This window comes from Electrophorus electricus, chromosome 4 (assembly GCF_041902795.1).
Source record: "Electrophorus electricus isolate QZ-2024a chromosome 4, ASM4190279v1, whole genome shotgun sequence".
Classification (NCBI taxonomy): domain Eukaryota; kingdom Metazoa; phylum Chordata; class Actinopteri; order Gymnotiformes; family Gymnotidae; genus Electrophorus; species Electrophorus electricus.
Genome location: NC_137500.1, coordinates 802,058 through 1,055,559, shown reverse-complemented (window position 1 = coordinate 1,055,559; position 253,502 = coordinate 802,058). Strand labels below are relative to the sequence as shown.

Sequence of the window (253,502 nt, the reverse complement as noted above, 5' to 3'; positions counted from 1 at the left end):
ATTGTGGAATACTCTGTCGTTGGCTGACACATTTATGAGTGATCCCTCTGTCCTTAAGTCTGCTCTTTCAACATCCGACAATGTGTGTGCTGCTATTGATAAGCCTGTTCTCTCTAGCTCCATTTCAACAGAGCCTATAGATTGAGCTGTGTTGATGTCTGCATAAAGGACAGACCAATCCCTTACAAACTGCTTTGAGTTGGCTGAAGGAAAAACAGGTACCCTCACTCAGCAACAGCGCTACTCCATTCAAGATGGTGTGTTAATGAAGACCTGGTCTCTGTCTACTGTAAGTGAAGGGTGGGAGGCTGTCCACCAAATAGTCCTCCTGACACCATTTAGGTCTCATGTTTTGTATTTGGATTATGAACATCCACTTTCTGGACATGTAGGAGTTAGGAAAACTGTTCAGTGCATTTTGTCACATTTCTTTTGGCCCTCTGTAAATGGCAACATAGCCCATTACTGTCGTTCTTGTCACACTTGTCAAATGGTTGGAAAACTTAACCAAGTGATCCCTTCTGTTCTGCTTTGCCCCATACTAGTTGTTGGTGAGCCTTTTCGAGTGATTGTTAGTAGATTATGTTGGGCCCTTGCCCAAGACCTGCTTTGGAAATAGTGATCTTCTTACGCTTAATTGTGCTGCTACAAGGTTCCCTGAGGCCATTCCCTTGCGTTCCCTTAAATCTAAGGCTATAGTAAAAGTGTTAATTACATTCTGCACCACATTTGGTTTACCTAAATGCATACAGACAGATCATGGTTCTAATTTCATGTCGACCCTGTTTGCACAAGTAGTTGGTGAGAGGTTGTGCGCCATCCATGTTTTAGCTAGCAAAAGCCTATGTTCAGCCAAAGCAGCTAAGAAAACTTGCTTTGATCAGAAAACTGTATCACGTTCTTTTGAAGTAGGAGATTGTGTGCTTGCCTTTTTGCCCATTTCAGGTATACGATTTTCTGGCCCGTATGTTGTGCAATCCAAGATTTCTCCCAATAATTATGTATTAGCTACCCCAGACCGTCGACACAAATCACGTCTATGTCCTATGAACCTGTTAAAGCCATATGTAGACCACCAGCACTCACCTAACTCAGATCACTTTGCTACCGTACAAACTCATTCTCCTGTGTCTGTTCCAGTAGCTACCACCACAGTCACTAGTGAGTATTCACCCAAGCAGGATGACCTGCATCTCAGCTGGAATTGCTTACCTTGTGCCCATCTCCCCAATACCCTCACATTGCAAGCTCTTCTGCAAGTTGTCTGGCCTTCCCCTCTTTGTTTTCTGTTGTCCCCACTCGCACTTTCCTGCTACAACAATATATATATATATAATGTAGGATGCCATCCACCTTTCAGTGGCTAATGACTTTGGTACTGGGTGATGTGCCTAACTGTGAAGCTTAGTTGGATGACATGGTAGTTTATACTTACATCTGGGCTCATCATATGCAGGCACTAAAGACTGTTTTTAAGAAAATGCAAGAAGCTTCTCAGGTTCTAAATTTGGAAAAGTGTGAGTTTGTTAAAGGCGAGATCACCCATCTTGTAAAAGTTGTTGGACGTGGTACAGTGCACCCTCTGAATGCCAAAGTGCAAGCCATATGTTCATTTCCTCCTCCCCTAACGAAAAGGCAACTTAGATGCCACCAGGACTGGCGCTGGTTCGGTCCTCCTACAAGAGGATTTCAGTGGAAGAGATCACCCTCTTTGTTATTTCTTGCATAAGTTTAACAAGGACCAGGTAGTGTACAGCACAATAGGGAGAGAGTCCCTTGCACTTCTGTTTGCTCCACAACATTTAGAAGTGAACCTCAGTAGCAGTATTGATCCTGTCCCTGTTTATACTGATCAGCACATGGCTACGTGTGTGTGTGTGTGTGTGTGTGTGTGTGTGTGTGTGTGTGTGTGTGTGTGTGTGTGTGTGTGTGTGTGTCATTAATTCCTATGCAGCTCTGAAATTTTGGAAATAATCCCTTATAGAATTTCAAAACCCTCTCCATAAAAATCAATTTACAGATATGTAATATGGTCTGTTAAATTACATTTGGGGATAAGTTTTATTTGTGTGTGTGTGTTTGTGGATGAATTTGTGTAGAGAGATGTCACTTTGCATGTGCAGCACCTGCTTCAGTGCTCTGGGAGTGTTTATAGTCCTGTGAGTTTAACACTTCATGACTGAGAGCTGCCTGTCCCAGCAACTTCACCCACAGCAACCATGACTTTGATCCCCATCTTCATCTGCACACTGGCCCTCTGGACTCCCTCAGTCAAACTGCACAGAGACTGCACTGCTGCAGCTGGGACCTACTGCAGGTGTGGAGGGGGAGGATGTGATACAAAGCAACACAAGTTTATTTATGTAGCACTTTGTACACAATGGTAATTTAAAATACTTCACAAAAGAGTTACATAACAACCTTATTACATCCTTAGATCTATCATGTTAGGAATCATGCTTATGTAAAAAATAAATGGATTACACAGATAAATAAAACTACTGATGCAAAGGGGAAATATAATAGAACAAAAAAGAAGTGATTAATCACAACAAACTTCAAATGGAAGGTGTCAAGAAGAAAGATGTAAATTCACTAGGAACTAAAATAAATTGTGGCGGTAGTGGCACAGAGGACGCTGTAGGCAAGGTCAAGCCAAAGTGCTCTTTATTCTCCATATTTAATTTAGACAATCCCAGCAACGAAGAGACAATACTCAGCGCACTACATGGTGTAGCATGTTCTACAACATGGTAGCGAGCAGTCTGGCCTTTCACAAATGTGCAGCGCCTTCACTGTTGACCTCTGAGTTTATATAGAGGAAGCGAACAAGGAACAGGTTTAGGTGATTAATAGGCAGGTATGTAGTGCTATCTCTAGCAGGAGTGGGCATGTCCAGCCTTCTGGATGACTGGCCAACTGTGACAGAACTGCTAAAAATTTAAGTGCAAAGAATTCAAATATAGGTAAAAAAAATAAAAATAAAAATAAATAAAAAAAACAGAAAAAAATGTAAAGGCATAAAAGTGAATTTAGTGCTAAAATTAAAAGTGAAAGTTAAATGTGAAGGATGTTAAAAAGCTCTCTAGGCGTGACTAGCTGACTGCTTGCTGGTGATCTCAGTGGCCTGTTGGGTTTATACTCCACAAGTAGATCACAGATGTATTTCTGTCCTGCACCACTCAGCACAATGACACACTCTGTGGAACCACAGCACACTCACTCACTACTGAACACACACATCTGTCAAGAACCATAAAGCCAAAATGCACACAGCACTGCAGGTCCACTTCTGTGTTCCTGCCAGGACATGCCCATGTCACCAGAGCTCCCCTTGTGGTGATAAATAAAAATGTCCACAGCCATGGAGTGAGAGGCGAATCCTTCCTATGTTACAAAGGAGAAATCTGTAAGACTGGGTTAGAAGTTGAGAATGACAACTGGCCTTCCAAAGTTATGCCCAGGCTACGAGCAGCTTTGGATGGTGATACCAGGGAGGTCTCGAAGGAAATTGTGAGGTCATGATAAGGGTTTGGAGTACCTGGAATTTACAGACGCTCGGTTTTACTTGGCTTGAGCTTCAAGTGGTGCGCTGTCATCCATGATGCGATGTCAGTCAAGCATGTGGAGATATGTCTGGAGACCTGCGTGTCAGAGGGTGAAAAAAATAAAAATAATTCAGTGTCATCAGTACAGCAGTGGTAGGAGAAACCATGAGAAGATATTACATCACTAAGAGAACGAGTATACAAAGAGAGGAGAAAGGGGCCATGTCACCTGATAGAACCGTCCCTCCAGGTAGGACTGCAACCATCTCCATGTAGAGCCAGTCACACCAAGCCTGGAGAGAACAGAGGAGAATGTTGTGGTTCACTGTGTCAAAAGCTGCTGAAAGGTCTAGAAGAATCAAAACAGATGACAGTTTGGCAGCTTTAGCAGCATGAAGATTCTCCATCACTGCTATGAGGGTTGTTTCTGTAAAATGTGCCTGTTTGAAGCCAGACTGATTGGGATCATGCAGCTGGTTCTGTGTGTGTGTGTGTGTGTGTGTGTGTGTGTGTGTGTGTGTGTGTGTGTGTGTGTGTGTGTGTGTGTGTGTGTGTGTGTGTGTGTGTGAGAGAGAGAGAGAGAGAGAGAGAGAGAGAGAGAGACCTGTCACATGCCTATCTGCAAATGCAGGTTGACAAAAATTCAAAAAGGTCCTGACAATCACCACACAGAAGGCCCTCTTTTGTTATAATCATCTACCTTTTCTATTGCCTCGGTGCCAGCTATCATTCAGAAGGCTTTGGACCAGATACTGCAGGGTCTACTTAACATCCACTGCTATCTGGGTGATATTCTGGTAACAGGACGTACTGATGCTGAACACACTGAGCATTTGGATGCAGTTCTTGTACGTTTAGAGGACTTTGGCTTGCAAGCTGAAAAGGAAAAGTATGAATTATTCAGACTCTTTGGAGCATTTGGGATTCAAAATTGATGCCGCAGGCTTGCACAGTACCAGTGAGCTTCAGTGGCATTGGTTATGAGACACAGGTAGACCCAACTTATCAGTAGTCCTGACACTGGACATGCAAGGAAACAATGAGTAGTGCAAGTGACAGTGAGTTGACACCTTTCCTTACTTAATGAACTTTGCAGTAAGGGTGCTTAATGTAGGCCATGAGAGTCACTGTCCCTCCTAAACTGAGCTCCAGAATCCTTGAAGAGTTGCACACTGGACATCCTGGGGTGGTCAGAATGAAGGCTAAAGCCTGAAGCTGTGTGTGGTGGCCTGGTCCTGATGCTCACATTGAGCTTCAGGCTAAGAATTGTCAGACCTGCCAGCAGATTCAGAAAATGCTGTGCCAATGCTCCTCTCCACCTGAGGGTTTGGCCCAGTAACCATGGCAGTGTAAACACGTGAACTTTGCAGGCTCAAGTGAAGGCCATATGTTCATGGTTATTGTGGACGCCCATTCAAAGTGGACTAAAGTGGAGCTCATGGAGGCCACAACCACAAACAGGACCATATGGGTACTGAGGACTCTATTCTGCTGTTATGGAATACCTGAGGTCCATGTCAGTAATAATGTACCACAATGCATTGCAGAGGGATTTGTTGCATTCTTAAAGGCCTACCATGTCAAGCACATTCACTCAGCTGCGCACTATCCAGCTGAAAGATTTGTGCAAGTTTGCTCTGAGATCCTCCAATTCTTACTCAATCACTGTCCAGCAGAGGTTAGACACATTTTTGATGACCTACCGTAACACTCCACATCAGGGCTGTAGTTGCGTACTCGTCTTGATGCTCTGAGATCCAGAGTACTGTCTGCTGTAGGGAGCCTGTTCTGTTATGGGGCAGAATATTCCCCTGAACTGGCTCGAAGTCAGAGGCAGTCTACCCTCTACCTCTAGAAAAAAAAGACAGATATTTGCAATTACTAAGACTTTTTTAGTAAGGTGGGAGAAAATGTGTATTGCTTGAACTTGCTGCTATCTCTATACACCACTAGGTGGCAGTGTTGTTCACATGGCTTGGGTGAACGACCTAGTAAAAAGGAGAGTTCCAATTCAACTTCCACATGTCCATAGTGCTATTGAATGTAGACATTACATACTGTCTTTTCTAAATGTTCTGCTGATGCAGACATAACACAGGTGTCATCAATACTAACATGAGCTCAATTATGTCAGGAAACACCAAGTGTAGAAAAATCATGACTGAATGTGAGAGTGCAGCACATAAGAGAGCATTACTGAGAGCTCTAAGATGAGATAAGAGGAGTGATTTTATGATTTATATGATAAAGTGAATCAGACATACAAACTAGTGCTGTGAGGTGAAATGTCAGTTGTCTTGTTTGCATATGTGAGCTGCTTCACTGCTCCACACACTTTAAGAGCTGTAGTGGTGATCAGAGAGTGTTCAGTCCTTTAACACACACTGACACACAGCACAATGATGATGTCACTCATTCTACTGCTGGGGACCCTGGGACTCCTCACTCAGGGTGAGAGGATTTTACTTAACATGAAAATCAATCAGTCTATCTATCTATCTATCTATCTATCTATCTATCTATCTATCTATCTATCTATCTATCTATCTATCTATCTATCTATCTATCTATCTATCTATCTATCTATCTATCATAATTAAAAATTGCTTTAAAAAGGATATACCTTAATATTTTCTTATTTGATTTTTATGTTCTTTTTCTGTATTTATTAACTTGTAGTGTCCTTGGGGGACAGAATTCTGTCTCAGTCTCCAGCATCTTTATCAGTTTTACCAGGAGAGACTGTTTCTATCACCTGCACAGCCAGTCAGCACTGCGGTAATGAGTTTGACTGGTACCTACAGAAACCTGGAGAAGCTCCTAAACTCCTGATCTATGGTGCATCAAGTCGTCAGTCTGGGATTCCAGATCGTTTCAGTGGTAGTGGATATGGTACAGAATTTACCCTAAAAATCAGTGGAGTCCAGGCTGAAGATGCAGGAGATTACTACTGTCAGCAGGATTACAGCACTCCATTCACATAGTGTTAGAGCACCATACAAAAACCTCCCTCAGATGTAGAGGAACTGCTCTGACTCAAACAGACTGATCTGAGAACAGCTGCAGAGTTGTTAAATCTGCACTCAACTCAACTACAAAATACTACAATACTGAACTGTTTGATCTTTTAAATTGTCATCATTGTGTAATGGATACTTACATCACTACATATGTAGCAGGTTAACATCTTTCCTTTAAACCAACCCCTGATAACGTCCTGCTTCCACGCTCAGGTTCTGGACAAAGGCACTAATATATGAACATCACTGTGGTGTATAAGGACAGGTGATCACTACCTAGTGAACTGGTCTGAGTTACTCTTGATTCTTATAATCATTTTACTGCTGTTTTTAGCCTGGAGATCCTGGAAAAGCTGCTGAGGAAATACTGTGTTAAACTGTCCAGACAGCAACTGGTATGTGAAGTTAATTCTTCCTTCTTTTTAGAATAAAAAGAGTTATTTTAAAGTCCTGCTAATGGAACATCTGGTGATGATGGGACAGACAGGGTGAAAATCTAGAATAACTGTTGAAGTGTAGCTGAATACACCATCCTGGGAATTTCACTCCAGGGAAAAAATCACAATTTTAACCATTTACACACAAACTAAATAGCTTTGCCATGCTAAGAAGGAATTTCGTATGATTTGATATTTTACTGAAGTTGAAATAAATGAATGAATTTTATTTGGCTCAGCTTAAAAGCCTGCATTAATAATGCACCTGTATTACAACGTTTTAAACCAACATTAACTATACAATCATATGTTTTAGTGATCTCCACATTTTGCAATTAAATTAATAATAACTTTACACTTTTATTTATCCAAAATTATTGTCTGCCACAGGAGGAGGAAACTGGCAAACCAGGGTGCAATACCGATACTGACCATGTGGACTAATCATATTCCTGGACCACACAGGCACATATAGAACAGCACACACCCAGAGATCTACAAACAGCACAGAGTGAAGGGATTCCACCATCCAGACTAGATCAGTCAGCTTCCACTGTAATGATGGACAGTAATACAGTAGTACATTAAATTAATTTATTTTAAACAAAGGGAGAAAATAACTTTGTATACCAGATGATACATAAAAAAGGAGGCAAAACACAAACTCCTTAAAGGACAAAAACACTCAATACAGAGAGAGTAAAAGAGACCAAACTGCTGGGAACCAAGAACCAGCAGAGTCAGTTTAATCAGCTGGACCCCACACACACACACACACACACACACACACACACACACACACACACACACACACACACACACACACGCACGCACGCACGCACGCACACACACACACACACACACACACACACACACACACGCATACACACACACACACACACACACACACACACACATACACACACACACACACACACACACACACACACACACACACACAAGTCCACTACTACTCAAAGAGTTATGAATCAAGTTGAGACTTTGTCATTCCAGCTTCCTCCTAACCAGGACACCAGCAGACAGGAAGTCCTTCCTCCTAAAGAGTCCCCACATCTACCAGACAACTGGAGTGCTGTCTGTTCATGTACTTCCACACATCCACTGATATAAATCACCATTACAGAACAGAGACTGAAGGGCTGCTTCTGAACTGTACTGGATACACCTGCACCTCCACACTGAGGAACACAAGATTATCACAACATTTACATTTAACTCATTAAGATGTCAAAGTGGGGACAGTCACATTAATGCTGTTGACCTGCAGGTGAAGAGCATGAGACAGTAGTTACGTCCTGTGTCCCCCTGTGTCATATGTATGTGTGTGTGGAGCTCTGTTCTCTCCAGTTCCAGTTTCCCCAGACCCAGTCCAGAGTTCCTCTACAGATCTTCATACTCACTGTCCAGTCCTGAAACAAGGCCCTGCCCCAAGGAGGGATATAAGGAAGTGTATTGGAGGAAGAAGAAAGAGAAAGATGATATTTTGGACATCTGTTTGTGTCAGTTTTGATATTTGATTTGGTGCTTGGCCTCTTTTTCCCCTTACTCTGATTCTGAGCTTGTTTGATCCCTCTAACTTGGCCACTGTTGTAAATTTGTTTATAGTATGTATGTATTTGCGCATAGCATACAAATTTATTATTTTTGTTTGCTCTGCTAATTAGGGAAGGGCTGCCGTTGTGTTTAGGCCCTGGGTTATTTTGTCTGTGTTCTCACTTAGGGAGTTAATGCAGTCTTATCTTAGTATAGGATATTATCAGAGGATGGTTGTGATCCATCAGCCTCTGGGTTATGGTCCCAGCACACTTCCACTGCACCACTCTGCTCTCCTGCTAATAGAGAAATAATAAAATACCTACAAACTCACTGAAATGGACAGAAGTGTTCTAGTATGTGACTGTTCATTCATTCATTCATTCATTCATGTATTTGCTGTCACGGCGTTGAGCAGGACGCACAGACTCCCTTGAAACATTTAATGACATGAAACATAAAGGACACGCGTGGCACTCACACATAATAACACTAATAGACAGGAACACACAAACAACAACGACAACATAAAATGGTACAAACGTTGGGTTATACTAACAGCGGCTACACACTCATTGACACTAACATTACACTAACACTAACAACGACCAACCATGAGGCCCACACTGAGAGGGCTTTAAATAAACAGACATACACTCAACGTGAACCCCGTACAGATGCGTGCCATCATGTAGGGGGCGTGACAACAAACGTAATTCCCCCCAAACCACATGACTCGTGAGGGGGGAGCATTCCATGACATTTGCTAAATAATTTTTTTATTCATTATTTAAACTTACTTACTAGAGAACATAATTTTTATTCAATCTTGATACTGTGTTATTGGGAATTATTTCCTTTGCCTGAGTACATAATGTTCAGATATTAAATGAAGAACTGAAACTATTCTCTAGTAATGTGAATACCAGTCAGAGTGAAAGAGAGCGAGCACAGTGGGGTGAAACAGATTTGTGTTTACAGCCCTGAGAAACCTGCTCCTTCCCAGAATAGAACAACACTTTTTGCAGATGTTCAACTTACATTAGCCAAACTTACTCAAGCACAACATACCCCAGAACAACACACTCCAGTACAAAGAATCTTACAGTGCAGATAGTGAATAATAAAATAATACAAGATCATGTTCAAAATGAAGCTTATTGCAGTGATAGCAAAACCCAAGAATCAAACCCACCCGAGTGGTGAATTAAGAAAAAAGAGCATTCTTCAGACTATAAGCTCCATTGATCAGGGCTGTATAAGTGTGTTACATTACATTACAACTGACTGAGGTCATCATGGAAGATGGTAGAGCTCCTCCTCCTCTTCCCTAAATGCAGCACTAAGAGTCAGTGAGCTGCTGTGGCTGTAACTGCAGTTCTGTTCTTCTACTCTGGTCAGAACACTCTGCTTCACATCTTAGACATCCACTGTACAACTCACCAGCGCCCCTTGTGGAAAGTATGTAGACCGCAGGCACAACAGAGATCCTGTACAGAGGAGCGATTGAGAGCACTACGCCACACACACTTTTAGAAATATTTACATAAAATATACTAGATATTTCTTATTTATCATTCTCTATAAATCTGTTCATCAGTTCCAGTTACGCGTGGGCAACTGTGCCTCATCCACCCTCACACTCAGCACTGGAGCTCCTCAGGGTTGTGTCCTAAGCCCTCTGCTCTACTCACTGCACACCTACGACTGCACAGCCACTTCCAGCTCCACCATCATTGTCAAGTTTGCTGACGACACCGTTGTCATGGGCCTGATCTCGGACAATGATGAGAGGACCTACCTGGAGGAGATTAAACACCTGGAAAATTGGTGCCAGGAAAATAATCTCCTCCTAAACGTCAGTAAGACAAAGGAGCTGATCGTGGATTGCAGCAAGAAGCAGGAGCGGCACTACCAACCTGTGAGGATCAGTGGAACCACGGTGGAGAGAGTAGATAGTTTCAGGTACCTTGGTGTTCACATCTTGCAGGACCTGTCCTGGTCCTGTCATACCAACTCCCTGGCAAAGAAGGCTCGTCAGCGTCTTTACCACCTCAGACGCCTAAGAGACTTCAGACTGCCCTCCAAGGTACTGCGGAACTTCTATACCAGCACTATCGAGAGCATCCTCATGGGGAACATCACAGTCTGGTTTAGGAATAGCACCAAGCAGGACAGACAAGCACTCCAAAGGGTAATGCGTTCAGCAGAGCGCATCACTCACACGGAACTTCCTGACCTACAGACCATCTACTACAAGCCGTGCCAGACCAAGGCCAGGAGGATTGTGAAGGACCCCACCCATCCCAACAATAGACTCTTCTCTCTGTTGAGGTCAGGGAGGCGCTTTTGCTCCCTGAAGACCAAGACAGAGAGACTGAAGGGGAGCTTCTTCCCACAGGCCATTCGGGCCCTGAATCAAGGAAACTGATAAACTGTGGGGACCACCACCACCATGTAGCATAACTGTATATATATAGATATTCTATTACCACCATGTAACATAAAAACTGTAAATATGCCATTTTACAAAATGGATCTGTACATTCTGTACATTGTGTACATATATACCATATACATTGTACATTGTGTATATAATCATAATATACATATATTGTACATACATTGTTAATATATTTTGTACATATATAGAATATATATTTCTCTATGCACCCGTTTTTCTTCTTCCTCAGTGTGGACAGAGCACTCTCCACCATTTCACTGCGAGTTATCCTGTGTATGACTAAGTATGTGACAAATAAACCAAACTTGAACTTGATCTTGAACTTGAACTTGAGTTATCCAATAATCAGCACACTGTTCCATAGTTTTCTGACATTGTTTATATTAAATAGAAATACTATTTGACCTATATATTACATTATATTATAAAGTTTATAGTTCTCTAGTATGGTTGGTTCTGTTAAATATGGTTATGTAAGAGGTATTCAGTGGAGGCATTACTTCAGAGAGAGACCACAGAGAGTATTTGGTGTACATGTATTAATACAGAGAGACCACAGAGAGTATTTGGTAGACGTGTATTAATACAGAGGTCACAGAGTTTATTTGGTAGGTGTGTATTAATACAGAGGTCACAGAGAGTATTTGGTAGATGTGTATTAATATAGAGAGGCCACAGAGAGTATTTGTTAGACATGTATTAATACAGAGAGGCCACAGAGAGTATTTGGTAGACGTGTATTAATACAGAGAGGCCACAGAGAGTATTTGGTAGATGTGTATTAATACAGAGAGGCCACAGAGAGTATTTCGTAGACGTGTATTAATACAGAGAGGCCACAGAGAGTATTTGGTAGATGTGTATTAATACAAAGAGGCCACAGAGAGTATTTCGTAGATGAGTATTAATAGAGAGAGGCCACAGAGAGTATTTGGTAGACGTGTATTAATACAGAGAGGCCACAGAGAGTATTTGGTAGACGTGTATTAATACAGAGAGGCCACAGAGAGTATTTGGAAGATGTGTATTAATACAGAGAGGCCACAGAGAGTATTTGGGAGACATGTATTAATACAGAGAGGCCACAGAGAGTATTTGGTAGACGTGAATTAATACAGAGAGACCGCAGAGAGTATTTGGTAGACGTGTATTAAAACAGAGAGGTCACTTTGCATGTGCAGCACCTGCTTCAGTGCTCTGGGAGTGTTTATAGTTCTGTGAGTTTAACACTTCATGACTGAGAGCTGCCTGCCCCAGCAACTTCACCCACAGCAACCATGACTTTGATCCCCATCTTCATCTGCACACTGCTCCTCTGGACTCAAGGTAAAAGATCATTTTATGCTTTGCTTTTGAGGTGAATAACCTAAAAAAACAGATGTCTTGTTTAATAAAATATTCTAAACCTTCTATTAACAGATATAAGCAACATAAGAAATGGAAAATAAAATATGATTTAAATTGGATTTACTTTGTTTTGTTTTGGTTTTTTCCCCCAGAATCCATGTGTCAGGTGACTGTGACTCAGACTCCTGCACTGAAATCTGCTCTTCCAGGAGACACAGTCACCATCAGCTGTAGAACCAACCCTGCAGTGTTTTATCACAGCAGCTATGGACATTATCTAAACTGGTACCTGCAGAAACCTGGAGAAGCTCCTAAACTCCTGATCTATGGGGCTACTAGCTTATATTCAGGAATTCCAGCTCGTTTCAGTGGTAGTGGATCTGGATCTGACTTCACTCTGACCATCAGAGGAGTCCAGACTGAAGATGCAGGAGATTATTACTGTCAGAGTTACCATGATATCAGTAGTACACGCCTATTCACACAGTGTATATAGTCGTACAAAAACCTCCCTCAGTCAGACTGCACAGAGACTGCACTGCTGCAGCTGGGACCTACTGCAGGTGTGGAGGGGGAGGATATGATACAGCACAATGACACACTCTGTGGAGGAGAGGAACCACAACACACTCACTCACTACTGAACAACACAAATCTGCAGAAAATAATTCTTCTAGGAACCACAACACACTCAATCAAGTCAACAAAAAAATCTATAATGAATCACAAAGACACAATACAGACAACACTGTTTCACTTCTGTTGGAGGAGAGTTTTGTAGATATATATGTCCTTCTACTCCTGCTGTCTATCAGTTAGAAATGGAAGGTGTGAACATTAGTATGATCCATCAAGAAGAAACCCACCATTAAACACAATGCTAATGTTGCTGTTGACACTGACAGTGATAACAGCTCAGACTGAGCTGCATCACCAGAAACCTGGAGAAGGTCCTAAACTTCTCCTGTCTCTCTTTTCTTTGAGCAGATGATCTCTCTGTTTCTGCTGGAGCGGATGAAGACAAAACACTACAGTTATAACAATAATAACAACAAATGGAATTTATCTAGTGCTTATCAAGACCCCACAGAGGCACATTTACACACTTCCAGTGCATGGAGCATCAGAAACCAGTCACAGCACTGCAGTACTGAGTCCTTTGGTCTCTTGGGGCAGTTGTTCTTATAATAGAGCAGGTAGTTATTAGAGAAGAGAAATCTCTACTAGTAGCATGACTGCTAAATCAGTATCAGTCATCTTCAGGAGATTCTGTCCTATTTAGAGGTGAAGTAAGCACACACTAAAGCACTAATCACCATGTCTGTGCCTTCATCTGATTATTCTCAGCCATTGTGCAACATTTCTACCAACACATACTTTTCATGTCCATTCTAAATCTTTATTAACAAGTAAAGGTAAACAGTGAAGATCTTTAGGGGGTAAAGTTAAATAACCTCACTGCACTTATTTAAATAAACTTACTACACAACAAGATGACTTAATGCCACCAACTGAAACAATGACTTTTTGAAAAACTGACTGAAATCTTTCAGTAAAATTCTCTCTCTCACACACAAGCGCATGGCCCGCTCTACGCCCTCTGCCGCCCTCACAACACACACACACACACACACACACACACACAGACACACACACACACACACACACACACACACACACACACACACACACACACTGAGTTGGGGTGTGTATAAGGTGAGTGGGGTGTATGTATGTTAAACCTGTACAGGCAATGCAGATTTCTGACACCCAGAACAGAGCAGCACTGTGTCCAGGTTTCCAGTGTCTTAGAGCAGCAAACCTTTAGTTCAGTAACACACACACACACACACACACACACACACACTCACACACACAGAGTCGGGGTGGATATCAGGTGAGTGGGGTGTATGTATGTTAAACCTGTACTGGGTAACTTAGAGCAATACACATTTAGTTCAGTAACACTGTGTGATAAACCGGGCTGTGTCATAATAGCACTGTGTGACTCAATTAATAAAAAAAAAAAAAATGTACCAAATATTAAGCAGTTCTTTGTTATTACACTTAATACATTAGGTCAAAGCTTTATTTTAAACAGACAAGTGCTAAAGGGGGTTAGTGTCAGGCAGAAACATTTTAATGAGAGTATTTTATTGAAAAACAGCCCAGCTTGCGCTACAAAGTGATATAAAGCATTATGGGATTAGTTTCAGGCATAAATGATCTAAAAATGATAATATTGTGATATAGTGAAAGGGCCAAAGATGGTTTGTCCTCCAGCCCCTGATGTTCCTAAAATATACCAACTTACTCGTGTTACAGTTTGTAGTGAATGAAACATGTTGAAATGTCTTATTTTTTGCTTCATTCTTTACCGTGATTAATGAAATGTCAGCTGTATCAAAGTTTAATCCTATACCTCATCACACCTTAGTATTTCTGCAGAACAGAAATTTAGGACTAAAGGTATTTATTGTTATGAGTAATGTTGTGGGAAATGTTTTAAATAAGAGACTATAACATTTATTCAAAATTTTTTATTTCATTTTGAACAATAAACAGGAACATTTGAGTAATAAACAGACTATCTAAAAGACAGCACATTAATGAGTGAGAGGAGAACACTTCAGTACACATGTGGGAGTTTCACGCCTCAGCACACTGCTCTCTACTCAGTGTCTGTGTGACAGGAGACTGGGAGTCCTTGGTGGCCTCACAGGTCACTGTCTTCTTCAGCCACTCCTCCTTCTGGAGGGTCAGGGTGCTGCTCCAGCTGTAGAGGCCATCCTTCTGCAGAAGCCCGGAGCTCTGGCTCACCCCCGAGCTCCAGCTGCTACCAGCCACCTTCCAGCTCAGCTTCCAGTCTGAGGGGAAGCCCTTGTTGGCCAGACACACGAGTGTGACCTTCTCCTGCTGCAGCTGTACACTGGAGGGGGGCAGGACCGTGAGGGTGGGCGGGGCGTCACCTAGGAGACACAACACGGTCTACAGCTCAGACAGGCAGGAACCGTTAAATGTTTTAGATCAACAATATAATTTTCCATTGGCATTAAAGCCCTGGCAGTATATTTAATTTATGAACCATTTAAATCAATATAATGTATAGTCATACATAGATTAAAATGGAAGTATATTTAACAGGCGGTGATTGTTCAGTATGCGAGTATGACGGTTAAACTGCTTTGCATCGACAACCTCCAGTCAGGGACAAACACTTATACTAATGAAAATTAATCCAGTAGGCAGAATAAATGTTTGATGAGGGATTTTGCTGAAACATTTATGCTTTTGATAAAAAAAACGATAAAAATGAGGTTCGATTTACACTAAAAGCTGTAACAACACTGTAACGGTTAGGATAAACGCGCTAATAAATTCACCTTTAATGCGCTTTAATAAAGAGACCTACTTAAAACTGTGATTTACTGGGAATAAAAAGTGAAGTTCTTCTTACGTCCAGTGTCCTACACACTAACTTAGTTTAAGGTCCGTACATAAACCTGCTCTAAACACACTGCCGTCTCCTCTCTTTACAGCGCGTAGTTTAGCTTCAGAGTTAGTGAACGATACAACCCCAAAGATGCTTGTTTTTCTTTTCTTTTTTGTAATGAAAGAAGTTATTAAAGATACTACATACATGCAATATACAATTAGAAATAAAGATAGAAAAACAAAGACAGAAACTAAATTAATTTTGAGTAAGGAGTGAAAGTAACTTAAATACAAGAGTTTTGTCCCTCTAAAACTGTGTGTATGAAACTGAATTCGGTGCTCCCTTTACACTATTTCAGACTTATATCGTTATTGTTCATGCGTTAGATATATGTAGACTCTGTAGAATCACAGCAATTGATTACAAAAATTGTGTTTTTAGAGATATTTTTCATATTCTTGTACGCTAATAACAACGTTTAAGGCAACATCCAGGTCAAGATAATTTATCTAAAGACATACATTATTGTGTTCTAGATGTACAATATAAGAACTTGAGTATTTGTAACAGCTAACGTTTTGATCTTCAGTATGCGAGTATTACGGTATAAGTGAACTGCACCGATAAAATCCAATCATGCACCGATATTACTACCTTTTAAAATGAACCCAGCAAGCAGATGAAGGCTTGTTGAGAGATATTTCTGAAACATGTATGTTTTTACTACTGAACGACACTTAAGAAACTTTCCATCGGTATAAATTAAAAAGTCGATATTGCTAACGACATAGCAACGGTTATTATATAGGAAGATACTTAAAAAAGTCACAATTAGTCTACAAAAGATTACGGGTGGTTTACAGAACCATGGGGCATATTGACGTGCTTAGACAACGTGGATTAATTGTGAAGAAAACTTAAAGTCTACTTACGTCCAACTGATAGTTTTGTTCCGCCACCGAAAGTCCACCACAGAGCTACAATCTCGTTTACTGTCCGAACAAAAACCTCCTGATCTAAACACGCCGCTCTCTCCACTATATACCGCGTAATATGGAGCTTCGACATTAATGCTTTAGAAAACTCATAAACTTAGCCAAACGCTTTTCAGATTTTTAAAATAATTAAACAAAATACAAACATACATTATATTATTAGATAAATTACCTCGTAACATCTGTTGCACCGTAAACCACAAGAAATGCAACCGCAACATGTTTTAAGTCTCCATCATTATCAAAGATCAAACATATCGATTATTATTTCAGAAAATACGAACTTTTGGATAAGCAGTGAAAGATACTCACGTCCAACTGAGAGTTTTGTGCCGCCACCAAAACTGCTCCACAGTGATACAAACTCGCTCAGTGGTCGTACAAAAACCTCCTGCTGTAAAGAAGCCGCTCACTCTGACCTTTAGAAAGCCTTTTACAAAACAATAATTAACTGCTACAATTTTTAATTGTTAAAATATGCAGGGAAATATCTAGGCATTAGAAAGACTAAAAATAAATCAATTTCTTGCAGCCCATATATTTTTCCTTTGGTTCGTTTTTTGAATATTAAAATTAGTTTTAATTTGTATTATCAAAATATCTGTTCACTAAAATGTTAAAAAAATATTTTATTGTAAAATAACGTTTTGAGAGTTCTTTTTTGGGACGTGTCAATATAACTTTACAAAACCAATAATCAATGCTGAGAAAAGTAAAGATTCTATCTGAACGGCCCTGTTAACTTTACTGTGAAATTCAACTATATAACCAAGTAATGATCCAATAAAATATTGATTTATTTACTGCCTTGATTTTGTTTGGCAGCATCTTCAATACAAACAAATATGAAACCAAAGAATCAACAAAAACAACAGTCACAGAGAGTGACACTGTAAACAAACAAAATTTAAGATGCATTGAACAATGTGAGGCTGCCCTCCACTGGTTCTTGAGAAAGCACTACAATAATCTGAAAGTCCAGATTGCAGTAATTGTACTAGGAACTTGATAAGTAAGAATATCATAAATTGAAAATATTATATTTTTGTTCAAAAATAACTAAATGTAATTATAATTAAGAACCTTTAAACTGAATTTAAGAAAATATGCAAAAACAGAGACAATGCCCTAAGGCTTCAGTGGATTAAACAGATTATCCATGTGCATGATCTGATCCAGGATCAGTGTATCTGATTCCTCCCCACTGAGACCTTCCGGTTCCTCACTGAGTCCTCTGAGTCCTCTCAGACAGCTGAAGACCCTGACGTCCACATACCTGGCGATGACGTCACCCACGTGCCACGTCTTCCCTTCCTATGGGTATAAAAGGGTCCTGAAGACTGTATTAGGAAGTTTCATGCTCAATCTTGTGCTTTCACTTGTGTGTTTGTTCTTTGCTGTTCTGAGTGTTCTGTGCTCTGACCCTGTTAGTCTACTCCCACATTGAGATTCGCTTTGGCCTTCTGCTTGTTCTTTTGCCATTATATCTAGTGTATATAGTGTATACAGTGTCTATATTCTAGTGCATATAGTTTGTGTTCACTTGTGTCACTTCACACCAGGTGTAGGATGGGCTGCTGTTTGTTTTGCAGTTTTGGGTTTGTCTCTGTTTTGTGTCTGGTGAGGGAGATAGGAAAGTGTGTATGTGTTTTGGTTTTCTCATTTTGTTTTCGTTAGGTTATGCAGTTCCACTTTGGTCAGTCAGTTTCTTTATTTTTGTTTGCTGATTTACCATTTTCATTGTTGACCCACCTGAAGTCTGTCTGGTGTTATTTGTGCCTATTGTATTACACTCTTATATCATTTACATTTACATTTACATTTACATTTACGGCATTTAGCAGACGCTCTTATCCAGAGCGACTTACAAAAGCGCTTTGTCATTTACTCATAGAATATATCCAAGTACAGTACAGTAGGTTAGAGTCCAATATACCAATGAACTAGAATACTGTAGAATACAGGGATCAATGCTGATACCTAGAAGTGCAAAATACGAGTAAACTAAACTCACATATCCATCATTCACACTCAGTTGCATTTGACATTTAAGCCCAACTCTGCATTTGCTGATTTCTGTCACAGACCCTACCTGGACTGGGTCATAACAGAAATTAAGGGCTCATCCCTTTTTTGTTTGTGTGCTTTGTCTGGCATTTTTTCACTTTGTCCAGGGGGTGTGAGTTTACTGTTGGCTGTTGTGTTAGGATGGATGCTTTCACAATAGTGGAATTCTCACTCTGCTCTAATTTGGAGGTGTTTGATAGGTGTTGTAACACTTCACACTACAGAGGATTTCTTTGATGTGGCGATACCTTGATGTGGCGATACCTTGAGGTGGCGGTGAAGGCTGTTTTTTAGGAAGTATCGGTAGTGGAGGGTATCCTGCCATAAAGAAATGAGGTCCCTGGGTTCCAGCTCAACCAGTGACATCTCCACCTTCAGCAGAGGCTAGTGGTGGGGATGAACCACAGTCAGAGTTGGGCGTAGAATCAGAGGAGTCTCCATCCAAACTGGAAGACCCTCACTTACTGGTATGGCTGCATGAGTTAGAGCTGCAAATGAAGAGGCAGGAGTATAACACAGTTGTTGCAGTCTTTGCTTCTCTGCCTGTGCCTCTGCCTATTGTAGAACAAAAACATAAAAGTCTTTATCGCCAGCGTTTGAGTGACGTCATTGTTCGATGACGTCACAAGCGCTGTGCTCTACATAAAGGCTCGTGTCACTCAGCAGTTACCGACAATAGAGGCCACTTTTGAAATCTGATCATTTAATCAGACTAAATTCACTTCTAACAGCAGATAGGAATTTATTTCATGTCCTATTGTGTGAAACAACTGTTGAGTTGTAAAAGTATGGAACTATACGAGCTAAATGCTACCCACCACACTGCAAAAATAACAAAAGCACCACTGCAAAAATAACAAAAGCACCGTTACTCACTCAAATCAATTATTTTGAGGAGTAGATTTTTAAGAATGAAATACGTTTGAAAACCATGGATTGTTTGAATTTAAAAGTATTTTCCCAACAATGTCCTTGTTTACATCAACGCTAATACATATACAAATGAGGAATGCTTAAAACTCCATATACACTGCCTGGACAAAAAAAAAAAAGGTCACCACCTGTATTTAAGTAAGCAAATAGGTAAGAGCCTCCCATTGGCTAATTACTGTGTGGGTGATTATGGTTCAGCTGGCAACAAGTTATTTAACCCTAACTGATGCAGTGAGTAGCTTCTCATTTGTTAAACAACCATGTCAAAAGACACATCCTGTGGTCGTGGAAAAATTGTTAATCTGTTTCAGAAGGGTCTCACATTTAAAACTGTTCTCTCGACTATTGGGAAGATCATAACACCATAAATGTTCAGGATGCTGCACATATCTGGTAAGCTGGGCCTATAGAATGGACATTTATTGGGTACATTGCACATTATTAAATGGGTTTTACTGAGAATACAGACAAACTCGTATCTGAATTACAGGCTTGATGCAAGAATGTCTGAACATGAATGAGAATATAAAGATCAGTTGTTGTATAAAGAAGCTTGTTAATGTGTTATTTAATAGTACTTTTTTTTTAACGATAACTGGTCCAACATATTACAACCGAATTAATTTTATGTGAAGAATATATATCCATCCAGTCTATCCTACCTATGGAACAATTTATATATATATATATATATATATATATATATATATATAGATAGATAGATAGATAGATAGATAGATAGATAGATAGATAGATAGATAGATATAGATGTGATCTGGGAGCACCAGACCCTGTGGGACAAACTGCTCAGAAGACCCAGTAGGGGTCTGAGCCGTCTGAACGTTGGGAGAAGTCATAAATATGAGCAGTGAGTATGATCATTATCTGACCTTCAGTTCTATATTATTCATTATGATATGGTACACGAGAATGGGGTTTAAGCATATATGTGCTAAACATGGGTAACATGTTTCCTGGGAATGGATGACTTTGATGAAGTATACGCCAATGTTACGACCCCGTCTAGGCTGTGAGGCCGTATCAAGCTAAAAGAAGTGCAAATGGCTAATGTAATAGAATTTGTGAAAAAAAGGAACAACAACAAAACAAACAGAAACACAAATGGAAGCTTTTTTTAGTGTATTGTACAGAGGTTATCATTTACAAATAATCTTATTGGTGCAATTCCCTCAGGAGTGACCCAGGCCAAAATAATTACCAAAACCGACACTAATGAAATAAAACTACACACTAACTAATCCTAATAATAGCAGAAACATGCAAAAGACTTTCCTAACTCTCTGATACATAAACAGAGAGAAAACCCACACCCAACAAAAATGGCAGTCACTCCCTACCACCAGTGTCCAACACCAAAGTACCAAACAAACAATATTTACACTCTTTACACAATCTACATATATGTATATATACACAGCTAACGAAGCAGGAGGGGTGAAGCCAAAGTTCAAAAATGGAGAAAAACAAGGTCATACACAAAACATACAAATTTTCAATCACAACCAAACAAACTCCAAACTAACACACAGTCTCCTTTCTCTCTCTCTCCCTCTATTGTGGGAAGGACTTTTAAATAGCTGATACAGTTGCCTGGAAAACCCGGCAAGGTACGGGACGGAGTCTCAAACAGGGTAGAAATCCTGGCAGTGTACCTGGAACACATATACACACACATCCATCTTTCCCTAATAGCCAAATACAACGACCAGAGTTTGGGATTTTGTGTGCAACCATTGTGATCAGTCACAAAATCTGCTATCTCACTGTATCCAACAGTTGTTATTGTACGTGGGATAGAAGCAGGTCTCAGTGAAGAAGAAAAGCTGAAGAAGGAAACTGAAGGTGTTTCATAGAGTTCAGCTGCCATGTCTGAGAATGCTAGCACTGTAATTGGACCAAGCCCAAAACAAAAGGGTTCCTTCTCTGCTCCCCTGAGTATTTACAGAACCATGCAGAAGAAGGTTTTGGGGTTGCTCCATGGGATACAGGACTCATTTTCAAGAGAGGGACAGGCTTCCTCACCTGTTAAACTCATTGAATCTGTGAGTGTGCTCTGCTGTGTGCAGTACTTTCAACCATCAGAGAGGATGGTACTGTTTGTGAGAGGCCAATTTCAGTGTCAGATATATTTGTAGAGGACTCTGTTAAACCCTTGCTGAGCCACAGTGCAGCCTCATTTGTAGCTAGTCAGTTGGTTTCACCTACTTTCTTTGGCCGAGACACTGCAGCCTCCTCTGAACATCTTCAGGACTGTAAGTCTATCAGTCAAAATGATTCCGGTAGTAAGTGTGCCAATGATGGAGATTTATTCAAAAAGTCCAGTGAGAGGGGCATGATGCCATAAGCAGACAAAAAAATTAAAAAAAAAAAATCCAAAAAAACCATAGAGAAAAAAAAAAAAAATCAGTCATCCAGGCCAACAAAGAATTATACCCAAATAAGGCAACTTAACGTACATCCAATTATGGCATTCAATCTCTCCCTTGCATTCCAACGCCACTCCTTATATTTAATCTTTGCCCCTTAGAACGAACAATTCTAGATACTTCATAATCTAGAATTCATAATATCTCTCCCCTATGGTTCAAAACATTTAAATTTAAAACATTTTCCCATTATATAAATATTCTCTTATTAAAATAAAATATACCCATATCCAAACAGAGCCAGTAGTCACAATTTTATCTTCCTCCTTTCTATTTGGAAAATTACCTCCAATAACGTGAACCAAAACTACATCTCCCCCTCAATTCGGGGCACTACGCTTGACTTGTCCCCTTACAACCGCTGAACAAAACAAGTACATGCTTTGAAGCCAAACTCCCGTTACCTTATTATAGTAAATATATCTACATCTACACATATGCATTAACTCTAGTAGTTATCTACACATATACATTAACTCTAGTAGTTATCTACACATATACATTAACTCTAGTAGTTACCTACACATATGCATTAACTCTAGTAGTTATCTACATATATGCATTAACCTTAGTAGTTATCTACACATATACATTAACTCTAGTAGTTATCTACACATATGCATTAACTCTAGTAGTTATCTACACATATACATTAACTCTAGTAGTTATCTACACATATACATTAACTCTAGTAGTTACCTACACATATTCATTAACTCTAGTAGTTATCTACACATATGCATTAACCTTAGTAGTTATCTACACATATACATTAACTCTAGTAGTTATCTACACATATGCATTAACTCTAGTAGTTATCTACACATATACATTAACTCTAGTAGTTACCTACACATATACATTAACTCTAGTAGTTATCTACACATATACATTAACTCTAGTAGTTACCTACACATATGCATTAACTCTAGTAGTTATCTACACATATACATTAACTCTAGTAGTTACCTACACATATGCATTAACTCGAGTAGTTACCTACACAGTCAGTTGGCCACCCTGAACAATGTAAGACAATTACAATTATTATTTTACAGAACTCCAGCAAGTTTGTTCCCTCTAATAACAGTGTAATTACTATAAAAGTCTTTCAACCCCTTGTACTGTCCACGTTATCCCTCTAATATTTGGCTCTCCTGTTTGTCCACATGGAACAGACCGGAGTGCCGTTACATCTGCATAAAAATCATGGTCTCCTTGAAAGATGCAGATTTTTCCCTTTACCACTGCTTGTAGAAAGTGTCTTCGAAAGGCTGGCCTTAGGTTTGGGAGATGATTTTGCATCCATCTTCAACCAGAAATGGTCCAGCTAGCTCATCTTTAATAATACCAGCCCATAGCAGTACCTCACCTCCACAATGCTGGGGTCTGAGTCGAAGTCAAGCTCTGTGCCCAATACTAATCCAGCCAGGGGTCCATCCAACTGATCTGTCAAGAGTCATTCCCATCTTATCAGTCCATAAAACCTTTGAAAAATCAGATATCAGATATCTTCAGATATTTCTTGGCCCAGTCTTGACATTTCACGTTATGTGACATTTCACTCGGTCATATCTCTGAGTATTGAACATTTTGTACTTCTGGGCACTCCAGGTAGGTTGCAGGTCTGGAATATGACAGTACTGGAGGATAATGGGTTGCTGGTCGCTTCACATTTGATTCTTCTCTAATCTTTAATTTGAATCTTTTTTCTCAACATGTTTCTTGTGAACCTGTTGACTATTTGCAACAAAATGTTTGACAGTTCTGTGGTCATGCCCCAATATCTTAGCAAGTTTAAGAGTGCTGCATCCGTCTCGAATACTTTTTACAATTTTTGATGTTTCAGAGTCAGATAAATCTCTTTTTTGTCCCCTTTTTGCATGAGGAAAAGAAGCTGCCTAATAATTATGCACAGCTTCTTATAGGGTGTTGATCTCCTTAGCCCACACCCTCCCTCATTACACAAATACACATCACCTGATATGCTTAAAATCATTAACCATTCAACTTGAAGTTGGAAAATATGCATAAAAATGAAGTTTACAACAAAGCACCGAAAGTTGAATCACAGGGTAAAAGCGTTATATTTGTTTAAAGTAGTAATCATTCCTGCTTGTCCCATTACCAAGAACTGTCTGGTAACATTATTAAAGATGTTTATCAGTTATAAAAGAGCAGACAATGTCCAAAATGAAGCTTTATTTCAGTGGAAGTAACAGAAATGCCAGGACACAGAACAGAATACAGACAGAGCTGCTGCATTCTGTTCTCCTGCACTGGTCAGAACTGCCTCCTGCACCTCTGAGACATCCACAGTCCAGCTTACCACTCACTGAGTTTAGTGCCTCATCCACAAGTCACCCATAGTGATACATTCTAATGAAGCTGTCATTCAAAAACCTCTGACATTATAGTGACACACACATATGTACACAAGTTCAAGTTCAAGTTTGGTTTATTTGTCACATACATAGTCATACACAGTATAACTCGCAGGGAAATGGTTTAGAGTGCTCTGCCCAAACTGAGGAAAGAAAACAGGGGTGCATAGATATTCTATATACGTGAAATATATATATGCAAAGAGAAATATATATATTCTATGTATGTACAAAATATATTAACAATGTATGTACAATATATGTATAATATGATTATATACACAATTTACAAAGTATATGGTTGTGTATATATGTACACAATGTACAGAATGTACAGATCCGTTTTGTATAATAACATAACATAGTTACAGTTGTGTTACAGGGTAATTGAATATATATATATATATATATACAGTTATACAGTTATGTTACATGGTGGTAATAGAATATCTATATATATACAGTTATGCTACATGGTGGTGGTGGTCCCCACAGTTTATCAGTTTCCCTGATTCAGGGCCCGAATGGCCTGTGGGAAGAATAAACCAAATTTCAAACTTGAAACTTGAAACATTCACTCAGCTGCCGAAAGGTTTGTGCAAGTTTGCACTGAGATCCTCCAAGTCCTCCTCCACCAGTGTCCAGCAGAGGTTAGACACAGTTTTGCTGACCTACTGTAATACTCCACATCAGGGCTGCAGTTTTGTACTTGATACTCTGAGACCCAGAGTACTGTCTGCTATAGGGGGCCTGTTCTGTTATGGGGCAGAATATTCCCCTAAACTGGCTCAGGGTCAGATGCCGTCTACCCTCTACCTCTAGAAAAAAAAAAAGTTAGAGAACTGTAATTTCTAAGACTTTCTTAATAAGGTGGGAAGAAATGTGTATTGCTTAAACTTGCTGCTATCTATATTCACATAGCTTGGGTGAATGACCTAGTAAAAAGGAGAGTTCCAATTCCACTACCACGTGTCCATAGTGCTATTGAATGTAGACATTACATACTGTCTTTTCTAAATGTTCTACTGATGCAGACATAACACAGGTGTCATCAATACCAACATGATCTTCAATGTCAGGAAAACCAAGTGTAGAAAAATCATGACTGAATGTGAGAGTGCAGCACATAAGAGAGGATTACTGAGAGCTCTAAGAGGAGAGAGAGAAGAGGAGAGAAGAGGAGAGATTCTTTCATTTATTTGATAAAGTGAATCAGACGTACAAACTAGTGCTGTGAGGTGAAATGTCAGTTGTCCTGTTTGCATATGTGAGCTGCTTCACTGCTCCACACACTTTAAGAGCTGTAGTGGTGATCAGAGAGTGTTCAGTCCTTTAACACACACTGACACACAGCACAATGATGATGTCACTCATTCTACTGCTGGGGACACTGGGACTCCTCACTCAGGGTGAGACAAACTGAAATAAGTTTAGTTTTCATTTTTACTTGGTTTTGGATGTTCATGTTTATTTGCTGCAATTTTAATTTTCAGAGTTACAATATTTTTAATTTGGATTTTATTTATTTAAAATTCATCCAAATTTAAATGTTATTATGTATGTGATCATTTTTTTAGAATCATTTGGGGAAATAATCCTGACTCAGACTCCAGGATCTCAGTCTCTTACAGCAGGACAGACTGTTACTATCAGCTGCAGGGCCAGTGAGAGTGTTAGCAATTATCTCCACTGGTACCTACAGAAACCTGGAGAAGCTCCTATACTCCTGATCTATTATGCATCAAACCGTCAGACTGGAGTTCCAGATCGATTCAGTGGTAGTGGATCTGGTACAGAATTTACTCTAAAAATCACTGGAGTCCAGGCTGAAGATGCAGGAGATTACTACTGTCAGCAGGGTTACACTCCATTCACACAGTGTTAGAATGCTGTACAAAAACCTCCCTCAGCTGTAGAGGAACTGCTCTGACTCAAACACAGACTGATCTGAGATCAGCTGAATAGCTGCTAAATCTGCACTCAACTCAAATCATCAACTCCAAAACACTACAGTACTGAACCGTTTGCTCTTTTAAATTGTCATCATTGTGTAATAGATACTTACATCACTACATATGTAGCAGATTAACATCTTTCCTTTAAACCAACCCCTGATAACGTCCTGCTTCCACACTCAGGTTCTGGACAAAGGCAGTAATATATGAACATCACTGTGGTGTATAAGGACAGGTGATCACTACCTAGTGAACTGGTCTGAGTTACTCTTGATTCTTTTAATCATTTTACTGCTGTTTTTAGCCTGGAGATCCTGGAAAAGCTGCTGAGGAAATACTGTGTTAAACTGTCCAGACAGCAACTGGTATGTGAAGTTAATTCTTCCCTCTTTTTAGAATAAAAGAGTTATTTTAAAGTCCTGCTATGTTAATTTCTGGATAATTTCAGGTGATGATGGGACAAAGGGTGACAATCTAGAATTACTGTGTAGTGTAGCTGAGTCCATCATCCTGGGAATTTCTCTCCAGGGAAAAAGTCACAATATTTACCATTTACACAAACTAAAGTTTTGCTATGCTAAGAAGGAAGGAACATAATTTCAACACAAATAATGTATTATTAGTTTCATATGATTAATATTTTACTGACGTTGAAATAAATAAATAAATTTTAGCCCAGGAGGACCAAAACACCAGCAGACAGGAAATCCTTCCTCCTAAAGAGTCCCCACATCTACCAGACAACTGGAGTGCTGTCTGTTCATGTGCTTCCACACATCCACTGATCTAAATCACCATTACAGAACAGAGAGTGAAGGGCTGCTTCTGAACTGTACTGGATACACCTGCACCTCCACACTGAGGGACACAAGATTATCACAAAATTTACATTTAACTCATTAAGATGTAAAAGTGGGGACAGTCACATTAATGCTCATGACCTGCAGGTGAAGAGCATGAGACAGTAGTTACGTCCTGTGTCCCCCTGTGTCATATGTATGTGTGTGAAGCTCTGTTCTCTCCAGTTCCAGTTACCCAAGACCCAGTCCAGAGTTCCTCTACAGATCTTCATACTCACTGTCCAGCCCTGAAACAAGGCCCTGCCTGGAGGAGGGATATAAGGAAGTGTTTTGGAGGAAGAAGAAAGAGAAAGATGATATTTTGGACATCTGGTTGTTCGAGTGATAGTTTTGATGTTTGATTCAGTGCTTGGCTTCTTTTCCCACTTGCTCTGATTCTGAGCTTGTTTGATCCCTCTAACTTGGCCACTGTTGTAAATTTGTATATAGTGTGTATGTATTTGTGTGTGCTCTGGAAAGCAGGGAAGGTCTGCCGTTGTGTTTGGGCCCTGGGTTATTTTCTCTGTGTTATCACTTAGGGAGTTAATGTAGTTTTATTTTAGTATAGGATATTGTCAGAGGATGGTTGTGATCCATCAACCTCTGGGTTATGGTCCCAGCACACTTCCACTGCACCACTCTGCTCTCCTGCTAATAGAGAAATAATAAAATACCTACAAACTCACTGAAATGGACAGAAGTGTTCTAGTATGTGACTGTTCATTCATTCATTCATTCATGTATTTGCTATCATGGCGTTGAGCAGGACGCACAGACTCCCTTGAAACATTTAATGACATGAAACATAAAGGACACGCGTGGCACTCACACATAATAACACTAATAGACAGGAACACACAAACAACAAAGACAACATAAAATGGTACAAACGTTGGGTTATACTAACAGCGGCTACACACTCATTGACACTAACATTACACTAACACTAACAATGACCAACCATGAGGCCCACACTGACAGGGCTTTAAATAAACAGACATACACTCAGCGTGAACCCCGTACAGGTGCGTGCCATCATGTAGGGGGCGTGACAACAAACGTAATTCCCCTGCATGAGGTGGGCCAAACCACGTGACTCATGGGGGGAGAAGCATTCCATTACATTTTTCAATACATTTTATATTCATTATCTAAACTTACTTACTAGAGAACATAATTTTTATTCAATCTTGATACTGTGTTATTGGTAATTATTTCCTTTTCCTGTGTATGTAATGTTCAGATATAAAATGAAGAACTGAAACTAGTCTCTAGTAATGTCAATACCAGTCAGAGTGAAAGAGAGCGAGAGCAGTGGGGTGAAACAGATTAATGTTTACAGCCCTGAGAAACCTGCTCCTTCCCAGAATAGAACAACACTTTTTGCAGATGTTCAGCTTTCATTAGCCCAACTTACTCAAGCGCAACACACTCCAGTGCAAAGAATCTTACAGTGCAGATAGTGAATAATAAAATAATACAAGAACAGACCAAGTTCAAAATGAAGCTTTATTGAAGTGAAAACAAAACTCAATAATTAAACCCACCCGAGTGGTGAATTAAGAAAAAAGAGCATTCTTCAGACTATAAGCTCCATTGTTCAGGGCTGTGTAAGTGTGTTACATCACATTACAGCTGACTGAGGTCATCATGGAAGATGGTAGAGCTCCTCCTCCTCTTCCCTAAATGCAGCACTAACAGTCAGTGAGCTGCTGTGGCTGTAACTGCAGTTCTGTTCTTCTACTCTGGTCAACACACTCTCTTAGACATCCACTGTGCAACTCACCAGCGCCCCTTGTGGAAAGTATGTAGACTGCAGGCACAACGGAGATCCTGTACAGAGGAGCGATTGAGAGCACTACACCACACACACTTTTAGAAATACTTACCTAAAATGTACTAGATACTTCTTATTTATCATTCTCTCTAAATCTGTTCATCAGCTCCAGTTATCCAATAATCAGCACACTGTAGCATAGTTTTATGACATTGTTCATACTGAATAGAAATATTATTTCTATTCATCTATATATTACATTGTATTATAAGGTTTATAGTTCTCTAGTATGGTTGGTTCTGTTAAATATGGTTATGTTAGAGGTATTCAGTGGAGGCATTACTTCAGAGAGAGACCACAGAGTATTTGGTAGACATGTATTAATACAGAGAGACCGCAGAGAGTATTTGGTAGACGTGTATTAATACAGAGAGACCGCAGAGAGTATTTGGTAGACGTGTATAAATACAGAGAGACCGCAGAGAGTATTTGGTAGAAGTGTATTAATGCAGAGAGACCGCAGAGAGTATTTGGTAGACGTGTATTAATACAGAGAGACCGCAGAGAGTATTTGGTAGACATGTATTAATACAGAGAGACGGCAGAGAGTATTTGGTAGACATGTATTAATACAGAGAGACCGCAGAGAGTATTTGGTAGACGTGTATTAATACAGAGAGGCCACAGAGAGTATTTGGTAGACGTGTATTAATACAGAGAGACCGCAGAGAGTATTTGGTAGACGTGTATTAATACAGAGAGACCGCAGAGAGTATTTGGTAGACGTGTATTAATACAGAGAGGCCACAGAGAGTATTTGGTAGACATGTATTAATACAGAGAGGTCACTTTGCATGTGCAGCACCTGCTTCAGTGCTCTGGGAGTGTTTATAGTCCTGTGAGTTTAACACTTCATGACTGAGAGCTGCCTGCCCCAGCAACTTCACCCACAGCAACCATGACTTTGATCCCCATCTTCATCTACACACTGGTCCTCTGGACTCAAGGTAAAAGATCAATTTATGCTTTGCTTTTGAGGTGAATAACCTAAAAAAAACAGATGTCTTGTTTAATAAAATATTCTAAACCTTCTATTAACAGATATAAGCAACATAAGAAATGGAAAATAACATATGACTTAAATTGGATTTGCTTTGTTTTTTTTTGTTTTATCCCCCAGAATCCATGTGTCAGGTGACTGTGACTCAGACTCCTGCAGTGAAATCTGCTCTTCCAGGAGACACAGTCACAATCAGCTGTAGAACAAACCCTGCAGTGTATTATGACAGTAGCTATGGTCATCGTTTAGCCTGGTACCTGCAGAAACCTGGAGAAGCTCCTAAACTCCTGATCTACTGGGCTACTAACTTACAGTCAGGAACTCCAGCTCGTTTCAGTGGCAGTGGATCTGGATCTGACTTCACTCTGACCATCAGAGGAGTCCAGACTGAAGATGCAGGAGATTATTACTGTCAGAGTGAACACAACATTGGTGGAAACTGGCTGTTCACACAGTGTTAGAGAGTCGTACAAAAACCTCCTTCAGTCAGACTGCACAGAGACTGCACTGCTGCAGCTGGGACCTACTGCAGGTGTTGAAGGGGAGGATGTGATACAGAACATTGACACACTCTGTGCAGGAGAGATGCCCCATCACACTCACTCACTACTGAACAACACACATCTATAGAAAATCATTCTTCTAGGAACCACAACACACTCACTCAAGTCAACAAAAAAATCTATAATGAATCACAAAGACACAATACAGACAACACTGTTGCACTTCTGTTAGAGGAGAGTTTTGTAGATCTATATGTCATTCTACTCCTGCTGTCTATGTGTTAGAAATGGAAGAAATGGAAGGTGTGAACATTAGTATGATCCATCAAGAAGAAACCCACCATTAAACACAATGCTAATGTTGCTGTTGACACTGACAGTGATAACAGCTCAGACTGAGCTGCATCACCAGAAACCTGGAGAAGGTCTTAAACTTCTCCTGTCTCTCTTTTCTTTGAGCAGATGATCTCTCTGTTTCTGCTGGAGCGGATGAAGACAAAACACTACAGTTATAACAATAATAACAACGCATGGAATTTATCTAGTGCTTACCCCACAGAGGCACATTTATACACTTCCAGTGCATGGAGCATCAGAAACCAGTCACAGCACTGCAGTACTGAGTCCTTTGGTCTCTTGGGACAGTTGTTCTTATAATAGAGCAGGTAGTTATTAATGGAGAGAAATCTCTACTAGTAGTATGACTGATAAATCAGTATCAGTCATCTTCAGGAGATTCTGTCCTGTTTAGAGGTGATGTAAGCACACACTAAAGCACTAATCACCATGTCTGTGCCTTCCTCTGATTATTCTCAGCTACTGTGAAACACTTCTACCAACACATACTTTTCATGTCCATTCTAAATCTTTATTAACAAGTAAAGGTGAAATATTTAAGATCTTTAGGGGGTAAAGTTAAATAACCTCACTATACTTGCTTAAATAAACTTACTACACAACAAGATGAAATAATGCCACCAACTGAAACAATTACTTTTTACTAAACTGTCTGAAAACTTAAAATAAAATTTAACTTTCAGTAAAATTCTCACACACACACACACACACACACACACACACACACACACACACACACACACACACACACACACACAGAGTCAGGGTGGATATCATGTAAGTTGGGGTTTATGTATGTTAAACCTGTACAGGTAGGGCAGATTTCTTTTTCATGAAACATTTGTAAATGTTTAGTCTTTTTTGGATAGAACAACTTTCTGCCTTCATAAGTGACCCATGAGAGTGTTGTATTGAAACAGCTCATCTTGTGCTACAAAGTTATATAAAGCATGATGGGATTATTTTCTGGCAGAAATAAACTAAAAATGATGATATTGTGATATACTGAAAGGGCCAAAGATGGTTTGTCCTCCAGCCCCTGATGCTCCAAAAATACACCGACTTACTCATGTTACAGTTTCTACTGAATGAAACGTGGAAATATCTTATTTTTTATGATTAATGAAATGGCAGCTTTATCAAAGTTTAATCCTATACCTCATCACACATTAGCATTTCTGCTGTACAGAATTGTAGAACTTTAAAGGTATTTATAGTTATGAGTATTGTTGTGGGAAATTAAGAGACTACAATGTTTATTCAAAATTTTTATTCCATTTTGATCAAATAACCGAGGAACATTTGAGTAATAAACACAGACTATCTAAAAGGCAGCACATTAATCAGTGAGAGGAGAACACTTCAGTACACATGTGGGAGTTTCACGCCTCAGCACACTGCTCTCTACTCAGTGTCTGTGTGACAGGAGACTGGGAGTCCTTGGTGGCCTCACAGGTCACTGTCTTCTTCAGCCACTCCTCCTTCTGGAGGGTCAGGGTGCTGCTCCAGCTGTAGAGGCCGTCCTTTTGCAGAAGCCCGGAGCTCTGGCTCACCCCCGAGGTCCAGCTGATATCAGCCACCTTCCAGCTCAGCTTCCAGTCTGAGGGGAAGCCCTTGTTGGCCAGACACACGAGTGTGACCTTCTCCTGCTGCAGCTGTACACTGGAGGGGGGCAGGACCGTGAGGGTGGGCGGGCCGTCACCTAGGAGACACAACACGGTCTACAGCTCAGACAGGCAGGAACCGTTAGCAGGAAAATCAGTTGTGTTTCACTTCCTCTTCAGTGAGGAACAGAAGTCAGAAACATATTAGATCAACTTTTTTTTTATTTTCCCTGGACATTAGAACCCCAATATATTTAATTAATGAAACATTTAAGTAAATATAATGTATAGTCATACATAGATCAAAATGGAAGTATATTTAACAGACGGTGGTTCATCAGTATGCGAGTATTACGGTTAAAGTGCTTTGCATCAACAACCTCCAGTCAGGGACAAACACTTATACTAATGAAAATTAACCCAGTAGGCAGAATAAAGGTTTGCTGGCGGATATTGCTGAAACATTTATGCTTTTACCAAAAAAACGCTAATAATGTGGGCTGCAATAACACTGCAACGGTTAGGATAAATGCGCTAATAAAATCACCTTTAATGCGCTTTAATAAAGAGACCTTTATTACAAACAATACCTACTTAAAACTGTGATTTACTGGGAATAAAAAGTGAAGTTCTTCTTACGTCCAGTGTCCTCCACACTAACTTCGTTTAAGGTCCGTACATAAACCTGCTCTAAACACACTGCCGTCTCCTCTCTTTACAGCGCCGTAGTTTAGCTTCAGAATTAGTGAACGATACAACCCCAAAAATGCTAGTTTTTCTTTTCTTTTTGTGTAATGAAAGAAGTTATCAAAGATACTATATACATACAATATACAATTAGAAATAAAGATAAATAAAGATAGAAAAATAAAGACAGTAACTAAATTAATTTTGAATAAAGAGTGCAAGTTACTTAAATCCAAATGAGAGTTTTGTGCCGCTAAAAGTGTGCGTGTGTGTATGAACCTGTGTTTCGCAGAACTGAATTCGGTGATCCCTTTAAACTATTTCAGACTTATATCGTTAATGTTTATGCGTTAGATACATGTAGACTTTGTAGAATCATAGCAACTGATTATAAGAATTGTGTTTTTAGATATATTTATGTACACTAAAAACAATGTTTAATGCAATATCCAAATCAAGATAATTTATCTAATGACATAAATAAAGGTGTTCTAGATGTATAATTTAGGAATTTGAGTATTTGTAACAACGTTTTGATCCTGCAGTATGCGAATATTACAGTAAAAGTGAATTGCACCGATAAAGCTGCAGTCAGGTACCGATATTTCTGACTTTTAAAATAAACCTTGTTGAGAGATATTCCTGATACATGTATGTTTTTACTACTTAACGACACTTAAGAAACTCTCCATCGGTATAAATTAAAAGGTCTATAAGGACATATCAATGGTTATGATATAGGAAGATACTTAACAAAGTCACAATTAGTCTATAAAAGAGTACGGGTAGTTAACAAAAGCACCGTGCGTTCTGATGCAACGTTACCTAATGTGGATTAATAGTGTCACCTAATGTGGATTAAAAGTTAAAGTCTACTTATGTCTAACTGACATGTTTTGTTCCGCCACCGAAAGTCAACCACAGTGCTACAATCTCATTTCCAGGTATAAAAGGGTCCTGAAGACACTATTAGGAAGCTTTATGCTCAACCTTGTGTTTTCATTTGTGTGTTTGTTCTTTGCTGTTCTGAGTGTTCTGTGCTCTGATCCTGTTAGTCTACTTCCACAGTGAGATTCGCTTTGGCCTTCTGCTTGTTCTGTTGCCCTTATATCTAGTGTATATAGTGTATACAGTGTCTATATTCTAGTGCATATAGTTTGTGTTCACTTGTGTCACTTCACACCAGGTGTAGGGTGGGGTGCTGTTTGTTTTGCAGTTTTGGGTTTGTCTCTGTTTTGTGTCTGGTGAGGGAGATAAGAAAGTGTGTATGTGTTTTGGTTTTCTCATTTTGTTTTGTTAGGTTTTGTAGCCCCACTTATGGTCAGTGTCACAAAGGTCCACCCTCCTCACGTCCCTGATGTCATGGTTTACCTGTCTTCCTGCACTCCCTGGTTCCAAGCCTTAGTTTCATTTTATCCACACCCGTCTGTTCCTCTATTCCACTCCTTGTTTTAGTTTCCACTCTTCCCATGTTCACCTGTATCTGTTTAGTGTCTGCTTGTCTTGCTTATCTAAGCCCTGTGGTTTTGTCTTCTGGTTGTTTGTTATGGTGGTAAGTTATTTCTCTCTGTCAGGTTTGCCTTATGCCTGTTTTAATGTTGTCGTCATTGCTTTTCTGTGTATTCCAACCATGTGTTATTACCCTCAGCAGCCCTTAGCCTGTTTGTTTTACCCTTCGTGTCATGTTTCCTACATTTAATAAACCACCTCCTGCAATTGCATTCTACCTCTGCCTGTTCCTGTCGGAAACGTTAGTCAGTTTCTTTATTCTTGTTTGGTGATTTACCATTTTCAGTGTTGACCCATCTGAAATCTTTCTGGTGTGATTTGTGCATATTGTATTACACTATTATATAATTGATCATAATACAACAGTCACTGTTTCATCTCTGATTTGTTCCATTTTGTTTACTCACATATCCATCATTCATACTCACTTTCACTTGCCAATTAACCCCAATTCATCATTTACTAATTTCTGTCACAGACCCTACCTGGACTGGGTGATAACAGAAATTAGGGGCTCATCCATTTTTGGTTGTGTGCATTTGTTGGGCTTTTTTTTTTCCCTTTGGTGGGGAGTGTGAGATTGTTGCTGGCTGTTGGGTTAGGATGGTTCCTTTCAGAATACTGGATTTCTCACTCTGCCCTACTTTGGAGGTATTTGATAGGTGTTGTAAAGACGGTCTTCATGCTACAGCAGATTTCTTTGACATAATGATACATTGGCCTCAAGGTGGAGATGAAGGCCATTTTGTAGGAAGTCTTGGTATTGGAGAATATCCTCCCATGAAGAAACAAGGTCCCTGGGGTTCCGCCTCAACCTCTTGGGTTAATCCCAGAGGCCTACCAGCAGAACTTCAGGCAACTAGACAAACACCCCTCTAAACTTATGTAGAATTTGTACAGGAAATCTGTGTAATTTGATAAATGGTGTGCTGCCAGTCAGTCAGAGCTTTCATGAGCTAAAGGAACTCATGTTAGAAGAATTCAAAATCTACTCTCCCACACAGGTAGTGATGTGTTTAAATAAGCAGAAGTATCGACTCTCTCAGACAGCTATTGCTGCCAATGAATTCATGTTAATACGCAAAACTGTCTTTGCTTCTCTGCCTGTGCCAAAAAGAGAAACCCATCCTTCCAAGACTGTCCCATTACCTCACAGAAAAAGTTAAGTCCCTGCGAAACGGGTGTGTTTTTACTGTCACAAAAGAGGGCACTTGATAGCCGCTTGTCCAGCTTTGATGCATACAAAGACATGAAAGGTAAATGCGGTCGGTCAGTTTTGTCGGTCCATTTTTGTTTATTGTTTGTGTTAAATTCATTTAATAATTTCGGTCACTGCTCCTATCTAGACTGGGTCGTAACATCTGTTTCAGCAACATGGAACTCAATGTGTGTCAGAACCCTGGACAGCTCCCAGAACAGAGCTAATGAGACCCAGGTGAAGCTCATCAGAGAGACACTCCTGAACTCACCCAATCCACTGATCTCCAATCAGCCCAGAGCCAGATGAAGAGCCAGCTGTGCTGAGGGAGGAACTGCTGTTGTCTCACACATTGCTCATCTTCTTCTCAGAGGCAAAGAGCCAGTGATCCCCAAAAGTCGAGAGAACTGAATGAACATGCAGATTTACAAAACACATCAGATTCTTACCCACACCTGGCCAAATATAAAGAATTTTCCTGATATATTCTTCTGTGTTTCCTGTTTGTCCTACAATGTATTGAACAGAAATAGCACAGGTCACATTGCACAACAGAAACCAACAGAAATAAACAATAAATACCTTATTACAACAGCCTGCTGATCATGTAATTAAAACAAAGGTAAGCTTCTCTCCTTGCACTGTCTGGCTTATCATTCATGTTGCGTTCATTTTGTAATAAACTGCGGTTGGATTCTCACAGTGACTCTGGGTCAGTGTTGTTATAGAGATGTAACCTGCTATGGGTAGAGAAGATCTCGCCATGGAAGAGCAGGTGAGTAACAGCCTGTGTAGAGTAGAGAGGCTCACTGTCTACTATGGACAGTCTTATAAAAAGAAAAAATGGCATTTTCCTTCACAAAGTTGAATAAGGAGAGTTTGATACGTGGAACTGACATACTGTGAACCTCAAACACTATTTACTCCTCTTTCAAATACAAATACCACATAAGCCAAACAAGGCAGTAAAATGAGCCAGTTCCAAAATCTTAGAATATTACACAGCAGTCTTGACTCATTAATATTTATGCTCCTAAAATTTGCATACACCAGCCCACATTCTAGCCCAGGTGACATTACCATCGACCTGCACAGTTAAAGCTTCAGCAGTTCTGCAGGTGTTGTGAAGAACAAAACAATGACAACAGACCAACAATGAAAATGGCAGATTACATACAAAAATGTACCATTCCAGGCTGTGAAGATGATGTCACACCCTTCTCAAGGAACCACACTGTTAATGGGCTTTCTTTGTATTAATATTTACAAGATTCCAGACAACTTTAATTCATATAAGATAGTTTACTCTGCAGATTTGACTCCAAAGAATTTTTCAAACACTTACATTTTACATTTAAATTTTTGGCATTTAGCAGGAGCTCTTATCTAGAGTGATTTACAAAAGTATTTTTGTCATCTTGTAATGTTCTGAGCACGTACAGAGATGGAGTCACTCACAGTAAGCCAGTTTCAGCTTTATTAGAGAACACATTTAGTTCACAAACAGAATCCAAAGTACATAAGCCAAGTTCATAATTCAGAAAAGCAATGCACAATGTAAACCAAAACAAATAGGGATCAGGCAAAGAGAGTAATCCAAAACACAGGCAGAGATTCAACAAACCAGAAGCAACACACAAAACAACAAACGTAACACGGTTTGACAAGACTTCACAAACACAAACACAAACAGCTTCACTCAGTGTTTGACACTTGTCATTTAAATCACTATGTAATAGATACTTACATCACTGGACTGCCACCTGTTTGGGCCTGGGTCTTTTTTCTATTGGGTATAATGGAGGTCAAATTTGAACATATCCAGTAAGATCAAATTTGGAGAATTGTATAAATGCATTTAGGTGTTGCTTTAAAATAAACATTATACTAGAAGAGTTGAATATTTAACTGGTCCTCATACTGTTTCAGCCTAACTTGTGCTTTCTCTGCATGATTATTGTTTTGTTTGTTCACCCTATTTTATTTTCTTCATCATGTCTGTCATTTCTTGCCGATCTGCCCGTCTCCATGTTTCATCCTGGAATGTTCTATCTGCCTTCCAAAAAGGCCATACAGTTCACTGACCTGCTGCCAGGGTAATGAGTACAGTTAAGAATCAGTTACAGGAGTTTTACAATAAGCTGGTTGAGGCACATATCAATCATCCTTACGCTACTGACATCAGTAGAGCGGCTGTAGTGGTAAAATCATTATAACTATTAGAGAGAGCACACAGACTGATACTCTGTAGTACTGAAGTACTGTAGTGCATCTGGAAAATCTGGCTCTTGTCTGCTTTAAAGCAGAGTGTCACCAAATCAGACCTGTGTTCTCTATGTAAAGTAAATAAAGATTTACATCATTGTGTTATATATTCAGTATATTCTCAGTTTGTGCTGCAATTAGTAATCTAGAGACACTTGCTGAAGTTATGGAGATATGTGGGTTTGGACCAACCCAGCCCTGATATGGTATAGGTAAAAGAAACCATGGAAAAATAAACCAGTCAGACCAGATAGAAACTTCTGTTTTAAGCACAATAATTTTGTTCTCATCAAAATTTCCTACTAAACATGAAATGGCTTAATATGCAAACCTGTATTCCTGCTTGGTTTATTGTAGAACAAAAACATGAAAGGCTTTATTGCCAGCGTGCACTATATAAAGGCTTGTGTGACTCAGCAGTTACCGCCAGTAGAGGTCACTTTTGAAATCTGATCATTTAATCCAACTAAATTCACGTCTATCAGTGGATAAGAATTTATTTCATGTTCTATTGTGTGAAACAACTGTTGATTAATAAAAGTATGGAACTATACTAGCTAAATGCTACAGTCTATACACAACTGCAAAAATACACTGCCTGGCTGCACTAGTATCAGGGAGACGTGCGGCATGGGGCACTATTTTCAGGGAGATGTGTGTAGTGTGGGGCACTAGTATCAGGGCAGCTTTTCTGATGCTGAGCAGCATGTGAGCTTCTGTGGGTGGAGCAGTGAGAGTGGGTGGGGACTGCTAGCGGGTCCTATTTCTCTGGCTGGGTCCTTTTGCTCCTGTAGCTGGATGGAGGTCAAGCCCCGGGTCGCGCACACCTCTAAACTGCTTCCAGTCTCCTGTGGCTGCCTTGTGGGCCTTCCTATGTTCTGTGCCTGGTCTTGTCCCAGTTCCTGTTGTGTCTTTTCCACTATCCTCATGTGGTCTTCTCAGAATGGCTTAAAGAAGGACTTTGTTGTCTCTTTGGAATTTTTCCTTATGTTATGGATCTAGAAGATTCTCTGGCATTCAACAGTCAGAGACTTAATGCTTGATGAGACCCATGGTTTATGGGTTGGATAGTCCTCTACTATTTGAGAAGAAGTTCTTCTTGCAGGAGTGTTACGACCCTATGACCTGCACCTTTGTGAGACAACAAGAAACAACTCAGAAAGTACCAAGGACATAACACCCCCTCCCATATCGAAAAGGAAAAGAGTCAAAGATCAGTGCGTTTGAGATAAAGCATCAGCCAAGGCATTCTCGGATCCTCTCTTGTGCTGTACATCCAAATCCAAATCATATTCCTGTAAGAACAGTGCCCTTCTCATAAGCCATTGATTTGTGTTGTACATATGGTTCAACATATGGATCATAGTCGTTTTATGATCTATAAAGACTATGGTTGTAAACTAGAACCAACATACACCTTGAAATGTTTCAACAAACAACAGAGGTTTCTTTTTAAATCGTGGAGTAATTTAACTGTCATCTAGAGATGTTTCTCGAGAAGTAACAGACCGGATGGTCTATTTCTGAAACATCCTCTTGTACCAACACAGCACCTGCGCCGATGTTACTAGCATCCACCTCTAATTTAAAAGGGCACTCAAAATTTGGAGCAGCAAACACAGGAGAGCAACAAAGCAATGCCTTTACAGACTCAAATGCATGTTGACATTTTGGAGACTAAACAAATTCAGAGAATTTCTGTAACAAATTTGTAAGGGGAGACACCAATGAAGCAAAATTGTGACAAAAACCTTGATAGTACCCAATCATACCTATAAATCAATGTCATTCTTGTCTAGTAGTGGGGACTGGAAACTTCACTATGACGACAATTTTGGCGTCAACAGGGCGTCCACATCCTAGTCCTACCTCCTTACCCAGATACACATCCATGGCTTTTCCAAACTGACACTTGGCTAAATTAAGTGTAAGAGAAGCAGTCTGCAAGTGAACAAAAAGAGTCTCAAATGTTCAGACCGGGTTGCAATGTACAATGACATCAACCAAATAAGCATCACACTTAGATATCCAGCTCAACACACGATTCATTAATTGCTGAAATGTAGCAGGTGCATTTTTCATGCCGAAAACCATAACATTGTGTTGGAGACAATAATCCGGTGTAACAAAAGCAGAAAAATCAGAAGCATGTGATGGCAAAGGGACCTGCCACTAACCCTTCAACATGTCTAATTTACTCACATACTGAGCTGAGCCTATATTGTCTATATAATCTTCTACTAGTGGCAAACGAAAAGCATCCGATCAAGTAACAGCATTTACTTTGCGGTAGTCCATGCAAAAACGTGATGTGCCATCAGGCATAAGTATAAGGATGCACTCCAAAGACTGGAGCTCGGAACAGCAAATCCATTGTCTACCAAGTATCGCTCTTCGGCCTGCATACATGCGCAGTTAACTGGATTAACTCGATATGCATGTTGCTTAATTGGGGGATGATCTCCCACATCCATATCATGAACGATCTCGGAGGTCTGAGTTGGTAGATCAGAAGACAAACCATGATATCGGGTAATTAAAGTCTTAACATCAGAACACTCTTTTGGCTCTAGATTTGATAAATAACCATCCAAGTCCTGTAGTATAGTGGAGTTGGGCAAACGCGCAGCCATCACTGGTGCAGAAGGAACTAACCCATCATCCTCATCCTTTATAGGTACCAACATAGCAACAGCAGAAGGAACAACATTAGGTTTTGAACGTGACAGTAGAATATACTGCTTTAATTTACTGATGTGGCAAACATGAGTTTTATGTTTTCGGTCCAGAGTTTGTATCACATAATCCGTCTCACTGATTTTATCCATGATAACATATGGTCCTGAAAATCTTGTTTAGAATGACATGAGGCAACAAAACCAACACCTCATCACCTGGCTAAAACGAACAGACTGTAGCAATTTTATCGTATCTCCTCTTCATTTTTGATTGCACTGCAGCTAACTCCTTTTAACAAGTTAACAAGCAGATTCTAACGATTCTTTAAAATGACTCACATAATTTAGCAATCCTAAATGCGGCTCATCGCTTTTTAGCCATCAATCCTTCAAAAGTTTCACAGGTTCTCTAACCGTATGTCCAAACACTAATTGAGCAGGACTGAAACCAAGAGACTCCTGAACAGTCTGTCCAAGCGCAAATAAAACTAAAGGAATTCCAAAGCTCCTTGGGTCTCAGAGTGGTAAGTACTCGATACCCTATAGACAACTGTTCATAGACAACTGTTGTAAAACTTGGGCAAATATTTTGGATAGAAAATTGGATCCTTGGTCGGTCTGAATGTACTGTGGTAAACCAAAAATAGAACAAAAGTTAAATTATGGACTTAACTTTTATGTTGCGTAATGGAATAGCCTCTGGAAACCTTGTAATGGCACACATTCCTGAAAGAAGCCGATGTCCCGTTTTTGTTTTGAGCAGTGGGCCTACGCAGTCTAAAAGAAGTGTATCAAAAGGAACACCCACCACAGGTATAGGCCGAAACAGGGCAGGCGGCATCTTTTGCTTTGGTTTGCCAGTTAGCTGACAGGTGTGACAAGACCGACAATAGTCCCTCACGTCAGACTAACACTGGCCAAAAGAAATGCTGTAAGATGCTGTAAGGACGAAGAAGGGCACAACATAAAAAGAAACACGGAGACACACTCTGTACGGGGTTTTCAGTCAGTGATGTTTGTTTTTTTTATTTTATATGAAAACAAAAACACATTCTCTCTCTCTCTCTCTCTCTCGCTCGCTCTCTCTCTCTCTCTCTCTCTCTCTCTCTCTCTCTCTCTCTCTCTATATATATATATATATATATATATATATATATATATATATATATATATATATATATATATATATATATATATATATATATATATAGTGTTTCTTCAGGGTGGGCTTTACAACAAAACAACAAACAAAAAATCTACTAAAGTGAATTCAATCACTAACCCCCCTAAAACAAAAGAAAATAAAATACAAATCACTCTTACCTCAACTCCTTAATCACAAAAACAGAAATACAACAACAAAGCAAAAAGAGCACAGCATCCATCCCTACAACTCCAAACAATAAGAAAAGAACAACACTTAATGTTTCTGAAAATCAAATATCTGTATATGACTGTATATGACAGATAGAAGGTTAATTATCCCTTTAACCAATCAGGTTGTCCGTTGTTTTGACCGTGTTATTTCTACAGCTCACTGGTTATTAGTGTGCCCTCATGCGGGTAACCTGAAAAACAAATTTGAACACCACAGCACGAGGAAACAACTCAGAAAATCACAAGGACATAACAAGGAGTTACAGAAAAAAAGATATTAGCCTTGGAAGTTTTTGAATATTTCAGCATGAGATTGTGAGGTCATCCACATGTTAAACACTAAAGGTCTGACCATGTGGTGTGGAGGTGGGGGTCAAACACAACCTGTGTTAGTTCATGTCTATGATGAGATAAGATAAGAAAAGACTTTATTATCATTGTACTTGTACAACAAAACTTAGCTCACAGAGGGACCAGCAGCAATAACAATAATAAATAATATAAGAGATATAGAATGGAAATAGAAATATTAGCAGTGCTACATATGTATACATCAGACTTAGATGTGCAAACAATGAAGTGTAAACAGGAAGTGTGAACAGTGAAGTGAGTGTAGGAAAATGGACTGTGTTGTTATGGGGCATAAACATGTTCTCTTTCCTAAGAATGAGGCCTTTTGTTTTTCTTATTTAGTTCATTTAATCAGGGTAATGATACACTCACCACCACAAGAGGAATGAATGTTAGGTGGTGTTGGTGTAGCTGCAGGAAGAGTGAGCCACCAACCTGGACAGCAGGGGGCGACATAGTCCACCTCAGCAGGACTTTCACCAGATGTTCTGCTCTGTTCAGATAAGCTCACTCAGGCACAAGAAACTGTCTGATAACATTAATAAAGATGTTTATCTCTTATAAAAGAGCAGACAATGTCCAAAATGAAGCTTTATTTCAGTGGAAGTAACAGAAATGCCAGGACACAGAACAGAATACAGACAGAGCTGCTGCATTCTGCTCTCCTGCACTGGTCAGAACTCCCTCCTTCACCTCTGAGCCGCCCAGTCCATCTGACCACTCACACTGAGTTTAGTGCCTCATCTACAAGTCAACCATAGTGATACATTCTGATGAAGCTGTCATCCAAAAACCTCTTTCACATTATAGTGACCACACACACACACACATGCACACACACACACACACACACACACACACACACACACACACACACACACACACACACACACACACATGCACAACCCTAAGATTCATATTTCAGAAATGGATCAGTTTTTAAATCTTCAATTACTTTTCCCATCTTTACCCAAAATAAAATTTACATTGTATGGAATTTAGCTGACACTTTTATCTAAAGCAGCTTACAATTTTGAATGAATACAATTTGAGCAACTGAGGATTAAGGGCCTTGTGTAGTCTGTCTAACGTGAGTGTGGACTGTGATGATGGTGTGTAGTCTGTCTAACATGAGTGTATGGACTGTGGTGATGGTGTGTAGTCTGTTTAACGTAAGTGTGGACTGTGATGGTGGTGTGTAGTCTGTCTAACATGAGTGTGTGAACTGTGTTCTTGTAAGGACCCAGGTTGCCATGGCAATGAAGGACTCCATTCTGTGTGATTACAGCCACATTGTGATGTTACCACCACGTTGGCCCTGGACATTCAAAATATCTCTGTGGCCAGTGATGCCTCTCCCTCTTCTTACTTTTGTCAGGTCCATACAACATTGTGCAGAACTACTACAAACGTACATGTAAAAAAGTTGTGTGCAGCAAACGATACTGAAGTGCAGACATCACATGAACACATTACATACCTCCATATATTTATGTCACATAAAGACAGATAAACTCACCTGTTGCATTTTATAGTGCTTATGCCTCAAGGGTGAGTTCACAATTAATCATCCACGTGATCATCCCAATTAATCATCCCAAGTACATTTGACACCTGTGTTTGATCAGTTGGATCACAGGTGAGAGGTTTTGAAAGGCAAAGAAATGACATCATGTTAGGTTTCTCTGTCTAATGTAGAGAAGTGTGTTTAGTAGGAGTGACGTCATGTTAGATTTCTGTATCTAATGTAGAGACTGTGTTTAGTAGAAGTGATGTCATGTTATATTCTGTGTCTAATGAAGAGAAGTGTGTTGAGTAGACATGTCATGTTAAATTTCTGTGTATAATATAGAGAAGTGTGTTGAGTAGAAGTGGTGTACGTGTGTAGTGATTTGAGGCTGAAAATGTGCTTATAGATGTTCAGATCTGGACTGAGGTTTTGCTTCTTGAGTGTCAGATCTCACTAAATTTGAGTTATTTTTAATTATAGTGTGTAATGAATCATGAAAAACTAATATAGAGACACCACAGAGAGTATTTGGTAGACATGAATTAATACAGAGAGGTCACACACAGTATTTGGTAGATGTGTATTAATACAGAGAGGCCACAGAGAGTATTTGGTAGAAGTGTATTAATACAGAGAGGCCACAGAGAGTATTTGGTAGACGTGTATTAATACAGGGAGGTCACTTTGCATGTGCAGCACCTGCTTCAGTGCTCTGGGAGTGTTTATAGTCTTGTGAGTTTAACACTTCATGACTGAGAGCTGCCTGTCCCAGCAACTTCTGCCACAACAATGATGACTTTGATCCCCATCTTCATCTGCACACTGCTCCTCTGGACTCAAGGTAACTCACTGCTTTACCTCTTTGGTGAACTATCCATGTGACACAGGTCTACTACTCTTATTTAAAATTCAATATTCACAATGTTAATACTACTAAATAAAAGCATATGTACAGTTAATTGTTAACTTTTTTGTGTTTTGTATTCATTCTTTAGGATCCAGAGGTCAGGTAACAGTGACTCAGGATTCAGTGAAATCTGCTCTTCCAGGAGACACAGTCACCATCAACTGTAGAACAAACCCTGCGGTGTATACTAATAATAATCTCGCCTGGTACCTGCAGAAACCTGGAGAAGCTCCTAAACTCCTGATCTACTATGCTACTAGCTTACAGTCAGGAATTCCAGCTCGTTTCAGTGGTAGTGGATCTGGATCTGACTTCACTCTGACCATCAGAGGAGTCCAGACTGAAGATGCAGGAGATTATTACTGTCAGAGTAGACACAACATTGGTGGTAACTGGCCGTTCACACAGTGTTAGAGAGTCGTACAAAAACCTCCCTCAGTCAGACTGCACATAGACTGCACTGCTGCAGCTGGGACCTACTGCAGGTGTTGAGGGGGAGGATGTGATACAGCGCAAGACAAGTTTATTTATGTAGCACTTTATACACAATGATAATTTAAAATGCTTCACAAAAGATTATTACATAACAACTTTATTACATCCTTAGATCTATCGTGTTAGGAAGGCTTATGTAAAAAAAAAAAAAACTACACAGATAAATAAAATTACTGATGTAAGGGGAAAATATAATACAATGATAAAGTGGTTATTAATTACAACAAACTTCAAATGGAAGGTGCCAAGAAGAAAGCTCTAAATACACTAGGATTTACCAAATGTAGGTAAAAAATTAAAAAACAGAAAACTGACCACTTTAAAAGACATAAAAGTGAATTCCAGTGCTAAAATTAAAAGTGAAAAGTTAAATGTGAAGGATGTTAAAAATCTCTCTAGGCGTGACTAGTTCACTGCTTGCTGATGATCTCAGAGGCTTGTTGGCTTTATACTGCACAAATAGATCACAGATGTATTTCTTTAATGCACCAATCAGTACAATGACACACTCTGTGGAGGACAGGAACCATACCACACTCACTCACTACTGAATACACACATCTGTAAATAACTATAAAGCCAAAATGCACACAGCACTGCAGGTCCACTTCTGTGTTCCTGCCAGGACATGCCCATGGCACCAGAGCACCCCTTGTGGTGATAAATAAAAATGTCAGATATCAAATCAAAAAGGCAATAAAGGTCTGACCCAACCAGTGTCCTTCCTGTTACATCCCAGCCATTTCACACTAAGAGAGAACTTTCCTACTCCCATTAACAAAATATTCTGGCAAAATAAATGGACATGAGGCCGTTATCAGTGAAGTCACAGAACCTCTCCTTTAGTGACGTCACAGAGTATAACTGTGGGAACTGTGGGTCATCCCATCAGAATGAAGAAGATTCCAGAATACCAGATGATCTTCCAGACTGAATTATCTTCTGTTTATTTTGAAGGTACATAGATGTGTGCGTGATGTGTATCAGTTTGGTTGAATATTTATTTTGTGTTCTACATGTAGTCATAAGAATACAAATTGCATAATCAGATCATACACAGAAAACAGGCATATTGGCTCCCTGCATTTTATTCAGTTTTTGACAGGCTAAGAAATCTTTACTCACACTATCCCTGAGCTCCTGTCTGTTAAATAGTGTAATACATCTGAAGATATCTTCTGGGATAATAATACAAAATAATAATCAAACATCACTACCACTACAACAGACAACATTCAACTCCCTCAAAACAAGAAGGCTATGTCTCATGGTTTTACTGAGTCTTAAGGCAAGATTTTTGTGCTTAAAGTGCATTTTCAGATAAGATTTGAATATTCCATATATAATATGGGGTCCGTGTGCTGGATTAAGGCTGGTCTGCAGCGTTTTCAGTATGGGATTGTGTGCTGGATTAAAATTGGCCCAAGGATGTATGGGCCATCTTACTACAGTGTAAGTTAGTAGGGAGATGTGTGTTCCTCCCTAATGCTTGAGCAGAGCCTACATTACCACCTTGTGAAAGCAGCTGTTCTCTGAGCATATGAACCAGTGCAGGAAGCAAACAGACAGAATTTTAGATGCTAAAAGAATAACCCCAGCCAGACAATTGTGGAATTTTTCAGAGAAATGTTTTATTAGAGAAGTGGTGTGCTGCTTAACTACCACATCTGACCAAATTAAAGAGCTCATACTGGTTGAAGAATTCAAGAATTGTCTTCCTGATAACATTGTAATGTATTTAAATTTTTTTTAAAAAGTGTAATCTATCTGCTGCTTCGATGCTTGCAGATGAATTAGTGCTGACTCACAGAAATGTTTTCAATGCACCTGTTTCCCATAGTGAAGCTCCCAGTCGTTCAACTCGCTCAAGGACTCCTGTGAGCTTCCCGAAATCGGATGCCCCCTTTTGTCTGTTTCTGTGGAAACACGAAAGTGCTTCTACTGCCATGGGCGTGGACACATTATAGCTAATTGTCCTGCGCTTAAGCGCAAGAATGCATTAACAGAAATGGTAAGTGCAGTAAGCACTGTATCTACAGATAAGCCTACACTTCTTCCCATAGATGCTGGGTTTCAGCCTTTTCTTTCTGAGGGATCTGGTTCTCTTTTCAAAGCAGATGAAGACAAACAGCCCATCAGAGGTTTACGTGATTCGGCTGCTGCTGTGTCTCTTATCTTGGATACTGTGTTGTCTTTTTCAAATCAGTATTATTGTGGTAGTGACAGGTTAGTGGAGTACTCAAGTTTCAAGTTTCAAGTTTGGTTTATTTGTCACATACATAGTCATACACAGTATAACTTGCAGTGAAATGGTTGAGAGTGCTCTGTCCAAACTGAGGAAAAAAAGAAAAATAGGGAAAAACAGGGAAAAACGGGTGCATACTCCGGCTCCCACTGCAAGACATTTTCCTAAGAACTGACAGAATCACAGGCATGGTTAGAGTAGCTTTTCCAGTGAATTGGGTGTCCTTTATATTAGGAAATGACATTGCTAATGGAATTGTATTCCCCTAACCTGAAGTAGTTCGAAACTACTTCAGGTTAGGGGAATCCAACTCCACTAGCAATGCCCTGTTGAAGATGGTCTTGTTGCCATTAAACAGGCAGTATTTCCTGCTTGTGTATTAAAGTGTGCTCAAGAACACAAATTGTGGAATACTCTGTCGTTGGCTGACACATTTATGAGTGATCCCTCTGTCCTTAAGTCTGCTCTTTCAACATCCGACAATGTGTGTGCTGCTATTGATAAGCCTGTTCTCTCTAGCTCCATTTCAACAGAGCCTATAGATTGAGCTGTGTTGATGTCTGCATAAAGGACAGACCAATCCCTTACAAACTGCTTTGAGTTGGCTGAAGGAAAAACAGGTACCCTCACTCAGCAACAGCGCTACTCCATTCAAGATGGTGTGTTAATGAAGACCTGGTCTCTGTCTACTGTAAGTGAAGGGTGGGAGGCTGTCCACCAAATAGTCCTCCTGACACCATTTAGGTCTCATGTTTTGTATTTGGATTATGAACATCCACTTTCTGGACATGTAGGAGTTAGGAAAACTGTTCAGTGCATTTTGTCACATTTCTTTTGGCCCTCTGTAAATGGCAACATAGCCCATTACTGTCGTTCTTGTCACACTTGTCAAATGGTTGGAAAACTTAACCAAGTGATCCCTTCTGTTCTGCTTTGCCCCATACTAGTTGTTGGTGAGCCTTTTCGAGTGATTGTTAGTAGATTATGTTGGGCCCTTGCCCAAGACCTGCTCTGGAAATAGTGATCTTCTTACACTTAATTGTGCTGCTTCTTCTCAATAAAAACCATGTTACAGATGTGTAATAAGGTCTGTTAAATTACATTTGGGGATAAGTTTTATTTTGTGTGTGTGTGTGTGTGTGTGTGTGTGTGTGTGTGTGTGTGTGTGTGTGTGTGTGTGTGTGTGTGTGTGTGAGTGGATGAATTTGTGTAGAGAGATGTCACTTTGCATGTGCAGCACCTGCTTCAGTGCTGTGGGAGTGTTTATAGTCCTGTAAGTTTAACACTTCATGACTGAGAGCTGCCTGTCCCAGCAACTTCACCCACAGCAACCATGACTTTGATCCCCATCTTCATCTGCACACTGGTCCTCTGGACTCGAGATAACTCACTGCTTTACCTCTGTGGTGAACTATCCATGTGACACAGGTCTACTACTCTTATTTAAAATGCACTATTCACTGATTTAGAGTAACTAAACAAAAGTATCTGTACAGGTAAATGTTACCTTTTTATAATTTTATTTATTTCTTCCCCAGGATCCAGAGGTCAGGTAACAGTGACTCAGGATTCAGTGAAATTTGCTCTTCCAGGAAACACAGTCACCATCAGCTGTAGAACCAACCCTGCAGTGTATTATCACAGCAGCTATGGACATTATCTATACTGGTACCTGCAGAAACCTGGAGAAGCTCCTAAACTCCTGATCTACTATGCTACTAGCTTACAATCAGGAACTCCAGCTCGTTTCAGTGGTAGTGGATCTGGATCTGACTTCACTCTGACCATCAGAGGAGTCCAGACTGAAGATGCAGGAGATTACTACTGTCAGAGTGCACATTACATTAGTAGTAGCTGGGTGTTCACACAGTGTTAGAGAGTCGTACAAAAACCTCCCTCAGTCAGACTGCACAGAGACTGCACTGCTGCAGCTGGGACCTACTGCAGGTGCTGAGGGGGAGGATGTGATACAGCACAATGACACACTCTGTGGAGGAGAGATGCCCCATCACACTCACTCACTACTGAACAACACACATCTATAGAAAATCACTCTTCTAGGAACCACAACACACTGACTCACAACAGTACAATGTTAGAATTGACTTTTATTTTGTGTGTTTGGTATTACATCTGAAAAACTGTACAAGCTGTATGTAGAGGGTTAAACATATTATCTATGCCCATGAGCTGATCCAGGATCAGTGTATCTGGTTCCTCTTCAGGCCTTCAAGCTCTGACTGAGTCTTTAATCCCTTCAGACAGCTGCAGCTGAAAAAAATTATACCCCATTGTTATTATTCCTCTGGAGAAGTCATCAATCTGCTGATGGAGCTCCTTCCAGTTTCCTCTGTTGTGTCCAGTTTACCCCTGTGTCTCTCCAGTTTACCCCTGTGTCTCTCTCCAGTTTACCCCTGTGTCTCTCCAGTTTACCCCTGTGTCTCTCTCCAGTTTACCCCTGTGTCTCTCTCCAGTTTACCCCTGTGTCTCTCTCCAGTTTACCCCTGTGTCTCTCCAGTTTACCCCTGTGTCTCTCTCCAGTTTACCCCTGTGTCTCTCCAGTTTACCCCTGTGTCTCTCTCCAGTTTACCCCTGTGTCTCTCCAGTTTACCCCTGTGTCTCTCTCCAGTTTACCCCTGTGTCTCTCCAGTTTACCCCTGTGTCTCTCTCCAGTTTACCCCTGTGTCTCTCTCCAGTTTACCCCTGTGTCTCTCTCCAGTTTACCCCTCCTCTCTCCAGTTTACCCCTGCCTCTACCTAGTTTATTCCTGCCTACCCCCAGTTTATAACTCAATAATTGACTATACTAACATTAGTAACACCTATTTTCATGAATCCTATAGAAACATACAACAGAACTAATAATTAGACTGTAATCTTCTGGATGGAGATCTCAAATGTTGTTCCTGGGATCTGCTGGAGCCGTTCTCCCAGTATGGGGCTCACAGCCCGTAGTGCTCTGCTTACTAAGGGACACAGTTCCCACTGCTCCTGCTATTTAATGGCCCCTCCCACAAGGGAGGAAGGGAAGAGGGAAGAGACACAGTTTTGTTGGTTTGTTTGGCTTTTGGTTGCAATTTTGTATGACTTGTGTATGACCTTGTTTTCCCCATTTTTGGACTTTGTGCTTTGGCTTCGCCTCTTCTGCTTCAGTAGCTGTTGCACATATACCTGTAGATATTGGACAGAGAGTGTAAATATTGTTTTGTTTGGTGCTTTGGTGTTGGATACTGGTGGTAGGGAGTGACTGCCATTTTTGTTGGGTGTGGGTTTTGCTTCTGTTTATCTGTCAGGTAGGAAAGTCTGTTGTATGTTTCTTTTGTTTGTTGGGATTATTTAGTGTGTATTTTTCTTCCATTAGTGTGGATTTTGTTTATTGTTTTGGCCTGGGTCACTGCTGAAGACATTGCAGCAGTAAGATTGTTTGTAAATAATATCCTCTGTGAAATACACCAAAATAAGACTTCCATTTGTGCTTTTGTTTGTTTTATTGCTATTCACTTTTTACAGCTTACATTCTGTTAGCAATTTATATTTCGTTTTCCTTGTTACGGCCTCACAGCCTGGACGTGGTTGTAACAAATGCCTTAATTCTTCTGAGGAGATCTTCATACTCCACACGCACTCCAGTTGCATTGGATAAAAGTCCAATTACGCATTCTGACATTGAAGTCATAGCAGAGAACTTTTTTTTGCTGGTCTTGCAAAAAGTGAGTGATGGTGATTCCTGCACTGATGAGGACATCTGCAAAATCCTTGATTTATATAAAAAGGAGATGCAGCCTGCTAAGTCCAGTTCATCTGAAATATGTCAGGCAAGCCAGACTGTGAGTTTGCATTCAAGGGTTCGGAGTGATGAGGTCAGCAGCTGCACCTCCTTCCCAGTACTCAGAGTCTGAAATCAGCACAGCAACAATGAACTCTGGGAGATCCCTTACCACAGACAGTCAGGTAGTGAGTGACGTCCTTCCCACAAATGCATCACTGCAGATGGCACGAGGTACAGCCACCCAAACTGATTTGAACCTTAGCACAGGACAAAGCTCTCCATCAGTGTCATCAACAGACTTGAAGTGTGCTGCTGCTAATATTACAGTTGTTGATTCTTTGGATAAGATTGTTGAATCAAGTGTGATAGGGAGTGACACTGACTCTACTACAATATTTAGTGCTCTTGATTCATTTTCTTGGGTTTCATCCACATGTAGCCTAAGTGGATCTGATATTTCAGAAGTTCCAACAAACTGTGGCTTGTTTAACAGGGTACGTAGGTATCTTCAGGCCATATTCATGAGTTATTTTAAAGAGCAGTCCTCTATCAAATGCGAGAGCCAGCCAACCTCCCACCACTCTGCTTTGCAGCTCTCCAATGACCATGGTGTTTCCCTGGTTGATCTTATTGTAACATACACAAACAATATAATCAATGAGATTATAAATGTTTATTACTCAGAAATATAATCTGAGTTTTAAGAACCTGTGAGACCTAAAGGTTCAAAAGAGATTCTAGTCTCCCACCATGAAGTGCATGGTATAATGGAGAGTTTGGAAAAACTCGCAAGTAGCAGAGCTTCATCCAGGAGCAGTGTGAAGAACTGAGATCTAGGAGGAAGGAAGGACATTTCATTCTCTAAGATGGACATGGTTTTTAATAAGATATTCCTGTAGGCTGCTCATCAAATCAGGTTGAGGGATTTTTCAGCAAGGAGTTCCAAAGTAAAATAACACAGGTTGTCACTAATTTTCTCCTGAGAACATGAGAGAAATTTTCTGGCTCTGTCTCCAAACAGTGTTCCAAGGTTTCCAGCCCAGCTGTGAGTGGGGTACGTATTTATTCCACAATAAAGGACCCAGTAACTGACAGCTGTTTCATGGATCCAATCTGTGTGGTGCTGAAAAGGAACTATGGGTTCCATTTCAGTATTCCAAAGAAAGTTACTAATATCAACGTTCACTGGAAGGTAGGTATAACTTTTTATATACCTCACACCAGTCATGTGAAATTACATTATACACTGCTGTTCCACAGCTCACTGGAACAATGGATTATTCTGAAGGAGCACTTTTGGCAACTTTTGTGAATGCTGATTGTTCAATTTGCTTTGTTTAATTCTTGCTCTTCAAGAAGTCAAATAAAGTGAACCCTGTTGGCCTGGTAGCTGATGACCACAAGCCCAGCCCCTCCTCTGGACATCTTCAGGACTATAAGTCTATCAGGCAGAATGCTTGTGTTTCATTTTATTATGGTGACTGATGCTGCAGTTCTGATTAATCTTATCTTTTGCAGCTTCACACATAGAACAAAATGCTTTTGCGTCCTCTAGAAAAAAAGGCTGTAAACTTCTGCCTCGAAAGTGTTCAGCGATCTCCAAAATCATGCGAGCCTCATTCAGATGCATGGCTAAACCATCATAAACACTGGTTCATTGATATTGATGAATAAAGGCTTTCTGTAGCTCAATCCTGGATTAGTATTTATTTAATAATATGTGGATTCTTCTTAGTTAGGGTGTTGTTGGGAGCAAAACACTTGAAACCTGATATTCCATGTCCCTCAGAAATTTCAAACTTTTTTTTTTTAGGTTTGATTGTGTTTTAAATGTTTTAATATACCATCCAAATAATTCTGTGATTATTTGTATTTGTCTATGTCATGTAAATGCTTGAGGCCCTAGGCTACAAAATACAAGACTCAGGCCACTCCCACTGTCCTGCTTGGAAATAGAGACCAAGATAAAAGACAGCTCAGAAGTAAGTAAAATTTTCAAAGCTCCAGAAGGGCATAAAGATCAAATCTGGACTCTGGATTCATAAGAGATACAATGGGGAGCTCATAATTGAAGCTATACAGTCTGCTAAACAAATGTTAACAGCAATGGCATCAAAACTGCAGACATACAAAAGAAGCAACAGCCAAAAGAGTAAATGCTTCTTCAGCAATGAACCAACCAAAGTGTACTTTCAGTAGCAGTGCATCATAACCCTCACTGTGTATCCACCCAGAGATAAAACAACAGCACAGAAAGAATATATGGGAGAATGACTCATCACAGAACACCAGTGCTCAGTGGTTAGAAGATCTCAAAGCAGAGCACCACAATCTCCCAGAGCAGGAAATGGTCAGCTTTACAAAAGCAGGTATCCAAAAGTGGGTCAGAAACATGAAGAACGTGGCGGCCCATGGCCCTGATATGATCCATGCCTACAGGCTAAAAAATATATAGCTCTGCATGGCTGACTAGCAGAACAAATGAACTACCTGCTCCCATCTGGGCTGACTAACAGAAGAACCCCCACTAGGGCCAAACACCATCCATCTACAGATCAGTAACCTGCCTGTCCACAACATGGAAGATCCTATCAGGAATATTAGCCACCAAGCTGAATGATGATATATGTAATGTTATGTCTGCCTGTGTGTCCGTCTTCCCTGAATTCCAGGTTTTGCCTCTGCCTCTCCGGTATCCCTCATCCCAATCCACACCAGGTTTCCTGGTGAGCAGAGCACCATATAAAAGGAAGAGGAAGAGACAAGGGCTCAGCTTAGGATTTGTTGGAGAAATGATTGTTGTTGATAGTGTTGCTGCATTTTGATCTTGTTAGTTTTGCTTTGTGTGTATGACTTTGGATTCGCCACTTGATATACGGTTTTCTTGGTCCCTTTTGGTTTGATTGCTGTATAATGTATGTTATTTTGTATCTTGTATATATGTCTTGTCCTGTACATAATTATACACTGGTTGTAGGGAGTGGCTGCCATTTTGTTTGGGTGTGGGTTTATCTTTGTTTATAACAATGTATTCATTGTATATTTCTTTTTGTTAGCTTAGTCAGTCTTCTTTTTGTTTCTAGTGTGGTTTTGTTTGTTGTGTAGGCCTTGGTCACTCATGACGCAATTGCACCTGTTTATTGTCCTTAAAGACCAAAACTTGTAAATACACTAGATCGTTGCTGTCAACTTTGTCTAGTTATTCATTCCATTACTAATTTCTACTGCTGTAGAAAGAAAGAGACAATGACTGGGTAGGTGATGCACCTACCCAGGACCTTCAGCAAGAATCATGTCATTTCAACTGGAAAGGTGTGGTTGGCTAATAGTACAAATAGAAAATGTCTTCAGACCTGGAGGACACCTACTAATACCTTGAAGAATCCCTATCACACGGGAATCATTAGGCAGCAATGAGATGGATGGCAAAATTCAAGTACCTCTGTAGGGTAAGGCAAGTCCTCAAGACTCAGTTGACTGGGAACAATAAGATCATGAGCATAACACGTATGCCATGCCAGTGATCAGCTATCCAGCAGGCATGATAAGTTGGCAAAGAGAAGAACTGCAAGCTGCCAACATCGAGACTAGGAAACAATGTATGGGACACTCCACCCAAAAGCTGCAAACACCAAAAGGAATGAGGGTGAAATTGACTAACCAGTTGACTAAACACCATCTACCTGTAACTCCATTAAAAACAGCATCTATGCATACCTCCATCAAAAACATCATCTATCTATACATTGTGGTGGAATTTTGGATATACAAAAAGTCAGACGTGATTAAAAGAGTAATTTAATAAGGAAAATAGGACATACAGAACACAGCTGTGTGAGAACTAATGCTCTGAAGCAAAAGCTCTAAAGGGGTAGACTGGCTCTGCTCCTTATACCTAAACTTCACCCCCAGAGAGGGATGCTCTGTATCCCTGTTTACCCATTCCCTGCTCCTTATACCTAGACTTCACCCCCAGAGAGGGGTGCTCTGTAATCTGTTTACCCATTCCCTGCTCCTTATACCTAAACTTCACCCCCAGAGAGGGGTGCTCTGTAATCCTGTTTACCCATTCCCTGCTCCTTATACCTAAACTTCACCCCCAGAGAGGGGTGCTCTGTAATCCTGTTTACCCATTCCCTGCTCCTTATGCCTAGACTTCACCCCCAGAGAGGGGTGCTCTGTAATCCTGTTTACCCATTCCCTGCTCCTTATACCTAGACTTCACCCCCAGAGAGGGGTGCTCTGTAATCTGTTTACCCATTCCCTGCTCCTTATGGCGATGAACATTCCTGCAGTACCAGAGCACTCACCAGGACAGACACAGTTTGCAAGATAAGCCTAAGCCTAATTCCTCTTTTACGACACATGCGAGGTCACGACACATGCAGGTCATAAGGCAACATTGCCACAGTCGTTTTGTTCACACAATATACAGAGACAGAGTGTGCAGACTGAACTATTCATATAGGATTATATGATGAAAGGATTAACATGATTATATATGAATCATTACATACGAATCACACGATAATACATGATCGAATAATATTTTCCATCACAATATCCATCAAAAACACCATGTACCTGTACCTCCATTAAAAAAACATTTACCTGTACCTCCATTAAACACCATCTACCTGTACCTCCATCAAAAACACCACCTACCCGTACTTCCATCAAAAACACCACCTACCCGTACTTCCATCAAAAACACTACCTACTTGTACCTCCAACAAAGACACATTAAACTTACATTACTTAGCTGATGCGTTGTTCTAAGGTAACTTACAACTATGACTGATTACAACTTGAGTGTTAAGAGCTTTACTCAAGGGCCTAACAGTGACAGGCCTTGAACCCACAAGCTTCTGAACACAAATCAAGTAGCATAACCAGTAAGCTACCACCACCCCACCATCTACCCCTACCTACATCAAAAACACCATCTATCTGTACCTCCTTCAACATCTTGGTCTAGGGAAAAGGAATATACCAGTATTTTGTCAAGGTAAACAACGATGGATATACCCAGATCTAATTAATCTTCTGAAGTCTCAGGGCATTTTCTCTGTTTTTGCATACTTTCTTAAATTCACTTTAAAGGTTCTTATAGTATGATACCCATATGTTTTACATGAAAATGTTTAGACAAATCTCAGCTCTATTCCTAATGAGGTACCATTTGACCTAGAGTACTGCATAAAGAAATATCAACTGTTTGAAATAAGTTTACCAAACTGTTTGGGTCACAAATGTAGTGAAATAAAGTAGTATAGAAATATGTAATAAATGTAATAAATGTTTAAAATGAAAATTGTACAATCATTTATGGATTAAAAGTGTGGTCTGTCACATTACTTTCACCAAATCATAGCAGGACTGACATAAAATATGACTGAACAATGACTTTAAATTAGATATTAAGCCTTGCAGAATATCAAAATATAAACCTTCATGTGTACAAATGAAAAATGAGCAATATAACTATAACCAAAATATGCCAAAAAACAGAAAAGTCTCATCTGCACAGAACAGTATTCAGCATAGACAAAACATGTCAGTCCATCCATATACTAAACTACCTTTTACACTAAAACTTCTACAAAGTAAACTTTTGCTATTTGATGGTCAGTTTTCTTAAACAAAAGTCATGACTATTGTATTACAAATCAATTTCACGAATTATGCACAAAAGCAGCAATGAGGATATTTCACCAGGAGGGCATTAGGAACTCTGTGGTCCCAGCAAGGCTTCAGCCTGCTGTCCTTCTATACGTAGAAGACACTGAGGTGGAGGTGGAGGGGTAAATGTACTCCTGCTCTAAGTCCTGCTGAATATACTGCTCCATCACTCGGTTTTCCTACTGAGATAAAGGGTAAACCTTACACTGAGGAGGGCAGGTGTTATCCAGTAGTTTGACGGAGCAGTCGGTTTTTCTGTGTGGGGGAAGCTGTGTGGCCTTTACTGGGCTGAATACCTCAGTGAGGTCTTGATAGAGAGCTGGGATGGAGATGTCAGACTCAGCGCTGGACTCTTGATGGAGGTGAACTGGGATGGCAGGACCACTGAGGTGAGGCAGTGATGTGGCAATGGGGTGAACATTCAAGAATGTTGTTGCTCTGCAAGGAAATGAGGGGGTGGTGAGTGTGTAACCAGGGTAGTCCTCAACTGATGGGATGAGAGGTGTGTAGTGTGTAGTGTAGTGTAGTGTAGTGTGTAGTGTAGTGTAGTGCAGTGTAGTGTGTAGTGTAGTGTAGTGTGTAGTGTAATGTAGTGTAGTGTAGTGTGTAGTGTAGTGTAGTGTAGTGTGTAGTGTAATGTAGTGTAGTGTAGTGTAGTGTGTAGTGTAGTGTAGTGTAGTGTAGTGTGTAGTGTAATGTAGTGTAGTGTGTAGAGTGTAGTGTAGTAGAGTGTAGTGTAGTGTAGTGTAGTGTAGTGTGTAGTGTGTAGTGTGTAGTGTAGTGTAGTGTGTAGTGTGTAGTGTAGTGTAGTGTGTAGTGTGGTGTGGTGTAGTGTAGTGTGGTGTGTAGTATAGTGTAGTGTAGTGTGGTGTGTAGTATAGTGTAGTGTAATGTGGTGTGTAGTGTAGTGTAGTGTGGTGTAGTGTAGTGTGTAGTGTAGTGTGTAGTGTAGTGTAGGTTGTAGTGTGGTGTGTAGTATACTGTAGTGTAGTGTAGTGTATTGTAGTGTAGTGTATTGTAGTGTAGTGTAGTCTAGTGTAGTGTGTAGTGTAGTGTAGTGTAGTGTAGTGTGGTGTAGTGTACTGTAGTAGTGTGTAGTGTGGTGTTGTGTAGTGTAGTGCGGTCCTGGGCAGGAGTAGGTGTGTCCCTCCTGCTGGATGACCAGCCTACCGTGACAAGAGGGGGAATCAATAACTAATAAAGAAACGTGTTCTGTATGGAGGGTACTGGTCTATGATATGATAAGATCAGAAAAGACTTTATTATCATTGTACTTGTACAACAAAACAGGTAGCTCACAGCATCATTAAAAATAATAAAAAAATGTAATAGAAATAGAATGGCAATTTAAAAATAAACATTTGCAGGGCTTCATATGTATACAGCAGACATGGAAAGTGCAAAAATGATGTGTGAACAAGAAGTGTAAACAGTGAGGTGAGTGTAGGAATATGGAGGGTGTTGTTAAACATGTTCTCTTTACTAAGAATAAGGTTTTTCTTATTTAGTTCATTTAATCAGGCTAATGATACACTCACCACCACAAGAGGAATGAATGTTAGGTGGTGTTGGTGTAGCTGCAGGGAGAGTGAGCCACCAACCTGGACAGCAGGGGGCGACATAATCCACCTCAGCAGGCCTAGAGAGAGAGAGAGAGAGAGAGAGAGAGAGAGAGAGAGAGAGAGCACTGGGGTGTCACTCAGATTTGCATTACCATGGCTGGGTGATTCTCTTTCTCCCAGAATAGAGCCACACTTTCACCAGATGTTCGATCTCTTCAGATAAGCTCAGGCACAAGAAACTGCCTGGTAACATTAATAAAGATCTTAATTTCTTATAAAAGAGCAGACAATGTCCAAAATGAAGCTTTATTTCAGTGGAAGTAACAGAAATGCCAGGACACAGAACAGAATACAGACAGAGCTGCTGCATTCTGCTCTCCTACACTGGTCAGAACTCCCTCCTTCACCTCTGAGACATCCACAGTCCAGCTTACCACTCACTGAGTTTAGTGCCTCATCCATAGTGATACATTCTAATGAAGCTGTCATTCAAAAACCTCTTTGACTTTATAGCAACTAGATACACAACCCTAAGCTTCATATTTCAGAAATGGATCATTTTTAAATATTTAATTACTTTTCCCATCTTTACCCAAACTATTTACATTTTATGGCATTTAGTTGACACTTTTATTCAAAGCAACTTACAGTTATGAGTGAACACAATTTGAGGGTTAAGGGTCTTGCTCAGTTGCCCAACAGTGGGGACTTGAACTGGTGACCTTTTGATGAGTAGACAAGTACCTTAACCACTGAGCTACCATACATAATATAACACACACCCCATGACACTGTCCTAATATTTAATGAATATTAATAATCTAGTTTAGTTTGTATTGCCATGACAGCTAAGAGAGGAGGAATTTGGTATAATTTTTTATACAGTTGCTTAAGCTTCATTTTGAAAACAGGGCTCATTTTGTCAGATCACTACACACATTTCACATAGCAACATAAACGTAGCAGAACACCTCAGTTCATTTGCAAAATAATTTATACAATAACATGACAATTTGATGATGTTGTGTAATCTGTTTAACGTGAGTGTGTGGACTGTGATGATGGTGTGTAGTCTGTCAAATGTGAGTGTGGAGACTGTGATCATGGTGTGTAGTCTGTCTAAAGTGAGTGTCTAGACTGTGTTGCTGTAAGGACCCAGGTTGCCATGGCAATGGACTCCATTCTGTGTGATTGTAGCCACATTGTGATGTTACCACCACGCTGGCCCTGGACATTCAAAATAGCTCTGTGGCCAGTGATGTTTTTCACTCTCCTTACGTTTGTCAGGTTAAGTCCAGACAACATTGTGTTGACCTGATAGAAACGTACTTGTAAAAAGGTTGTGTGCAGCAAACAATACTGAGGTGAACACATCACATGAATACATTACATACTTCCATATATTTATACTGCAGGTCTTTTACTTAAAGACAGATAAACTAGTAGAAGTGACATCATGTTAGATTTCTGTGTCTAATGTAGAGAAGTGTGTTTAGTAGAAGTGGTTTGTGTGTGTGTAGTGGTTTGATTAAAGTCTGAGGCTGAGACGTTTGCTTATAGTTCTGCTTTGCTTTCTGAGTGTCAGGTTTCACTAACTGTAAGTTATTTTTAATCATAGTGTGTAATGAAACATAAAAAACTAATACAGAGACGCCACAGAGAGTATTTGGTAGATGTGTAATAATACAGAGAGACCACAGAGAGTATTTGGTAGACGTGTATTAATACAGAGACGCCACAGAGAGTATTTGGTAGACGTGTAATAATACAGAGAGGCCACAGAGAGTATTTGGTAGATGTGTATTAATACAGGGAGGTAACTTTGCATGTACAGAACCTGCAGTGCTCTGGGAGTGTTTATAGTCCTGTGAGTTTAACACTTCATGACTGAGAGCTGCCTGCCCCAGCAACTTCACCCACAGCAACCATGACTTTGATCCCCATCTTCATCTGCACGCTGGTCCTCTGGACTCAAGGTAGGATTTAAATAAGTTGAACGAATTAAATCAGATAAAATCACTTAAAGTCAGTGAATGATTAAATATTTTAATCGTAGATGGACATATTCCCTTTCTTATTCCTGCATTTTCTTTCATCCTGAATCCAAATGTCAGGTCATTGTAATTCTCTCATGTTCTGTCATGATTCATAATGACTTCATATTCATTGTTTTTTTTACAGAATCCATGTGTCAGGTGACTGTGACTCAGACTCCTGCAGTGAAATCTGCTCTTCCAGGAGACACAGTCACCATCAGCTGTAGAACAAACCCTGCAGTGTATGGTGATGCCTGTCTAGCCTGGTACCTGCAGAAACCTGGAGAAGCTCCTAAACTCCTGATCTACCTTGCAGATCAGGTAGAATCAGGAACTCCAGCTCGTTTCAGTGGTAGTGGATATGGATCTGACTTCACTCTGACCATCAGAGGAGTCCAGACTGAAGATGCAGGAGATTATTACTGTCAGAGTTACCATGAGATCAGTAGTACAGATCTGCTCACACAGTGTTAGAGAGTCATACAAAAACCTCCCTCAGTCAGACTGCACAGAGACTGCACTGCTGCAGGTGTTGAGGGGAAGGATGTGATACAGCACAATGACACACTCTATGGAGGAGAGGAACCACAACACACTTTCAACTAAACACACAAACTGACAAATGAAGATAGAATGTACCCAGTGTTATGCGAAGACTAATTACATGGCGCTGAATCTCACCGCTGTGCTACTGCCCATGTGTTAGCGGCACATTTGCTGAACTGGAGACTGGTGCAGTCTGTTAAACATATTATGGGTAAATATTCTCTATTGTAGAACCCAAAAGTATTTACCATCTTTTCACAAAACCTTTTCATGACATATTTTATGTTGATATCACCTCTAAGAATGATGCACATATCAGGATTCATGGAGACACACAGAACCACAGCAACAGTGTCTCTGGTCCTGCCAGTGTCTCTCAGTCTCCTGGTTAAACTCCTGATAACAGGAGCAGGTAACAGTTAACCAGCTGGAGATTTGCTAAAAGGACATTACTGATGCAGCAGCTTCACTCTCACAACTACAGGAAGCACAGGTGTGTGTGTGTGTGTGTGTGTGTGTGTGTGTGTGTGTGTGTGTGTCTGTGAGAGAGAGAGAGAGAGAGAGAGAGAGCAGTGGGGTGAAGCAGATTTGCATTAACAGGCTTGAGTAGTTAGTTCCTTCCTAAAATAAAACAAAACTTTACCAGATGTTCAGCTTTTATTAGCCAAACTCACTCAAGCACAACAAACTGCAGATCAGTGTTTCCTTATAAGAGGTGTAATGAATTTATACATTGTAAAGTCATTGTAACAAAATGACGATGAAAACTCCATATAGACTGTTGACTTAATTTATGTAACAACCTTGAGAGAGAACATGTGAGAACCCCCAGTCAAGTCTTACAGATACGTGCTATATCTGGACACAGGCAGACTCCTGCATGCTGATTGGTCCAGCCACCAAAACTCTTGCAGCTATGATAGCGCATGGCAGACAAACAGGACATTTATTCAAATGATCTACTTACGTTATTCATACAGTTTTTTCACTTAAAGCCACCAACTGATTTTGAGATCGTACAGCTCCACTCCTCCTCCACTTCTTCTCAGGATTCTTTGCTAAGGGCGAGGGTGCTGCTGTGACCATCATAGCAGGTCTTGTCTTCTTCTACACTGATAGGAGCCTCAAAGCGCTTTGATGGCTTATTCTTATCTAGAATATGTACTGCACAGTTTAACAGAATAAGTGTCAATGCAACTGCTGCAGTCAACTACAGAATAATGGTACTGTAGCCATAGACTCTAAATATGTATGATTTCCCATTGATAAAACAACATAAAAATCATGTTTCACATTAAAATCTATGATACATTTTACCAATACAGGTAAACAGCACTATAAAAGAAATACTTTAGTTACTTTACCAGAATTACATTTACATTTAGGTAAATTGCATTTACTTAAAACATCACTCGGATTTTCACTATCTGGTCAGTGTGTCAAGTGTCTGGGTCAGGGATAAAAACTTTAAAAATGTGCACATTCACTATATGTTAGATTCAAATTCATTAAGGTGCATTTAAATGTCATGCACTTTCTGGTAAATTCCAAACTGCATTTCATTGTACTGTAATTACATTTCTGCTCTTATCCAGAGCGACTTACAAAAGTATTTTTTCATCTATTCAGAAAGTGCAACCTAACCAGTACAGTAGGTTATAGTCAAAGGTACCATAAACTAAGATATCGCTAGATACAGTCAATGCTGAAACCTTGAGAGAGTTACAGGATGAGCACAAGTACTATACTGATTATTAACATTAAGTGCAATAAACTATGTGCTAGAACAATTATTACGTTTACTGTGTACAATGACAATAAATGTCTATCTATCTATCTATCTATCTATCTATCTATCTATCTATCTATGAGAATAATGTAATTAATGCATTGAATTTCAGAATAATTATTTGACAATGTTTAATATTAAAAGTCCTCTACAGCGATTCCAATAAAGTCACTGCACATAAACCTCTGTCATGCTACAGTAATTGTACATAACACACAGGCTCACAATTCTAACTGCATTAAAATTAGTAAGTTTGTTCTGCACGTCTGATGGTCAGATATAGAGTACCCGTGTCTGATCTTTTCTCAGTATGACAGTGGGTGCTTCTGATTTGTATGCAACGTAACAATAATAAAACAATCCCTCTGAGAATTTCAAAAATACCAAACCCACAAATAAAAATTAGTTTACTGTTATTGTAATGCTGAGCGGTAGTGAAGCGGACACCAGTGCGGGGAAGAGCGAGATTTATTAAGGGCAAACCTAAAATCAGAGTCGTTGTAGTAGTCCAGGGTCATAGAGTCAACACGGAGAGCATGAGAATACATGACAAAACAAACACACACAAAGGCAAACAGGGGAAGCAGGCTAGAACAGAGGCTAGGAAACACGAAGGCTAGGATTAACACAATGAACCTAAACGCGAACACAATAAACAGCCAAGACACAAGGAACACGACAGGGTTTAAATACATGAATTTAAGAAGGTAGAACCGAGGGACAGGTGTGAGCAATCAAATGAAGGGCAGAGAAAACTAAACTATGGCATGGTACTAAAATACAAAAGACAGGGAAAACAGAACATGGAAGCTGGGAGGGACTGATCGTGACAGTTATCTTTATGGTTTGAATTGTAAAATCAAATTGAGAATTTTGCTAGAGGCACTTGATAGAGTCATGACACTTTGCATGTGCAGCACCTGCTTCAGTGCTCTGGGAGTGTTTATAGTCCTGTGAGTTTAACACTTCATGACAGAGAGCTGCCTGCCCCAGCAACTTCACCCACAGCAACCATGACTTTGATCCCCATCTTCATCTACACACTGGTCCTCTGGACTCAAGGTAACACAGCTTTATATTTTACATGGCATCTGGATAAGAAGAAACCAACCACAGAAAACACAACATATCAGGTATATGTGGATGAGGTATATATTTATCTGATTAAATTAGTGATTGTTTTTTTCAGACTGCCGTGGTCAGGTTACTGTGACTCAGACTCCTGCAGTGAAATCTGCTCTTCCAGGAGACACAGTCACCATCAGCTGTAGAACAAACCCTGCAGTGTATTATCACAGCAGCAATGGACATTATCTACACTGGTCAATGCAGAAACCTGGAGAAGCTCCTAAACTCCTGATTACATATGTGAAAACATTACAGTCAGGAACTCCAGCTCGTTTCAGTGGTAGTGGATCTGGATCTGACTTTACTCTGACCATCAGAGGAGTCCAGACTGAAGATGCAGGAGATTATTACTGTCAGAGTTACCATAGTGGTGGTGTGTTCACACAGTGTTAGAGAGTCGTACAAAAACCTCCCTCAGTCAGACTGCACAGAGACTGCACTGCTGCAGCTGGGTCCTACTGCAGGTGTTGAGGGGGAGGATGTGATACAGAACAATGACACACTCTGAGGAGGAGAGATGCCCCATCACACTCACTCACTACTGAACAACACACATCTAAAGAAAATCATTCTTCTAGGAACCACAACACACTGACTCACAACAATACAATGTTAGAATTGACTTTTATTTTGTATGTGTTTGGTATTACATCTGAAAAACTGTACAAACTGTATGTGGATGGTTAAACATATTATCTATGCCCATGAGCTGATCCAGGATCAGTGTATCTGGTTCCTCTTCACTGAGTCCCTAATCCCTTCAGACAGCTGCATCTGAAAAAAATGACACCCCATTTTTATTATTCCTCTGGAGAAGTCATCAATCTGCTGATGGAGCTCCTTCCAGTTTCCTCTGTTGTGTCCAGTTTACCCCTGTCTCTCTCCAGTTTACCCCTGTATCTAGTTTATTCCTGCCTACCACCAGTTTATAACTCAATAATTTGCTATACTAACATTAGTAAGACCTATTGTCATGAATCCTATAGAAACATACAACAGTACTAATAATTAGACTGTGATCTTCTGGATGGAGATCTCAGAGGTTGTTCCTGGGATCTGCTGGAGCCGTTCTCCCAGTATGGGGGTCACAGCCCGTAGTGCTCTGCTTACTAGGGGACACAGTTCCCACATCCTTTGCATAGAGTCTCTCTCACTGGGGTTGCCTGTGTAGTAGCATTCCAACAGTCCTCTGTTCTCCTTTCTTGTCCATGAGTGTCCTGTAGTTGTTCCAGTACCCAGATTGTCTTGGTCCCCCAACATCTGACACGGACCTTGTTGACCCGGGCAACGTCCAAGCTGGTGTGACTCTCTTGTTTCGTTCTCTCATTCTCTCATTATTAGTGAGGTCGTCAGGTAGCATTAATGACCTTACCTAAGGGACCACACTAGAGACACCCCGTACTGATGTCAGTGTTGTAACCCACTGACTTCCAAGTGTCATAATGTACCCAAACATCTGCATGATAGTGATAGCTGTGCTCAGAAACCTCCTCCAGCTGTAGACTCAGAAACTGATCTGCTAATTAGCTGTTAATAGCTGCTATATAGCTGCTAATTCTGCACTCAGCTCAATTCATCAACTACAAACCATTACAGTACTGGGCAGGTTTCTCTTTTTGTTTAATATCCCCTTTGTTTAATTTCATCAAAAGATGAAAAATATCATATTAGTAGGATGTTTGGGTTTAGGCAGCAAACGTCACTATTATTAACACAAACACAAACAGATGAAAACTGCGCAGGTGCACAGTTTTCCCACGATGAATCTCACCTCTTTGGCATAATAATAATAATAATAATAATAATAATAATAATAATAATAATAATAATAATAATACTTTTTCCTGTGTAATTAAATAACAGAATAATGCAGTAAGAAATGTCTCAGCAAACATGCAGATCTCCATAGTCATGCTAAAACCTACTGAAATGCAAATCAAGGGAAAATATAGTTGCCCAATATAACACACACACACACACACGCACACACACGCACACACACACACACACACACACACACACGCACACCTGCTCCAGTCTGTACTGTTAGTCAGATTTACATGGGCAGGGTGGCCTTCCAGAATAGAGCAGCACTGTGTCCAGATGTTCAGCATCCTCAGGGTGTGTGCCAATGACTTTGTCATCTGTTTATTTCTGTTATTATTTAGTGTGAATGTCCTTGGTTTCTTAAATAAAAGTGATTTCAGTTATTGCTTTTTATATTTTTAGTTTTTAAATAAATTCTTTAAAGATATATTATAAAAATAATGGAAACATGTCAATCTGAAAATCATTAACCCAAAATGAAAATTCTGCCTTCAAAATGTCCCTGTTGTTCCATGAACTATCACTAATCTCTTCATATGGGGAAAATAACTGAAAAGACAATATTATATTCCAAATCTATAAAAATAATTTATATATATAATCAATAAGTTGCATTATTTATATAGTAAAAAAGTTTATTTATGTAATCAACTAATTTAGCTTAAAGGACAGTCATTTAGAAAATGTTCAGTGGCTGTAACTTTGGACTTTTGGGGCTGAATCTCACTCTTTTCTGCTTAATTGTATAGTTTGAAAAGGACAAATTTTCCTCTGTTTTTTTTCCCCCAGCCTTATTTTAATTCTTAACAAACTTAACAAATTCTCCCCCACATTCTGTGGCTACTCTTTCTGACTAGTAATGTTTTTCAACATTTAAAACATTTTGGACTTTTATTCATCTTCAGGAGATTCTGTCCTGTTTAGAGGTGATGTAAGCACACACTAAAGCACTAATCACCATGTCTGTGCCTTCATCTGATTATTCTCAGCCATTGTGCAACATTTCTACCAACACATACTTTGCATGTCCATTCTAAATCTTTATTAACAAGTAAAGGTAAAAAGTGAAGATCTTTAGGGGGTGAAGTTAAATAACCTCAATGCACTTACTTAAATAAACTTACTACACAACAAGATGACTTAATGCCACCAACTGAAACAATGACTTTTTGAAAAACTGACTGAAATCTTTCAGTAAAATTCTCTCTCACACACAAACGCATGGCCCGCTCTACGCCCTCTGCCGCCCCCACAACACACACACACACACACACACACACACACACACACACACACACACACACACACACACTGAGTTGGGCTGTGTATAAGGTGAGTGGGGTGTATGTATGTTAAACCTGTACAGGCAATGCAGATTTCTGACACCCAGAACTGAGCAGCACTGTGTCCAGGTTTCCAGTGTCTTAGAGCAGCAAACCTTTAGCTCAGTAACACACACACACGCGCACACACACACACAGAGTCGGGGTGGATATCAGGTGAGTGGGGTGTATGTATGTTAAACCTGTACTGGGTAACTTAGAGCAATACACATTTAGTTCAGTAACACTGTGTGATAAACCAGGCTGTGTCATAATAGCACTGTGTGACTCAATTAATAAAAAAAAACATGTACCAAATATTAAGCAGTTCTTTGTTATTACACTTAATACATTGTGATATAGTGATAGGGCTACAGATGGTTTGTCCCCCAGCCCCTGATGTTCCTAAAATATACCAACTTACTCGTGTTACAGTTTCTAGTGAATGAAACATGTTGAAATGTCTTATTTTTTGCTTCATTCTTTACCGTGATTAATGAAATGGCAGCTGTATCAAAGTTTAATCCTATACCTCATCACACATTAGTATTTCTGCAGAACAGAAATTTAGGACTAAAGGTATTTATTCTTATGAGTAATCTTGTGAGAAATGTTTTAAATAAGAGACTATAATATTTATTCAAATTTTTTTTATTTCATTTTGACCAATAAACAGAGGAACATTTGAGTAATAAACACAGACTAAACACAGCACATTAATGAGTGAGAGGAGCACACTTCAGTACACATGTGGGAGTTTCACGCCTCAGCACACTGCTCTCTACTCAGTGTCTGTGTGACAGGAGACTGGGAGTCCTTGGTGGCCTCACAGGTCACTGTCTTCTTCAGCCACTCCTCCTTCTGGAGGGTCAGGGTGCTGCTCCAGCTGTAGAGGCCGTCCTTCTGCAGAAGCCCGGAGCTCTGGCTCACCCCCGAGCTCCAGCTGCTACCAGCCACCTTCCAGCTCAGCTTCCAGTCTGAGGGGAAGCCCTTGTTGGCCAGACACACGAGTGTGACCTTCTCCTGCTGCAGCTGTACACTGGAGGGGGGCAGGACCGTGAGGGTGGGCGGGGCGTCACCTAGGAGACACAACACAGTCTACAGCTCAGACAGGCAGGAACCGTTAGCAGGAAAATCAGTTGTGTTTCACTTCCTCTTTTTGTGGAACTGAAATCACAAATATATTATATAATGTTCAATGGGCATTAAAACCCTGGACAGTATATTTAATTTATGAACCATTTAAATCAATATAATGTATAGTCATACATAGATTAAAATGGAAGTATATTTAACAGGCGGTGATTGTTCAGTATGCGAGTATGACGGTTAAAGTGCTTTGCATCAACAACCTCCAGTCAGGGACAAACACTTATACTAATGAAAATTAACCCAGTAGGCAGAATAAAGGATTGCTGGCGGATATTGCTGAAACATTTATGCTTTTACTAAAAAAACGCTAATAATGTGGGTCGATTTACACTAAAAGCTCGCAACACCACTGTTACGGTTAGGATAAATGCGCTAATAAAATCACCTTTAATGCGCTTTAATAAAGAGACCTTTATTACAAACAATACCTACTTAAAACTGTGATTTACTGGGAATAAAAAGTGAAGTTCTTCTTACGTCCAGTGTCCTACATACTAACTTCGTTTAAGGTCCGTACATAAACCTGCTCTAAACACACTGCCGTCTCCTCTCTTTACAGCGCGTAGTTTAGCTTCAGAGTTAGTGAACGATACAACCCCAAAGACGCTTGTTTTTCTTTTCTTTTTTGTAATGAAAGAAGTTATTAAAGATACTACATACATGCAATATACAATTAGAAATAAAGATAGAAAAACAAAGACAGAAACTAAATTAATTTTGAGTAAGGAGTGAAAGTAACTTAAATCCAAGAGTTTTGTCCCTCTAAAACTGTGTGTATGAAACTGAATTCGGTGCTCCCTTTAAACTATTTCAGACTTATATCGTTATTGTTCATGCGTTAGATATATGTAGACTCTGTAGAATCACAGCAATTGATTACAAAAATTGTGTTTTTAGAGATATTTTTCATATTCTTGTACGCTAATAACAACGTTTAAGGCAACATCCAGGTCAAGATAATTTATCTAAAGACATACATTATTGTGTTCTAGATGTATATTATAAGAACTTGAGTATTTGTAACAGCTAACGTTTTGATCTTCAGTATGCGAGTATTACGGTATAAGTGAACTGCACCGATAAAATCCAGTCATGCACCGTTATTACTACCTTTTAAAATGAACCCAGCATGCAGATGAAGGCTTGTTGAGAGACAGTTCTGAAACATGTATGTTTTTACTACTGAACGACACTTAAGAAACTTTCCATCGGTATAAATTAAAAAGTCGATATTGCTAACGACATAGCAACGGTTATTATATATGAAGATACTTAAAAAAGTCACAATTAGTCTATAAAAGATTACGGGTGGTTTACAGAACCACGTTTATTGACGTGCTTAGACAACGTGGATTAATTGTGAAGAAAACTTAAAGTCTACTTACGTCCAACTGATAGTTTTGTTCCGCCACCGAAAGTCCACCACAGAGCTACAATCTCGTTTACTGTCCGTACAAAAACCTCCTGATCTAAACACGCCGCTCTCTCCACTATATACCGCCTAATATGGAGCTTTGACATTAATGCTTTAGAAAACTCATAAACTTACCCAAACGCTTTTCAGATTTTTTAAATAGTTAAACAAACTACAAACATACATTATATTATTAGATAAATTACCTCGTAATAGCTGTTGCACCGTAAACCACAAGAAATGCAACCGCAACATGTTTTAAGTCTCCATCATTATCAAACATCAAACATATCGGTTATAATTTCAGAAAATACCAACTTTTGGATAAGCAGTGAAAGTTACTTACGTCCAACTGAGAGCTTTGTGCCGCCACCAAAAGTCCTCCACAGTGATACAAGCTCGCTCAGTGGTCGTACAAAAACCTCCTGCTGTAAAGAAGCCGCTCACTCTGACCTTTAGAAAGCCTTTTACAAAACAATAATGAACTGCTACAATTTTTAATTGTTAAAATATGCAGGGAAATATCTAGGCATTAAAAAGACTAAAAATAAATGAATTTCTTGCAGCCCATATATTTTTCCTTTGGTTCGTTTTTCGAATGTTAAAATTAGTCTTAATTTGTATTATCAAAATATCTGTTCACTAAAATATTAAAAAATATTTTATTGTAAAATAACGTTTTGAGAGTTCATTTCTGGACGTGTTAATATAACTTTACAAAACCAATAATCAATGCCGAGATAAGTGAAGATTCTATCTGAAGGGCCCTGTTAACTTTACTGTGAAATTCAACTATATAACCAAATAATGATCCAATAAATTATTTATTTATTTATTGCCTTGATTTTGTTTGGCAGCATCTTCAATACAAACAAATATGAAACCAAAGAATCATCAAAAACCACAGTCACAGAGAGTGACACTGTAAACAAACAAAATTTAAGATGCATTGAACAATGTGAGGCTGCCCTCCACTGGTTCTTGAGAAAGCACTACAATAATCTGAAAGTCCAGATTGCAGTAATTGTACTAGGAACTTGATAAGTAAGCATATCATAAATTGAAAAGACTACATTTTTGTTCAGAAATAACTAAATGTAATTATAATTAAGAACCTTTAAACTGAATTTAAGAAAATATGCAAAAACAGAGACAATGCCCTAAGGCTTCAGTGGATTAAACAGATTATCCATGTACATGATCTGATCCAGGATCAGTGTATCTGATTCCTCCCCACTGAGACCTTCCGGTTCCTCACTGAGTCCTCAATCCTCTCAGACAGCTGAAGACCCTGACGTCCACATACCTGGCGATGACGACACCCACGTGCCACATCTTCCCTTCCTACGGGTATAAAAGGGTCCTGAAGACTGTATTAGGAAGTTTCATGCTCAATCTTGTGCTTTCACTTGTGTGTTTGTTCTTTGCTGTTCTGAGTGTTCTGTGCTCTGACCCTGTTAGTCTACTCCCACAGTGAGATTCGCTTTGGCCTTCTGCTTGTTCTGTTGCCCTTATATCTAGTGTATATAGTGTATACAGTGTCTATATTCTCGTGCATATAGTTTGTGTTCACTTATGTCACTTCACATCAGGTGTAGGATGGGGTGCTGTTTGTTTTGCAGTTTGGGGTTTGTCTCTGTTTTGTGTCTGGTGAGGGAGATAGGAAAGTGTGTATGTGTTTTGGTTTTCTCATCTTGTTTTCGTTAGGTTATGCAGTTCCACTTTGGTCAGTCAGTTTCTTTATTTTTGTTTGCTGATTTACCATTTTCATTGTTGACCCACCTGAAGTCTGTCTGGTGTTATTTGTGCCTATTGTATTACACTCTTATATCATTTACATTTACATTTACATTTACGGCATTTAGCAGACGCTCTTATCCAGAGCGACTTACAAAAGTGCTTTGTCATTTACTCATAGAATATATCCAAGTACAGTACAGTAGGTTAGAGTCCAATATACCAATGAACTAGAATACTGTAGAATACAGGGATCAATGCTGATACCTAGAAGTGCAAAATACGAGTAAACTAAATGGAACAAATCATTATATCATGTATTAAACTACAACAGTCACTGTTTCATCTCTGATTTGCTCCATTTAGTTTACTCACATATCCATCATTCACACTCAGTTGCATTTGCCATTTAAGCCCAACTCATCATTTGCTCATCTCTGTCACAGACCCTACCTGGACTGGGTCGTAACATAAATTAAGGGCTCATCCCTTTTTTGTTTGTGTGCTTTGTCTGGCATTTTTTCACTTTGTCCGGGGGGTGTGAGTTTATTGTTGGCTGTTGTGTTAGGATGGATACTTTCACAATAGTAGACTTCTCACTTTGCACTAATTTGGAGGTGTTTGATAGGTGTTGTTAAGACGGTCTTCACGCTACAGAGGATTTCTTTGATGTGGCGATACCTCAAGGTGGAGGTGAAGGCTGTTTTTTAGGAAGTCTTGGTAGTGGAGGGTATCCTGCCATAAAGAAATGAGGTCCCTGGGTTCCAGCTCAACCAGTGACATCTCCACCTTCAGCAGAGGCTAGTGGTGGGGATGAACCACAGTCAGAGTTGGGCGTAGAATCAGAGGAGTCTCCATCCAAACTGGAAGACCCTCACTTACTGATATGGCTGCGTGAGTTAGAGCTGCAAATGAAGAGGCAGGAGTATAACACAGTTGTTGCAGTCTTTGCTTCTCTGCCTGTGCCAAAAAGAGAAACCCATCCTTGCAAGACCATCCCATTACCCCACAGAAAAAGTGAAGTCCCTGGGAAACGGGAGTGTTTTTACTGTCACAGAAGAGGCCACTTGATAGCCGCTTGTTCAGATTTGATGCATAAAAACACATGAAAAATAAATGCGGTTGGTCTGTTTTGTCTGTCTGTTTTTGTTTATTGTTTGTTTGTTACAATTTAAAACCCAATTCATCATTTAATCATTTCTGTCACTGACCCTACCTAAACTGGGTCATAACATCTGTTTCAGCAACATGGATCTCTAGGTGCTTCAGGACACTGGACAGCTCCTAGAACAGAGCTAATCAGACCCAGGTGAAGCTCATCAGAGTGACACTCCTGAAATCACCCAATCCACTGATCTCCAATCAGCCCAGAGCCAGATGAAGAGCCAGCTGTACTGAGGGAGGAACTGCAGTTGTTTCACACATTGCTCATTTTCTTCTCAGAGGCAGACAGCCAGTGATCTCCAAATGTGCAGAGAACTGAATGAAGACGCAGATTTACAAAACACATCAGACTCTTACCCACACTTGCTCAATAATAAAGAGTTTTTCTGATATATTTGTCTGTGTTTACTATTTATTCTACAAAGTTTTGTATGGAAATAGCAAAGGTCACACTGCACAACTGAAATCAATAAGAAGAAACAATAAATGCCTCATTAGAAAAGCCGACTGATCATGTAATTAAAAGAGCTAAGCTTCTCAGTGTTTAGTTTTAAGTTAGCAATGACAAATACATATTTATTTTGTTCATTGAAGATCAGCCTGTGATAGACAGTGGAATATAATTTCTTTAAATAAGTGTGTTCTCTATTATCTGAGGTCTGTGCATTGGGAGAATCAAACATTTATAGATTACTAATATTTTGAAAGTCATAGCTTGTTAGGCTGTAATAGACATAATTTAATAATAAATGGGATTTGCTAGGTTCATTTCAGTTTATTCAATTGTGCTTGAACATTGTTTTTGATCATTGTTCCAGCTGGCAAACCCATGACATCACAGGGTCTGTCCAACAGAACACATCAAACTGAGCTAAGCTCAGCTTCATCTTAGCATAGAGCAGTTTTGTCTCAAAGCTGAAGTTGGTAGAGTAACTAAGCAGGACTTAATATCATCTTCTTTTGTGGAACCAAAAATGTCCAAAATGAGCTGGGAGGGTCTCAATAAGCCTGGATTATGGAGGTAGTGTCATGCAGCCCTCATGCTTCTTGCACAGTTTGCCTAATCATTCATGTAGGGCTCGTTTTATAATAAACAGCAGCTGGATCTTCACAGTGACTCTGGGTCAATGTTGTTACAGGGATGTAACCTGCTATGGGCAGAGAAGATCTCACCATGGAAGAGCAGGTGAGTAGCAGCCTGTGTAGAGTAGAGAGACTTGCTGTCTACTATGCACAGTCTTATACAATGGAAAAAGTCATTTATCTTGGCAAAGTTGAATAAGGAGAGTTTGGTACGTGGAACTGACATACTGTGAACCTCAAACACTGTTTACTCCTCTTTGAAATATAGATCCCACATAAGCCAATGTGGGCGGTAAAATGAGCCAGTTCCAATATCCTAGAATATTACACAACAGTCTTGACTCATTAATATTTATGCTCCTGAAATTTGCATACACCAGCCCGCATTCTAGCCCAGGTGACATTACCATCGACCTGCACAGTTAAAGCTTCAGCAGTTCTGCAGGTGTTGTGAAGAACAAAACAATGACAACAGACCAACAATGAAAATGGCAGATTACATACAGAAATGTACCACTCCAGGCTGTGAAGATGATGTCACACCCTTCCCAAGGAACCACACTGTTAATGGGCTTTGTTGTTTTCATATTTAACAGGATTCCATACAACTTTAATTCAAATTTGTTTGTTTACTCTGCAGATTTTACTCCAGAGAATTTTCCAAGCATTTATGTATTATATTTACATTTTTGGCATTCAAAAATATAAATGTGTGAGTGAATTACAAAAGTGTCAGTACAAAATGCAGCAGCGTCACTCGGTGTCTGACACTGAAGAGAGAGGCAGTTCCAGTTTTATTGGCATCATGATCTCAAGCACAACCTGTGAGCAGCCAGCCCTGCTGTGTGATTCTTTTACACATTTTGTTGCTTTAAGTCAGATCATCTTAAATAGACAGTTTCATAGTGAGCTGACAACTTTAATTACTTCATGTTGTTGTCGAGCTCAAAAGTGAGTAGCTAATATTAGTAATGTTAAAATAGTAAAAAATAGCAGTTAAATAGTAATGTCCATCTATCTTATTTACACAGAGGTTCAATTTATTTTCCTGCCATTTAAAGCTGTCATTTAAACCCACAATAGAAGATGATTCCTTGTCAATTCCTGTCAGGTAAATTTTAATTCATATTTCATCAACAAGACAACTCAGAAGATAACTAATTTGGTTGTTAAAAATATCAACTCTGTAGCTAACTACAGCTAATCAGAGCTCTTTAAAATATTCACGAGGCCATCAGTAAAGGGAAAACAGACTGTTTCATTCTTGGGCCACAGTGTGAGAGGGGGCACTTAGAGCTGTAATGTTCATCCTGGGAGGGAGGGGAGAGGAAACTTTGCATGTACAGCACCTGCTTCAGTGCTCTGGGAGTGTTTATAGTCCTGTGAGTTTAACACTTCATGACTGAGAGCTGCCTGCCCCAGAAACTTCACCCACAGCAACCATGACTTTGATCCCCATCTTCATCTGCACACTGCTCCTCTGGACTCAAGGTAACTCATTGCTTTACCTCTGTGGTGAACTATCACTGTGACACAGATCTTCTATTCTTATTTAAAAAACTATTCACAGGGTTAGTACTACTATATAATAGCATATGTACAGTTAATTGTTAACTTTTTTGTGTTTTGTATTCATTTTTTAGGATCCAGAGGTCAGGTAACAGTGACTCAGGATTCAGTGAAATCTGCTCTTCCAGGAGACACAGTCACCATCAACTGTAGAACCAACCCTGCAGTGTATTATCACAGCAGCTACGGACATTATCTACACTGGTATCTGCAGAAATCTGGAGAAGCTCCTAAACTCCTGATCTACTTGGCTACTAGCTTACAATCAGGAACTCCAGCTCGTTTCAGTGGTAGTGGATCTGGATCTGACTTCACTCTGACCATCAGAGGAGTCCAGACTGAAGATGCAGGAGATTATTACTGTCAGAGTTTACACAGCATTGGTGGTAACTGGCTGTTCACACAGCATTACAGAGGCGTACAAAAACCTCCCTCAGTCAGACTGCACAGAGACTGCACTACTGCAGCTGGGACCTACTGCAGGTGTTGAGGCGGCGGATGTGATACAGCACAATAACACACTCTGCGGAGGAGAGGAACCAAACTGCATTAAATCACTACTGAACAACACAGTTCTATAGAGTACCTCATTTATACTGCAACCTACTCTCAACTGCTCAACTCACACTGTAATCTCAAACCACTCACCACCATGCCATTTATGTCACCTGTAAATTATATTGTAAAAATCAATTGTGGAAGACCATTCTGCCATCCATAAAAAATTGTAGTTTTATATTTTGCTGTATTTTTGTATATTTTTGTAACGGCCAGAGTGCCGCAAGGCGAGGAGTAGCACACACAAGCTCTCCTGATGAAGACAGATGTTAAGTAAGATGTAACGAAATGTCAAGACACAGGTAGGTGAGGATCCAAATGCAAGAGTTTATTGAAACACAGGCAGGAAGGAGTCACGAGGTGGGTTGGTAGAGCAGTTGTGAGTGAAAGGGGGATTGTGAAGAGGAGAAAGGGGGGTCTAGTTCAAAGTCAAAACCAGCAGGCAGAATCCGAAGTAATCCAAAGGGCTGAGAGTGAGGTGTCATCTAGGGGGGAAGCAGAGGTCAATATCCAGGAGAAGCAACAAGAACAAGGAATGCTCTGTATGCATAAGAATAATACAGTACTTCACGAGTAGGGTAGGGAAACCGGGAGGTTATAAAGGAACATGAAATAGGAGACAAGTGTCACCTATCAGTACACATGCGAGGGTGATCTAGGTCTGGGCAGGGAAAGGCTAGTGGGTTGGACTGATACTGTCACATAAGCACACACGAATAACTAACATATTGGCATTCACATGAAACAGGTGAGCTCAGGCAACAGGTTCCAAACATAATTTGCAACACTAACGTGAAAATAAACAGAAAAAAAGACTGACAACGATGTACATGCCCACAGCGGTTTAAATACATACAGACATTACTTGATAAACCACGTGTAGGTGTGGGCAAACATGGGCGTGGTTACAAAGGAGATGAAGAACTCCCACAGAACGCGGTGGGCTGTACCATGTGAACAGTGGGAAGGAGAGCATTCTGTGACATATAATTGATGCCGCAGGGTTGCACAAATCTCTGGAGAAAGTTTGGGCAATTGTTGAGGTGCTAACCCCATCCAACCTGACCCAATTAAAATAATTTTTAGGTTTAATTATAGCTGATTCATTCACAACCTGGATACCATCTTGAATCCATTGAATGCCCTGTTGTGTAAGGGTGCACAGTGGCATCGGTCTACAGATTGTGGATCTGTGTTCAGGAGGGTAAAGGAACAGTTTGTGTCACACAATGTACTGACACATTATGAGCATCAAAACAGCATGTGATGCATCACCCTACAGTATTGGTGCAGCCATCTCTCGTGTGCTTCCCAATGGTGAAGAGAGGCCAATAGTTTTTGCATCAGGGACACTCAGCAAGACAGCACAGAATAATGCACAAACTGAACGTGAGGCCTTGGCAATGATTTGGAGTAAACAAGTTCCACCAATATCACTACGCACATGGCAGCAGCATGCATGCAGAGGTGGGCTTTACTCCTGTTAGTGCACAATTACTCCACTGAATACAAGAAAGCATCATCCCAAACGTTGAAGGTCTCTGTGCAGCTGCTGTTACAAGTGGAAGACAAAGAGAAGGTGGACACTGGTGATGTCTACTTGAGACAAATGGAATCACTACCAGTGAGCTCCAGTGGTATTGGTTATGAGACACAGGCAGACCCTTATCAGGGTACCATACTGAAACCTTATCAGCAGTCCTGACGCTGAACTGTCTGTGCAGTAAGGGTGCTTAATGTGGGCCATGAGAGTAGAGTCACTGTCCCTCATAAACTGAGCTCCAGAATCCTTAAAGAGTTGCACACTGGCCATCCTGGGGTGGTCAGAATGAAGGCTAAAGCCTGTAGCTGTGTGTGGTGGCCTGGTCCTGATGCTCACATTGAGCTCCAAGCAAAAAATTGTCAGTCCTGCCAACAGATTCAGAAAATGCTGTGCCATGCTCCTCTCCACTCGAGGGTTTAGCCCAGTATCCATGGCAACATACACACATAGACTTTGCAGGCCCAAGTGAAGACCATACGTTCATGGTCATTGTGGAAGCCCATTCTGGACATGCACAACCACTTCTAAAGCAGGTGAGAATCTGGCCAGCAGGAGCCATCTCTGTCCTTCAGGACTGTTTTGAGCAGATGACATGGATCACGTTCAAGGAGGCTGCTACTAATAGTGACGCTGTTAACCTGGAGGAATATACAGCATCAGTGACTGGCTACATCAGCAAGTGCATTGATGATGTTACTGTCTCCAAGACCATCATGACACGCCCCCACCAGGAGCCGTGGATGACTGCTGAGGTGCGCATGCTACTGAGGACCCGCGACTCAGCCATCAGAGCAGGTGACAAGGAGGCTCTTAGAAAAGCGAGAGTCAAATTGTCACATGCAATCAAGGAAGCAAAGCATGCTCACACACAGAGGATCCATGGACACTTCAGAGACACTGGTGAGACGGCATTCAGGAAAACATCACCTACAGGAAAACATCACCTTCCTGTGATGGTGATGCCTCCCTCCCAGATGCACTGAATGACTTCTATGCACTATTTGATGCAGAGAACAATGTTGCAGAGGAATAGTCTATCCCTCTGCAAAATGACCAGGTGGTATGCCTGACTGTGGCTGATGTGAGGCGAACTCTGTGTGGCGTTAACCCATGGAAAGCTTCTGGACCAGACAACATCCCAGGTCGTTTGCTCACAGAATGTGCTGACCAGCTTGCAGATGTCCTAACAAACCACCTATGTGACAATGCTGTTCTTAGATTTCAGTTCAGTATTCAACATCATCGTTCCTCAGCATCTGATTGGAAAGTTGAGTTTACTGGACTTGAACACCTCCCTTTGCAACTGGATCCTGGATTTCTTGACTGGTAGACCTAAGTCAGTCCAGATCGGGTGCAGCACTTCCAACACCACCACACTGAGTGTTGGTGCTCCCCAGGGCAGCATACTCAGCCCTTTGCTGTTCATACTGCTGAGTCAAGAGTGTGCAGCAATGCACAGCTCGAACCACATCATCAAGTTCGCTGACGACACGACCGTAGTGGGTCTCAACAACAAGGACGACGAGTCAGTATACAGAGAGGAGGTGCGAGAACTGGTGAGCTGATGCAAAGTCAACAACCTATATCTGAATATTGACAAAACAAAAGAGATGGTTGTTGACTTCAGTAGAGCAAGGCGAGATCACTCCCAGCTTACCATCAATGGCTTCTCAGTGGGAATCATCAAGAACACCAAGTTCCTTGGTGTTCACTTAGCGGATAACCTCACCTGGACCCTGAACACCAGTTCCATTACCAAGAGAGCCCAGCAACATCTTTACTTCCTTTGGAAGCTGAGAAAAGCCCATCTCCCACACCCATCCTCACTACCTTCTATAGAGGTACTATAGAGAACATCCTGAGCAGCTGCATCACTATCTGGTATGAGAACTGCACCGTCTTTGACCGCAAGAACCTTCAGAGAATAGTGGGAACAGCTGAGAAGATCATTGGGGTCTTTCTTCCCCCCATCACGGACATCTACACAACACGATGCCTCTGTAAAGCCACCAGCATTGTGGGAGAACCCACACACCCCTCACACAAACTGTTCACCCTTTTACCATCTGGAAAAAGTTACCACAGCATCTGGTCCCTCACCTTTAGACTGTGCAACAGCTTCTTCCCAGAAGCCATTAGACTCCTGAACTCTGGCTAATTCCAATTCCAATTCCAGCAAACGGATACTACACACACACATACACACATGCTTATACACTGTCATGAATGTGCGCACACACACACTCACACATATATACATACATACACACATATCCATACACACACACATTGTTTTTGTATCAGAGTAGTTGCTGAAGTCAAACTTCACACACTCCTGTTGCAGTCTTGCACATTATTCCTACTTGCTGCTAGAATACTGTACTAAATAAGCACTGGACTCTGAACTGTTCTGGCTGCTACCGGAGACTGCTATGTTCAGTATAGCATGTCACTGACTCCTAGGCACAACCCACTTTCCATATCCCCAGTACTGCATACTGGTCAAAATTAATGCACTGTCTGTTCTTTGTGTATTGGTCCTGTCCTGTATTTATTTATTGTATGACATTATTGCACTGTATTGTATTGTTCGCACTCGTGTAGAGTGTTGTCTGTTAGACTTGTTTTGTTTTATGTTACACCATGGTCCAGGTGGAACATTGTTTTGTTTTTGTTGTGTACATTTATATAGCTGAAATGACAATAAAAGCCTTTTGAACCTTTGAACCATTCAAAGTGGCCTAAAGTGGAGCTCATGGACTCCACATCCATAGACAGGACCATGTGAGTACTGAAGAATCTATTCAGCTGTGATGGAATACCTGAGGTCCTTGTCAGTGATAATAGACCACAATGCATTGCACAGGAGTTCGCTGCATTCCTAAAGGCCAACCATGTCAAGCACATTCAGCCACGACTCGGAGAAGCAGAGGAGGTTGCAGTCCCGAATGTCCCTCTGGAACTTTATCCTGGCCCAGAGGTCGTCAAGCTTGTTGTCCAGAGACTGGACATTGGCTAGCAGGATGCTAGGAAAGGGAGCTCAGTGTGCCTGAGCCCTCAGCCTGTTCCTGACGCCGACTAGCTTTCCTAGAGGGATGCTGCACTTATCGTGGTTTGGGATTTCAACAGCACTAACTTCAAACGTGCAGTGCCCAACCTTTATCAGCACATGACCTTCCCCACCAGGGGAAATAGGACACTCAACCACTGCTACACCCCATACAAGGACAGCTTTGAGGCACTAACTCATCCACTGTTTGGTAAGTCGGACCACGCTGCCATCTTCCTCATACCAAAATATAAACAAAGGCTGAAACGGGAAGCTCCAGTTCAGAGGGAGGTCGCGTGCTGGACATACCAATCGGTGGCCGCTCTGCAGGATGCTCTGGATGATGCAGACTGGGACATGTTCTGACACAGCACTAATGTTGTCAGCGAGTTTACGGAGGCAGTAGTAGGGTTTCTTGGGAAACTGGTGGACGATATGATTCCAAGAGCCACCATTATAAAGTTTCCCAACCAGAAGCCCCGGGTGGACAAAACCATCCACGAGGCTCTGAACTCTCGCACTGCTGCCTACAATGCAGGGATCATCAGTGGGAACATGGACTAGTACAAGTCCGCGAGGAGAGTGTTTAAAAGAGTGAATGCCAGGAAGGCGGCAGGACCAGACAGTATCTGCAGGAGAGTCCTCAAAGCCTGCGCAGACCAGCTAGCCCCTGTATTCACCAACATCTTCAATATCGGTACTGTCCCATCCAGCTTCAAGCGATCCCCGTCCCAAAGAAACCTTGACCCTCCAGCCTCAATGACTATCGCCCTGTTGCCCTCACATCAGTCATGATGAAGTGCTTTGAAAAGCTAGTCAGAGACTTCATCACATCTTCACTGCCAGCCTCCATGGACCCAATGCAGTTTGCATACTGCCACAACCGCTCCACTGATGACGCAATTGCACATCTGCTCCACACCACAATTACCCACCTGGAGGGGTAATTATGTTAAAATGTTGTTTGTCGACTACAGTTCAGCATTTAACACTATGATCCCCTCCCTACTCACTACTAAGTTGGGGGATCTAGGACTGCATACATCCCTGTGTGACTGGATCGCCAACTTCCTAATAGACAGACCACAATCAGTACGGGTGGGCAACTGTGTCTCATCCACCCTCACCCTCAGCACTGGAGCTCCTCAGGGTTGTGTCCTAAGCCCCTGCTCTACTCACTGTACACCTAAGACTGCGCAGCCACTTCCAGCTCCACCATCATTGTCAAGTTTGCTGACGATACCGTCGTTATGGGCCTGACCTTGGACAACGATGAGAGGGCCTACCTGGAGGAGATTAAACACCTGGAAAACTGTTGCCAGGGAAATAATCTCCTCCTAAATGTCAGCAAGACAAAGGAGCTGATTGTGGACTGCAGCAAGGAGCAGGAGCGGCACTATCAACCTGTGAGGATCAATGGAACCACGGTGGAGAGAGTAGACAGTTTCAGGTACCTTGGTGTTCACATCTCGCAGGACCTGTCCTGGTCCCGCCACACCAACTCCCTGGCAAAGAAGGCTTGTCAGCGTCTTCACCACCTCAGATGCCTAAGAGACTTCAGACTGCCCTCCAAGGTACTGTGGAACTTCTACACCTGCACTATCGAGAGCATCCTCACGGGGAACATCGCAGTTTGAGAACAGCACCAAGCAGGACAGACAAGCACTCCAGAGGGTGGTGCATTCAGCAGAGCGCATCACTCATACAGAACTTCCTGACCTGTAGACCATCTTTTACAAGCGGTGCCAGACCAAGGCCAGGAGTATTGTGAAGGACGCCACCCATCCCAACAACAGGCTCTTTTCTCTGTTGAGGTCAGGGAATATATATATTAAATATATATATATTTAATTGCCTTATGCACCCATTTCTTTCCTCAGTTTGGACAGAGCACTCACAAAACCATTTCACTGCGAGTTATAGTGTTTTTGACTATGTACGTGACAAATAAACCAAACTTGAAACTTGAAACATTCACTCAGCTGCAGACCATCCATCTGAAATGTTTGTGCGAGTTTGCACTGAGATCCTCCAAGTCTTCCTCCATCACTGTCCAGTAGAGGTTAGACACAGTTTTGCTGACCTACCGTAATACTCCAGATCAGGGCCAGCAGTTTTGTACTCGTCTTGATGCTCTGAGACCCAGAGTACTGTCTGCTGTAGGGGGCCTGTTCTGTTATGGGGCAGAATATTCCCCTAAACTGGTTCAGGGTCAGATGCCGTCTACCCTCTACCTCTAGAAAAAAAGATAGAGAATTGTAATTACTAAGACTTTCTTAGTAAGGTGGGAGGAAATGTGTATTGCTGCTGTCTATATTCACCACTAGGTGGCAGTGTTATTCACATAGCTTGGGTGAATGACCTAGTAAAAAGGAGAGTTCCAATTCCACTACCACATGTCCAAAGTGCTATTGAATGTAGACATTACATACTGTCTTTTCTAAATGTTCTACTGATGTAGACATAACACAGGTGTCATCAATACCAACATGATCTGCAATGTCAGGAAAACCAAGTGTAGAAAAATCATGACAGAATGTGAGAGTGCAGCACATAAGAGAGGATTACTGAGAGCTCTAAGAGGAGAGAGAGAAGAGAAGAGAAGAGAAGAGGAGTGATTCTATCATTTATTTGATAAAGTGAATCAGATGTACAAACTAGTGCTGTGAGGTGAAATGTCAGTTGTCTTGTTTGCATATGTGAGCTGCTTCACTGCTCCACACACTTTAAGAGCTGTAGTGGTGATCAGAGAGTGTTCAGTCCTTTAACACACACTGACACACAGCACAATGATGATGTCACTCATTCTACTGCTGGGAACCCTGGGACTCCTCACTCAGGGTGAGACAAACTGAAATAAGTTTAGTTTTCATTTTTACTTGGTTTTGGATGGTCATGTTTATTTGCTGCAATTTTAATTTTCAAAGTTACAATATGTTTAATTTGGATTTTATTTATTTAAAATTCTTCCAAATTTAAATGTTATTTTGTATGTGATTCTTTTTAGAATCCTTTGGGGAAATAATCCTGACTCAGACTCCAGGATCTCAGTCTTTTCAACCAGGACAGACTGTTACTATCAGCTGCAGGGCCAGTGAGAGTGTTAGCAGTTACCTCCACTGGTACCTACAAAAACCTGGAGAAGCTCCTAAACTCCTGATATATGATGCATCTATCCGTCAGTCTGGGATTCCAGATCGTTTCAGTGGTAGTGGATCTGGTACAGAATTCACTCTAAAAATCACTGGAGTCCAGGGTGAAGATGCAGGAGATTACTACTGTCAGCAGGGTTACACTCCATTCACACAGTGTTAGAGTGCTGTACAAAAACCTCCCTCAGCTGTAGAGGAACTGCTCTGACTCAAACACAGACTGATCTGAGATCAGCTGCAGAGCTGCTAAATCTGGAATCACATCAACTCCAAAATACTACAGTACTGAACTGTTTGATCTTTTAAATTGTCATCATTGTGTAATGGATACTTACATCTCTACATATGTAGCAGGTTAATGTCTTTCCTTTAAACCAACCCCTGATAACGTCCTGCTTCCACACTCAGGTTCTGGACAAAGGCAGTAATATATGAACATCACTGTGGTGTATAAGGACAGGTGAACACTACCTAGTGAACTGGTCTGAGTTACTCCTGATTCTTATAATCATTTTACTGCTGTTTTTATCCTGGAGATCCTGGAAAAGCTGCTGAGGAAATACTGTGTTAAACTGTCCAGACAGCAACTGGTATGTGGAGTTAATTCTTCCTTCTTTTTAGAATAAAAGAGTTATTTTAAAGTCCTGATAACTGAATTTCTGTATCATGTTAGGTGATGATGGGATAGACATGGTGAAAAAGTAGAATTACCGTTGAAGTGTAGCTGAATACATCATCCTGGGAATTTCACCACAGGGAAAAGTGAGTTTTTACCATTCACACACTAACTAAATTTTGGCAATGTTAAGAAGAAAGGAATATAATTCCAACTTTTATTTAGTCAGAATTATTGTCTGCCACAGGATAAGGAAACTTAAAAATGCAAGCCAGGATGCAATATTGAGGCTGACCATGTGGGGGCAGACTAATCACATTTCAGGACCACACATGCACATCCAGAACAGCAAACATCAAGCGATCTACAAGAGTGAAGGGATTCCACCATCCAGACTAGACTCAGCTTATACTGTAATGATGGACAGTAGTACAGTAGTACATTACAATAATTTATAGAAATAAGGTTGATGGTAATCACAGAAATGGATGAATTGATCACAGTATGCATCAGACCTCACCTGGAGTTATACAACATGTACAAGGATTGATGAAGCTAGTGGTCAAAACCTTGCTGTAACACACTGGAAATACAGTCAGTGATTCCAAAGGTAACAAGCAACGTAAATAAAGAAACATAAACAAACAACAAAAACCTTCAGTAGGAGAAATCCACAGTAACACCAAAAAGATTATAACCACAGCAAACATAAACTACACACAAAAGACATAAAGATTAAAACACAGGTTACATAGAAAAGGAGACAAAACACAAACTCCTTAAAGGAGACAAACACACTCAATACAGACAGAGTAAAAGAGACCAGACTGCTGGGAACCAAGAACCAGCAGAGTCAGTTTAATCAGCTGGTCTACACACACACACACACACACACACACACACACACACACACACACACACACACACACACACACACACACACATACACACACACACACACAAGTCCACCACTACTGGCATTAAAATAAGTGTTTTGAATCAAGTTGAGACTTTGTTAGACCAGCTATACAGAAGTATAGCTATACAGTCATATTCTAGTATTTAGCAGCTACGCTTATAGCATATATGAACACAGCAGTCACTGAGGTAGCAGCCAGTACAATAATGTAATGATACAATACTTGAAGAATTCAACACGATAATTGATAAATGCAGTACATGCAGAAAATATTTCTAAGGAATGTGAGAATGTGAGAACAGTGTGTGTATGTCTGTGTGTGTGTGTGTGTGTGTGTGTATTTCTGTGTGTGTGTGTGTGTGTGTGTGTGTGTGTGTGTGTGTGTGTGTGTGTGTGTATTTCTGTGTGTGTGTGTGTGTGTGTGTGTGTGTGTCTGGTGAATGATGATAATGTGATAATGAATGGGACACATATCTGAGCCTGAATACCTGCCACAGCTCAACCACACAAACCACAGAGAAGGAGGAAACCAGGGGGACCAGAACACCAGCAGACAGGAAGTCCTTCCTCCTAAAGAGTCCCCACATCAGGAAGTCCTTGCTCCTAAAGAGTGCTGTCTGCTCATGTGCTTCCACACATCCACTGATATAATTCACCATTAGAGAACAGAGAGTGAAGGGCTGCTTCTGAACTGCACTGACTGCACCTGCACCGCACCTACACACTGGCACACCTTGAAATACGATGATCTCCTCTGAGGTTTCTTCCATTTACATTCTTAACACAAAACTTTTGTTACAGCCTTAAGCCTAGATGAGGTCATAATATTTAAATAATAAAATACCCTGCAAACTCATTCATTCATTTATTTCTTTATTTGCTTTATTTCTTACATTTTTTATTCATTATCTAAATGTACTTAGTTGAGAACGTAATTTTTATTCAATCTTGATACTGTTTTATTGGTAATTATTTCCTTTGCCTGTGTATGTAATGTTCAGATAAAAATGAAGAACTGAAACTAGTCTCTAGTAAAGTCAATACCAGTCAGAGTGAGAGAGAACGAGAGCAGTGGGGTCAAACAGATTTGTGTTTACAGCCCTGAGAAACCTGCCCTTTCCCAGAATAGAACAACACTTTTTGCAGATGTTCAGCTTTCATTAGCCAAACTTATTCAAGCACAACACACTCCAGTGCAAAGAATCTTACAGTGCAGATAGTGAATAATAAAATAATACAAGAACAGAACAAGTTCAAAATGAAGCTTTACTGAACTGAAAACAAAACTCAATAATTAAAACCAGCTGAGTGGTGAATTAAGAAAAAAGAGCATTCTTCAGACTATAAGCTCCATTGATCAGGGCTGTGTAAGTGTGTTACATCACATTACAACTGACTGAGGTCATCATGGAAGATGGTAGAGCTCCTCCTCCTCTTCCCTAAATGCAGCACTAAGAGTCAATGTACAACTCACCAGCGCCCCTTGTGGAAAGTATGTAGACTGCAGGCACCACAAAGATCCTGTACAGAGCAGGGACTAGGCGCACTACACCACACACACGTTTAGAAATCTTTACATAACATTTACTAGATACTTCTTATTTATCATTCTCTCTTGATCTGATCTTTAGCTCCAGTTCTCCAATAATCAGCACACTGTACCATAGTTTTCTGACATTGTTTATATTAAATAGAAATACTACTTGACCTTTAAGAGCATCTATATATTACATTGTATTATAAAGTTTATAGTTATCTAGTATGTTTGTTCTGTTAAATACGGTTCTGTAAGAGGTATTCAGTGGGGTCAATACATCAGACAGAGGCCACAGAGAGTATTTGGTGTTTGGGTATTAATACAGAGAGGCCACAAAGAGTATTTGGTAGACATGTATTGATATAGCGAGGCCACAGAGAGTATTTGGTAGATGTGTATTAATACAGAGAGGCCACAGAGAGTATTTGGTAGACATGTATTAACACAGAGAGGCCACAGAGAGCATTTGGTAGATGTGTATTAATACAGAGAAGCCACAGAGAGTATTTGGTAGATGAGTATTAATACAGAGAGGCCACAAAGAGTATTTGGTAGACATGTATTGATATAGAGAGGTCACAGAGAGTATTTGGTAGATGTGTATTAATACAGAAAGGCCACAGAGAGTATTTGGTAGACATGTATTAACACAGAGAGGCCACAGAGAGTATTTGGTAGATGTGTATTAATACAGAGAAGCCACAGAGAGTATTTGGTAGATAAGTATTAATACAGAGAGGCCACGGAGAGCATTTGGTAGATGTGTATTAATACAGGGATGTAACTTTGCATGTGCAGCACCTGCTTCAGTGCTCTGGGAGTGTTTATAGTCCTGTGAGTTTAACACTTCATGACTGAGAGCTGCCTGCCCCAGCAACTTCACCCACAGCAACCATGACTTTGATCCCCATCTTCATCTACACACTGGTCCTCTGGACTCAAGGTAACACAACTTTATATTTTACATGGCATCTGGATAAGAAGAAACCAACCACAGAAAACACAACATATCAGGTATATGTGGATGAGGTATATATTTATCTGATTAAATTAGTGATTTTTTTTTTTTCAGACTGCCGTGGTCAGGTTACTGTAACTCAGACTCCTGCAGTGAAATCTGCTCTTCCAGGAGACACAGTCACCATCAGCTGTAGAACCAACCCTGCAGTGTATTATGACAGCAGCAATGGACATTATCTACACTGGTCAATGCAGAAACCTGGAGAAGCTCCTAAACTCCTGATTACATATGTGAACACATTACAGTCAGGAACTCCAGCTCGTTTCAGTGGTAGTGGATCTGGATCTGACTTTACTCTGACCATCAGAGGAGTCCAGACTGAAGATGCAGGAGATTATTACTGTCAGAGTTACCATAGTGGTGGTGTGTTCATGAGGACTTTTGGTAGCGGCACAAAACTCTCAGTTGGACGTAAGTAACTTTCACTGCTTATCCAAAAGTTGGTATTTTCTGAAATTATAACCGATATGTTTGATGTTTGATAATGATGGAGACTTAAAACATGTTGCGGTTGCATTTCTTGTGGTTTACGGTGCAACAGCTATTACGAGGTAATTTATCTAATAATATAATGTATGTTTGTAGTTTGTTTAACTATTTTAAAAATCTGAAAAGCGTTTGGGTAAGTTTATGAGTTTTCTAAAGCATTAATGTCAAAGCTCCATATTACGCGGTAAATAGTGGCGAGAGCGGCGTGTTTAGATCAGGAGGTTTTTGTACGGTCAGTAAACGAGATTGTAGCTCTGTGGTGGACTTTCGGTGGCGGAACAAAACTATCAGTTGGACGTAAGTAGACTTTAAGTTTTCTTCACAATTAATCCACGTTGTCTAAGCACGTCAATAAACGTGGTTCTGTAAACCACCCGTAATCTTTTATAGACTAATTGTGACTTTTTTAAGTATCTTCCTATATAATAACCGTTGCTATGTCGTTAGCAATATCGACTTTTTAATTTATACCGATGGAAAGTTTCTTAAGTGTCGTTCAGTAGTAAAAACATACATGTTTCAGAACTGTCTCTCAACAAGCCTTCATCTGCATGCTGGGTTCATTTTAAAAGGTAGTAATATCGGTGCATGACTGGATTTTATCGGTGCAGTTCCCTTATACCGTAATACTCGCATACTGAAGATCAAAACGTTAGCTGTTACAAATACTCAAGTTCTTATAATATACATCTAGAACACAATAATGTATGTCTTTAGATAAATTATCTTGACCTGGATGTTGCCTTAAATGTTGTTATTAGCGTACAAAAATATGAAAAATATCTCTAAAAACACAATTTTTGTAATCAATTGCTGTGATTCTACATAGTCTACATATATCTATCGCATGAACAATAACGATATAAGTCTGAAATAGTTTAAAGGGAGCACCGAATTCAGTTTCATACACACAGTTTTAGAGGCACAAAACTCTTAGATTTAAGTTACTTTCACTCCTTACTCAAAATTAATTTAGTTTCTGTCTTTGTTTTTCTATCTTTATTTCTAATTGTATATTGCATGTATGTAGTATCTTTAATAACTTCTTTCATTACAAAAAAGAAAAGAAAAACAAGCGTCTTTGGGGTTGTATCGTTCACTAACTCTGAAGCTAAACTACGGCGCTGTAAAGAGAGGAACAACAGGGACATTTTGAAGGCAGAATTTTCATTTTGGGTTAATGATTTTCAGATTTACATGTTTCCATTATTTTTATAATATATCTTTAAAGAATTTATTTAAAAACTAAAAATATAAAAAGCAATAACTGAAATCACTTTTATTTAGGAAACCAAGTACATAAACACTAAATAATAACAGTAATAAACAGATGACAAAGTCATTGGCACACACCCTGAGGATGCTGAACATCTGGACACAGTGCTGCTCTATTCTGGAAGGCCACCCTGCCCATGTAAATCTGACTAACAGTACAGACTGGAGCAGGTGTGCGTGTGTGTGTGTGTGTGTGTGTGTGTGTGTGTGTGTGTGTGTGTGTGTGTGTGTGTGCGTGTATGTGTGTGTGTGTGTGTGTGTGTGTGTGTGTGCGTGTATGTGTGTGTGTGTGTGTGTGTGTGTGTGTGTGTGTTATATTGGGCAACTATATTTTCCCTTGATTTGCATTTCAGTAGGTTTTAGCATGACTATGGAGATCTGCATGTTTGCTGAGACATTTTTTACTGCATTATTCTGTTATTTAATTACACAGGAAAAAGTATTATTATTATTATTATGCCAAAGAGGTGAGATTCATCATGGAAAAATTAGTTTTATGTTCACCTGTGCAGTTTTCATCTGTTTGTGTTTGTGTTAATAATAGTGACGTTTGCTGCCTAAACCCAAACATCCTACTAATATGATATTTTTCATCTTTTGATGAAATTAAACAAAGGGGATATTAAACAAAAAGAGAAACCTGCCCAGTACTGCAATGGTTTGTAGTTGATGAATTGAGCTGATTGCAGAATTAGCAGCTATATAGCAGCTATTAACAGCTAATTAGCAGATCAATTTCTGAGTCTACAGCTGGAGGAGGTTTCTGAGCACAGCTATCACTATCATGCAGATGTTTGGGTACATTATGACACTTGGAAGTCAGTGGGTTACAACACTGACATCAGTACGGGGTGTCTCTAGTGTGGTCCCTTAGGTAAGGTCATTAATGCTACCTGACGACCTCACTAATAATGAGAGAATGAGAGAACGAAACAAGAGAGTCACACCAGCTTGGACGTTGCCCGAGTCAACAAGGTCCGTGTCAGATGTTGGGGGACCAAGACAATCTGGGTACTGGAACAACTACAGGACACTCATGGACAAGAAAGGAGAACAGAGGACTGTTGGAATGCTACTACACAGGCAACCCCAGTGAGAGAGACTCTATGCAAAGGATGTGGGAACTGTGTCCCCTAGTAAGCAGAGCACTACGGGCTGTGACCCCCATACTGGGAGAATGGCTCCAGCAGATCCCAGGAGCAACCTCTAAGATCTCCATCCAGAAGATCACAGTCTAATTATTAGTACTGTTGTATGTTTCTATAGGATTCATGACAATAGGTCTTACTAATGTTAGTATAGCAAATTATTGAGTTATAAACTGGGGGTAGGCAGGAATAAACTAGATACAGGGGTAAACTGGAGAGAGACAGGGGTAAACTGGAGAGACACAGGGGTAAACTGGAGTGACAGAGGGGTAAACTGGACACAACAGAGGAAACTGGAAGGAGCTCCATCAGCAGATTGATGACTTCTCCAGAGGAATAATAAAAATGGGGTGTCATTTTTTTCAGATGCAGCTGTCTGAAGGGATTAGGGACTCAGTGAAGAGGAACCAGATACACTGATCCTGGATCAGCTCATGGGCATAGATAATATGTTTAACCATCCACATACAGTTTGTACAGTTTTTCAGATGTAATACCAAACACATACAAAATAAAAGTCAATTCTAACATTGTATTGTTGTGAGTCAGTGTGTTGTGGTTCCTAGAAGAATGATTTTCTTTAGATGTGTGTTGTTCAGTAGTGAGTGAGTGTGATGGGGCATCTCTCCTCCTCAGAGTGTGTCATTGTTCTGTATCACATCCTCCCCCTCAACACCTGCAGTAGGTCCCAGCTGCAGCAGTGCAGTCTCTGTGCAGTCTGAATGAGGGAGGTTTTTGTATGACTCTATAACACTGTGCACAGTGATACAAGCTCGCTCAGTGGTCGTACAAAAACCTCCTGCTGTAAAGAAGCCGCTCACTCTGACCTTTAGAAAGCCTTTTACAAAACAATAATGAACTGCTACAATTTTTAATTGTTAAAATATGCAGGGAAATATCTAGGCATTAAAAAGACTAAAAATAAATGAATTTCTTGCAGCCCATATATTTTTCCTTTGGTTCGTTTTTCGAATGTTAAAATTAGTCTTAATTTGTATTATCAAAATATCTGTTCACTAAAATATTAAAAAATATTTTATTGTAAAATAACGTTTTGAGAGTTCATTTCTGGACGTGTTAATATAACTTTACAAAACCAATAATCAATGCTGAGATAAGTGAAGATTCTATCTGAAAGGCCCTGTTAACTTTACTGTGAAATTCAACTATATAACCAAATAATGATCCAATAAAATATTTATTTATTTATTGCCTTGATTTTGTTTGGCAGCATCTTCAATACAAACAAATATGAAACCAAAGAATCAACAAAAACAACAGTCACAGAGAGTGACACTGTAAACAAACAAAATTTAAGATGCATTGAACAATGTGAGGCTGCCCTCCACTGGTTCTTGAGAAAGCACTACAATAATCTGAAAGTCCAGATTGCAGTAATTGTACTAGGAACTTGATAAGTAAGCATATCATAAATTGAAAAGACTACATTTTTGTTCAGAAATAACTAAATGTAATTATAATTAAGAACCTTTAAACTGAATTTAAGAAAATATGCAAAAACAGAGACAATGCCCTAAGGCTTCAGTGGATTAAACAGATTATCCATGTACATGAGCTAATCCAGGATCAGTGTATCTGATTCCTCCCCACTGAGACCTTCCGGTTCCTCACTGAGTCCTTAATCCTCTCAGACAGCTGAAGACCCTGACGTCCACATACCTGGCGATGATGTCACCCACGTGCCACGTCTTCCCTTCCTACGGGTATAAAAGGGTCCTGAAGACTGTATTAGGAAGTTTCATGCTCAATCTTGTGCTTTCACTTGTGTGTTTGTTCTTTGCTGTTCTGAGTGTTCTGTGCTCTGACCCTGTTAGTCTACTTCCACAGTGAGATTCGCTTTAGCCTTCTGCTTGTTCTCTTGCCCTTATATCTAGTGTATATAGTGTATACAGTGTCTATATTCTAGTGCATATAGTTTGTGTTCACGTGTGTCACTTCACATCAGGTGTAGGGTGGGGTGCTGTTTGTTTTTCAGTTTTGGGTTTGTCTCTGTTTTGTGTCTGGTGAGGGAGATAGGAAAGTGTGTATGTGTTTTGGTTTTCTCATTTTGTTTTCGTTAGGTTATGCAGTTCCACTTTGGTCAGTCAGTTTCTTTATTTTTGTTTGCTGATTTACCATTTTCATTGTTGACCCACCTGAAGTCTGTCTGGTGTTATTTGTGCCTATTGTATTACACTCTTATATCATTTACATTTACATTTACATTTACGGCATTTAGCAGACGCTCTTATCCAGAGCGACTTACAAAAGTGCTTTGTCATTTACTCATAGAATATATCCAAGTACAGTACAGTAGGTTAGAGTCCAATATACCAATGAACTAGAATACTGTAGAATACAGGGATCAATGCTGATACCTAGAAGTGCAAAATACGAGTAAACTAAATGGAACAAATCATTATATCATGTATTAAACTACAACAGTCACTGTTTCATCTCTGATTTGCTCCATTTAGTTTACTCACATATCCATCATTCACACTCAGTTGCATTTGCCATTTAAGCCCAACTCATCATTTGCTCATCTCTGTCACAGACCCTACCTGGACTGGGTCGTAACATAAATTAAGGGCTCATCCCTTTTTTGTTTGTGTGCTTTGTCTGGCATTTTTTCACTTTGTCCGGGGGGTGTGAGTTTATTGTTGGCTGTTGTGTTAGGATGGATACTTTCACAATAGTAGACTTCTCACTTTGCACTAATTTGGAGGTGTTTGATAGGTGTTGTTAAGACGGTCTTCACGCTACAGAGGATTTCTTTGATGTGGCGATACCTCAAGGTGGAGGTGAAGGCTGTTTTTTAGGAAGTCTTGGTAGTGGAGGGTATCCTGCCATAAAGAAATGAGGTCCCTGGGTTCCAGCTCAACCAGTGACATCTCCACCTTCAGCAGAGGCTAGTGGTGGGGATGAACCACAGTCAGAGTTGGGCGTAGAATCAGAGGAGTCTCCATCCAAACTGGAAGACCCTCACTTACTGATATGGCTGCGTGAGTTAGAGCTGCAAATGAAGAGGCAGGAGTATAACACAGTTGTTGCAGTCTTTGCTTCTCTGCCTGGGCCAAAAAGAGAAACCCATCCTTGCAAGACCGTCCCATTACCCCACAGAAAAAGTGAAGTCCCTGGGAAACGGGAGTGTTTTTACTGTCACAGAAGAGGCCACTTGATAGCCGCTTGTCCAGATTTGATGCATAAAAACACATGAAAGGTAAATGCGGTTGGTCTGTTTTGTCTGTCTGTTTTTGTTTATTGTTTGTTTGTTACAATTTAAAACCCAATTCATCATTTAATCATTTCTGTCACTGACCCTACCTAGACTGGGTCATAACATCTGTTTCAGCAACATGGATCTCTAGGTGCTTCAGGACACTGGACACTTAGCTCCTAGAACAGAGCTAATCAGACCCAGGTGAAGCTCATCAGAGTGACACTCCTGAAATCACCCAATCCACTGATCTCCAATCAGCCCAGAGCCAGATGAAGAGCCAGCTGTACTGAGGGAGGAACTGCAGTTGTCTCACACATTGCTCATCTTCTTCTCAGAGGCAGACAGCCAGTGATCTCCAAATGTGCAGAGAACTGAATGAAGACACAAATTTACAAAACACATCAGACTCTTACTGACACCTGCCCAATAATAAAGAGTTTTCCTGATATATTTGTCTGAGTTTACTATTTGTTCTACAAGGTTTTGCATGGAAATAGCAAAGGTCACACTGCACAACTGAAATCAATAAGAAGAAACAATAAATACCTCATTAGAAAAGCCTACTGATCATGTAATTAAAAGAGCTAAGCTTCTCAGTGTTTAGTTTTAAGTGAGCAATGACAAATACATATTTATTTTGTCCATTGAAGATCAGCCTGTGATACACAGTAGAATATAATTTCTTTAAATAAGTGTGTTCTCTATTATCTGAGGTCTGTGCATTGGGAGAATCAAACATTTATAGATTACAAATATTTTGAAAGTCATAGCTTGTTAGGCTGTAATAGACATAATTTAATAATAAATGGGATTTGCTAGGTTCATTTCAGTTTATTCAACTGTGCTTGAACATTGTTTTTGATCATTGTTCCAGCTGGCAAACCCCCGAGGTCACAGGGTCTGTCCAACAGAACACATCAAACTGACCTAAGCTCAGCTTCATCTTAGCATAGAGCAGTTTTGTCTCAAAGCTAAAGTTGGTAGAGTAACTAAGGAGGACTTAATATCATCTTATTTGTGGAACCCAAAATGTCCAAAATGAGCTGGGAGGGTCTCAGTAAGCCTGGATTATGGAGGTACTGTCATGCAGCCCTCATGCTTCTTGCACAGTTTGCCTAATCATTCTTGTAGGTCTCGTTTTATAATAAACTGCAGTTGGATCTTCACAGTGACTCTGGGTCAATGTTGTTACAGGGATGTAACCTGCTATGGGCAGAGAAGATCTCACCATGGAAGAGCAGGTGAGTAACAGCCTGTGTAAAGTAGAGAGACTTGCTGTCTACTATGGACAGTCTTATAAAATGGAAAATGACATTTACCTTGGCAAAGTTGAATAAGGAGAGTTTGGTACGTAGAACTGACATACTGTGAACCTCAAACACTCAAAAATCTAGATTGATTTACAAAAGTGCTTTGTCATCTTGTAATGTTCTAAGCATGTGCAGAGACGTAGTCACTCACAGTAAGGTGTTTACAGTTTTATTAGAGAACACACTTAGTTCACAACTAGAATCCAAAGTATGTAAGACAAGGTGATAATCCTATAAAGCAGTGCAGGATGTAAACTAAAACAAACAGGGAATGGGCAAAGAGAGTAATCTAAAACACAGGTAAAGCTTCAACAAAGCAGAAGCAATAAACACAACAACAAACAGCTCAGAAACATAACACAGTTTGACAAAACTGCACAAAGACTGAACACAAATATGCGATTTAAATGCAGAGACAAATGGGGACTCACACGATTTAGGTGGGTACAATAACAGGTAGGTAATTAACTAGTTAGGGGATGGAACCAAAAGAAACCAAAACAAGGAAACACGAGGAAACCAAAACCAGGAAATAAATCAACAGGGGCATTGCTGTGGGAACTGCGACACCAGGGAGGCATGAACATGACACATCTACTCATACAACATATTATAGCCAGTACAATATGGAGCAGCTTCACTCAGTGTTTGACACTTTTAACATTTAAATCATTATGTAATACATTTCTCACGTCACTGGACCTCCACCTGTTTGGGCCTGGGTCTTTTTTCTATTGGGTATAATGGAGGTCAATTTGAACATATCCAGTAAGATTAAATTTGGAGAATTGTATAAATGAATTTAGGTGTTGCTTTAAAATAAACATTATACTGGCAGAATTAAAATTTTTACTTTTATGTGATCAGAAAACTTTACTAACTAATTAAATACATGTGTCACATTTGGCCCCTCCCTAGTGTCCTGGTTTCTGTGGTTTCTGTCTCATGTCTTTGCTTTGATTTACTTCCTTGATTTTGTTAAGTTCTCTGATCCTCTGTAGTTTCACCTGTGTTTTGTTTAGTTCTAGTTAACCTGAGAATTTAATCCCTGAATTTGCCTCAGTGTTTTGCTGGTCATTTTTGTTTGATGTCTGGTTCTGTTATACTGTTTCAGCCTAACTTGTGTTTTCTCTGCCTGATTATTGTTTCGTGTTTCTTGACTTGTTCTGTTTCTTTGTTCACCCTGTTTTATTTTCTTCATCATGTCACTGATTTCTTGTCGATCTGCCCGTCTCCATGTTTCAACCCTGGAATGATCGATTGTTCGAGCTGCCTTCCAAAAATGCCATACAGTTCATTGACCTGCTGCCAGGGTAATGAGTACAGTTAAGAATCAGTTACAGGAGTTTTACAATAAGCTGGTTGAGGCACATATCAATCATCCTTACGCTACTGACATCAGTAGAGCGGCTGTAGTGGTAAAATCATTATAACTATTAGAGAGAGCACACAGACTGATACTCTGTAGTACTGAAGTACTGTAGTGCATCTGGAAAATCTGGCTCTTGTCTGCTTTAAAGCAGAGTGTCACCAAATCAGACCTGTGTTCTCTATGTAAAGTAAATAAAGATTTACATCATTGTGTAAATAAAACATCTGCCTTTGTATTTATCTTTGTATTTAACAAAAATGCACAGGTTTCCACTGCCGCCTTTTATTTTGGTGTAAATGTCACATGACTTTCTTTTTCGCACGACTTTCTCTAAATGTATTCATTATTTAAAAAATGTTTATTAATGCTAATATATATAAGGCGCATCAACTAATACTCCACACAAAAATTACGTATAACAACACAAAAACCATTAATATCAGGGATGTACAAATGTTTAAAAAGAAAAGAAATAAAAATATATTTCTCATCCTTTGGAGATGAGTTTGAACAAACAATAACAGATCAGGTTGAAATGAGCAGATCATTTTTGCAAAATGAGCAGTCTGTATCAATATCAGGCTTGTGTTATTTAGAAAATCTTTAGTCAGATATAATTTGTCTTTATTATTCGAGATATAGCATCTGCGTTGAGTGAGTTTATGAGAGGCAAAGGATCTGTTTGTAGTTGGTAGTTGGGCTGGGATTTTAGTGACATCATAATTACAAAATAATAAAATCTTAGAAAATTTTAGAAAAAACTAAATCATTTGGAAAAAAAATCTATAATGATGATGAATTATTAAGGTTTTATGACAGTTTATTTAAAACCTTACAGGGTTGTTCAATCCAGCAAATGTACTCCCCACACTGATGTGTGTCAATCATTACTGGTTTCTTGATATGTTTTGTTTTTCCATGCAAAGTTAGAGATCATCATTTACTTCCAAACAGGTAGAACAGGCAAGCTGGGCCACGGCGCCCATTATGTGCATTGTGATTCTAGCAACATTTGGCCACCATGTAATAATACATAGAAATAAAATATACCACTAGCTCTTCATGTGGTTTAGATTCAGCCATGACAGTGAGGAACTGCAGCATTTCCTGGACTCAGAGAAGAGGAAGGAAAACATTTTGGGTCTCAGCGAGGATTCTGCAGACGAATGATGTCGAAGAAAACTTTTCAACAATATGCACTGAAAATTAACATGATGAATTTTTTTTTTTTTTCTTGGTTGGAATTGCGCTACGTGTTCTAGCACCAACTGAAAGTAAGTTTATTGATTGTTCTTGATTAAAGTGAGAGTATATAATATAATATTAGTATAATATAATATTAATTTGTGAAATTTTGCTCAACATGAAACTAAAACAGATGAAACTAAAGAGGACTTAACGAAATCAAGGAAGTAAATCAAAACAAAAATCGCATTACAATACACAAAATTTTAAAATAGTTTGTCAAAATTAAATCATTAAGTGGCATACACTATCATGCTTTTGCTACAGAAAACTTTAATACTGATGTCATTAACTTCAATTGTACTTCTTCCAAATCGCTTACGCATGACAACTGAAATTATATGTTGCCTACATTATATGATAACTAACCATATTATATGATAATTAATTAGTTTGATCATTTATTGAACTAAAGGAAGCTATTGTGTTGATAACTAACCCATAAGAAGGCTGCATTTTTTTCAAAGTAAGTGGGTGAAGTACTGAAAAAATAACAGGTATATGGAAGATAGCCTAGTTATAGGCTAATTAATAAAACTTTTTCACCTTCATGGTTGCTTATTACATATGCGGATTCTCACATTTTTTATTTTAAAGTAGTGAGGGGCAGATGAGGCCTTTTGAAGCTTTTCTAGGTTTTTTTAAGTTCTTTATAATAAAAAAGATTTTTTATTTACAGCCTCTTCTGACTTGAGATTTTGCACAGTGCCAAACCTTTTGAAACAGTCCCATCCTCATTTAATTTCTTTGATGATGCTCGAACCTTTGGATGTCAGTCACGTGGTGATACAAGCTTCAGTTCATTGTGTCAAATCAGTGTGTTTTCATGCACGATGATGAATCAGTGTGCTTTCATGTACTGTGATGAATCAGTGTGTTTTCATGCATGATGATGAATCAGTGTGTTTTCATGTACTGTGATGAATCAGTGTGTTTTTATGTACTGTGATGAATCAGTGTGTTTTCGTGCACTGTGATGAATCAGTGTGTTTTCGTGCTCTGTGATGAATCGTTGTGTTTTCATGTACTGTGATGAATCAGTGTTTTTGTGCACTGTGATGAATCAGTGTGTTTTCATGTACTGTGATGAATCAGTGTGTTTTTGTGCACTGTGATGAATCAGTGTGTTTTCATGCACTGTGATGAATCAATGTGTTTTCATGTACTGTGATGAATCAGTGTGTTTTTGTATACTGTGATGAATCAGTGTGTTTTCGTGCCCTGTGATGAATCAATGTGTTTTCATGTACTGTGTGCTTTGCAATAGCGAAAGAAGCTTCAATGCTCCTGTATTGAATCTCCCATTCCTAGGTAACATTAACTGATATTAAAAATATTGCTTAGTTTAACACATTGATTTTAATATTTGACTGTATGATTCAGGTTAGAAATAAATGAAATATAATCTGGTGTAAAAGTGTAAAATTATCTTGTGTCTGCATTGTGTTTATTAGTATTTGTTAGTATAGTATTAGTATAGTATTTTGTTTTGATTATTTCATTATTGTTAAGAAGGCCAGTCGAAATGATCATGTTCTGCTTAAATTCACACCTTATGCTTCCACAGGCGAAATCCAGTCAGTTTGTCTGCTATATATTCAATTCCCTTATTTGTTATAATCAACTTGTTTTTTTAATATTCATTATTTTTTGTCTTTGATTCCTGCAGATAAACACTCTGTGTTACAAGTACACAATCCAGTCCAGACTCTCCCCAAAAGGTTCCTTTGAGTTCTGTAACTATTGGCCACCCTGCTGACATCCCTGTTTCTTTAGTTCCCCTGTCGTGTCTGTTTTCCTTTTGCATCCTGGTTGTTCCGTTTCTTGGTTTCCTTTTCTCCGCCCCTCGTCTGTTCCTTAATCCCTGCCCATTGTTTTGGTGCCCTCTGTTTATATGTTCACCTGTGTCTGGTTAGTGCCTTTTTGTCTTGGTTATTGAAGTCCTGTGTTTGGTTTTCCATGTTGTCTGTTATTTTATTTTATTTTATTTTATTTTTATTTTATTGGCCATTGTTGTATTTGTATAATTAGTCGTGTCTGTTTTAGCCTTCCAAGTTTTTTTTGCCTTCACTCATTAAATAGCCTCCTGCTTTTGTGTTCTGCCTCTCGCCTCATCCCTGCTATAACGTTACAGAATAACCGATCCTACAAGTTCGCTGCAGTGAGTGTTCTGGATGGCAGACAGATCGACGCCTACAGCAGCAGGGACGGAATCAGGACTCTCAAACAGGTCTGGCTGAAGAAGCTTCCAGAGAGATTGGCAAAGAGGCACTGATGATCTCAGGAAGATGGACTGTGGCTTAACAGTACTCAGTTCAGTTATTGAGGACTTTCAACACAAGATATCCAGTGAGAAAAGGCTAGTGTTAGTATCTTCAAACTTTATTTTATGATATTAATGCAGCAGGAGTAGATCTACATTATAAATGCAACAGATATTATTTATATCTTCCATACACAGTACAGTTGTTTGCTATACACCTGTACCTCCATTAAAAACACCATCTAAATATGCTACCAGAGATACTAATCCATGTGTCATTTAGATGTTGTATTAATTTAGTCCCCTGAATGTAAACATTAGGTGTAAATTCTAGTGTCACTGTGTTCTGTTGGTCATGTGTGGGAAAGTGAAACTCATGTGTCTACATCTCTCAACTCAATTTCAGATATTCACATCCTTCAGTGGCTCACTGGCTGTGAGACTAATGCAGCATTTTAATATTGTAAGTTACATTAATGAATATGGCTATGATGGAGAACATCTCATCTCTTATGACTGGATCTTCCAACAATGGAATGTCTTATTTAAGCAGGTCAGGCACACAGCAGAGAAGTGGAATAATGTACATGGCCAAAACAATGTTCTTATGTGATGTGTGGAGTGGATTAAAATTTATTTGAAATGCAGTAAAACTGAGATCGGTCAATGTAAGTATTTGCTCTCCTCAGTAAAACCTGTCTCCTACACCATGGGGATTTGACTCCAGTCCTGGAGCTCTGCTCTGCTGTCATGGAAAGATTTTTCTCTTGAGTTGCATTGGTAGCTCAGTGGTTAAGGTACTTGACTTATAATAAGAAGGTTGCTGGTTCAAGCCCCATTGTTGAGGCCCCTGAGCAAGCCCCTTAACCCTCAATTGCACAAGTCGTGCTGAGTAATAATTGTAGGTTGCTTTGGATAAGTATCAGATAAATGTAAATTCAGTTTAGGTTCAGCACAAGTAAAAAACACAGCATTTATATAATCAGGAATAACCTTTTATTACAAAATCAATTCTCTTTAGCAAGGACCATTCAGTCTCGAGAGGAAAAGCTAATATTTAATCATTTGTGTTCATCTTAGATTCCATACACTTCACCAGAGGGGGAATCTTAACACCATCTGATTCTTCTTCTTCCTAGCCTTGTCCCACCAGTGCAGAGTCAGCTGCTCGGCTCTTTTCGATCCTTCGGGTTGCGATGAAAGCTGACCGATCAGCTTGTCGCCACAGCCTGACGTCGGGTCTGTGTTCGGCTCAGCGCCACCTATGGGCAGTCTCCAGCGGCACCTCTATGAGGAATGGATGCCACCATCTAACACTGTGTCTGACTGGCTTGCTAGAATTCTCTGCTGATCAGTTTCAGCACACTGGTTGTCAAATGGTCATCTGGATGATGTACAGCAGATAGGACTCATGTATCAGGTCAGTGACCTCAGTAATGTCTGTGCTTTCCTCCCTTGTCAGAATTAAAACATATTGTTTAGCACCCAGAACATGAACCCTTCGATTTTGAGCAATTAAACTGCATTTGATTTCACTGAGAAAAGGAAAAATACATTTCAACATGGTCCTGCCTGTCTTGTACTGTGTATGCATGCATAGGTTGGTTAAGTGTGCCTGGTTTAAGAGAGAGTGTGCCTGGTTTAACCTTCAGTGAGGAGTCCAGTTGCATCCAGTTTGTGAACCTGGAGAGAGCACCTGGAGAGAGCATCTGGACAGCCCAGAAGACACAGAGTCAGTATGCAGTCAGAAGCATGGGAAACATGATCGCTAACGTCTGGTGAAATGACCTGAACTTTAGTTTCATGAAGGGGATTTGGACATCCACCCAGTGAAACCCAGATTGGCAAACCCAGATTTGTAATCTGTCCTATCACTGTCCGATTACCTTCACACTTACATTCGCTACTTTTCATTTTTATTGCACTGTCCCATTCACTCTGTGCATGTTTGTTTTTAATGACGGTCATACTGATTAGAGTGATATGAACAATGAAACAAACTTTTTCATGTTGTGTAATGGGGAGAACCAGGAACCAGACCCTACATTTAATGAAGTTATACATGGATGGGATGTGAAAACAATCATGTTCAGCTATCCTACACAGCACTGGACAGTCACAGATCTCCTCTAATCACAGGTGTAGAATGATCTGGGAACTGACTGAGTAGTAGAAAGAACTGACTGTACTGTCTTAAAGTTTGTGTTATTAAAGTCCCCAAGCACAATGAATGTAGCCTCCGCACACCTGGTTTCTAATGGTGTCATGCACGTGTTTCAGTGTCAGGTCAATGCCAGCAATACACACTGTAGGAGTGATTACTGTGGAGAGGTCCCTTAATAACCAGAATGGGATCTTGATGGTGATGGACTCCAGGTTGGGAGAGCAGAATGGTTTAACAGTGTGCACATTCCTGTGATCACACCATGACTCGGTGATTATGAAACACACTCGCTGCCTTTGCTTTTCCCCGTGAGGTCCCAACCTCGCATTGAATGGAGAATCCTGGAGGCTCAAAAGGAGGGTCAGGGACCCCATTAGTCAGTCCGTTCTCTGTGAGACAGACCACGCAGCAATCCTGCCTTTCTTGTTAAAACAAAAAAAAAAATTAAGTCACCAATTGTTAATCTTATTTATATCTAATAGACTTTACCAGTTGCAGACCACAATACTGCTACTGTAAATAAATCAACTGATATATAGAAACATGAATACACATAAAAGAACACTATACTTAGTTGAAGTGCATAGAGATCCACTTCTGATTGAACGTTGTGTGTTTACACCTGCTCTCTCTCTCTAGATAAAGTGGATGTTTATGCATTTGCAAAGAAATGTATGACTGACTCCAACAAGCTGACTCTGGCCTGCCTGGTCACAGGTTTCTACCATAAAGATGTGATGATGAGTGTGAGGAAGACCACCACTACCTTGCCTGAAGTGTTGCTAGCATCCTCAGGAGTCGGACCCAATGATGTTGACAACTACCAGCTGAGGACGAGTGTGGACATCCTGGAGAATGAAATCAGAGATTCTGACTGTTATGTAACTCGTCTCAAAAAACCAGTAATTTAAAAATGAGGTAACTATATTATTGATGTGTTGAGAATCATTTTACTAACACGTATAATTAAATACAGTTCAATAAAGTTTGTTAAAAGGTTCAGTAACATTTATTAAAAAGCAGCAATAAAGAGTAAAATTATTTTACATTTATAAATGTAATATTTGACAGTGCAGAATATGACATCTTCAGTTTGATTATTTGTTTTTGTAGATAAAAAATGGAATGACTGTTCAGAAGAGAAAATCATGAGTGATATTTTTGGAGTAGTGGTCGGAATGCTGATCACACTGGCCGTGGTTGGTGTGATCGTCTATTTCCTTAAAAACTGACCATGTGGTCATAATATTTGGTGAGTAGATCTATATAATTACTGCTGCTCTGTATTCCTAGAGGGTTTCATGTATAACACCATAGTCATTTCATGGCAGAAAGAGTAAGTTTCACAATTGAATGCCATATAGTATGTGCTTAGAAAACTAGCTGAACTCAATATATTAAAAAGAAAGTTAGATTTAATGCAATCTCTCATGGCTTTCTTGGGGAATGATGGATCGAATGTGTCCAGTAATGGTTGTGTATATCTTCAAGTAGCTGGTAGCAAATGGAGTTTATGATAAACTTTACAAAATATCTTGGCCTGTTTCACCAGAAGAAGATTGAGTCTGTCCAGACTACCACATACACCTGGAGCTGCATTTCCAAGTGTCACCTTTCCTGTGTTTCCTAACGCTTTGTCAAGTACCACTGAACTAACACTGTCACTGTCACTGACAAGGCAAGATGAAAAGATGAAGCAGAAGAATAAGAAATCTCTCAGTGAAATTTACACTTAATGATCTGACTACACACAACTTTGATGAATAAGGGCCAATGTCATTCCTCCACCAACAATGCCACAGTCATCATTGACAAAGAGTGTTTTATATTTGATACATTCATACTGTAAATCTTTTGTTTGTTGTTTATTTCAGTGGTTACTTTTTAGTGTTTGTTCTAATGCTGAGTGTGATTTGGAGTATGATTTGCATACTGCATTACGGAACTGTGACCATCACACCATCCTACATGATGACATAATTTTGTCCTTTACACCATTTTTAAGTGTCTATATTTAAATAAGACTTCTGATTTCAAAATATTTAATGATTTTCCAATCATTCAAAACCTCACCAATGAAAAAAAATTGCATACATATCATTTTTGTGAATTTAATAATTTTACATTTCCATTTGATATATTGCATTGTTTGGTAGCAGCCATATTTAGATGCGCTTGTATTAACATTTTATAAAAAGCTTGATTAACTTTATGCTGCCCTTCCTTTCTGTTCACTTGCCTGTAAATAACAACATGTAAATAACAACACCACGGAATAGCCTGGTGTGGATTCATTTCCCAGGTGATTTTTTATTTGGTTTGCTGTCTACACAGATGTATAACTTTAACTTTTTTATCCAAAACATTTTTTAACCTGATGGACAAGGAGGAAGAGCAAGAGCCATAATCTCAGAAGAAATAAGAGCGACAATCATAGGCCATGTTCTAGTTCATGGAGTGAGCACAAGTGAAGCAGGACTACATGTTCAACATAATTTACGTAAGCAGGTTCTCAGTGGCCTCTATAGAAAACAGGTAAAATGACTCTAATCTTTGGTCCCTGAAAATTACAGTACAGTATTCAGTAGGATTCAGTATTCAGTCTCAGTAAACCACTCCACCAAAGCTCTAGAAAGTGGACAGGGAAAAAGGTTTCCTTGTAGTATTGTCTGTATTGTATAGTATTAGGGGAAACATGTCAGTACAGTATTATAGCATGTACACTTCTAACAAAATGATCCTTTGTAGGATGGAAAGACTGGCACTTGAGAGTGGAAGGACACATTCTCACAACAACAGGATACTCACATTGTTGATATTGTCCTTCAAAATAATGTAATTTGACTGTGTGAAAGACAACAGCAAGTTGTTGACTAAAATGTGAATCTACAGCACTACTGTATTACATACATCTAGAGTGTACTGTATGTAAAGCAACACATGCATACAGAGACATATAGCATGCCAGACTTCATCATTTACAAAACTAATATTACAGTACTCTATTTTCCATGAGTAAAGGGAGTGTTTGAATTGGAGTCCATGGAGAATACATCTACTTGGATGAAGCTGCGTTCAATCTCATGAAGATGAGAAGGAGAGGTTGCATCATCATTGGTCAACGTGCCATTGTAGAAGTGCCTGGGTAGAGTGGTGGTAACATGACATATGTGCTGACATCAGCAACTCTGGGGTTCACCACCACCATGTGACTTTAGGCCCCTACAACACTGACTGTCTCATAACACTTCTGGATGTTCTATGGGATACTGTGCTCAGACAAGAGCATCAAGGTCATGATTAGGCAAAGCATCCTATGCATGTTGTAATATGGGAGAATGTGAACTTTCACGGAGCTCCAAGAATTTGTGAACAGTTTATGACCCATGTTTTATAAATGTATGTCTCCCACTATACTCTCCCTTCCTTAATCCTACTGAAGAATTGTTCTCAACATGGTGGTGGAAGGTGTATGACCAAAACCCTTATAACCGGTCAATGGCTGCAGCTTGTGACAACACAGGAGTAGAATCTGTTCAAGGTTGTTGCCTAGCAATGGAGAGGATTGTCTCTGATGTAGATGAAGTCCTGTGACCTGACTCCGCCCACAGGCATGATGCTGAGGCAGAATGAATGATACATTGCCTATTGTAACCATATAGTGTTTTTTAAACATTTTCTTCTTTACATATAAAGAAGCTTTACATATATTTTGATAAGTGAAGGAATGTAAGTGGTAATTCTGTTAGATCTTTTATCTAATCTTTATCTAATATTTATTTAGATCTTATTTTTACTGAGTAACCACTAGAAACTGGAGGGTTTTTTCTTAATTTGTTTTATATGCACAAAACATCAGTTTTCCAACAAAATACTACAAGAGTATTTAGAATGTATATAATAAATATACAATAATTATATAAAAATATATAATAAATATAATAAAGCATCCTTGTAGGATGCATTGCAAGATTTACACATAAAATCACGGTAGGCCGGGCCAACTCTGAGAAGGAGACGCCCACATTAGATGAGGGACGTACCGGTCATTCACCCCGATCTAAATCACCTGTTTACTGATGGGAGACACCTGCTCTTCATCACTATGTCTCCCAATTAATACATCCACAGGTCCAGAGGAACAGCGCTGCGCATTAACGGTCCTGGAGACCCCTGGAAGTCTTCGGGATGTTAAGACTTTGCTTTCAGAGTTTACTCTCAGATAACTTTGTTACCTGCAATTATCATGGATAATAAAGAGCCCGTCAGTTCAAGTTCACGTCTCACTTCTTCTGTGCCGCCGACGTCACACATAAAATACATGCACATCAGTGAGGCTGCTCACTACCCTCTACTCCATATTATCCTGTCATTAAACATTCACTGTATCCCATCAGTTCTCTTTGCAGTTACCTCAGCGCATAGGCTGGGGATGTAACAGGGGTTAGGTTCTACCCACTACACAACATAATACAAATAAAAATTATTTTCCTTGTTTGAATCACTATAATCAGTATGACCAACATTAAAAAATAGACATGCAAAAAATGATTAGGACACTGCAGTAAAAATATAAAATAGCATATGCATGCATGACTTTCTGCGACAGGGTAAGCAAGCAGTGATGGGACAGAACAGAAAGAGAACTGCTACTCTGGGTTTCAGTGGGATGATTATGTAAATAAGAGCCAACATGTTCTTCTTATTGCAAAGTCAACATGCTACATGCACAGATTCAAGATCTCCATGCTTGAAATCTTAACAACAATGAACAGTCGATCTTGGTATGTGTTGTTGGGGGGGGTTGTACAGTGCAACTATGAGCACAGTGATCGATTCCCATGGTAGGTCTACATTTAACAGTCACAAGCTCCAGCAGTGGAGACAGCACAGAGTTCTTTCATCATTTCATGTTGATACAGACACACACACACCCTTCTCTAATTTTGCTGGACATAACTATATTTCTGTCAGCACAAAATGAAGTGAGCCCATCCAGCATTTCAGGAATACCATTGAGCAAGTAGTAACCTAGAAACCAAATCTACTTTACAAACACAAGCACACTGATTCCTAAGTGGCTACACTCTAAATTTACTAGAGTATAACAGCAAACACACAAACTCACACAGTGACAGCAGACACAGGAACAAGGGGTATAAATACACAGACTAATGAATGCCAGTGAGATACAGGTATAACAAATAAAGGGCAGGGGAAACTAAAACAACAGGCAGAACAACAGAACGAAACCAAAACCAAAACCAAAACCAAGGAACACATGGCAGGTGTCAACATGGGAACTGCAATGCCAGGGGAGGGGTAAATGACATTAAGTTTCGTTTTACAAGAATACATTATTGGATGTACCAAAAATGTGTATGTATTACAGAAGCTTTGTGTTTCAGTCCTGGGGCCTAGTAGATCAGGGTAGTGGAGCCCCAGTACTGGAGTCAAAAACCCCTGGTGTAGGTTTTACTGTGGCAAGTAAATACTCACTTTGACTAATATCAGTATTACTGCATTTCAAATAAATCTTCATCCACACCACACAAAAAAGATTTTTGTCCATATTTAGAATTTCACCTCTCTGCTGTGTGCTGGACCTGCTTAACTGAGGCCTTCCACTGTTTGGATGTCCAGTCATAAGAGATATGAGATCTTCTCCATCATAACCGTATTCATTAATGCAACTTAACATATTAAACGTTGCTTCAGTCTCACAGCCAAACCTCCACTGAAGGATGTGAACATCTGAAATTGTGTGGAGAGGTACAGACGCATGTAGTACTCACACACATTTATGCACAGGCACATTTAGTTTACAGACATATAAAGACTTATTCCATTCTTACCTTGCAAAATATTATCATTGTGTTTTTGTGTGTTTTACTGTTTTTCTGGTCTGGTTATTGCATTACCATGTGTGTTGGTTTACCTGATATTTTTGCATTTCGATCTTGGATTTTGGACTGTTTCCTGACCATGGCTCTGACACCCCTTTGGCTCATGTTTCTCTATCATCTGGTTTTTACCCTGATGTGTGTGCTTACTACTCTGGTGGACTCCTGTTTTTTCATGTTAAAACATTTATGATTATTCCGCAGGCATGTCTGTTTGCGAACCATCATAATATTATAATATATGGTAAATATGTACAGCAGATTGCTCTGTTGGGCCCCTGAGCAAGACCCTTTACAACTTGAGAAATTGAGGGTTTTCAGTCATAACTGTAAGTCACTCTGCATAAAAGCATCAGCTAAATACCATAAATTTAAATGTAAAAAAACGTAAATGTAATTGGCAAGGGATAATCCAATACAGCAGTCAAAATACAGGTAAGGGTCAGAACCAGAATCACAGCATTCACAGTGCCAGGGAGCATCACAAACAGGGTATCAACAGTCCAGATCAAAATCCAGAAAGACAAGATAATCAGGCAGACAAATCCAACTGGGACAGGTAAAAAACAGAAGTACCTATCGAAAAAATATCAGTAATACAAAAAGACAATCAGGAGTACCGCTCAGTATTCACCGAAAATACTTCAAAGTGTGAGTGGTAATGGCAGGTATAAATAGGCAGAGCAAATAGGCTACAGGCGGTGTTAACAGTTTGATGATCAGGATCACGTGACTTGTTGGTTATTGGCTGAGTGTTCCTCATCATCATTGGAATGGGAGTTGTAGTGATCCAAGGAAATGTGTAGCTTGACACCAGTGCAGACTGGAATAACATGTATAGAATATTAAACAACTAATTTCTGCATAGTACTTTGTCTTACAACCCCTGGTATGGAAGACGACGCATCCAGCAGTGGGTCTACCCTGGCTCCTGGTATCGAGGACAACATACAGCTCATTCTCTATGCCACACCTAGGGACAAGACTGTGACTCTTGAAGACATCAAATTGGCCTCTCAGCCAACCACAGTGGCTTTACACTGCAGCCCCTCTCTCCCAGTGACTGTCTCCACATCCAAATGCACACCCATGCCTACTCCAGCAGCAGCTGCTTCTTTGGACCTACCACCAGTCTCTGTCTCCGGCATGGAAGACACCACTCTGTTGGTCCCCAGCATAAAAGATGCCAGACTTTCAGTGCCTGTTCCCAGTGTGGAAGACACCAGTCTGCCAGTTTCTGTTCTCGTGCCTCCGGACCTCAGTTTGGAATATGCCAGACAGCCTCCAGAACCAGTGCTGATCGTTGCAGCACCTCTGGACCAACCACTGTTGAATGCTGCTGCGTCTCCAGACCTCCTGGACCCGTCGCCCCCAAAACACCACCATGCATCCAGACCTCCTGGACCCATCGCCCTCCAAACACTGCCATGCCTCCAGACCTCGCAGACACACAGCCAGCATTAGCTACACGGCGAACCTTCAGGAGGTTCCTAAGGTCATTCTGCGAGTCTCACAGTCTGTACCCAAGGTCACGACCCACAGCAAGCCTTTATCCGTAGCTGTGACCCATGGTCCTCTAGCTCCTCTGGTGTGAACTCTCCATGGCACCTCCCCACAAACATGCAGCATATCATATGTCTGTGTTTTGTCGCCCTCCTGAGGCCACAACTCACAGCTCTATAGTAACCATTCCCCCTGACTCATCAGTGGTTGCTTCCCATGGCTCACTGACAGCCATGCCTGGTAACTCTTTAGAAACTCTGAAGACTGCCTTACCTGCTGTCTCTTTCATTAGCCCCGAGGGCCTTTCCTCTGTCTGCCTTATGTGCAGCTGCTCCTGTGTTGCCTGCTCCGTTCCTGGTTTTGTCCTGATTATTGTCTCTGTACCCATACCTGTTTACATTAAGCTACAATAATTCTGTACCTGTTCAAGTACCTATACCCATGCCTGTTGTATTTTTGATGGTGTTTATTGAAGTTACGAGTAGATGGTGTTTTTGATAGCAGTATGGGTAGATGGCGTTGACTGTGAGGTATTTCTGCCTGCACCATCTCCAACAGTTCACTTCTGACTCAAACGTCAGCATAGCAATGATTCTGTCCTCTTAGAAAAAGGTCAGAACACCCCACCCTCATCATAGCTGAAGCATTAATAATGTCATGTTTACATTTATGGCATTTTATCCAAATCATCTTACAATCATGGCTGAGTACAACTTTGAGCAATTGAGGGTTAAGGGCCTTGCCCAATAAAATAAGCTTTCTGAGCAATTGACGAACATTTTCTTACCTGATTTATTGTTTCCAAAGTCATTAATAACTAAACTGAGCCTGTTATTTAACCAATGTCCATTTTCCTGTAGTTCATCAGTGCCTCTCAGCCAGTCTCTCTGTGGAAGCTTCTTCAGCCAGTCCTGTTTGGGAGTCCTAATTCTGTCCCTGCTGTTGTAGGAGTCAATCTGTTGTCCATCCAGTACAGTCACTGCAGTGAACTCAAAGGAGCCATCTGGGAAGAGTCTGGATTGGATCATGTACTTGTAATATATAGAGTGTTTATCTATAGGAATCAGAGACACAAAAAGACTAAGTAAGAAAAGATGATTATGATAATAAGAGAAATAAATATAGAGCAAAGTGAAACTGAAACTGATTTCCCATGTGGAAGCATATGGTGCCAATCTAAGAAGGACATGATCATTTCAGATCTATTTGAGTTCTAAACAATGCCTGCATTTTGTTTATTGCAATAATCTTTTACTACAGGTGAATTTTACAATTTTGGCAAGTCATACTAGTGCCCATGTATGCTAAAAGAACACATTTCAGCATGCCTGTACCATGCTGAAAGTATCTGTAAGAATGATTAACTCAAACAAAAGAGGCATTTTTACACCCACAGTCAAAAGCTACTGATCTGAATAAACCACTGCAGGTACATATACATTTTACTTTTATGGCATTTAACAGACAATCTTATCCAGAGCAACTTACAAAAGTGCTTTGTCATTTACTCATAGAATATTCTAGTACAATACAGTAGGTTAGAGTCCAACATACCAATGAACTAGAATACTGTAGACATACAGGGATAAATGCTGATACCTAGAAGTACAAAATACATAAGGTCTATCTTAAACAATGAAAAGTGCAATAAACAATAAGTGCTAGAGTTTGTTAAACAACATAAACAATACCCTACAATAACTATTAATTTAGCCAGTCAATATGGGAGCAGAGCCAGTAGTCCTTTAAATATTCCACAAATAGATGGGTCTTCAGTCTGCGTTTGAAGACTGCAAGGGACTTTATTGTCCAGACAGCAAGTGGGAGTTCATTCCACCTTCTTGGAGCCAGGACAGAAAATAGTCTCGATACTTGTCATTCATGAGACCTGAAGCAAGGTATTTCAAGCCGAGTTGTACTTGATGTTTGAAGTACTTGAGGTATGGATCGGCCTTTGACCATTGACAACATGTATGAAGGGGCTAGTCTATTTTTGGCTTTGTAGGCAAGCATCAAGGTTTTAAATCTGATGCGCGCAGCTACTGGAAGCCAATGAAGGGAGCACAGCAGTGGAGTAACGTCTGAACTTTGGAAGATTGAAGATCAGTCATGCTGCTGCATTATGGATAAGTTGTAGAGGTTTGATGGCTCTTAGAGGAAGACCAGCAAGTTGCAGTGTCTAGCTTTGAGATCACAAGAGACTGCACAAGGATCTGGGTAGCTTCCTGCGAGAGAGAGGGCCAAATCCTTTGTATGTTGCAAAGGAAGAATCTGCAAGATTGGGTTAGATTTGAAACATGAGTTGAGAATGGCAACTAGTTGTCCAAAATTATGCCCAGGCTATGGGTAGCTTCGGATGGTGATACCAGGGAGTTCTCAAAGGAAACTATGAGGTCATGGTAAGGGTCACCAAGAGAACGAGTATACAAAGAGAAGAGAAAGAGGCCTAATACTAAGCCCTGTGGAACTCCAGTGGAGAGTCTACATGGTTTGGATGTGGATCCTCTCCATGTCACCTGATAGGACCATCCCTCCAGATAGGACTGAAACCATCTCCAAGCAGAGCCAGTCAAACCAAGCCTGGAGAGAACAGAGAGACAAGAGAGCAGAAAGAGAATGTTGTGCTTCACTGTGTCAAAGGCTGCCAAAACGTCTAGAAGAATCAAAACAGATGACCGTGTGGCAGCTTTAGCAGCATGAATTACTCCATCAGTGCTATGAGGGCTGTTTCTGTAGAAGGTGCCGGTTTGTAGCCAGACTGATTGGGATCATGCAGCTGGTTCTGGGTGAGGAAAAGAGACAATTGATTGTAAACTGCTCATTCAAGGGCTGTTGAGAGTAAAGAGAGAAGTGATACTGGTCTGTAGTTGGTGACATTGGAGCTGTCAAGTGTGACTTTCTTGAGGATTGGTACCACCCTGGAATAGAGTGGAATGATTTGGATCCAGCGGACATGTAGTCAGATTGCTGAAAGTCAGGAGTTAAAGAATTTCATCTGATGAGAGAGGAGAAAAAGAAGTCAGAGTGTTGGATGTAGGGGAATACACACTGGTTGGAAGAGTGGGAACAGAGGAAAAGGACTGGTGGATTGCTGCAACCTTCTCCTCAAAGAAGGTGATAAAATCCTCAGGAGTAAGAGATGAGGAAGGAGGGGGAGGGGGAGGATTAAGGAGAGAAGAAAAAATAGTGAAGACCTTGTGTGGATCAGATGCTAATAATTCAAATTTTTCTCTGTAGTAGGATAACTTTGCAGATGTTACTTCCAGTGAGAACTTGGAAAGGAGAGACTTGTATGAGCTGAGGTCTGAATCTACGTGAGATTTCCTCCACCTCCTCTCTGCAGTCCTTAGTTCTCTCCTGTGGCAGTGAAGTGTTTCTGTTAGCCAGGGGGCAGGTGGGGAGGACTTGGCAGGTCTAGAGGAGAGAGGGCACAGAAGATTCATTGATGAGGAGAGTGTAGAAATGAAAGTATTTGTAACTGTATCCAAAGAGAGAGAAGACAGAGTCAGGGTGAGGAAGGGTGGACAAAATAGTAGAAGTAAGGGAAGAGGGAGTTATGGAGTGCAGATTGCGATGGAAGGAGGAAGAACACGCTGGGGAGGACTGGATGGAAAGAAAAGGAAGGGAGAGAGAGAAGGACAGAAAGAGATGGTCTGAGAGGGGTGTGACTACAATGTCCGATATTGTGGTGGTACAAGTGAAGACCAGGTCTAGAACATTGACCACTTGGTGAGTCGGAGGAGAATGACAGGAATTGGTAACATTTGAAGAGCCAGCTCGCACGTTTGTGTGAGTGTGTGTGAGTGAGTGTGAGTGGTCGCTGAAGAAGGACATCAGAGCTGAATGCAAGCGCCCAGGGTCATTTGCCATTCCAGTGCAAGCTAACTTTTGCAGTTTCAAGTTTGGTTTATTCGTCACATACAGTCATACACAGTATAACTCGCAGTGAAATGGTGGAGAGTGCTCTGTCCAAACTGAGGAAAAGAAAACAGGGGTGCCTAGAGAAATATAGATATTCTATATATGTGAAATATATATATGCAAAGAGAAATATATATATTCTATGTATGCACAAAATATATTAACAATGTATGTACAATATATGTATATTATGACTATATACACAATGTACAATGTATTTGGTTGTTTATGTATATGTACACAATCTACAGAATGTACAGATCCATTTCGTATAATAACATATCTACAGTTGTTGTGTTACAAGGTAATTGAATATAAATCTATATATACAGATATACAGTTATGTTACATGGTGGTGGTGGTCCCCACAGTTTATCAGTTTCCCTGATTCAGGGCCCGAAAGGCCTGTGGGAAGAAGCTCCTCTTCAGTCTCTCTGTCTTGGTCTTCAGGGAGCGAAAGCGCCTCCCTGACCTCAACAGAGAGAAGAGCCTATTGTTGGGATGGGTGGGGTCCTTCACAATCCTCCTGGCCTTGGTCTGGCACCGCTTGTAGTAGATGGTCTGCAGGTCAGGAAGTTCCATGTGAGTGATGCGCTCTGCTGAACGCACTACCCTTTGGAGTGCTTGTCTGTCCTGCTTGGTGCTATTCCCAAACCAGACTGTGATGTTCCTCATGAGGATGCTCTCAATAGTGCAGGTGTAGAAGTTCCTCAGTACCTTGGAGGGCAGTCTGAAGTCTCTTAGGCATCTGAGGTGGTAAAGACGCTGACGAGCCTTCTTTGCCAGGGAGTTGGTATGGTGGGACCAGGACAGGTCCTGCGAGATGTGAACACCAAGGTACCTGAAACTATCTACTCTCTCCACCGTGGTTCCACTGATCCTCACAGGTTGGTAGTGCCGCTTCTGCTTCTTGCTGCAATCCACGATCAGCTCCTTTGTCTTACTGACGTTTAGGAGGAGATTATTTTCCTGGCACCAGTTTTCCAGGTGTTTAATCTCCTCCAGGTAGGCCCTCTCGTCGTTGTCCGAGATCAGACCCATGACAACGGTGTCGTCAGCAAACTTGACAATGATGGTGGAGCTGGAAGTGGCTGTGCAGTCGTAGATGTACAGTGAGTAGAGCAGGGGGCATAGGACACAACCCTGAGGAGCTCCAGTGCTGAGGGTGAGGGTGGATGAGACGCAGTTGCCCACCCGTACTGATTGTGGTCTGTCTGTTAGGAAGTTGGAGATCCAGTCGCACAGGGATGTATGCAGTCCTAGATCCCCCAACTTAGTAGTGAGTATGGAGGGGATGATAGTGTTAAATGCTGAACTGTAGTCGACAAACAGCATTTTAACATAATTTCCCCTCCATTTGTCCAGGTGAGTCAGTGTAGTGTGGAGAAGATGTGCAATTGCATTGTCAGTGGAGCGGTTGTGGCGGTATGCAAACTGCAGTGGGTCCATGGAGGCTGGCAGTGAAGATGTGATGAAGTCTCTGACTAGCTTTTCAAAGCACTTCACCACGACTGATGTGAGGGCAACAGGGCGGTAGTCATTGAGGTCGGAGGGTCGAGGTTTCTTCAGGACGGGGACGATGGTGGATCGCTTGAAGCTGGACGGGACGATACCGAGCGTCAGGGAGAGATTGAAGATGTCGGTGAATACCAGGGCTAGCTGATCTGCGCAGGCTTTGACGACCCTCCCGCAGATACCGTCTGGACCCATTGCTTTCCTGGTATTCACCCTTTTAAACACTCTCCTCACGTCACTCTCCGTGATGATGAGAGGGCGCTGTTCTATGGTGGGCTCCGCACATGCGCCATTGGCTGCGCCGATAGTACCATTAGCAGTAGCGCTGCTAGCATTAGTGCTGTTAGCACTAGCGCCGTTAGCGTTGGCGCTGCTAGATGTAGCCTCGAAGCGAGCGAAGTATGTATTCAGCTCGTTCGCCAGAGACTCATCCGCACTCACCAGTCCGGAGGGTGGGCTTCTGTAGTCCGTGATCGTCCGTAGTCCCTGCCACAGGGATCTAGAACCACTCTGCTGGAACTGTGTCTCTAGTTTCTTCCCGTAGCGCCGCTTCGCCTCCCTCACCACCCTACGCACTCCGAATGCTGCAGATTTGTACTCGTCCATGTTCCCGCTGATGATCCCCGCATTGTAGGCAGCAGTGCGAGAGTTCAGAGCCTCGCGGTTGGTTCTGTCCACCCAGGGCTTCTGGTTGGGAAACTTCTTGATGGTGATTCTTGGGATCGTGTCATCCACCAGTTTCCCAATAAACCCCACTACTGCCTCCGTAAACTCACTGACATCATCAGTGCTGCGCTGGAACATGTCCCAGTCCGTGTCATCCAGAGCATCCTGCAGAGCGGCCACCGATTGGTCTGTCCAGCACGCGACCTCCCTCTGAACCGGAGTTTCCCGTTTCAGCCGTTGTTTATATTTTGGTAGGAGGAAGATGGCGGCCTGGTCCGACTTACCAAACGGTGGATGAGCTAGTGCCTTGTAACTGTCCTTGTATGGGGTGTAGCAGTGGTCTAGTGTCCTATTTCCCCTGGTGGGGAAGGTTACGTGCTGGTAAAGGTTGGGCACTGCAAGCTTGAGGTTAGCGCTGTTGAAATCCCCAACCACAATAAGTGCAGCATCCCGGTGCTGTGTCTGAAACTGTGTGAGAGCCTCATGAAGTTCACACAGTGCAGTGTCCATGTTGGCCTGAGGTGGGATGTACACGGTGTTGATGATGACCGAAGTGAACTCCCAGGGAAGGTAGAAAGGACGAAGCTTGAGGGCGAGCAGCTCCAGGTTGGGTGAGCAGGAGCGGGTGAGAGTAACAACATTGGCGTTGTTGCACCAGCTTTTGTTTACCATCACACACACCCGAATCTGCCATCCTGTCCATGCGGTGAACCGAGAAGAACTCGGCCGGCTGGATAGCGTGGTTTGGTACCGCTGGGTTCAGCCATGACTCGGTGAAGCAGAGGAGATTGCAGTCCCAAATGTCCCTCTGGAAATTTATCCTGGCCCGGAGGTCATCGAGCTTGTTGTCCAGAGACTGGACGTTGGCTAGCAGGATGCTAGGTAAGGGAGCTCGGTGTGCCCGAGCCCTCAGCCTGTTCCTGACGCCGGCTCGCTTCCCTCGAGGCCTTTTCCTCGTGCCGCGTCTTTTGTTTTCCCTCGGGATCTCTGTCGGCCATCTTGGGTCCGGGGTTACAGACGGCTTGAGGTGAGTGCTATGTAGATTAAGAGAAATAAGGGTGTCTCTGCTGTACGAGATACGCGCCGTGGTGTGTAGAGAAGGGCTGCGGAGAAATCAGGGGTAGCGGGAAGAGTGAAAAGAGCAAAAAAGATAGCAAAAAAAAGAGCGAAAAAAGTGGCAGGTGTGGACGGAGCAGTCATGATGGCAGCCAACCTCACCGGCGCCATCTTGATTGACTCACTTCATATCAAATTTGCAGGCTCAATCAGCTTCTGCAAAAACAGTGTTGTGTTTTCACAAGATGACTGGCTATGATTACACCACCACAGTGACATACCATATCCCAACCGCTGTGATACATCCTATCAAGCTGTGACACCAAAGGAGTTCAAGGAACCTGTTCAAGACCTGGTCACGCAAGGAATTCTGAAGGAGAATTGCAACTCTGGCAGATGAAGAGACAAATCAGGAAAGACTGCTGTGATGACACCATTCAGCCAGTAAACTCGTATGCCTTGTATGTCTGGACTCTAGCACCCTGGAAACATTTCAGTGCCTCATAAAGGTAGTGCTGGGAGATCTCACATTGGATGATGTCCTCGTATTCTCCAGGGACACCAAGTGGGCATGAAGCTCCAGTTTAAATGTACTATATTCCTTAGCATTCCTTTTAAATCCCTGCAAGCCCCAGCTGGAAAAATCTATTACATGTTCCACTCCTTGATGTTATTGGCTTAGCACTGCATCAAATCCTAGGTAACTTCCATTCATGGTCACAATTAACAGAAACTGGAAATCAGGGCAGGCAAACACTGTGCAGGGTGGGGGAGTATTAGGCACTTCCTCAGCTCATCATAATCAGCCTAGCGGTCTTCACGCCACAGAAACGTTTGTGGTGATACCTTTATTACACCCAATCTGAGCTTTGCCCATGAGTGAATACAATGGACTTTCCAACTGTGCAAAATGTGTTAAAAAAATCCAATTGTGAGGTACACTATAAGCTAGGGAGAGTCACCCAGAATGTGGATGTGCTGTCTCGCATCCCAGTGGCCCCAGATGCTGAGGATAAGAAAGATTTCTTGGTGATAAAAGGAAGAAGTATGACCCTGCCTATGGCCTGCCCAGGGTTCTTGGGTAGAAGTAAAAAGCCTCAGTTCCACTGTGATTCCTAAATCCCCAATCAGATCATTTTAAAGTTAAACATTAAAGTTAAACAGCTGGTCCCGTCCTTCATTGCAGGTTAACATTAACAAACATTAGCGAGGCACCCTCTGAAGAATCTCTAATAATCACACAAAGCTCACCCCCCCTTCTTATACATATTAGTGTTTGCATTCTCCCCCATTATATCCCAACCATAGATTAGTCAATATATGCAAATTGATTATTATATATTTGTGACATTACGAGTTTGTTCTTCGTACTGTGGTGTTTCAAGGTTTTGTTTTACAGGCTACCCACACAAGGTCACACTACGCTGTGTGCAAAATTATTAGGCAAGTTGTATTTTTGAGGATTCCTTTTATTATTGAACAACTACAGTGCTCTCGGCAAATCCAAAAATGTTAATAAACCTCAAACCTGAATATTTAAGAAAGTAAGAGTCAGGTTTTGGCTTTCTTGGGATCATATGTGTCTGCATAATTATTGGGCAACTAAAAGAAAAATGGAAATTTCCCATCTCACATGATTATTTTAATCTGTTAAAGTGAGAATAATAAACAAAAAACTTAACATTGACAAACATTTGACATCTAAAAAAATAAATCAGTGACCAATACAGCCACTCTTCAATAAGAGAGTCATAAGCCTTCCATTCAAGAAGTCTGTCAGTTTCTTAATCTGTTGACGATCAACTTTTTGTGCAGCAACCAAAGCCTCTCAGATACTGTTCAGAGAGCTGTACCGTTTTCCTTCACTGTATATCTCCTGTTTAAGACGGGCCCACAAGTTCTCAATAGGCTTTAGAAAGTGTCTGGCAGTAGGTTTGGGGGTTAATTTTGAGTCCATCTTCAACCCAATACATCACTGAAAACCTAGTAGAGAGTGCATCTCCTTGTTTTTTTTTTATGTTTTGCCATTTTTGTCCTAGAGAATTGAGCTCATGAGAGGGGTCGATTATAGGGCTGATACTCACACCAGTTGGAACCCATTACCACTATATTCCAAGAGAAGACTTCTCTTGACCTTATCCTAAAGATGATTGTTTTTCTATACATTTCTGAGCCTGCTGGAGAGATAATATATCTTACACTGAGGTCTGCTAGAGCCTACCCAGAATCCCTTGCAGAAATCTGCATAAGCCACAACAGAGGCCTCCAACCTGTACACAAATCATTCTGAAAGGACACAGAATCTCTATACTCCCTTATGTTTCACATGGCCTTGAAAAAGTATTCAACTTTTACACATTTATTAAAAAAAATGAAAACCATGTATCATTTTCTTTTCACTTCACAATTACTTGCTACTTTGTGTTGGTTTATAACATAAAATCCCAATAAAACACATTTAAGTTTGTAGATGTAACATGAAAAAATTTGGAAATGTTCAAGGGGTATGAATACTTTTTCAAAGCTTTGTATGTTATTAATATGTCTATTCATTGTTAAACCTCTCTTCCCTGTAAACACGTTAGGATGCGTCAAGAATCGAAATACCGTAAACTTGTATAGACGCATTCGGATTTAAGCGAAAATGCCTTGAATCGCATAGCGTCAACTTGACCGCGATTATGGGGCTGTGTTGACCAAAACTTCACAAATGTATACTGTCCACACGTTTAGACCTACTTTCACGTTAATCAAGAACAGTTGGATAAAATTTACTTCTCGTAGATGCCAGAACTCGTAGAGTAATTCCAGACAGCAAAAAAAATCTATTTCATCTTCATCACGTAAAAGGTTCGTCCGCATCACTAGTCTTCAGAGCCGGGCGAACCTTTGTTCTTGTCTGCTGAGTCACCGCGATCCCGCAATCTGTACTTCGGTGCACAAATGAAATAGGCTCTTAAGCACCTCTCAGTACTTTTTACATGCTCAAAAGCACCATTCTTAAGATCCAGCCTTTTTGTGAGAGCACATTTCCACTTTCCTTAGTTACCGCGGTCACGCCATCTACACGCAAAAGTTTGACCTTCTCTGTCCGCACTGGCGGCTGTAATGCGCGCCTACATCGTTTACTTCGGTAGCCCGTTTGTGAAACGACATGGAGAAATCTCGCGCTTTTAGTGCAGAGATTGAAAACTCAGAAGAAATGTGTTCTACACCTTAATTACGTTTAATTGGGTCTGATGCGCCAGAGAATACGTGTAAACATGTAGAAGTCTTTTATAAATATAAATATTAAATATTACATAATATATTCATGTTTATGGAGATAACTTTCTTAGCTACTCATAATAATCATGATATTTCTTTGTTATTCTATTTTTACTGTGAGAATGTGGAGAGATTATACAGCAAAACTGTGCAAATGGCTAATTAGTTCACTGTAGTAAATTTCAAAATGCCATAAAAAACACAAATCCAATTGTTATCAATTCACGCCACCGTATTCATGGAGAACACTTTACCACGATTTCTTTACCACGATGCCGATTTTGCCACCAAGCGGGGGCACGTAGCAAAGGTTTACAAAATATAACGTTCGCAGTTTTGAACTTTGGCTGCTATAATGTGTCGCTGTTCTAGTGTTGGCTTTCAGTTCTCTAACGCTTCCAATCTATTACCCACTTAGGAAGAAGCTAAACCTGGAAATGATTGCTTAAAATAATCAACTAAATAACTGACTTTGTGAATTTTAAGCGAGAGCAAGTATGCTAGCATGCTATTTTACTGCTACTGATTTAGATAGCTAATTAAAAGTGAACACATTTGGCATTTTTTAAAAATACACAAACTGGTAAATGGGCAACGATTTGTCAGATATTAGGCTACATTAATACTCAAACATAGCCAGGGTGAAACCAGTTGACTCCTGCATTGCAGAGCAGTATACCAGCAGGACCAGGGGGTGGTCACAATGGCTAGCTGAGTGGTGAGCGTCCAGATGAAATGGTCCACAAGTCTGTCAACCTGGGGGCGGATTGGTGTAGTCTGGGTCGTTTGGACACCCAGATGATTGCAGACCTCAGCAATGACCATTGACCAAAGTTGCACCTTTGTCTCTGTGGAGCTCTTACACCAGCCGGCACCGGTAGATCTTCTCCACCAGCCGCTCCTCTCTGGTCTGGGACTGCATATGCCTCAAGCTGCTTCATGAAGCTTTTCATAGCCATGAAGACATGGATGTTCCCACCACTGGTGGTTGGAAACAAGCCAAGGACGTCTGTGGTGACTGTCTCCATGGACACGCTAAAGCAGAGCGACTGAAGCAGAGTGTGTCTGCTGTAATGACTCCTTCACTGTGGTTACAGCAGCTTATGTGCAGCTCAGCATCCGAGCAGCAGCCCTGATACTAGTGCCCCATTCCACACATCCCCCTGATACTAGTGCCCAACAGCACACGTCACCAATACTAGAGCCCCACACCACGTCTCTTTGATACTAGTGCAACGTGCTACATGTCTCAATGAAAATAATGCCCCACACCACAAATCTCCCTGATATTAGTGCCCAACAATACATCACCGATACTAGAGCCCCACACCACAGGTCTTGATACTAGTTCCCCAAGCCACATGTCTCTCTGATACTAGTGCCCCATGCCACACGTCTCCTTGATACTAGTGCACCGTGCTACATGTCTCACTGATATTGGGCCCATGTCACAAGGCCATGTAGGACTGAGGAAGACACCAGGCATTGTGAACAAAACTGGGCCAGTGTGACTGCTTTCATGATACTTTAGCACAGTCCACATAAAACCTCATGAAGTCTACATGGGCAGTGGCAGCTCAGTGGTTAAGGTACTAGTAATCAGAAGGACAACAGTTCAAGTTGCCACTGTTCGGCACCTGAGCAAGGCCCTTTACTGTCAATTGCTCAAACTGTACTCAGTCATAATTGTAAGTTTTTTTGTATAAAAGTGTTAGGTTTGACACAATCTCTTTACTCTCTCTTACCCACATACAAATGTCTTTGACACTTTGTGAGCTGTGCTGTACGCATGGATGCTCAAACGTAAACAAAGGAATTCGACAGGAAGTCGACCGTTTCATTGTCTCCCAGAAATAACCGAAATAACTGATTTCAAACGTTAAAAATGTCAAACTTTACGGTTTGTGCTTTGGTAATATTTGGAGCTCTCCTCCCAACGCTGGGTGGTACGTTGTTTTGGAGAACATACTGAACCACCGGGAATTGCTAAAGTAGGAATTTACTGCAATGAACTTTATTAATGATAAGGAAAGCGAAATGCAACAACCTTCCAAGCGTGTCTAATACATGTCTGACGCGTTGATGCGGTAGCGTTTGAAATGAGCCTTCTTCGCCTGATATTTATTGTGAATTAAGACTACCCAACATGTGTTGGTATGTTAGATCAGCAACTAAACCAGATCTTTAAGCTATATTTACGACTGTTTAGATAATTAGCTAAAACACTAACCAAATGTACGTATTTTTGAGAGATGCATAATGAAAGTAACCGAATACTCCACATCAGTATAACTCGAGTAATTAACTAATCTTAACGTGTTAAGGTGTTACTATGTTTTTATTCTTTTTTGTTTCTTCCGTAAAACGTTATTTTATGTGTTATGCTAGTAGCCTACACAGTAAAACGAATTAAATCAACTCAGATGATTTGAGGAAACCGATTGACTTAAGCCAATCCAGTTTAGTTTATATCAGTTTATATCAGATGGCGCCGGTGAGGTCGGCTGCCGTCACGACTGCTCCGTCCACACCTGGCACTTTTTTCGCTCTTTTCGCTATCTTTTTAGTTCTTTTCGCTCTTCCCGCTACCCCTGACTTCTCCGCAGCCCTTCTCTACACACCACGGCACGTATCTCGTACAGCAGAGATGCCCTTATTTCTCTTAATCTACATAGCACTCACCTCAAGTCGTCTGTAACCCCGGACCCAAGATGGCCGACGGAGATCCTGAGGGAAAACAGAAGACGCGGCGCGAGGAAAAGGCCGCGAGGGAAGCGAGCCGGCGTCAGGAACAGGCTGAGGGCTCGGGCACACCGAGCTCCCTTACCCAGCATCCTGCTAGCCAACGTCCAGTCTCTGGATAACAAGCTCGACGACCCCCGGGCCAGGATAAAGTTCCAGAGGGACATTCGGGATTGCAATCTCCTCTGCTTCACCGAGTCGTGGCTGAACCCAGCGGTACCAAACCACGCTATCCAGCCGGCCGAGTTCTTCTCGGTTCACCGCATGGACAGGACGGCAGATTCGGGGAAGTCGAGAGGCGGCGGAGTGTGTGTGATGGTAAACAACAGCTGGTGCAACAATGCCAATGTTGTTACTCTCGCCTGCTCCTGCTCACCCAACCTGGAGCTGCTCGCCCTCAAACTTCGTCCTTTCTACCTTCCTCGGGAGTTCACTTCGGTCATCATCAACACCGTGTACATCCCACCTCAGGCTAACATGGACACTGCACTGTGGGAACTTCATGAGGCTCTCACACAGTTTCAGGCACAGCACCGGGACGCTGCACTTATTGTGGTTGGGGATTTCAACAGCGCTAACCTCAAGCGTGCGGTGCCCAACCTTTACCAGCACGTAACCTTCCCCACCAGGGGAAATAGGACACTAGATCACTGCTACACCCCATACAAGGACAGCTACAAGGCACTAGCTCATCCACCGTTTGGTAAGTCGGACCACGCCGCCATCTTCCTCCTACCAAAATATAAACAACGGCTGAAACGGGAAGCTCCGGTTCAGAGGGCGGTCGCGCGCTGGACAGACCAATCGGTGGCCGCTCTGCAGGACGCTCTGCAGGACGCTCTGGATGACGCGGACTGGGACATGTTCCGGCGCAGCACTGATGATGTCAGCGAGTTTACGGAGGCAGTAGTAGGATTTATTGGGAAACTGGTGGACGACACGATCCCAAGAATCACCATCAAGAAGTTTTCCAACCAGAAGCCCTGGGTGGACAGAACCATCCGCGAGGCTCTGAACTCTCGAACTGCTGCCTACAATGCGGGGATCATCAGCGGGAACATGGACGAGTACAAGTCCGCAGCATACGGAGTGCGCAGGGCGGTGAGGGAGGCGAAGCGGCGCTACGGGAAGAAACTAGAGACACAGTTCCAGCAGAGTGGCTCTACATCCCTGTGGCAGGGACTACGGATGATCACGGACTACAGGAGCCCACCCTCTGGGCTGATGAGTGCGGATGAGTCTCTGGCGAACGAGCTGAATACATTCTTTGCTCGCTTCGAGGCTACATCTAGCAGCGCTAATGCTAGCAGCACAAATGCTAACGGCGCTAGTGCTAACAGCGCCAATGCTAACGGTGCTGGTGCAAGTGGCACTATCGGCGCAGCCGGTGGCACATGCGCGGGGCCCACCATAGAGCAGCGCCCTCTCATCATCACGGAGAGTGACGTGAGGAGAGTGTTTAAAAGGGTGAATACCAGGAAGGCGATGGGACCAGACGGTATCTGCGGGAGGGTCCTCAAAGCCTGCGCAGATCAGCTAGCCCCGGTATTCACCGACATCTTCAATCTCTCCCTGACGCTCGGTATTGTCCCGTCCAGCTTCAAGCGGTCCACCATCGTCCCCGTCCCGAAGAAACCTCGACCCTCCGACCTCAATGACTACCGCCCTGTCGCCCTCACATCAGTCGTGATGAAGTGCTTTGAAAAGCTAGTTAGAGACTTCATCACATCTTCACTGCCAGCCTCCACGGACCCACTGCAGTTTGCATACCGCCACAACCGCTCCACTGACGATGCGATTGCACATCTGCTCCACACTACACTGACTCACCTGGACGAAGGGAGGGGAAATTATGTTAAAATGCTATTTGTCGACTACAGTTCAGCATTTAACACTATCATTCCCTCCCTACTCACTACTAAGTTGGGAGATCTAGGACTGCATACATCCCTGTGCGACTCGATCTCCAACTTCCTAACAGACAGACCACAATCAGTACGGGTGGGCAACTGCTCCTCATCCACCCTCACCCTCAGCACTGGAGCTTCTCAGGGTTGTGTCCTAAGCCCCCTGCTCTACTCACTGTACACCTACAACTGCACAGCCACTTCCAGCTCTAACACCATTGTCAAGTTTGCTGATGACACCGTTGTCGTGGGTCTGATCTCGGACAACGACGAGAGGGCCTACCTGGAGGAGATTAAACACCTGGAAAACTGGTGCCAGGAAAATAATCTCCTCCTAAACGTCAGTAAGACAAAGGAGCTGATCGTGGATTGCAGCAAGAAGCAGGAGCGGCACTACCAACCTGTGAGGATCAGTGGAACCACGGTGGAGAGAGTAGATAGTTTCAGGTACCTTGGTGTTCACATCTCGCAGGACCTGTCCTGGTCCCGCCATACCAGCTCCCTGGCAAAGAAGGCTCGTCAGCGTCTTTACCACCTCAGACGCCTAAGGGACTTCAGACTGCCCTCCAAGGTACTGCGGAACTTCTACACCTGCACTATCGAGAGCATCCTCACGGGGAACATCACAGTCTGGTTTGGAAATAGCACCAAGCAGGACAGACAAGCACTCCAAAGGGTAGTGCGTTCAGCAGAGCGCATCACTCACTCGGAACTTCCTGACCTGCAGACCACCTACTACAAGCGGTGCCAAACCAAGGCCAGGAAAATTGTGAAGGACCCCACCCATCCCAACAATAGACTGTTCTCTCTGTTGAGGTCAGGGAGGCGCTTCCGCTCCCTGAAGGCCAAGACAGAGAGGCTGAAGAGGAGCTTCTTCCCACAGGCCATTCGGGCCCTGAATCAGGGAAACTGATAAACTGTGGGGACCACCACCACCACCACGTAACATGACTGTATATCTGTATATCTGTATATCTGTACCACCACGTAACATGACTATATCTGTACATCTGTATATATAGATTTAGATGGTACTATACAATGGATCTGTACATTCTGTAGATTGTGTACATATATACTCAACCATATACATTGTACATTGTGTATATAATCATAATATACATATATTGTACATACATTGTTAATATATTTTTGTACATACATAGAATATATATTTATCTGTATATATATATTTTTTTCTCTATGCACCCCTGGTTCTCTTCCTCAGTTTGGACAGAGCACTCTCCACCATTTCACTGCGTGTTGTACTGTGTATGACTATGTATGTGACAAATAAACCAAACTTGAACTTGAACTTGATATCATAGACATGAGACTTTATTCCATGACCTCAAGTCTGCTTTGACATCTGCTCCTGCACTGGTTTTTGTGAAACCTGAAATTCCATTTATGTTGTATGAACTTGAACATTATGACTTTATGACAGCATGCCTTGGTCACTGGCGGCCAGATCATTAACGTTCAGGTAAGGTGGACATCAATACCACTGGATTTGGTCCTTGTCTGCGTGTGGTTCAAGCCACATATTTGGCTGTCACATGCTCTGGGCTCTCCTTTTGTCCTGTCACAGTCTCTTACAGTTCATTGTCCTGCATTGCACTTCACAAATGTGGAGCAATTTGGCTGATCTCACTGCTCCTAACGTTCACCTTCAAAGGATTTAGATCAGTAATTCCTCATCCTTAATGATGACTGCAATGTCTGATAATTGTGATTAGTGAACCTGGTGATGACTGTGTAATGTTATCTACCACCTCACCTTCCGCTGCATCAGAAATTGTCTGTTCACCATACAGTGCTTGCACAGGGTTCTCGTCCTAATCATTTCTCTGCTCAAGCTGCCAAGCTTGTAGCATTGACCAATACTTGTTTTAGCATCCAGTCTTAACTGCTAACATATATACAGACTCTGGCGTAACACATGATTTTGGTCACATTTGACAGCGGCATGCCTATTTAACAGCTGCTGGAACACCCATAAAACATGCTTCATTGGTCTCTGACCTCACGTTAGTATAGTGAATAGGGAATTTTTTCCTTACAACAGTATTAAGTCTATTTGACATAAAAGCATGAATTAGCTTATCTGCATCCTGGTTAGTTAAAAACACACCGTGGCAATATTTCTAAGATGTTTTGGTCGCCCTACTGATGTGTGGTTTAAAATTTAAATCAGTATCCAAAATTACACATATGTTTTACACTATGATCTAGATTTCTTAAGTAATTGTTTCACTATAGCTATTTTAAATACAATGGGAAATGTTCCAGTTTCAAGTGATGTGTTGGATATTTTAAGAAGAGAATTGTACAGACTGTTAAAAACATTATTTTGTTTAGTAGGGATAGGTTCAAGACAGCACATTGATGGTTTGCTCTCTTACAATTTTACTGTTCTGTCTCAGAGATATGCAGTGGATGGTGATCTAAATTAACACTGCAGGTCCGTTGGAGACTAAATGGAAAGGCCCTTTCCAAGTCCTTCCGACCTCTGACACAGCAGTGCTATGTCAGAGATGCAAGAATTGGAAACATGCTTCACACAGCAAAGTGGTACCACCACCATAATTAGGAACAATATATGAGTCTAGGACTCATGTAGGTAGGGAAAGATGGTGGTCCATCAACAATGTATACAGCAGAGTCCACAATTAGCAAACAAATAACTGACGTGAAGACTGTAAGATACTAATGTTTTGTGTGTGTTTTCCAGGAAACATCGAAGTAAACACAAGAATTGGTAGAAAGTGGATGGACTGTTCCTTTGTCTCACCTGATCTGCACAACACACAGATGCTTTGTGGGTTTCCTGAGAGAACTCTTATCTTAGTGATTCTTGTGCTCTGTGTGACTCCAAGGAGGTTTGTTTAAAAACACCAGGTGCTCATTGCCTCCCTCTGAGAACCTCTATTCTGTCATGCCTGTGTGAGCTTGGGGGACACAGTTCTGGTATCCAGGTATAACCAACCACCTCACAGCTTCTACATTATACCTGGAGCTGGCGAGGACTGGGATGGGGTATCAACAAATTTCTCAGAAGCTGTGAATGGGGCATTTAGGCTTAAGGTTCTTACACGAGCAGCAGCCTCCAATCCTGTTGCTACAGTCTGAAAAGCAAAAGAGGATTCATCAGGATTTTGACTTCTTAGCTCAAAGACAAGGGATTTCATGACACCTTACAAATGTAGAACCTTAATGAGAATTCAGGAGTAAAGTAAAGATTACATATCAAAATAAGAAATCTCTAAAATAAAGAGAGGGGAAACACACAAAGACAACACAGCTAATTTACAATGCACAGCAATCCATTAATGCCAAAGAAATCAAATTGATGTTTTTAAATTCAGAATATTGTCATAGTCAGAATCAGTACTGACAGTGAGGTAGGACACACAGAAAAGGTGACACTTGGAAATGCAGCTCCAGGTGTACGTGGTAATCTGGTCAAAGGCTCAATCTGCTTCTGGTGACACAGGCCAAGATATTTTGTAAAGTTTATCATAAACTCCAATTACCATCATTTGGTGGCTGATATCGACGAGGACCTTTGGACCAATTTTTGTCTGAGAAAGCCATGAGAAACTAAATTAAATCTTAACTTTCTTTTCAATACACTGAGTTGAGCTAGTGTTCTAAGCACATACTATATGGTATTCAAGTGTGAAATGTACTCTTTCTGTCTTGACATTACTATAGTATTATACATAAAACTCTCGAGGGAGTAGAGAGCATCTGTAATTATGTTGTTCTACTCACCAACGATTACACCTGTCCTTATAACGATACAGATGATCACACCAACCACAGCCAGTGTGAGCAAAACTCCAAACACTCCTCCAATAATAGCACTCTGGATTTTCTCTCCTGAACAGTCATTACATTTTCCATCTACAAAAACAACAAATAATCAAATTAAAGGTGCCATATTCTCCACTGTCAAACATTAGATTTCTAAATTTTAAATAATTTTACTTCTCACTGTTGCTTTTTATACATTACTGAACATTTTAACAAACTATTGAATTGTGTTTTTTATTATAAATGTTATTAAAATTATTCTCAACACATCAACACTATTTACCCCATTTGGTAATTACTGGTTCTGTGAGACTACTGTGAGTCACATAACAGTCATAATCTGCTTTTTCACTCTCCAGGATGTCCACACTCTTCCTCAGCTGGTAGGTGTCATCATCATTGGGTCTGACTTCTGAGGACATAATCAGCACTTCAGGCAGGGAGGTGCGGTACTTCCTCACACTCATCATCATTTTTTTAGGGTAGAAGCCCGTGGTCAAGCAGGTCAGGGTCAGTTTGCCTGGGTCACTTACAGCTCTCTTAGCAAATATATAAACATCCACTAGAGCTGGAGAGAGAACAGATGTAAACACACAACATTCAATCAGAAGCCAGATCTCTATCAAAAACATCATTCATGGATAAGTGGCTGCACATTTGTATCTGTCATGCAAGTAATTATTTATGCTGACAGACATACATGCACCATTTCAACATTGGAAACTTGGTCTCAATTTTACAATTATCTCCCTAGTGTTGCCCTAACATGTTTATTTCCTCATAATTTATTTGCAGTAATTATGTATTGCTTTACAGGCTTGACCATTTTGGGCCAATACTTGTGACTATTTATCAGTGGTAGTTAATGGATTACACAGCTGCCACAGTTACAGCCATTACATATAGTTGTCATGTGGGCTAATACATTGCATCTTATTAAAGATTTAGATTTCTTGCTTGCAAGTGTACCCTGCAACATGTAATTAATAAAAAACAACTTTCACACTTTTTTACAAATTTTATATAATAGAATTTTATTGAAAATATGGTAGCAGAAAACAAAGAAGTACTTGGACTTTCTCTCATGGAAGATCCTTGCAATCCAAAAATGCATGCAAGCACGTCTTTCATGAAATCAATCATTTTAAATAAGCAAATGAATAATTTATTAGAACTCACCATTTGTTTTGTTTTTGCCTTTTCTAAACATCAGGGATTTGTTCAGGATGTCCACACATTCATTCTCAAGGTAAATTCTGATGTCCAGTATGCGGCCTTTATCATTGTCCCAAATCATTTTGGTCATTTGGGCCTTGGGAACTTCAGCCTTCCACTGCATGGCTTGAGGATCAAAGGTGATAAAGTCTTCTCCATCATAGCCATACTCATCAAAGGTCCTGAGAAGGTCTATCGATCCATTTTGATGTTTCTGAACCTCACAGCCATATCTTCTCTGCAGCACGTGAAGATCTACAACCATTCAGAACAATGAACAAGTTCCACATGATTCTAAGTGTGATTAATCTCCCACACAACGATAACAGTCTGCTCCCATGACTGTGATCTGGAAAGTGCCTCCACAACCACAGAACTGAGAGGGCGAGGAGGAGCTTCTTCATCCACCCCTCAGTACCTCTTCACACTATGTACACACACACACACACACTACACTGAACATACATGACCTCACCTCCCAGCACATGTACACATATACTACACTGAACATACATGACCTCACCTCCCAGCACATGTACACATATACTACACTGAACATACATGACCTCACCTCCCAGCACATATACACATATACTACACTGAACATACATGACCTCACCTCCCAGCACATGTACACATATACTACACTGAACATACATGACCTCACCTCCCAGCACATATACACATATACTACACTGAACATACATGACCTCACCTTCCAGCACATATACACATATACTACACTGAACATACATGACCTCACCTTCCAGCACATGTACACACACACACACACACACACACACACACACACACACACACTACACTAAATGTACATGACCTCACCTCCCAGCACATATACACATATACTACACTGAACATGCATGACCTCACCTCCCAGCACATATACACATATACTACACTGAACATACATGACCTCACCTTCCAGCACATGTATACACACACACACACACACACAATGAAAATACATAACCTCACCCTCCAGCACATATATGCACACACAGTACACTGAACATGCATGTGCAGGATACTTTACATTATATACACATACAGATACATACATATTTAATGTGTTTTTTTTCACATGTGAGCTTTTATTTTGTCTTAACAACCCCACCCCACCCCCACCCTTTCTGTTCTGTATTTCATTTAATTTAAAGAAAATTTGTGATAAAGGGAATGAAGTGAACTGAATAATAAATAGGCCAAAAGGACTCATATATGAGTGGAAGAACTCACCAGAACAAGGCCACGTGCAGTTCCCAAGAACGTCGCTCTGGTGCCTAAACCAGCCCCTATAATTCTGTAGCTCTTCAGTATAGTCTGGCAGGCCTGCCTGCACCCAGTCTGGTTTGGGAACCTGAACTTGGCTTGTACTATCGTAGTAGTAGATCTGCCTGTTATCTAGCAGGCCCAATGATATGAACTCAAAGAAGCCCAGAGAAGAAAGATTCTTAGAGAGTTCCATGTAAATGTACATGAGAGAGTGACTGATTGGTATTTCAGGGTCTAGATGTTAGAGAGAAATGTACTGTTAGAATTGTTTACAGACTTGGAATGTTTGTTTATGTATTACAAACCAACACATCTGAAAGGCAGAAAAAGCCAAATAACATCACAAAGATGTAAGGATACACACACACACACACACACACACACACACACACACACACACACACACACATATATATATGCCTTAATGGGTAAGGATATTTGGTTAACTTGCTGTAACTTTCTTGTAATCTAAATGTCTTCCTAGAACAAAACATGATGCTTACACGTTTGCCTTTTCTAGTAACTGATTCTTTTAAGATGGATCAATGGACATTTTAATAAAATCACATTTCTCATGAATTACTAAATTATTATTCCAATCCCAAACAGATCGCGTGAACATGAAAACTGCTCAACTGAGCAAGAACGGATCCATCTACTAGTAAAACGTGGCATTTATAGTATTTATGTGACACCAGCGAATGGACTACGTTTAGGCCTGCTTCAAAGTGTACGTGACGTAAATAATAATGCCTAGAAAGTAAGTTTTCCTGCTCGCTTACAGAATGTACTCTTAAAATAATTATAATATAATTATGAAAACAGTGTAATTTTAGTGTCTACTATGATCATAATCCATATTATTCTGCCTTGTCAGTTCATTGTCTGAAATATGAATTAGGCAACTTTCACTTCATCGAGGGTGATTAGCTAGCATAGCTAAAGCTAGTTAGGTTAGGATACTTACCTCCCGCAGCATTAACAACGTCGTTTAAAATTGAAACTAAAAAAATAGTCTCCAGGAGCATTAATTGGAAATAAGCCATTTCTTATTAACTGGAAAATAAGTCATTTCGTTTCAGTAGATTTGCGTCGTCCACAGGAAAACGTTCGATGCCAGAAATTACGTTTGCCAACTGCAAACTGTTTCATTCTAGTATATTTGAAAAAGACAACAAATAGCAATAAAAATACGAAACGATACGATACGAAACGAAAGCTCGTACTAAACTGAAAGTATCTGGGCTGGTGCGGAAGCGGAAGGTCGGTCTCATGTCTCTAATGGCGAGTCACTGTTAAGGCGCATTTCGTTTGAAATAGTGCGGCTCTTACGAGGTATTGTTCACATTCAGCGGCATAAGCACCATAACAAAGTGACTGTTTTGTACTTGGCTCAAAGTGCAATGTAGACGCGATTAATGGGGTACAGCTTGGGGTACAGCTTGATGAATTAACGTCACTTTTCTTTTATTTTCAGGAACCCACTTGTGCTGAATATGCTGCAGTTATGAGGTTAAACATCCCACCCACTTCCAGGTCCACCTCTCCATCACAGTCTTGCAGGCCAGGAACCTCGCATACCATTAAACTTTATTATAGCTTACTTTTACATGGGAAATGATGTTCTTCATAACATATTATCAGATCAGGTACTTACTTAGTATTGTCATTCTTTCAGGTAAATGTCTGACGGAGCCTTTGGACAGCCGTGTTAAAGAAACCAGGGAGGTCAGAAATGCTACAGCATTTCTGAACTATTGAGATTCAGCTGTACCTCATTGACGCAAATATACCACATTCATAAAGCACATTCTGAAGATCCACACAGATTCTGGTCAGTACAGAAATCTGTCTACCTGCACCTGAACAACTTGTTTATGCAGTCCTGCCTCCTCAGTACCATGTGAACAAGTTTATCCTAAGGCAGGAGAAATGGTCAGTAAACACAGCTTAGCTCTTGCATTGTGCAACACATCTTTTCTTTAAACAGAAAATATAGCTAAAACCAAAATCTAGTTCAGTTTCAGAATCACATATTTCACTGCTCAATAAAAAGTTATCTCATTGAGAAACTCAAAAATCACAACCCATCTTACATGTTGTATAGTTCAGATAAGCGCATTCAAGCCTTCTTTGAAGTAACATGTAAAGGATGAGGGCTAAATTAAATGTAAATTGTGTGCCATCAGGTGTACAGTTATTGCTACTTATAATCAATTTGAGAAGTATGCTATAAGGGAAGTCTTTTCCTTATAAGTAGTACACAGTATTACTTATTGTTACTACCAGATTTTACTGTTGTTGTTGTTTCTATGTCACAGCACTGAAATGTATAGATTTGTTAGAGGGAACACAAGTACTGTACTTTCTTCCACTAGTAGCTGTATTTCATCCTTTTGAACACCAGAGCTGCACCATCATGTTGTGAAGTCTGAAGACAGCAACATTAGTGAGCACAGCCTGACAATATATGGAAGTTTTATTTTTCAAAGTAAAAGCAGCCTCAAGTAAATAAATGAATAAATGAAAGAATAAACAAATGTAGAAAAATATTTACAATAACAATAATGATAATGATTAATCACTTTAAACTCAATAAAATATGCACTTAACATAGCAATGTGAAACTGGCCTTATATGGGTGCAAAAGAAAAAGCCTGAATACAGGCTAAAAAATAAAGATTACCCTAAACAAATACGTACAGTTGTAAATGTAACCCCAGATTCAAATTGTGGATATATAATCAAATAGAAGTTTCTGGTGAAAATGGTCACTAAGCAACAATGAACGTATATGAACATTAACATGTTTGTTTCATTTTCTTCAACCAAAAATGTGTTTGAGATAACAAGCAGTAGTTGAACATGTTTAAAAGAATTTGTACTTTAAAAATATACTTTTGCACTGGGGTCGTTATTTACAATCGACACATCACGTCCTCATGTAGGGTAGAAATTTGAGTCTGGTTCAGGGTCACTGGATTTATGGTCAGTGATTAAAAGAGGACATCATTCTACTGTAACATGTTGTGTAGCCCAGTAGACATACCTGATATACCTAGTGTAGTCTCCACTCGCCTTAAAACCCATCTGAACTAGAGGATTCTGGAGTTAGTGTAGTCTCCACTCGCCTTAAAACCCGTCTGAACTAGAGGATTCTGGAGTTAGTGTAGTCTCCACTCGCTTTAAAATCCGTCTGAACTAGAGAGGATTCCCAAACAGTATTTCTTCGTTCGTTCATCAGTGTATCTGAGTGATTGTAAAAGCTGTCCGTAAAGCATCCTTGAGTTTGAGAAAGGTGCTATATAAACGTAACTAATAATAATTCACTCCTTCAAAAAAACATAACGCAACTTACTCGTCTGTCAGTCCGTTTACCATAATGTCTACTGCATATATCCAAAGTGTCATATTCGACATATCTGCCGAGAAATCGCTCGTGCACAATTCAAAATGACTGCTTGACCTCCCGAATACCGTGATGCGCGATCACCCTGCAGCGTGAACCTCTCCTGCCTCTGCCCGTATTTTTCTGCCATTTTCACCTCTGTTCGACCTTACAGCTGTGAAGATCCTGGATACTGGGAACTTATTCATAGCAAAAAATACTCAAATTCCCCCCAAAATCACTTATGACTTCCTATTATCCTCCCGCAATCAACAATGGAGCTATGAGGTAAAACACCATCACCTCGCTTTCAGGTTGCCTTGATTTGCCCAATGCATACTTCAAGTACCTTGAAACACCATGCTTCAAGTCTCATGGAAGATGAGCATTGAGACTATTTTCTTTCCTGGCTCCCAGATGGTAGAATGAACTTTCACTTGCTGTCCAGACAGCAGAGTCCCTTGCAGTCTTCAAACGCAGACTGAAGACCCATCTATTCCATCTGAAACATTTGATGGCCACTGACCCTGCTCCTATATTGACTAAATGAAAATCGTACTTATTGTAGGGTATTGTTTATTACACTGATGTTTTCTAACAAACTCTAGTACTTATTGTTTATTGCACTTATTGTTTAATATAGACCTATTGTATTTTGTACTTCTAGGCATCAGCATTGATCCCTGTATTTCTACAGTATTTTAATTCATTGTTATGTTGGACTCTAACCTACTGTACTGTACTAGGATATACTCCATGAGTAAATGACAAAGTACTTTTGTAAGTCACTCTGGCTAAGAGCATCTAGCTAAATGCTGTAAATGTAAAATGCCTAATATTTAGTGCCTAGTATTTCACTCTCTCCAGTAACCACAAGAAGCAAGAGTTCTTGGTTCAGCAGATGATTATTTACAAAGCATCACAACAAATCATGAGAACTACAAGGAAAAAATAAAGATAAATATAATCAGCTGACAAAAAAGGTTCGTTTGCTGAAAATGACAGTAACATAGAATCATGAAAATAATGCTTACATTGTCCAAAAAAAATTGACATTTTCATCGCTCTATATAATTTAATTTTAAATAAAGTTTAAGTTAAATTAAACTATAAATTTAAAGCATTTTCTTGCCTTCTATATAGGACTTATGTCACGGAACACTCCCCTTGTCACTGGTCACGTGGTACGGCCCGCCGCCTGCAGTGGAAGTCACTTTGTATTGCTTGTAACCACGCCCCATGATGGCATACACCTGTGCCTGGTTTAATGATGTGTGTATTTAAACCCCTGTTGGTGTGTGCCGCGGTGCTGGTCATTGTTCGTGTTGATGTGTATTCATGTTAACCATATATGTTCGTGGCGCCTTGTTAATATCCACGTTGTTCGAGCTAGTTATATGTATCCATGTTCAGATTACATTATGTGGGCGGGCCACTGTTGTCTGCGGCGAAGGAGTCTGTGCATCCTGCTCCGTGCCCTTTTTTACAATTTATATATTTCACCTTTTATTTTAACAAGAGGCCAGCCAGCTCAACATTTTTATTTAAAAATATTCAACATTAAAAATTGAGGTTTAAAAAAAACAAAAACAAACCACACATGCAGGCAGACGCATTGTGAGCAGCTTGCACTGAAAGAGAGGAAGGAATTTGGAGGGTCTTTATGCCAACTCTCAACCTTATTCACTTCTCTTAACCTTCAGTAATTATGTAAACTTATTGAAATGCAAGAAGAAACTAAAGAGGTGCTGGACATGCATTCCATAAGATGTTTAGCAGCAATAACCGTCCCCATGTGAATCCAAAAAACTAAGATGAACGTGGATGAACAGATGGAGGGCTGGAGGAGGATGTGGCTGTAGCACAAACACTCCCACATCTGTAGCAGACACTCACACATCTGTGGCTGTAACACCAGAGATCACAGTGTGGGTGGAGAACCACTTGCCATCTGGGACATCCCTCCATTACTGATGCTTCACTAAACCATTACATTGAGAGACAGACACAGACAGACAGAGAATGAATGAATTGTAATCACATGATTCACATCATCATGAATCACATCAATTGTTTGTTGAGGAGACTTTTCTTCTTGTTTTGTGTTAATGCCAGTGACTACTGTGACTGTACATGGCTAACTTACCAATGCAAACCCAACCTAGCTGTAGGAGCTAGAGTATAAGTCACATGTCCATCACTGCCTGACCTACCTGTAGGAGCTAGAGTATAAGTCACATGTCCATCACTGCCTGACCTACCTGTAGGAGGAGCTGTAGTACAAGTCACACATCCATTGCTGGTCGTATTTGTTTGTCCATTTCTGTCCCTGCCTGGGAAAGTCAGGAGAGAATAAGCAGTAGATCTACTTCACCGGTTTACAACTCACTGATACTTATGTGCACACTGCAAATGTGTAGCTTTAACTTATGTCAGGTTTACATTTCTACACACAAGACTTGTGATTAGGTCAAGAAATCTACAGTTTTAGCTAATGACTCAGGAGAGAAAAGATTTGGTCCAAGAGTTCTGTGTACTGCAGGCTTAACTGATACCATTAACATTACAAATTCTTTACAAAATTACACAACATTGACCAAATGTCTTCAGTGCACACATCAAATTTCCAGCGTTATCTGATATACTGCACAAGAATTGTTTAACCCTATGCATCTTTAAATGTGATTATTCAGTTTTATCAGTTCTGGATTAATCCTGGAGGCCCGTAGTTGTAATCTCAGGGCTATAAACCCAACCTTCGCAAATGACCTCCTAACAGGTTTTTTTGTCCCTTGTGGCACTCTGCCTATTTGGTAATCCGGCACTGGGTTTTACCTTCTCTTCTCCTTCGGTAACCACAAGCAGCACCACCCACCAGTCCTCCTCTCATCACACCAACCAGAATGTTGGAACAGTTACTACATTTACCATCTCAGAAAACAAAATGCACAATTGAAACATTAAACACCACTAAAAATGTGAATTTGAAGAAAAAAAAGCTAAAAATAAATAAATAAATTGAACTCTGAACCATCATGTTGTTCACAAGCTTAAATCCTTTTCACTGTACATTGTTGTATTTTAAATTAGTGTAGGTGTATGAAATTAAATTATTTTCAAAAGTTTTCAAAACTGCTGCATTTACCCCAAATATTAATTACTGGTCCTTTGAGACTACTGTGAGTCACATAACAGTCATAATCTGCATCATCATTCTCCAGGATGTCCACACTCTTCCTCAGCTGGTAGGTGTCATCATTGGGTCTGACTCCTGAGGACATTATCAGCTCTTCAGGCAGGGTGACTGTCTTTCCGCACACTCATCATCACATCTTTAGGGTAGAAGCCAGTGGCCAGGCAGATCAGGGTCAGTTTGATTGGGTCATCCACAAATTTCTTCACAAATGCATAAACAACTGGTGGAGCTAGAGAGAGCACAGGTGTAAACACAACTTTCCCTTCAATTAGAAGCAGATTTCTATCAAAAACATCACTACTGTGGATAACTGGCTGCACATTCTTTCAGAACCATGTCACCATATTTATGAAGACACCTGTTCTGAGAAGAATGTATCCACTATTTCAGCACTGTGAAGCTCAGACTCAGTTCTACACTTTGGTTTTGAACAATCATCTTCCTCATGTCTGAATCTTTCTTAATGTGAGACACCAACAGAATGAAGAGAGTGAAGGAGGAGTGAAGGTGAGCACATGCTTGAAAATGTAATCTATGTTTTATAAATACAAAAAGACACTTGGCCTTGTTTTACAGTAACATTACTAGTATCAAAGAGGTCTGTGTGTACTGTAGTTGTGTAGTGCAGAGATTCAATTCCAGTCTGGAATACAAATGGAGTTGAAAAGCCCTGTAGAAGTAAACAAACAGGTTTCACTGTGGAGACCAAATACTCACTTTGACTGATCTCAGTATTACTGTAGTTCAAATAAATCTTCATCCACTCCACACATCGCACAAGAACAATGTTTTGTCCATGTTCAGAATTCCACCTCTCTGCTGTGTGCTGGACCTGCTTAACTGAGGCCTTCCACTCTTTGGAGATCCAGTCATAAGAGATGAGATCTACTCCATAATAGCCATATTTATTAATGCAACTTTAAATAATAAACATTGCATTAATCTCACAGCCAAACCTCCACTGAAGGATGTGAACATCTGAAATTGGGTTGAGACACAGACAGTATACAGACAATTTTAGTACAGACATTTCTCATGAGTTTTCCACTCTCCCACAAGTCTTTCTACAGAGTGTACATGCCCATTATTAAGCAGTGACACACTAGAACTTACACCTAGTGTATACATATCCGAATGACACAGACTGTGCTGTCGGGACTATATGATGTTTTATTACCAATATATGTTAAATATGTACAGCAGCTCGTTCAGGACACAGACCAGTGCAGACTGCTCTCTGGACTATATGATGTTTTAATTACTGATATGTTAAATATGTACAGCAGCTCGTTCAGGACACAGACCAGTGCAGACTGCTCTCTGGACTATATGATGTTTTAATTACTGATATGTTAAATATGTACAGCAGCTCGTTCAGGACACAGACCAGTGCAGACTGGAATAACTTGGAATGGAATGACAGAACAGTAAATCAACTCAGTTCTGTATAGTACTGTGTAAAAGTCTGTTTACACACTGTAGGCACCCACAGTATGAACAGACACGCAAGAAAGTATAAACTATTTAAAATGGCACTAAGTGTTTATTTACATGTAAATCACAATATAACACATAAAACCAATACTACAATACAACATTAATGCAAATATGAATAAAAAAAAGTAACTTTTTGAAGGAGGTATGGTTACATGGTATTTTTGATGGAGGTACGGGTGGATGGTGTTTCCTGGTGGGTATTTCTTCCTGCACCACCTCCAACAGTGGCCTTCTGACTCATGACCATCTTTCAGTATAGCAATGACTTCACTGAAACATTAAGGCCCAGATCTGGTTCCTTACTGCATGTACAGAACAGTCTGATCCTCATCAGAACTGAGATTGTATGATCAGATAAAGTCTGAAGCAGCAGCTCAGGAGAATTTAACACAGTGATGTTTTCCATTAAGCAAATTAACAAGCTTGTTTATTGCTCTTGTATTGACCTTTTCAGTAGATTTCCACAACTGAACAAATAAAAATTAATAATGTAGATCTACTCCTTCTGTTATATTAATAATATAAATCTACCACTTCTGCTGCATTTGTGTAGATCTACATTATTATTATAAAATAAAGTTTTGGAGAAACTGACAAACATTTTCTCACCTGACTTCTTCTGTCCCAATTCCTTAATAATTGAATGGAGATGGTCATTTAACCAATGTCCATACTCCTGTAGTTCATCAGTGCCTGTCTGCAGGCCTCTCTGTGGAAGCTTCTTCCACCAGTCCTGTTTGGGAGTCCTGATTCTGTAGGAGTCGATCTGTCTTCCATCTAGAACAGTCATTGCAGTGAAGTCAAAGATGTCATTTTTGGAGTGTCTGGACTGGATCGTGTATTCATAATACAGAGAGTGCTTATCTGTGGAAATCAGAGACACACACAAAAAACAAAACAAATATAAAACAAGTTGATTACAATAAACAAGAAGGGTGATTAAAATATAGCAAACCAAAATAAAATGTGACAATACATCCCATGTGGAAGAAGCAGGACACGATGGTACTGGCACAGACTGCTCCGCCCGTGTAAGTCACGTGGTAAGGCCCGCCGAGTGCAGGGGGGCTCCACATGCGTACTGTGAATCTCAGCCAGCCACAACCACAGGGTTTAGTGTTCAAAGAAGTTTTATTCTCATTTCAGCTATATACAAGTACACAACAAAAACGAGACAATGTTCCTCCAGGATCATGGTGCAACACAAAACAACAGTGCAACAGAAAACATGCTACACAAGTGCAAACAGTCCAATATAGTGCAAAAGTGTCATTAAATAAACAATAATAAATACAGGACAAGACAAATACAAAATGAGTAGACAGTGCAATTATTTAGTCCAGTACACAGTACTGGACATATATAAAGCGAGTTGTGCATAGGAATCACTGACATGCTACCCTGAACATAGTCACCAGTAGCAGCCAGAACAGTTCAGAGTACAGTGCTGGTTTAGTACAGTACTCTAGCAAGTAGGATAATGTGCAAGACTGCAACAGGAGTGCATAAGTTTATTTGTGTGAGGTTTGACTTCAGCACTAGTCCGATGCAAAACAATGTGTGAGTGTGTATAGATATGTACATACGTATGTATGTGTGTGACTGTGTATAAGCATGTATAAAAAGTGCCCATTTTGGAATCTGAATTGGAGTTAGCCAGAGTTCAGGAGTCTAATGGCTTCTGGGAAGAAGCTGTTGCACAGTCCGGAGGTGCGGGACTGGATGCTGCGGTACCTTCTTCCAGATGGCAAAAGGGTGAACAGTTCGTGTGTCGGGTCTTTCACAATGTTGGTGGCTTTCCAGATGCAGCACGTTATGTAGATGTTCGTGATGGAGGGAATAGAGACCCCAATGATCTTCTCAGCTGTTCTCACTATTCTCTGGAGGGTCTTGCGGTCAAAGGCGATGCAGTTCCCAAACCAGATAACGATGCAGCTGCTCAGGATGCTCTCTACAGTACCTCTGTAGAAGATAGTGAGGATGGATGATGGGAGATGGGCTCCCCTCAGCTTCCGAAGGAAGTAAAGACGTTGCTGGGCTCTCTTGGTGAGGTTCTCCGCTATGTGAACGCCAAGGAACTTGATTTTCTTGACGATCTCCACTGAGGAGCCGTGGATGGCAAGTGGGGAGTGATCTCGCCTTGCTCTCCTGAAGTCAACAACCATTTCTTTTGTCTCGTCAACATTCAGATACAGGTTGTTGACCTTACACCAGCTCACCAGTTCTCGCACCTCCTCTCTGTAGGCTGACTCATTGTCTTTGTTGATGAGACCCACCACAGTCATGTCATCAGTGAACTTGATGATGTGATTTGAACTGTGCATCGCTGCACAGTCATGAGTCAGCAGTGTGAACAGCAAAGGGCTGAGTACACTGCCCTGGGGAGCACCAGTACTCAGTGTGGTGGTGTTGGAAGTGCTGCTCCCAATCCGGACTGACTGAGGTCTACCAGTCAAGAAATCCAGGATCCAGTTGCAAAGGGAGGTGTTCAAGCCCAGTAAATTCAACTTTCCAATCAGATGCTGAGGAACAATGGTGTTGAATGTTGAACTGAAGTCTATGAACAGCATTCTTATGTAGGTGCCCTTTTTATCCAGATGTGTGAGTGCCAGGTGAAGTGTGGTAGAGATGGCATCATCTGTAGAGCAGTTGGAGCAGTACGCAAACTGCAGGGGCTCCAGAGAAGGGGGAAGCTGGGTCTTGATGTGTCTCATGACAAGTCTCTCGAAGCACTTCATGATGATGGATGTGAGTGCGATGGGACGGTAGTCGTTGAGACACGACATTGTGGGCTTCTTAGGCATGGGGACGATGGTGGTGGTCTTGAAGCATGTTGGGACCACGGCACAGCTCAGAGATATTGAAGATGTCTCTCAGGACATCTGCAAGCTGGTCAACACATTCTCTGAGCACACGACCCGGGATGTTGTCTGGTCCAGCAGCTTTCCGTGGGTTAACTCCACGCAGAGTACGCATCACATCAGCCGCCGTCAGGCACAGCACTCGGTCATTTTGTGGAGGGATGGACTTTTCTGCTGCAACGTTGTTCTGTGCTTCAAACCGTGCATAGAAGTCATTCAGTGCATCTGGGAGGATAGCATCACTGTCACAGGAAGGTGATGTTTTCCTGTAGTTAGTAATGGCCTGAATGCCCTCCCACATGTGCCGTGTGTCACCAGTGTCTTTGAAGTGTCCATGGATGCTCTGTGCGTGTGCACGCTTTGCTTCCCTGATCACACGTGACAGTTTGGCTCTTGTTTTCCTGAGAGCCTCTCTGTCATCTGTTCTGAAGGCTGAGTCACAGGTCCTCAGTAGCATGCGCACCTCAGCAGTCATCCATGGCTTCTGGTTGGGGTGTGTGGTGATGGTCTTGGAGACAGTAACATCAATGCACTTGCTGATGTAGCCAGTCACTGATGCTGTATACTCTTCCAGGTTAACAGTGCCACCATCAGTAGCAGCCTCCTTGAACGTGATCCAAGTCGTCTGCTCAAAACAGTCCTGAAGAGCAGAGAAGGCTCCTGCTGGCCAGGTTCTCACCTGCTTCAGAAGCGGGTTCGAGCGTCTAACCATCGGTCTATATGCAGGAATCAACATTACAGACATGTGATCAGAGTATCCGAGATGGGCGCGGTACGCACCGGAGATGTTTGTGTAAACGAGATCCAGCGCGTTCGCGCCTCTCGTTGCAAAGTTCACATGTTGATGGAATTTGGGCAGTAGTGACTTGACGTTTGCGTGGTTGAAGTCTCCGGGGACAATAAACAGTCCGTCTGGATGAACGTTCTGCAGTTCACTAATCGCTCCATACAGCTCCTGGAGAGCCTCTCGTGTGTTCACGCTGGGTGGAATGTACAGCGCGATTATAAACACGGAGGTGAATTCCTGCGGTAAATAAAAAGGTATGCATCTGACAATAGCAGACTCCACCAGCGGTGAGCAGTACTTAACGACAAGCACAGAGTTTTTACACCAGGACTCATTGATATAAATGCATACTCCGCCGCGTGTTTTGCCGGAGAGTGCATTGTCTCTATCGGCACGGATTAAGACTAATCCATTCAGATGAATGGCGGCGTCTGGGATACTGTCGCTGAGCCACGTTTCAGTAAAAACACAGCAGTCTCTGAACTCTCGCTTTGTAGTCTGCTGGAGTTTGATGCAGTCCAATTTATTATCCAAGGAGCAGACATTTGAAAGGAATAGAGATGGTAGAGCTGGGCTGCTAGGATTAGCTTTTAGCCTAGCACGGACCCCAGCTCGCTTCCCCCGCTTCTGCTTCCTTGCACAACGCTTGCGGTGTCTCCCCCTTCGGCATTCGGACTTAGGCGACGCCGTGGTCTGCAGGCCTGGTACGCATAGCAACCCGAGCTCACAAAGCGTCTGAAGCACGCCGTCGTCCAGGTAGGTTTGTGCATTTTGTCTTAAGTGTAGCAGGCTATGGCGGTGGTATACATGGAGGTTGGTTCTTTCCCTGTATGTGTGGTTTAAGTTGAGTGAGGACGTGTGTGAAGTCCTCGCTCTGTAGCAGTAACAGTCTTCGTTTATTGTTAAGTGTATAGTCATGTTCCCAATAAGTGTTGTGTGTGAATAAATGTGTCTCAGTCGAGGGAGTCTGTGCGCCCTGCGGCACTCGGGCCAGCTTCGTTACAGGTGTGACTTATTCACAGTTTAACAAGCAAAATGCAGAAGCCCAGAAGATCATGTCATGCTCCTTCACCCTAGTTACATACCACTATAAACTGTACCACAGTGATGTGACGAACATTAGAAATACTTTGTTAAGGGACCACAGTTTTACTAGGGAAAAAATATTTTTAGACTTATGATCAGATATTTGTTTTCCCGTTTGCAGGCTAGCCACATATAAATCTTCTAAACGTAAATTAACTTACAGCAAAGAGAACGTCCTTGTTCAAAAAAAACAAGTTGTGACAGGCTAGAGTAACGTAACATAGTCCAACATGTCCAAGTGTCACGCCTGCCACCATTATTTACAATACTTAGGATTAAATCACAAATAACAGCGTAGGCTTTGATGATCTTTAATAGCTCTTCTGTCAAATTACGACTTTTAGTTCTCGTCAAACTTAACTCTTACTTTTAAAATGTTCGACAGAAAAGAGAGACTTACTTCCGAGTACTTGCAGCACTGGCAGCATGTTTTATCATTGTCTCGTTCACATGTTGTTCAGTAATAGTGGACTGGTCAATGCATTGTTCAGGCCTTTCTGTTTTTGATTAGGAAGTACTAAGGAGAACCACCTTGAGGTAGACACGACAGCGCCATGCCTTCTGAAGGGCAGTGTTATCTTAGTGGTGAAGCTAATCGACTTTAAATTACAAGCTTGCCAATCCCCTTGTCACATGACTTTACCTAATTTCCTGAACGTGTCCGCTAAACTGAGTTTGACGATAGATAGATAGATAGATAGATAGATAGATAGATAGATAGATAGATAGATAGATAGATAGATAGATAGATAGATAGATAGATAGATAGATAGACAGATAGACAGATAGACAGACAGACAGACAGACAGACAGATAGATAGATAGTTATTGTCATTGCTCATTACAAGTACAAGGCAACGAAATGCAGTTAGCATCTACCAGAAGTGCAAATAGTAGCAATGTGCAAAACAAGCGTGCCAAAATGTGCACTATAAATATATAAGTATGGCATTATATATAAAATATATATGTAAAGTTGTTTATATATATATATATATATAATTGTGTGTGTGTGTGTGTGTTATATTTGTGAGACATATAAAATATAATAAGATATATACGTAATATATTAAGTATAACAATATAAATTACAATACAATGTAGGCAGTATGTACAATAGTGTAGTGAATATTTACAGTGTATCTTTATATAGTATATACAGGATAGATATAAACAGTAGTGTATGATGTACATACACTATATCCAGTATGGTGAATGCTAAATATAAATAAGTCCATGGTACACCGCATGGACGGTGTAGGAGCAGCAACATTTATCGGTGTATTGTAGAGTTAAGTAGAGTGATGGTGAATGGAAAGAAGCTGGATTCGAGCCAACTGGTTCTAGCACGGATGCTCCTGTATCTCCTCCCAGATGGTAGTGTGAGTGTGGTTGGGGTGGAAGGAGTCCCTGATGATGCTGCGTGCTCTGTGCACACAACGCTGGTGGTGAATGTCTCCAATGGCAGGGAGCTGTGCGCCAACAATGTGCTGAGCATTCTTCACCACCTTATGCAGGGCCTTCCTTTCGGCCACAGTGGAGCCGCCGTACCACACTGTCACAGTTGCTCAGAACACCTTCAATGGTACAGCGATAAAAGTTAGTCAGAATCTGAGGAGACAGATGGTGCTTCCTTAGTCTCCTCAGGAAATAAAGATGCTGGTGCACCTTCTTAACCAGATGAGATGTGCTGAGTGTCCATGAAAGATCCTCAGAGATGTGGACCCCCATGAACTTGAAGCTGGAAACACGCTTTACTTCTGTTCCGTTGATATGAACAGGAGAGCATGTGCAGCCTTTGGTCTTCCTATAGTCTACAATGAGTTCTTTGGTCTTTTCAGTGTTGAGGGAGAGGTTATTGGAGGAACACCAGGTTGCCAAATGCTGGATCTTCTCCCTGTAGGCTGTTTCATCATCATCATCGCTGATGTGTCCGATCATGGTTGTGTCATCTGCAAACTTAACGATGATGTTAGATTTATGCAGAGGCACACAGCTGTGGGTGAACAAGGAGAAGAGCAGAGGGCTCAACACACAGTCCTGTGTTCAGAATGAGGCTGGTGGACATGTGACTGCTCAACCTCACAGCCTGGGGTCTGTTGGTTAAGAAGTCCAAAACCCAGTCACACAAGGGGGTGCTGACTCACAGGTCACTGAGCTTGGTAACTAGCCTGGTCGGGATGACCGTATTAAAAGCAGAGCTAAAGTCAATGAAGAGCATACATACATAGGTGTTCTTGTTGTCCAGGTGGGTGAGGGCAGAGTGAATGTCAGTAGAAATGGCATCCTCGGTCACTCTGTTTGTACAATATGCAAACTGGTGGGGGTCCAGTGATGGTGGAAGCGCGGCCTTCAGATGACTGAGAACAACTTTCTCAAAGCACTTCATCACGATGGGTGTGAGTGCAACACGGCGGAAGTCGTTCAGACATGCTGCAGAAGACTGCTTTGGTACCGGCATGATGGTGGATGTCTTCCAGCATGTTGGAACAGCAGTCTGAGCCAGTGACAGATTAAAGATGTTATTAAAGATCTGAGCTAGCTGTTCTTCACACGCTCGGAGGACATGTCCTGGAATGCCATCAGGGCCGGTGGCTAGCTGTTCACATCCTCAGTGGATAACATGGGAGGTTCACCCTTATGAGGAGGAGGCCCATCCCATGTGGTGAGTTGTCTATTGCTGTGATCAAAACGAGTGTAAAACTGATTAAGCTCATCCGGTAGTGATAGATGGAAGAGTTGGTGGGGGTGGTTTATAGCATGTGATGGACTGTATGCTCATCCACATGCAGCGGGGGTCGGAGCTGTGGAAGTGCTCCTCAATAGATAGTTTGTCGGTGGGTTTGGCTTTCCTAATGCCCCTTTTCAGATTGGCCCTGGCTGAGCTGTAGGCCTCAGCATCCTTGGCCCTGAAAGCAATGTCTCATGCCTTCAGCAGTAGGCAACTTCGGCACTCATCCAGGGCTTCTGATTAGGAAAGATCTTCACATATATAACAGTGGTGACATTATCAATACATGAGTTTATATAGTCCGTGACAGCAGAGGTGTATTTGTTCAGAACTCTGTGAGAGTCCACAGTGGCCTGTGAGGAGAACATACTCCAATCAGTGTTATGAAACTGAAGCTGTAGAGAGGAGGCAGCCCCTTCTGCCCACACTTTAACAGCCTTTGTTGCTATTTTCACACGTTTGATGAGTGGCACATACCTGGGAAGCAGGAACAATGAGAGGTGATCGGACTGTCCCACATGGGGGAGGGGAACAGCCTTGTATGTCTCTGCAATGTTCATGTAAACCTGATCCAAAGTGTTGTCTCCTCTGGTTGGGCAGGAGACATTTTTAATGAAATTTAGGCAGCACAGTTCATAAATTTCCGCAACAATAAAAACTCCGTCTGGATGCGCAGCTTCTTGTTTGCTGATTGCTGCACTCAACTCTTCCATGGATAACTTGGCATTCGCGTCGGAAGGCATGTAAACAGCAGTGGTGACGATAGTGGAGAACTCTCTCGGTAAATAGAAAGGTCTACACTTAATCATCAAATACTCCAGATTCACTGTAGTCTGTAGCTCTAGTGGATGTATGATGAAACTCAGCAGTATATGAACGTGATGAAGATAAAAATTATTTTATTGTTCTGAATTTGTCTATCAATTCTAGCACTCACTGAAACTAATTTTAACCTATTATTCTTGATTTAGAGTGAAAGGACTAAACGTGGGGATAATAGCTATTAATTTAGTGAACATTTAGTGAACATTTGAACATTTGATACAGTCCCATTTGTAAACATAAGATACAATCTCATTGTATGCGATTCAAGTAAGTAGTCTGTCAAAGTTTTACTTGTGCGCGCGTCGTCTTTTGTCTCTGCAGACGTGCGAGCGCAGCAAGCGTACAACGCTTATGTCTTTTCCTCTCTTGTCTCCTTTTGGACAGAATGGATTACAAGCCCACATTCAGGCGTGAGACCTCCGGCGAACTCACCCTCCAGCTTTCGCCCGAGGCCGTGGAGCTGTCCATGCCTACAAGCGGCGGCCAGCCCTGTCTCGGGCTCGGAGCACCGAGAGGGTGCGGGAGGAGGCCAAGGACCGAGTGGTGGCGAGTGGGGGCGACCCCGGGAACGCCCGGCTGGTGCCGAGCGAGAGCACTGTCCAGTTCGGGCAGTACCGGGGTCAGACATTCAAATGGCTGCTGACGCACGATGTGGGATACCCTGTCATGGTGTTGGCGGCCCATCAACGGGAGCGCAAGGGTGGCACCACTTCAATGTACCCTGCCATGGCGAACAAGGACGCCCTGGTCCAGTACATGAGCCTCTGGTCCAGTACATGAGGAGGATGGGTCCTCCTCTCCTGGGCGGGAAGACGAGCGTCTCGTGGGCTTCGGGGAACACCAGAGCGTCTCGTACGGGGACCTGTACGAGGGTAAGGAAAGGGAGGAGAGGAGGTATGTACTGTATTCATGCAGGACAAACGCAGCAGCATTGGAACATGGAAGGTTTTGCGGTGACACGCGTGTTTTTGTTAATCCAGATACATCCAGTGGATCCGGCGGCAGAAAGTGAGGCCTGGGAGCAAGATGGAGGCGTTGCAAAAGTACATCCAGCGCAGAGACGTGAAGGAGAGCGGCCAGCCGCAATCAATTTTGATTGATTTATTATTTATTTCATCAACAATAAACAAAAACTATTCAAACAGTTCGGTTTCCTGTGTATAAATGATTGGGTTAAATTAACTTAATTCAATTACATTCAATTAAGTCAACTTTATTAATCTTATTCTTAAATGAACATTCACTTTTAACAATATGTATATTAGTGGGAGCTATTTTTAAAAATGTGGAAAAACTTTAGAAATGCAGAAGACGCATGCAATCTTAATCATGATTAAAAGTGAATTTAATTACACACGGATACAAGATTTTAAAAAGCCAGTCTAACAGCATGAAACACAGCTACTTGACACGCATACTCAACTGCACACGGCTACTTAACATGCGAAACAACAGCCGACCCTCTGTCACCATAGTCCCGCCTCCTTGCTGGAGAGATCACAGAGGTCACCTGGCGAGGAATTTGGGCAGATTCTGGGTTCTGGGTGAACCGTGGGTCCGGGAAGGCCGGGGACGGCGCGGATGAGATCGAGCGCCTCAGGAAGGCGCTATTCATTACACTATTCAATACATGTGATTGTATAGTGCACTGGTTCTCAAACTATGGTTTTAGTAACAATAAAATGCCATTGGTCATAGTGGTGGTACTTAGAGAGCCGAGTATTTTCTGAGGTGATACGTGGTATAAAACATTTGAAAACCACTGGTATACTGGCATTACAGCCTTACTATCTGGCTATACTATTAAGTGCCTAAACAAGCTCCAGATAGTTTAAAATGCAGCAGCCAGGGTTATTAATAGAAATAGAAAATTTTATCACATCACTCCTATCTTAGCTACTTTACATTGGCTCCCAGTAAAATTTCGTATTGAATATAAAATACTTCTAATAACCTACAAAGCACTGAATGGTCTTGCCCCAAAGTACCTTAGAGAACTCTTAGTGCATTACAATCCACCATGTCTGCTTAGATCAACAGGTGCAGCTCTTTACTAGTACCAAGAATAAGAAAATCTATCGCAGTAGAAAATCTACCCAGTTGTAAACTGGGATTGTATGATGCTGTCACTTCACCTCTATTTTGTCACTCAAGTTTGTTGACTGAGAGTAGTGGAGTGCTGATGTTCCAGGGTGCCCTCATGCTTGTGGTTCCTTCTGGCTCTTTCCTTTTAGCTGTGCTGCCATAGCTAGATCTGCCGGAATCCATTGTTGCATATTATAGTTTAATTTACACACTCTCATACCTGGACATGTCTAATAACCTATTTGTCTTTCTGCCGAGGTACACCTAACTCTGATGATATGTTACTGAGCCTCAACCCATCTCAGCTGCCATGGCTACTGATGTCCCCTGCTGTGGTCCACCACATCTCCATGCCAGGCCAACTACTTCTCCGTTGCCTTGATAGATGTTCTCTTGTGGGATGGGTTTTGGACACGTGCACACCATCGGGACTAGACTAAGACTTCTAGAAAACCAGATTAGACATTAATTGGTTTTTGTTGTTGTTGTTTTTTATTATTATTTATTCATTTTTCTCTTGAAATTGTTATTATTGCGGTGATCATTGTTGGCAAGAGGAGGATGGGTCCCCCTTTGAGTCTTGGTTCCACTCAAGGTTTCTTCCTTATGCTCTAGGGAGTTTTTCCTTGCCCCTGTGACCCTTGGCTTGCTCACTTGGGCATGGACATTTGTAAAGCTGTTTTGTGACATCTGTTGTAAAAAAGCTCTGTATAAATACATTTGATTTGACAAAGTACATGCACTCGTGCAATTATAATGCTTTTATATCAATTATGATGATTTTATCTCATCTCAGTTATAATCACATTAAGTTTTTGTTTTCTAAAAAATATATATTTCCAACATTAGACCTTTTTCAAAATATAAGTTATCCTACTACATATTTTTAGAACAAAAACATAAATCTATAAAATAATATTTGGTGGAAATACTTCAGTTCTTTTTCAGAAAGTTTAAAAACATGTTACACACTGACTTGGGGAATTGTGTTGATTCCTCTGATGTTCTGTGACCAGACCTCAGATAGGTTTTACCACTTGCCACAGATTCTCAGAGGGATTTATATCAGACATGGTAATGGGACAAGCAGGAACGTTTACTACTTTAAGCAAATCTGAAGCTTTTACCCTGTGATTCAACTTCAGGTGCTTTGTTGTAAACTTTATGGTTATTAAGCTAAAAATGACATTATACACAGTACAAGCGCCAGTAAATTTATTCACTTATATTTACATCAGAAAACAAAACTGGTTTTATTGCACCAAGTGAAATACACATGGTGCAAAAAAAGTACTGGAAATCAGAATGTAGATTATTCACATTATGTCGACAAATACAAATGAATTATATAGATGCTGTATTAAAATATTTAAAACACAATCAAACCTGCAAAAATGCTCGATGCCATACCGCCCGATCGCCTATCACACGACACTACCCAGCAGCCTGTTTGTCACCCGGACCAACAACTCAGCCAATCAGAGACGTTCAATCAGATCGTTATCACCGGAATATTGACGTCACCTGTGTGTTCAGAGGATTTTGTATTTAAGCGTGTCTCGAGCTCTCAGCCATTGCGAAGTATTACCTTTAGGTTCTTTAAGCGTGCTGAGTGTTAGTTTTGATCTTCGTGTGTACCATACCCTGATTTGTCTTCGATTTTTGCCTGCCCCTTTTTTTGGATTGCTCTTTTGGTTTTGACCCTGGATTATTCCGATACCGCTGAATGGAACACAAATGAAGCTTCTGTTAATCAGGGTGTAACTATAGAACAAAACGGCTGCCCACATGTACATGAACGCAGTGTTATTACATGCAGTATACACTTTGGCACATAAACATTCTGTCATAAGGGCAGGAAGGTGTGGCTGCAATTCTGAAATGAACCACTAGAGGTGCACTTGTAAGGAGCTGATGGTGCGGATCTGAAAGTGAGAGTGTGAAGGCGCTGTCCTGCAGCAGGTAACCTCAACTTGATGTCAGTTGCGCATGCGTAGATCATGTATGGCTGCAGGACAGTTATTGCTCACTTATCTTTGTATCTCACACAGGAAATTCCATCAAAAGACACAGGGAAGTCATACAGTCCCCTCTGAAGAGCCAGTGAAGTCACACTCTCCCCTCTGAAGAGCCAGTGAAGTCACACTCTCCCCTCTGAAGCCAGAGTGAAGTGTTGCTGTCCCCTCTGGATCCTCTCTCTGTGCCACAGCAAAAACATCATAGCATGCAGTAAAGCCACAGATGCAAAGATCTGATAGTGGTGCACACAAAGCTATCACTTTAACTTTTGCTGAAATATAGTATTAGATTATATTAGCTGCCTGTTTGAATACCATGGTAATAAATGTAGTTTTATTTGTAAATTCTGATACAGAGAACCTGACAGAGTACGTGACCAGAAAAAGAATCATTACTATGTTTAATTAAATCAACAGAATATATGCAGACCTTTAGATCTGCTGTGGTTGCTGCATTCTTAGCCTTTAAGTATAGTATATGATATACTATTCACCGTCAGTTAAATATTACTATGACAAGGTGCATTCCAGGCAATCAAATTCACTACACCACCAACAGTATTTACATAATTTACTGTTTCCCTTCAGCTGTAGTTATTTATATTGCATAGTCATAAATTAGTGTAGGTATAATCATCACACCTGCATGGTTGTGGAAATGTATTGATTAACTAAGGATTATATAAATGACAATGAATTTACTTTGCAAAATGATTGACTAATGTTAATTGGAATATTACTTTTACACAGAAGCTCCATAAAACATTGTTAACACCGAACATTTATGCCTGTATCATGCAGCCATGATGAAGGTTGTGACGGTGGCAACACAGAGGAAGCAAGAGGTGAGGCTGAAAGAAGGTGCTCTTTATTATCCGTAACGTAACCAACTGCAATGCAGAAAACAAAAGGCGTTTTGATGTAGCGTTGCACTCTGTCGTAACACTTGACAGTGTAGTCCACTAATGTGCAGTGCTGTCCTTGGGAACCTGCAAGTTTAAATAATGAGGGAAAGAAACAAGGAACAGGTGAGCAGGATTAATAGGAAGGTGACTGGGAGCAGGGCAGGTGTGTGCTGTGATCCTGAGGAGGAGAGGACGTGTCCCTCCTGCTGGATGACCGGCTAACCATGACGGAGGTGACGTTTTAGGACAGATGTTTAATTAGACATGTTCATGTTGATTCTTCATTCACATTACAGTGTGTGTTACCATGCACTTAATAATTGAATAACTGCAGAAAATCAGATTTTGTCAACATCCACTTGGGTATTAAGATAAAATACTCAGTGTTTAAATGAGTCAGGCAATAACTGGAGTTCTACTTTGAAACCAGCCAATAAACTCACAGAATGATTTAATGTAAATTTCAAACTTCCAGCCGTGGCTTTTGAAAACACGGACCCACTTTACTGGAAAACATAGTTCTACCAGTTTTTTAATGGTTACTAATAGTTCATAATTCATTTCTATGATCATGTACTATGTTTTAGAGTCTCCCTAAAAGTGATAGTCATTTTGCGGGTGTTTGTGCTTCCAGGGCAGTGGTAGCTCAGTGGTTAAGGTACTTGACTAATAATTCACTGGACAACAAATATTTACAAAAGGCATGCTTCTGAGATAAAATTAGCCAATTTTAATTAAGTTGAAGGTGCTGAGCACGAATTTGACAATAGAAATGCTGACTTGGCTATCGTTTCTTAGAAATTCACAGTTTTTTTATGCATTAGAAATATTATGAAATAACACATACTGTAACAGAAGTCCTGTCTATTTGTGACCTTGTTTTGCCTGTCGTTTGTGGACCTGCTCAGGATCATCTCTGACTAGCGTCCAACAGTAATCAGCCAACATAGCAGTGGACCACTTCCCCTAGTGTCTTTTCTCAAATGCTGAAATGTCCTGATGAAAGCGTTCGCCATGCTTGTCGCTTACCATGGCGCAGTTTTCAGGGAAAAATTCCAAATGGGAATGAAGGAAATGGATCTTTAAGGACATTGTCGATCCAAGTTTGTGATACATTGACAACATGTCTTTAACCAATTCCTTGTAGTTTCAGGCCTGACATTCCCAAGGAAGTTAGTTGACACCAGACGAAATGCATCCCAAGCCTTTTTCTCATCACCCTTAAGCTGGTAGTCGAACTTATCATCTATGAAGAGTTGACAGTTAACTGTAGATGCCACTTTTGATACAATGTCACTCATACATTTTCCTGAAGAAGATTCCATTGCTGAAGTCTTTAGCCTAGTAATTCTGCTTTGCTCTTGGACAGCTCCAGATCACGAACGAGATCGTTCAGTTCTTCCTGCGTTATTCTGTGTGATGCAGATGATGCACCTTGACTGAAGTCAGGATCAGTTTCCTGATGATCATCCGATGTCGAAGGTCCAGGAAACTGCAGAGTCATTTCGTCTTCATCATCTGAAGGATCATTAGAAACTTCTGTCGGAGGTCGGATAGCAGAAGGTATATTTAGATACTCTATTGCCCACTTCTTCTTCTTTGTAATGCCTCCAGAAACAGGAGGCACCGATCTTGCATCCGAAATACAGATGATATGCCTTCTTCACTTTTGCATTTGAAGCAATGTCCTTCTTCTGATTTGCAAAAGTCACTTCCCCACAAATGTAACAAAAATTGTCCTCAATATTGATACAGTTACGAGGCATTGATACTTGTCGATTGACACTATCTGAATCACTCCAGTAGTGTTTATAATGCAGCTGGACTTACATTTAACCTAACGCTGCTGAATTTACATCTAATATGATGTTTAGCACAAGAAGTAACAGAAATAAATCACTCATCCTATGGTGTCTTGCTTTATATATCTCCATATTGTGTAATCTTACGTCAGCGATTGCGTAATCTTACATCAGACAGTGATGCAATAGACCTTCCTGGGTATGATCATCATGATCTGGTACAATATGATGCAATATTTCTCAGTATTTTGAAATATTAAAAATTTTCATCTTATAACTGGACCTAATACAATGTCTCTTATGGATCACATGGAGTTATTGTTAAAACGAGAGCCAATAACAAATGTTCATGGTTATATCCATGTTTAGGACATTGAAATCATTAAGAATTGCACCTTATTAACTCAGAAGCATTTTTGTTGTTGTCCAGGAGGTTGTCAGCTCAAGCCCCAAGGTTGTCGCTGTTGGCCCCTAAGCAAAACCCTTAACCCTCAATTGTACTCAACCATGATTTTAAGTCGGTTTGGGTAAAAAAGCGTTAGATAAATGTAATCCTACACTTCTGCTTCTGGGACAGCTACAAATATATTTGTGTGCTTGTCTCTTAGTCTGTACTAAGACTCAAGAGAAATTTGAAAGAAAGGATATACATGAAAGTAAGGGTATATATGCTGAGAAATCTGATTAGTGAGCTAAAATCCTGCTCTCTTTATCAGATTTCTTAATCTAATTCCTAGGCCATATTCTGATCCATGAAATCAGAATGTAATACTGTTTACATGACCACTTGTATAATAAGATAAGTAGATAAATCTGATTATGATGGGCATGTAACCACACTGATATGACTGTGAGGTAGACAAAGCAGTGGAGGCCTAGGCATTATTTTGGCCCACTCAGGGCACCATCTTGCCTGATTGGTCACTGCAGATCAAAAGCCACAGGTAATTTGCATACCCTTGAAGTCACATGCTATATTACATTTACAGCATTTAGCTGATGCTTTTATCCAAAGCAACTTAGAATTATGACTGAGCACACCTTGAGCAATTGAGGGATAAGGGCCTTACTCAGGGGCCCAACAGTAGCAACTTGGCAGTGGTGGGACTTGAACCAGCAACTGTCCAATTACAAGTTAAGTACCTTAACCACTGAGCTGCTATCCCACAATGCTTCCCTGAAGCATTTCTTTGCTACTCCCTGTGATGGACCTGCCCTCAATCACATATATAAGTGTATATTTGCATGTACATTTGAACATATAAATATCAAATACTGTGGTGGAGGGTGACTCCATCACACTCTCTGTTGAAAATGAATGGGAACAAATGTTTGGGCCCTGTGACGAATGTGAACAGAACCAGATGTCCCCCATCTCCTGCTCCTTTGGACCCATAAGAGAAATCAGAAAGAAACCATTTTAGCAATTGCATTACACATTTACCTATATTAAAATATTAACATCTGATTTTGGTCATTAGCGAGAGAGAAAAGGGAGGGGCCTCAGATTCTGCTAGAAGATGTAACACTGAAGTCATCATATGCTAGAACTACATTATAATGATGTAATCCTCTAGAACTTTGCTCCTGTACAATCCAGTTCATCACCATAGTTCTAGGGCACTTTAATTTACACAGGGACACAAGGAGAGTTTAACGAACAACCTTTATTAATGAAATGATCCAACAAGAGCAAACCATAAGCTGTGTGCATCATGAAATACTTTCAAAAGAAAAAACCTCTCCACTGCACCAGACCCGAGTGTAAAACCACACACTACTACAGAATGTTGGAGGTCTGAGCTCATATTAGAGGAATAGTTCAACCAAAAATCCAGTTTAAACATCCGTATAGACAACAAACCAAATAAAAATCACCCGGGAAATGAATCCACACCAGACTGTTCAGTGACGTGTTGTTATTTGCAGGCAAGTGAGCAGAAGAGAAGGGCAGCATAAAGTTATTCAAGCCTTTTATAAAACATTAATACAAGATAACCTAAATATGGCTGCTACAGCAAATAATGAAATGCATAAGATGTATTAAATTCACACATATGATATCTATAGACATCTTCTTTCAATGAGGTTTAAACATTTAAAATTTTGAAAGCATAAATGGTATTTAAATACAGAAACTTGAAAATGGTGTAAAGGACAAAACATGTCATCATGTAACATGGTGTGATGTGCCCCAAACGTCTCCTCGTGTGTGTGTGTGTGTGTGTGTGGCCACGGCCTCCCTGTGTCTCACACCTGCTCCTCATTGTGTCATTATCATACATGTATAAAGGTCTGTCATTTACATGTTTGTGTTGGTGTTTAACCCCATTAGCCTGTGTGTTACGATGTGTATGTTATATGTGAAATAAAACGTATGTCTATGTTTAACGCAACTCATACCCGCATCCTTCTATAACTCCTCGCATTATATGATGTCACCATTCATAATGAACTATTGCATTTCCGTAATGCAGTATGCAAATCACACTCAGCAACAAACACTAAAAAGTAACCACTGAAATGAACAACAAACAAAAGGTTTACAGTAGGAATGTATCAAATATAAAACACTCTTTGCCACTGATGACTCTGGCACTGTTGGTGGAGGAAAGACATTGGCCCTTATTCATCAAAGCTGTGTGTAGTCAGATCATTAACTGTAAATTTCACAGAGAGTTTTCCTATTCTTCAACTTCATCTTTGCTTTGTCTGTACAGTCAAACTCACATCTGGTCAGATTGTTGGTTTAAATGTGTTTTTAAAACACAGAATGAATACTTCTCAAAATTCACACACTGCTGCAGAAGGCTGGATGAAAATGTACACATACACACACAATGAAATATAGCAAATGTAACTAAAATGATTAAATTCACAAATATAATATCTATAGACAATAGTATATTGCTGTGACAGCAATATACATATTCATAAGGACCTGGTGAATGTGTGCTTGTTTCCACACAAATAAAGATTAATCATCTGGGTTTAAATCACCATTCACTATCAGTGTCATACAACACAATCAGGTGTTCAGTAGATTCCTGATAGTGAGATCTGTTTTCCCTTTGATGATTAAGGGCCACTGAGAGTTGTGTACATTCAAAAAAAGCTGAACTGAAATCAGTGCACTCCTGGCCTTAAAAGATCTAATGTAAGAAACATTGAACATTGAGTAACAGCCTTTATAACCCATTCAACTAAACAGAAAATGCTCTAAAAATCATCACCCAAGTCCTCAGGTGTTATGGTGTCTTCATCCTGCTGTAAAGAATGAAGAATGAAGGTGTTTTAGATAGGGCAGATAGTTTTAGACAGGGTAATGGTTTGTTCTTATATGAATAGCATCTGCCTCTTGTTTTGGCTGTCTGTATATATAATTATAATAAAACTATGGCAGAAGAATCACTGGGTAACCATAAGAAACCTATTTTTGTTAGTTTGTTAATTTTACGTGTGCAAAAAGTCAGTTTTCCTATCATACTACAAGACAAGTTATAATTTAAACTTTCAGTGCATGATGCACACAGGCCTTAACAGCTCTGCTACACAAAGAACCTTGTAGGACACTGCAAGATTTACACTTATAATTCATATACATCATTAATAGTGACTTACCAACAAAACAAAGTGTCACTGAAGGTTAAGATCACAACAATGTAAAACAGTTGTATAGGAAACTGGGTTCATAATTATATCCAGGAAAATGTTAACCTACCAGAGTCAGGAGGGGAATTTAAGATCAATGCTGATCAGGAAGAACCGCCATTGCTGAATTTATATCCTGAAGGACAATTGAGCACTAAAACACAGATTACAGATCAAAATAAGGAATCTTTGAAATAAGAAAAGGAAAAATAATATGATGACAGCACAACTAAGCTACAGTGCACAGTGCACACCCTAAATGTTTTAAATATGTGATATTATTAGTGGGGCCAGATGTAACAGTCACAGCAGCTGCAGGACCTGAAGGAGGAACTGGAGGAGAAGTCACTGAAATAAAAAATTAAAGATCAAAATAAGGAATCGAGAAAACACAAAATGTTTTAAATATGGAACATCATTAATGGGGTCAAAATAATGATCAATTATCAATTAATCAATTATCAATAATTATCAAAATAAGAAATTACTCAAATAAAGAGAGGGGAAACACACAAAGACAACACAGCTAACAGAGTGCACAGCAATCCATTAATGCCAAAGAAATCAAATCGATGTTTTTAAATTCAGAATATTATCATAGAATATTATCAACTCTATCAACATATGGTGTATGAGATCCATGAGGACCTTTGGACACATCTTTGTCTGAGAAAGCCATGAAAAACTAAATTAAATCTTTAGTCTGAAAAGCAAAAGAGGATTCATCAGGATTTTGACTTCTTAGCTCAAAGACAAGGGATTTCAGGAACTGGAGGAGAAGTCACTGAAATAAAAAATTAAAGCTCAAAATAAGGAATCTAGAAAACCCAAAATGTTTTAAATATAAAATAAAGAGAGGGGAAAAAGACAAAGACAACACAGCTAATTTACAAGGCACAGCATTGTTTGGTGGCTGATATTGAGGAGAAGCTTTGGACCCATTTTTGTCTGAGAAAGCCATGAGAAACTAAATTAAATCTCAACATTCTTTTCAATACACTGAGTTGAGCTAGTCTTCTAAGCACACACTATATGGTATTCAAGTGTGAAATGTACTCTTTCTGCCGTGAAATTAGTATAGTATTATACATAAAACTCTCGAGGGAGTAGAGAGCATCTGTAATTATCTTGTTCTACTCACTTCTACATTTAAGGATATGGATGATCACACCAACCACAGCCAGTGTGAGCAAAACTCCAAACACTCCTCCAATAATAGCACTCTGGATTTTCTCTCCTGAACAGTCATTACATTTTCCATCTACAAAAACAACAAATAATCAAATTAAAGGTGCCATATTCTCCACTGTCAAACATTACATTTCTAAATTTAAAATAATTTTACTTCTCATTATTGCTTTTTATACATTACTGAACATTTTAACAAACTATTGAATTGTGTTTTTCATTATAAGTGTTAGTAAAATGATTCTCAACACATCAACACTATTTACCCCATTTGGTAATTACTGGTTCTGTGAGACTGCTGTGGTGGACATAACAGTCATAATCTGCTTTTTCACTCTCCAGGATGTCCACACTCTTCCTCAGCTGGTAGGTGTCATCATCATTGGGTCTGACTCCTGAAGACGTTAGCAGATCTTCAGGCAGGGAGGTGCGATACTTCCTCACATTCATCGTCACATCTTTAGGGTAGAAGCCTGTAGCCAGGCAGGTCAGGGTCAGTTTGTTGGAGTCAGTCACAGATTTCTTCGCAAATGCATAAACAGCCGGTGGAGCTAAAGAAAAAACACAAAACAGATATTTATTAGATATTTTAACATTACCAGATTATTGTAGCTCACATGAATACCGCAGTACCACTACTCTACTCAGGCTCCAGACACAGAACTGTAAAACAGCACTACAGCCAGATGAGAAAGATCATGTCAATTCAAAAGGTAACATTCACTCAGGATTCAGGAGTCTATTAAAAAAACCTGTTAAAGAAGCTAATGTGTTATGTTACCATTGTATGGTAACGAGCCATGGTAACGGGCCATGATAACATGTCATGCTTTTACACATAGTCATGATGGATGCCATTTCTAGCATGTGTGTAATTCTTTTCAATTAAAAAAAACAACATAAATATTGACATTCTACACCAATATATGGTAGTTTTAAATATGTTATCAATAATACAGGATGAACTTACTCTTTTCATAACCTGAACTTAATGTAGTTCAGATGTTAAAAGAAAATGAAGGATTTGTGGTGCTTACTGTGTTTTCTCAGTGATTCCTTTCCATAATCCATGAACTTGGTGAGCCAGTCCACACACTCTTTCTCCAGGTAACCCTTGGTGTACTGGTTCAGGATGGACACATCATCCCATTTCCTTTTGGTAGGTTCAGCAGCTTGTACCGGAGCGATCCAGCGACTGTTTGAACTGTCGAAGGAGAGGAACTCTTGGCCATCATAGCTGTACTCATCTATACCTTTCAGAAATTGTATTCCATCCGAGTCTTCTTTAATCTCACAGCCATGCCTCCATTGCAGAACATGAAGGTCTGAAATTCATTATGTATCAAGACAACAAAGACCATCACATTTATTAGCACAAAACATCCAGGATCACTGGATAACATCTATATTTTATTATGATTGATAATGTACTAACCAGACTTGCTGTGATTCATGCGCTTCGTCAGAATGTCCACATTGACCTTAAACCACTGCTGTTTGCTCCTGCGGGACTGGGTGCCTTTGTCCCAGTAATCTGCCTGCATCTTCTCTCTCATCCAGTCCTGCATAGGAACCTTAGTCTGGTTCTGGCTGTTGAAGTAATCAAGCTCCCTGTCATCTAGCAGACCCAGAGCAGTAAACTCATAGATCCCGGGCAGAGTGATAGGCTTGGAGAGGGCCGTGTAGATGTAATACAGAGAGTGTTTGTCTGTGAAAAAAAGACGTGAGGAGAATTAATTTACAAATACCTAATTAACTGATAAATATGGAACCCCACTCTCTATCAAATAATCTCTTTGTATATTTGTATGTTGGATACGTTACGTTTTTTTCTTTGCCTGAGCAACAAATAGACCCTTTTATACACAGGCTACGTAATGACATAATATGTGCACGTTTACCAGAACTGATGGAGTAAACAATGTCCAGTGTATCCCAATAATATTAATGTATGAATTGTTAAAGTTCCTTCGCGCAAATATCTTTTCACAAGAACGAATCGGTTCGCTACTTTGTTTATGCAGCAACTGGCGTCCTTCTCAAATGGAGTCCGTTACTTAGTTCTGGGCCTTGAGAAGCACGGGTAGAAAACGCCATATATCATCAGTTAAAGTTACAACTCTTTAAAAACAGTTCGACACGTAGTCTAATTTACAATAGTAAAATAAGATAAACTTCATCTTATTAAAACGTCCTTAAATTGTTTGAAATACGAGGACAGCGTGCCGTTGCAAGTCCATGCGACTGTATATTAACGTTTTTAAATAATAAAAAAAGTAGTCAAAGAACGTTTGTTTAAAACTTAACACATTAAAATTGGCCATTTTAATCAAATGAGTTGTACATCTTCTTTATTGTTGACTTTTACATTTATTACTTTCGTTTTCGACTATGGCGCAGATAGGTTAGCTAACCTCTATTTCCTCAAGAACTTACCGCCCAACGCTGGCAGAACAACTTCAGACGTTAATAAAATGCAAACCAGTAGCCATTTAAGTATCAATTTAGCCATCTTTGTTTAAATCGGTTATTTTTACACGGTTTTAGGTTGAAAGAAAGCTATTTTTTCGACCGATTTACTCTTCGGCGTTAACTTCCTCCGTTGTCAGACTGTTTTGAGGAAACGTGCTCAGCCAATAGAAGAATAATACAGCGAACATCATCAGTTTCTGAGCAGATGCTGCAGGTTAATGTTGCGACGGAGATGAAGCTCAGGCTACGCACGCCAAGGGACGAACGTAAAAAATACTGATTCTTTATTTCTTTCTTTTTGTTTGACACGGTCACTTAATCACTATAATACATTACATATTAGAATAGGCTCATCTAAACATATCCGTCCTTTCTATTTAACATATTTGGTATTTAGTCATATAAGGCATATTAAGACTTCCTAAAAATATTCCATGTTTCAAATCAGAAAAACAGTGAAGAGTAGAGACGCCTTCAAACCATAAAGACATACAAATATCTTATAGTCATACTGTGGAGAGGTAATTAAAACCATTACAGTGCATAATGTGATGTAATTACTGCAAGTTTCACAGACTTCCACCTTGTTTACATATTTATATTTGCATCTGACATTCAAAAATATTAAACTTTTCCTCCACAAAAGTAGCCCCATTAAAGATTCGACATAGGTAATCATTCATTGATATTTCTAAACACTTTTTCACTAACTTATGCATTGCGTTGCCCTAATAGTTTCTAGTGTGGGTCTTTATTCAGGAATCCACACTGTAAACAACACATCAGAGGATAGAAGGAATCCAGACAGATTTTCAGTTGGACTGCAAACTGATAGAAAGTCACACTTCCATTTGAAGTCCATCTGAAATACAGGAACCAAAGCATTATTAAACTTTTAATCCACCACTGTTTCTTTACACAAAGACTAAAAACATCTACAATATACCGTCTATAATGATAGTGATTCTTCTGCCATAGTTGAGCTGAGTAACCTAAGGTAAGTGGTGAGGTTATTTTCATTAGTTTGTTTTATGTGTGCAAAAAGTCAGTTTTCATATAAATTAAAATAAGATTAAATCTAATTTAAACATTCTGTGCCTGTCACGTTACAACCGTTTCTTCCTAGATGTCTCCCTGCGTGCGTGTGTGTGGCCAAGCCTCCCCCCATGTGTTATGTTCCTCATTTACGCATATATAAAAACTATGAAATATGAAATAAAAAGTAAACAATATGTTGGTGTTTAACCTTACGTCAGTCAATGTGCTAAGTCGTCTTTGTTTCGTGTCTTAATAAACGTGTCATTCTGTTTCACGCGACTGGTCCCTGCATCCTGCTTAGCCTCCATGCGTTACACTGCCTGATTCAGATGGGCCACATTTCCCTAACCCTTTAACTGTCCTAAGAACCTTATACAATGCTTTGCAAAATGTACATTATAATTAATATACATCATCATTAATAGTGATTTACCGACAGAACAGTGTACCATCATTGAAATTTGAGATTAAAATATTCTAAACAGTTTTATAGGAAATTGAGTTCATACTGTTACCCAGGATAAATATTAACCTAACAGAGTCAGGTGCAGAATGAGTTTGATGTAATAATTTCAGCGCTGCCACTGGGCGATCCACCAGCGCTGCCACTGGGAGATCCACCAGCGCTGCCACTGGGAGATCCACCAGCGCTGCCACTGGGCGATCCACCAGCGCTGCCACTGGGAGATCCACCAGCGCTGCCACTGGGAGATCCACCAGTGCTGCCACTGGGAGAGCTGCCACTGCTTCCCTTTCCTGCAAGAGAGGAAGAGGATGACACAGCTAAGATACAGTGCACAGGAGTTGACTAATTCCAAGGGAAACAAAATGTGAATGGTTTTAAATATTGTAATATCATTACCAGAGTCAGAATCGGTAAGCACAGGACCTTTAGAACCTTAATGAGAATTTGGGAGTAAAGTAAAGATTACATATCAAAATAAGGAATCTTTAAAATAAGAAAAGGAAAAATAATATGATGACAGCACAACTAAGCTACAGTGCACAGTGCACACCCTAAATGTTTTAAATATGTGATATTATTAGTGGGGCCAGATGTAACAGTCACAGCAGCTGCAGGACCTGAAGGAGGAACTGGAGGAGAAGTCACTGACATAAAAAATTAAAGATCAAAATAAGGAATCTAGAAAACCCAAAATGTTTTAAATATAAAATAAAGAGACGGGAAAAAGACAAAGACAACACAGCTAATTTACAATGCACAGCAATCCATTAATGCCAAAGAAATCAAATTGATGTTTTTAAATTCAGAATATTGTCATAGTCAGAATCAGTACTGACAGTGAGGTAGGACACACAGAAAAGGTGACACTTGGAAATGCAGCTCCAGGTGTACGTGGTAATCTGGTCAAAGGCTCAATCTGCTTCTGGTGACACAGGCCAAGATATTTTGTAAAGTTTATCATAAACTCCACTTACCATCATTTGGTGGCTGATATCGATGAGGAGCTTTGGACCCATTTTTGTCTGAGAAAGCCATGAGAAACTAAATTAAATCTCAACATTATTTTCAATACACTGAGTTGAGCTAGTCTTCTAAGCACACACTATATGGTATTCAAGTGTGAAATGTACTCTTTCTGCCGTGAAATTAGTACAGTATTATACATAAAACTCTCGAGGGAGTAGAGAGCATCTGTAATTATCTTGTTCTACTCACTTCTACATTTAAGGATACAGATGATCACACCAACCACAGCCAGTGTGAGCAAAACTCCAACCATTCCTCCAATAATAGCACTCTGGATTTTCTCTCCTGAACAGTCATTACATTTTCCATCTACAAAAACAACAAATAATCAAATTAAAGGTGCCATATTCTCCACTGTCAAACATTACATTTCTAAATTTAAAATAATTTTACTTCTCATTATTGCTTTTTATACATTACTGAACATTTTAACAAACTATTGAATTGTGTTTTTCATTATAAGTGTTAGTAAAATGATTCTCAACACATCAACACTATTTACCCCATTTGGTAATTACTGGATCTATGAGACTGCTGTGGCGGACATAACAGTCATAATCTGCTTTTTCACTCTCCAGGATGTCCACACTCTTCCTCAGCTGGTAGGTGTCATCATCATTGGGTCTGACTCCTGAAGACGTTAGCAGATCTTCAGGCAGGGAGGTGCGATACTTCCTCACATTCATCGTCACATCTTTAGGGTAGAAGCCTGTAGCCAGGCAGGTCAGGGTCAGTTTGTTGGAGTCAGTCACAGATTTCTTCGCAAATGCATAAACAGCCGGTGGAGCTAAAGAAAAAACACAAAACAGATATTTATTAGATATTTTAACATTACCAGATTATTGTAGCTCACATGAATACCGCAGTACCACTACTCTACTCAGGCTCCAGACACAGAACTGTAAAACAGCACTACAGCCAGATGAGAAAGATCATGTCAATTCAAAAGGTAACATTCACTCAGGATTCAGGAGTCTATTAAAAAAAACCTGTTAAAGAAGCTAATGTGTTATGTTACCATTGTATGGTAACGGGCCATGGTAACGGGCCATGATAACATGTCATGCTTTTACACATAGTCATGATGGATGCCATTTCTAGCATGTGTGTAATTCTTTTCAATTTAAAAAAACAACAAATATTGACATTCTACACCAATATATGGTAGTTTTAAATATGTTATCAATAATACAGGATGAACTTATTCTTTTCATAACCTGAACTTAATGTAGTTCAGATGTTAAAAGAAAATGAAAAATTTGTGGTGCTTACTGTGTTTTCTCAGTGATTCCTTTCCATAATCCATGAACTTGGTGAGCCAGTCCACACACTCTTTCTCCAGGTAACCCTTGGTGTACTGGTTCAGGATGGACACATCATCCCATTTCCTTTTGGTAGGTTCAGCAGCTTGTACCGGAGCGATCCAGCGACTGTTTGAACTGTCGAAGGAGAGGAACTCTTGGCCATCATAGCTGTACTCATCTATACCTTTCAGAAATTGTATTCTACCCGAGTCTTCTTTAATCTCACAGCCATGCCTCCATTGCAGAACATGAAGGTCTGAAATTCATTATGTATCAAGACAACAAAGACCATCACATTTATTAGCACAAAACACCCAGGATCACTGGATAACATCTATATTTTATTATGATTGATAATGTACTAACCAGACTTGCTGTGATTCATGCGCTTCGTCAGAATGTCCACATTGACCTTAAACCACTGCTGTTTGCTCCTGCGGGACTGGGTGCCTTTGTCCCAGTAATCTGCCTGCATCTTCTCTCTCATCCAGTCCTGCATAGGAACCTTAGTCTGGTTCTGGCTGTTGAAGTAATCAAGCTTCCTGTCATCTAGCAGACCCAGAGCAGTGAACTCATAGATCCCGGGCAGAGTGATAGGCTTGGAGAGGGCCGTGTAGATGTAATACAGGGAATGCTTGTCTGTGAATGATGAACAGAAGGAACAAAATCTATTCATCGTGAGTTCCATGGACAAGACAGGTTATCAGCACTTGTCATACATATTTTGAAAAGAAAAAAAAAAAAAAATCACAAAATAATTTAGGGATTACTTCTGATCTAGCATAAGCAATGTTACTGAGTTCTAAAATACTTCATAACACTCCTGTCTGTTCACAAAAGTTCACTGATCGACAAGTAGACATACTGAGCATAGTAAAGAGGAATTTCTTATCTAACAGATTTACTGTTATATTCTAAGTCAACAAAAAAAATAAAAAGTTAAGACAGAACAGTGCTGCCCATAGCTCTGGAGAAGGATCAGTTTTTGCTTGTTGATTATTTAGACCAACTCCAACTGTAATTAGTGGTACCAAATAGCAATACCAATAGTTTCATTGGTGTTTATTTACACAATATAATATTGTAACAGCAACTCAGGAATCAGTTTAGCTGAGAGGGTAGCGCCATGGTAAGTTTAAAAGAAAATCCAAAACATTTTAGTAAACTAAAATTAAATGTAAAAAAGATTAAAATGTTAATTGAAAGTAAAGGCTCACTATTAAATGTAAAAAAAGATTAAATGTTAATTGAAAGTAAAGGCTCACTATTAAATGTAAAAAAAAAAATAATTAAATGTTAATTGAAAGTAAAGGCTCACTATTCCACCATCAACAGTGAAATTATTTTACTTTTTTTTCCCTAAAAATAACATAGAAATTAAAAACCCATAAGAAAAATTATCAGCATGAAACTAACCAATAGTCAACTGTGTTTAATGCAACTTTAAGATAATTAACTGGTATACTGTATATTGCACTGGTGTATGTTACTTAAGGTGTTCAATTTTGTGTTAGAATAAATGTTACAGTATGTGTTATTAACTAAATATTAGCTAAAATCACCTTCACTAGGTAAGATGGCCAGCACGAAACAAAGTTGTATAGAATTAAATGTATATTCTTTTGAATACAGTTATTATGGTTTAATGCCTTGACATTTATTTCTTTTCCTGTTTAGACAATCATTTTCTCCCTTTACGCAAAATACATGTCGTCATGATCAGTCCCTCCCATCTTCCGTGTTTTCCCTGTCCTGTGTCCCTTAGCGCCATTCCGTAGTTTCGTTTTCTCCGACCGTCGTTTAATTTTCAACACCTGTCCCTCGTTAAATTCATGTATTTAAACCCTGTATTGAGGCCTGTGTGGTTGCTGTTTGTTGTGTATGTTTCTTGATTCTGTGCGTACATATAATTTTGAATCATTGTGTTAAATTTGTACTCCGTGCCTATGTGTTTCTTAGCCCAGAGTTTTCCTAGCGTCTTGTTATAGCCCGATACTCCTGTTTGCCTTCGTTTATTCTAGCCCTTGTTTTGTAATTATGTATCCCCCTACTCTCCGTGTTGGTAATATGACCCTGGACTGCTACAACGACTCCGATTCTGGATTTGCCCATAATAAATCTCGCTCTTCTCCGCCCATGCGTCCGCCTCCTTACCGCTCACCTTTAAACATGTTAACAGGTTATAAATACATACCACAACCTAAATATTCTCTAAACTTTCAATAATTTGATTTTTTATTACCACTTTGATTTCACCATTCTTAAGCTTCTCTACAGGTGGGGCGAGAGTCTCACCCTAGGTTTCAGCTCTCAGGGTAATCTGGCATTTTCACTTTACATTGTTTCTCATTTCCTTACTGGCATTCCATTACTGCACTACTGCGTTAGGGTCATGTTACAACATTAGGACCACGTACTGCTCGTTAAAAATTTAAAGAAAGACACGTCCACGTCAGACGGGGGCCGTACCGTTTGTCTACGTCGTTCTCAACCACCTGTTTACTGATTGGAGACACCTACTCCTCATCATGGTGTCTGCCTATTCATGCACCCGCAGTCCTCGAATCACAACGCTGTGCATTAGGGGCATTCCATACTACGGAGCTCCCTCGGTGTATTTTGGGACTCGGCGTTCATAGGACGCCTGCGGATTACTTTACCGCTTACATTGTTTGTCATAGATAATAAAGAGCACGTTAGCTCAACTTCGTCTCTAGCTTCTTTCGTGCCGCCAGCGTCACAATTATATACTGACGTTATTAACCAGATTTCTATTGGGCTGTAAGAGTACAGTCCACCCTCCCAGTGAAATATAATGAGCACATTAAGACAAATTAAGTGTTAAGGCCCATTTCAGATTATGCAATTTCCATTATTCCATAGATCTATAGTTATTGTATTCTCTATTTAAAAAAAAAAGGTTTCCCCTAAATAAAATAAACTTAAAATTAAAACAGAGTAAAGCCTTCTACGAAGTGCGGTGTGTTGAATGATACGCAATATACAATCTAGAGGTCATTTTGCTTTTTCCACTTACAAAGCCACTTAGCATATAGCCACGACCATAAATAACTCCCATATCAAATAAACAAGGAAGATTTCCTCTTCGGACTTTGCGCCTCGTAATCCATAGTTACATTCATATCACGTAGAGTAATTACATTAGTAAGTTTTTTGTAATCGTAGACATACAAAATTATCTAGATACTTTCGGTTTTAGAGCATTATCCTACATCATTCAACTTAAATGTATTAGATTTAAATAGATTCACTAGATTGACGTTTATCAAATGTATGACTCACCGCTCAGAGTCGGCAGTACAAAACCGAACAACAAAACACAAAGAACTATATTTCCCATTTCCCAAGAGCAAGGAATGCTCCTCCAAGGAGCGAGCGCTTAGTGGGGATTATGTTGTGGCAGTGTTCTGCTGTGTCTCGCTCAAACGCTATGCAGTGTCACAGGTGCAGGCATATAAAACTAGAAGTGTTTCTTTCTACCCAATCAACGTGGTCAGTGTGGCCCTATAATGTGATGTCACGGAACGCGCGCCACGTACAGAGGGAGGGCTGTGTTTGGAACCACATCTGCACACACCTGCACCTCGTTCGTCTTTATGTATATAAACCCGTATTAAAGTGTGCAGGGTGTATTTCTCAATGAAATACAAATAGTTCGCTAATAGTGCATGCAAAGTAATACCCAATCTTAGAACAACCATTAGCAAATAATGTTGACTAATCTTAAACAGGGATTTTACTACAGTGTTAACTGTAAATGGCAGCTAGCAGAACAAGAAAATCAACATGTAACATGATCAAGCTAACTGCTAGCTTCTGCTCATTCCTAGCCTCTGTATCTTGGAGTCCAGCCAATTCTGTTCACATAATAGAGCTCGAGTCCAGTCATTAGTGCCTATTGCATTTTGTGGCTGTACTCAAACCATTAGGACTCGAGCTCAGAATAAAAAAAGAAAAGCCCTTCAATGGCTATGAAGACATGCTTTGACTTATAGAGGTTGTGACTTTGCTAACATCAACTTTAATGTTCAGTTAGTGAATTTCGACAAAAGTTAATGTAATTCCACATCCAATAAAACAGGGTATCGATCTTTTGCAGGAAAATAGTGAAAAGGGGGAGTTTACACATGTAGGATACATAAACAAACAATAACTCCCAAACAATAACTCTCTTTTATACCAGAGACTTTAATGTCAGGTGGGGAAAGCACTTGACACACAAAACAAAAACAGGATACATATCCACATCCACACCAACATACTGTCAGAGCCAAAGGTCACTAGAAAATGCAGTATGACCAGATTCTTTGAATGGTTAACTGCAATAAACAAATCTTTAAATATTCCTGCAGGCACAATAAGACCTAGAAGTCTAATGAGTCAGGGACTCATGTTGACAGACATGGCAAAAACGTCATGAAAACGTCCATAAGTGCTGGACAGAAAGTAAAAGAATGAGGTGCATTGCTGTGGTGATGGGACTCAGCAGTGAGGATGTTGCCATGGTGCTGGCACTTGGCTTTGTACTTTACTGAGATCTTTATCATGGGCTCTCATACCTCCACATTCTTGCACTTTGTTAAGCAACTGAAAACAGCAGGAAGATGGCACCTCCCAACTCACTATGATAATAATGATAATAATTATACATAAATTGTAAGAGTTGAATGTGTTTTAAGTATTATTTAATGATGTTCTCACAGAATGACTCATCATGGTGTCATTCCATTATAATGCCAGGTTCACGGTCAGTGTCCTCCAAGGAAGAAAGCACATGAGCACTGTGGGTATTGTAGTCCAGGAATGTAGAGTGTTTGAACATTTCCACTGGATCAGTTTGGCTCAGGGGGCTGTCACAGATAGGGGCTGTGAGCAAAGCAAGCTCCAGTTCATCAATGGTGCTAGTCTGGTGATTTGGAGGTGACGGCATGGTGAACATCGTCATGGTTTCAGCTGCTGAGGGTAAGGCAGAGAGGGCTGTCTGTGGCGTGTCAGAGGACAAGGATCGCCTGAGCTTTGCCCTGGCATTCTGAAACCAAACCTTGCAGAGAGGAGACAGGCAGAGGAGGCTTATGTTTCACTTTATTAAAAACAGGACCGAGTTCAAATCCTAACTTTGTTCAGATCAAACCCTTACAAGTTTGTTCAGTTCACCTTTTGTCAAAATTAAACTTCAGACAGAGATTCACTGGTACCTGTTAAAGCAGAGTCTCAAATATGTTGATTCCACATACAAATGATTATTTGTTTGCTTTGTTTGCTTCATTTGCTTTCTTTGTTGTTATGCCTTGTGGGTGTACAATCAAAGTGAATTTACTTTAAAGTGCATTTGGTTGTTGGCTGAATATTTCATGCAGTTGACCCAATACATAAAAACACCAGATTCTTTGAATGGATAACTGCAATAAACAAATCTTTAAATATTCCTGCAGGCACAATAAGCCCTAGAAGTCTAATGAGTCAGGGACTCATGTTGACAGACACGGCAAAAACGTCATGAAAACGTCCATAAGTGCTGGACAGAAAGTAAAAGAATGAGGTGCATTGCTGTTGGTTGTTGGCTGAATATTTCATGCAGTTGCCCCAATACATAAAAACACCAGCAACTCTGTTGTCCCTGGTAGACCCATTCCAACATGACTCGGACTACAACACCCATGACCATACCTCTGCCACACCCCTGACACGCCCCTACACCCCTATCCTGTCAGTGTCACTGTTACTTCATAAGTGGTCAAACATGGAAACTCTGGTCAGAAACTGACCAATGATATACAACAAAAAGGGTGGCTAAACCTGTGCTTGAAAAATAAAAGGGCATCAGCGTATAATTGTACACCTATAAATGGTCTTGTAAGACAGGTGTACCAGCAAACATAGGTGGAGGACAGATGATCTTAATAAAGAAGTAAGTGATGTAAAGAAGTAAAGAAGTAACCCTGGATGAAACACACCCTTGTTTTGCCACCACTGACAAAGCCCAGGAACAGTTGCAGAAGTGTTCCAGCATCAGCTCTGAGAATTCTGGAAAATGTGAAGGTCCTGCTGTCATGCTACCCAACTCTGTCTTTGATGGGTAGGGTTCTTTTACATTAAATAAAAGCCACCACTCTTTGCCATAAAGCGATAGTAATATATAACTAACAAAAGGGCCTGTTCTCAAAGCTACAGGATCAGATGTGTGGAGATGTCGTCGTTTTAAATAGAAACATATTTGTCTCACTTGTAATACTCTCTTGGGCAGACCAGTTTGGCTGGATAGGCTGATCCAGTCTTTGCCATCTGGGTTGTGCTTCTGTGCAAAGTAGGACTCCAACGCCTTCAGTTGTTCACTGCGAAAACATGTCCTGATTCGCTTGATCCGTCTGTGTGTCCCTCCACCTCGGGCCCTCTCCTCCAATCGTGGCTCAGGACTGCTGACAGGCTCCTCACCATCTCCTGTAAAGGAAACCATGGTAACTGACATGCCTGAACTGGTTCAGCAGCTATGCCTTAGTTAGTCCGTTGCATGTTTGGGAGTCACATGGTTCAGGGATTTCATAAAATTCCTTATGCATTTCTATGTTAAATAAACATTTTTGCTTCTATACATTAAAACACCAAATCCCATTTTCAAAAGGGAAATATTATTGTATTTAGACATGATTCTTAAAAATACAAAACCAAATCATCTTAATTTGATTAATGTGAAGTGCCTTAAATGAGTAACTTTGCTTAACTTGAAGAAATAAACACAAAAGCAAACACTAACATTTGAAATAGTCTACACAAACATTTATGTAATATCTCTATTACAAGTAGAGGAAGGTCAACTTGGGTGTTATTTTTTAGAAGAAACAATTGATTAAAGGCTTACACTAATTATCTATAACAAACAGTAAACTAATCAAAGAACAGTCAGTTTTTATGACATACACTGACCCTGTGAGTGTTGATAGCAGATGTAATGTGATTGACAGAAAAGGCTCTGCCCCTCGACACAATACAAGTTACCAGGAAGTAAAGTGACATCGCATTCCTGAAATGCACACAAACATGTATACCAGAGACTGCACTTTCGCACCTGAAAGTGAAACTATTGACAATACACAGATGTTAGTCAATTTATCAGTAAGGAGTTCATGCTGGCTTATGCATATAAGACATATAGATCACATGACTTTCTTGAAACCAATGAAACTGAAATGACATACATGAAACATGGTCATCACTCAGGAAAGAACAGAGATAAAAATAGAACATGTTCTATTAAAACTGGGTTAGGTTCATAACTGTAGAAAAGAGGACAAAGTTATGGTGCTGTTTCATTTTTATTAGCCAGTTAATAAAAGGTTATAAAAGTCCTGTACTAATGATGTATTGACCTAATTGATTTACTTAATTAGACAAGTTTGTTTTTGTTTGGGGAGAGGAAGGAGGTATGTTCTCCAAAATCTGGTAACAGGGTCTCAAACAAAAAAAGTTAAAATGTGGCTGGTCTCTGTTACTTATATATACTTATAGTATATAATAGTTTTATATATATATATATATATATATATATATATATATATATATATATATATATACTATAAGTATAACTATATACTATATAATAGTTTCATCACAGGATCAGAATCACCAACCTGGCAGGAAAAGCAGTGAGGGTGAAAAGTCATGTTTCCACACCTCATGACCAAAGAGGAGGATGGGATTGGCTGAGAGCAGCGGGTGCATCGGCCAATGCCAAAAAGCCTAAAGAGTGAATGTACACAATGTGACATTTACATGCCACACTCAGACACACACAGACAGACACATACACACACAAACAAACAAACATGCTTCTGTTCTTGAACAATTTTGTTTAGAAATGTTGCTAACTGATACAGATCACACTGAACTGTATGGGGTTAATAATAAAAGACAATCTAGGCATTTTAGCCAATTCTTAGTTGTGGGCTAAATGTTCACATTTGAGCTATAAAGCAACATTTGTTCTAGAACAAAGTATATTCTAGAACAAATGCCTAGACGTTGTTGTCTGTGTTCAGTGGTTATACCAGCACATTGAATACCATGTTTTTGAGAAGATTTCCTAAATCCTAAAATCCTAATCCTAATACTAAAAAAACACTCCTAACGTGAAAACACAGGTTTCACTGTACAAAATATTTGTATAGTTCTCTGTCTTGGTCTTGGCCCCTGCCCCTGTTCGATGGTTTTGTCCTGTCCTGCACTAACAGCTGACCATAATGTATTTGTCAAATTGAAGGGAAACACAGACACCCACATCTCAGGTTGAGAGCGTCTTTTCAGCCTCATGGTTTAAAAACAGCCTGCACTTTAAAACAGACTTTATTCTGTCCTTTTAATTTAATTACATTTAATTTACTTTTGGATATAATGAATAGAACACCCATCTCCCTGATGTGGCATGTGTGGAGTCTTTGTGAGACTATAATCTATAACTGAGACACTGTAATTTATAACAAAAGTAAAGTGCTTCAATTTTGGTGTTAATTGGCTCTAGAAAGACTTCCGTATCAAACAGCTATTATCATTCTTTTGATTAAACTAAGTGAATAAATCAATGGATTTATAAAAAAGAACTAAACAGCACACTACTGATGATAAAAGAAAAAAGTGCATCTGTCTAAGGTTTTGTCTTATTTTTTTAATTTTTTTCCCCCCATTGTTGGTAGATCGCTGGTACGAATGCCGGCGATGCTGTGGTAATCTGTAGGCGCTGTCACTGGCCAGCAAGTATAAGTGGCCCCGCCGTCTAGGTGGGAGAGGCAGCCCAAGGCGATGGACAATGGCCATCTGTCAGGTACCATATGCGGAATAGGCAATTATTGCTCTCCTCCAAATGTGGTCAGCTACCTCGAGACATTGTGCTAGTGGAATAGCCAAGCCTCGTGCGTCTCAGAGAAAAAACAAGTCAGTTTTCACCCCTCACGCTCTCAGGCTGGTGGTGACAAAACTGGGGAGAAAACCTCTTTCCAATTCTCGTTCCATAGTGTATGCTGGACTAAGATGATGGTTTGTTTGACTACACTTGACTGTATTTACTGTGGACAATGTAGTTTATCCTTTTAAACACATCATTCAGGATGCTAGTGCAACATCTAGCTAAGCAGAGTTCACCAAAGCTGCACAGTTTCAGTACCTAGCGGTACAGTACGGCGCCCCCTGGTGTGTACCTGCAATAGTCCTGCTGGCAGTAAATATTGCCCTCCTTGCAGTAGAGTGATGGGTGGGTCTGAAGCTCACACTGGCATTGGCTGCATCGCAGACACACCCCATGCCACGCCTGTCCGGCAGCCATTAGGACAAAGCGGTCACAGACGCGCTCGCCACATCCCCCGCATATTAGGGGACGTGCTACCAGAGGAGGCTAAGACATGCAAACGGAGAAAAGACGCTTTATTAAAAACATGCAAATATTTACCACACTGAATAACTGAATTAGTGCCACTGAATAATGGCAAATCTACGACACTGTATTTGAGCATAACCTTAATTAGTGAGTAGTGCATAATGTTTGAGATGTATGATAATCTGATATGAAACAAACACACCACACCACATAGACTAAGTGTTGAATTATGTTAAACGCACCACACCACATAGACTAAGTGTTGAATTATATTAAACACACCACACTACATACACTAAGTGTTGAATTCTCTTCCCCCGAGAAGCTGTTTGATGGGGTTGGTTGTTCTGCCCTGCCCTCGCTGCTGTCATGGAAACTGCTGTACAGCATCTCATCAAGGGTACTGTCATCTGAAGATGTCATCCTCGCTGTGAGAACACAGAATGCAAAAAAAAAGATGTTTCTGAAATTATCAATTGCATGATTTCTGGATTGAATTCTAGTTTCAGATTGTTTATGTAAGTTTTTAAGTTTTTGTCTTTGTCTACTAATTTTTGTCTATTTTTTGTAAGTCACTCTGGATAAGAGCATATTTGCCAAAGGGCTAAATGTAAATTTGATTTATACTCCCTAGTCTTCAATTAAAAATTCAGACAGTTTGATTTAAAGATAAACAATCATGTGCACCAGGCACATGCAACTCAACATGACCGTTAACCATATTTAAGTTTTACTTCATGCTCACCTTAAATATGAATACAGAACAGCTCAAAGCCTCTCAGTCTTAAGGAACGAAACCAGAAGACTCAGAAACAAAAGCTGACTCTTAATTTCCTGCTGGTCCACTTACATCCACACATTTAAACGTACAGTGCTGTATAACACTGAACATTTGAAATGCATTAAGTCTTGAGAGATGTACCCGAGCCGATTCCTGACTCACCTTCATACACGGCGGTGTCCTCGTCACTTCCTTTGTGGCGAATCTGATTTCTCTGCCTTTATCCTTTAATCCCACAGCTCACCTGACATAACTGCTCACATGTAAACAATGCCGTGAGCAGGTGTGAATCCAGCTGATTGGCTGTATCCTAGAGACATGGGTGGAGCCTGGGATTTAGGATGTGCATGGGCCATTCCCAAAGGACCAATTAAAAAAAGGGGGAGAGGGATAAAAGCCCAAACTACCATCTGGAGCAAAGAGGCAACCTGACTCACATCCAGGAGACTCTAATAAAAGATACTAAGAGCTGATTTAGTGCAGGCATTCGTTTTTAGCTAACCACATTTACTATGCTCTGCCCCAAAAATCCATCACATTTACTATGATGTGCCCCAAAACCCAAGGCTCATTGGACATGTTATAATCTGTAACAGATTATAATGGAATATGTAACCGCTCTCCAGAGGTTATAATGGAACACGTCATTGTGACGCACTGACCCAGTGCAGGACAAAAAAGCCCTACAGAGCCAAGTAGTCATCAGTGTGTCCCTTACGGCCCCATGCAGTCACTTAGGCTCTGGCTGCTCTGCCAGAGGTGCTTTGGTCCAGTGGTCAGACCTCACGTTTACCTCCTGTTAGACCTGGGTTTTGCATCCTGGGTAAGGTGGCTGCCTTCAGCATTTGTTAGTTGCATTTACTTGAACAAACCCACCCACCTACATTACGTTACACCAGCTAACCTCCCAAACCACGTTTCTCTTCCGCTCCAGAAGAGGCATACGCACACAGAACACACATTAAACTGTGCCAGGGGTATTACAAAAATTATTTTATTAAACAATAAAAGCTTAATTATATACACATTAAAATTTCTAAACAGTTTTACATTTGATTTAAAAAAAAATTACAAGTTAAAAATAAAAATTACCATAATGTTGTAAGACGTGATGCTGTATAATACCCCGCATACGTGCACACTTCAGTACCAGCATGCATTTTTCATGTTAAGTCACTAATCCGCTGCTACCATGAGCCATGGCTGACATATGAAGATAAGGCCCTGCTGGAGAGGTGCAAATACCTGTTTACAATCACAATGGCGACAGGGATTTTGCTCTTGCTGGTACCTGAACGACTAACTCCCCCTTTAGTGCACAGCAACACTGGGCTGCTAATCTTAAAGATCAGAAGCAGGTCTCGAGGGATCTGCAGACACCTCCTTCTCAACTCATCTGATCTTGTTAGAAAGAAGAGAAAGATTCAGGAAGTAAAAATATTCCAGAAAAACTCCAGATCAAGGAAGTCCACTTCAAATATTCTCCACACCGCGGATGCGCCGGGCCAGTTGGATGTCACGGGGAAAGAGAGTCACACGCTTGGCGTGAATGGCACACAGGTTAGCGTCAGCAAAAAGGCGGACAAGGAACGCCTCTGCAGCCTGTAAAACACCCAAACATTTGCAAATGTACTATGTACAGAGTGCAAAGGAATTATATGTATTCAGCGTTAATAATTAATATTCATATTATTTAGTACATTCATGCAAATGTTGCATTGTGTGAAATCCTGCACACGTATAAGAAAACAGGCCGCATGTAGGAGAGGTTGCATAATGAAGCACTGGGCTAAGAACGGCTCTGGTTACTCAGATGCACAAACATGCATGTGTAGGCTGCTTAGATCAGCTGGGCGAGAAAGAGAAGGCACCTCCTGTAGAGCCATGAGAGCATAGGCCTGCCACTTCAGAGCATCCTTACTAAACATCTGACAGACCTCCCGCACCTGGGGGGGTGGGGTGGGGAGAGAGAGAGAGAGAGATTATTTAGGTTAGAAAAGTTTAGACCTAAGGATTTGACCCAAATGTGCATTCAGACTACTTTTGAATAACACTTAAAAGATCGTGACACGAGCAGGGACCTTACCAGTCGTGAAAACGGTCCCTTGCGCAGGAGCAGGTCCGTCGATTTCTGATATTTTCGGATTTCCATAAGAGCGCGCATGCCAGGACGGAATCGCCTCTTCTTCCTCGGCGATGGTTCTGAGAGCCGAGAACGCAACGTTGGAATATCGATAAAAGCCTCATCGACTTTCAAAGCCCTGAACAGCCGCAGGACGTTCATAAAAAGTTGGAAACCTGGCATTGCGAAAAAGCTCTTGCGCACACAGGCTCACGCTTACCCGAGGGACCGCTGGAACGGCGGGTCCGGGACTTGGAGGCGGGCGGCGGCCGTGGAGGAGACCTCCGTCTGGGGGTCGACAGCTTTCGTCTATGCGCTGATGTATCGCGCCGCATATCCCAAGCGAACTACCCAAAACGCACATAGATGCTCATTATTCTGCTCAAAGACGTACACGTTTCAGCTGAAAAGTAGTGCATTAACTAGCTAGGATATATTTATAAAAGACTATTTCCAATGTCTTAACACGAACACATTGGCCGAACTTGATAAACGGACAACAAATATGCATGGCTACAGCAGTGATACCTTTTTGCAACAACAGTATATGAACATTACTAACCCCGCTAGCTAACAAAACCACCTGCATTAACAACTAACTCGAGAATCACACCGACATAACCAGGTCAGCTAGGTTAGCTAGCTCTGCACTAACGCACACCACTACCGAACCTCAGTTCCAACAAACCGCCACGTGCACTCGAAAACAGTCCGTTCGACATTAGCGTAAAACAAAACGAAAAAGACCAAATCTAGCTGACGTTAGTTCACCTGCTGCTGCTGCTCCTGCAACGCGACTAGCAGAACTACTCCAGCGCGTCGCCTCCCGTGCGGGAATTCAAACAATGCGTTTCGCAGGAGACGCTGCCAGCTGACCAATAGACGACGAGCTTTGTGCGTGACGTCACTCCCACGCTTCGGACGGCGTTCGCGGGGAAAAGTCATCTTGTTTTTGTTGGGGATTTTAAATCACTTGCCTGGTCTGTCGATTGACACGTAACAAAGAAAGCTCGCCGCTTATCACGAAGTCTGCGCGGCATGTAGATGAAAATGTATTAGCGACTAAGAGAAATTAAAAACATATGCATTTATTAGTAGTACGTTTAATAGGGACTGTATTAAAATTAGTTGGTACACAAATAAAACAACAATCCAGATATTTTCATGTCCAGCTTTAAGATGTAGATCCTTAAACAATAGTTTAAAAAAGTTTTAAAAAGTTAAAAAAAAACAAAAAAACAAAAAACAAGAACAAAAACCACAAGTTTCACTGGGTGTCCATTGCCTGAACAGATTCTTCCACGATGTCCAGCGTTAGTGGGGTGACCGTTTTCGCGAGCACCGGCGTTGTGCCAGGCTTGTATGTATACTTGCCCCCTCTAAAGGGAAGGGAACAACAGAGGAACAAACGTAATCCACAATGTTGCACTCACCGCCCTCGATCAGTTTGATATCTGCTAGGAAAACTATTCAAAAGCAGTTAGTAATAAATAGGCTGTAATGTTTCAAAAGGGACCAGCCATGTACTTTTCTAGAATGTCTGTTTCAGCACACAAAGATAGTCCACTTCAAATGGAGCCACTGTATCAAGTCTCATGAGCTTTCTATGTGCTTCAGAATGAAGACAAACATAAATTCAAATATATTTAGTTATAGATATTATAGATATAGATACCATAGATATTAATAATGGATTTGATTCTGTCCTTTCTGACATATTTACATTTATGGCATTTAGCTGACCTTTTTATCCAAAGCAACTTAGAATTGACTGAATACAATTCACACACACTCACCTTTGCCCCTTCTTTGCGGGTTCATCGTAAGCACGGAGATACTCTGCCCCTTTCTCAGTGATCACACATAGGTCCACATTGCTGCCGGAGCCCAGATCACAGAAGATCCCCGCAGCTATAGCATCACGTACCAGCTGCTTCGCCTCCTCCAGCTGATCAGTGGTATCATTACAGTTACCACATACACAGAGAGACGGACAGCGGCAGTGAAACAGAGAGGAATCAATACTGCTATTGATCAACTGTACAGAAGGCCTCACTAATTATCTGTCAAATTTTCTCTGGACATTTCTGTGCATTTCTTGGTCCAACAATCTTGAAAAGGGATTCAGTATTGGATAATAAACTGGATTTAAACTGGTTCATTTAGTATAGTACTTTTTACAGCATACATTGTCTCAAAGCAACTTTTAAAACATCCAGGTCTAGGCTTCTTAAGGAGCAAGTCAAGAGCAACAGTGGGCATGAGAAAGGAACCTGGGGCAAAGCCAGACTCAAACAGGGAAGCGAGCCAGGTGTTCTAGAGCCGGGAGGTGTTCTAGAGCACAGTAAACACGATGTCACCCCATCTGCACTCCAGTGTGTTCTAGCACAGTGTGACAGAGTGGGAAACGTTACCTCCATGTTTGCTTTGTATCGGTCCTCAAATACAGAAATTGCTGCTGCTGCTCCTGAACCTGAAAGTCATTTATGACGTGATATTACCAACTCAAACTGACACAACTCACTTTAATGTCAAAGTTCTTACTGGCCTTCTGTAGTATGTCTGTGTATTTATTTGCTGTTCTTAAATATTTAATAGTTGCAGAAATGTTCACAAACACGTATTGGTATCTGTCACAAGTGTATTTTTTGTATACAATGTTTTTGGATTTTTCCCTTGATTTTTCTCCATAATGTAGACATAACCAATTCCCACCCATCAGGTCCTCTCCCCTGCATCTTTGTGAGTTGCAGCTCAATTGGTACCACTCAAGAGCTCATATGTGATGAGAGCACCACAGTGGCAAGCAACAGACACCAGTGCCTGTCAGTGTGACAAAATTACACTGCTGTCTGCTGATAAAGCTCACCAGGGTGGATCTTTGTAGCCTGCCGGCTTCCGGCTTAACTAGCTATGATAAAATGCTAATAATGAATTCTATAGAATATTAAATATTTGTTGGGTGCTTTAAACTGTAGCAAAAGTGTGCAGTATTACACTTGCTGAAAAATGCATTTTTCCAAATGTAACTCTAAAAAGTTGCATTCCCTTATATTCAAAATGAATCAGACCACAAACACACCTAGAATAAACCAATACTGCATATAAATGATCTTTCAGACTGATACTAAAGTGATACTAAAGTGTCTTTGTGAATGTAGTCTAGCAGTTCTAGAAAAGTGTGCACATGTGCATGTGTGTGTGGGGCAGATGTTAGAAGTGTGTGCACATGTGTGTGTGGGCTACAGGGCAGATTCTAGAACAGTGTACATGCGCATGTTTGTCCAGTATCAGGCAGATTCTAGAACAGTGTGCATACGCATGTGCATCTGGGATACAGGGCAAATTATAGAACATTATGCATGCGCATGTGTGTGCAGTGTGTGGCAGATTCTAGAATAGTGTGTGCGTGTAGCGTGTAGATTCTCAAGACACATACCCATGGTGAGGAAGGGCAGTTTGTCATAAGAGCCATGTGGGAAGACGCTGTATAACTGGGGACCGTTAACATCCACGCCTCCTACAATAACAGAACATCCGATGTGGCCCTGGTACCTGCACCAGAGCAGCAGATCAGACCCTCATCAGCCTCCAGAGAAAGGCAATCGTGGCAGTGGAACCTGCCATAAACATTTTTACTAATGATTATAAAGAATCTGTCTGGATTTTAGTTTTAAAATATAATGTCCTCCAAAAATCTTTGTGATCACTATTCTGAGAATCCAAGCTCTGTAAAGTTCTTTGAGCTGTATTCCACATGCAGCCCTCGTATGTCTTGCTACAGACAGCCCAGTTTGACCACACTCCCACCTGGCCAGTTCCAGGCCATTTCTCTAGGGGTGGGGGTTGGACACTAATATGTCCTCCACCCCAGAGAAGTCTGATCAGACACAGTTCCTAGCAAGGTAAAGTTATTAACCTAGTGTTGTCTTCCACAAGCTGTCAAGCAAATGTGTCTCTCACCTGAATAGCATCTGTTTAAGCTGTCGGGTCACCGTGACAACAAGAGGAGGGCGTCCTGTGCTGAGAGAATGAAGTTCTATGTTTGATGACATCATCTGTGTGGTGATCTCAGCATCTGCAGCCACGCCTGCTCCGCAGCAGCTACCCAATCAAAGGAAAATTAGAACTCAACATCTACCCAATCCAAGCAAAATTAGAACTTGATAGCTGCACCAAGAGAAATCAGAACACAACAGCAGCCCAATCAAAGTGAAACTGGAATAGAGCTGTTTCTATGGATTACCACAAACACAGAAAGTGCCATTGGTATACTTGGTCTTAAAATGGTCAGCTAACACTGCTGTTTGTTCATCTAAATGACTGTGAGAAAGTAACGTTTATTACAGTATCATAAAAGCAATAATATATATATATATATTTAAGTTCTCTGATTTTTCAAAGAAGTTCATACGAGCTGGTTTCAACACATCTGAAGCTAAAGACCAGCCAGAGCTTTTCCAGGACATCTGTCAGTCCAGGGATAAGTCTGATATGTTGCTAGGACTACAAATCACAAAAAGGTCTAAGTTTCTCACTATATGTTGGGTGCAATGTAATGAATCTTCATGCAGTTTTTATCAGCCACAACCATGTCATCTGTGGCCCTGGTGTCAGCCCCAAGAATCACCCCATCCTGTGGAGAAGAGGTTGAATCAGTATTGGGGAACTATCAGACATAATGTTGATCAGACATGAATTAATCAATCAACCAATCAATTAACTGCCATGACTTTGCAGAATATGTTTAGAGGAGTTAGGGACCTTGAATATTATCCCAGCTATAGTGGTGCCAGTCTTGCGGGCCTTGGGAGCACTGTACCCCTTCTCAGACAAGCCCTCCTCCAAGACCGCATTTCTGACAACGGGAGAAAGAGCAGAAAAGAGGTGCTGCAGTGTCAGTTTTTACCACAATCTCAAAATTTAGTAGTATTATGTGTTTAGCCTAGAGAGGACAGCAATCCCAAATACTAACTTTAAAGCTACTAGTTAGCTAGCTAGCTAGTCAGTCCGCAACATTCAAAGCAAAGTAGCCTACATTATAACTGCTAATGAAGAAAGTCTTTTCAATGTCTATTCAAAAAGGAAATCACACGCACAAACGCATGTAGGTACTTCGCTTTTACAGGCAGACTGCAAGCTATTAGACTACTTTAGCTTCCAACAAAAGGACAGTAAACGGTAACGATAAACGGTAACGTTACACCTCACCTGCGCGAGTTATCAAACGAGAAACCTGCGTTCGGCATCTCATACTGCGTCGAACAATTCAGCATCTTTCCACAAGTTGTACGAAATTCCGGTTACTTCGACCTCGGTCTCCAAACACTGAGGTACGAGTAAACGTTTGATAGTTATAGCGTTTAAAATTGAGCCTATCAATGCGTCAGCGCTTTTTAAAGCTAAAATGCGGCAGTAATACTCTTTCACTTTCGATTACGACACATGATGACCTATTAACGAATCAGAAGGGTTTAAGGGAGAGACTCCACTCACTGGAAAAAGTCTTGCTGTACCCAAAGGACGCTAAGTGACCTGCGACATTTTTTATGATTGAAAGAATCATATTAGTTTTTCTTCCATTACTAAAACAAGTTTTCTGTAATCACAAAACCTTTCAAAACCCCAAACACAAATCTAAAAACGCTACTTTTCAAAATGCACATCTCACTGTAAAAGCCCAACACTTGAATCATAACCAACTTTGAACTCTGAGCTTTGCTCAGTGTGAACCATCGTCATCAAAACACACAAACATACATCAAATATGTACACACTACTGCTGCCTTCTTGACACTAGGGCAATCAATATAAAACAATATAGCCAAAGCAAAGATGCTCTGATGTTATGAATTGCAAACCTTAATTGAATTAATTCAATTTAATACAATACCTGAATAATGTAAACTGTGGATGTATACAAAACACAGTGCAAACATAAGTGTTTCAGGTCTATTCAACAGATATTATTGCATGTGTCCTTTGGCTCCCTCTAGAAGAATACTTTAAAAGGCAAATGAAAAAAAGAACCAAGATTCTGTATATTACAAAAAAAATAAATAAATAATAATAATAATAATAATAATTAATGAATTAATTAAAGATTCTTTTAAAAAATAGATTAGTTTGCTTCTTGTCATTGGATGGGGTCAGGCTAAAGGACCTCATCAATATCTCATATTAAGTCCACTCTCATGAGACAGCATGGAAAATATTGCCAGCTGTTGGTGAATACATCCCTGGACATGAGAAGTATCACCTGCTGTGGTGAATTTACCCCTGGACGTTTGACGCTGTGTGTTAGTAAATGTTTATCACCGTCAAGGGAGTCTGTGCATCCTGCTCCTCGCCCTGAGGCACTCGGACTGTTACATCCTTAGGCCCACTGGAAATCTTTCCTGTTCACCTGAATACTCACTCTGGCACTGTGTGATAGTGTAATAGGACAATGTAGAGTGAAATGGAATGTGATATTAAAATAGTGTAATGTAAAGTGTCATGGTATAGACTAATGTAAAAGTAAATATATCTGTAAATTGTGAGAAGAATAATAACACTCAACAGTGTAGGTCGTGAGTATGATTCTACACAGACACAGCTGGAGACAGAGTAACCCAACATGCTCCATCATACTCAGTCAGTGTGGGAAACAGATGAGAGGATGAACCTGTTCAGTGCCAGCTCAGTTCATTTCCTGAGGTGCTTTTCCAGGGAACAAGCATGACATTTTCTACAAATACTTAAAGCAACTTCATATGTGTACTGATTGTACTGATGCTGCTGTACTAATTAAAAGGGTGGGTGGGTGTGTGTGTGTGTGTGTGTGTGTGTGTGTGTGTGTGTGTGTGTGTGTGTGTGTGTGTGTGTGTGTGTGTGTGTGTGTGTGTGTGTGTGTGTGCGTGTGTGTGTGTGTGTGTGTGTGTGCCTGGGTCACCTCAGTCTTTCAGTAGATGATGTAATAACACCACACACTCACACACCCAAAGCCTAAGATACGGGTTTTGGTTTCATCATGGGCATAATTAAAGAGTCAATGAAATTATTACACAAAATGACATCAGAATGACATGACCTGTGTGGTTTCCTTATACAGGTAGGGTGAGTCTTACCACAGTTTAAGTCTCAACTCTACAGTTCTTGCAGATCAACATCTAAAGCTGTCTAATGCTCTTAAATATTCTTTAATAAAATGCTTTTATTGTGATTCTCTAATTTTTGCATTTATTGCAACTTTAATTAATAACATTTGTGCCTTATTGTAACTCATGGTACTAGTGAACCTGTGTGACCTTGTAATGTGCACTTGTCTCCTGGTATTAGTGAACCTGTATGACCGTGTAGTGTGCGTTAGTATATTTCTGCAGAGGTCAGTGGTTAAGGTACTTGACTTGTAATTGGAAGGTTGCCAATTCAAGCCCCACCACTGCCAATTTGCCACTATTGGGCCCCTGAGCAAGGCTCTTAACCCTTAATTGCTCAAGTTGTACTCAGTCAAAATTGTAAGTTGCTTTGGATAAAAGTGTCGGCTAAGTGCCATAAATGTATTTGTCTCCTGGTATTAGTGAAGCTGTGTGGACTTGTTAACTACAAATTATAAAATTATACTAACCCCTATACCACTGACACTGAATTGTTAAAAGTAACATTTGGTGTCCCTCAAGGCTCTGTCCTAGGACCACCAGGAGTGGAAGAAATGCAAGTTAGGTTGTTGGTGAGAGACACTCTGATAGTGAGGGATCCAGTTAGAGGTGGTGATAGAAAATATTTAGTGCCAGGGTTCATAATGCATTTGACAACAGAGCAAGAAAAGTAGCCTGTACAGCGTGTAAACAAGGACATGTTCCACATGGAACTGCATTTAGTGCACACACACACAGCCCAGATATGGCGGCTTGCCATATGTTGCCCTATCTCTCTGAGAATTTGAATACTTCTGAGCAGTTTTTGTGTTCTTTCCTCTGAATGATCCTTCTGCCTTTCTTCACTGTCGTCTGAAGGTCCCACCACCCAGAGCCAGATTGGCTCCCTCTGGAGTCTGCCCCTTCTCATGGTGTTTCTGTCCTGCCATGTCAGGGAAGTTCTCCCAGCAACTATCACCCTCTGCCTGTTCATTAGACACCTCTGCTGTAATCTGCTGGATTGGCATTGTCACGGAATGCTCGCCTCACGCAAGTCACGTGGTTTGGCCAGCCACGTGTAGTAGGAGGACTTTCTTTTCTGGCCACGCCTGCACACACCTGTACTTCGTTTTTGTCTGTGTGTATTTAAATTCACGTCAGGGTGTGCGGCACCGTTGGTCTTTGTAGATGTAATGTCTAAATGTAATGTGTATGTTAGATGTATCCTTGTGTATTGTGTTCGTTTAATGTCAATCATTTCTTGTTCATGTTTATCGTTTGTAATACGTGAGTGCCGCTGTTGTTTATGTTATTAAATGTTCGTCCCTGTCGAGGAAGTCTGTGCGTCCTGCCTCGTGCCCTGCAGCACACGGGCCACCACGCGTTACAGGCATGGTACCTACAACACCTAGACCTAGGTTTCTGTCAAGCCACATTGGGGTAGTAAAACTGATTCAGGATGCACAAGCATGTCTGTGTTCCTACACAACTGTGACCCAAAGCACTTCCTTTCTTCCTCAGACAGAGGACCCCATACCCTTATAGATACGAACAATACACTTGGGGATTAAAAATCACATCCTGTATTTACGTGTTTACGTGTATTAAGTTTTAGGGAAATCACAAAAAGCAATGTCAGACAGTTCAAGGTCAAAACAAGAGAGCACAGCAGCTAGTATACCGGGAACATCCAAAAAAACAGTCAAAAGCCAAAGTTCAGAAATAAAAATACAGAAGTCAGACAAGCAAAAGGGTAAATTCAAAAGAAAAGGTCAAAAACCATGAACAGGTAACACTCAAACCAACCTACAGGAAAAGAACAGGGTAACACAAACCAACCTATGGAAAGAGAACACGGTAACACACAAACCAGCCTATGGGAAGAGACCACTCAGCATAACAGTGAATGTTAGCAATACTTTACACAAGTAGATCAAAAGTCCAGGTTGAAATACCACTATTAATTTGACAGTAAATGGGAGACAGGTGAAACAGTTTATTTCTCTGGTGACAGATTGGTGAAGTGTAATCCGATTGGGTAAAGGGCATGATGTGCATATGGCGTATCTTTCCAATGGCTCCTGGGAATAAGTCCCTGTTCCCAACCAGGTACTCACCTGAGTCAGCCAGTGACTCTCCATCACCAACCAGATACTGACCTGACTCAGCTGGAGTATCGTTGGCAGGGTCAAGAGACCCCCATGACAGTACAAGATTTATAATAAATAAATAACTAAACCAACCAAATAACATTGACTTTATTGATAATATTGATTTAGGCCGCAGAATAAACACTGTTCTTGAATGCTTTTGACTAGTTCAGTTGATTTTTGGGGGTTTGGCTCAGTGTAGTCCTAACAGAGCAGAGGTTACCAATACTAGACCTGGGGACCATGAACAGGTTGAAATGGTATTTTTTATTCCATAAATTACAGTATGAGTTGTGACTTTAACTTACTAATAAAATTATTTACTCTGATGTCATAAGGTTACAGGCTGTTTATGGAACTGTTATGAAATGATATTTTACATATACATGTACAGTACATAACACAAAATACAGAATTTATGTATACACGTAGGTCCTCAGGAGAAGCAATTCACATGTAGCAGATGATAATGAAATCTACTTTAAAATATTACTACTATTGGTACTAATATTATTACACTTATTTCTATTAGTACCTTTCATTTCAAATTAATCCCATTATTCATTCATTCAACAATTTTTTTCTGTTTCTGGATCTTGGAAGAGACAGGCAGAGCTGGATTCCAGTCTAGAAGAAAAATCTAAAAACAAATGACTGAATTATTGAAATACTTAATTGAGTTATATATGTGATTAATTAACAAATTAATTAATATTAATAAATTAATTTTGTGCATTAATTAATTCATCTACTAGAATCTATTAGAATTAGTATCTATTAGAAGCCACTATAAACATATATTGTTCTGAGCTGAATTAGAAAACATAGTTACACCATACAAACCAATCAGTTAAAAAACAACCAGGTTAATTGTATTTGCAGTGTAGTTGTCACTACTGAAGACTTGCCCTAGTCTTGGTTTTACCTGTTCTCTAATGCTTTGATTTTGTCTACTGGTATTCTGGCCCTGGACTGTTTTAATGATGAATATTCTGGGATTATGTTAAATAAACATGGCTTCCTGATTAAACGAATAAATGAAAAAGATGCAATAAGACAAAAAATGTGACAAACATCTCAAGTCAGATGCAAGAGCATTTACTTCTTATTTGTGCTACAGTATTCCCAGTCCTGGGAGATTTTAAACTGTTTAAAACTGCTGCGACATTCAGGTTTGTTTTACAAGTGAGGTCCAGTGAGGTCCTGGATTTGTTTTACCCTTATGTATGTGTATTATCTCACTTATGTGCTTCTACTAACTCATGGATGGAACCCACCCAGAATGCTTAACTGAAGGCCAGACAGTCCTGATCTTGAAGGACCCACAGAAAGGGGCAGTTCCATCCAACTACCAACCTATAACCTGCCTCTGTACAACATGGAAGCACCTGTTAGGCATCATTGTGGCTAAGATGAGTAGACACATGGATCAATATGTGAGCAGAGCCCAGAAATTCATTGACAAGAACACCAGAGTAACCAATCACCAGCTACTGGTGGATAAACAGTCCCTCGAGACTGTAAGACCAGTCTCCAACCTGTGCACTGTCCGGATTGATTACAAGAAAGCCTATGCTTTGTTGTAAAGCCTCTGCCCTGCAAAGTCAGCTAAATGGGAAGAACAAGATCCAGGCTATCCACACCTACACTCTACCAGTCATAAGATATATCAGCACCTACAATCCCAGGTGCATATAATACCCCCAAAATAATAATAAAAAATAATAATTATATTTATATTTTTAGTCAGCAACAGAAATTTAAAGTTGCAATAATGATGAGCTGCCCTTTTAATGCAGGGAACTAACAATGACACTATCAATCACCTAAAAAAGCAACACCAATAAAATAATCTGAACATGCTCTATGATCCGATCTATAATTCGTCTATGAATGGTGGCTTGGATGCTTGTGTTTTATTCCCTGTTCCTTGTTCACATTGGTAAAGACAAAAGAAATGACTGAGCAGAATAGAAATGCTGTTACCACCAAGCACGTCAGTGCAGAAGGGAGAAGACTGTCTAAGACCTTGGCCTCCCTATTTCAATGGTCTGAAATGTTAACAAGAAATTTTGCTACTCTTGGAACAGTCAATATTGACAAAGGATTAGTGAAGACTGCTTTTAGTCCTGTTTGTCCTTATGTTTCTTCTTTGAAATGAATGCATGTATAATGAGTTGCCATATTTTTTGTTGAATGATCAGACACGGCATTAAAAATATTATAATGATATAAATTTGGTACATATCCATTTTTTTCTGAAGATATTGCCCTTTGTAATGTTTCTGGCCTGAGTGCCACAGGGCGTGGGGCAAGACGCACAGATTTCCTCATTCATGCAGAACATTTATTGACATTACACATTTAAGACAAAGGTGGCACTCACATACAACATTCACAATGAACATAACTAAACACTTAACATTAAATGATAAACACCTACACTTTAATATGGAACAAACTAACGTTATGGCTACACAGATCTAGTTAACACAAGTAGTAAACCATTCAGAAATGTAATAAAGATAAAAAAGCTAAAACAAAACAGAGAAAGAGGCATCGGTCACCTTCCCTTTTGGAGAACCTTCTCCACACTAGCAGAACCAGGGCAACTGCCACCACAGCAACTGCGACAGTGCAACTTCCAAGTGTTATGAGAACAACTTTTTGCTGGGCTGAAATAACTTCAATGAAGACATCAAAGTTTTACTGTATTCGTCACATAAGGCATCTTATGCCAAACACCTTCAGTATCCAGAAGATAAGAAGATTTCCAGCGAAGCCTTTGTTGTGCCTTATGTTTGATTGTCATAAGCAGTAATCCTTATGTTAGATCAACATGCCCCCTCCTCCTCTCTCTCTCCCTCTCTACTCCTCCTCCTGTCTCTCTCCCTCTCTACTCCTCCTCCTGTCTTTCTCCCTCTCTACTCCTCCTCCTGTCTCTCTCCCTCTCTACTCCTCCTCCTGTCTCTCTCCCTCTCTACTCCTCCTCCTGTCTCTCTCCCTCTCTACCCCTCCTCCTGTCTCTCTCCCTCTCTACTCCTCCTCCTGTCTCTCTCCCTCTCTACCCCTCCTCCTGTCTCTCTCCCTCTCTACTCCTCCTCCTGTCTCTCTCCCTCTCTACTCCTCCTCCTGTCTCTCTCCCTCTCTACCCCTCCTCCTGTCTCTCTCCCTCTCTACTCCTCCTCCTGTCTCTCTCCCTCTCTACTCCTCCTCCTGTCTCTCTCCCTCTCTACCCCTCCTCCTGTGTCTCTCCCTCTCTACTCCTCCTCCTGTCTCTCTCCCTCTCTACTCCTCCTCCTGTCTCTCTCCCTCTCTACCCCTCCTCCTGTCTCTCTCCCTCTCTACCCCTCCTCCTGTCTCTCTCCCTCTCTACCCCTCCTCCTGTCTCTCTCCCTCTCTACTCCTCCTCCTGTCTCTCTCCCTCTCTACTCCTCTTCTTGTATCTCTCCCTCTCTACTCCTCCTCCTGTATCTCTCCCTCTCTACCCCTCCTCCTGTCTCTCTCCCTCTCTACCCCTCCTCCTGTCTCTCTCCCTCTCTACTCCTCCTCCTGTCTCTCTCCCTCTCTACTCCTCTTTTTGTATCTCTCCCTCTCTACTCCTCCTCCTGTATCTCTCCCTCTCTACTCCTCCTCCTGTATCTCTCCCTCTCTACCCCTCCTCCTGTATCTCTCCCTCTCTACTCCTCCTCTGTCTCTATCTCCTCTCTCTATCTACCCCTTCATCTCCTCCTCCTGTCTCTGATCGCACAAGTTTGATCACACTTCTGTGTTGTTGGACTGACTGCCTGATGTTAGACTAGTACTCTGTTCTAAGAAAAAACCGTTATGAAGTTTCTCCAGATCACAAATACACACTGTACTCAAACAGTAAGAGTTGACTCTTGATCATAAATACACACCAGCTGAAGAGGTCGGAGCTGAGTCTTGAGTTGTCCTTTCAGGTGAAGCAGCTATTTTAGATGATGAAGCTTTTTCTGTTTCTGTAGTCAGTATATCAGTGGTTATGTTTGAACTGACTGTGAATGTTATGGTTGAATTGACTGGAGCTACAACATAGAACACAGTGGAGAATATTTTTGACTTATGTTTAATTTGTTTAAGTACACAACACTAAAATATAAATAATTGAGGATTAATTAATTATAAAGGAAATACTGTGAATCTTGGTACTAAAAATGTAACTAAGAAATCATATGAAATGTAATTTTAATGCTTTATTAAAGTACTAAATAAACCACCATGAACAACAGTGATGTGCTCAAAACTGTCATTAAATGGACATTATTATAATGATGTGTCTTAACTTTAAATCAGCCATTATTTTATAGCATACGTGTCCCTCACTGAGAAGTGAAAAACATTCTTACTAACAAAGGTTCACACTTACCAGTTCTTGTCAAGGTATCAAATGACTATTTTACCTTCTACACAGGTTTGCTGCCTCACACATACACTCCTTCCAGTCTTATAATGTGCTAAATTTGAAATGTTGAAACATCACTAAATCCTTTGTAATTTCAAACATAGTTTGAATAGTTAAATGATATTTTTAATGTATGTGTGCCTTGTGTTCGAAACATATTTGTTTGTAAATGACTATGGCCCCATCCATTCGCTATCTCAATGCCTTTTTGCTCTTAGCGACAGTACTGCATCACTTTTCGGTCATTTATCTTTTATCATCTGTCTTTATTTTATCTTTAATGTTTATTTTAAGTTCTAAACTTTTAATTAATAAAAATATAGACATATTTTCTCTCAAAATAAATTGTCTTTTATCCGTTATTTCTAAACCCCCTTGTGTATGAAACTATGTTGTTGGAGAACTGCTGATTGTGTCTTTAAAAAGTCTCATGATTAATTAAAGATCACTGGAGTCTCTACATAATGAAAGGAATTAGCCTCAAATGGACCCTGGATACAGGAGACTGGAAAACAGCTTTGTGGTGATGATTAATGTATAAAAGGTTGCATAAAATGTCATTTTAATGTTTTATTAAGGTATTAAACAAAACCACCATGAACAACTATGACGTGCTGTTTGACAATACTTACTAGATGCTCAAAACTGTGATTAAATGGACATTATTTCAATTATGCATATGATCGTTATACCACCCATTATTTTATAGCATAGGTGTCCCTCATTAAGTGAAAAACATTCTTAATAACAAACTTTCATACTTACCAGTTCTTGTCAAGGTATCAAATGACTATTTTACCTTCTACACAGGTTTACTGCCTCACACATTCATTCCTTCCAGTCTTTTAATGTGCTAAATTTGAAATGTTGAAAGATCAATAAATAGTTTGCAATTGCTAAATTAATGTTTGCCTGAAATTGTAATTGAAAATAAAGCCACATGACATCATCTACGTTCTTCATGTGACGGGTGCAAAGGACATCATGGTACTGCACTCAGGGGTCCAGGGCATGAGAGGATGTCAGTTTACACAGTCAGACACACAGGTTCTATTGTTCAATTTAACCAAATGTTTCAGATGAGATGATGTAATCAAACATAAAAACCTTTTATATCCAAATACCATCAAAAAAGAGGCCATTATTATAAAGACAATTGTTAATCTGCAAATGAATTCTACTGATATTCACCACTAAACCAAAGAGCCATAAATCCCCTGTTTACTGTGTGTGTTGCCTGATTAACCTGAGAATAATGATCTAATACTGTAATGCATGTATACTGAGTAATACAAAATACAGCATAGTGTAGTAGAGAATACTACAGTGTAGAATTACCTAGTAAGATCATGTAAATTTAGTAAGATTAAGTACATTAAAGTGTGATAGTAGGGTAATATGGTGTAAAATATTGTGGTTAGTACATTAGGACAATGTAAAGTAAAAGAGAGTGTAAAAGTACGGTAAGATAATGCAGCGTATATGATGGTGTGATAGTGTAGGAGTTTAATGTAGTGTGGTAGTGTAATGTAGAGTTAAATATATCTGTACATTTTGAGAAGAGTAATAACACTCACCAGTGTGGGTCGTGTGTATGAATCCACACAGCAGGAGACAGAGTAGCCCAACATGCTCCATCATACTCATTCAGTGTGGAAAAGAGATGAGAGGACAGAGGCTTAAGATCAAATGGAGGTGTGAAAGAGGAACCACCCACACACTCAGTAAACAATGACGACCATTTCCTCCTGTTCAGTTTCGTCATTTCCATTGCAGCAATTATATTTTTGCCCATATTTGCTCTTACCGCATAATGATTACGTTTCTGTGTGTGAATGTTTCTGTGTTTGAATGTTTCTGTGTGTGAATGTTTCTGTGTGTGAATACGTTTCTTTGTGTGTGCATTAAGTTCAGAACATTTTCATTAAGTGCACACAATATGGTCTGGGAAAGAGTAATGATACAATCTACATAAAAACTAATTTTGTATCATATTTGAATAATTGTGGGTAAGAGTCCCAGCAGAGGAACAAGTGTAAATATTGCACAACACTGTCAGCAAATATCATACAGTTTCAAACAATGATTAAATATGAGTAAAATACATGTTTAGAGGGTTCTACAGATGTGTGTGTGTTTGTGTGAGTGTGTGTTTGGGGGGGGGGGGGGGGGGTGTTAGAAGGGGGAGGGAATATATATCTGCTAGCTGTGATCAAATGTCCCCAAGATAATGGGAAATATGAGACATAGTTGATCTAAAACAAACATAGTTTGAATAGTTAAATGCTATTTTAATGTACGTGTGCGTTGTGCTCGTACCATATTTGTTTAGACAATTCTGAACTCAAGATTTGTGCAGACTGACAATCTCTCTCTCTCTCTCTCTCTCTCCCACTCCCTCTCTCTCTCTCTCTCTCTCCCTCTTTCTCTCTCTCTCTCTCTCCCACTCCCTCTCTCTCTCTCTCTCTCTCTCTCTCTCTCTCTCTCTCTCTCTCTCTTTCTCCTAAGTTTATTTATGTAGCACTTTTTATAGCAGCCATTGTCACAAAGCAGCTTTACAGATGTGCTATTCTAAGCCCCCATAGAGCAAACCAGAGGAACAAACCAGAGGAACCCCCCAAGACTGACAGGAAAAAACGTTCAGAGGAATCAAAACGCAAAAGGGGAACCCAGCCTCCTCTGGTCCACATTGGTCAGCATAGTGATGTGAATTATATGTACAGAAATAACAATGATACTTATTATTAATAATAATTCTGTTGGAGAAAGAAAGTGTCTTACAGCTAAAGTGCTTATATGTCTGATGCTTATCCTCATTGCTTCCAGTCAGTGCAGAGCCTACTCGATGTTCTGGGACAGGATGAGGGAACCAAGTCAGATGGGGTGTAGTCCATCCCTCCTGTAGTCAGTCGCTCCCAGAATGAAGACCAGTTGTCTGCGAAAGTGGTGATGATGTCATCTCACCAGCCCCAGAGCCTGCAGTGGAACTGTAGATCTGAAGGTCTGTAGATCTGAAGGATTCAGGAGACGATGACCCTGGCATCTGTCTTCTTCTTGACGGTGTCCAAAAGTGACTTGAAGTGCTCTTTGAGGACCTCGCTGTGACAGGTCATGATGTTGTTTGTCCCCACATGGAGGACTATGGTGCCAGTGTTATTTTATCTGCTGATCACCACAGCGAGTCCCTGGTGAAAGCTGAGAAACAACAGGAAATAATGAAAACACTATCCATGGTGGTTGTCTGGGGTGCTGTGGCAGGCGAAGAGTTGAAGATGTCAAACTGGTTGCTAAGGGTGAAAACCAGCTGCAGTAGTGGTGAAGACCTGCTGCTCTTCTGCAAGCCTCTCTCCAGGGTCTGCTGAGATGAAAACGCTGAAGATGAAACCGGCACCAGAGAGGTGTCCCGGACTGCTTGTGTCTACCATCTACGGAGTCTACCTGGATTCCATTCCTTGCACAGTGACTGGAATGTGTGTTCCTCAGCAGTCACCATCATTTCAGCATTTCAGAGGAGAGGGAAAGGAAGGTTAATTCAGGTGAAAGAAGGAGCAATGAGGAATGGATGAAAATAAAATGAACAAATAACAACAAGAATAAGCTTGATATAAGTGAAAGTATTGAGATATAACGAACAAGTAAAGAGTCAAACAGTTGTCATCATCCACATTCTTGATGAGCTCGTTAACAGCCACATTGTTCTACTGTTCAAACTCTGCACCATTTTATTTTCTTTCTTATGGTCCTGCCTTGTCTGTTTCTTGTCTTGTTTCTGTTCCTTCTCCATGTCTCACTAAACTATGAACTCTCATTCCTATTTGTAATACAACTCTTCACATTCCAAGGCCTATATGAAATCCATCCCTTACGCAAACGCATTTGGAGTAAGAATGAAGACTTCCACCAGAAAAGCATGGAAATGTGCGAATATCTTCAACACTGCAGGTTTCCCAAGGAAGTCATAGATGACACCTTTGCTGGTGTTTTACCTGTTCAGAGTGGATGCACTGACCTATAAACAATGTGTTAAGACTACAAGAATTTCCATGGTGCTGACTTATCCTCCTACAACAAATAAAACAGTGGCTGATATTACACTTTATTTATTTATTAACACAGCCACTAAAATAACTAGCACACAAGAATCACGTATGTCCCATTCCTCCTCATGCTTACTGCAGGAGTTCTCTACTGTATAAGTTGCAAGAGATGTAATCAGCTGTACCATTTTGTTGAACACCGTCAGACAATCAAAATAAAAGATTTGTCATTTCCAGCATTTTAATGCTAATGAACAATGAATTAATGACATATGTTTGCATTGCCAGTTGTTACTGTGGCAGCAATAAAGTTAGAACACAAAAAATAAGAACTGATCTACAACTTTAGAACTTTAGAACCCAATGGAATGAATGTTATGTTTAAATGAATGCTATGATCAATTTTTTCTTCATATATAAACTGGTTCATCTTCCTAGAAAGTCGGAAAAACACATGAAGAAGGACCACTGAAATAATTTTTAAAAGTCAACCTGTATCAACACTGTTAGATGGAAACACTTAGCAAAATGTCATGACATTTCACAACTATATCTGGTGTCTAGTTATCTCACATGTTCAATTACATTTCATCTCATCTGTTTGTACATGAACTGGCAAATAAAAATAATTAAAAAAAATAAAACTACAAGTTACAAATAAAACATTGATACAGATGTAGAGGAAGCATCGCATGAATAGAGAAAGAAAATATAATTTACAATGGAATATAAATTTATCAGAGAAGAAAAGAACAAATATCTGGTTTTATTTGACTTCTGAACACCGGCATACAGTGTCTAGATTCCACTCTGGCCTAGACAGGAAATTTAAAACCAAAGGTGTGAAAGCTTGATTTTATTACGTTTACTGCAGTGATTTGAAAGCAGTGCTTCCTGCACCTGTGACAGGACATGTGTGGCTCTATAGAAATCAGGCCATAGTTCTGGTATGTTAGAAAACATGTTGTTAACACCACTGTTTTTAGTCCTGGTCTAGGTGACTTACTGTATTGGACATCTGTGTTCTTTCCTACTGTTGACACACCTGCACCAGGGCATGGAGGACCTCACTGTAAGCAGTTGAGTTTATTCAGGTGTAGAGCAGCACAGACATGCAGAAATATGTGCAGTGCATAGAGTGAGCAGGACTGAGACTAACACATCTCTGTTCTACACTAAGTATCTGAGAAGAAAGTCATTTATCACATCATTACACTCACTCACTAACACAGTCTCTGACATTAACTCACTCTCTACCTCACTCTGAGTCATATGCTCACTGACAAGTTTGTCAAACTGAAGGGAAACACAGACACCCACACCCCAGGTCTCCAGGCTCCGTGCTCATGGTTTAAAAACAGCTGGCACTTTATTTTATTTTTATATTTAATGATTAGAACACCCATCTCCCTGATGTGGCATGTGTTGAGTCTATAAGAGACACTAATCTATAACTGAGACAATGTGCTGAGATTTTCGGTGGCTCTTGAAAGACTTCAGTTTCAAATAGCTATAATCGCCATCAGACAGGATCAAGCTGAGCCTCATCAATATCCCATACTAAGTCCTCTCATGAGACAGAATGAAAAATATCACCTGCTGGTGAAGCTACATCTGGACGTTTGAAATATCACCTGCTGTGGAGAATCTATCCCTGGATGTTTGAAATATCACCTGCTGTGGTGAATCTATTCCTGGATGTTTGAAATATCACCTGTTATGGTTTGAAATATCACCTGCTGTGGTGAATCCACTCCTGGAAAGACCCTACAGCACCACCCTCCACTGCCATGCTGAGAACATTTCCTCAGTTGGGATGAGGAACAGGGAATAAGGTGGAAGGAACAAGTTTGCAAATCTAACCTTACTGTCAAACCATTCACGGACTTCAGTACTCCAATGGAAACTGATCCAGAGGATGAGTTATCCCAAATGATCATGTAGCACTACTCTGCCTGTGCCCGTGTTTCCGGAATGTTGTTGAGCTCAGTATTTCCAAACACAGAGATTACCTCATGCTTTGCATAAACGTTCCTTCACAGGGTAATTAAAACAATTAGAACAATTTGTTGAGAATGCAGGTTATTTGTGATTAGACAATAGCAGCTGTTTGCTGTGTGGTGCACTGAAGGGACACACAAACAGTGTTTGAATGGCAGTGCTTTCCGTACGGTTAGCATGATCTTAAGTATGTTAACATGTTATGTTAAGTGTATGTTAAGTGTTTAGTAAATCAGCAAATATGCGTGATTCAGAATATTGTGTCTAAAGTCACAAACAATATTGCAACTGAAGTAGATCTTTGAAGAACTGTGTTTCAAGTATCACTTTTAGAGGAGTTAGTAATTGCAAATTGAATTGTAATTTCATCTACAATAGTTAAGCGTCTTAAAGGCATATAGAGCCTCTTTCTCAGAGTAAGACCAATACCTACACTAGTAAACATTTCCAGAGGCACTCAAATGTAGTCCAAGACTAAGCTTAACCCATTTATGGGAAACCATAATGTCCTAAAATATTCATTCTGCCACAAACATGTATTTAAATCATTAGTTTTGTATTATATAGTAAAATAAATTAATATTTTATATTACAGGAGAAAGATTGACATTTCAAAATTGGGGTAGTGGAGAATATTGGGTGTGAGTATTAAAGTACAGTAAAGAAATCAGCTCTGTTCGGAGTTTTCCATTTTGTCTTTGTTACCCCCAACATGTTGAGCCAGTGGGGACACAGCAATTAATTTCAAAATCTTTACAAATAATGAATGTGGTTAACATGGATATAATCTTATAGACTACTGTAGTGGCTACATGCAAACTTCACCTTCTTGCTTCCCTAAGGAAAGGGTGTAGTCCACTCTAATATTGCAACGTGTTCAGGACATAATTCAGTTCAAGGCAGAAATTGTGTAATCTGGATCCATGGCAGCACTGAACGTGCACCTCCTGGAGCAGGAGAATTATGGGAGTAATATCCATTGGGGTCGTGAATAAAAACAACCTCTCATATATCAGTACATCACCCATTTTGTCTGAGAATTACAACACTGCTTGTTAGAGAGAAGATTATGGTTATACACAAGAGATGGGGAAATTTGGTGCTGTTAGTCAAGGAATTTAAATACTAAAATATTTTGTACCAATCAGATCAAGGCTGCATGAAATGTGCTGGATATCATATTGTAATTCCAAGGTGCCTTTTCAGTTAATGTGGCTGAAAGACATTATTACGAGCCCAAATTCATCAGGAATACTTGAGCTCACAGCACATTATAAAAAATTTTTTTTTCATTTTGTTAGATTGCTCATCTATCTCTTAAGACTTCCTCCAGCATCAGTTTTGCAACTGATACTTGCAATGTTGGCTCTTACCATATTGTTTCATTAGAACATACAACATCTGAGAATGGCTGAAGGTATAACACACATCAGGAAACAAAAGGTGCGGATGGAGTGCACACATCCACACATCACATATCTGTCCATAAGACCCCTTTTAGCTGTAGCTTACTATGGGACTGAGGGAGATGAGGGAGCGCATAATATCCTATAGGACAAAATTACATACAGAGAATCCAAAATCTGTACAAAATAATAGAATGATAAATGTCCTTTATGACATTTGAGTCTTTAGGTGAAAGACCTTCACGATGTGGTTACACAATATTTATGTTTGTGTTTATGTGTGTGTGTGTGTGTGTGTGTGTGTGTGTGTGTAGGGTTCTTCTCCATCCTGCTCTCTCTCACGCCTATGCCTGAGTGTAAGGGTTAAAGGATGTTGGACGAAGTTTCATCTCAGTGAAAGGAATAGAGAAGTCCGTTCCCTTCCATGTGGTCCAGATCAAACCCTAAATCACACACACACACATGCATACACATGCACACACACACACAAATGCATGCAGACATAAATGCACACATACATAAAGACACATGGTTGGTGTATGTGTCGTACAAGACCTTTAATTGTGTAAGTGTATATGTGTGTGGGTGTACCTGATGGTTGGGGTGTGTGTGTGTGTGTGTGTGTGTGTGTGTGTACCTGCTGGTTGGTGTGTGTATTGTAGAGGCTGTTGAGGTGTGTGTGTGTGTGTGTGTATGTATGTGGATGTACCTGATAGTTGGTGTGTGCGTGTGTGTGTGTGTGTGTGTGTGTGTGTACCTGGTGGTTGGTGTGTGTATTGTACAGGCCGTTGAGGTTGGACTCATGGCAGTTCCTGTACCACCAGCCCCCCCTGTAGGACATGGCACAGCGCGTGATAAAGGGCTGGGGGTCACGGTCCCACGTTGAGAACGGCCGTCTGTCGTGGTACTTCATCGAGTCGCCTGCAGAGGTCAGCAGAGAAGAACTTAAGGCCTGTTAAGGTCTGTTAAGGCCTGTTAAGGTCTGTTGAGGACTGTTAAGGACTGTCCTGAGTTTTGTTTTCAATAGCTAGTAAAACAGTGTGGCTGATGATCTGATGAGCTTGGGGTCATGTTCTCTGAGCTCTAGCTGATCTGGATCCACTCTGCTGGACTCACCGGCGGTGCCCGAGTAGCCGGACACTCGAAGCATGTAGTGCTTTTTGGCTGTGTCCACTGAGAAGGAGGAGTACTCCGCGTAGGCCGCCTCAGCACCCGCTCTCAGATCCACACGCAGGGTCATGGGGGTTATTCTGGTCAGGTTGTGAAGTATGTTATTACCTAAAGAGTAAGAGAGAGAGAGAGATAGAGAGGGGGAGAGGGAGACAGAGAGAGAGAGAGAGAGAGAGAGAGAGAGGGGGAGAGGGAGAGAGAGAGAGAGAGAGAGAGAGAGAGAGAGAGAGAGGAGAGAGAGAGAGAGAGGGGGAGAGGGAGAGAGAGAGAGACAGAGAGAGAGAGAGGGGGAGAGAGAGAGAGAGAAAGAGAGAGAGAGAGACAGAGAGAGAGAGAGAGAGAGAGAGAGAGAGAGAGAGGGGGAAAGAGAGACAGAGAGAGAGAGATTGATAGGGAGAGATGGAGGGAGAGAGAGTGAGAGAGAGAGAATGAGAGAGTGAGTGAGAGAGTGGGAGAGAGTGAGATAGTGAGAGAGAGGGAGAGAGAGTGAGAGAGAGAGAGAGGGAGGGAGAGAGAGGGAGGGAGAGAGAGAGAGACAGAGAGAGAGAGAGAGAGAGAGAGAGAGACAGAGAGAGAGAGAGAGAGAGACAGAGAGAGAGAGAGGGGGAGAGAGACAGAGAGAGAGATTGATAGGGAGAGATGGAGGGAGAGAGAGAGAGAGAGAATGAGAGAGTGAGATAGTGAGAGAGAGGGAGAGAGAGTGAGAGAGAGGGAGAGAGAGAGGGAGAGAGAGAGAGGGAGAGAGAGAGGGAGAGAGAGAGGGACAGAGAGAGGGACAGAGAGAGGGAGAGAGAGAGATTGATAGGGAGAGATGGAGGGAGAGAGAGTGAGAGAGAGAATGAGAGAGTGAGTGAGAGAGTGGGAGAGAGTGAGATAGTGAGGGAGAGGGAGAGAGAGTGAGAGAGAGAGGGAGAGAGAGTGAGAGAGAGAGAGAGAGAGAAAGAGAGGGAGAGAGAGAGAGAGGGAGAGAGAGAGGGAGAGAGAGAGAGAGAGAGAGAGAGGGAGTGAGAGAGAGAAAGAGGGAGGGACTGCCATGAAATCAGAGAAAATGCTATAAAAGATACATTCACAATAATTTAGATTGTTTGTCATCCAGTGTTACTGTTGTCATTTAGTATTTGTATTCCATTTTGGTGCCAATATTGAAATTAACACATTTTGTTGTTGTTGTTATTTTGTATATTTTTATTTTATTTATTAATTTTTGATCCTCTATAAAAACTTTTATTCATTTATACATTGACACCGTTATGACAATAAAGTACATTTGATTTGATTTGAGACACAGAGAAATAATATTAATAATATATAAACATTAATATCAGTATTAATATTCAATAATATGACCCAACATAAACAATGATGAATCTTTCTTGGAGCAGAGCACACCAACCCTTATTGTAAAATGTGTAGAAACTTGTCATCACCTGAGAGACATTCAGTGACAACCTCCCCTTTCCTCCCCAACACACCCCAACATCCTGTACAATACACACACCAACCACCAGGTACACACTCACATACACACCCCAACATCCTGTACAATACACACACCAACCACCAGGTACACACTCACATACACACCCCAACATCCTGTACAATACACACACCAACCACCAGGTACACACACACATACACACCCCAACATCCTGTACAATACACACACCAACCACCAGGTACACACTCACATACACACCCCAACATCCTGTACAATACACACACCAACCACCAGGTACACACACACATACACACCCCAACATCCTGTACAATACACACACCAACCACCAGGTACACACACACATACACACCCCAACATCCTGTACAATACACACACCAACCACCAGGTACACACACACATACACACCCCAACATCCTGTACAATACACACACCAACCACCAGGTACACACACACATACACACCCCAACATCCTGTACAATACACACACCAACCACCAGGTACACACACACATACACACCCCAACATCCTGTACAATACACACACCAACCACCAGGTACACACACACATACACACCCCAACATCCTGTACAATACACACACCAACCACCAGGTACACACTCACAGACACACACACACACACAATCACATGGGTGCATGCGTGTATGCGAGCACACACACATACACACACAGGCATGCACACACACACACACACACACACACACACACGTGCGCGCACACACACACACACACACACACACACACACACACACACACACACACACATATGCTTTGTATTGCTGCACTGCAGGAAAGCTGTTGCTACAGTGATTCCTGATTAGAGATCACATATAGGGTCACAGGTCACAGGTCACTGTAATAAAGGTAGATTCTGTCACCTCCTCTTTACCTCTGTTGCCATTATGCCAGTGTTTTAGTGACATTTCAGGCATGGAGCTTCTGTCTGATGATGTGTGCTAATGTGGATGAATACTGATGGAAACGACCCCAATGTGACAAATGACTTCCTCACCAAGCCAGAATTCCCCCTCCAGATCGCCGAAGCCCTTTCTGTAGTCCTGCCAGCCCCTGAAGAAGTTGATTTTCCCATCCTTTCTTCTCTGAAAGACCTGGAAAACATATGCATGCACACACATGTATACACACACATACACACATGCATGCACGCACACCCATACACACACACAGACGCCCACACACATCTCTATTTACAATCATGAGAACAAATGTGTGGATGTGATTGCTAGGCAACCCATCCTCATAACGAGGTTTTTGTGGACAGGTGTGTTTTTTCTGCAGTATAGTAAATTCTAAACAGTACCTCTCCAGTCCACTGCACACGGAAACACGCAGAAACAATTTAAGATTAAGGATCACTTGAATTGTTTTCAGAAATGTTATTTTGCCAAATTTCTTTCATGTGATATTTTTTCAGAGAGAGTAATTAAATTAGCTTAATTATGGTTACTGTGTATAGAGTAACTCCTAAAATTAAGGAAATTATATCTAGATGAAATTAGGATAAGTCAACATTCATACTGTATTAAAATCCTATTACTGTCTAATCACATGCTTGTAAGGCCTGAGCACAAGTTAATGACCCACGTTAAAGATTCAAACTCTCTGTTTACTAAATAAAAGCTGTTAGAACAGAAGCTCTGGAAAAATACTTAACAATAAAAACACAATTTCTGAAGTTTGACCAGCAAGTATGGAGAACAGTGTTGACGTAGATAAAATATCTTCAAGAAATGTCAAAGTAATTCAGTGAGGTTGGTCGATTCCATCTATTTTACTATAAAGGAAAGCGTTCTGTAAGATGAACTGTGAGAGGTGTGTCTGTCTAACAGCATACACACATCTTTTGATTTGTTGACTGTAGTTGTTTTTTGAGGATAGCTGAGCTGCATTTTGGAATTAATAACTGAAGGTCACGTGCTTTATGCTATACAGACAAACGGATGGATGGATGGACGGATGGTGTTTTGCACAGCCTCCACCCCTTACCATCCAGCCTCCACCATCAGTGTCCATGTCACAGTACACCCTGATAGGTCTGGCCTCCTTCCCATCAGGGAAGATTTCAACCACACCCGACTCCCGCACTCCATTCAGCAGCTCCTGGGAACAATCAGTGGGAAATGGGAACCGGAGAGACCCTGAGGGATGTGGGGAGAGGGAGTGAGAGAGAGGGAGAGAGGTAGAGAGATAGAGAGAGAATGTGAGAGGGCGAATAAATTAAATTCAATTGAACTGAATTGAGAGAGAGGAAAAATGCTTTAAATATTTTTATTTATTAGGAATCATATATACAGGAAAATGGCCCTCACTGATACATAATGGCAGTAATGGAACTGTATGAGGCATGGGAATATTCCATTGGATATAGGGCCATATCAGGTGCAAACAGGTTAGAGCAGTCTTAGGGATCTGGAACACACGTGTGTACAGGTTAGAGCAGTCTTAGGGATCTGGAGCACACGTGTGTACAGGTTAGAGCAGTCTTAGGGATCTGGAGCACACGTGTGTACAGGTTAGAGCAGTCTTAGGGATCTGGAGCACACGTGTGTACAGGTTAGAGCAGTCTTAGGGATCTGGAGCACACGTGTGTACAGGTTAGAGCAGTCTTAGGGATCTGGAGCACACGTGTGTACAGGTTAGAGCAGTCTTAGGGATCTGGAGCACACGTGTGTACAGGTTAGAGCAGTCTTAGGGATCTGGAGCACACGTGTGTACAGGTTAGAGCAGTCTTAGGGATCTGGAGCACACGTGTGTACAGGTTAGAGCAGTCTGAGCAGAGGAGGCATGTGGCTCTAAAGCACATGTACCTGTTGTGAACTCTGTAGAGCTGGAGGTTGTGTAGATGCCCTTTCTCTTGCCCTGCAGCCGTGCCGTGTACACCGATCCGGGATGCAGCCCAGTCAACCTCAGCTCCGTGACGCCGGGAGCAACCATCACTTCCTAAAAATTAGGAGGCTTAATTTGCAGAATGCTAATTGATTACCAGTGGTTCAATTAACTGAAACAGCATTAGCATTTCCGGTCATAATCTACAGCCAGCACTGCTGTTCATCAGTACACTGTGTCATCATTTATCATGAGTCACATTACTTACTAGTTTTCAATATAGTAATTGTTGGGATTTGTAGTCTTAGGTTCACTGCACTTATCAAACATGCCAGCCCATGCTCTGTGAGTCAGTGTCACCTTAATCTCCTGTCCTTCAGTGACATAGGTCAGATTGTAGCCCGTCACGGTGGACGCAGGTGGTTTCCACGACAAAACAGCTGTGTGCTGTGTCACCTGGCTGGCCCTCAGGTCCCGAGGCCCCTCCCCTTTTCCCCCAGGACCTATCACAAACATGGCAAACAAATGTGGAGGAGCAGTGAAGACCCATTAACAATAACACCATTAAAAACTGATCTTCCACAATAAACCTTTAGTTTTGAGCTGTAGTGATGTGGCTTGACTCTGCCAGCATTTCCTACTGATCTAGAACCTGTAGTTGCGTGTGGCACCTCTTACAGATCTGGGACCTGTATGGACTCAGTGACACCAGCACCTCCTACTGATCTAGGACCTGTATAGACTTGATAACACTAGCACCTCCTACTGATCTGGGACCTGTATAGACTTGATAACACCAGCACCTCCTACTGATCTTGGACCTGTACATGCTCGATCACACCAGCACGTCCTACTGATTTGGGACCTGTTGGAAGCTGGGCACTAACCGCTGCCAGTGATGAAGGAGGTGGTGGCTGTGCCGAAGCTCCTGAGGTCATCCAGCTGACTGCTGATGCTGACGGTGTAGCGCGTGGAGGACCTCAGACCCTGTAATTGATGCTCCACTGTGTTGCCTGACACCTTGATGGTCAGGTCAGAGCCTGGGGCTGACACACACACACACACACACACACACACACACACACAGCTCAGAGTGAGGAACTAATTTGATTTGTTAGGCTGCAGGAAACGGGCAGCGTTTTCCTGTTTAAAGTTGAGGTCTTCAGTTTACAGTTGCCATTTTTATGCCATGTGTCTCTTAGAAACAGGACTGTTCCAAATCCAGCACTGCGAGAGCTCGGTTTATCTTAGACTTTGACCACTGATCTCAGTGCTCTTGATGATGTATAAAACTTTGGACTGAATTTTGAATTAAACTTGAAGCTTGTATATGGATGGTAGAGTTGGTGTAATGTGGTCATGTATTTTTTGTGCTAGAGAGTAGAAGGGCTGTAGCATTTTGGACTAACTGTAATCGTGCTAATGAAGATTGGCTAACCCCAAGAAGCAATGAGCTACAGTAGTCCGAATGAGATGAGACGAATGCAGGAATCACTTTTTCTAGGTCGTTGGCCAATAGTTTAATCTTGCAGATTTTGACAAAAAGTGCTTTTGACCATTTTAGATATGCTTGAGCTCCACATAAAAGATCCCTCCGAAGGTTTTTGCTTGTTTTTTTTCTGATGTAGAATGCAAGGTGAACCATTTTTCTAAAGTGGTCATTGGTCTAATTAGAAGAGCAAAATAAAATAATCTCTAATTTACTTTCATCAAGCTGTAAAAACATTATTAGCTATCCAGAATTTAGAATCCACAGGAGAATCCTATAGTCTCTTTAAAGCTAATCCATAAATATACCTCATAGGCTGATACAACTGCTTATCATCTGTTTAACAGTGAAATGGAACATTGTGTTTCTGGACAATATGGCCTAGAGGGACCCCACAGGTGACCATATAATTAGGTTAGGAGAGGCCTCTGGGTCTAAATCATACTTCTTCAGGTGAGGTTGGAAAAGATATTTAAAATATTTAGAAGCAATGCCAGTCATTAATGATGAATTAATAATACGAAAACATGGCTTAACACTTCAAAGATCTGCTTGAACAGCCCAGACAGGAGGACATCAGGGGCATAAAGTGTAGATTTCACAGGAAGACCAACCCTTCCAGGAAGGAAAGAGAGACTGGCTTAAATGGTTAAATCAAAATAAAAGTACTATGATGAAAACTTTAAACTAGAAAATGCACTGAGGTACATTCCTTTAAGCATTTTTACATCAACAAGCAATGAGTGGTTTACAAAACTGTAGTCACAAAATGTACATTTTCCCTGGTGCATTTCCTTCATGCCTGTTTCATCTTGTGTCACATGTATCTTGTGACATTGTGGCATTTCTCCAGCACATGTGCCGTGGGAAAAAGTTGCATTGATGCACAATGTGGATGTCTGCATTTTAGTGTGCAACTCACCTTCCTCAGAACCATAAACAATTACGTACTGGTCAACTGTTGCCAGGGCTGGTCTCCATAACAACAGGGCTTTCGTATCAGTGACGTTTATGACGCTAAGGTCAGTTGGTGGATCGGGCACTGAGATGGAGGAGAGGGGAGAAGAGTGAGCTCAGATGCGGGGAGTACACTCGAAACACCCACAGGAAATGACACTTGGCAGAAGTTCATTTTAAAACTTCAATATGAATATGGCCTAATAGCAGAGCCCTTTGAGTTATAATACAGCTGGGCTTCTCCAGTTACTGCACCTGCTAGATCTATTATGAGCATTGGTGCAATTGACCTTTTGAAACGTAAGCTTAAAAGGAAAGAGGGAAAGAATACAGTTCCCTAGCAATGAATCAAAACTGCATTTGGATAATAATAGTAAAATAGCAATGAAAATGAATAACAATTAAGCAGAAATTAAAAAGAGAAGACATGACTAGAAGCAGGAAATCTACCTGCCATGCAGTCTTACATGTGGTTACGACGTCCCTGATTGGGTCGCTCTCGTCCAGCCCATGCACAGATATCACGCTGACCTCATATGAGGAACCGGGCGACAGCTGAGAAAGAGCCAGACTGGAGTTGGCAGAATTTACTGCCTTGGAAACGGGCTCTCCTACAACCACATCGTGTTAGCATTAGAAAGACATGAGCCTCATCTAATTAATGAGATATGACACTTGCTGTATGACCAGTCTTACCATCCTTTGTGTGCATGTATGTGACCTTAAACCCTGACACAGGACTCCGGGGCCTGGTCCAGGAGACGGTGAGAGAGCCCTCAGAAAGCTCAGTAAAGGCAAGCTTTGAGGGAGGCTCGGGTCCTGGGGACAGGTCACACACAGACACATGACGGCAAGGAAAAACAGATGGACATGAAAAACAAAGAAAGAGAGACAAAGAAAAAAATAAAGACGAGAAAAGGAGAGAAGATGTTTAAAGGATAGAAACGTAAACAAATGTTGGGTATAGGAATTTGTATTAAAAGAAAACCTTTAAACCTTTAAAAACTGATAGATTTGTGAGAAAAAGACAAACATGATCAATAGCACATTTTATTCAACTCTAACCATAAAGATTTAATAATTTCAGCTGCATTCCAACTCTCATCTCTTAATGTTGTCTGATATCGACTTACTGGTTACTATTAGTGCACATACAGCTCACATACTTGTGTATATATGTGCAACCCAAACATATATACAGTATATACAGCAGAGCATATACAATTCTGAGACCCACATGAACGTTGTGTTAATAGAGAACACTGATCCTGGACAAGTGAGAGAGAGATCAAACATGAGACTGTAGCGATGATGTTGACCTTTTGATCCTGGGAGGAAGAAAGACAAACACAGAGAGTAGGTGAAGGGTCAGAGGAGGTAGTTGTGTAAACAGGAGTTAAATCATCTGGTAATAGCTCACGGTTGCTTTGGCTAGCAGGTCATTCCCAGGAAATGTGTGCTAATTGGATTGTTAATTACAATCTTAAAATGTACATCATCAGATGTGCACCAGCTAACTAACACCTAAAAGTATACATCAGCTATTGTGAAGGTCTAATACTAGAGGACAAGTAGAAGCTCTAAACCATCACACTTGGGCATCACGTACTGGGAGCATTTGCAACTATGTGTTCACTCAAATGGAAAATAATTACTCACTTATCAGCAAGTTCTAGTTAAAACACCTGCCAATGTCACTGTGTATATACGCCAGGCCACAGCTCTGAACATCCTTTCCCTCAAGGTTACATCATGCATGTCATTTTGTCCAGATCATGTTTTGCAGTTATTCCTAACCTCAGCATTTGGGAGCTCTTAAAGATGACCATGGTCTCACCCTGACTTTTGAGTTTTGATGAATGATGACAGTAGTCAGTGAAGATGGCTTACTGTAAATGTACCCTGGGAAAAAGATCAATGTAGCCAAGTGTGCTAATGGATATGATAGCTATTTGAATTGATGTGACATAACACCATGGCATCTGTTTACATAGGTCTTATGAATACTACAGCTATATCCAGTGTCTATTGTAGAGGGGATAAGAAATCAACAGGTAATGAAAGTCTTACAAAATACAAACTCATCCATCTGTTCAGGGCTTATGATCAATAAACAAATGTCAAAAGAAAAAGATCAAATTAATATGTTAGTTATGCACCAATACCTAATACTTAGTAAGACACTGTAATGTAAGCAAACCAGTAAAGTATAATTATAGGCTGATATTCACGACACATCTATACATGACACGTGAATGTGATTGGACACACTGGTGTACAAAATACAAAAAAACAGGCTAATGTCATAATGGCCTTGTGAGGACCCAGAAACCCAGACCAAAACCGCAGGGCCGGACCATCTGCTAGGCTTCCCCTGTTTTATTCAGTCTCTTATGGATGAAAATGTTAACCATACAATGTTTGAATTAAGCTGTACAGAGTGGCCAGTGTTTCGTAAGATTTCCGATGTAGCCATTTATGGCTAAATTTGAAACACTGCTCACTTTGTGCAATAAAGCAAATCCCTTTTAGCACTTCAGTCCCTGACAAAAATTGCGGGCCGAGTCAAAGGACGTCAACTGCATCTTAAAATCTGATCTATAATGACCTTATCTAGCAGATGCATTTTGATTGTCTAGTTCAGTGTATTGCACATTTAGTTTTGAATTTCTGCACTACTATTTATTAAATTTTACTATATATATATATATATATATATATATAAACTTTATTAATATATAAATAAATAAATAGTTTTATGTAACAACCTCTTTTTTGCAAAAAAATTTGCAAAAACATTCCTGAGGTGAAAGATCTTGGATTTAATAAGATTTATTATTTAAATCTTCTATGTCCATGTAAAGCAATTTGAATTTCCACTGTGTATAAAAAGTCCTATACAAATAAAATTTCTTTGCCCTTCAAATGAGTTTATTCTCCAGTGAGGTCTAATAGTATGCCCCATTACTGATCAAGTACGTGTGTTTTGGGTTTTTTTTTTTGTTCCTGTTCCACCAAGGTGTCTGCACAAACACAGGGTTAGCTTCAAAGGCCTATGTTACACATAGGAATTTTATTTAAAAAAAACTCACTCATTCTGTGAGTTTTAATCAAAGCCTTAGAGGAGTCCTCATATGACAGCTCTGATTACAAGCCTTTGCTGGTAGAAGGTGCACAGTGAATAACACAGAAAGCAACACGGTGTTTAAAAGCTGAACACTGACACAGTGTAATACACACACACACACACACACACACACACAAACACAACTAACAAGCAACTGGAACTTGGATGCATCTTGGCTATTTGAATTTAAATTTTTTTATATATGTAACACCTTAAGTGTGTCACTTTCTGTTCTGAGTACCTGTGCTGATGATGAAGTGGTGAATATTGGATTGTAATCCAGGACCCTTCCCAAAAAGGGACACGGAGTAGGCAGTCTGTGGGATGAGGTTTGTGACCGGAAATGAGTGAGCGGACCCGGGAAGCACCATCGTTAAATTGTTTATAAGTCCCCCATCACTGCTGTTTCTTCTCATGATGTGTGAATCAGAAGGACTCCACAGATCTTTTGCTTGATCTTCACCTGCATGGTCTTTCTCTGGGTCTGTATGCTCCAGAACTTTCCCCTTGTTCCTGTCATCACCCATGTTTATATCTTCATCCTGCGTGAGACCCTCTTCATCCTTGCTTCTCAGCTCCACCTGCCCTGACCTTTTTCCACCAGCCTCTGTTATGCTGATAATTACATTTTTGAACATTCCTATTGGTGCACCCCATATAACAATAAACCCTTTCGATGTCACATTCTGAACTGCAATATGATCAATACCATCTTCTGAACCCCCTGAAAAAACTAATTTTTGAGTATTTTTACCTCTAGCCTTGTCTGTTGATGGGGCAACTTTAGAATCTTTGCTTGTATCTGTTTCTGTTAAGAGAGGCATGTTAGAATCTTTACTTGAGTCTTTGTCTATTGAGAGTCCAGGTTTAGAGACTTTGCTTGAGTCTTTGCTTGTAAAAACATCTGCTTTGGACCCTTTGTCAGCTTTTGAGTCTTTACTTCGTATTGGGCCCACATATATGTTGGTGCTGTTTGGCTTTATTTGGGTCCTGAGTCTTGGTGGGAGTCTTAAAATTGTTCCATTTTTCCTTCTCATTGTGATTGCTGGACTAAGATTTAGGTTTGTGTTGTCAAGTTTAGGTTCTGCTTGGTGATGTGTAATGCCAGCACTGCTGCTGAGTATGTTTGTAACCCTGGGCAAAATGCCATTAATGTAATTTTCTGGACCTCCAATAACACCATCGGTGTTGGTTCTTTCTGCTGATAGAATAACATCAGAATCTTTGTCTTTGGCTGTCAGGGGATCAGTTTTAGATTCTTTATTTGCATTATTTTCTGCTGCCAGACCAGCTTTGGGGGCCAATTTGCCATTAGTATCATGCTCCCTCTCTTTTGGGCCTCTGTGAATGATAGCATTTGGCTGTATTTGTGTGCGAAGCCTAGGTGGGAGTCTGATGATTGTACCATTTTTCCTTCTCACTGTAAATGTTGAACTCCGATTGGGACTCGGGCCATTTTGGTGGCCACTGATACTTTCAGGTTGCACTTGTTGATGAGTCATAGTAGCAGTACTGCTGAGTGTGTTTGTGATCCTGGACAAAATGTGATCAGTGTCCTCTTCAAAACCCCTACCAACAGCTTGGAATGTACCATTGGTGTTGGTCTTCTCTGTTAGCAAAATCACTTCAGGATCATTATCTTTATCTGTTGGGAATCCAATTTTTGACATGTTTCTTACATCTTTTTCTGTTATGAGACCAATTTGGGAGTGTTTATTGGTGGAGTTTGGCTGTTTTTGAGTATGAAATCTAGGTGGGAGTCTGATGACTGTGCCATTTTTCTTTCTCACTGTAAATGTTGGCCCATTTAAGCCAGGGTTGTTAATTTGGGGTTTTTCTTGGTGAGGAGGAATTGTTTTACTAGCACTGATGTTGTCTGTGATTGTGACTGTGGGTGAGGTTGGCCTGAGTACCCGAATCCTAAAGGACTTCCGGGGAATCTTCGAAAGAGGCCCGGTCTGGTTTTGAAATGGACGAATATTACGTTGGTTGGGGAATTTGCCCCTAAATGGCATGCGACGGAATGGTGGTACTTTCCTGTCTTTTGTCTCCATGTGTTCAGTCTCAAGCATTCCTTTTTTATTTCCTCCCTTCATCTTCTCTGTACTGCTCACTGTCACTGGTATTGTGGTTGAGGTAGGAGGAGTACTGACTTTTTGGACAGATGTAGTGAGTGAGCCTTGATCATCAGGCTGGGATACTCTGGAGATCCCCACTTCCTGCTCTATGGTTTGATTTCCTGCAAATGGGTGTGGAAAGTGAACATTTTTATTTGGATGTTTATCTGTGGATATATGAGACATTACAGAGGGAATACGTCTAGAAGGGTGTCTGCCTTTTATTATGTGAACTGATGAACTGGGTGACTTTGACCTATCAGAAAATCCTTGTCTGAGAGATGGGGACATGTGGAAAGAGGTTCTTGTTGGGTGTCTGTGTTTTAACACCTGATCATTATTTGTATGTTGGTTCGCTGTTACTGATGGAACCAGAACAGGTTTAGCATGAAGGGTGGGCAGAGGAGGAGAGGGTGATGTCATGTATGCAGGTTGATGAACATGTGGAAGGCTTGCCCCAGACTCCTCTTCCTGTATGCTAACATGTACAGGGTGCTGAGAAAATATCTTTGTTGCATGGCTTGTTGGCAAACGTGTGATTCCTATTCCACCAGCCTCTTTCTTTTCCTCACCTATTGCTTCTTCTTGCTTCTCCAAAATCTCATGTAAGCTTGGGTTTTGTTTGTTCTTTTCACCATGGAGCTTAGTTCCTTCTTCATTTAGTGGTGTGACATCATTAGTAACGCCGTCAGGCCTGCCTGTGAGAGCCTTATGCAGGATTTCATTTCCGTTGATGTGACTGACCATGACTGTAATGTTTTTAGTCAGTGCTTTCCCATTCACTGTCCTATTTAAGAGTATTTTCCTGTGCCCTACCAAGACCTTTCTGACACATTTTGTCCCATTGATGTAGGAAGTGAGGTTTTTCTCACTTGTAATTGTGGATGCCAAAGGTTCCTCAGTTTGCTCAGAGATGTTTCTGTAAAGCTCTGGATCGCTTGCTAAAACTGCTTTTTCCTCAGAAATGTTGAATGGCTGAGAACCCAAAGTGCTGTTCTTTAGAACCCGTCCCTCTGGTTTCATTTTATAATGATCTGTTTGGACCCTACGATGACTTCCATTCACTGATGCTTTAGAAGCTGGCTCTTGATTGGTCTCTTTCAAGGTCATTGCCACTATACTATCCATGGTCATAGGAGCCTGCACTCCTGAGCCAACACTTGGTGTCTTTGTTCTTGGCCACTCAGCCGAGAACCTTTCCATTAACATTTTTGAAGGAACATGAGTGAACATCCCCCGCCTGCTGCCTGGCCTTGTGCCATTGAACTGCATTGCAATATTTGGTCTTCTTATCGTGTCTGGTCGACTGCCAGGTCTGAGTAAGACCTTGTCCTTTCCATTAAGTGTTGGTCTTCCTTGCCTTGGCATGTATAAACTGGGTTTTCTGAAACCCTCAGATGTTTCCAGATACTTCCTCTGTCCTGTTTTTCCTTCACCCTGATTCTTTACCAATAGAATAGTGCTATTTGGTTTTGTTTCGTGAGTCTTGCCATCACTGTGGTCTGTTCCCAGTTCTATCGGCATGGTCACAGTTTTCTCAGTCATCCTGGGTAGCATCTTTGTGGGAGTTCCTAAATGCATGAATAAAGTTTGCAAATTGGTATCAATCTCATTAACGTGTTGCTCTTTCCTAGATGAGCCAGCCAGAATGAGAAAAGCTCTGGAGACTGAACTGCAAAGTTAAGGCATTAAGAATTAGTGCCCACAATTAAACAAGTTATGCATTTCATTTATTGCCTCATTAATTTTTTATCATACCCAACGCCTCCATCGAGGCTTGCATTCATATTAACCCTGTGACATCACCAGTCACTGACACACACCTCTACTGCCTTTCTAGAGAGAATTGAAAACAAAGATTAGCTGTGAAAAATAGGACAGGGTAAGGAAATCAGGTGCTCCTCATTAAAGACTGTCTATCCACTGAGATGGAAAATAAAGTGAGTCATCACTGCAAAGCGGAGGAGACGGGAAAATATTATCATTCCATTGTGTGGGAGACCAGCCCTGCTCCTGATGGGTTCAGTTCATTTGTAAAGAACCATTTGCCTGTCCCTGTTTGGATCTCATTTCTAGTAGTTCGTTTTCAGTACAGAAAGCTCATTTTAGGATGCCCAGCCTTTCCATGACGGCATACTGAGAAACAAGATATCTTAGCTGGACTTTTGGCAAAGGTCTTCATCGTGCAGGATGCAGTTTGCTACCCTATTCATCCACTGGACATTCCTGCTTTTTGGAAGAGGTTGAACACCTAAATGAGAAATTTGTCACCCAGGACTAGGGCTGGCCTCATCCTCAGGTACCGAACCTGATCAGAGGAGATTTCCTTCTGAATCCAAGAAATCTTTTTTTTATTATTATTATTTTTAAAATGTATTTCTTTTGCACTACTTTTCATATGGATAAGCTCAGTACAGAGCAACACTACTTAACACTACTTTATGATCATTTTGCACCAATGATAATACAAAACGTCCTGGGTGTATATGCAGTGATGATGACAGGTCATTTAGATTGAACTAGGTTCCCTTGTAATCTGTAGGATTAAAATAAATGTTTAGAAACATTCAAACTGAAATCCAGCAGCAAACTCCATAATGTCTATAAGAAAGAAAAGTGTTATAAAAAGCCCTGATTGCCATCTCCAAGAGCAATCCCACAGGAACCTCTAATTATGAATTAGAATGAATTAGAAATTAACATTTTAAGTGTTACAATGCAACGTACCAGGAATGGCCTGCACGGTCACAGGCAGGCTCTGTGTGCCATCTCTTTCTGCCACCAGAGAGATGTCATATAACCGCCCAGGTTCCAGCAAGACAACCTGTGCCGAGTTTCTCTCAGACGGCAACCTAATTTCCTGAGGTGTTCTGTTAGATCCATCTGTCTGATTGGGTGAAACGAATAGGAGATATCTGTCAATCTCCCCTTGTGCTTGCTCCCATTGGATGATGACAGATGATGTGCTTGTCTTCACGACTTGAAGGTTTTTGGGGCCAGACATCACTGAGAAAGAAACATAGTACGTTAATGTAGAAGGCTTGATAAAAGGCTGGAGAGAGTTAAGTTAAATTAGTTAATCTTATGGTGAAAATACAATAGTATTAGTGAAAATCAAAAATGACGGTTGGTCTTACAGGCCAAACATGCAATTCTAAATTCTCATTTAGCTAACATGAGTCTGAGGTGTCTGATAACAGAAAATGTCAAGTGAATTCTTATTTCACAGTCAATATTTTTCTTATTCAACTAAAAAATCCTGCTTTTTGACATATCTTAATTGTTAATAATGTCTGCATTATCTTTCCTTGCAGTTCTTTTATTTATATCCAATATATTATTCCTGATTGCTGTAGTCAAATGTCAGCTTTAGTGTTAAAAGGATTAAGAGTGTTAGTTTAGTTTAGTGTAAAGGGTATAAATGGAGCTTCTTGGAAGAACTCACAGGTTTGGAAGTCTGCCTGACTCACAGCACCCATCTTGTCATCTTTTTCTCCCGTGATAGTGACAGTGTACTGCTGCCCATTGGCCAAGCCCAGCTGCGTGTACGAGCTCAGCCTGCCGCTTACTGCAGTGGCGATCTTCTGATCGCTCTCCTTCTGTAAGGCACACGGTGCTTGCGTTCAGTGTGGGGCGACGAACAAAAACGTGTTTACATCATCCTGTTATATAATTCTCCTCTCTGTGTATCCTGTACAACAGACTGCAATACACAAAGGCATTTTTAAAAAAGGGAACTGTGTCAGGCAGTTCTGTGAAATGAATTGTGCGTGTCACTTGGAAAATGCTCGTGCTGTGTTAACACTGTCTTGTCAACAGGCAGATTCTCGAGCCAGACGTTATGCCTTTCGTCTCTGAGATGTTTGTTAAACATCTGACTGGACAACACAAAACGAGTGGAGGAAAACCCTCATTCACAGACCACAGAGGATCACACTAACACACTCAGTAACTATGCTGCTGACTGCAGAGCCTGTGGGAACTGTGGGGCTATGCCATAGGAAAGACCAGTCCCATGTCTGGATGCAGTTTTTGTATGATGGGCGTCTCTCACTAAATAGCTGCATAAATCCATGCGCTAAACCTAAGGCACGCATTCCATTGCTCCTACTCTAATAACGGATTAATGTCATTAGATGCTAAATTAGAATGGAAAACTAATATAACCTTGGAGGCTCTGGTAGTAAATTCTGCCAGTTCTTTCCACGTTGTATTATTGCGTCCAATATGACACCCTGCTTTGAATCTCCTACACCTCAGAGTTCTAGAAAGCCTGCCAACAGTTTTACCAGCGACTTACAGTAAGAGTAATATAGCACAAAAGCAGGTAGCAGGTTTTTAGTTTAAACTCAGAAATTAGAAAGTCCATGCCTCCAATCTATTATTTTGAAGCCATACATTTGGTTTAAATTCCCTGCTCCAACGTGGGGGTGTTGCACTGGTCTGGTTCTGCATCTAGACTGTGGGACGGAGGTGCTGCTGGCCATTGCAGAGCAGACAGAGCATAGAGTCTGCATGCAGCACACTACACCCTTGCTCCTCCTCTCTCCTCATACTCCAGCACGGAATAATGAGAATGGTTTTTTGTCTTCATTTTTACTTTTCTCCCCATTTCTCCCTCTTCCTCTGTCTCCTTCTGTCAATCGCTGCGTCTCACTATGTCCCAGTCCTTCTGTGTGTTGTCGCTGCTCAACTATGATGTCATCCATCTGGCCACGATGATGTTTTTCAGGATGTTTTTACCTCTCCTAGCAACAAGCATCCCACATCTGTATCTCTTCCTCTCTGTCCAATTACACTTGCTTCTCCCTCTTTCTCGGTCTCTCTCTCTCTCTCTCTGCATCTTGTCGTCTCATTTTCTCTTTCTTTTTCATAACATTCCTGCTCATCTGCTGTGGCTTGTTTACTGGAATCTTTCTCTCCTGTGTCCTGCCTTCTTCCATGCTCTCATTTCACACTCACCCCGTCATAGTTGTGGCTGAGGTAATAAAATGGGTCTTTGGGGTTTTCTCCTCTTTTGGTAACTCATTCCTTCTTCCTCTTTTGCTGAATGTATTAGCGATTATTTTATAGTTGCTTTGTTTGTGAACTTCTGGACAATGTCCTGGAGAGTAATGTTATTCCCAAACATCACTCCCTCTCTCACTCCCTCGCTTTCTCTTCTCTCTCCCTCTCTCACTCCCTCTCTCTTCTCTCTATACACAAAGACTTTTCCCTCCCAAATGCACCACTCTGCAGTATTCCCATTCACATTCATTCACTGTACTGAAGAGACCTCAGACCCCTGGAAGTACATCTGTACAGAATCAGATTTTTGTGTGCTCAGATACTGCAAGATGACAAAAGGTTAAATGTCACCGATAGGGAAAAATACTTTCCTTCAAAATGTCATAGTGTGGAAAGCTTGAATAATCTGCCCTAGAAGCACAGGCCTTCACTTTGTGAGCAATATAAAAAGACACATCACTATATGCATCCAGTGCACATGCCAGAACCAGAGTTGGAAGTGTGAGAAGGAGCTGATCCTGTGTCAAATGTGCCCCTCCCATCTCATAACGAATATATTAGCATATTCATTATGATTCCCAGGCCAGCACCTACCTGGGGAGAAAAGCTTTACACATCAAATGAAATCGTTTATGAAAACTTGTGGCACTGGTTTTTAATTGGTCGAAGTAAGCAGACCACTCACTTCCTTTTCCTGAATGTCTTCGATAAGAGGAAAAGAAGAGAAAAATAAATCATTATGTAATGAGAGAATAACTATTTTTCTTCTCTTTTTCTGGTGTGGTGTTCTATTGAATGACTGTTATTACATTTGAAGGCACCAGGGTTAAGTGGGGAGACATCACCAGAGGCTTGATGCCAATGGGACATGGCAAAGTAGCACCTATTCCAGGAAACTCCACTGACCGTCTGCCCACGGAGAATCACTAGGGGGATTTGAGGGAACTGAGACTGTATTTCAAAAAGTCAGTCATTCTTCCAGCAAATGAGACGTGCTCAGATGGGATCTAGAATTTGAACACCACCTAGATTAGGTATTTTAGGAGCTGTAATATAGCACGTTTGGACATGTTGGTGCATCCTTGGTAACTAGGACATCCCTTGTCTCTATGAACTACAAGGTCTCCAATCCAGTGCAGCTGTTCCCTTCTCCACAGATGACCCGTGATCCAGACTGGATTGGCCATAATCTAGGAACAAGCAGGTTTAAGAGGTATAGATTTGTTTAGCAGGCCAGAAATGAGTTCCAGCATCTGTGGTCACAGTGGTTCCTGTGTTATCTCCAGGTCTGATTCTACATGCCTCTGCTCTGATTTCACCCTCTACAACTTGCATCTGTGAAGGGACTATGACTGTTCGGCTGGGTAGGGCTCAGCTGAACCCACATCTAAACACTGGATAAGCAACGATTGTGCTATATATACTATATGTCTGATCAGTCTGATGAAAGTAATCTCATACAGAACAGATAAGAGTAATCAGTGTCATTCCTAAGTAGTAAATAGTACTAAATAGCATTTAATAGTGACAGTGGGTCTAACATACTTGTACAGTGCTAAATGAATTAATTACTGTCATAAGGTTTGCGTGTGTCTGTGTGTAAGGTTTGTGTGATTCATTAGAACCTCCAAGCCACATGATGTCCCTGTTCCAGAATGCAGTGTAAAGCTCAGGATGAGCCCTTACACACCGTCATAATTACAAACATACATACTAGCAGCCTGCGTAAGGTGAAGGTCTGAGAAATCATTTTATATGACTTCAAGTGTTTGATAATCAGTCACTTTGATAATAAATTTCAGAATAAAGATAAAAATATATTGATTTATTGTTTTCAGTTCACACTAGAATTTCATTACATGGCACTGATTCTATGAAAAGAATAATTTGATGTCATTCCCTTAATAGAGAGGCTGCATATCACTTTATGGTCAAATGTGCCATTTTATGTAACGTGTCCTCTGGTCAACATCAAGAGCTTGTATTTGCTCCTGCCAACTGTCATTAATCAGCCTGTGAAAAGTCTGCTGCAAATGTACTTTGTAGCGAGCAGTCTGTATTTCAGGCGATTTACAGGCTTCACCACACTCGCCCAGTGTGTTCTCATGACCCACTGATTAGTCGTACTCACTCAGACTGCTTTTTCGCTATAAGTCCATCGAGGACTATAGAGATTAATAACAAAGACAAGAGGAAGGCGGCTGCGCTTTAGGCATTAGGGGTTGGGAGGTTCCTTACCACAGCACACTGCTGCCTTTCCGGGAGTTCCATCCCACGACACTGCCGTCTTCCTGGTCGGACTTTGTGAGCCCAATCAATCCGATTTTCCTTGCCTTTGTTTATTTTCTCATGCCACAAAGTCATATTTAAATAAAAACATTTGTGGGCTTGTCCGTGTGTTATGTAGCATCTGTAGGTCAAAGCCAAACAGGAAGTTGCAGTGTTTGGAAAGTTTCTCCTTCTTTTGGAGATGGTGAAGTTGGAAGTGACAGGTGCCATTTTTAATCACTGCTCAGGTTAAAATGTATATGCACCCTGGGATGGATTGGTCTTTCTTGTGTAGATAACATGGTATATAGTTTCGCACAGGTTTGAAAAACTCAGAACTCTGCATTACTGGACAGAGTGAAAGTGCAAAGTGCCTTACTAATAAAGCCTAAATCTGTGCTCCTGCTCATCTGGATGTGATGCCTGAGCAGAGCACTAAGACACAGTCCACATGGGCCTGAACTGTATCGTCCTGAGCCAGCAAAGGAAGCTTCCAGGTTGAACTGTGTTTTGTCCAGTCCAGCTCCTGAGAGAAGATTCCTGGCTCATCACTGGAACTCTGCCGTGACTTCACGCTTCACTGCCAGAGAGAGTACTGGCACTGTCACTCACTACGTACTAAATCAGAGTTTTTTAGGCCGATATCAAAAGCAATTGACTGGTTTTTCCATTGCTGGATTTCTCTGCCTCTCGAATAAACATACCCTTCCGTGTCCCGTATGTGAGGCATAGACTGGCAAAAACAATCAGTTTTTGGGTCACCATGAGCAAACAAAATTAGTTTTTGGGTCGTCATGTGCAGTGCTTGCCAGCAACTCTGACGCTCAAGAACAAAAACAACAGTAACGGCAACAAACTCCAAGCAGAGCTGATATCTGAGTGTGAGATCCCAAACAGTGTGCCTAAAGCATGGCCTGTAGGCAGCCTGGTGGTCAGCAGGGTGGGAGTCCTTTCACTCACGCAGCTCTGCATGCAATTGACCTTTTAGCTTTGATTCGATTCGCTCTGACTCAGAGGCATGTGTCCTAAAAATGGTGCCGTGACCCCGTGCAGCACCTTGAGGGATCCCATCTGTGCTGAAATGCATCAAAGAGTCTGGAGAGAGGACAGGGGCATAAAAAGAAAGTTCGGGAGGGAAGGGAACGTTTTCTTAGAGCTCACACCCATCCCACACCGCCCCTGATCTGTGCGACAATCAGACAGGCAGCATTTAGGAACAGGAGTTTTGACAGCTTGAACAGAACTGGCTGTTATAACACAGGAGGAAGGAATCTATCCGCAGATCAGCAGTCCTGCTGTGATATGAACTGAGCTCCTGGTGTAGGGTCTCTAGATCTGAGGAGCTGATGTAAGATGTTGAGAGGAAATCACAAGTTGAACGTTAGACAAAATACCACTCGTGCGATCATGAGAAAAATTAAATAAAAATGTAAAATGTGACAGTTTAATAGATCAGTAGGAATTAAAATCCATCCATTCCAAATTAATTTTTAATTAACTGAGTTTTCCAGGTGTTTTAAAGATTCTGTTTTTGTCTAATGTTTAATTGTACTTGGATGAGTTTCATTTCCTGTTTGATTTAGGTAAGACTGCACTGACAGCTCTTTTCTACATTGAGTTCACTAGATTGGCCTGTTGTTCATGTTGTTGTGAAGCAGTTTCATCAGTCACACTGTTCTAGACCGCAGGTCTGTGGGTGACAGACAGGTGCAATGTGGAGGAGAAACCTCAGAGTGAAATTCCAAATGACAATAAAATGCCTCTTGACTCTTGTATTTCTTGTGAATGTCATGGTACAGGAAGTGGTTTGTGGTAAACCACATAAGTGCAAGTAAATATTGGGCAAATAATGTTGGAGGATGAGGTAGTGATGTGTGTGTGTGTGTGTGTGTGTGTGTGTGTGTGTGTGTGTGTGTGTGTGTGTGGTGTTGGGGGGGGCGGTGTGAAACCAAGTAAGTGTATGAGGAAATGAAAGTTGAAAATAGAAATGGAACATCATTGTGATCCATTAAGTGAGCTAGGTTAAGCTAGAGTGAGTAAGGGAGAAGTAGAGTGAACTAGAGTGATCTAGGGTGAGTTAGGGAGAACTAAAGTAAACTAGGGTGAGCTAGGGTCAGTTAGGGAGAACTAGAGTGAACTAGGGTGATCTAGAGTGAACTAGGGAGAACTAAGGGGAACCCTACTTGTTAATATTTGAACTCTGCATATTACCTTATTGCTCATATTTCTACAGTTTGGCTGTGTGCCTTCCTGCAAGTGGAGGTGAGTGGGGCATTACCTCACTGGTGAAGGTGATGTGGTAAGTGTCATACTGCACAGCAGGTGGAGTCCAGGACAGGGTGACGGAAGACTCCGTGATGTCCATGGTTCTGAGATTAGACACACCGCTTAGAACTGAACAGGCGAAGGGAGAGGAGAGGAGGGAGTGAGAGAGAGAAAGAGAAAGTGAGAGAGAGAGTGAGAGAGAGAGAGAGAGAGAGAGAGAGGAAGAGAGAGGAAGAGAGAGAGAGAGAGAGAGGGGCAGAGATTGGTACCACATGATTTTCTCAAACCTGCAGTCTGTCTCAGTCAGTCTAATCTGCAGACAACCTGCACTTCAGTGTATACAAGCAGCCAAGGCTGAGGAAGTTGTTTCTGAGTTTATCTGTGCAACAGATGTGTGTTGTTTTTGAGATGTTTCTATTTTTTGAGATGTGTAGTTCGTGAGATGTTAGTTGTTTTTTAAGTGTTCGAGGACCCAAATACATTTTCTTTAAGGCACTAAAGACACTAAGGAAGCCTGTTTCTAACTCAGATTAATGCTGGTCATTTAAAAACCAGTTTGCATCGCATAGATTTCTCAGTATAAATGCTACAATATTGATGTAACCATTATGTTTTTTTACCAGTTAATACAAATATGTAAGTAAACTGGCTTTTCCATTGCAACTGCCAGTCTGTGGCCCATATTAATGCTTAAGGCTGTAAGAATCAGATCAATCAGACAGTGACTGACGTGAGGAGCACCACATGCCAGCGGACCCCTCACATGGTGCTCCAGACGGAGGGGTTTATGGGAAGGTTCTGCTCCACTCACCTATACTGCAGTCACCTCCCGTGAAGCCGTCCTCACACTGGCCACAGTCAGGGCCTGTGGCTCTGCGCCAGCACACACACTGACCGTCCACACAGAGTCCTCGGCCACTGCAGTCTTTGGGACAGGCTTTGGTGGAACAGTCAGGCCCAGCATAGTCCTCGTCGCACACACACTGACCGTCCACACACTGGCCTCGATTGTTGCAGTTTGCAGGGCAGGATTTAGACAAGCAGTCCACACCAGTGAAACCAGAGTCACACTCACACTGTCCATTAACACATCTGCCTCTATTGTTACAGTTTCCTGGGCATGACCTCTCAGAGCAATCTGGACCAGTGAATCCAGTTTCACACACACATTTTCCATTCACACATCGACCCCTTTTGTTACAGCTACCAGGACATGTCCGTGCTATGCAGGCTGCACCAGTAAAACCAGTATCACACATACACTTCCCATTTACACACCTCCCACGGTTGCTACAGTTTTTGGGACATGCTTTAACGGCACAGTCGGGGCCTGAGAACCCTGATTTACACACACACGCTCCATTCACACACCGCCCATGTTGGCTGCAGTTCCGGGGACATAAGGCCTCAGAGCAGTCCGACCCGGTAAAACCAGGGTCACACACACACTGACCGCTCACGCACATCCCGTTGTCGTGGCAATTGCTGGGGCAGTTGGACATGCTGCAGTCTGGCCCACTAAACCCAGGGAAGCACTCACACTTGCCCTCTACACAGTGGCCATGGTCACTGCAGTCATCTGGACATGCCTCCGTGGGTGGACTGACAGTAGTACAGCCCCTTCCTGGGTGCAGAAAGACAAGTAAACAACACACACACATACCGCTGTGGAAATACAACCCTGGCAAACTTTTGCATTTAGGAAGGAAAATATCTGTCTGCATATCTGCATAATAAAGTTCTGGGTTGTCTGTGTAAACAAACACGTGTGTAACTAGAAGCCTGAGCAAATGTAAAAAAAAAAAAAAAAAAAAAAAGCTAAAGTTTGGATTAGGTGTAGTACTGACCTCTAAAATACAAAAGACTCTTTTGTATTTGATCAAGCTTTTAATTTCCTTCTGTGAGTTTTAAACATGTCATTTATATCGCCCCCAGCCCCACCAGGTAAGCATGTGTTTTAAGATGTCATGTCCAGTGCATTTGTCAGGCCGAAGTACTAGGGTGTGTCCTGAGTTAGAAGCAGTGTGCTGACATCAGTGCACATGTTGCCAGTTCACGGTGTGATCATAGCTTAGCTCGGCTAACGACCGCTCGGCTGGAGTGCGCTGTATCGTGCAGGCGGAACGGCTGTAAGGGACCTGGGTACCTTTACTCTGCTGGGAGGTGCAGCAGCCTCCGTCCGGACCGCCACACTTATCCCGCAGCTCGGAGACCTCCTTCTCCAGCCTCTCGATTCGCTCCCGAATCGCAACCAAGTCCACCTCGCAGCCGCTGCAGCCGGGCGCCGCCGTGGCAGCCCCGGAAAGCAGACGGATGCGGTGCGTGAGGACGACGGTGGAGTCACCGTCCAGCTCCACCTCCCTCCCTTCTGCTTGGCCTGACTCTGAGGGCTCACCCCGCACACACGGCTCCGATATCACAACTTTAATTGGCTGGGGTTTGGTGTCCCTGGAATCGCGCTGAGACGCAGACTGAAGAGCTGCATTCTGGAGCAGCAGCAGGGCGGGGCTCGGGAGGAGGACGAGGATGAAGTGGAAGAGGAAGGACATTTTTTGAAGGCAGTGAACAACTTGTGGTCCTACGTTTGTCTGCCAGGCGTGGTGATGATTTGTCTTCTTTCAGTTTAAGAAGTCTTTTTATTTTACTGCCCTTTACTCAGAGTTCTTAATTTCTGTTGTGGTGTATCACCTCCCTGTGCTGAACTCATTCACCAGCTTCTTCCAGCATAGACTTGATCCTCTGAAAGCAGCACAAACTAAAACAAAACCAAACAAACAATTTTATGGTCCAATTTGTCAGAACATTATGGTGCATGCTCAGAAAAACCCCCATGGTTAATTATCACCTATGTTGCTGTGTTTCCTGTGTACAGTGTACAGTAATAGTGTTGTTTTCTTGTTTTTCAGCTGGTGGAGGAGAAACGGCTGGAAAGGAGCCTCTGTAGCTGTGTAACGTGAAATTACCACACAAAACTGGTGATTTGTAGTGCACATGAGAACTGCAGATGACATTGCAATGGTTACAGAATGTGTAAGCACACACCCACACACCCACATGCATATGTGCATGTACACACAAACACACACACACAGAGATAGAGAGAGAGAGAGAGAGAGAGAGAGAGAGAGAGAGAGAGATTGATTGATTCCTGGATTGTGTGGTCTGTTGTAATAACCGTGTTAAACCTGGCCCCATCAGGACACATTATGAAGTATGTGACAGCTGCAAACTGTCCTATCTCATGATACACCTGGAGCAATGGGAGGTTGCTGTTTACAACTGTAGCTAAGTATGGTGCAACCAGGAAAAAAATTTTAAATTACAACCCCAAATAAAGTTATAAGTAGCATTGTGGATAACGACAAACACTTAACTTTTGTCTGATTTTAAAATTGTCATTAACTTCGGGAGGTTTTAAATGCAAGCTGAGGTAATCATATTAGCTCGCTAAATGAACTAGTTAACGCTAGCCAACCAAACTGATTGTCGAAGCCTACTGATAGTCAAGAAATATATGTTACCCAATAACGCAGAATCAGAGGTTGGGGTACGTTAAACGTGGGGATTAATGTTGGTGTTTATATGATCTTGTTTTTGTCATTTCAGTAGCCATTACGCACTGCTCAGTGAGGCTTGATCGCTCATTCAGTCTGTATAAACTTTTGCAGAACAACAGATCTGAAATAGATTTGATCTGCGTGAACTTCACACCATTTAGTTTTCTGTGATTTAAAGGGTTGACCAAGTAAACTTGGTTTCAAATGAGCAAGTCTTTTGCAGGTTGAGGTTGTTTGTTTATTTTGTTTGGTTAACCTACCTTCGTTCTGAAGCAATTTGACTTAACACCTTTTGTGATTTTACTGGTTGAGAACTAAGTGCTACAATATCTAAAAACCTGATTTAATTAATGATTAACTCTGGAATCAGACATTAATTAACAGATATTTAAAATATCAAGAGAATATGAATGCGTAAGATGACTTTTCATAACTATAGAGCATAAAATGTAAAAAAACAAAAAACAAAAACATAACTGAACTTATGTGCAAAGCACATCTCTAAATGTAGTCATACTGGTGAAGAGCTGGTGCTGAGACAGCTGCAGCCAGAATCTCCTGTGGGTCTTCACCTGATCTAATCATCCCTAAGCATTCTACAGCTCCATCTCATAAAGGTTCTAAAGCACCATCTCATTAGGCTTCTACAGAACCACCTCATGAAAGTTCTACAACTCCATCAGATTAGGGTTCTACAGCACCATCTCATGAAGGTTCTATAGCTCTATCTAATTAGGGTTCTACAGCTCCATCTCATACAGACACACAATTTCAAAGTGTACTGGGCAAACTGCATAGACAAAACATTTGCCTGAACCCACATCAATATGTCACCTTTTTGTATAACCCCACCTCTGTAAGGGACTATTTTAACACACAGGGAATGATGAACACCTGTGGTGCTGACACTGTAGTGCAGACAGACACACTAATGCACACAGACACTGCATGATCTTATCAAGGAGAGCTCTATTTAAATTTCACTGCTTTCATAACCTTGACTTACTCCACCCTAACATAAATATATTATTAATGAAATGCCTTAAATTATTTAACATTTTCAGGCTGTCAACTGAGTGAAAAAAGCTCTAGGCCTGTGTTTACTGAGTAGCAGTGCTGATCTGGAATCAGGTGCAGGTGACTGTCAACCTCACAGCATGTCACAGCAGGGTCTAAGGTCACAGCAGGGTCTGCCCACCTACAACGTGTGTGTCAAGAACATATCAGAGACATGAAAGAATCGGTTCTGTTTCAGACAGAAGGGGTTGTGTCCTTAACGGCCTTTTGGCTGATCATCGTCTGTTTCTCAAACTGTTTCAAAACCTATTGTACAGGGGTTTTCAAATGAATGTTTTATCACATGTAACTTCATATGATCACACACACACACACACACACATTAACATTTTCATTAATCTCAGTGGAAACTTAATTTATATTCCAGTAAGGTAAACGTACACATACAAAGTTAACGTAAAGTTGCATGAAAAATGTACTTTTAACTATTCTATCCCCATCAGAACAACTGCTGACCTCTGTGACCTTTCAACTTTCATTTGAGCTCCTTGATGCCCTGTTGGTGACCCCTGCGATAGACATTGAACTTACCTGGAAGAGCTTCATGCTGCAAGCAACATGGAGCTCATGTGGAACTAATATATCCCACAATGCATCACAGCAGAGGAACTTATCTATCCTACACAGAGAGATTGACTAACCCCACAGCACAGGGCTGCACAGCACAGAAGATACTCCATTCCACAGCAGAGCTCATGGACCACACTGTTGTCAGTTAATGCTCCACTCCACAACACACACAGCACAATGTGAGACCATGAGAACCACTCTGTCCCACAACACAGCTTAGAAGACGCTCTCCTCCACACAACACCTGAGGAACTGCTCTGCAGCCACAACACAGCTAGTGCAGCACAGAGAGACCCCTCGGTGTTACGGCAGCGCCTAGTGTCTGTGTTTGCAAGCAAACAAAATCAGGTCAACAAACATCACAGCCTGTCCAAATTTCCTCCTAATGTTTACATTTGCTTTAAAAGGTTACAAAATTGTAGCCTCAAGTTACAAACAAACCTCACGTTACCTTTGCCTGCTAAAGTGTTATCTCATAAGTGCAGAAAATAGATTCAGCACAGTTTAAAGGGACAATCTGTCACTATTCAGTAGTAGGGAAAGGTGTCTTGTTTTGTTGTCAGTGGGAACAGTGTCTTATTAATGTGGTCTCTCCTTCACATGACATTGAGGAGCTGGAGGTTTAATGATGGACAAGAATTGGGGACTGAAACAGCAACATGTTATTTGATTTTTAAGACATCAGCAGGAAAAGAAATTCTTAACTTTTAGGTTTCTGGACAAAGGCATACTGTCAGTGCGAGGTATTCATCTCTCCAACACACATAGTTAGTCAGTCAGTGTCTCTGAACCTACATTAACACCCAGAGCAGAGAATCCCTGCAGGAGCATATATCTCCAACACCTTCCTGCTAGCACAATCACCTCCCACATCAGCACCACCAGAGATGGAAGCACACAGGGGGGGGGGGATGAAATATAAGGAAAGCAGCTAGAAGCAAGCCACTATCTTGGAAGTTTGTAGTTATCACTACAATAATTCACAGGCTTATGTAACATTAGACTTTAGTTAAAACCTCATAACACCTGGTACATATTTAGTGGTATATATTTAGAGAACACATGGTATATATTTAGAGAACAATGCAACATTATTCTGATCACCACTGCATAAACACATGCATGCTTTAATAACTGCTGTCTCTTAAAATCTGCCCCTCCAAAAAGCAGATCCTGTGAGTTCACACATAAACTGGACCAAATAAATTACATTTCTGTAATGCCCATCAGCTATTTTTAACATAAAGACTAAACAGTTATTGAATGCTAAACACTATCAAACAGATCAACCCATAACAACTTTGGCTAATGGCTTCCAGAGGTCACAGAGACAGAGAGACAGATGGACAGACAAGCACTGTGTGATGTGTTAGATGTTCGGCTAATAAAATCAGAATGACAATGCTCATTTGGGTTGCAGCGTGCTCGCTGGCATGAGGACATTCACCAGGGCACTCACTCCACAAATATCAGGACCAAATGCACCAGACACAACACCCCAGCCTCCTTCCACACGCACAGCGAGGCGCGTTCCCATGGACACTACTGCCCCCCAGCTTCTACAAGCCTCAGGTGAGCAGAACAGGTCATGACTAGGAGACGAGAGTGTGCAGGGTCTTACCTGAGCAGCGGGTGATGCGTGGTGCCCTGGGTCTGAGCAGTCTGTCACTCAGGCCTCCCTCTTCTCTCGCTCTCTCTCTCTTTCTGTCTGACATCGGAAAGCACTGATTAACTGGCTAGGAAAGAGGGAGGAGGTAGAGGGGAAAGAGATGAGGTAAAGAGGGAGTGAAGGAGAGAAGGAGAGACAGAGAGAGAGAGAGAGAGAGAGGGAGGGGAGCTGTAAAATTCTCTCATACTTCAAGAATTTTTCCTCCCCCCTCCTCTTCTCACCCCCCCCCCCCTCTCTCTCTCTCTCTCTCTCTCTGATGTAATTCTATGTGCTTTACTGGTCCCCTCTGGGCAGCGAATATTGATGGAAAAGATGGAAAACGTGATTTTTTAAATATCTTTTGAATGAATCTTTTGAAAGTTCTTCTTGGATGCTCTGATGTGGTGGTGAGGCATTCCTCATTATCTCCATCTCTCTCTCTTTGCCAAAAGCTCTGAATCTCTGTTTCATATGCACCTCTCCGTGTTTTTTTGTCCATCTGTGTTGGCGACGTGACTTGCTTTATCGTCATAGTGTCCTCTATCAGAGTCCTGTCTAAGCCATGGTTGTAAACACTCAAGTACCTGATGGAAAGTGGTTGGTGCCTTTCTGACATCAGCGCTGACGTGCACAAAACACAAATGGTTTTATCCACGCTGCAGTTCTCATGCGACTGTGAGTCCTGTGTTTTAAATCTATTATTACCTGCATAGCAAGGTAGGTTATTATACTAAAAACATTCCATCTACTGCTAAAATATTTGAATCTGACTTTTCGAATATTAGTTGTATAAGATTCATAGGCTGTTAAGTAATTTTTATGTATATATACTTATAGGTTTATATAAACATTACGTAAGACATATTAATCAAACAGAATAATAATTTAATAATTTAATTGAACTGAACCTATTGCTGAAGTCATAAATCTGCTTAGTGAACTTTGTACAGAATAGTACATGTTATCATTTTAAATTCTGAACTATAGTAAAACACGTACAGCTATGACACATTTGGCGATGTTAATAATCTACTTTTAGGTACAGGACAGACACAAAAACATCCTTCTGTGTTTTTGGTGTGATCCTTTAACACAAACACTATAAGATCCTTTAACACAAAAGCATGATATGATCCATTCACAGTGCCTTTGTGGCAGTTTTAATGAAAACAAATGAAATAATTTCATTTAGGCAGTCCTGGTTTTTCAAAGAAAATCATGTTGGCCATCATTTCAGGGCTTCCTGCCGATGCCTTTGACATCCACTTAGGGAGCGTGTTTTGTCAGTTTTTTTCCTTAGACATACACATTGCTCATGCTGTAAGGAGTCTCAGAGTTAAATACTGCCATACAACATACAATCTTTCATTCTGTTTCTTTCTGATGCTGCACCTTGTGAAAAGCAATGAGAAAATTGTGAGGCTGATTCTGAACCAGTGTCATTAGGGGATCAATGTGTGAAAAATCAGACATCAGGGTTCTGATATCATACATGCCACATACCATCGTGGTGAATTTTTATTCTGAGTACTGGCAATAGTAGAGATGGCAAGTCCGTGACTTTCATCTGAAGAGAAAAGGAGAGGGAGAGAGAGATGGAGAGAATGAGGGGGAGAGAGAGGGAGAGTGAGAGAACAAGAGAGAGGCTGAGAGAGAGAGAGATTCTACCTGTTTCTACCTGACAACAGTCCTGTTCTACGAGGTGATCAGGCCCCTCTGCTTTGAGTTCCCTCTTCCTCTGGAATCAGTAATAATCAAACAGATTATTTGAGTGAGTCACCAGTGAGTCTCTTAACCACTGCCTGGAGTGAAACAGTTAATGATGTCCGGGAAAATGAGGTGGTGTGGGCTTGGGGCTGCTGCGTTCAGCCCCCTCATCCTCTCAGCAGGGGGGGTCAATTTGTATCGGGGACAACAGCAGGTGCAGCATCAGTGCAGTCTCAACACATCTAGCACAGTACACATCCAGGAGTGGGTCGCGTAAGGACAACGACTCACCCACGCACCAGAAACACGAGGACCTCCAAACTCCTAGAAGACGTATACACAGCAGCTTGGAAAACAGATAAACCACTGCAGACTCGTGTTTGCCAACAGCTGGACTGATGTTCTAAGCAGAACACTGGTCATTTGGTCTTTAGGGTTACAGGTCTTACCTGGAGCAGGTGAGATTTTAAGAAATAAAGCTTGTTCTGGGTTGGTTTAGTTGCACATGTGTATTCCAGGCCCAGTGTCTGTCTTCAGACAGGCCATTAGATGCTCCCCCGCTCCCCAAAGTTCTGAGCTCAACACTAATGTCACTCCAGAATAATTAAAACAGCATCAGTGCTTATACTTGGAATTGGACGAAATTTAAACTCTCTGTCTTAGGGAAACTCTCCCTTCAGAACACCCATCAGCACATGCCTGTGGTTCCAGTATTTCCGAAGGGGCTTTGAATCATGTCATACAAAACCTGGCAGTAATTTGTTCACGGTACTGTGGGGTTTCAGACGTCAGTGCAGCCCAGCTGCAATAGCTATGACCCTGAAGCAGTGGTCATAGCATATTCTTTTGTTTGTTCGATCTTAAAAACTCTGCATGTGTTTTAAAACCTAACATACCCAGAATGCTCTGAAAATCAGAAACTCTCGATAAACAGAATATTCCTCCATTGGGTTTGGTCTGACATGTCTAGTTAAGTGAAGTAATACAGTTAGGTTTCTCATCTTATTGCACACTGATAAATATACTGTGTGTGTGTGTGTGTGTGTGTGTGTGTGTGTGTGTGTGTGTGTGTGCGTGTATACCTTCTCTGAAACAAAATGATTTTGAAGTTAAAATAGTGAAAGTTGGCACATGTATCCAGGGTACTATCTGTTCTCCAAAGCTGATGCCTTTTAATGTATCCAAAACAAATTAATGCATGAATAAATTAAAGTGGAAGTGTGTGAAAGGGCGTTGGTGCTTTTGTAGAAGGTCAACAGAACCACCATTACTACACAGCACACTGTAAATCACTAATGTGTTGGTGAGCTCAGCGAGCGCTCAGCGGCTGTTCTAGAAGGATCCTTCCTTATTTTCTTCTTCAAAGGAACTTTGGCTGTTCCCCACAGAGGTCAAACTTTGGGTTCACGGGTATCTTTGCACCCAGGACACGTGTGGGCGTTGGCTCCTGTGTTGGATTCTGGCTTCATTCCCTCACCTTATGCATATTATATTGCCAGCAAACGTACAATTGCAGGTCTGTGTGTGTGTGTGTGTGTGTGTGCGTTTGTGTGTGTGTCTGACTACTTATGCATGCATAGTCATGTGAATGGGCATGTGAATGAATGAGGTAAATGTTTTAGTTTATTTTTGCATCATTATATTTATTATGAATATTTTCATTTTTATTCGGTCCTTTTTTAATTCTACCTTTCAATTTATTCAGATTGCTGTCACTCATGTAGCATTAGCACCAAGAAAAAAAATATCTTTCTATATGTGAGTGTACATGGTAAATAATGTATCATGATGTGTGATGAGGTTGTGTTCTTGTTTGTGAGTGTATGTATGTATATGTGTGTGTGTGTGTGTGTGTGTGTGTGTGTGTGTGTGTGTGTGTGTGTGTGTGTGCGCGCGCGTGTGCACACACGTGTGTGTGTGATTGTGTGTGAGCCCAAAATACCACTCACAGCATGTCGATATCATGAAGACCTCATTAACAGCACAGAGGGGAGAACTTTCACACTTTAAATTACCTACCACTCCTCAGACAGTGAATGCAAAATTTCATGCCAGAGTTAATGATATAACCCGTGATTTAAGGCAATGAATCACAGGAAAGGAAGTTTACTGGCTCTCCCCGAGGTCACACAACTTTGACACAGGTCCAGACCATCAAAATTAAGGATTTGTCATTTCCTCTGGCGAGGAATTTTAATACTAATGGACACTGCATTAATGGCATATCTGTTTGCATTGGCAGTTGTTACTATGGCAGCAATGAAATAAGGAAACTCAATGAAAAAGACCTGATCTACACTCTTAAACTTTAGAACCCCATGGAATGAATGTGATGATTTCAACATCTACTCCTCCTACTACTAATTCAGAAGCACTTTGTTTGCACAGCTGATGAAGGACCCCTGTCTGAAACATCCTGTTTCTCTGGAAACTCTGTGACCAAAATAACTAAAGAAGGGTGTTTTTTTCTGACATTGTGACCATTTTTACACATTGCAAAAATGTATTAGATGAATAAATTATGAATATTTTACCCTCATATTGGACTGTCCCTGCGTGATGACACCTTTGTGAATAAGGTAGATGGGTGAAACTCTCACATTTCCCGAGCACGGAGGGGATGTGGAGCCCAGAGTAAATATTCTTTACTGTGAGTTCTGGCTAGCGGGCAGCTCAGGATCTCCATTTCTACATTTCTCCTGTGGAGGTTTGGGCCACACAGCTATCAAAACTGTTTACTTATGCAGTGTGGTTATGCAGGTTATTAATTTCACTGCTCTGTTTAGGTTGTTAATCTCACTGTTGGGTGTAGGTTGTTAATCTCACTGTTGTGTTAAATTATTAATCTCACTGCCTTGTGTAGGTTATTAATCTCACTGCTCTGTTTAGGTTATTAATCTTACTATTGTGTTTAGCTGCAGTGTTTGAGTTATCTGATTAACCATTTAGCTGCTGCGTTTTGGCTGCAGGTTAGCAGGGTAACTGCTGTGTTGAAATTGTCTGAAATTACTGCAAGTAAACCCCCATTTCAGAGTTGCATGGTGGTATAGACTAAAGCAGCAAATTATGTCTGTAATTATAAATGATGTCAGGTTATTTTGAAATGATCAAGTTATGTTATCTATGTGATGAAGTCTATCAAGCCTGGGCTGAGGAGGACTGATGTGCCCCACTACAACCAGAATGTGGGCGGTTGGGTGGAGCCAGCAGGATCTCCGGAGGGCAGAGCCCGAGTCCCTTCCCTTCGGCGGACTTGCTAGTGAGACTGGAGGGGTCTGCCCAAAGCCTCAGAGGCAACCCCCTCTGGGGCGCCTCTAGAGCGGCAGGAATAAGAAGGACCATTCAGGGGAGGAGCACAGCCAGAACCGGGGCGGACGTGCACCCCTGCGTGTCCGTTGAGGCTGGGAACACGAAAGTGTTTGTGTGAAGGCGCTTATGTCTGTATGTTTGCACCCATTGTCTGTTTGTAGATGCATCACTTTGCGGGTAAAGCGAAGGACTGACCCAAGAGAGGCAGGCACTCTGCCTTTCTCCCTATTTGGTGAAGGTCTCCCAGGTGGGAGGTTCCTGGCCCGTCTTGTGCTGGATGGGCATGGCTGTACTGTGTGTGTGTACAGCAGCCTGGATTTCACTATCCCAGAAGGGGAAAGCGTCAGGAACCACGTCCCTAGGGAGGGGTCGACGTCGGGGAATGTCTCCCCTCGCATGTTACGAAGAGCTTGCTGGACTGCCCTGAAGGAGGCAGACATCCTGCCTCCCTCTCTCCTGTTGAGAGGTCTCCCGGGCCACCGGTTCCTATCCCGCCATGTGTTGGGTGGGCACCGGCCATTGCTATGTCGTGTGGGTGTTTATAAACACCCTTACATAAAGACAAACGCCTCACATATGTAAGTGTGCTTGACCAACATAATGATTCTGTTTTTACTGCACTATTTTTAAAACATTCTCTAACTACACACCCTTACGCTGGTCCTCAGGCCAAGCGTGTTGAGTTTGAATAGAGACCGTATGTAATAGTAGCTGAAGCGGTATGTGGACACTCTCTCTGGACACACACACGGTCCTTTACATACATTCATAACAACGGCCCTTCTTCAGGTCTCAGATATATGTAAAGAGAAAGACTGATGGATGGACGGACAGATTGATTGATCTCCCAGCACAAGATGAGAGATGAGCTCTGTCCAGACTGTGGGAGATGTGATCTGCTACGACCATCGAAGCAAACAGAGCATGTACTCACCCCCACATGTGGCACTATGTGGAGAAAGAGACAGTCTGTTTAAGAAGCAGAGGAGAGGCTGGAAGGACATCAAGAAACAACTCAGTTTGAAGGCTATCACTCCTTCGAGAGAGAGAAGGAGAGACAGAGGAAGAAAGAACGTGAGACGTGGAGATGTAAAAACAAGAGGTTTATTTATAAAGCACCTTTCCCAAGCTGTGGCATCACAAAAATCAAGAATATGAGAATATCATAATAATCAAACAGCAGACAGGGAAAGGACACCAAAAGGGCAAGATAGAGTCCGACTTCATGACTTTACAAGACAAGAGATATTTTATTTCTTTCATTTTTTAAAACAATATGGTCCCAATGATCTAATGAAAGAGTAAAGAATCAAAAACTGTCCGGGAAGGCAAAGATTAGATATGTGAAAGGATTAGATATGTAAATTAGATATGTGAATTAGATATGTGAAAGAATTAGATGTGTGAATTAGATATGTGAATTAGATGTGTGAAAGGATTAGATGTGTGAATTAGATATGCGAAAGGATTAGATATGTGAATTAGATATGTAAAAGAATTAGATATGTGAATTAGATATGTGAAAGAATTAGATATTTGAATTAGATATGTGAAAGGATTAGATATGTGAATTAGATATGCGAATTAGATATGCGAAAGAATTAGATATTTGAATTAGATATGTGAAAGGATTAGATATGTGAATTAGATATACGAATTAGATATGTGAAAGAATTAGATGTGTGAATTAGATATGTGAATTAGATATGCCAAAGAATTAGATATGCGAAAGAATTAGATGTGTGAATTAGATATGCGAAAGAATTAGATGTGTGAATTAGATATGTGAATTAGATATGTGAAAGGATTAGATATGTGAATTAGATATGTGAATTAGTTATGTGAAAGCAGACACACTCCAGCCACCAGGGAGGGCTGTTCCAGAGTGGTGAGAAGCTCCGTGAGGTTGAGGGAGAGCTGTTCCACACAGCTATGGTCTTTTTTAAACTCTTTGACACTAAACCAAGGCCAGCACATATCAGATGACAGAGAGCTGCAGAAACAGCTGTCCCCCATCAATTATGTAATTACACCATCTATTAAATAAAGAGCCAAAACAGGCCTTCTATCAGAAATAATTTTGTTGTTAGAAAACAGGATGCACAATCTTACAAGTGTCAGTCAAAAATCTTTAACTAAAAATCTAAATCTGTAATAAAATACCTTTGAACTAAACCCCATCTCAGCTGGGAGTGAGTGGTACAGCCTTAATAACACTAAAAGTTGGACTTTTTGCTTTGAAATTTGTCGGTGCTTCGAGGGAGATAAGAACACTATATTTCACCTATAACACACCTAAGTTTCAAACATCTGTCAGGACAGTGCTGCATGCTGCATGAAATGCTTAGGCCAGTCCTTTCCATAGGGGTCGAACAACCTGAGCAAAAGTAACACCAAGAACAAATCTGATGTTTTAAAGACCCCCTCCAGTGGAAAAATCACATTTTTAACGTTGGTAATTAATCCTTGTGGTGTTTTTATATAGGCTAGAAGACAAATTATGAGTGATGTAAGGAATCAACACCATTGGCTAAGCATTTCAGCTGCAACTGCAGTGTACCACTCAAAAACATAGATTAAGACAGCCAGAGGTTAATACGTAACAAACCTAAGGGACCAATGCCATCGTCGGGGTGGAGCTTTCCATATCATTAGCCTAATCTTGCAGTCAAACAAGGTGTATCAGAGGAGAAGCCAAGTGTAGTATCATATTTTGCAAACTAAATTTCACTATTTTCAGATTGATGGCAGAGATGTGTTCTGCTTTTGGTTACAAAGCTGTAAAAGGAGATGTGAGCCATCATGAAATGATCTTAAAACCAGAGATATGGGTGCAGTTTATTTGGGATCAGCCTGTCCTAGCCAATCTTATAGAAAAAGCCCTGGTTTGCAGGACCCATCTTCCAGAGCAGTTTAAAGCAGCTTTACTCAAAGACAGATGGGTTTTGCTACAAACCGTCTCCTGATGCTTGAAGCTGTTCCATTCATTCATCCTGTGGTGGCATAAATACAGGCCAATGTGTTGGTCAACTGGTAAGTTTTTTGTGTGTGTGTTTTATTCGTTGACTGTGTAACACAAATCTGCATTGTGCTAGATAATGTTATGTTGATGAAGAAAGTTAAAACAAACATTACTTTTGTCAGATAGCAAAGCTGCTGTATTAGATGATGGATATATCCATTATGCTAATTTCAGTTTATAACCAAACCTATCAATAATTTTAACCAGTTATTAAATTTAACATTTATTGACTAACCACTCATCAGTAGGATTTGGGCTGTCTATAGAGTTAGGGTTGTCTATAGTGTTTGGGATGTCTATAGGGTTTGGGTTATCTATACTGTTAGGGCTGTCTATAGGGTTTGGGTTATTTATACTGTTAGGGTTGTCTATAGTGTTTGGGTTATTTATACTGTTAGGGTTGTCTATAGTGTTTGGGATGTCTATAGGGTTCGGGTTGTCTATACTGTTTGGGTTGTCTATAGGAAGGATAAGGAAACCTGCCTTTTTCTTGAACCATCATTGTCCTGAATAGCCTGACAGGATGGGTAAGATGGGAGGTTGGGAGTGGGCTGCTATTGGCTAGCAGTAGCCATGACATCAGCATAGTCTGTCTTTGCCTGGCGAACAGTGGAGCCCATTGTGAGCGGAGCAGCATGTGAAAGACGGCCATTGAGAAAACTGCTGGCAGAGGAATCCCAGCTATGACTGAGGGAACACGGGGGAGCCGAGCAGGTAGGAGGAAATAAAGGAGTTGTTTGAGGAGATAGAAGGAAACTGTGTGTGTGACAGAGTGAGTGAGACGCACAGCTGATGTGATCACACAGACAGCTGTGCCATAACTTCTAAAAAGAATGAAAAGAATCTGAGGCATAACAATTCCAGTAAAAAAAAGCCCTGACCTAAATTTCTGCGGCCCACTGATACTGATTAATTACTGATTAATCACTGATTAATTAATTTTTTTTCCACACTGTAATTGTGCAGAGATACATAAATAAAAGACAGGCATGCAATTAACTGAAAGTTTGTACCTGTCACACCTGGATTATTTATGTAACTATTATTTCCTCTAATGACATGATAATGATATAAGGATAATAATACAATTACACAGTACAGACCTCTAGCCCACCCATGACAATCCTAACTTCCAGACCAAAGGCACAATTTTACAGATTCTTACAGCTGGAGCACATGGGCCTGTCACTGACAGTCAGAAATCCCAGCAAACCTGGCCCGGGTTTCCTGACAGCATCTACACAAAGGTTGTCTTTAAATCATAGAGAGTGTATTACACTGAACACTCTAACATTTAAGATGATCTTAACGCTACAGTGCTGTTCAGATAAAGGTGTCTATGTTTAAAATGTTCAATGGTCAAATGTAAAAAAAAAAAAATCAATCAATCACATATATTAAAGTTTAAGTTTTAGTTTCTTCATTTAATGACATTCTCGCTAATTCTAGACAGCTTGAAAAAAAAGGACATTTCCACCAAACAACTGAAAATGTAGCTGCTATGGAGAGCGTCAGCTACAACACAAGAGCTGAGCTAGATAAAAACAACATGTTTACAAGTCAACACCAATGGACAGCAAGCCTAACAGAACACACACACATATTTATATATATATATATATATATATATATATATATATATATATATATATATATATATATATATATATATATATATAAAAAAAACATAGATAAACCCATGTGGCAGTTAAGGGAAGTAAACCCTTCAGAACCAAACTAGCTCCTTAACCAGCTCCTTCACAGAAAGGTGTGTGTGTGTTTTTGTGGAAACTTACATTTCCTCTTAAGAAATGGTCTGACCTGTTAAGCTCTTAATTACTGAGGTACGACCCTGTCAGAGGATGTGGGCTAAAAGCACAGCAGCTGTGCAGATTGTGGAGAAATCACTTATTAACTAACTGTGTTTCACAGTGCACTCTAACCTACTATACTGGTTAGGATATGTTCTATGAGTAAATGACAAAGCACTATTGTAAGTCACTCTGGATAAGAGTGTCTGCAAAATGCCATAAATGTGCGCAATTTGCTAACTGTGTCTGCATTTGTTATGTGAGCATGTTACCCAATTCTGTGGTGCCATGTTCATTCTATGGAAGGTCCTTTCTACAGTCTTAGTACCAAAACTACCAGAAAATTGGTCTTTGGCAAATATTATATGAGATGAAATAATTGCATAATTGAAAAGTTTTTTAATGGTTATTTTGAAGGCCATGTGTGGCTCACTCTGATTTTTCTGTCTGCTTTCCACAGCTTGTGTCTGCCTGCATTATATTAGCGATGCTTATTTCACAGCAGCTGTTAAAGCCATCACTGCCAATCATCTGGCTGGCCCTGTTAAAGGACACACATGACCGCATGCGTCCCCCTCAAATCCCTCCACCTGGAAACAGTTGTCAGGTTAATGGGTTTTGGGTATGGGTGTTGTTCAGCCCAGCTCCTTGTGCTGAGCTGTACTGGTGAAGGCCTGACTCTATGTGCATACCTCTGCCATTCTTTCTTCATTGCTGATCTCGGTGTTGTGTCGTTTCCAGGTGTAACTGGGCTTGTTTTCCTCTAGCAGATGTGTTGTGTTGTGATGTGTTGATGTTGATGTCAGCAGTGCTAACAGAACAGCAACACTCAATTATGTCCAGCATCTGCTGTGGTGAGCTAAACCCCTGCAAAACTATACAACTACCAAAGTACGGAAAAATCGGCAGACCCACACATATCCCCCGAAACTCCACACACCACCCATCCCATTAGGACATCCATCAGGACACCACACCCACACCATCAGAAGACCACACCCACCCCATCAGGACACCCCAACCACCCCACCAGGACATACCATCCACCCCATTAGAGACAACCCACCTCATCAGGACATCCATCAGGACACACCACACACCCCATCAGGACACCTGCGTTCCCAGAGGCCCAATCAGGCCCAGCCCACCGTGGCTTCTGAGAAATGGGTCTGAGTGGACAGGATGAGGGGAGGGAATCCAGAAAGGTTTTCTGGCCTAAGGAAAAGTTTGACCTTTACAACCCAGCATGGCTCTCCTAGAACTAGAAATTTGATGCATTCTATGACTTTCCTAAGGTTGGACTTTTGTGTGTGTGTGTGTGTGTGTGTGCACATAAAACCCGTAGGAGATGCAATAACCCTAAAACAAAGTCCCTCGGCCTGTCTCTATGTACTACTGGTTTTATGTATGCATGCATGCATGTATTTATTTTGGGCTGAATACATGGGCAGATGTAGCCAGCTACCACAAAATGGAGCATGAACACCAAACCAAATGTGACCTGGATCTAGAATGGTTAACAGCAAGAGCAGTTTTTTCCCTACAGGTTTTACCTGCTTTTGTTTGCTGGTGATGTGTGCTAATAAAACACTTATATGACAGTTCTTAAGATGCATATAATACACTGTTGTACATCCTTTCTATGGAGAAGCCATCAAAGACTTACCTTCTGAACTAACCATCACATGACCCTGTCTCTCAAACATCACCCAACTCTATGTCTCCTAAGAGAGTCATCACCTCCTGACCTTGATACCTCACAGGCAGACAGCATGGCACAGAAGAGTTCCAGAGACAGAGGCATTCAGAAAGGTACAGAAGTACAAATATAACACATCAAAAATAATCACAAAATAAAAGATTCATATTGTTTCCTCCACCTTAACTAACCACCACACAGCCCTTTAAACATCACTCAACTCTATCTGTTCTAAAAGAACATACAAATTTGGAAATAACCTCACACACAAACCACAAAGGCTTCAGAGATTTATCCTTCTGTCTTTTCCAGTCACCATATAAAGCAGCTTTGTTCAGAGAGCACTTTGACCTCATCTGACCTTTGCCCCTACAGCTATAAGCTCTTGGTCAGTGTCACAGTTCTGTAATGCAGTGTGAAGACGCCATGGGTCACCACACAGCAGCTCTAGCAGGACACATCACAGCAAAGCCTGTGGTACAGGATTACAGTGAAATCACAGTAAAGCCTGTGGTACAGGATTACAGGATTACAGTGAAATCACAGCAAAGCCTGTGGTACAGGATTACAGTGAAATCACAGTAAAGCCTGTGGTACAGGATTACAGGATTACAGTGAAATCACAGCAAAGCCTGTGGTACAGGATTACAGGGAAATCACAGCAAAGCCTGTGGTACATCTCACTTTGGCCATCTCTGCCATCTTATAAAAAATATTTTTAATATTTCTTAAATATTTTTGAAAAACTTATATACACAAATTTAGAAATGGGTTGAAGAATTTACCTTCAAAATGCTCTGGGAAAAATAAATATGAGACGTATGGCCTGTGCTTTTCCACAGTTTTCATGTTTTTTGGTCAGAGCTGGTTAAACTTGACCCGTTTCCACCTGTATCTCAGTGTCTGAGATGTTCTGGTAATGCAAGCTGACTGTCTGTTTTATGGTCTCACAAACAGGCCACACATTTGATGCTTCCTTTGTCCCTACAGGTGCAAGGTCAAGAGACCTGCAGCAGAAGTCAGCAGGTGTGGCCAACACTTTTCCTTGGTGCTGGCTGCCATGGTCATGTGAAGCCAGGCGACCGCATATCAACGAGTTAAGGACAGTTCGCGTGTCCTTCTGCTTCAGGTCCGTTAACATCCCACCGTAGACACCAGAAGCTGCCCATACCCTCTCAGCTCTAGCGACTGATCTCAGTACAGTTTCCCACTCTGAATGATAGGGAGCTGAGTGGGAGCAGCAGGCGCTAGACTGACATTTAGAGACTCTGACGAGTTCTGTAATCTCTAAGATACTGGATGTGTTATGGTCACAAACGTTACACAGATAGCAAAGACAGACTGACATAAAACATCTTTCCAACCACTTCTCTCTCTCTTTGGCTTTTCCATGTATTTTTGTGCCTTCAGTACACTGGCCAGTAACTGGTAAAGTGAAACTCAGCAAGGGCCAGTGTCACATCGTAGAGATAAAATTACCACACTGGTGAAAAAGCAGTGCAGTTTTCCAGACCTTCTGACAGGCCAGTCTGAAGTCTCCTTCCAGCTACCACACACACACACACACACAGATTTTCTCTCTTTTGCTCTCTGTCAGAAATTGATTTTATAGTTGTGTCAGCGATATTCCACTTTTACAGAAAACCTTAACACCTCATAATTCAGACGTAGCCTCTGGATGCCACCCTGCTGTTCACTCATTCATTTGTTTTGCTTTTTTCACTCTTTTGTCCACCTCACCTCACCTCCTCTCTCATCTCTCCTTCTCCATCACTTTCCTGCAGTCTGTCACTGTTCCCCTAGTAGAGTATGTTTCCATGGTGTTGGTAACACAAAAGGTCATGGGTTCAACCCAGAGGGAGCTCAAACACTGTCATACTGATACATTTGTAAGTCGCTCTGGAAAAGAGTGTCTGCCAAAAGCCTTAAATGTTCAGACATATTTGTTCTTCCCTCCCTCCGTCTCTGCTACACCCCCCCTCAGCTGATAATTGACAGCTGAGTGGCCTCAGTCCGGTACATGGCCTCTGCTCCGTTATTGAAATGGACATTTCTAGTGGCTCTGACTATCTCTCAGGGAGGCCTGCTCTTTATTTGCTCTTCTTTCCACTACAGTGAGAAGTAGAAACACGAGGGGTCTCAGAGCGAAGACGAACACCTGTTCACCCTCACTGTGGCTCTGTAGCTCATTTAGAGCCAGAATGGACACATTCAGCTCGGGCCGGACTTGCATGTATTTGCAGTAACAATAGCGCACACACATACATATATACATATACATATATTTTATATATATATATATATATATACATATACATATATTTTATATATATATATATATATATATATATATATATATATATACAGCTTTTCTAGAACACACCAGGTGCCTGGACAATCCACTGCTTAGTCATGAAAATGGAAATGAAAATAATGTACGAGAGACTCAATCACACTGAAATCCTTCTTTTAGACTCATCTCACACTGCTAGTGGGGAATTTATTATTACATTATTATTATTTTATTATTAATTATGTATTTGCAGTCATGACTTAAATGTCATCACTCTCTTGCTGAGCAAGGTGAACAGACAGACGCGCACGCACACACTAACACACACACATACACAGACACACACTTGCACATCTGAACTCTACCCAGGCTGCAGGTTAGAGACATTTAAGAAAACCTACATGTAATGTGGAACAGGTCTGGTGGATAAGAGACAGGGCAAAGAGAGGGAAATAAAAGGGAAGCAGGCAAACAAACAAACAAACAGACAGACAGAGAGAGAGCAGAAGACGGGATCTCATAAAACAGCCAGATGCATGCAGAGTAAAGATAACTAAACCTACGGCATCTGACTGTGATGATTTTTACATCTGAACAGAGAGAATGCTAGAGAACTGCCTCTCTCTCTCTCGTACGTACACACACACACAAAACAATCATACAGAAGTACAAATAAAATATACAGTAATATAAGCATACAAATAGTTGGTAATCACACACACACGTATTAATATGTATGTGTGTAATTTTTCAAAATCAAATGAAGCTTTGCCCTTTGAAACATGCACAAACTTAAACAAGCTCTTAAGGTGAAGGACCCTTGGCAAGAAGGGCCATGCAGAGACCTAATGAGAAACACAGTGATTCCCTTCGTCCAAAGAACAGAGAGCAGACAGAGACGAAATACTCAAATGCAGGTACTCCGAGAGAAAGGGACAGATAGGGACAGACAAACAGACAATAAGAGAGACCATTCCTCCAGACAGCTTTCACAGAGGCTCTCTCTTCTCTGACCACTGTACCCAGCCATGGTTGCCTGAACTCAGAATATCCCCCCCCCAAGGCACATCCCATGTAGTACTGTGAGTAGCAGTATGTAGCCGCCATGTAGCCGCCACTTGTTTGGACAGGGTCTGGCTCCTGGAACTGTGCGTACAAATACACAAAGGTCTGTTGCTGTGTGTTTATCCCACATTCTGATTGGTGTTGGCAGCCTGAATACCAGAAAAACCCTCACCATTTTGGCAATCTCATCTTAGACTTTTGATTTCATTTACGGCTCATGCCTTCAAAGCGACTTACAATTATGACTGAATACAACTTGAGCAACTTGAGATTAAGGGTCTTCTGATTACTAGTCGAGCTACCACTGCCATGTAGAACCAGTTACACATGCAGAACAGTGGCCAGTTGAACGGCGCTTTTATGGGCTGGTTCATGACTAATCACTAGCAGGTGATGCTGGTTGGGAGCACCGGTGGAGTTTTGCTCTCACCATGTTGAAACACTATGTACAAACACTGTGGGAGGATTTGAGTTCATGTGTTTCCATATAATGTTTTTATTGGGGGAGAAGAATTACCTTAAAAATGCTGTAAAATGGGAGAGCTATGGGAGAACACAACAGACGGGAGAGCAATAGAAGAACAGAGTTACACAGTCTCAGTCTCACAGGCCGTGGGTGGGTCGGGCCGTGGGTGGGTCGGGCAGTGGGTCAGGCCGTGGGTGGGACAGTGGGTCGGGCCGTGGGTCAGGCCATGGGTGGGACAGTGGGTCGGGCCGTGGGTGGGAAAGTGGGTCGGGCCGTGGGTCGGGCCGTGGGTGGGACAGTGGGTCGGGCCGTGGGTCGGGCCGTGGGTCAGGCCATGGGTGGGACAGTGGGTCGGGCCGTGGGTGGGACAGTGGGTCGGGCCGTGGGTCGGGCCGTGGGTCGGGCAGTGGGTCGGGCCGTGGGTCGGGCCGTGGGTGGGACAGTGGGTCGGGCCGTGGGTCGGGCCGTGGGTGGGACAGTGCATCGGGCTGTGGGACCAGACCATGGGTCAGGCTATAGGTCGGACCGTGGGGTCAGGTGCTCCGTGAAATTGGTCCAATTTCAACTAAAAAGCCTCATACAGTGAGAGATTTATTTATCTCTATCTCTCTCTCACACACACACACACACACACACACACACACACACAGATATTATGTTTGGTGTTTAAAACAGATGTCGTGTTCATACTCCACTGACCCATTTTCTCAAACAGACAAGTTCTGGTGTAAATCAAAAATGGACACACATTGTGTAGACATTTACTCAAGTCTTTTGTCAAGTTCAAAGATGTCTACAGCAATTTGTCAGCAATATGTCAGACACACACACACTTTCCCTCAGGTCTTACTCTGTCAGTCTGCTACTGCCTTAAAAACTAGACCCAATGGAGAGTTTCCACTAAAGCACTCAGAAATAAACAGACTAACCAAATCTCTCTCTCTCACAATCACACTCAAACATATGTAGAATAAGTGTAGATTTCTCAGGTAACACATACAGACCCTACAGAAGAACAGTGGAACTGCGGGGTGGGAGGGTCAGTAGAGACGAGACGCTCTCACAGAGAACAGGACGCTCTCACGGAGGACAGTAACGTATCACGTAGGACACCTTTCAGAGAGAGACAGGCTGTAGAACACAATACACTCCATTCCTAGAAGCGTCAAAGACCACAGTACACAATACACTCAGACCAGACCAGTAAAGCCTGGTTAATGAACCCCAGAGTCCTGTCAGTCCCGCAGCAATTCAGTCCCGGGCACCTTCACTCAGCCTCGAGGCACGGCTGTGTTTTACAGATATAATAAACTTGTAAAAGACAATGAATATATATATATATATATATTTTTTAAATAGCATTTAAAATATGGGAAGGTTAAACTGAAATATGCAAAAATTAAAACATTAAAAGGTAAGAAGTGCAGTGCTGGCCTGATGCCTGACAACAGTGTCTTCACCCTGACTGACACCACACCAAACAGGGAATTTAAAAGCGTCCAACGTCAGGACACTCGTGAGGTTCTGGGACTGACGGCTCCACTGAAGAGAAGCAGAGATGCTAAAGCTGCTTCGCCATTCGACGTGTGTGCCTTAAGCACGTGTGACGCATCGTGTGCAGTAGTGACGGGGTGTGTGAGGTGCAGCGTGCCAGTAGTAATGCCGTGTGAGAGAAGTGTACATTTTTCTGTCCTCCACTGTGAACGTGTTGAGTCTTTGTGATTCAGTGCATGTACTGCATGGTTGTTTGTGAAGTCCAAATTTATATTGTGTAGTGATCAGGTGAGTATTACAGATCTTTTGTCATCTGGTTGTGCCATTTCTGGCTTTCTGCAGTGTGTTTACATCAACGGCATACACCATGCAGTTATTAATCTAGTGCCATCAGCATTTAAACCAGTAGAAACAAACAGTTCCTCCAGGGAGGAAACGCAGAGTCCCACAGTGTGGAACGGCAGCTCCAAGAGCTGTGAACAACAGTTAAGATCCAGGTAGAGAGGTGTGGGGGGACGACACGCAGAAATGAGTTTGTATATGAGGAGCAGTAGCGCTGATAAATGACCCCAGAGAAAATACACACAGGAGCAACTGAGTAATTTGGGGGCAGGGGGAGGGGTGATGGGAGTGAGAGAGCGTGAGGAGGTACACACCTTTTTCTAACTGCGCGCGCACACAGTCTGTCTACGCCACTTAAATCAGGACACACCCACTGGAACAATACAGCTGTTAATTACAGCATAACTTAATTACAACTCAGCAGAGGAAATCGTCTGAACTCTACTCTGTTACATATGTAAAGGTACATTTTGAACTCACCTCTATTCTATACCTACCTATAGCAGCTTCTAACACACAGTGTTACAGAAGTTATACCCCTATCTCATGAGGTGATCTCCAGTGCCCTCTAGAGGCCACTCCAGTCATGACACACTTTATCCAATTTGCAAGCTGCCGTTTGTCTGTCCTGGTCCTTGTGTAACCACTGCAGATTAGTGGGTCTGCAATCTCTCCAGCCACTGGCCTACCTTCTAATTAGCCAGCACTTCCTAAGGGAGCATGTCAAAACGAAGTCCATGGAACAGCACCTCCTGAGTCTGGTCAAATCTGAGATGTATTCTATAGCAGGTCATTCATGACAGTACGGTAACAGCACACAGCAAGCAAACAGCATCACACTCAGGCAGATACTAGTTTATCTTTTTTATTTAGAATTTCTCATCTTTTAACTACTAAAAAACTAACAAAAAACCCCCACAGTGGTTTAAAATCCTTATACAGTCAGGGAGATGCTTTTTTTTTCTTCAAGAAAATCCCATTAAATTAAAAAAGGCTTAAAAAACAACTTTGAACATATTTACAACAACAATCTCTGTCACTGATAAAGCAAGCACATGCTTACAGTGTCATATCTCTGTATAAGTGATTATTGCCCGTGTGTGTGTGTGTGTGTGTGTGTGTGTGTGTTTGCTCATGCACGCACGTGTGCTGGGGGCGTAAGAGAACAACAACTAAAGGAATGATTATTTAGTCTTCAGACCAGAGACAAACTATTATTTAGGGAGCAGTGAGTTTGATCAGAGCCAGATCAGCTCTGTTCCTTGGTGTCAGCTTCCTCTCATCTAACATTTCGTCAAGGACAAGCATGTGGTCCAGGACTGGGTTTAACCTACGTCCGTTCAGATGACCAACGTGCTATATCAAACGTGCACAAAAAACCCCTGAACTTTACAACAGCAGTAGAGTGAACAGAAGACAGGTGCAGCTGTCCAGGGCTGTGTGTGTGTCAGTCTCCACTGGATCAGTACAGATGATCATAAACACAACTGGACCATTAACACATGAAGAAACAAACAAAAAAAGAAAATCAGATATAAAGCAAGCCCCATTCATCCTTAGTCCAATTTTTAGTGGCCATAATATATATGTATGTGTAACATCTCTCTCTCTCTATAGATAGCTAGATAGATAGAGATATACACACACACACACACACACACACACACACACACACACACACACACACACACACACACACACACACACACACACACACACAATTTTACCTAAGAGTCTGGCCTTCAAAACAAAGGTTCCAAAGACTTCATATTACCTTAAAAAAAAACAACCAAACTGAATCTACAAAAAGGACTCTCCCTGGCAATACAACTCATCACAACTATATACAAGCATTCACATCATAGTCTTAGTCCATTTTGGGCCCAGTGCAGCCATATGTGAACATGCACGCTCACGTGCAGCTACTTCAGAATGAGCAGACTGACATGGCCCCCCATGTGTGGCCGTGTTAACAGAGGTCTCCAGCTTCTAAAGTGTGACTGTGTCACTCTCCCACAGCAAGGCTAGCAGCAGCTAATCAAATCGCTCATTCCATCTACCAGAATGAAATTTGAATAGTCGCGCAAGAATATCTGCAGTACACACTCAGTAGGTGGTGCTCTCTTGGATACCAAAAAAACCTCTTATTGGGGCTTGAAAATAAGATGTGTGTGAGAGCTGTGTGTATACACAAGCCAGTGGCCAAAAACATGTGGGTGTGTGCCAACGCACTGGTTCTTCAGTCCCAGTACAGATGAAGTGTGATGAAATGCAACTGTAATGGTTATGTGTATGTATGTATGTATGTATACATGGATACGCATGTTTGCATTTCTAATGTAAGACAACGAAGGATTCACACAGTAACAGATATTTACATCTAGCAAATTCATATCTTCTCATTAAATAATTACATCTGAACACAAACAGGCAAAAATGAAGTAAACACCAAAATGATTAACATTGAACCTATATCAAAATCAACTAAAAATGAAACAAATTCAACAGTAACCACAAATATTAAACACACACACGCACACGAAGAGGTGACAAATGCGTGTTGGCTGGGTTTTTTCGTGTGTATGCATGGCCCCACAGCCCAGGTCATGTCCCCTCACACCTGTACTAGCACCTCTGGGATTGAAAAAGAACCCCCTTCACTCCCATACATCTTCATCAATGCCAGGCCTCTCCCAAACGTCTTCACCATGACACCACACTTACTCAATCTGGAACACGCTGGGACGTGTTTGCAACCAAGTTGACCAACCGGCCTGTTCTGTTCTTCAGCCTAGTTTGAAATTTCAGGGGCCAATTTCTCAAAATGGTACTTTATTGTCCAGATTCTCTCTCTCTCTCGCCATCTCTTCATCCTTCTCTTGCTGTCCTGCTCACAGTGACCCCGCTTGGCTTATCAGATATTCTGCCCCCCTCCTTCTGATGGGTAATGGTTGCCTTGACGAGGCCCCATTGCCGTGGTGCTGACGCGTTTGGTTGCTGTGGTGGTGGTGTGAGGGTGGGGTTGGGGGTGGGTCTCTGAGGGAAGGTGGCACAGCAGAAGCCTTGATGGGGATTATCCTGGTATCCATCACTTCACAATCCACCTGCATCATGAGCTCATACCCACCCTGAGAGGAGTTATACACAGACTCTGCGCACACGCACACGCACACACACACACACACACACACACACACACACACACACACACACACACGCACACTGAAGTAGTGAATTACAATATAAAATTAAGAAATAAAATGACAAAACTAAGTACGAGTCCATGGACTAAAACATTAGATAATCAGACAGACATGAAAGAATAATTAAATGATTGATTTTTATCCATTCTTCTTCTTATTATAATAATATTATTTTCTGAGGATCTTACCGTTGACGGTCATAGCAGGCATGACGAGAGACATCTTAGGTCGAGTAGTTTTATTATGACTTATAGCAGGAAGAAGCAGGTGATCCTGAGAGAAAATTACACCATCAGCACACATACAAAAAAGATCCCGACATTTTTGGATGCCTTTAAAAGACCAGTCCCTGTGAAAACACTGCATTTAAACACTAGTCCCAGAGAAACAATGCATTTAAACACTGGTCCATGAGACACACTGCATTTTAAGGCACTACAAACCCACGAACTCTACCCTAACAAGAGTCCTCTTAGTCAGCTGGTTCTGAGACTTACTAACCCCATAACAACTACTACCACAGACCGGCCCCTCACCTGCACTGCTCTACCACCCAATCTAGACCTAAATCAGGTTATAAAGCAAAGAAAATAAAGAACTATTTGGAACACTGGGACTACAAAATTAAAGCTCAAAGAAAACTGGAGTGTTATCGGGCCCTAAACAGAGAGTCTGAACTGTCAGAGACACAAAGTAGAGACAGATCCCAACCCAAGTCCAGGCTGAGTGAGTCTATATATAGATATCTGACTATAGAAAAGGACAGAAGGACACACAGAAAGACCAGGCTGTCCAGAGAGGACAGAACATCACTGCATGAGAGGTGAGACAAGTGACATTTGCACATTAAAAATACAACAATAATCCCAAATTTCAGTAAAATGACCCAACATAATGACGAATCTTTCTTGGAGCAGAGCACACCAACCCTTATTGTAAAATGTGTAGAAACTTGTCATCACCTGAGAGACATTCAGTGACAACCTCCCCTTTCCTCATTCCTACTTCACACGCAAAATACACACCAACCACCAGGTACACACACACATACACACCCCAACATCCTGTACAATACACACACCAACCACCAGGTACACACTCACAGACACACCCCAACATCCTGTACAATACACACACCAACCACCAGGTACACACTCACATACACACCCCAACATCCTGTACAATACACACACCAACCACCAGGTACACACTCACATACACACCCCAACATCCTGTACAATACACACACCAACCACCAGGTACACACTCACATACACACCCCAACATCCTGTACAATACACACACCAACCACCAGGTACACACTCACATACACACCCCAACATCCTGTACAATACACACACCAACCACCAGGTACACACACACATACACACCCCAACATCCTGTACAATACACACACCAACCACCAGGTACACACTCACATACACACCCCAACATCCTGTACAATACACACACCAACCACCAGGTACACACTCACATACACACCCCAACATCCTGTACAATACACACACCAACCACCAGGTACACACTCACATACACACCCCAACATCCTGTACAATACACACACCAACCACCAGGTACACACTCACATACACACCCCAACATCCTGTACAATACACACACCAACCACCAGGTACACACACACATACACACCCCAACATCCTGTACAATACACACACCAACCACCAGGTACACACACACATACACACCCCAACATCCTGTACAATACACACACCAACCACCAGGTACACACACACATACACACCCCAACATCCTGTACAATACACACACCAACCACCAGGTACACACACACATACACACCCCAACATCCTGTACAATACACACACCAACCACCAGGTACACACTCACATACACACCCCAACATCCTGTACAATACACACACCAACCACCAGGTACACACTCACATACACACCCCAACATCCTGTACAATACACACACCAACCACCAGGTACACACACACATACACACCCCAACATCCTGTACAATACACACACCAACCACCAGGTACACACACACAGACACACCCCAACATCCTGTACAATACACACACCAACCACCAGGTACACACACACAGACACACCCCAACATCCTGTACAATACACACACCAACCACCAGGTACACACTCACAGACACACCCCAACATCCTGTACAATACACACACCAACCACCAGGTACACACTCACAGACACACCCCAACATCCTGTACAATACACACACCAACCACCAGGTACACACTCACAGACACACCCCAACATCCTGTACAATACACACACCAACCACCAGGTACACACTCACAGACACACCCCAACATCCTGTACAATACACACACCAACCACCAGGTACACACTCACAGACACACCCCAACATCCTGTACAATACACACACCAACCACCAGGTACACACACACATACACACCCCAACATCCTGTACAATACACACACCAACCACCAGGTACACACTCACATACACACCCCAACATCCTGTACAATACACACACCAACCACCAGGTACACACACACATACACACCCCAACATCCTGTACAATACACACACCAACCACCAGGTACACACACACATACACACCCCAACATCCTGTACAATACACACACCAACCACCAGGTACACACACACATACACACCCCAACATCCTGTACAATACACACACCAACCACCAGGTACACACACACATACACACCCCAACATCCTGTACAATACACACACCAACCACCAGGTACACACACACATACACACCCCAACATCCTGTACAATACACACACCAACCACCAGGTACACACACACATACACACCCCAACATCCTGTACAATACACACACCAACCACCAGGTACACACACACATACACACCCCAACATCCTGTACAATACACACACCAACCACCAGGTACACACTCACATACACACCCCAACATCCTGTACAATACACACACCAACCACCAGGTACACACTCACATACACACCCCAACATCCTGTACAATACACACACCAACCACCAGGTACACACACACATACACACCCCAACATCCTGTACAATACACACACCAACCACCAGGTACACACTCACATACACACCCCAACATCCTGTACAATACACACACCAACCACCAGGTACACACTCACAGACACACACACACACACACACACAGCTCTAACAACAAACAACAATAATAATAATAGTGTGAAGTTTACATTTTAGTTTTCAGTCCTTTGGTAATAATATAGTTTGTACAAATCATGGCAAGAAAACGTAACCTGAGAGACAGAGCGAGTGAGCGAGCGACCAATAAAGAGAAATAACAAAAAAGAGACAGGCACACAGAATGTACGATGGAACAAACACATTTCACTTTGGCTTCTCTGTCTGAACTGTGTCGAAGCATTAATGCTTCACCAGTGGTTCCTGGAACAGGTCCATCTTACCCGTCTGAAGGACACCACGTAGAAAGTGTCCTCACGACGGTCAATGGCATCCAGGAAGTCGCTGTAGCTCACCTCCGGCCCAGACAGCAACTGCAGCTGACTGAAAACCACAACACTGATCAGACCACAGATGTTGACCATAGATGCCAACCATGTTTACCAGGGTAGTGCAATGGCTGCTGGGAAATGTAGCCCCTCAGCCCTTACCTCTCAATGGAGCGGTGAGCAGCGATGGGCAGGTACCTGGAGAAGTTGGTTTTCCTGTGCTGGGCTTTCTGCTGGTGGAAAACATGCAGTCAGCTCACATGTAATCATCAAAGCTCAAACAGACCTGTTCTCAACTGGGAGAAGAGGTGGGTCAGGCTGGAATGTGGCTAAGGCAGATCTAGGGGGAGGTCAGCTTAGAGTGTGGGCAGAACTGGGGGGGGGGGAGAGATCAGGTTATAGTGAGGGTAAGGGGTCAGGTGAGAGTGGGACTAAGGCAGATCTGGGAGGTGTATCAGGTTAGAATGTGGGTAAGGCAGATCTGTGTGTGTGTGTGTGTGTGTGTGTGGGGGGGGGGTCAGGTTATAGTGTGGGTAAGGCAGCTCGAAGGGGGGTTCAGATTACAATGTGGCAAAGGCAGATCTGTGGTTTCACACCTGAGTTATTTTTGCCTTCTGCAAACTCTTTGGTTTCCCACCAGACTTCTTCCTGTCAATTTGATGCCGATGCACCCAACCACGCAGCTCATCAGCCAACCTGAGAGGGAGAGAGAGTGGTGAGTGTGAGAGATGGTTGCTGCTGTTGAACAGGAGAGTTTAACACACCGTTACTGAACACAAAATTAGAGCAAAAGACCCCGGGGTTGTAACCGCAGTTGCCGTGCCGACC

At 41.1% G+C, this 253,502-nt stretch overlaps 10 protein-coding genes, 6 long non-coding RNA genes, 2 pseudogenes and 4 gene segments (V, D, J or C); 8 read left to right on the top strand and 14 right to left on the bottom strand.

The window, feature by feature from the left end:
- Window positions 1-14,895: 14,895 nt before the first annotated feature.
- LOC118240960 (immunoglobulin kappa constant-like) lies at window positions 14,896-17,931 on the bottom strand. The segment is given in 2 exon segments: window positions 14,896-15,339; window positions 16,974-17,931. Coding segments are annotated over 2 exon segments (369 nt in total).
- Window positions 17,932-19,983: 2,052 nt separating this feature from the next.
- Window positions 19,984-28,110, top strand: LOC118240971 (uncharacterized). Its single transcript, XR_014123495.1, has 3 exons — window positions 19,984-20,194; window positions 26,892-26,952; window positions 27,613-28,110. It is a non-coding gene; the product is annotated as an uncharacterized LOC118240971 (long non-coding RNA).
- Window positions 28,111-32,505: 4,395 nt separating this feature from the next.
- Window positions 32,506-34,885, bottom strand: LOC145657611 (immunoglobulin kappa constant pseudogene; annotated as a pseudogene).
- Window positions 34,886-60,844: 25,959 nt separating this feature from the next.
- LOC118240966 (immunoglobulin kappa variable 1-8-like) lies at window positions 60,845-61,976 on the top strand (annotated as a pseudogene). The gene is made up of 2 exons (XR_014123494.1): window positions 60,845-60,937; window positions 61,143-61,976. The product of XR_014123494.1 is annotated as an immunoglobulin kappa variable 1-8-like (transcript).
- A 2,187-nt stretch (window positions 61,977-64,163) lies between these two features.
- On the top strand, window positions 64,164-64,874 carry LOC145657383 (immunoglobulin kappa variable 1-27-like). The segment is given in 2 exon segments: window positions 64,164-64,394; window positions 64,522-64,874. Coding segments are annotated over 2 exon segments (381 nt in total).
- Window positions 64,875-65,067: 193 nt separating this feature from the next.
- Window positions 65,068-71,068, bottom strand: LOC118240970 (uncharacterized). Its single transcript, XR_004775736.2, has 2 exons — window positions 70,522-71,068; window positions 65,068-65,234 (listed from the first exon to the last, which is right to left on the bottom strand). It is a non-coding gene; the product is annotated as an uncharacterized LOC118240970 (long non-coding RNA).
- Window positions 68,245-70,513, bottom strand: LOC118240961 (immunoglobulin kappa constant-like). The segment is given in 2 exon segments: window positions 68,245-68,688; window positions 70,382-70,513. Coding segments are annotated over 2 exon segments (369 nt in total).
- Window positions 71,069-87,921: 16,853 nt separating the features above from the next.
- On the top strand, window positions 87,922-91,568 carry LOC118240967 (immunoglobulin kappa variable 1-27-like). The segment is given in 3 exon segments: window positions 87,922-88,045; window positions 88,175-88,534; window positions 91,402-91,568. Coding segments are annotated over 3 exon segments (423 nt in total).
- A 9,853-nt stretch (window positions 91,569-101,421) lies between these two features.
- Window positions 101,422-123,830, bottom strand: LOC113583852 (uncharacterized). 11 transcript variants are annotated; one of them, XM_081711767.1, is made up of 5 exons: window positions 111,573-123,830; window positions 108,199-111,072; window positions 106,682-106,847; window positions 103,379-103,460; window positions 101,422-103,034 (listed from the first exon to the last, which is right to left on the bottom strand). In XM_081711767.1, the coding sequence occupies exon 1, from the start codon at window positions 116,790-116,792 to the stop codon at window positions 114,315-114,317; it is 2,478 nt and encodes an 825-aa protein (XP_081567893.1). In that variant the 5' UTR covers window positions 116,793-123,830; the 3' UTR covers window positions 101,422-103,034; window positions 103,379-103,460; window positions 106,682-106,847; window positions 108,199-111,072; window positions 111,573-114,314. The 11 variants fall into 11 exon arrangements, with proteins under 11 accessions (XP_081567893.1, XP_081567894.1, XP_081567900.1 ...); XM_081711768.1 differs by having other exon boundaries at window positions 106,682-108,366; window positions 110,806-111,072; XM_081711774.1 differs by having other exon boundaries at window positions 106,682-111,072; window positions 111,573-113,992; window positions 114,278-123,830.
- Window positions 123,831-127,435: 3,605 nt separating this feature from the next.
- On the bottom strand, window positions 127,436-132,708 carry LOC113583838 (zinc-alpha-2-glycoprotein-like). Of its 2 annotated transcripts, XM_035523685.2 has the most exons (7): window positions 132,387-132,708; window positions 131,384-131,653; window positions 130,091-130,381; window positions 129,195-129,479; window positions 128,870-129,001; window positions 128,629-128,676; window positions 127,436-128,220 (listed from the first exon to the last, which is right to left on the bottom strand). In XM_035523685.2, exons 1-7 carry the CDS (start codon window positions 132,463-132,465, stop codon window positions 128,147-128,149), a joined length of 1,179 nt encoding a protein of 392 aa, XP_035379578.1. In that variant the 5' UTR covers window positions 132,466-132,708; the 3' UTR covers window positions 127,436-128,146. The 2 variants fall into 2 exon arrangements, with proteins under 2 accessions (XP_035379578.1, XP_026876218.2); XM_027020417.3 differs by lacking the exon at window positions 128,629-128,676 and having other exon boundaries at window positions 132,387-132,706.
- Window positions 132,011-134,258, top strand: LOC145657381 (uncharacterized). The gene is made up of 3 exons (XR_014123017.1): window positions 132,011-132,179; window positions 132,897-132,982; window positions 133,098-134,258. It is a non-coding gene; the product is annotated as an uncharacterized LOC145657381 (long non-coding RNA).
- A 9,172-nt stretch (window positions 134,259-143,430) lies between these two features.
- Window positions 143,431-150,194, top strand: LOC145657380 (uncharacterized). Its single transcript, XR_014123016.1, has 3 exons — window positions 143,431-143,904; window positions 148,175-148,684; window positions 148,771-150,194. It is a non-coding gene; the product is annotated as an uncharacterized LOC145657380 (long non-coding RNA).
- Window positions 148,516-155,666, bottom strand: LOC145657379 (uncharacterized). 3 transcript variants are annotated; one of them, XR_014123014.1, is made up of 4 exons: window positions 153,646-155,666; window positions 151,519-152,882; window positions 151,262-151,399; window positions 150,349-150,565 (listed from the first exon to the last, which is right to left on the bottom strand). It is a non-coding gene; the product is annotated as an uncharacterized LOC145657379 (long non-coding RNA). The 3 variants fall into 3 exon arrangements; XR_014123015.1 differs by lacking the exon at window positions 150,349-150,565 and adding an exon at window positions 148,516-148,652 and having other exon boundaries at window positions 151,262-152,882; XR_014123013.1 differs by having other exon boundaries at window positions 151,262-152,882.
- Window positions 155,667-156,247: 581 nt separating this feature from the next.
- LOC113583829 (class I histocompatibility antigen, F10 alpha chain-like) lies at window positions 156,248-162,071 on the bottom strand. 6 transcript variants are annotated; one of them, XM_081711779.1, is made up of 8 exons: window positions 161,876-162,071; window positions 160,875-161,147; window positions 160,477-160,764; window positions 159,706-159,990; window positions 159,393-159,512; window positions 158,573-158,599; window positions 158,322-158,405; window positions 156,248-157,867 (listed from the first exon to the last, which is right to left on the bottom strand). In XM_081711779.1, the coding sequence occupies exons 1-7, from the start codon at window positions 161,949-161,951 to the stop codon at window positions 158,356-158,358; spliced, it is 1,119 nt and encodes a 372-aa protein (XP_081567905.1). In that variant the 5' UTR covers window positions 161,952-162,071; the 3' UTR covers window positions 156,248-157,867; window positions 158,322-158,355. The 6 variants fall into 6 exon arrangements, with proteins under 6 accessions (XP_081567905.1, XP_081567906.1, XP_035379581.2 ...); XM_081711780.1 differs by having other exon boundaries at window positions 156,248-157,864; XM_035523688.2 differs by lacking the exon at window positions 158,573-158,599 and having other exon boundaries at window positions 156,248-157,864.
- Window positions 162,072-162,173: 102 nt separating this feature from the next.
- Window positions 162,174-169,207, bottom strand: LOC113583839 (major histocompatibility complex class I-related protein 1-like). 3 transcript variants are annotated; one of them, XM_081711777.1, is made up of 10 exons: window positions 169,049-169,207; window positions 166,112-166,384; window positions 165,714-166,001; window positions 164,944-165,228; window positions 164,631-164,750; window positions 164,390-164,437; window positions 163,812-163,847; window positions 163,686-163,705; window positions 163,465-163,637; window positions 162,174-162,773 (listed from the first exon to the last, which is right to left on the bottom strand). In XM_081711777.1, exons 1-9 carry the CDS (start codon window positions 169,104-169,106, stop codon window positions 163,491-163,493), a joined length of 1,275 nt encoding a protein of 424 aa, XP_081567903.1. In that variant the 5' UTR covers window positions 169,107-169,207; the 3' UTR covers window positions 162,174-162,773; window positions 163,465-163,490. The 3 variants fall into 3 exon arrangements, with proteins under 3 accessions (XP_081567903.1, XP_035379574.2, XP_035379575.2); XM_035523681.2 differs by having other exon boundaries at window positions 163,465-163,705; XM_035523682.2 differs by having other exon boundaries at window positions 163,482-163,705.
- A 574-nt stretch (window positions 169,208-169,781) lies between these two features.
- LOC145657619 (LIM/homeobox protein Awh-like) lies at window positions 169,782-176,124 on the bottom strand. Its single transcript, XM_081713834.1, has 7 exons — window positions 176,071-176,124; window positions 175,422-175,555; window positions 174,952-175,145; window positions 173,392-173,500; window positions 172,688-172,784; window positions 171,990-172,204; window positions 169,782-170,807 (listed from the first exon to the last, which is right to left on the bottom strand). The coding sequence occupies exons 2-7, from the start codon at window positions 175,548-175,550 to the stop codon at window positions 170,487-170,489; spliced, it is 1,065 nt and encodes a 354-aa protein (XP_081569960.1). The 5' UTR covers window positions 175,551-175,555; window positions 176,071-176,124; the 3' UTR covers window positions 169,782-170,486.
- Window positions 176,125-176,879: 755 nt separating this feature from the next.
- Window positions 176,880-178,975, bottom strand: cenpa (histone H3-like centromeric protein A). Its single transcript, XM_027020429.3, has 5 exons — window positions 178,802-178,975; window positions 178,251-178,377; window positions 177,995-178,110; window positions 177,780-177,854; window positions 176,880-177,510 (listed from the first exon to the last, which is right to left on the bottom strand). The coding sequence occupies exons 1-5, from the start codon at window positions 178,973-178,975 to the stop codon at window positions 177,382-177,384; spliced, it is 621 nt and encodes a 206-aa protein (XP_026876230.2). The 3' UTR covers window positions 176,880-177,381.
- Window positions 178,976-179,102: 127 nt separating this feature from the next.
- On the bottom strand, window positions 179,103-183,464 carry psmb10 (proteasome 20S subunit beta 10). The gene is made up of 8 exons (XM_027020422.3): window positions 183,242-183,464; window positions 182,795-182,888; window positions 182,569-182,666; window positions 181,994-182,134; window positions 181,470-181,585; window positions 180,445-180,503; window positions 179,827-179,978; window positions 179,103-179,409 (listed from the first exon to the last, which is right to left on the bottom strand). The coding sequence occupies exons 1-8, from the start codon at window positions 183,304-183,306 to the stop codon at window positions 179,298-179,300; spliced, it is 837 nt and encodes a 278-aa protein (XP_026876223.1). The 5' UTR covers window positions 183,307-183,464; the 3' UTR covers window positions 179,103-179,297.
- Window positions 183,465-198,297: 14,833 nt separating this feature from the next.
- On the bottom strand, window positions 198,298-228,889 carry tnxbb (tenascin XBb). Of its 5 annotated transcripts, XM_027020402.3 has the most exons (18): window positions 228,717-228,882; window positions 224,038-224,646; window positions 222,703-223,515; window positions 221,905-222,020; window positions 215,797-215,950; window positions 215,079-215,357; window positions 210,476-213,922; window positions 207,804-207,926; window positions 207,575-207,718; window positions 207,073-207,192; window positions 205,549-205,707; window positions 205,022-205,164; window positions 204,643-204,775; window positions 203,822-203,973; window positions 202,827-202,923; window positions 200,285-200,446; window positions 199,926-200,089; window positions 198,298-199,611 (listed from the first exon to the last, which is right to left on the bottom strand). In XM_027020402.3, exons 2-18 carry the CDS (start codon window positions 224,438-224,440, stop codon window positions 199,513-199,515), a joined length of 6,708 nt encoding a protein of 2,235 aa, XP_026876203.3. In that variant the 5' UTR covers window positions 224,441-224,646; window positions 228,717-228,882; the 3' UTR covers window positions 198,298-199,512. The 5 variants fall into 5 exon arrangements, 4 of the variants coding, with proteins under 4 accessions (XP_026876203.3, XP_026876206.1, XP_026876205.3 ...); XM_027020405.3 differs by lacking the exon at window positions 210,476-213,922 and having other exon boundaries at window positions 228,717-228,875; XR_014123011.1 differs by lacking the exons at window positions 198,298-199,611; window positions 199,926-200,089; window positions 200,285-200,446; ... (2 more) ...; window positions 204,643-204,775; window positions 205,022-205,164 and having other exon boundaries at window positions 205,569-205,707; window positions 207,558-207,718; window positions 228,717-228,888.
- Window positions 228,890-236,579: 7,690 nt separating this feature from the next.
- On the top strand, window positions 236,580-241,567 carry LOC145657378 (uncharacterized). The gene is made up of 4 exons (XR_014123012.1): window positions 236,580-236,792; window positions 237,392-237,495; window positions 239,053-240,404; window positions 241,282-241,567. It is a non-coding gene; the product is annotated as an uncharacterized LOC145657378 (long non-coding RNA).
- A 5,235-nt stretch (window positions 241,568-246,802) lies between these two features.
- Window positions 246,803-253,502, bottom strand: part of atf6b (activating transcription factor 6 beta) — a 23,843-nt gene continuing 17,143 nt past the window's right edge. For 2 of the 4 annotated variants that reach the window (XM_081711761.1, XM_027020408.3), the window contains exons 12-17: window position 253,502; window positions 253,271-253,370; window positions 252,837-252,907; window positions 252,630-252,729; window positions 249,343-249,427; window positions 246,803-249,102 (exon numbers count right to left, since the gene is read on the bottom strand). The exon at window position 253,502 is cut by the window's right edge and continues 107 nt beyond it. In XM_081711761.1, coding sequence (XP_081567887.1) covers window positions 248,843-249,102; window positions 249,343-249,427; window positions 252,630-252,729; window positions 252,837-252,907; window positions 253,271-253,370; window position 253,502 — 617 coding nt within the window. In that variant the 3' untranslated portion in view covers window positions 246,803-248,842. The remainder of the gene's footprint in view (window positions 249,103-249,342; window positions 249,428-252,629; window positions 252,730-252,836; window positions 252,908-253,270; window positions 253,371-253,501) is intronic. The other 2 variants (XM_081711762.1, XM_027020409.3) reach the window with 1 other exon arrangement.
- On the top strand, window positions 249,971-252,405 carry LOC145657426 (uncharacterized). The gene is made up of 3 exons (XM_081711834.1): window positions 249,971-249,977; window positions 250,122-251,701; window positions 252,094-252,405. Exons 1-3 carry the CDS (start codon window positions 249,971-249,973, stop codon window positions 252,403-252,405), a joined length of 1,899 nt encoding a protein of 632 aa, XP_081567960.1.

Bases quoted from the DNA above. Each gene is read 5' to 3' on its own strand.
- LOC113583838 (XM_035523685.2), bottom strand. From the start codon at position 132,465: ATGGCTTATTTCCAATTAATGCTCCTGGAGACTATTTTTTTAGTTTCA. The intron at 131,654-132,386 runs GTAAGTATCCTA...TCTAACATCTAG, and splicing joins CGTTGTTAATGCTGCGGGAG to ACCCTGAAATACCAATCAGT. The intron at 128,677-128,869 runs GTGAGTAGAACA...TGGCTTTCTCAG, and splicing joins AAGGACAGGTGTAATCGTTG to ACAAAAATTGGTCCAAAGGT.
- LOC113583839 (XM_035523681.2), bottom strand. From the start codon at position 169,106: ATGGGAAATATAGTTCTTTGTGTTTTGTTGTTCGGTTTTGTACTGCCG. The intron at 166,002-166,111 runs GTTAGTACATTA...AATGAATTTCAG, and splicing joins CATGAATCACAGCAAGTCTG to ACCTTCATGTTCTGCAATGG. The intron at 164,438-164,630 runs GTGAGTAGAACA...TGGCTTTCTCAG, and splicing joins CTGTATCCTTAAATGTAGAA to ACAAAAATGGGTCCAAAGCT.
- LOC145657426 (XM_081711834.1), top strand. The intron at 251,702-252,093 runs GTACACACACAC...ACCAACCACCAG, and splicing joins ATACACACACCAACCACCAG to GTACACACTCACATACACAC.
- cenpa (XM_027020429.3), bottom strand. From the start codon at position 178,975: ATGACTTTTCCCCGCGAACGCCGTCCGAAGCGTGGGAGTGACGTCACG. The intron at 178,378-178,801 runs GTGAACTAACGT...CGTTTTGGGTAG, and splicing joins TGCAGGAGCAGCAGCAGCAG to TTCGCTTGGGATATGCGGCG. The intron at 177,855-177,994 runs GTAAGGTCCCTG...CCACCCCCCCAG, and splicing joins AGGGACCGTTTTCACGACTG to GTGCGGGAGGTCTGTCAGAT.
- psmb10 (XM_027020422.3), bottom strand. From the start codon at position 183,306: ATGCTGAATTGTTCGACGCAGTATGAGATGCCGAACGCAGGTTTCTCG. The intron at 182,667-182,794 runs GTCCCTAACTCC...TCTTCTCCACAG, and splicing joins TAGCTGGGATAATATTCAAG to GATGGGGTGATTCTTGGGGC. The intron at 179,410-179,826 runs GTGAGTGTGTGT...CCTTCCCTTTAG, and splicing joins CCCGCAAAGAAGGGGCAAAG to AGGGGGCAAGTATACATACA.
- tnxbb (XM_027020402.3), bottom strand. From the start codon at position 224,440: ATGTCCTTCCTCTTCCACTTCATCCTCGTCCTCCTCCCGAGCCCCGCC. The intron at 222,021-222,702 runs GTGAGTGGAGCA...TCGCCTGTTCAG, and splicing joins GGGAGGTGACTGCAGTATAG to TTCTAAGCGGTGTGTCTAAT. The intron at 203,974-204,642 runs GTACATGTGCTT...CACATCCCTCAG, and splicing joins CTCTACAGAGTTCACAACAG to GGTCTCTCCGGTTCCCATTT.
- LOC113583829 (XM_081711779.1), bottom strand. From the start codon at position 161,951: ATGGCTAAATTGATACTTAAATGGCTACTGGTTTGCATTTTATTAACG. The intron at 161,148-161,875 runs GTAAGTTCTTGA...TTTTTTTCACAG, and splicing joins TGTTCTGCCAGCGTTGGGCG to ACAAACACTCTCTGTATTAC. The intron at 159,991-160,476 runs GTAAGCACCACA...TTTTTTCTTTAG, and splicing joins GGAATCACTGAGAAAACACA to CTCCACCGGCTGTTTATGCA.
- LOC145657619 (XM_081713834.1), bottom strand. From the start codon at position 175,550: ATGACATCTTCAGATGACAGTACCCTTGATGAGATGCTGTACAGCAGT. The intron at 173,501-174,951 runs GTACACACCAGG...TTCACTCTTTAG, and splicing joins TGCCAGCAGGACTATTGCAG to GCTTTTTGGCATTGGCCGAT. The intron at 172,205-172,687 runs GTCAGTGTATGT...TTTCCTTTACAG, and splicing joins CTGCTATCAACACTCACAGG to GAGATGGTGAGGAGCCTGTC.
- LOC113583852 (XM_081711765.1), bottom strand. From the start codon at position 116,792: ATGGTAAACAAAAGCTGGTGCAACAACGCCAATGTTGTTACTCTCACC.